Genomic DNA, 215,222 nt, shown 5'->3' with positions numbered 1-215,222 from the left:
TTGTGACAAAGACCACGCCAGTTTGCAAAGGGAAATTATTAAGAATCATTGAAAATTTCAAAAGTCTTCTTCTCACGAACCATTAGGCCAGGAAAGCTGATACTTGTATGGAAGCATCGTCTTGTAGTGAGATTTCAAGTTTATTCAAATAATGATTCCCGGGGGATAGGATGGGGTCACAAGAGAGGGGGGGGGGCAAATTTTTATATAGAAAAATATCTTTAAATCTTTTTCTAAAAAACAATTTGCCTAGAAAAACTGTAACTTTAGTGAAAGCAACTCCAGATAGGGTAGATTCAAATTTGTTCAAGTCACAATTTTTAGGAGTAGTGTTGGGCCACCTTGGTGATTCAGTTGTACAAAGGAAAACATTTCAATTATTCACAAAAACTGAAATGTTATTATATATGCTTTTACTTATATGCAAGCATTTTTATATATTGCTGATTCTTTAAAATTGTTTAAACTTTTGCCCCTGGACGATTATTGGGCCTCACAAGGGGTTAAGAGTTTGATGTAGGTTTATATCCTGTATATAAACAATTTTTAAGGGTCTTTTTGAGAACTGCAATTCTGAATGAGATATGACTATAAAATCATCCTGTTAGAAAAGGAACTTGATTATAAATATAAGATTATCCGGGAGGAAACAATTTTTTTTGTACAGGATCTACATGTATTATACCACATTGTCCAGTTATTTTGTATAATGACTTCATGAAGCTGATTTTATCATGCCTATTGTTGCTCAAGTGAGAGATGTGGCCCATGGGCCTCTTGTTATTTTATTTTTGCCCTATTTCATATTCCCACTCCCAGTATTTATGAAATGTGGTGATAATTAAAAGATTATTTAACCAGTCTTTGTTGTTCAGGATCTTGATGAATCTTGTGAATAATACGATGAAAATGAATAACATCTGTTCAATTATATACATGATCCCTTTCTGACCCATTTCAATTCATTGCTTATCCAATGCAAGCGTGTTCTGCGTACCCGTGTACACCCCGCATTAGATTGGTATTGAACTGAACATTTAAAATTTCTTGCTGCCCATGAATTAGGAAGTTAGATCGTGGAATAGTTATAAGAGCCATTTTAACAAGACCTTGGACTTTCGGTTGGACGTAGGTATATTTCTTGCCTCAAAATAAGTTGAAAATGACGCGGTTTCAAGCGAAATATGCACCGATTGCGTAGTCTTAGCTCAAAAGTCAGACAAATCTTGTTGATTTCAAAGAGCAATGGCTGTGTGGCCAGCAATGAAATAGACAGGCTACGTCACATTACTGTTTGACACAACTACCCAAAGTCCAAGCTCTTGTTAAAATGGTTATAACTTAATATAATGTGATTTTCAACCATTTTTAAGATAAACAGATTGTAGCGCGCGTTATTCAATTTGTAAGCACATACCGTTGCAGTTATGAGACAACATCTTTAAAAAATTCATGATTCAATGCTTAAATATACGTAATGTGCTATGCATTCTTGGAACTATGTTTCGGGATGTTATATATTAAGTTTCATTTCAATGACTTGCTCCGTGAACCCATCTTCAGCTCTACCAGAAAGTGCTCGCTGGAACTGGAGGTTGCAGGGATAAGTTTCATCGCATTACAATTGGAAAAGTTTTAACAAACAAGTTATTGTCCAAGTTGCAAAGGCAGGCTTGTGTAAACTCATATATATCTGGACGTAAAGAAGTAGGTGTATTAGCATCAAATATCCACATATGTACGTGCTGAATTCGGTCTTTTGTGACTATTCTTTATTCATGCTTACAAAAATCTTCATTATCGCATTTTTTTTTTCATTGTTCTATGTATGGGATTAAGAATTACATTAATGATTAGATCAGCGAACTTGCATGAAAAAAAATACTTGGTATATAAGTATGCAGCATTTATTCTAAAACTTCCCACGGTCAGGTATTTTAAATATATTGCACCTGTCTTTTAGCCCGGTGCAAACGGGCGCCTGTTCATTTTGTGAGGGGAAGAAATTAAAAGAAACTTTTAAAAAATACTACTGTATGTACCCAAGTTTAAATACAAGATTATGAGATATATGTACTCGACTGTTATCTAAATGGTTTCTAAGATTTCCCCCGTTTTCTAGGAAAGAAAGAAAATTAGAAATACCTCTACAGGTGCGCATATATACATTTCAGTTACCCACGAAGATTTCGGTGTTATTGTGTTTGACAGGCCTGGACGGATTACTAACGCTGCCTCGATAACCAGATGTTACCTATGTTTATCTACAAGCGCTCGCATATTTAATACTTTTTTATCCCCCAGTAAGAAATATGTTTGCTTATATTTTACAATTTATAACACTTAAGAGAACAAATGTGTTAAAGCGCGAAGCCCACTCAAAATTTATGAGGCATCTCCTCTGTAAGAATGAATTAGGGTCTCCTTGCTTTCTTGTTGATATTTGTGTCGAATGTATGAATTTACACCTGGAGTGTGGCTGAGATTTATTATTGGGCTATTTGTTGTAAAAAGTCACGCAACTCAAAAGCGGAGGGAAAAACTACAGATCGACACTCTATCAAAATAAGTTTACAATTCAAAGCCCCACAGCTGCTAGTAGTAGGTCTTTGTATATCATGCCCGCCAAATTCCATGTTACAAAAACAGAGGCATGCCCCGTAATGTCTTTGGATAAATAAAAAAAATTCAGCTGTTTTAAAATTGTCCAATAATATTGCTAGACAGTGAAGATCGGCGGCAGTTTCAGGTTGCCAAAAATTCAGATTTGATCATAAATATCCCCATTTGAACATGAATTGCCCTGAGATGATAGATAGCGAACAAAAATGCAAAATAGTGACCATATGTTGTGAACTTCTGAATAGCAGGTCTATTGATGTGAATAAATGTAAATAGCCCACTTGACCCAATGAAAGAGTCAAAAGAGTATTTCGTTGTGATTGACACTCCCCCGTTTGTCTGAGGAGATTCCAATCTACTGTTCACTGCTAGCCGAAGGATATATGTATATAAAGCATTCATGATAACTGAATTCAATTAAAAGAACAAACAAAAGAGACTTCGCAAAAGTATATACTCACTATAAATGTAACTATATGTAAATAAATAAATAGAAGTTTTACATATCAACATGACATATCCATAAATATAAAGCCAGAAATTCATTGAAAGTTTTACAAGATGGCTAATACTGCTGTGTGAGAGTTTTTGAGTTTGAATCTGAACTAAAAATGATGGTAGAAGAAGTCGCGAGTGGAATGGAATATTTCGACAGGCGTGCTTCGTTTCTCGTTATACCAAGCGGTCCAGCAGATGCAAATGATGGGAATGACCACAGCTTTCCGGCATATGCTGGTCCTGTGGCACGTGCCAGCACGTGCTGTCGTCAGCGTGTCTTCTCAACGACACGTGAGGCTGCGGTTCCCTATGAATTTAATAATTTTGTTAATTATGTCTGCTATAGTCACTATTTCACTGTAAGATTTGATGATGCCAAACAAATTTTAAACGATTTCAGAAAATGGTTTGCCTTATGTTATGGCATCAATATTCTTAGGAATATACAACGATTAAAACAGCAAGCTATGGACCCAGTAATGTTTCAAAACCACATGCTCATGCAACACAGGTGGTGCAAGAACAATGCTGAGAGAATTTCTGATAGAGCAGGGTGCGACACCGAAAGCTGGGGGTATCGTCGTAAACCCAGGCGTTCAAATAAGGGGACCATATGTCACCCCCAGTGCAGCCGCAGTGTCATCTGCTTCAATTCTCTTGGTTGAATTTTCCCGCGCATTTGGAAATTCTGTGATGTTCTTCGGTTTCATCTGTCGTCTGTATCCAGTAAAATTATTTGAAACGATTAATCAATTCTCAGAAAACCATGTGCTCGTTAAAAAAAAAATTACAATTGTGCGCTAACCATTGTAATTCGTGAGAATTTGGTCATGTGTATCGGAAGATAAAGGGTGTTTATACAAGTGAAAATGCAGTGCGGTATTGGCAAAAACGGCGTTTTAACTTGCAATTATCCTCTAAAGAGAGGGTCTCGCAGACGACATTAACGTCAAAATCAGATTTAAATCGATTATGTCTTTTGAATTAAATCCACGTGTACGGAAATCATTTCAGCTTCCATTACAAATCTGGGATCTGTTACATGTTCGAAAATTTTAACCCAATCAAATTAAGTGAAAACTCAAACAAATTTGAAATATAAGCAGCGAAGTTATCAAAGACATGTACCCATAATTTTATGCCAATGAAATAAAGAGGGAAATCTTTCATCAGCAGATACAATATGTCGCATAAAGTTTTTTTTTAAAAAACCCTAAAAAAGTCAATATCCAAAATGGGTTCAAAATACTTGTGCATCAAGGTGGAAGCTATATACATGTATATACTACTATATCCCACAAACACATTTTAAGGTTTACCTTAAAACAAGTCTACTATGAAATCATTCTTTGGTCTCAATAGTTTTCACGCCACAATTGTAAAATATGTAAAATACAAAATGGGTGCAAAATACTCTGTGTCGAATACTACATGTAATGCATGTAAATAATACTGTCGACTAACCTGTATAAAAAAAAATATCTCTTGTGTTAACAAGCATCAGCAACCAACAACTTAAAGAAGACATTTCTATTTTATTTTTAACACAGAGAAAAAAAAACCGCTGGTGGCACTCACAAAAAATCAATTAATTTCATCTCAATCACAATCTAATATGAACTTGCCATTAGCAATTAGCGGCAAGAGTAACTATTTCAACTAAAAGATAACCAAAAAAAATCCAATAAAATTTTGTTTTGTTTCATAAAAATCTGCAATGTGTGCAGGGTATAAAGACAGACAAAAGATAATGAAGGGAAAATGACATGCATACCTTGATGAACACACGGCGAGATAAACTGTAAACACACAGCAAGGAAATCAACGTCAACGGCGCACGTTCCGCACGTGTCGTTAAAAACCGTGCAAGCAATTTACCTCCTTGATAGATGGAGCGAGTCATGGGGGTACTTAAGTCAGAACAGTAAATGTTTGTATTTCTCATTTTAAGCGTTTTATTAATTAACATCAAGTGTCCCAAGTTCACTTTAGGTCTTTTAATTATGTCTCTCATATTTTTTTTCCTACTGTTATTGTCGCTCTATTCTGTAGAGGATATTTCACGTGGATTATAAACCAATTTTCTGCCACGGTACTCTATTTTTTATCCACACTCAAGTATTATTAAAAAACAGAACATGACATTTATTTCAACAAAACATCTTTATTTGCAGCAATTTCCCAATTTTTTTTCCATCATAGGGTTAATTTTCAAATCCTAAAAAAAGGGGAAGGGGTCAGTCTAACTTACAATAAATATCTCTCTCTCTCTCTCTCTCTCTCTCTCTCTCTCTCATGATATTTTTTTTTCGGGGGGTTGGGGGGTTGGGGGGGTTAACCAATCTGAATGGCAACCGCCTATGAAATGACACTATACTGACTGTTCCAAATTAAACTAAGACTTTATTGGTTTACACAATATTAGCTGCAGGTCCAAATTTTTGGGAGTTGATTTTAATCAACTTTCCTATGCAGTTACTCTGGCAAACCGAAAGTGAAACAGTGTTTTGACCTAAGCACAAATCATCACCGCTGACAAGACTAAATTCTTGAAAAAAAAAATCGATGTAATGTATGCCAAAGCATTGTTTTTCAAGGAAACTTATCTATTAACACTTTGAAAATAGTCAAATTTTATATACTACGAACAATTCAGATATTTTTGTAGTCTCATGTATTCCTACGCCAGAGTTAATATAGTTTCGTTCAACCAGACGCTCAGCTGTCTCCGTAAATCTGCGACAAGCAGAGAGGGGGCTCTTGCTTGTCGGATATTAACGGAGACAGCCGAGTGTCTAGTTAAGCGAGACTAGAGTTCGATATCAATAGTGCATGGATCCATACAATTTTTAGAATTGTTTCGATAACTAATACATACTAGTAGTTGAAATCTATCTTTAAATATTACACAACATGATTCATATGGGGTTTCTCGAAATTCTTGTCGGAAAAGTCTAAAAATTCATATTATAAAAAAGTGCGTAATTCAAATACAAACTGGAAACTAATTGCCAAGCAAGATAAATTGATTTTAAAATAAATGATAATCGATAAAATCAACTCCCGTCAGTCCTTTAGTACTTTGATTTTTACAGACGGGAACTACAGAACTGCAGCTAACAGACTATGATTTAATATTTCATATAAATTCTATATATAAAAAGTAATGCTAAGTAAATCCCCTTACCGACTATGTCTTTTTAGAAAATTGATATCCATGCAATAAACATCTTTTTAAAAAAGGAAACAAAAGAAACCGCTTCAGTTCGAAGTAAAGAACAGTTATATCTCTTTCACCAGAAACGGTATATTTTCTTCATTAAGAATTCAAATGTTTGACATTTTTTTTTAAATAGACAATGCCTTTCCTTTCTTTTTCCCCTCTCCTTTTCCTTTACACAGTTTTGTTTCTAAAAATGATATCTTAAAATACAAATACATTATAAACTGTACATCTCTATACATTTATGGCTTATTCTTATAAGGTGAAAACATTATTTTCCCACTTGACAATTGTAATTAAAATTTCTAATGCTTTTTGTAGCATCCTCAACACAGTGTTACTATATTTTTATGATTTACAGAAATGTTCTTTTCTTTACGTAAACGTTACTATCGGTGCTCTCACACATACGAAGGAGCTACAGCATGTATATTTTTATCATCTTCGTCTTTCGCAGTCGCATCTTCGCACGAGTATACTTCAAACCCTGTATCTTGCTTGTAACTCAAAATTTGACATCAACATTTTGACGAAACATTACAATTACCCATATCAACCATTCTGAACATTAAAATTGGAAAAATAAAATTTAATATTTTGAGCTTAAATCATGTTTAGGTCCCTTTTACTAGTAATCTGTAATCAGTTTACATGTAAATAATAATTTTAAAATGAATATTTTAAAAAAAATCAAAAGTTTTCAATACTGCTGCATATGGATTTAATGAATATCTGGTGAAGCTATATATGCTCCAAAAAAAAAGGAAAATATGCTAAATGGAAGATAACTCTTGCAGCTGTGTCATTCACTTTGAAGAGAGTTGCCCCCCTTTAGAAGTAAAGAATATACCGGTAAATTCTTTGAAATTTTTCCCGTTCTTATAAAATCCCTTGGAACTGGATTTCTAGATAGTCTGCCATATTTTTACACTTAGAAATAAATGATTTGCTAACACTTGACTAAAAACGTTCTTATTCTACCAGACAAAACCGCTTCCTTAACTCCCTAATCATAGTATTAAAATTCATATCCAAATCACAAGCACCAGGCATTATATATTTTTCTCATAGTAAAAATTTACCCTCTACCAAATGATACAATAGGGTGTATTATTAGGTAGAGGGTATATGTTTTTTATTATGAGAAATATATAACGTCAGGTGCCTGGGATCCAAAGTGATAAAGTATAAAGTATCGTTATTTAAAATTTAAAAAAAATCGATAAAATGTGTTTTAGGAGGTGTGAAGAGGTGGGGGTTATTTAAAAAAATGAAATGATACCGATAGTACATATGGACACGTTTCCAACAATTTAGGAATATTTACATTCAGTGTATATTTCCGCTTATTATTGCATTGGAAAACGGCATTCGATATTCTATAACACACGTCAAATTTGATCACGGCGTATGAGCACAAGTATATGTCATCACGCGTTTTAAATACGTTTATTTTTGTGAGATTAAATGAAATGCTCAAACTTAGATACCCAATGTGATATGTACTTTTATAAATAACTGTTAAGGTTCTACTATCCTCAGCCTCAAATTTTTCATCATAAAAATGTTAAAATATCTTCAAACTTTATAAATGAAAGGAAATAACGAGAATTTTTTAAGGTATCCATGCATTTAACAAAGTTATTGTAATTTCGGCCATTATGGATATAATGGAAACATATACAAGTTGAGATCAATTTGGAAAAAAAAAACCCGATTGTACCGATGCAACAGTGTCTCGAAAATGCAGATTTATGTTACGAATAAAAAAATTCCGGATATTTATTCAGAGTTATATGGAACATTGCCGAGGATCGGATACGTTAATCATATTCATTTTTATCTATATAAAAAAAGTTATGGCACTATATTTTTAGCCGCGGAAGCGCACACAATATCACGCGTATTGGCTGTTCCATCTATTATTCATACGCCTGATAGTGAGCGAATAAATTGGCTTCAAAGCGACGATAAAAATATATCTCAAACAAATAAACATCAAAAATATTATAAATATAAGCATTGAGTGCTTATTTTTGGATATCGTCGGTCCTTTAACACACCGAGCGTGCAGGCAAATTGAATTTCGCGCTAAAAGTCTATGTTACAGGACCGACCATATTTAATCCCAGGGGCATCTCATCCGCTCTACTCTCTATGACATGTACGTTATAAAGAATAAAGCGGATAAGATGCCCTGTGATTTAATGCTTGATTAATGTTTTCTCTGAGGAAAACTCATCATAAAAGTGTCATATTGTAAATTTTGTATGTACATCTTTTGTACCCGAATGTATTGGGTCCATTACCCTTATTGACTTATAAAGCAGATTTCATGTCAAATACTTCAATATTCTTTTCTGAAAGTGAAATTATACATGGGAATACATTTCTGATATTCATCAGTATTACATGTAATTCTACTACAGTTATTGCCGAGATCAAAGAGATGCCGCGGACATTATTCTCCAATAAACCACGAACGTCATCAGTAAATTATCAGATCAGAAGTACCTATATGTCTCGCACTGACCATGAAAGCACAACTTCAAACCGTAAAAAGTTTTAAAAACTTTGTCAATTTCACGTGTTTGTTCTAGTCAAAACGATGTGTATTGCCTCAAATTTTTATTTTTAAGAGATCAATGCGGCTGTTCCTAGCACCTCCCTAGCACATTTTCACTGCGTGTTTTTACATGAAATATATAACGTGTAGTGGTAATAATCGTATTAAATTGCCCTTAGAATATTACGAACATGATTCAAAGATATTTTATAAATAAGTAAAGAGTATTAAGGGGGCTGGAGGGGTGGCTGCCATTTTAGACAATATTGATCTCCTTTAAAAGAAGAGCTCCATATAAAAATAATGGAAAATTATAAAATTTCATATTAAAATACATGAAATTTTTCTTTATCAAATAGTAGTTGATAGCTTCAGAAATCACATATAAAATTTTCAAATAAATCTGATGGTTTTATATTATATTATATTTTGACCCCCCAGCCTCCTTAAAAATCCAAAGAAAAATTCTGTCGTCTGCATGTGATTCCTTTGATCGGTACACATGTAAACATTACTAACATAACCATTGGGGTTACACGGAACAGCCGTCAAAATGACCTAGATCGTCTCTCTATAGGAGAAACGATCTGTAGAAATACTGGGCTGTTAGTAGAATAGAAATAAAGAAAGTTCTTGTTATCGTGAATGTTGTAGGATAACCTCCTCGGTTTCGATATGTTGTTTGAAATATAAAATCCACGGCTAACGCCTCGGCTTTTATATTTCAAAACAACATTTCTCAACCTCGGAGGTTATTCTGCAACATTCACGAAAACTCGTACTTTATTTCTCATATATTACACATGGCAATATGGCAAAAATAATTGTGAAGCATTTCTTGCCTTTTTAGATGTTCAAACAAAGCTGTTTTACCACAATTCCATCACCAGTGTATTCTGGAGACAGATATAATTTATATCACGCATAAATTTTGTATGCCGTATTTGTCTGAAATAAAAAAAATAAATTTTCAATATCGTTATCTTCATTTAGTGACAGTTTTATTTTTGTATATCAGACAACATCTACACATTGCTAATTGAGTCCATGCACACGCAATACTGTCCCACATGCTGTTTCAGGCAAAATTGGAATTACGTTAGTGCTAAAATGGCTGTAAAACTGTAACTTTTACTGGAAATCTGGGTTGACAGACAAGAGAGCGATAATCTACTCGCCAGTAATAGAACTGTCGCCTCTCTTATATCATTTACGTCAGAAAGATGCTCTTGATTTCTTCTTTATTGCACAACACAGGGTTTTACTCTATATTTTTTTCGAAAGGCATTGAAATAGCGTTGACAGCAGAAGTCTTATTGTCAATACGGAAAATGGGTTCAATAATCAAATTAACAACTGCATGTAAAATGTTGGCAATGGCAAGAGAACAACCAATTTAACAAATAAGCAAGAGGCCCAGGGTCCACATCGCTCACTGGAATAACAAATCAGCTAGCGACAGCGTTTGGAATGAAGGGCAGACTATCTTGAAATCTAATACAAACACTGGAATCCGAAAGTGCAATAGCATAGGCAAAGGGCTTTATATCTCCCCACCATATTTTCACTCTTTCCTAACCCCTTTGAATCGAATCTGACCCTTCATTTTAACACATTTTAGGAGCCTTTGCCCAATCATGCTGGTTAATAATGGCCAAGTGGTTCTGTAGAAATATTAGCCCAGTGGTTCTGTAGAAAAAGATGAAAATGTGAAAAACTTTCAAAGACAACGACGCCGACAACGACAGACAACAAACAAATGACCAAAAATGCTCACATGAGCCTTTGGCTGGCTCAGGTGAGCTAAAATGCATAGTACATGTATTTGATTTAGAAAATACTTTGCAGTTTCAAGCTAGTCATTGTTACATTTTTTGCTGTAGCCGAGGAAATGAAATACTAGTATGCAAATCAAATTATTTGATGCAAGACATGTCCTTTCATAAGTTATTTTGTTTTTATTTATTTTCTTTTAATCTGAATTGTAATTTCAGTTCTTAAAGAATTCCTCAAATGAAAACAATTTTTAATCTGTTAACTCTAATAATTCAACTCATAGACTGTCTCGCAACAAATATGAAGAATCTTCTTTTTATTAAAAAGAAAATGCATGCATAACTCAGCCAACAATTATCCAGAATTCTCAAGCATATAGCTATATAAGGAATAAGGAATCATTCTTTGAGTATTATGAGGTGATAATTTCGGTCGGGGCGTGATCAAATCCAATAAAGCCTGACCGAAATTATCGCCTCATAATATTCAAAGAATGATTCTTTATTACTTATATTTATATAATTTTGAACCATCGTACGATTAAATATTTAAATATATATAAGCAAACCCCGCTGGCGCCTCAATTTGGCTTTATGAGTTATATAGTACAAAATCGATACGTAGTCTTATCACAGGCAAAGACACTGGAAAATGTAAATATATGATATTTTGATTAATTTTTCAAAGCACAAACAGAATAATTCATCGAAGCATTGTTGGCCTTGGCCATTGTAGCTCAAGACCAATTCTCAAGCCAGATCAATACAACTCTATACGGTAACTTGCACACATGCACAATTACAATATGGAAACCATATGACGCTGATTTGGTTTTCTATATCAGAAATATGTATTAGATCCATATTTGTATTGTAAGCTGAAAACGCTGGAAGTTTGCAGTGTCATCAACTTCATGTTTTCTCTCGGTGACATATACTAGTAAATACAAAGGACATTGTTCATTCTAATTTTTGCCAATAATGCTGAAACTTTTCTCTCGCATTTTCATCTCAAAGAAGTGTACTGTGAAAAGTGTTGATAACGTTTGGGGTGTTTGGGAAGGAAAATACATCAGGCAAAACTTTTATAAATAACACAAATTTATAACGATACATGCTGATTTCGTAATATGAATACACACAGAGATTTTTTCTCTTAGATGTATAGAAACCCATAACATTAGAGTACATGCCGCTTTCGCTAAACTGTAAATATTTTGATGCGAAAATTATCTTATAAATCATCACCGAGTATTGGTTAGTTGTAAAGATTTATCATAATCTAATGATCTCAGAACTTTCATCCTGTCTTTGCATACATCTCTGACCAATGTTAATGAATGGGTGATGAATAAGAGATAAATCCGTACGACTTATCAACTAAGTTTGGGCATATATCATGTGAATGCCTGGTATCTCAATTGATATTTTTTTTATTCGAATTCAAACGCTTGAAAGATTTTTTAATTTGAAACGTATTCAAAGATTTTCTAATTTGAAAAAAAAAGTTGCTTGAATTTGACGACGTGTTTAAAAGTATTTGAAATGATAGAAAATTTTACTGGACCTTGTTTTAATATGGAATATCGGAAAAGGGTAAGAAAATAACAATTTTATTTGTTTCAACCGCTCAAAACCAGATTTATATTATCCAGAGTTATAATTTTTTTTCTACAAGTGGGTATTTGATATAAATATGTAATGTATGTTTAATAATGTTAATTCGCCTCGGGTTTCTGTCAGGTCCACATAGCTCACTATTTTCTAATTTGCAAAAACATCTATCAAGTTTAACACACCACGAAAACAAAGAAAGGGAAAAATGAGGGAACTCATTTCGTTTTCAATGACGTCTCCATTGCTTACGGATTAATTGCTTTCTGTATTCTTTACGGTTCTTGCTTTGGGGTTTTCGATTTTTTTTTGAAGATGGAGAGAAGAAATTACTTTATCATTGAGATAAAAGCTTGCAGATTCTACACGCTGTCATACTTCATTTTCTCTTGAAAAGTAACACCCAAATCTTCGATCGCGACAGATTTGTCTTTGTAAAGAAAAATCCAAAAAAGTACCGGAATGAAACCACTATCAAACATTTTTCATTGTAATTTTTTTTTTAATTTATACATGCCAATAATTTATTGTAGAATGAATCAAGATGGTTTTTATGAACTCATAAAATTGATACTGGCGTTTGCTTGGAAAAACAAACGATATAACTAAAATCTTAACCTAGGTCCAAATAGAAATAACATTTATCCTAAATAAATTAGAAAAATTGGCCCCTCCCCTTCCAAGTAAACCAAACAAACATGAAAATCCTTAAGGATAAAAAAATTAGAAAATGCAAACAAACAAATAGAGGAAAAACACACACGAAGTTAAAAATGTGTTTCTGATCGAATGTTAGTTGACTTTCACAATGAAGTACTTACATTCGGAAATCATTCGCATTACACACGATCCTTATCAGACTTTTTGAGATGAAATAACTTCATTTGCTTCGTGTGCTTCAATAGTTTGTTTTTTGATGGGAGGCGGGGGGCCTGGTATAGTTTCGTCTCTTTCAGTACATCCAATAGAATAATAGAATATGTATATTCACAATACCGTACATCTTTGAAAAGCTTAAGTTTTTGTCGAGCAAACCAGCGTCCGTCTTTTAAATTGTATGTATACATGTATGTCTTAATTGAATTGACCCATAGATAATGAATGAACGTATCGGATGAGGGCGGTAATGTTCGATTGATTAGTTCCGATTTGTTCAGTAATGCACGTCTATAAATAAATAATTCTACAAAACTCAAAACCTTTTAATACGTGCAATCCTCTATTGGAATTCTATTAATAAGCAACTTCTCCAAAAGGTGTTCAGCTCCAAGAGGTCATTGATCAAACAATGGCGGTCTAACGTCGTCAGTTGTACAAAATTCGAATCACCTACGTCAACAGTTTCCGGCGTTCCGCTCTCCGGTGACGGTCGACGAGCTAATGATTGGCAAGCGACGATTGGTTGTTCTTTTGAATCTCTCCAATGCGGCTGATTCAGCTGCTGATCATTCAGATATTATTCCATTATCAGGTAAAGAGGCTCTTCCCCCGTGTGGATCTCTCAATTCTCATCATTGAAGACTGATTGGGAATGAGTAGAGCGCCGGCACCGATGTTTGTTACTGACGGCGGGCGTACACGATCTAGATGGTAGGTACATCATATTGAAATGATTTCATAAATAAGAAAAGTGTATAGATACTCATTATTGATAAATAAAATGTAAACTTAAAATTCAAAACACCAGGAAATTATTAGTTTATTTACATTGTCAAATAATCTCTCTCTCTCTCTCTCTCTCTCTCTCTCTCTCTCTCTCTCTCTCTCTCTCTCTCTGAAGAGTGAAGAAAATCTTAAAACACTATATCATAGGATATTGTTCAAATGTTTTTGGATGCTTGTAAGTACAAGTCTATAGAAAAACCTGCATGGTTTTAAGATATGGTAACGTTTCATTTACTTCCATTTTATTCTTCCTTTTTTCGTTAAAAAGGAAGTTTAACATGCTCTGGCATATTTCCAGTATTCTAGATAAATTCGTCATTTCAATGTTTTTAATTCATTGTCTTAGAATTTGAAATAATGAAATTCAAACAAATTTCAGAAATGTTCCTGGTTCATTTCATTTTGTCCTCCCTCCTTTCATCTTTTTCTTCCGACAAAACCTGAAATCGTTAAAGATTACTGAACATTGTGTGGCAGCATTTGGTCAATAAAGTAATTCTACACAGTTAATCTTAATCCTCACTGCCATAAAGAATGCGTGGACGGTCTCCATTCAGTTAGTTAATGCCACGGTTCCCAGGAAAGTGTTGTCATATTCTAATGCAATTTAAAAATATTTTAGCTATGATTTATTATTTAAATTGATTTATTTTCCGTCACGGTGCAGTTTTTAATGTTTTATTTATTCCCGTGCATGATGAATTTTTTTTTTAATTTCAAAGCATGATCGATGTCTTTGCGCAACACTTTCTCTCTAGCTTTCATTTATCGTTTTTTTTTTCCAAATTTGATCATAGTCGCTGAAAAAGAGGATGCCTACTCTCACACATGGGGAAATTTAGTTTGCATGATCACACCTTCGGTATGCGCGTAGGAAAAACAAAACTTTTCGTGACAATTAGTTTTAACATTGTCTTCATATCTTATTCCAACGAAATATATTTTTTGGTCACTGAAAAAAAATATCGATACTTGTATTTGTCTATTACATGTCAACTATGCTTTAAAAATAAGTTAAAAACATTTCCTATCAATGATCAAAGTTAACTAAAGGTCAAAACGACTACTCGTATTAATTTTACTTTTTATCACAAACATTTATTTCTGCTAATAAACATTAACCTACGACAATTAGTCTGAAAACATTTTTTTTTTAAACTTTGTAAATTTATCATGGGTAATTGGAAACACTGGAGACGTGGATGACGTTCATAGTTGGGTTCTGAGCTGATAAGTAAAACTGAGTCATTCATTCAATATACCGGTATATCTAGCAGAGGGAATCTTGCGCTGTGGGTTAATTAAACAGGCTTTTGTAACAGTAATTGGACAGTCAGGTCACACACACAATCAATTCTAATGCCATGTAATCCAAATTTGGCGCCAGTCTCTGGAAGCAATAACGAATGAGAGATGTAGAAGTAAGATATTGGCCTTGTCGTTGGTCCATAAGGAGCTTCATTATGCATATCTAGAACTCCGTGACATTTACATTGGTATGAACCATTATGATTTTTTCCCTACTTTTGATAATAAAATCGAAGAATTAAGGGCTTCATCATATTTTCCCTCTTAGTAAAACAATTTGATATTTAAACTCGTTCAATTACTGTATAAATTTATAACTGCTTTTCTTCTTTTTTATTTGTTAATCTTTTTTGGTAAATATTAAGCCTTTGTAATCATTTTTTCTAAAAAAAAAAAGAAAAAAAAAAGAGTATTTTCTACCCCTTCTTTTCCATAACACTCATATTTTAATATTTTGGATAAACGTTTCAGTGGAATTGCTGACATTTGAGCGAGAAAAAACCTTTGACGTACATTGGACGATGTATTTTTCCTTTCTTGGTTTATCCCCCCCCCCCCACTACAATAATCGTGAATGCACACAAACAACGCAGATTGATAGCATGACAGCAAAGATGAAAATACAACCCCACATCTGCCTGATTGCTCTGGTCATCAAAATTTCTCTCATATTCATTTCCGAGAAAAGAAACTTAAGACTTTGTATTGGACACTGAGATTAACCCTGGGGTCCGGGTGCTTATTGATATTCAGACGTGGACTTAGGCACATTAAACATTCATTAAGAATTCACATTTATCGTATAATGAGTACATGTATATGATGGATTTAAATTTTCTTATTGCAATTTTTCCATTTTTCATTTCTGGTTGTAATACACTTGATAGTATGATTAAAGCTTTAAAAGGCTCTCAAATGACCAAATAATGATATTTTAGTCACTAACATAACCTTTCGTAACATCTGATGCAAAAGGTATGTTTATGTTTTATAATCTTGCCATAAAAACATCAAAATGCCTAACAATAGAATCTCCCAGACCATAAAAAATTAAACCAATTCAAAATAAATCCAAATTTGAGTGCCATTGACATACCTATAATCTCTAATTTAAAAGCCTTTTTTATAAATATGATTACTTTTTGACATTCTTAAATTTTGTTAATCTCACGTATTTTTGAACTTATATATAATACATATAATGAAAATGAGGAATTTTATGCGAAGATTACGTAAATAGAACAAAATCTGTTTTTAACTTAGATTTAGTTGAAATTCAAGGACACTAAAAGCATAACCTTTTCCACTTTTTTGTACAAAATGACTTTTAAAATTCTAGTTGGTTAGTTTTGATGCAAATTTCAGTCATTGCAGCCAAGCGTGAACTTATTGTTTTCAACCACGAATCGATTTTTAGAATTAATAATTAAACTCAATTAAAATTGTGTGTCAATTGAATTAAATCCCAGAATACCAGCAACTCTTTCTGCCAATAATTCATTAACGATTCTGAGAAAAACAATTTAGTCAATAAATCAAATTCAAATAAGAGCAGCTCGCTGAGGGGATTGTTTCTTCCTCTATATCTGGATGGAAATGTTTGACTGCTAGACTGTGCATAGTATGTGGTATGAATTTCACAATTATCAAAGTTAAAGTGATTTGCACTTCCTTCGATCTGAAGACACAAAGAACAAGGTATGATACTTGGGTATTTAAGCCTAGATATGAATGTCAAGGTTATCTGCTTTGAAATTTATACAATATTTTTAATTAAAGTAGCATTTTTATTAATTTATTTTGAAGAATTATACCTTTGTTTTATATCATGTCACGAATTTTGCGTCTTTAAAACATTTTTCTTTAAAAATTGGCTACTTTTACAAATTTTCCTTCCTGTTTGCGAAAGACTCATCCTTAAGCAATCCATATTATTTTTCTTTCATGGTAATATGCATGCTTAGAATCATGAGAGGTAGAAAGGGGGTAAATGTGACTTACTTGACTTGAGCCTTTCTCACCCCACTGTGGAGCACAGGCCACAGACAATTCTTCTCCACTTCTCTCTGTCCTTTGCTAGTTGGTGGATGATGTTCCAGCTGTGTCCTTTCTTGGCCATTTCTTTTTTAAGGACTCTTCTCCAAGTCAGTCTTGGTCTTCCCTTCATCGAAGGGCTTGGCAAGTGCTAATCGAATGTTGGTCAATTATTTAATGGTATTCAGTTATCCTTCGATTTCTGTCAGTAAGCTTCAGGACCAAACAATAAAGTGTTTTTGGAAATATTTAGGAAACAAAACTAATCATTTACATTTCAGAAATTTAATTTTTCTTTTGTCTAACCACTGCTGGGAGAAACATCTTTCATTTTAAAACCAAGTTTTTTCTAGATTGAGCCCATTGAGTGCCGATTATAGGAAATTCAATGCTTAAAATTCTGGCAAAAAATGTTTCCTATTTTCTTTAAATTTTGCCAACCTCGTTTTTATCTAATCCAAATTGTGAAACCAGGCAGACTTCACATGCCGGTATAAATATGATTGCTAATCAACCAAGATTGGAGATGGCTCCAACATATGGACTAATTTACAATACAAATGTACAATTGCTTTTCTTTTATAATGAAATTTAGAACACACATGTACTGGGCATGTATCGTCCAGCCATTGGTTTTTTAAGATACATTTACTGGTCAAATGGTAAATTTCCATTTACTAGTATAGAAAGCTTATGGATTCAGCCCTTTTTTGGCTTATATTATTGGGGGGGGGGGGGGGGGAGGGGGGCAAAGTCTTTGTTAATGGGCACGACCTACGTTTTCTGCGTGATTTTCATTTTACACTAATTTTACAACTCAAATAATGGATTAAAAAAAAAAAATTTGATTTAGAAGAGCAGAAAGGAGAAAGAAAAATGTTGGAATATAGCTCAGAAGATGTATGGCGTGCATGAAGAAAGAAAGTACGATTCCATGAGCGGATCAAGAAAAATTTTCCAGGAGGGTGGTCCGACGGTTATTTGAGTTTGCCCGGTGGAGGGGGTCTGAGGCACCTTTTTGTCGATTTTATAGCGTAAAAAAGAAATTGAATTTTGCAGGGGAGGTCCTGACAAGCCCCCCCCCCCCTCCCAGATCTGCGCATGGATTCTGGATATCTCGCGCGATGAACACGTTGCAAAAATATTGCATTATTTCATCAGGAAATTGGTTGTTTGAGTAGAGCTAGCTTAAATTTTGAAAATCTTAGGCCTACTCCCGGTGTCATATTACTTAGAAAGTTGTGTAAACGAAGAATAAAATCAATCTATATAGGAAATTGAAAAAAAAGTACGACCCTGTTTTGTTGCCATCGATAGACACAACCATTGTTACTTCCAATATCAATCTTTTTCTTTTTTAAGATATTAAGTTTTTATCAGATAGATGAACGTCATTTTTTTTTTACTGGAATTATATTTTCATATTTATGGAAAGGGATTCTGAGAAAAGTATATTCCTACTTTAACTTATTTGAATCTCTGTCAACTTGTTCAGAAATTTCAGCTTTTCAGTATTCTATAGAACTTGAGTGTTAACGTTGTTCGCAAATCTAGACAAGCAAAAGTTGTCATTAACATAGAAACTTTTTTTCAGATACTAAACATACATACACTTTTTACCTCGTTACTTAATATTGTCCATAAATGCCTACATAATGTCGCTGATTTGCCACCTCATAAAAATGTGAATTCGTTCAAAAGCCCTAGCATGGTTAAACCAAATTTGGTTTAAATGTCGTAAACAGATTACAGTTTCCTCGAATGTAAAAATTGCACTACTTGTTATGCCCAAGTGAATCCGAGCCTCTCCTGTCCGTCAGAAGTCGGAAATACAAATTTGCAGGTTGTTTTTTTTTCGCTGGACCGAAAGGCCTGAGAGGTTGTGACTGAATTGGAACTACATACAGATATATTTCCGACGAATTTCTTTTGTCTGCGTTCGAGGTTATTTTTTGCGAGCGGCAATGGCCAAATGTTTATAAAACATAATATCTATATGCTTGTGATAACACACTAAACATAATGTGCGTTATCTGACCTACGAAGCAACCATATGCAAAAATTAAGCATTCAATGCTCAAATACTGTACAACAAGGTAAATGATGACAACAAAGAATTAAATAAACCAAGATCGAAATTGCAGGAAACTTGCTTTTCTTTTTAGCAGTCAATTGTTCATGGTTCTGGAGGTGTTTTTAATATACAGAAGATGACATTTGCAAAGACGGATTAGAAGAAGCGGCATTCACAAAATTTTATACATGAACAATGTAATATATAAAACTGAATCTTTTTGTCCTACGCCGATTAATTCTAAAAGGTGTAGTTCGTCTCCGCAGACTCAATGAATGGGAAAAAATAGGTAGATATGTCATCTCGATTCTATCTAGATAAAAAGACAGTTGAACAGTTCTCTGAGTAAGGAAACATACCGGATCGATCAGAGGTCTTTGAAGAAGTTTTTCGCGTATTAGGATAAAAGTGGTTATCTTAATTGCCATTTCCGTTTCTTTGTTGCTCTTAAGGTTTCAGTTTTTTCCTTCGTATTTCTCGGTGAAATCTTATTTCATACTGTCGTAATCTAATGATGAATATGCTTATGTGTTAAAGGGTCTTCTTCTAAAGAAATACGGGGGTGCTTCTTACATGCAAGTGACAATCTGACGCTTTGGGAAAAAAGAACATGACATGATTACTTTACGAAGAGTCTGAAGTCGGTAGTAGGTTAATGATAATTTAACTACCATACCACGATTTATAAACTATGCATTATTTAGAAATAAAATCACCAATGACATAAAACTTATTGTCAAAGATGTATTGTAATTTTTTACTCCTGATCGAAATCTGACTTTAGAGTAGATTTCCCCTCTGAATAAATAGCTGTATAAAAGTCCCACCTTTGACCACAGTAGATTTTCTCCTGTTTATGTAATTTGAACAAAATAAGTTGACCTTACATACTAGTACAAGGTTTTATGAATTCCAAATCAAACACTTCCGGGGAAATTTAATATGGTCAAATAGAAAACAAAGCAAATGTTCCTCTGTATAATTGTAAAAAAAACTACAATATTGTGACTCCATTTTCTTCAGTACATAAAAGCCGTTACATGCATTTGACACCAAGCTCTGGAGCTATAAAACTCAGAATAGCTCACTATTGGTGTTTGTTTCACTTTTCTACGATATAATTTCTTTTGTAAAGTGAGATTGAGATCAAACAGGTTTATAGCTCCGGTGCCTTTATTTCTGGATTGCAATAAATAAGCAATTAACAAGGATCTCAGCAAAATTGTAAAATTACAATAAAACAATGCAGTATCGCTAAACACCGCTGCTTTTTCAATGAACACTATACATAATTTTTCCCCCAACACGTATGTACACAAAGTATTGGAAATATACCTAGACTCTGTGATCTAGACGCATTAATCAAATTTTTCATCGTGTTATGTCCCTAGGGAATGTCTGACGGAAGAACTTCTATTTTTGATAGAAATTACTTAATAAAACACAACCCAGAACTCAGACCAATCTCATCACAGCGTAAAGCAGTTAATGATTTTGAGTTGCTGTGCTAAGAAAAGATATTTATTGTTGGTATACATATCTATCGTCGACCAGCTTTGTTTGTCTCATATATATAGTGGCTTTCTCTGAAAAGCTGAGATAAGTTGGTGACATTGTTCCTTTATTGTTGTTTGTTATGTAAAGCCTTCATGTTCTTTCCTTTGAATGGTGTATTGTTTTAATATTAACCATATATGAAATATGAAATATTAAATATTTTTCAACGTCTTTGTGATAACACTACGAATTGATTTTGTAACTTATTGCCCAATACATTTCATCAATAACTATCTTAAAATTAAAACTTACAATGGCTAAAAATAATGTAAATATAAGTAATAAGAAATCATTATTTGAATATTATGAGGTAATCAAATACGCTCGTGTGCCCTTCGGACTCAATTTGATTTTATCACTCCCGACCCTAGTTGATCACCTAACAATACTTTTTCATAGACTACAATAGATTGATTCCTTATTCCTTAAATACAAACCAACGATCAACTACGGGTATATAAATAATAACAGACTAATAACTTATAAAGCATCGAGTTTAACAGAAAGATTAGTCACTGCGGTTAAATATAGTATCATGCAGGAAAGTTTGGCTGTAAAGTTTGGATGTAAACGAGTATTTTTTTTTAGATCCAGTGTTCTGTGATGTCATACTTTATTGTAAAATTGGAATTCTTTAAAATTTGTGCAAGATAGTTTATTTATTTCATGTGAATATAATTACATAGATGTAATTAGAAATACTGTTAAGTTTAAGATATTTTTGCAGCTTAATGTTATCCTAAATTTCCAATTTATTTCATACATTTTATCTATGCTACGGGGAAATAAATCTTTTTCTGACTTTTCTCTCTGTTGTATGTATGTAATTTTTCTAATCCAAACAACTAATTTTAAAATTTATTTGTAGTTTTAGTTTTCTAACACAGTTGACAACAAGTGAAAAGCTGTCTTTTATTTATGTGAACTGTATCCATAATCCATGTCAACCCGTATCCAGTGAAATGGAGTACCCTATATGCAATATTTTGCCAAAAAATGACTAAGTTCAAAAGCTGGTTTTTTTCATAAATCATCGGAAATCAAAATCCTAGCAATATGCACACCTCAAATATAAGTACAATTGATTTGCAAAATAACAACTTCTTATCTTGAAAACTGTAGGAGGAGTTATCCGTGCAATGAGGGTACCCTTTATGCAATATTTTGCCAAAAAATGGCTAAGTTCAAAAGCTGGTATTTTTATCAAATATTATCAGAAATCAAAATCCTAGCAAAAAACACACCTCTGATATATGTACAATTGATCTGCAAAATAACAACTTCCTATCTTGAAAACTGTAGGAGGAGTTATCCGTACAATGAGGGTACCCTTTTGGCAGCCGCCCGCCCGCCATTCTCACCATTTTGATAACCGGATTTTTCCGGAAAACCCGGTTAATAAAATTAAAAAAAAGATAAACAAGTTTCTGCCTACAGAGATTTTACTTTCAACCAAAAAAGTACGGTTTTATGTTGCTAAAATATGCTCTAGTTCATGTTTTTCTGACATCTCAAAAAGTGTGATGACATGAATATTTTTTCTAATGATTGATGAAATCTAAGTCTATTAAGTTGAAATCAGTTTTGTTTTTCAACTTTTATCAGAGAATTTTACGAGTATGGAGTTACCTTAAGTAAAACAAATTAGAAGAATATTTAATAAAATAAAGTTCTAAAAAAGTATCTTAATTAACAGAATACAAATAGGCAGCATGCATATATATATGTGTGTGTCAATTTCTGCAGTCCTTGCCAATAATTGCAGGAGAATAAGAGATACTCAACATGTACTTCTTCTCATGTTTATATAGCGCACGCGTCATCAGTCAGATCTAACTGTTTCAACAGTCTCTCATTTTATTGTAATGGGGGCAGTGAATCTAGAGATATATAATGCATCTGCTGTTTGATGTATACTAATTTAATTATTAAGAAAAAAATAAAGTTAATTTTTGTCACAAGAGACTCGCCATACTATTCATTCGTGTTCGCTCTATCCTTTAAAAAACCTTACAATTAATTTAAAAGAGAAAAAAGATACAGCACTAACTATACATAATATTTTCTTCTCTTTTCAAATACTATACAAATTGACAGCATCTTTTTGTCGCACAGAATCATACTTAACGACTGACCTATTTGCAATTCCTTTTGCTCAAAGCTCGAATTAGAAGCACACGAGGCGGCTAATTGTAATTTGGACAGATAGAGTAGGATGATGTGGATCGATCATCATTCTGGTCATTTCTCGCCGTGATTGATGCATGGATTAGTCCGCTAATTCCTACACTATCGTACTAGAAGCAGATGCTCTATATTTCACCGATGCAATGAATTGTAGGTCCAATTCAGCCACCAAATTGCTCATTATCTGGACTTTTCTTCCCGTAACTCGGGGATACCAGATATTCATACACAAGTCCAGTTGATAATGAGGAATGTATATGAACTTCATAATAAACTATGAAGCCATAACTGTGTCATAAATTATTTCATTTTCCCATTAACTTTGAGCTGTATTTTCCGAACCTGAACATAGACATAATTATATACTTACGAACAAAAAAATTGCTAGGGTATCTGAAACTTTCAACACAAACTAATGCACTCGCTAAGATGCTGAAAAGTAAAATGATAGTTGTTTTGATGTATTGCGTCCCATGCAAGCATGTAATACCAATGCTTCGGAATATTTTCTGTGTTCTTTTATGATCAATGAATGTAAATGTTTAAAAGCCTCATCAGTAACTTTCACCTCTAAGCCTAATATACACATGATGCATTGGCAAAGTATAAGTCTCTGCACAGACTCTCAACCTTAAGAAATGAAGTTTGGAATAATCTTTAATACTCCGTTACTTAACAAGTTAGAACTTTGAAATTTTTCTTTACGTTTTGCCTAAAGAAAATGACACTGAAATTGACACCGTGCATCGCTTACACTTTCAAGATCATGACAGGGTGCATGTACAGAAAGGTATTGTTTAATTTGGGTTCAAATATTCAATAATTTCGTTAAAAAAATTACCCACACACAAACACTTAATCTTAAACGTCTAATTTTAATTATCTTTCAACTGCATGACTGCAACTGGGCAAAAAATAGTTGTTATTAGAATACTGAAAAATCTTTATTTCATCATTTAGCCATCCAGATTATTTATGGAGAAATTTACTGCAATCAGTTTTTAAAGTCCATGACATCAGAGAAATTTGCGTACGTTTTTTCAAATTGATACCAACCGGTATTTTATCATCATTCATCTTTAACTTGTGAAGCTTTCCTCGATCAATAAATAATGACAATTAACGTATCAATATAGTGGAAGTAGTTTTTGCGTGAATCAAATAGAGTACCGATCCTTTCTGATTTCCCCAGACAAACAAGCAAGATGTTTCCTGGTTTCAAACTTGTTACAAGGACAAATGGGTTTGCGTAATGGGTCACACTTTATTACCTGTGGTGCACAAGAGACATTGACAAAGTGATCTAATTGCCATGAACATTTTTCTTTATTAAGTTTAACATGACTGTCGAATGGAAACTGTCAACTTTTATGTACCAAAACTTTTTAGACCTCGCAAAGGTGGGAGATGGTGCTGGTATTTTTCTTAAATATTTATCATGATGTGAAATAAATGTCCATGCGTTCTAGTTAGTTTGTAGATAATTATGAATTATTCAGCATGGTCTCTCGTTAACTGGATCTTAAGTGTAATCCTCTTAGATTGTTCTCTTTCGATGACATAGGTATACGGGTCCAGAACACTCATTGGGGTAACCATTCAAGTTATTTAACATGTCAAGATTAAGTTAAAAAAAATTGTCGACATTGCGAGCAAATTAATCCACAAAAATATTTTATTTTCAGAAATGGAAAACAGTACCATTCTTTCATCGCCATTGGTCAGCTTGGTCGTCAGTAACCTCTCATATTCCTCTCCTACCCCAGCAACCCGAATGGACAGCATGATGGACAACCCTTTAGAATTAGCAAGTGACGAACAATTACGCTTAACCCGACTAGTGGTTCAAAAGTGTTTGGTGCCTATCATCACCTGCGCAGGCGTAACCGGAAATGTCGTCAGCATTGCAGTTTTGACTCACAAAAGCATGAAGACGTCAACCAATTGCTACTTGACTGCTTTAGCTATTTTTGACATTCTTTATCTAGTAACAAGTCTGGCACTGAGTTTGAAACATTATGAAGACATTAACGAGCAGAAAATATACAAGTATTTTTATCTTTATTCTCGTGTGTTGGCCGACATTTGGTCGAACGTATCTGTGTGCTTGACGGTGACGTTTACTTTAGAACGGTACGTAGGAGTCTGTCACCCAATCAAAGGCCGCGCGGTCTGTACTCCCAAAAGAGCCCGGATTATAACGTGTTGTGTCGTTTTATTCGTATTGATCGCAACATCACCAGAATTCTTAGAGCGGGAAGTTTTTGAATCAAAAAACAATAAAACCCTAACAATTACCGAAATTATAACCACAGAAATTGGAGAAAGCAGAGCCTACACGGTGTTTTATCATTGGTTTATAGTTGCAATGTTTACATTTATTCCGCTAGCGGCATTATTGGGCTTCAACATCATTCTTATTCGTTCAGTGTGTAAAGCTAACCGTATACGAAGGCGAATGACGTACGTCGCCGTGAACCGGCCTGGGGAGGCACATTCAGGAGAACATACAAGAATCACGTGTATGTTGATCAGCGTCGCCTTTGTGTTTATCATTTGTCAGCTTCCTACAGCAACAATGATATGCTATATTACTTACTTAGAACTTTCCGGGACGGAATTAACTCATACTGAAAACAATTACCGCAAAATTGCAGGAAACGTTGCAAACATTCTCATATCACTAAACGCTGCAGTGAACTTTATTCTATACTCTGTAATGAGTACGAAATTCAGAAAGGTTTTCCAGCGATTGTTTTGCAAACACTCCAGGTACACCCTAGGAAAGAGCATATCGGAATATTCCTATTCTACGGGGATGTCCACGGTCCGGCGAATTTCATCTTGTCGTGGCGCGGAAAACAGGCGAATCGGCTTGAATTCCCACTCGCCCGAGCACCTAATCAGACGCTTCCGACCCCCTGCAACTCCGCATCGTTCCCAAGAATCCCTTACTTCTAGAGAATCTTTCAAGCGGAATAGCTGCTACACAAAACGCTCGTACACAGATACTGTTTTGTGACGAAAACGAGATCCAAGGTCGAGTGTCAAGAATGAAATTGACGTCTTAAACCATCCGGGGCTTTCAGCGGATTTCCGACGTCAGTCAAACATTTGTTTGCGCAAACACGCTCAATACAGCGTGCTGTTGAAAATTGAAATATTGTCGTTGAAGTGTAAGAATACTGCAATCCGATCATAGCTTTGCAAAAAGGATGATATCGATACAAATCATTCAATGACTGTATTTTTTTATTGTTTGTATCTAATACATGTACGTAAAAAGATAAGTAAAAATAAAAAAGTAAATGTCTTTAATACGCCGAATACAGTATGTTATTCTTAATTAAAATAATTTGTTACACGGTATGAATTGAGTCTTTCTTTCTATGGATTTTTTTTCAAAGAACGTACAATCGAATTTAGCCCCTATAATGCATTATAAATATCGTATACTAGTGTGACCGCGTAGATTTTACGGTGCTAGGGTATTTCTTCTGGTTCTGCATCCGCCGTGTGCAGTACGAACGTAGTGAGGGAATGTTGGCGTAAAAGGAACAAGTTATAAGGTTGAGGCGCGCTGTGGGCCGTAAGTTAAAAACGAAGGTTATATATGCCGTATTCCCAAGGGTCCACCAATATGCAATTCCAGAGAAGTAAAACCAAGTGATGAAGGATTCCGTATTTATTATCAATCGAATTTAAAAGATGAACAATAACAAACAAATAAGCGACACAGACGGAAGTGGCCGGTAATGCGTCAGGCCTCCGAACTGAAGATTGACAAATACGATTCAGTATATATAAGAATCTAAACAATGAGTAAATGTGACAATTTGATGACATCAAATGAATTGAGTGAAAGATTCACAGGTATTAGGTAATTAGATTAACTCAATGAGTCTTTGATGGCCAAGACATGAAAGGCATATAATTACGCAATGTTGTTTCAAGAGATTAGCAGTTCTTGGGAGAAACATCTGTCTGATTTGTAATAACAACTAAATAAAGAGTCTGCCGAGTGTCAATGGCTAATTCACTTTGTAAACATTAAATTCTAAGAATATATGACAAAATAAATGTTGTATTTGAAAAGTAAAGTCCGAAATAAAGATAATTATAGAACAGTCAATTTTGCACTGTGATAATAGTAATCGTGTAGGAGCGGTTTCACAAGTCCAATTTTAAATAAATAGAAAATTTGTAAGGTTAATAACATATTGCGTTAAATTCGAACAATCATCTCTCTCTCTCTCTCTCTCTCTCTCTCTCTCTCTCTCTCTCTCTCTCTCTCTCTCTCTCTCTCTCTCTCTCTCTCTCTCTCTCTCTCTGTGTATTAATCCATATTGCGATAGTTAGAGCATTGTTGTGCCTGACCATTCCATGATGAATGAATTTAAATTTAAGCCTAAGTCCCTTCCTGAGCAAACATCACTCCGATTAACATTTGTCAGTATTGGCCTTGTGTATCAAAGAATTGAGACATTTTGTACTAGAAAAAAATCTATAAAAAGAATACGTCAATCCACTATTTAATTTTTAGTCGTTGTCGTCCCAGCTATAGTAAATTTGAAAATAATACAATCCATGTAATGAACTTGACTGATATTTGTACACAGATTAATATACTTAACGCGAAATAAAAAGATTTTAAACAATATTTTAAAATTCGAAGAAAAATGCCGATTCTTTGCCAAGACAACGAATTCTTTTATGAAAAAATATCGGTAGGCTATCTAAAGCCTGTCGCCTCCACCTAAATAAACGTAAATATCATCGAAGACTTTTACGATCAGCTGTTTTATTGTTGAACACGTATGCTCTCTGATTAATCCCCTAGTGCGATCTGACTTTCTAACTGAGAAACCAATTCAGAGAATCTATTGTTTAAAATGCGTACATTTTGTAAGCCTTTAATCATTGCTAACATAAAGGTTTTCAATTTTTAAATATGCTATTTTTTTTTACATAAATCATATGATTGAAAAAAAAAAACCCCAAACAAATTCTTTATATCTAAAAATCTCCTTTTTACCGAGGTACCAAACAAAGAAATGGCGAAAACGATGAAAGGTTATTCAGTTTTTTCCTGTAACATTTATATTCATTTTTTCTTCGTTCTTCGTTTCTTTCCTTTTATAACAAATCTAATAACAAAACTATATAAGTTTTCTTTCATCATAAAGCATTCGAAACCATGCGTAGGCGTAACACCAACTTACACAGCTAAATTTAAAAAGAAATATGACTCCACCTTCTCATCACTCACGTAGAGTCATTGAACAGATTAATTTGGATTGCACAAGGAAATAAAAGGTGCCATTCTTTATAGAAGCTGAGTTAGAAAAAAACACAGAGAAGAGCTACATGTATGCGTTAAGTTGCAGGTAGATTGTGTTTTCAGAGAAGAAGCTCAGTATACTGTCAATATTGTCTTTTACAAAAAATTGAATTCTTTAAAATCAAAATCAAAATCTGTACATGACAATTAAATTTTGATTTTAAAGAATCTAATTATTGTAAAGGACAATATACCATTGATGCAAAACTATACATACATTGTTTGAAATTGTCATATAATTTATAATTTTTATGTATGTAAGAAAGTAATTAAATAATTGTTAATAAATATAAATATTAATTATAAATTAAATAAATCAATAAATAAATAATTAAATATAAATAATAATTATAGTGACATATTGTGCATTATAAATATTGAAACTTTCACTGTAAATAAAATGAACATTTAAACTAAGCTGCACCCGGTCCATTGGACTTAAAAGTATCTTTTTTCGTAAAAATTGTATAAATTTACACATGGGGAAGATTTTTTCTATGGTTAAAGAATGTATGTAAAAATTTGGCAAATTTTATCTGGTAATATTGTTTTAAATGATCATTATATCATTCTATCAAAACCTATTTTCCTTACATCATCATAAACTTGACAGTCTAATAAGATGTATTTTTCACACAATATACGGGGTTGAATAAAAACAGAGTATTTACATAATCAAAAATGAATTAAAAGATTTATATGAATTAATGAAGACGCTCTGTTGAAAGGTAAAAGCCACTTGTCTGATGAAAGAGACTTGGGTGCGAAAGAAGAGTTTTCTGGGAGTTTGTGGGCAGGTTTGATACAACTGTCCGGAAAAATCGTCCGGATAAACCTTTTATACATACATGTATGTACTTGATTAAAGTGTATGACGTCGCGCACGGTGTTGGTGTTAATTTCGGTAACGTAAAAAAACGTCAAAAACGTCATTTTCACTAGTCATTATCATAACGTAATGATACATTTCATTAACCACAACATACAAATAAATTAAAAAATAAGACCTTTAAATAGATTTTTTTCCACATGTAAGAGATTTTATATTTCAAAACTGTTATATAAATAAATTTTTGAAAGAAATATCAATGTTCAAAAGCATGTGATTCGCTCACAGCTTTCAATTCTTATTCCTAAATTCTTAAATGAACTTCCTCTGAAATTAGTCATATATATTATAAAGAATAGCTCTTGATTCAAAAATGATATACAAAACTCCTTCATTCCTGAGTCTGTTCTACCCTTCTATGTTTCCTTTTTTCTTTATTAATGTTAATTCGTAGTGTAGCAGTCAAAGATCCCGTTGAAATAATCAAAATACATGTTCATCGTCACATTACGTTTAACGTCATTGCGTCATTTTACATGTATTCTTACGACTATATCTTAATCGTAAAAATAAATTAATTCGACCGGTTAAGTTCAGATATTTATCATCAATTATGTCTTTAAGTTATTATTCCTATATTTTATTATTATTATTTTTATACTTTGGTACCTTCTTCACAAAATAATTTGTAGTTATTTATAATTTTCTCTAGAACTGTTTTTATGAAGAAAAACACCCGCACACATACTGCATGCCGTAACGTTTAAGTCCTTGCGTCATTTTACGTACCCGTGACATATAATGTTGACATCATTTTTTTCCTAAAAATCAATTATTTTTTTTCGCAATGCTTGTATATTTGGCATCAAATTGTTTGGGAGAAAAAGCACATTTCTAACTGCGATTCATTTTTGTGAATTTTCTGCGCGACTTTTTAATAGAAGTGTCTAAGTTACTTTCTCTTTCATTGCTTATGTAGTTTAATTTGTTTTTATGAAAGTGTGACATTTCATGTTGACATTCTAAAATGTTTCTATTAAGAAAATTTGCGGACACATTTGCTTCTTTTTAATGGCTATACAACCTATGAAAATGCACATTCTAAAATGATTTCTATTATTATGAAATATAGCCAACATTTTTTTTAATGGGCATGATACTTGTGATCGCCATGCTACGCATAACGTTCGACTGTGAAATGTATCTCTTGTGACACGTGTCTTGAATAAACTCCAGCATATAACGAATTTTTGTTATCATTGAAATTAAATTATTATAAAATATATATTACGAAAATTTTACACAGAAACAATTTCTCTTTATTAAAAAAGTCATATATTTTAAAAAAAGCTTCAATAGATCATTGCAAGTTCCTGAATCACAATTCATATTTTGGCAATTATCTCATCTTGCCCTGGCCATTTTCGAGGATTTTTTACGCATCTACAACTCCATTCTGGGAATTCTTTGATCCGGCGTCCATCCCTGGCATTGATTACGTCAAAAACGTTATGACGTATATCTGTTACATTATCAAAATAATTAGTCCACCAAAAATTTCCCTCCCAAAATGAAAGTTCACCGAGATAATGTAGTTTATTTGAGATATGTACCCAAAAAGTGTTACCTATCTACATGCCATTTCTAGAAAAATTTTCAGGTTTTAACACCGATTTATGAAATATAAAAAAAAATTCCTACATTTTATTACATGTTTTGTTGAAGTCCGTATACATTCGAACAGATCGGTATATAAAATTACATATGTTCAAATTTTTGTTTTTAAAAATACTCAAATACTGTGCGCGCACCCTGAAAGGACGTTTTAACACCAACATCGTGCTCGACGTCTATATAATTTCAGATACCCATAAAGCCTTAACATAACTTATTTTTAATCAAGTTAGTTTAACAACTGTTGCACAATTTTGATTGTATTCAAGGTGCTGCGCATCTGCGCGGGAAAACGACAAGTACAATATCCGGTATTTGTTAGTGATAGTCCAAAATACAATTTTAACGTAGGTGGGGTTATTCAAAGCTATTGTTTTAAATAAACAAACAGATTAATCTTTAAAATTTGTGGGAATGTCAGTTGCAATTTTCATACATACAATGTATTTCATAAGTCCTAGCGTACCGTTACACAGAACTTTTATTCTTCTATTCATGAAGGTTAATAACAATAATTAAGCCTTAATGAATAAATAATTTGGTGCCATTGTCCTGTTTTAGAACAATCGCAGAGTTTTGTGCATTCTTCCTTCGTATAGGAACTGTCAAGGTTAGGATTTCACCCATCAAATGATGACTGAGTCGTTGTGCGAACGAAGGGTATCAAATAGATATATGTACCGGTATCTCATTTAGAATCAGAGAGAAAATATGCTTTTATGCCGTTAGAAGTCATTATCAATTAATAACTCGTGGCAACATCTATACACAAAGTATATTATATCATACCGGTATTATATTAAGTGTACTCTGAGAGATACCTGATTAGTCTACAGTATATATCAACGTTTGTGAAGTACATGTACATATGTACGTTCAAAATGAAGGTCGTGATATAAGTACTTTCTGAATTGCTAATCTCTCGATGGTGACAGAGGATAGCTTTTACCTGTCCAAGGATAGATCAAGCAGACAGTGAGCATATATGTACCATGGACTATTTTTAGGAGTGATTTTCAAAAATGCTAAAATTTGTTTGCATGGTCCTGGCTTTTGAGAATTGTTCGGACATTTCAGAATAAAGACTGCACAATTTGAAGTTGTATTTGGAACGATATTAACAGATTGGTGGTTGGGGAGAGTTTCGCCAAAAAAATTACGTAACCCATTTCCAACGATATCCTTTAATATCTTTTTCATAATGTTAAAAAGTAATCACCAATTCATATGTTCCTGGTAGTAATGCAAAATTTTGTACATGTTATAAGATACAACACAACTTGTAGTTTTCGCGGAAAGCAAACAAGGTTGCCGAAATTTTGAAAGGAAACAGAGATTGCATTGAAGGCCCTGGTTGTTCCGATCTTTTATTAGATCGTGTGTACTACTTGTCATATATAGTTCCTTTGTGTTTTTTGTTTTTTAAAATCAGAGGGTTTGAAAATACGGAGGTTTGAGCTAGGTTTTCTACAAAACAAACAAGATTTCTATTTCACGTTGTGACTGTGTGTGTGTGGGGACCAATAAATTCTCATGACAACAGAGGAAAAGGTTTATGGTTGCAAAAACAAAACCCACACTATATTTATTTCGTTTAGAAATTTGAAATCACGCTTCATAGTGCGACAAAAGTAAAAGGTAAAATGTTCAAAAGAATTCATCAAACCAAGTTTTAAAATGTACGCATAATTTTCATTAAACGAAGATTTGTTTTTGTTTTTTTTTGGATTTTTACGATAGATATAGATTTTTTGAAAGTTCAAAAAGTTGATTGAAGTGGATAGATGTGCATGGACAATTATCTGACTTTCAACTTGTACTGGAGTATGCTCGTTTGCTTGCATGTTTAAGCTCGAATTCACTTCCGCCTTTTCATATTTTATTTCGAGTGATCGTCAATTTTATCGAGCATTAAAATTCCCTTTTCTATCCTTTCAATTAGTGATCCGGCTGATGCACATATATTCGTTACCAAAGGCAATCAATATTGAAACTATAAGCTTAAGGCTAGAAATTTAAAAAAGATGAAAGTATTAATTAAATATAAATGGATTACATGATTCTATCAACTTTTCGCTGCTCGACAGAGAGCGATTGGTTTTCGAATTCTTATTAAAAAGGGAGTTTTTAACAAATGTTTATAATGAGTCATTTCATACGTACTAGGTTTTTTTTTTCTTTTTTCACGCACTAAATTCCGAGAATATTCATAAAAACACAGTAAAAAGGGATACTTGTAATATCAATCAATGAATAACGGATATGTATTAGCAATAAACAAAATTCTTTAAATTAACGGGTATCTCAATTTGTAAATTGAAATGCAAAACAAAATGAGCAACTGCCAGAGGGGGTTGGGTGTCAATGAACATCCGACACCCTCTTCTCACCACCCACTGTCTCTCCTGAACTGATGGATGCCCGTCAGATACGGGGGTGCAGGGCATACCCCCAAGGCCCTCGTGTCATCAGTAGTGGAGTTGTTATTCTCTGGTACCGATGGTATCGAATGGAGACCGGTATGTACCGAACCGTCCGATCTCTGTCCAGTTGTTGCACCTTCATGAACTGAAATCATTGGATCGTTAAGGTCCGTAAATTTCGATGTTAGCGGAAAAGATGGTTTTAATTCAACGTGCTGTGACGTCACACTGCGAGGCTTACCCTTGTTGGTCAATGAAAATATATTTTCAGGATTCGAGGATGTCTCCTTTACATCGTATTTCACATTATTCGCGTGGTTTGCAGTTGGTGGTGCAGACCTTAAAGACAGGCGGGAAGGCAATTGTTTTTCTTGCAGTAAACCTATACGGGTGTTGGACTTGACCAACTCTTTAGATTCCACAGCTTTATTTTGTCGAGTGTTTGACATTTCGCGTATCAATGAAAGACGGGAAGTCTGAATTTGTTTCTCTTGGGTCGACCTAACGGCAGTAGAGGCTGATTTCATAGAGAGCCGAGAAAGCTGACCCTGTGCGGAATCCAAAGCGGGAGGCGCGGACTTAATGGAGAGATGGGATATTTGTTTCTGTTTCACTGGGGCGGATCTAAGGTCTGATGGTGCCGATTTCATTGATATGAAGGAAGTCTGGTTTTGCTTGGATCCAAACACTTTGACTGGGGGATTTGAGGACAGACCTAACGTTTGGTCCTTTGTTGATCCAAAGGCTGGTGGTGCAGAATTTATAGACATACGGGAAAGCTTGAACCGTTTGTCAGGGACGGATCTAAACACTGGTGGTGCGGAGTTCATAGAGAGATGGGACATCTGTCCTGTTGTAGATTTAAACACTGGAAGTGGGGGCTCTAAGGAGAGGCGCGACGTCTGGTTTTGTTTCTCACTGGTCAGCGGTGTAGATTTCAGAGATGTCTGGGAGGTCAGGAGGTTTCTTTGGCTGGTGCTTGTCGCTCTGTTGACCTTGACTGTTGACAAAGGTCGTAACTTCAAGGAGTGGTTGGAAAGGGATCTGTCAACGTCTTCATTTCTCTTTTCTTGTTTATGTCCCTTGCTGACAACGTCAACATATTTCTGTCCATCACTGTCAGTGTCCGACTTAAAATCAAATTCAATTAAAACATGATTATGGTTTTTCTCCTGTCATGTTGTTAATGTATTAGGGTGGTTTGCAGTGTTAATCAAATTCAATAAACGAAACGATTGTAATTTTAAACAAGTTTTCTTTTTATCCTAATTTTTAAGCAAAACAAAATAAAAAGTATTTCAATAAACGCATGCTCAAAAATACAATAACATAACAACTACATGCACTTAACCATCAAAGAAATCAAACGAATACTTACTCTTGCTTTATAACACCGACAAATTCTGCGGTACAGAAAAATAAAATGTAAATTCCGGGGGGGGGGGGGTTAACTCAAAATGAAATTTATTTTCCGGAAAAGGTTTATAATGTACGGTTACTTACATAATGGCCAGGATAGCCAACAAATGTCCAATGAGAATCCCGACCGCTACGAATGCCATTACGGAACTGTTCTTCGCCGAGTCATCTTGTAGTCGAATATTAATATCCGCTGTTAGGGCCTTGGAGGGGATTAACTGTCCAAGAAACAATACTCACATCTGACAAACGTTATTGTCGTTTATAGAATCACAACGGTTTATCGCGTGTTTGTGAAATAGGAAAGAATCATTCATTACAGTTTGAAAACACGGTAGACGAAGCTGATTCATCGTCTGTGGTACCAAAACAAAAGCAGGTAAAAGAACCAAAGGTTCACGCAAGCAATCATTATTTTTTGAAGGATTTGAAAGATGTAGTCACATAACTTCAACAAAATGTTCAAACAAATTAAGTATAATGCGCGTTAGCGGTTGTGAAAAGTTTGCATCCACTGTTGCATCAGTGGTTATATTTTCATTTTAAGAAGATGGGTGGATAAGGCGTGTAAAATGCCTATACACACACGGATAAGAAACTGAAAAATCAAAATATCCATAAATTTGATATTTTAAAAAAATATATTCAAAACAATATATATTTAACATATAATCGATTTTTAACCTTTAAATATGTTCAATACTTGGAATATGTTGACACAAACAGGCGGGTACATATCAAAACCTCTAAATATTGTCAAGAGTGGGTCTGTGCTCCATATTTTTCTCATTGTCTAAATAAGGTCTAATGGAAAACAAGCCAATTTCAATTAACAAAAAGTGGAGAGATGACCCTTTAAACATTAAAAATATCATTTTGTATCCCAACAATTGAACCTTGTGAAAAACAAGACAAAAGCTGTCAATGTGACAGCAAACCGGGTTTTCATTTATGTGAACTGTATCCATAATCCATGTCAACCCGTATCCAGTGAAATGGAGTACCCTATATGCAATATTTTGCCAAAAAATGACTAAGTTCAAAAGCTGGGTTTTATTTCATAATTTATTGGAAATCAAAATCCTAGCAATATGCACACCTCTAATATAAGTACAATTGATTTGCAAAAGAACAACTTCTTATCTTGAAAACTGTAGGAGGAGTTATCCGTACAATGAGGGTATTCTATATGCAATATTTTGCAAAAAAAAGACTAAGTTCAAAAGCTGCTATTTGTTTTCATAAATTATCAGAAATCAAAATCCTTGCAATATGCACACCTCTGATATACGTACAATTGATCTGCAAAAGAACAATTACTGTAGGAGTTATCTTTACAATGAGGGTACCCTATATGCAATATTTTGCCAAAAAATGACTAAGTTCAAAAGCTGGTATTTTTTTCATAAATTATTGAAAATTAAAATCCTCGCAATATGCACACCTCTGATATATGTACAATTGATCTGCAAAAGAACAACTTCCTATCTTGAAAACTGTAGGAGGAGTTATCCGTACAATGAGGGTACCTTTTTGGCAGAAGCCCGCCATTTTCACCATTTTAATAACCGGATTTTACAGTTGGAAAACCCGGTTAAAAATAAGACAATAATAATTCGTGGCCAAAGTCACACATAGTATTTAACAAGAGGCCCAGGGGCCACATCGCTCACCTGAGCAACAATTGCCTTAATTCTGATCAAATTAGCATTACAGTATCAAAATATCGTGAGAACTAAGTACAGTATATCTTACTTAAAAAAATTCAAAATCTGTCAATTTTTATCCACCTCTTTTCTTTTTTGGAAATACCAAGCCCCTATTATTGTTGTACCTGTAAGAAGATTTTTCTCTATTCCTATATACCCCCCCCCCCTCCATTTCGTGGCCCCACTTTTCTCTAGGGAATCATGGTTTCATCAAACTTAAATCTGCATAACTTTTGCTTTCACACTAAGTACTGAGTTTTGGACCGAAAACTTTCCCAGAATATTTTTAAAGATTTTCTCTATATATACCTATGTAAAAATTCAAACCGCCATCACGGCCCCACCTTACCACTAGGGACTGTGATTTTGCAAACTTGAATTTACACTACCCGAGGATGCCTCTACTCAAGTTTAAGCTTTTCTGGCCAAATAGAATTTAAAAAGAAGATTTTTAAAGATTTTCTCTATATATAAAAATTTATCCATTGTGGACCCGCCCTACCCCCAGGGACCATGATTTGAACAAACTTGAATCTACATTATCTGAGGATGGTTACACGCCAATTTGAGCTTTCTTGGGCAAAAAGTTTTTAAGAGAATTTTTTAAAAAGATTTTCTCTACATATTCCTGTATAAAATTTATCCCCCAATTTTGGCCCCACCCTACCCCCGGGGACCATGATTTGAACAAACCTGAATCTACACTATCTGAGGATGCTTCAACTCAAATTTGAGCTTTCCTGGTCTAATAGTTTTTGAGAAGAAGATTTTTAAAGATTTTCTTTATATTACATGTATATTCCTATGTAAAACTTGATCCCCCTATTGTGGCCCCACCCTACCCACAGGGACCATGATTTGAACAAACTTAAATCTACACTATCTGAGGATGCTTCCACTTTAATTTGAGCTTTCCTGGCCTTATTGTTTTTGAGAAGAAGATTTTTAAAGAATTTCTCTATATATTCATATGTAAAACTTGATCCCCTTATTGTGGCCCCACCCTACGCCCGGGGACCATGATTTGAACAAACTTAAATCTACACTACCTGAGGATGCTTCCATTTTAATTTGAGCTTTCCTGGCCTTATAGTTTTTGAGAAGAAGATTTTTAAAGATTTTCTCTATATATTCTTATGTATAACTTGATCCCCCTCTTGTGGCCACTCCCGACTCCCGGGGACCATGATTTGAACGAATTTGAATCTACACTACCTGAGGATGCCTCCACACAAGTTTAAGCTTTTCAGGCCTAATACCGGTAGTTTTTAAGAAGAAGATTTTTGAAAAATAACAACAAATTTTCAATAATTCTCAATTATCTCCCCTTTAAAGAGGACGTGACCCTTCATTTGAACAAACTTGAATCCCCTTTACCTAGTGGTGCTTTGTGCCAAATTTGGTTGAAATCTGCCCAGTGGTTCTTGAGAAGAAGATGAAAATGTGAAAAGTTTACAACAACGACGACGACGACAACGACAGACAACGGACAAATTGTGATCAGAAAGGCCCACTTGAGCCTTTGGCTCAGGTGAGCTAAATATAGCACAATTTGTTGTGTCTAAAATTGCTCCGTGGTTAGAGCACCAGACCAAAAAAAAGATTACCAGACATAAGCTAACTTTAGAAAACTTGGGTTTTTATGTTGTGGGTTCGAAACCACCAAAATAGAAGGCAATATTTTTTTAATATATGTATATTAAAAACTGAATAAAGTTAGAAATTGTGCATTTGCAAACTCGTATTATAATACATTTGATAAGATTTAATTTAAAAAAATAAATTAAAAATTCTATTTCACTACCAAACCGAATGGGCATTTGTGCTATCTTATCCCCCCCCCCCCATTCTTTATTTGAATTTTCTATCTTGTCTGCATATGATATTTAAATTCAAAGTACTTGTATTTTTAACGATAAGTTCTAGGCAATGGAAGCGGCATTTCAACAGTCACAACCGTTAGATCTTCAAAGTGAGCGCGAGTTTTCATTTAGGCTTACGTTCAACGTACGAGTATGTGAAGCCAAAATAAAATATAAAATTCAAAATTCATTTATTAAACTGTCTGTGTTAAAGATTTTGGAATGCTATAAATTTTCAAACACTTCACAATATAATAACAACAAAAATAGCAAAATATGTACGATTAATGTTCTGTAAACAGATATTGTAGCGACATACTAAGCTGTACATAACCTTAATTGGTAAAATGGCGTTCATTTTTTTATTGGAAAGGAAAACGTATTTAACATTGACGTATGTCTGTCTTTCACAACATGAATAGACAGCTTTTGCTTTCAAGCTTGGTAGAAAAGAACATTGTGAGAAAGGCAAATGCAAAATAAAATGTGTATTAAAATTTATGACACGAAAATCTTGAATATTGTAATGTTGTAAGGCTGAGCAGTGTTTTAAAAAGGTAAGAATGTGTTAAAATGATAGAGTTTACCTTAACAGTTAATTCCCCATAAAGAAATATATTCTTTGCACATAAATATCTCTGAATAAAAAGAGAGAACACGTCAATGACGAAATCTCGCTTACATCAACTTCAACTGCTGACGCTGATATATAGAATGTGTGATTATTTTAAAACCGTCCAAAACCGTTTTGTTACCTTGTTGATACTTCGTTACTTTGATGAAGCATGTTACCTTGTTGACATTCTATGTTACATATTAATGTACATGTTGTTATCTAGTTGACATGCATTTTTTTCTTGTTCATGTTGACAATTTTTGTTACCATTGTTAATTTGTTGATAGAAGTTGTTAAATCTTTGTTACCTTATTGAATTTTTTTTGTTATCTTGTTGCCATGCTTTGTTGCCTGGTTGCCATACTTTGTAACCTTGTTGGCATTCTTTGTTACCTTGTTGACATGCTTTGTTACCTAGTTGACTTTCTTTGGTGCCTAATTGACATGTTTTTGTTATCTTGTTGACATGCTTTGTTGCCTGGTTGCCATACTTTGTAACCTTGTTGGCATTCTTTGTTACCTTGTTGACATGCTTTGTTACCTTGTTGACAAGCTTTGTTACCTAGTTGACTTTCTTTGGTGCCTAATTGACATGTTTTTGTTATCTTGTTGACATGCTTTGTTGCCTGGTTGCTATGCTTTGTAACCTTGTTGACATGCTTTGTAACAAGGTTGGCATGTTTGTTACCTGGTTGACATTCTTTGCTACCTGGTTGAGTCACAGGTTGACATTCTTTGTTATGTTGTTGACATGCTCTGTTACCTTTGATGACATGCTTTGTTACCCTGTTGACATTCTTGTTACGTTGTTGATATGCTCTGTTACCTTTGTTGATATGCTCTGTTACCTTTGTTAACATGCTTTGTTACCTGGTTGACAATTTTTGTCATCTTAATGATGACATTCTTTGTTACCTTGTTTGACATGTTTTGTTACCTCGTTGACATGCTTGGACGTGCGGAGTCTCTGGTGGTTATTCGACTTTCCCTCGTGTTGGTCCACTTGACGCTGTAGTTTATCCTGTTTCCTCTGATGTAACGTTTCTTCGCTGTGCACGACCTTCCTCTCCTCTTTGTCTTTCATCTTTTTGTCTTTTTCAATGAGCAGTCAGATATGTTTACACATGTATTATGATATGTTTACTTACTATAGCAATGACTTTTCAAAAGAGCTGAATAAAAAGATGTGGTAAAAACTATTAAAAGATAGAAATGACAGGTTGATTAACAAATCACTTACTTGCACTAGTTTAGAGGTCACTTACATTTTTTTCTAGTGTCGACCTAATGCCAGGTTACATCGGAATGATTAAATAATGTTACATTTTCAAAATGCCGGTTTTTCCAAAAAAGCAACATCGGAAATACAATGGGGAAACTAAATACAGAACCCAATTACAAATTTTCAGAAGCCGGCATGTTTTTCTATAAAGCCAACTCCTACCAATATTCTGTGTGCTTCAGTACTAAAACAGTGTACAAACCCATAAAAACTACCTTCTTGAATTATCAATCTAAATAAAATTCATCTATAACTGGTAATTAAAAGTTTAATCTGTAAATTTTTTATAACATGATTTTAAACCGAATACTCTTCATATTAATGATAAAAAAAAAAGATTCCAAATAAATCGATCCCTTAAGTTAACATTAATTTAGGGAAGGTATAGGCCTACTGCTTTTAAAACACTATAATATAAAATTCATATTTTTAAAGTAAACGTACACATTTTTTTCTTGTTTTGTTCAAAATTAATATAGTTATTATATATTTCTTTTCTTTTAAATTTCATGTACAAAAATGATTAAGAGAATACTTCGACTCGTGAATATGAACAGCTTACAAATAGATATTTTTCTTAGCAATGTGTACGTACCTTGTTTTAATTTTAGAAACAACAAAAGAAATCCAAAATACTTGAATATCTATTTCGTAAAATGTTTATTCCATAGAGTTAACACAACCGTGAAAAAAATAACATCAGAACAGACCACTGGATGCTGAGTTAGGATTTATTTTCCTTGAGCTCTTCTCTTTTTCTGTAGAAATAAAACAAAAGTCCATATGAGTACATGCAACATGCTAGCTGGATGAAACTGTAATATACATATTAGATAATTCTGATCACTACAAAAAAGTAATTATGTGTCGTATTAACATTAGGCTGGACGTATGTTGTAAACTGATACATTTTTGTGAGGTAATGGCTTGTATCGTAAATTATAATATCATTATATTACGAGTCCAGTAAATCTCATATTGTCTTGCACCCCGTCCACCTTGTAGCTGTCCATTGAGATATCGTTGATATTAACGCACTTTACAAAAATGTGCAAAGTTTGGTAGAAATAATGGACTTTAAATACAATAAACCTTGTTTAGCTAGATGGGATAAATTAAACAGATAACCAAAGGGATTTTTAGTTTACTTTAAAAACAGTTTCTCGCTTAAGAAATTTCCTCCTATAAGCTCACACGTAGTTCAACTACTTACAAGACCATCTCTCCAGATTTATATCATCGGCAAACAGGATATGAACTGCATCGCTTAGCAGTCAACTATCCCACTATATTTTAATCTTTTTACTGTACCATTAAAGCTGCCCTCCTCCCCATAAATCATACTTATCAGTGTTTAGAAATTATCATTTTATCAACCAATTAAAACCCAGAATTTTTTATTCATACAAATTCTACAAAGTTCGTAAAGTGTCCCCATAATAAAAAATGTTGATGTACATTCATAACGCACTGGCGTCGGAAGCAAATTGAAAGTGGGGGGGGGGGGGCTAGACTAATCCTCAGAAATCTTAACAAGCAAAAAAAAAAAAAAACCTAATTCCCAAAATCATGAAAATCCTAATCCGTGGGTGGGTGGGGGGGGGGGTACCTATAGTTAGGGGGTGCTATTATGACTATGACTCAAACTGCTCAATATTTCAATCTTTTCAAGGTAAATTTAGGAACATTTATGTTTCCGGCGACAAAAAGTGGGGGGGGGGGGGCTGAACCCTCTCTGATGCTATGTACCTAATGGTTAGGTCTAACTTTGCAAAAAAAGGGGGGGCTAAGCCCCCCCTAGCCCCCCCCCCCCCCCCCCCCCGTTCCGACGCCTATGTAACGAACTTTGAAATTCATGTTTAAAGTCCGTTTACGTACTAAAGTCCTTTTAAAAAAAATCATGAGTGCGTTGATTTAGTCCCAAAATAACTCAAAATGCTTATTTTTTTTCAAATGCATTGCTACAATTACATTAGCCTATAAGTTCTAAAAAAGCACATTTGATATTTGACTGATACACCTGAAAAACATATTATAAGCGAGAGTTCGGGAACGGAAGAAAACTCTTACTACAATAAACACCGCCGCGCCGACCCCGAGAACTGTAATGAGGACGAGAACGACAGCGACGATCACCCCCGTGCTGGACCCCTCATCCGCCACCTCTGGCTTCACATGTACATGGGCGTGCTTGACTGGCTTTTGCGACTTCATCTTCGCTTCAGCCTTCTTGTTTGCGTGCATGGACTCTGTCTATACATGTAGTGTTGGAAAGAAAATCTTTTAGAAGAGGACAGTTTGCATTTTATTCTTTGGCATGCGAAATTATTCACTGCCAATAACATCATGTGAAATATAACTGTTATTTTTTTAGTAGTGCCAGTAGTGGCCTTCCAACAAAGACTTTATTATATCGTCTTTTCACATGGTCATTTCTTGCATTTATTTTGCAAAAGTGAAAACGAAAATGAGAAAACTGTAGCTTGCATTTTTACAATTCAATTTCATTAAGGTCTTCCGTTTCCAACGGAAGACCTTCTACTGATTCTGTTGGAAATTCTTCATTATTATTAGGGTGTTCCGTTTCCAACGGAAGACCCTCTTGTTATTCTACGGTTTCTTTTTCTTTATTAGGGTTTTCCGTTTTCAACGGAAAACCCTTCTGTTATTCTACTGTTTCTTATTATTATTTTTTTTTCCCGCAAATTTTGTGAAGGCCATTTCTCGAACATTTTTTGTCTGATTGCTATGAAACTTTCAGGGTATGTAGATGATATTAAGATCTCTAGACGTTTTTTTCAAATTTTTAAAATTCACTTCCGGTTATGAGTTATTGCCCTTTAATTGGAAATTGGGGGTCTTTTGTCCATAGTTGATCTCGGGAACTACAGATGTTAGGTGCATGAAATTTGGCGAAATTGTCGGTAACATTTTATACTTTTGCTGGCATGAAAATTTTGGTAATTTCTTTGTTAGTTTTTGGGCTATTTGTCGCCAAAGTTTAAGATTTTTTCGGGGCTGAAATTTTGTTACTTTTTGTATTCTAACTTTTAAACTATAAATATTTTGTTAAAACACATAGAACAAAAGTTGTTTAGAATAACAAGAGCTTTCATTTAAAATTAAGAAAAAAGGGCTGGCCCCTGTAATTAGGGGTCAGCAGTCCATAAACGTTTTTTTCTGATAGCTAAAAAATTTATCATTTTATGAAAAAAAAATAACTAGATTACTTTTAATAAATTAAATTTTGTCATTTGGTATGTAATAAAACAAACTTTGTGCTATTTTGTAAATTCATAAAACATATATGCGAGAATCGTACATGAACGAGTTAATTGTCTATACATAGACACACAAGCGAACGGAATCAAGTGAAGTCGTACCCAACCCGACTCGCACCCAAACAAACTCGTACTCAAATGGTCCGGTCGTACCCAAAACTGAGTGGTTCACTCGCACCCAAATATTTGAGTACGACTTCACTAGTGAACTCGTACCCACGGGAAAAAATATATTTATACTAAGAAAATAAAATACAATAGTTTTCATTCATATTCATTCATATTTTGTTATGTTTTTTAGTTATGTTTTATTTAACAAATTTATATATATACAAACATCCCTAGATCTCAGTGTATTTGAATACGGGCAGATCTATATTTATTATAAGAAAAAAAAATGAATGGCTTTTATTCGTATGTTGTTATGTCTTGTATATTATCGATAACATTAATATGCAAATTGTATAACTAATTTGAAAGATTTTGTTATAAAAATCTAGTACAATCTAGTTCTGATGCGGACGGATCAAAGAATGATTATGAGCAGGTTAACTATCATCAATTAAAATTAATTGCTTTATGTGATTCCGTTCAACCGATCAACCAATGAGTTTGTCAGCACAAAATAAACATGCTGCTCATAATTAAGAAGAAATTAAGAAGAAAAACACATTTTCATCACTTTTGGAAGTTTTTATTATTAAACATTATATGTATATGACATAGAACTACAACAAATACACATGTGAGCGTATTACTGAAGTATATAACTGTTCAAGTACATACAAAACTAGCTGTCATATTATATGTTTAAGAGAAATAGTCCAAAATCCTTTTTAAACTGAAATAGACACTAGTTTAATATATTATATATTAATTTAAAAAAACTTTGCAAACCCCCGGAGATGAAATTATTATTTAGGTTAATTATTCAAATTGACATAGAACTACAACAAATACACATGTGAGCGTATTATTGAAGTTTATAACTGTTTAAGTACATACAAAACTAGCTGCATGTCGGTAGCTCCCGATCTGAACAAATGCGGATGGAAATTTTTTTCCGAATTAGAGCTACAGACATGCATCTAATACAAAACAATAAAGTTTAAAGCAAACGCCAAAAAATACCATGGGTACGAGTTCACTAGTGAAGTCGTACTCAAATATTTGGGTGCGAGTGAACCACTCAGTTTTGGGTACGACCGGACCATTTGAGTACGAGTTTGTTTGGGTGCGAGTGGGTTTGGGTACGACTTCACTGTAATTCAAGCGAACAATGCTGCTTCCGGGTGAGCATTTGTTATTGCTCTGATTAAATTTCACGGTTTTATTCTGTTTATCTAAATCATTTATAAATGCAATGAACATACACAACTACTTATTTAAACGTGCTATGTGTCCGCGCAGAACAAATCTCTGCACTGTCGGCGCCCCCTGTCTGTAACCCCAAATATAAACAGCGACGAACGGCATTATGGGAAAGACAGATGCCGAAACGCAGAGGAGAAGTTGTGACTTGTGTATTTTTTCGCCGTACATGTTGTACGTTCACGTGCACTTTCAATCCACAGTGAAGCACATGAACATGTACCGGGAACACTACTTCGTATTTGTATATTAAGGAGGGATATATTCTTCATACTTGTTTGAACCGTTTGAATCGCTTACGAGGAAATTCTGACCGTCACAGTAGGCCTACTGTCGGCAGATGTTTACGTTTACATTGATCAGCTGTTGAGAAGCTGATAAGAGTTACGAGTAATAACAGAAAAAAATGGACATTTAAAAGTGTGATTTATGTGGATGTTACTGAAGAAGGTGAGTCTTTTTACTCATTTTAAAGTTTGAACTTTCTTGTCTTTAGTGGTTAAAATGTCAGCATGTAAACTAGTTAACATTTAGTCTATAGATGTGTACATGTAAGTACGTGCACACTGTCACTGATGTATGTTATTTTGTTAGTTCAGACAATATAAATCCTTTTAACAGAGTTGAATCCCAAATGTTTACCTTTTACTTGTTTTTCTTCCTTTACTTTTTACCAGAATTTTGTTTGAATTACAATTCAATTTATGGACAAAATCTACATGTGGCGAAAGTCATACATACAGTATACAAATATAGTTAGTACATAGATTTTCTTATGTTATGTGCATCATGTATGAAGTTACAAATATTTCTCGGTTGAGGTTCATGGGAGACTGTAAAGGATGTCCGAATTTATCTATTTAAAAAAAAACCAGTTTGTGAATTTTCAACTCAAAATTCAAAGCAGGGTCTAATTAGAAACACATGATATATTCTTGTGCGGAAGACTTTAAATGTAAACATGAATACCCTGTAGACATAACATCAAGTAAATAAATTGTATACTTCAGAGTTAAAACATGGCTTTAATATTTTTATGATGCCGATCATTGTATCATTAGAGAAGTTTAGCAGACCAACGGGTACCCGGTACATGTACATGTACTTGTACATGTAGGTTACAAGTTAGAACTATGCGTACCAGTTCACATAATTTTTCTTGTTTAGCAATTATGATGTGTACTTAAATTGTCCTTGTTAATGTTTTAAATGTAGTTTTTATATTCTCTTTTTTTAATCTGACTACTGGCAGTACTGGCGTGCGAGCAGTTCTCGTCGAGGACCATTTCTTGCTGGTGCATTGTTACATCATATTTTCATATATAATTTTATGTGTTGATAAAATGACGTAACAATGCACTGGTGAGAAATGGTACTCGGCGAGAACTGATCGCACACCAATATTGATTAATTACAGACAAAAACTGAAGGTTGCAAGTGTTACATTTTATTGAACACCATTGTTTAAATAATTCTTTATATATGTGACAGTCAGACTGGTTTGAATACCAGTGCCAGATAGCTCAGTTGGTAGCTAGAGCACCTGACTAGAGATTCAGGGGGCCCAGGTTCGAATCCCAGTCTGTTCCGTCATTATTTCTCCCATCTTGTACATATATATCAGATATACATGTATAACAGATGATTAAGAGTCATCACATGTTTTGCAAGATGCAATAAGTGTTAAAAACGTTAACTTTACACCACAATACATTTAAGTGAATATTTATGTTTCTTGATATTATTTGGTGTGGTTTTCTTGACAGCGTCGCATTCAAGTCAGTGTCAGCTACATTATGCATAAACAATTTACCCGCTCCTAAACCACAAACTTTCTTATAAGTGGATTTCGGTTACCACTGATTGTCTGCTGTTGCAGCAGACTAATAATATATGCACGGACAAAATTAACACAATGAACTTATCAGAGAATGAAAAATTCATTGAGTTACTTTCAACTGTTGGAATTCGGGTATTTTTTTAAAAATTTACATACTTGTGACAAAACATATATGTGGTACATACAGCTGTAGCTTTATGAAGAAAATTTGGGTTAGACCATATATAGCTACCATGCAAGCTAAATGATATTTACAAAAAACTTGCAATTTATGGCGCACGAAATATACGCTAGTTTTATAAAGATTGACATACATGTAATGTACCACATTCTGTGAAATATAATCTATTAAAAATTCTTTATTAAGTTTACTCATACATGTTTTATGCTTATTACACATAGTATATTTTAAAACATGTAATTTATAAGAAAAGAAACAAAACCCTTGCTAAATTTATTTGCAAAAAAAACAAACCAGTAGAATTGATAAAACATGGTATACCAGAAGCTAATACATGTACTTTGACGCTGTTCGGATGGGTAATATTCCTTTGTAATTTACGAATTGAGATAATGACTGTTGCACTACAAGTAATAAACTCTCTCTCTCTCTCTCTCTCTCTCAATCTCTCTCTCAATTTGATAAGTGTCTATACCTAAGAAAAAATTTTAATATTGCCTAAATGTTATGTCATGTATTGGGATATGTCATACTTATTACACTGCATGGTCAGTGTATTTTTTCCAGAAATACTATGCATACGTTAATGTAAACACAGCTATTACTAGTACATGTATGTAAACACAGCTAATTTTTTTTTTATTTCAGCTCAAAACGGACTCTTGTTACCACATGGCACCACATGGCTTTTACCGGTACCCATTGATTATAGTGGGTCAGCTCTTGAGGTTAACCTGTCACCTCTACCCACATGCATATTCCTTGTGTTCTACAGACTATTTACTGGTAATTCAAATTAAATCGGATAATGCAAGAACAATAATGGAACTTTAAGAAAGCATCATGCCATGTTGTGGATTGTGTTTGATAAGAAATTATGAAAAGCAAAATTAAGGCTGTTTAAAGAAATTCATTATTGTTGTGAAAATTTGTTTTTCAATAAAAGTATGCATTTATGTTTCCTTTATTTTTTATTTCATAAAGATATTAAGATGTGTTTACATAATTGAAAAATCAACCCCCCCCCCCCCCCCCCCCCCCCCATCCAATTGTCTGCATTAAGATTACATGTAGGATATGTAAATGTACATTTGACTTTGAAATAACATCTGCTATGATAATTAATTTTGAAATGAACAAGAAACCACCTATTTCTACCTTTCTAAGGTATATATGCATAAAAAAAGTAGAAAAACATGTCAAATTTGAACATTTTTCATGGAAATCAACTTGATCTGTCTCCAGCTACCTGGGTGTGTTTGAATTTAATTTTAATTTAAGGCAGATGTCTAACTTGTAGGTTGTAACTTACTGTTTAAGATGGTTAGAAGGAGACTAGAAATCAGAATAGATTAGATATTCACTAAATATGATTGTTAGCTTACTTTTTTCATGAAAACAAGAAATCACAAGCAGGACAGCTGTCTATTTGTTAATTAAAATGGTACAAATCATACAATAAACAAATAAAGATCAAATTTTAGAATCATTGATGATTGTTTTCAAATATGTGTGAGAAATGACTCAAGGAAATTGCCACAAGTTTCATAAAATTAGGTAAAACATTTCAAACCATTACTTTTTGTGAAAATCAAAAGATGGGGGGGGGGGATACATGTAAGGGCATTTCTAAGTGATGTGAAGCTTTTTATCATGATTATATCATGTAGATGTATGTTGTATTGAATAAGGTTTCTTTTTAAAGGTGGTTGAACAACAATTGACCTCTAAAAGGTCAGGTAAAGATGTTTTACTATGGAGAACCCTATAAATCTGTGTTTATTAAAGGAAATTGGAAATGGTGGGTTCACTTAAATGGCCATATTTTTATTAAACCTCAATGGAATTGGCAATATGTGGTATCCTTTTTCTCAGAATTGCATTAGCTTTCTTATTCTTAGACAAACCGTCTTTTCATAAAATGTTAGTGTACTAAGTTAAAGGTACAAGGAACAGTTTCGGAAAGTACCGTCAATATTTTTGTAAAATTGAGAGTGACTGTACTTGAAGGTTTATCAGTGTTGCGTAGATTCATGAAATGAATTTTAATGATTATCATTACTTAGAGGGATGTCTCTTGTTGGAATTGGTAAGCAATATTAAGGCCCTCTTGTTGGAATTGGTAAGCAATATCAAGGCCCCTAATTTTAAGTACCGTACATGAGAAGCAGTAAATAAATGAATTGTGAAACTTGCGGCTATGACTGTTGTGTTGACTTTACACAGTGAAATTGAAGGTTACAAACACAGGTTATATAACATGAAATGTAGGTGGATGGAATAGTATATACCTATTTACTGGGTATGAGGACAATAGCAAGTTTATTGTCCCCCAAGACAGCAACTATTTCATGAGGCAAAGCCAAGGGAAATAGTTGCTGTGGAGTGGGACAATAAACTTGCTATTGTCCGAATAGTCAGTTAATTTGTATTTTATTATACCAAAGAAAACTTTATTTGTCAGCGATACAGAATTTCTTGATGATAAACAAATTAGAGTTATCAAACTTTGTATATAATGCAGCGATCTGATTAGGTCAGAGGTGTTCCTAGTTTAAAAAGGAGGGAAATCGAATTCTGCTGATGAATGGTTTTGATGACTATTCACCATGGGCATATAGCATGGATAATATTTCAAATTAGATAAAAAAGCATGTTTATGTGGGCACCTTCTAGTTATCAGTTTGTCCGTCTGTCCATCCGCGATTGCTTGACCGGAGCATAGCTTCTCTCCCCTTGGCCCAATCTGGCTCATACCTCATCCACAGGGTTCCTTTGGGTAAAGGATGTGCAGTGACCTTGAACCATGTTCTTAGGTATAAGGTTAAGGTCATAGCAGAATTATATATATAAAATCCTGTCTGAGGCATATCTTCTCTCCCCTTGGTCCAATCTGGCTAATACTCACAGAGTGTCTCTATGGTTAAATGATGTGCAGTGACCTTGAATGAAATTTCTAGGTAAATGGTGAAGATCATATCGGATTATGCAAAAATCCTTTTTTCAGAGCTTATATACTTTCCACTAACCCCTATTTGGCTCAGACTTCACATAAGCAGAGCTTTTGAGTAAAGGGTGTGTAGTGACCTTGAACCTATTTTCAAGGTAAACTGTGAAGGTCATAGCAGAATTATATAAAAAAAAATCCTTGTCCGGAGTATATCTTCTCTCCCTTTGCTCCAATCAGGCTCATACTTCACCCACATGATGCCTTTGATCAAAGGACCTCCAATGATATTTGTAAATCAAATGTCAAGGTCATATCAGATCACACAAAAATCCATATATTTTAAGAGCATACATATACTCTCCTTTAAGCCCCTATTTGGCTAATATTTTACCTAAACAGAGCTTATTGGTTAATGGCGTACAATGACCTTGAACCAAGTCAATGTGAAGGTCATAGCAGATCTCTTTAAAATTAGTTTTAGACTGTAGATTATTTCCAAGATATGCTTAATCTTGGTCAGATTGCACAAAAATGCCTGTATGTTAGGGGGAATGAAATTGATCTAGAAGTTCTATGCCAGCTGGAAAAATTTCAAGTTATAGGTCGTCAAAGCAAAATTCTCTTAAATAACATCAGCGGGGCGCTTTGAAATGTTCACCATTTCAATGTTGTCTGGTTCATTGTAATTTTACATAGAAAATATTCACAGAGGTATAATAAAGAAAAACTACACATCAATAAGTTTCTGACAATTGATGATGCAACAAGCACACAGTACGAAAGGTCAACCCTTTGAAAAGCAATGAAGAGGAAAAGTTGCTCAGAATTATGTTTTAAACAAAATTTTTGGTTGGTGGCCCTGTTAAGGAGTTGAAGGGTTCGGCCCCTAAAACACAGTGTTTCAGATATAACTTGAACGGTCAACAATTCTTGAACACTTGTTGAACAAAATATGTTTATATTTACGAGACCTTTTATTTGATATCAAAAATATGACTGGTCCCTCAAGTTAGGGGCTAGGAAGGCTCAAAAGCTTAACTTTTTCCGGAGCAATATTTTGTCATTAATCATAAATGCTGAAAGAGCTTATCAACCTCAATTTAAAACTGAAATCCATTTCTAATTTGGACGATTGAATGTGGGATATAAGCATTAAAAAATTGATTTTTACAGAAATTTTAATTTTGCATTCTGGATTAAGAAAATAGTTAACTTGTACCTTAAATGTAGTTTATATCAATTTGTTAAGTCGTACTTAAACACATTCGGATTTTTTGTTAAGTCGTTCTTGAAATGGTTAAGGTTTTTTGTTAATTCATACTTTATACCATTCAGGTTTTGTTAAGTCGTACCAAGAATCATTCGATTTTTTTATCCTTTTGTACTTAAGTTATTTTTATTACTAGATTAAGAACTCTGCTTCTTAGAGGTACTTCTAGCGTTACTTTCGACATTAAAGGAAAACCCACTCGTTGCTTTGCAACGAGCTTTGCTCTAGTTATTCTTTTTTTTCTTTTTCTGACTTTTTTGGAGCGCTATTTCTCAAAAACTATCCAACCGATTTGCACAAAATTTTCAGCACTGATAGAGCATGATCGGCGCTACATATCATTAAATTTTCAAATGATGATGTCACTTCCGGTTTCAGATATTGACGATTTTGTAAATTTTTAAGGGTCATTTTGTCCACGCATCTCCTCCAAAATTTTCAGGGATTGTAGATGAATGTCTGTAGATGTACCCCCGTGCTTCCAATCATGAAAATTGCTCAAGGCCTTGAAGCTCGCCTGAGCCTGAAAATTAGCACCAAATTTTTTCACGAATTTTTCACACATTTTCTTTAATATCTTTTGATGTATAAATATTTTGTTAAAAATGTAATGCAAAAGATGTTTATATTTGCAAGACCTTTCATTTGATATCAAGAAAAAGGGGCTGTGCCCTCATATTAGGGGCCAAGAGGGCTCTAAAGTCTTCTTACAATAACTCTTTACTGAAAAATATTTTGTTAATAATTATAGAAGCAAAAATGTTTGTTGTACAGCTGTTTATCTATACAGTACCATACCTAAGTCACATGTTACGTAATTAGGGGTTTTAAGGGGCCAGAAGTTCAAAAATTTTATCATTTATATCAGAAAAAAGAAAAATATTTTAAAAAGCAATGTAGAACAAAAGTTGTTAAAAATAATGTTTTCAACAATATGATAACTAAAATTTTGTTGTCGGTGGCCCCAGTAAGGAGTTAAAGGGTCGGCCCCTAAAACACATTTATACATGTGTCTCGAGAACAGTTAACAATTCGTGAACACTTGTAGAACAAAATATGTTTATATTTGCAAGACCTTTAATTTGATATCAAGAAAAAGGGGCTGTGCCCTCATATTAGGGGCCAAGAGGGCTCTAAAGTTTTTTTTATAATAACTCTTTACTGAAAAATATTTTGTTATTAATTATAGAAGCAAAAATGTTCACTGTACAGCTGTTTATCTATACAGTACCATACCAAAGTAATATGTTACGTAATTAGGGGTTTCAAGGGGCCAGAAGTTCAAAAATTTGATCATTAATATTAGAAAGAGAAGAAATATTTTGAATAGCAATGTAGAACAAAAGTTGTTCAAAATAATGTTCTTAACAATATGATACCTTAAATGTTTTTGTTTATGACCCTATTTAGGAGTTAAAGGGTCGGCCCCTAAAACACATTTGTACAGATATCTCAGGAACAGTAAAGATTTTTTGAACACTTGTTAAACAAAATATGTTTTTATTTTCAAGACCTTTAATTTGATGTCAAGAAAAAGGGGATGGCCCCTCAAATTAGGGGCCAAGAGGGCTGTAATGTCTTAGTACAATAACTCTTTACTAAACAATATTTTGTTAATAATTATAGAAGCACAAATGTTCATTGTACAGCTGTTCATCTATACAGTACCATACCTAAGTCATATATTACGTAATTAGGGGTTTCAAGGGGCCAGAACTCAAAACTCTGATCATTAATATCTGAAAAAGGAGAAATATTTTGAATAGCAATGTAGAACAAAAGTTGTTCAAAATAATGTTCTTAACAATATGATACCAAAACTTTTGTTGTTAGTGGCCCCGGTAAGGGGTTAAAGGGTCGGCCCCTAAAACACATTTGTACAGATATCTCGAGAACGGTTTACAATTCATGTACACTTGTAGAACAAAATATGTTTATATTAGCGAGACCTTTTATTTAATATCAAGAAAAAGGGGCTGGCCCCTCAAATTAGGGGCCACAAGGGCTACTAAGTTTTCTTATGATTACTTTTTTCTGCCCAATAATTTGATATTTATTATAAAGCAACAAAGGAGCTTTTATTAAGCTTAATCAAAAACTTAAATCCATTTTAAAATCAGACGATGCATTGCAGAGACATTGGGTTTTAAAAATTGAGTTTTCCGGGAATTTTGATTCCACGTTTTTTGTTTCAGAAAATAGTGTTATGTTCAAAGTTAAATTAACTCGTACCTAAAAAAATTCGGAAATTGTTAATTCGTACCTGAACAGATTCGGGATTTTTTATTATGTCGTTTAGAAATTGTAAAGGTTTCTGTTAATTCGTTTTTAAATCATTCAGATACTGCTAAGTCGTACCAAGAATTATTCGATTTTTAAAAAAAAAATTTTTTAATTTTCTCTTGAAGTTGGTTTCAGAACTCTGCTTCTTACAGGAACTTCTAGCTTTACTCTCAACACTAACGGAAGACCCACTCGTTGCTTTGCAACGAGCTTTGCTCTAGTTTTCTTCTTCTTTTTCTTCTAGACGTTTCTTTAAACTGTAATATCTCGCTTGTTTGTCATTAGATTTTATTCAAATTTTCAGGGTTTATTGGAAATGACAATATCTCACTGTAGCACAAAATATTGTGAAATCGCTTTATCCGGTTTTGAGTTATTCCCCTTTGAATATTTTTTTAGTGGGTCTCGTGTACCTGCAAAGGCTCCGAGTTGATCCGTAGCAAGTAGTTTTAATTTACAAATCTTTAATGTACACATCTTGAACGTTGTCTTCCTAGTTTTACATGTTTGATTAACCCACGTATGTACTTCTTATAAAATTACATCGAAATTTATATTTCCAAAAAGGTTGATTTTGCTTATATCTTTGCTCAATAACTTTTAAGTTGTAATTTTTTTCTAGACACATATAGAGCAAAGATTGTGCAGAATATGAAGAGCTTTCATTTGATACCATAAAAAAGGGGCTACCCCCTAAGATGAGGGGTCTAGATCCCTTAAAAGTCTTTGCTTCATAACTCTAAAACGGTAAATATTTCGATATGGGCGTCGCTGCAAAAACACCATGGTCGCGGCTGGACTACCCAGCGGTCAGCGGTTATCTAATACACGAGAGTTGCGTCTCTCATATATGAGTTTATTTAGCCGCGAACTCAAGAATTGTTTTAATTTTGATTACACATAAAAGTTTATGGACTAAACGATTGGGTGTCAATTAAGAAATCGTTCAGTTAATTAATAAAAGCAATGTCATTCTCAATCTAAAGCAATATCAGACATAGATCAATTGTGGGTTTTAAGTTTAATATAAAGAACTTCTATTTGATAGAATACGGTCATTATACTGCAAACAATTCAAATCTTCCTGGGTTCTGAGTTGTGCGTGTTTGTGCGTTGTACCTTTACGTAATCTATCCTTCGTCCATGGCCGAGGAGATCAGCCACGGCTGCATTATCTAGCGGTAAGCGGTTATCTAATACACAAGATTCGCACACCGCGACGCACACTTAGATGAATATGAACGTGTTTGAGTTTATATAGCCGTAAATACAAGAACTGTTTTAAATTTATGTTATAAAAGTTTGTCCATCTTCTTTTAATATTTAATTAAACATTTGAGTGTAAATGAAAATTAATGAACGATATTACTCCAAATCGGAAACCTCGTCAGACATAAATTAATGGTTGGTTTGTATATCTATATTTTTAAACCCCCCCCCCCACCCACCCACCCACAAATATTAAATGATGATCATCCCTCGCACATGGCTGAGGAGATCCAGCGCGATTGGACAAGTGATCCGCGGTCGGCTCGTGCTAATTGTTTGAAAATTGAATAAAAAAACTTTTAATTGAAGTTGTGTATTATGAGGTTGTAATGCAACTTAATTTACTTACAAGGTTATCTACAGCCGGTGGAATTCCAATATATCAAAATACAAGATAAATAGTTTCCAGAACTATAATACTATGCATGTGTGTATGAAGGTTGCACCCTCATTTGTATGCATGTAGGTGAGGAGGTAAAGGTGTATAGATGTACATACAATGTATGACTGCACATACGGATTCCGGACCGTGGCTACAGACGATACCCATGATATTCATGTAATTTTCATGTATGATTTTTTGTGATCTGTCAAAGGCATTTGACAGAGTATGGCATAGCGGCCTATTATTCAAGTTACAAACCTATGGAGTATGTGGAGATCTTCTTAAGTGGTTTTCTAGTTACTTAAGTCAAAGGTCCCAAAAAGTTATGTATAAAGATCTTTTGTCAAGCACATCAGAAATTTCAGCAGGTGTACCCCAGGGATCTGTATTAGGACCTCTTTTATTTTTGATATATGTCAATGATGTGGCGGTTAATATGTTATCATTGTGTAGATTATTTGCTGATGACAGTTCGCTTCAATACTCTTCAAACAACATACTTAACATTGAATATATTTTAAATCATGATTTAAAAATTTTGGAATCGTGGTCCAAAAAGTGGCTTCTTAAATTCAATTCATCAAAAACTAAGGTTGTTTTTTTTACTAAGAAGCATAACTCTGTTTTACCTAAATTATTTTTTGAAGGCGATAGACTAGAGTTTGTCTCGACCCATCGCCATTTAGGACTTTTATTATCGCAAAATCTCAGCTGGTCTGAATACATTGATGGTATTGTAAACTCTGCATACAAAAAATTAGGACTCTTAAAAAAACTTAAGTATAAATTGGGTAGAGAGCATCTCTCTAAATTATACATTTCATTCATTAGACCTACCCTTGAATATGCTTCGATTGTGTGGGATGGCTGTTCTGTGCATGATGCAGACAAACTTGAAAAGGTTCAATTGTGTGCTGCACGAATTGTCACTGGGTTGCCAATTTTTGTACCAAGGGAAGCGCTTTACTTAGAAACAGGGTGGGAAATTTTACAAACCAGACGATACATCGCCAAGATGAAAACTATGTTCAAATTTAACATGGGGAGTCTCCCTGATTATTTATGTGATATTATTCCTAATAAGAGGGAAAATATATCGCGATACAACACACGAAACAAGGATCAGTTTAATGTACCTAAGTGCAGGTTAGATTTACTTAAAAAATCATTTGTACCCAATGCTGTCAATCAATGGAATTCACTAAATATAGAAGCCAGAACAGCCACCTCAATCAATTTGTTTTGCAAACATATGCCTAAAGTTACGAAACCCCCTATTTATTTTTCTTTTGGTAAACGCTGTACCAACATTATTCATACAAAGCTGAGACATAACTGTGTATTAAACTATGATCTTTGTAAACGTAATATTATAAATAATCCGTTGTGTTTATGTGGTAAAACAGAAGATGTGTATCATTTCTTTTTTTCTTGTAAAAAATACTCTAGAGCGAGAAACAACATGTTTGATCAATTGTTTATGTTAGATTTAGTCAATATTGATACTGATTTACTTTTATATGGCAACAATAACCTTCCTTTACATATCAACAAAAGCATTTTTGCTTCTGTACAAAAGTTTATAGACGAATCCTTGAGATTTAAATAATATTTCTTTGTGTATATCAATATTATATTCTTTTGTTCTATACTCATATGCATGACAACTATTGTTATATTTAAGGAGAGGAACTTGTAAGTTGTTAGAACTTGTTTCTGATCCTTTTGTTTATTCAATAAAATATGTTCAAAACCAAAACCCATGATAGTATTTTAATACATCAATGCGCAATTTGATCTAGAAACTGACAAGTTTCATAACTTCTTCGAATTTCTCTAAAACGGACTGTCTAATTCCTTCCCAGAATTCCAATTTACGCAAGCGCAATTGAAGTTTTTTTCAATTAAATAAGTCAACCCACTGACATAAAAATAAGGATTTTGCATATTATTGCATCGTCGAGAGAAGTACATGTAATATTTATTTCTGTAAATAAGGTTATTTAATTCACGTTACATAGCGGTGTCTCTATGAAACAGCGCCATCCGGTGTAAAATTTAGATGCTCGCTTTTGCATAAATTCTCCCGCTAATCTTTTTTTTTTTTTTAGCTGATTATATATTATTTTGAATGTCCAAGTCTACTTGTATCATTAAATAATATCAGACGACACACATTTCCCTATAGAAAAGTTCAGAGATGCCATCAATTTTGACTAATTACTAAATTTTGTCAGCACGTAACAATTCTTAACTTGTACATAGTCTTAAAAAATTTAGAAAGATTTAAATAAAGAAGTTATCTTAGAGAAAAGGTTACGTGCTTTGTAGGCGGGTTCGGTTTAAAAAAAAAAAAAACTATTCCTGACATGAATTATGAGTACATACTTTTTATAACAATGCTTGCTACCCTTTGAAAATTTAACTCGCCATTAAACATCTCGTTTTTTAAAGAATTTTTGAAACGAATACACAAACTGTGTTCGACAAATAATTTTCCTAAAACATTTTCTTCCTTTCTTTCTCAAAACACGTTTTATATACAGGCTTTCAATCACAACATGTTTTTATAACAAAAGCAGAACTGAAAGTTTAGTCATTATAATCGTTTGACACCATATCACATATATTGCAACAACGGAAGACATACTCCTGGCTTTGCCACGAGCTCTGCTCTAGTTGATTGATATTTTTGTTTTACCTTATTTGAATTGTCAGACACAGTGCCATTCTTTGGTTTGTGGTGATTTTTCTTATTCTTGTCATGCTTATGGTGATGTTTTTTGTGATGTTTGTGGTCATTCTTACCGGCAGCTTCAAAAAAAAAAGACCAATGTAATATATATAAAATAATGTATTCAAAGAGAGACAACCATTTTTTCGGATAGACGTTTACAAACACCCTACCTCTTTCAAATCTCTCGACAATCTGTAAATAAACCAAAAGATCTCTGTAGGTATTGTTTGTAATAATGATGATCATTTTCATATTTCAAATGCAGTACATCATATTCAATTTATAAAATACAGAATCTACATTCTACAAGGACAAAGTTGTGTTTAAGTAAAACGTCATAAATATTTATAGTGGATGGTTCGGCAATTTGTAAATGTACACAATGTATATAACAAAAAAACTTACCTCGTCCTCAATTTCATCATCCGAGCTATGCTCATTAAGGGACATAGATTCGCTTTCTGATATAGCAATCATTACAACCAGTACCATACATAAGATACCTGTCAACAAATTCAGACGTTTACCATGTGTATACATGATTATGAGAAATGTTTGTTGTAAAATATTTTTTACAGTTCAGACAAAATTTTCTTACATATCACACCGATGACTTTAGTTTTCGATATCGAAATCATTTTTTTTTTTGGCAGTCTGCTAGTTTTCTTACCATCGGAAACTCTAAAATTGCAAGTAAAGGGTCAAAACGATAAATGTACACTTTCAAATTCCGATATAATGCTAACGACGGATTTGGAATTTTTTCACAGGCGCTTGGGTCTATATGATTATATATATATACATAATGATTGTTACCTAACTCAGTGGTTATAGAGAACAAGTAAAAAATGTCGTAAGTTTACAGACGAACGGACAAACGGACGACGGATAATAGGGATCAGAAAAGCTCACTTGATCGAAGCTGAACAAGCTAAACCCGAAACCCCGGTACATAGTCTAGAACACCTTGTTCGCGCTATTTACAACATTTGGCCATTTGCAAGATACTGGGTTTTTTTCATCAATTTACTCTCACAATGTTACACAAATCTAAAGAACCAAACCATCTATATACTGAAGTAGTTACAGGATAATGAACTACTCGACAGGTGAACACTGTACATGCATAATCCTAAAAGTCTTGACGATTTCAGAAAACAGTCATCATGGATGATTTGCGCGATACAGCGTAAGTCATACAATTAAGCCTCTTCTGAAAAGCATTTGACTCTGGATTATATAAAATCTTTGGGCCCAAAGAACATCCATACCTCTAAAAGGTTAGGATACAGTTAATACAATGACATGTGCTGGAGCACCATCCACACTCTTTGGCTGCATGAGTCTGACTGCTCAAAAGAACAAGAGGCCCTCTAAAGATGGTAAGAACTGTACCTGCAACGTTGGTTCCGAATTTAGGTGGCTTGGGTTGTTTCCCCCACATCGCAAGTGTAATATGGTATTTTTTTTTTATAGATGTGAACGCCATCTACGAAATATAATTCATTTCAAATTAAACACGTTTAGATGCAAGGATGGTGGATTTCTACGTGGTATATTTGGAAGAATAATCTTTCCTTGAAGATTTTGACGTTTCGCATTGATTCAAATGAACTGCTTGATAATATTACCTGTAAGCAATCCGCATGCACATAGATTTGTAATCACATGTAATCTAAAAATAACATTTAACAGTACTCAGAGAAACAGGTTGTTGGGGGTAATAGTTTTTGACCCGTTCGTCAGACCTGCTTTTTGTTAGCACAACTCCCCTTCAACTGCCGCATAGAATTTGGTGATACTTTGTGGGTATTTAGGACACTATGTGTAAATGGGCATATTTATATGGTGTTCCGATGGGGCCACTTCGACCTTCGCACTTTCGCCTTTAGGTCGAGGTGCGAGAGTGCGAAGATGCGAAGGCGAGAGTGCGATGTTGCGACGACGAGGGAGCGAAAGTGCGAAGATGCGAAGGCGAAAGTGCGAAGTCGCGAAGGCTAAGAAGCGATACTACCATCGCGCCTTCGCCATCGCAACTTAGCACTCTCGCCTTCGCATCTTCGCGATTTCGCCTTCGCCTCTTTATGATTGTGGAGGTCTCTATCGTTTAAAGACAATTTTAGCTGTATAAAAGGACATCTGAGGCAGACGATGAACTTTTTATAATTTATTTTCAACAGCCTGCGCAGATCCATAACTTTTTCTAGGGGGGTCGATGGATAATTATTTTGTTGGGGGGGGGGGGGGGGTCCGAGACATATTTTGGAGATTTTATTATATACAATCAATGAAATTAAATTTTCCGGGGGATGGGATCCGGACCCTCTCTCCCCCTATATTGCATGTGTGAAGTTATTAATTTTGAATTTTCGGGGGGGGGGGGGGGGGGCGGACCCCCTCTCCCCCTCTTGATCCATACATGAGCAAGGAGTGTTGCATAATGAAATTAGAATGTTACTGTGTTTGATCCATGGTAAACAGACAGCTGATAAGTGACAGGAGTCTGGAAGTGCATATGTAATCATTATGGTGGACATTACATTTTATATGGAGTATATAATGATTAGGCAAACACATTAAAATATCTATAAACATTCATAGTAAGCACAATGGCCTAGTGCATGCGTACCAAAAATACCATGCATTAATCGTAAAACCTTGGCGAGTACGGTGCCTGCATTAAATTCTATGTAATCAACCGAGACTTTCTGAATGCTATCAAAAAAAGGCGAAGGCGAAAGTGCGAAGGCGAAGGAGCGATAGTAGTATCGCTACTTCGCCTTCGCACCTTCGCCATCGCATCTTCGCGCTTCGCCGTCGCATCATCGCACTTTCGCTCCTTCGCCATCGCACTTTCGCCTTCGCAACTTCGCACTCTCGCATCTTCGACCTAAAGGCGAAAGTGCGAAGGTCGAAGTGGCCCCATCGGAACACCATATATTTAATACCAGGAAATTCTGATATTATTTTTCTAGGAATTTTAATTCTTTTGAACCAGACACAATGTGTATAGATGTGGATAGTTTCATCAGGATCTTCAAATTCCACTTCAGTTTTCTCTGGAAATTTTGGTTCTTTTAAACTTGAACGTCTGTGCAGTATTGAATAAAGTTCTGAAACAATTTGGGGTATTTGAGATTGCTCACTTTTTCTTTCATTTACATAATGAATATATAATACAAGTTTTTAAGAGGGATGGATTGTCGTGATTATTTTTTAGACCTTATTGACCTCCTTTAGAAGAAGAGCTCTGTATAAGGATAAAAGTTAAACACTCAAAATTACGGATTTTTTCTTTAGTAAATAATAGTTTACAGCTGAACTAATCATAAAAAAAACAACAACAACACATTTATAAAGGTATATCTGATGATTAATTCGTTGTCCACCAAGCCTCCTTGAAAGGGAGATGTTTTGAACTTTTCTGTCAAATATTACATTCACTAATGAAAAATAGAACAACAATGACATGCAAGATTACAACTGATTTACATATGTACACAGTTGTTTGATAATTTATATTTTTGGGATGTATACAACATTTTAGCGGTCTCAAAATTTAAAAGCGGAATGTCTTCTGCCTGCACATTGCTATAAAAGGTTGATTCAAATCTGTTTATCATGGGGTTGACATGTAATAACAGTAATTTAATCCTGGCATGTTAAGACCAGAACCAGTCTGAAAACTGTTGAGCTAGGTAAAATTGTTGGCCACTGCCAAAGGATCCATCTCGACATCAGGACAAAGGTTTCTTAAAGAATATAGCAAATATTTCAAGAATTCTTCTCCGTGATGTCTGGTTTTATTCGTTTTTTCAAGTTTTGGTTAATAAACTTTTTAAATCATCAATAAATATTTTATTTTGGCAAAGAAAACCACGGCATTGCTCATCAACAAAGATATACAAAATTTGACAACTGTTTGGCAGCCTTTGAAAAAATTGCTAATATAGAAACAAAAAACTTAAATCCGATTAAAATTAGACTTGTAAAAATGCTCCTCCACTATAGCGAATCTTAGGACAGTTTTCATTTACAATCTAATTTTTAACTGATTGCTAAAAACTGTACATGATTGAAATTATCAATCACTTATAACACATCTATCAAGTTTACAGATCTTCTACAACATACTCGGAAGATGACAAACAAAAAGAAAACATAATTCTGGTATATTTGAATTAGTTTTTATTGCCCTTAATTAATATACATAAAGATAACTAATATGTACACCACTAGTAATAATGCATATGAAAAAATATATCATTCAAATCTTATACAAGTAGGTATAATTAGGGCCTCAATACATTAAAACATTAAAAGTTTCTTCAAGTCTCACAGGTTTTAGGAGGGGGAAGCACCAATTATATGTCCAATGCTAGGAAAACCTCCAATTCAAGTCATTTAGTGGGAGTTTAGTTCAAGGACAGTTTAAATACTCCTTTTTGAACTGTTTAAAAATATACCGTATTTTCCCGACGACTCGTCGATGCGGACGACTCGTCGAATTGCTCATTTTTAGCCAAAATTTTAACAAAATCCTACGATACGTCGATTCAGACCATACGTCGATCTTATCACTTCAAAATGGCGTATAAAACTGCAGTAACATTATCAGTGTATGATGCCACGATGTCCCCGATATTGCTACCAATTATTATTAATGATTAACATTCAATCAATTACACTTTATATTTATGCATCATATTTTCAAATACCGGCAACATCTACAAAGTCGCTTGCATTTTAAACAATTCCCAATATCGCGTGTTATGCAAAACCAGACTTACTTTGTCAGAAATATTTTATTCCCATGCATTAAAATAATTATCCACTCTGACTATCGCCAGTGTATTCGCCATTACGTAACCAGCCACCTGTTGACTCGGCGCGTGGTCAATGTTTGTTTAACAATTTCCGGTGTCATAGGCATGCACCTGTCTCGTGTCGGACTTCAAAGGGGGATCTCAAGTGCAGAAAGCTTAGCAATTACTATGATTTGATGAAACTTGTTTACTTTGTATCCAGTAATGCAGTTACATGCTTTTGTTTTACATTATACACTGTTAGAAATAGATCGATCATTTGTACGAATTGATAATGACGATATACGACATACATACGTTTCCTAAAAATTTATCTAACAATAATCAAAGAATTGGACAACAATTAATCAATGAACTATAATTACTCTTATAACGGTACTCTTTATATACACATGGAGTGAAATTTCTGTAAAAATCTCAGCCTTAGGGCAAGATTATTAACACAACCGGTATCAGCCTATTGTATAAACAGTAGTATTGATAATTGCCGATTACGTATTTTAAGATTGAATTTGACCATTAAATATTTCTGATTTATACTTTCCACTAACAACTCTTTACTAATAAAATAATTAAATTTAAAAAACACCCCCGGACCTACTGCAATATTTTCTTCCATTTAAATTTGGTTTCAATTTTACTGCGAAATGTTATCTTCCTACTAGTGATACATAGACGATGTGTTTATACATTGACGATGTGTTTATAAAAACAGAACGGTAAAACTTTTAATTGATTAAAGACAATGTACCATTTTTTAATAACTGTTATTATTATGTATTTTGGTGGTAACAGATGAGTGAAAATGATAATTATCAAAGATGAACAGTGAATTCAACAACGTAATTTTCAATCACACAGCCAACTCAAGATGATTAAAACCAAGATTTTTAATGCTATTTTTAACAATTTTCTGACCTCGAGCCTACGACAAGTCGAACAAGCCGATAAGTCGGGTGCTCTGCTTCAGAGAAAAAAAATACCGACTAATCGTCGGAAAACTGTTTAAAAAAATATATAAATCTAGATATAGGGTGTACAATGAATGTTCTCTAAGGTCTTACTCCACTTTCTTCCAAAACCTGTTGGTTTGATCTAAGTGTTTAGAAATTGCATTCAAGAAATCATAACTAATAGTTTTATACATATAATACTGTCTGAAGATGTTTATGTTTATGTGCATGGTCAATTATCTGACTTTCAACTTGTACTGGAGTATGCTCGTTTGCTTGCATGTTTAAGCTCGAATTCACTTCCGCCTTCTCATATTTTATTACGAGTGATCGTCAATTTTATGGAGCATTAAAATTCCCTTTTCTATCCTTTCAATTAGTGATCCGGCTGATGCACATATATTCGTTACCAAAGGCAATCAATACTGAAACTATAAGCTTAAGGCTAGAAATTTAAAAAAGATGAAACTATTAATATAGATCGATTACAAGATTTTATCAAATTTTCTCTGCTCGACAGAGAGCGATTGCTTTTCGAATTCTTATTAAAAAGGGAGCTTTTAACAAATGTTCATAATGAGTCATTTTATACCTACTTGGTAAAAAAAAAATTTCACGCACTACATTCCGAGAATATTCATAAAAAACGCAGTAAAAAGGGATACTTGTAATATCAATCAATGAATAACGGATATGAATTAGCAATAAACAAAATACTTTAAACTTATGGGTATTTCAATTTGTAATTTGAAATGCAAACCAAAATGAGCAACTACCAGAGGGGGTTGGGTGTCAATGAACATCCGACACCCTCTTCTCACCACCCACTGTCTCTCCTGAACTGATGGATGCCCGTCAGGTACGGGGGTGCAGGGAGTACCCCCAAGGCCCTCGTGTCATCAGCAGTGGAGTTGTTATTCTCTGGTACCGATGGTATCGAATGGATACCGGTATGTACCGAACCGTCCGATCTCTGTCCAGTTGTTGCACCTTCATGAACTGAAACCATTGGATCGTTAAGGTTCGTAAATTTCGACGTTAGCCGAAAAGATGGTTTTAATTCAACGTGCCGTGACGTCACACTGCGAGGCTTACCCTTGTTGTTCAATAAAAATATATTTTCAGGATGCGAGGATGTCTCCTTTACATCGTATATCACATTATTCGCGTGGTTTGCAGCTGGTGGTGCAGACCTTAAAGACAGGCGGGAAGGCAGTTGTTTTTCTTGCAGTAAACCTATACGAGTGTTGGACCTGACCAACTCTTTAGATTCCACAGCTTTATTTTGTTGAGCGTTTGACATTTCGCGTATCAATGAAAGACAGAAAGTTTGAATTTGTTTCTCTTGGGTCGACCTAACGGCAGTAGAAGCTGATTTCATAGAGAGCCGAGAAAGCTGACCCTGTGCGGAATCCAAAGCGGGAGGCGCGGACTTAATGGAGAGATGGGATATTTGTTTCTGTTTCACTGGGGCGGATCTAAGGTCTGATGGTACCGATTTCATTGATATGAAGGAAATCTGGTCTTGCTTGGATCCATCCACTTTGACTGGGGGATTTGAAGACAGACCTAACGTTTGGTTCTTTGTTGATCCAAAGGTTGGTGGTGCGGAATTTATAGACATACGGGAAAGCTTGAACCGTTTGTCAGGGACGGATCTAAACACTGCTGGTGCGGAGTTCATAGAGAGATGGGATATCTGTCCTGTTGTAGATTTAAACACTGGAAGTGGGGGCTCTAAGGAGAGGCGCGACGTCTGGTTTTGTTTCTCACTGGTCAGTGGTGTAGATATCAGAGATTTCTGGGGGGTCAGGAGGTTTCTTTGGCTGGTGCTTGTCGCTCCGTTGACCCTGACTGTTGACAAAGGTCGTCACTTCCGGGAGTGGTTGGAAAGGGATCTGTCAACTCCTTCATTTGTCTTTTCTTGTTTATGCCCCTTTCTGTCAGCGTCTACAGATTTCTGTCCATCTCTATCAATGTCCGACTTAAAATTCAAATTCAATTAAAACATGATTATGGTTTTTCTCCTGTCATGTTGTTAATGTATTAGGGTGGTTTGCAGTGTTAATCAAATTCAATAAACGAAACGATTGTAATTGTTAAACAAGTTTTCTTTTTATCCTAATTTTCAAGCAAAACAAATAAAGTGTATTTCAATAAACGCATGCTCAAATAAAATACAATAACATAACAACTACATGCACTTAACGATCAAAGCAATCAAACGAATACTTACTCTTGCTTTATAACACCGACAAATTCTGCGGTACAGAAAAATAAAATGTAAATTCCGGGGGGGAAAGGGAACTCAAAATGAAATTTATTTTCCGGAAAAGGTTTATAATGTACGGTTACTTACATAATGGCCAGGATAGCCAACAAATGTCCAATGAGAATCCCGACCGCTACGAATGCCATTACGGAACTGTCCTTCGCCGAGTCATCTTGTAGTCGAATATTAATATCCGCTGTTAGGGTCTTGGAGGGGATTAACTGTCAAAGAAACAATACTCACATCTGACAAAAGTTAGTGTCGTTTATAGAATCACAACGGTTTATCGCGGTTTTTTTTTTGTGAAATAGGAAAGAATTATTAATTACATTTTCGAAACACGGTAGACGAAGCTAATTCATCGTCTAAATGACTTGTGGTACCAAAAGCAGGTAAAAGAACCAAAAGTTCACGCAAGCAATCATTATTTTTTGAAAGAGGTAGTCACATAACTTCAACAAAATGTTCAAACTAATTGAGTATAATGCACGTTAGCGGTTGTGAAAAGTTTGCATCCATTGTTGCAGTAGTGAGTTTTATTCAGTGGTTATATTTTCATTTTAAGAAGATGGGTGGATAAGGCGTGTAAAATGCCTAAACACACACGGATAAGATACTGAATCGATTTTTAACCTTTAAATATGTTCAATACTTGGAATTTGTTGACTCAAACAGGCGGGTACGTATCAAAACCTCTAAATATTGTCAAATTTAGAACCTTCAAGAGTGAGTCTGTGCTCCATATTTTTCTCTTTTTCTAAATTAGGTCTAATGGAAAACAAGCCAATTTCAATTAACAAAAAGTGGAGAGATGACCCTTTATACATTAAAAATATCATTTTGTATCCCAACAATTGAACCTTTTGAAAAACAAGTGAAAAGCTGTCAGTGTGACATCCAGTGAAATGGAGTACCCTATATGCAATATTTTGCCAAAAAATGACTAAGTTCAAAAGCTGGTTTTTTTTCATAAATTATCGGAAATCAAAATCCTAGCAATATGCACACCTCTAATACAAGTACAATTGATTTGCAAAAGAACAACTTCTTATCTTGAAAACTGTAGGAGGAGTTATCCGTACAATGAGGGTACCCTACACCCTACCCACAGGGACCATGATTTGAACCAACTTGAATCTACACTACCTGAGGATGCTTCCATTTTAATTTGAGCTTTCCTGGCCTAATAGTTTTTGAGAAGAAGATTTTTAAAGATTTTCTCTATATATTTCTATGTAAAAATCCATTCCCCCATTGTGGCCCCACCATATCACCAGGTACTATGATTTGAACAAATTTGAATCTACACTACCTGAGGATGCTTCCACTTTAATTTGAGCTTTTCTGGCCTAATAGTTTTTGAGAAGAAGATTTTTAAAGATCTTCTCTATATATTCCTATGTAAAAATTGATCCCCCAATTGTGGCCCCACCCTACCCCCGGGAACCATGATTTGAACCAACTTGAATCTACACTATATCTGAGGATGCTCCCATTTTAATTTGAGCTTTTCTGGCCTGATAGTTTTTGAGAAGAAGATTTTTAAAGATTTTCCCTATATATTCCTATGTATAACTTGATCCCCCTCTCGTAGCCCCGACTCCCGGGGACCATGATTTGAACAAATTTGAATCTACACTACCTGAGGATGCCTCCACACAAGTTTAAGCTTTTCAGGCCTAATAGTTTTTAAGAAGAAGATTTTTGAAAAATACCAACAAATTTTCAATAATTCTCAATTATCTACCCTTTAAAGAAAGCGTGACCCTTCATTTGAACAAACTTGAATCTCCTTTACCTAGTGGTGCTTTGTGCCAAATTTGGTTGAAATCTGCCCAGTGGTTCTTGAGAAGAAGATGAAAATGTGAAAAGTTTACAACAACGACGACGACAACGACAGACAACGGACAAATTGTGATCAGAAAAGCTCACTGAGCCTTTGGCTCAGGTGAGCTAAAAAGCACAATTTGTTGTGTCTAAAATTGCTCCGTGGTGAGAGCACCAGACTAAAAAAAAAAGAGTACCAGACATAAGCTAACTTTAGATAACTTGGGTTTTTACGTTGTGGGTTCGAAACCACCAAAATATAAGGCAATATTTTTTTAATATATGTATATTAAAAACTGAATAAAGTTAGAAATTGTGCATTTGCAAACTCGTATTATAATATATTCGAATAGATTTAATTAAAAAAAATAAATTAAAAATTCTATTTCACTACCAAACCGAATGGGCATTTGTGCTATCTCCCCCCCCCCCCAATTCTTTATTTGAATTTTCTATCTTGTCTGCATATGATATTTAAATTCAAAGTTCTTGTATTTTTAACGATAAGGTCTAGGTAATGGAAGATGCATTTCAACAGTCACAACCGTTAGATCTTCAATGTGAGCGCGAGTTTTCATTTAGGCTGATGTTCAACATAAGGGTATGTGACGCCAAAATAAAATATAGAATTCAAAATTCATTTATTAAACTGTCTGTGTTAAAGATTTTGGAATGCTATAAATTTTAAAACACTTCACAAAATAATAACAACAAAAATAGCAAAATATGTACGATTTTTGTTCTGTAAACAGATATTGTAGCGACATACTGAGCTGTACATAACTTTTATTGGTAAAATGGCGTTCATCTTTTTATTGGAAAGGAAAACGTATTTAACATTGACGTATGTATGTCTTTCACAACATGAATAGACAGCTTTAATTAAGGATTGCTTTCAAGCTTGGTACAAAAGAACATTGTGAGAAAGGCAAATGCAAAATGAAATGTGTATTAAAAATTACGACACGAAAATCTTGAATATTGTAATGTTGTAAGGCTGAGCAGTGTTTTAAAAAGGTATGAATGTGTTAAAATGATAGAGTTTACCTTAACAGTTAATTCCCCATAAAGAAATATATTCTTTGCATGTAAATATCTCTGAATAAAAAGAGAGAGCACGTCAATGACGATATCTCGCTTACATCAACTTCAACTGCTGACGCTGATATATAGAATGTGTGATTATTTTAAAACCGTCCAACCTTGTTGATACTTTGTTACTATGATGAAGCATGTTACCTTGTTGACATTCTATGTTACATATTAATTTACATGTTGTTATCTAGTTGACATGCATTTTTTTCTTGTTCATGTTGACAATTTTTGTTACCATTGTTAATTTGTTGATAGAAGTTGTTAAATCTTTGTTACCTTATTGAATTTTATTTGTTATCTTGTTGACATGCTTTGTTGCCCGGTTGCCATACTTTGTAACCTTGTTGGCATTCTTTGTAACCTTGTTGGCATTCTTTGTTACCTTGTTGACATGCTTTGTTACCTAGTTGACTTTCTTTGTTGCAAAATTGACATTTTTTGTTACCTTGTTGACATGCTTTGTTGCCTGGTTGCCATGCTTTGTAACCTTGTTGACATGCTTTGTTACATGTACCTTGTCGGCATGTTTGTTGCTTGAGATTCTTTGCTATCTGGTTGAGTCACAGGCTGACATTCTTTGTAACGTTGTTGACATGTTCTGTTTCCTTGATGACATGTTTTGTTACCTGGTTGACATTCTTTGTTACGTTGTTGATATGCTCTGTTACCTTTGTTGACATGCTTTGTTACCTGGTTGCCAATTTTTGTCATCTTAATGATGACATTCTTTGTTACCTTGTTTGACATGTTTTGTTACCTCGTTGACTAGCTGCAGATCTGTAGCTCTCTGGTTGAAAAAATTCGGATAGACAAACCAGAGAGCTACAGTTCCAAGCGTTGTAAAAACCTCCGATTTACGCCGCCGTTTTTGTGTCGCTCGCTTCGGGAATTATATCCGACTTTAAAAGCATTCAACCGCCTAAAAAATTGGATTTATTAATTAAACATATAGTTTACCCTAACTCTGCTAACTTTGTTTTCCTTTCAATGGTTCACAACGGCCATCCTTCGCCTTGGAATGTCATCGTTTTAAAACACTCGCCTTATGACAACCATGTTTACCTAGTAGCGAGATCTCGGGTGCGTCAACTTACCCAAATGGACCCAAATGAACCCAAGCGGAAATCAATTATAATAAAATCCTCATAATTTAGGGAAATTTGGAAAAAAATAAAAGCCGAAGGTCCATAACAATAATTAAAATTATTTTAAAAAGTTGTTTTATTTTTATATAATATATATATTTATATTATTTGAATATAATTACATACATTATATAATTTTAAAAATCGAGATAAAATGCTCATCTTTATTTTTCAAAAACAATTTTTAAAGATATACTGAAAAAATTTTAATTATTGTTCTGGACCTTCGGCTTTTATTTTTCCAAATTTCCCTAAATTATGAGGATTTTATTATAATTGTTTTCCGCTTGAATCGCCATTTGGGTCTTTATTTTTCTTAATAACGGCTAACAACCCCATGAAATGACTAAAACAAGTGATGATATTAGTAATAAGGACTTTATTATAATTGTTTTCCACTTTAATCGCCATTTGGGTGCATTTGGGTTCATTTGGGTCCATTTGGGTAAGTTGACGCACCCGAGATCTCGCTACTAGGTAAACATGGTTGTCATAAGGCGAGTTTTTTAAAACGATGACATTCCAAGGCGAAGGATGGCCGTTGTGAACCATTGAAAGGAAAACAAAGTTAGCAGAGTTAGGGTAAACTATATGTTTAATTAATAAATCCAATTTTTTAGGCGGTTGAATGCTTTTAAAGTCGGATATAATTCCCGAAGCGAGCGACACAAAAACGGCGGCGTAAATCGGAGGTTTTTACAACGCTTGGAACTGTAGCTCTCTGGTTTGTCTATCCAAATTTTTTCAACCAGAGAGCTACAGATCTGCAGCTACTCGTTGACATGCTTGGACGTGTGGAGTCTCTGGTGGTTATTCGACAGTAGCTTTCCCTCGTGTTGGTCCACTTGACGCTGTAGTTTATCCTGTTTCCTCTGACGTAACGTTTCTTCGCTGTGCACGACCTTCATCTCCTCTTTGTCTTTCATCTTTTTGTCTTTTTCAATGAGCAGTCAGATATGTTTACACATGTATTATGATATGTTTACTTACTATAGCAATGACTTTTTAAAAGGGCTGAATAAAAAGATGTGGTAAAAACTATTAAAAGATAGAAATGACAGGTTGATTAACAAATCACTTACTTGCACTAGTTTAGAGGCCAGTTACATTTTTTTTTCTAGTGTCGACCTAATGCCAGGTTAAATCGGAATGATTTAATAATGTAACATTTTCAAAATGCCGGTTTTTCCACAAAAGCAACATCGGAAATACAATGAGGAAACCAAATACAGAACCCAATTACAAATTTTCAGAAGCCGGCAGGTTTTTCTATAAAGCCAAAAGCCAACTCCTACCAATATTCTGTGTGCTTCAGTACTAAAACAGTGTACAAACCCATAAAAACTACCTTCTTGAATTATCAATTTAAATAAAATTCATCTATAACTGGTAATTAAAAGTTTAATCTGTAAATTTTTTATAACATGATTTTAAACCGAATACTCTTCATAATGATAAAAAAAAAGATTCCAAATAAATCGATCCCTTAAGTTAACATTTAAATTTAGGGAAGGTATACTGCTTTTAAAACACTATAATATAAAATTCATATTTTTTAAGTAAACGTACACATTTTGAAATTTTTTTACACTGGGCAACAAAGTTTCAAGTGCAAAAAGTTCAGTTACATGTAAGTGATTACCGTGAGTTTAGTTGTCGTTCTGGTAATAGATTTAAACTATAGTATCTAATATATTAATTTAAGATTAATCAAAATTGTTTTATTCACCTCAGGTAAACATGAACAACCTAATTTCGAATACAGATGCAAATACTGTTTTATTTTTTTTTCTTGTTTTGTTAAAAATATAGTTATTATATATTTCTTTTCTTTTAAATTTTATGTACAAAAATGATTAAGAGAATACTTCGACTCGTGAATATGAACAGCTTACAAATAGATATTTTTTCTTAGCAATGTGTACGTACCTTGTTTTAATTTTAGAAACAACAAAAGAAATCCAAAAGACTTTAATATCTATTTCGTAAAATGTTTATTCCATAGAGTTAACACAACTGTAAAAAAAAACAAAAAAAAAACATCAGAACAGACCACTGGATGCTGAGTTAGGATTTTCCTTGAGCTCTTTTCTTTTTCTGTAGAAATAAAACAAAAGTCCATATGAGTACATGCAACATGCAAGCTGGATGAAACTTTAATGTACATATTAGATAATTCTGATCACTACAAAAAAAGTAATTATGTGTCGTATTAACATTAGGCTGGACGTATATTGTAAATTGATACATTTTTGTGAGGTAATGGCTTGTATCGTAAATTATAATATCATTATATTACGAGTCCAGTAAATCTCATATTGTCTTGCACCCCGTCTACCTTGTAGCTGTCCATTGAGATATCGTTGATATTAACGCACTTTACAAAAATGTGCAGAGTTTGGTAGAAATAATGGACTTTAAATACAATAAACCTTGTTTAGCTAGATGGGATAAATTAAACAGATAACCAAAGGGATTTTTAGTTTACTTTAAAAACAGTTTCTCGATTAAGAACTTTCCTCCTATAAGCTCACGCGTAGTTCAACAATTTACAAGACCATCTCTCCAGATTTATATCATCGGCAAACAGGATATGAACCGCATCGCTTAGCCGTCAACTATCCCACTATATTTTGATCTTTTTACTGTACCATTAGCTGCCCTCCTCCCCATAAATCATACTTATCAGTGTTTAGAAATTATTTTATCAACCAATTAAAACCCAGAATTTTTTATTCATACATATTTTTCGAAGTTCGTAAAGTGTCCCCATGATAAAAAATGTTGATGTACATTCATAACGAACTTTGAAATTCATGGTTTTTTTCAAATGCATTGCTACAATTACTTTAGCCTATAAGTTCTAAAAAAGCACATTTGATATTTGACTGATGCACATGAAAAAAAAATATTATAAGCGAGAGTTCGGGAAGGGAAGAAAACTCTTACTACAATAAACACCGCCGCGCCGACCCCGAGAACTGTGATGAGGACGAGAACGACAGCGACGATCACCCCCGTCTTGGACCCCTCGTCCGCCACCTCTACGGCCTTCACATGGGCGTGCTTGCCTGGCTTTTGCGACTTCATTCCGGTCACTTTAGCCTTCTCATTTACGTCAGTCTTCTTGTTTGCGTACATGGATTCTGTCTATACACGTAGTGTTGGAAAGAAAATCTTTTAGAAGAGGACAGTTTGCATTTTATTCTTTGGCATCCGAATATATTATTTACTGCCAATAACATCATGTGAAATATAATTGTTATTTTTTTACTATATATTTTCACTCATGAAATTTCACAGGAACAAAAACAATTTTCTTACAGAGATTTATAATGGGAAATGTTTACATCTTTTTTCCATTCGGAATACACTCGGAATACATCGCGCAATTTTTTAACGTTATCATCCGGGCTTATTAATGGCTGTTGCAATGCAAAATCTCCGTAGACTTTCAATTTTGGAATGTGTATTGAAATCTGAGGCGGTAGAGGGGACGTTTGAAAACAGATAATCTGGACATTTTTCATATTAGTGGATGAACGTAGTTTGAGCACAAAGGTATTTACTATTATTGAAATATCAAGCAAAAAGTGGTGGAAGCAAAAACTCTGGACAGAGTATAGTGGCCTCCCAACAAAGACTTCATTATATCGTCTTTTCACATGGCCATTTCTTGCATTCATTTTGCAATAGTGAAAACGTAAATGAGAAAACTGTAGCTTGCATTTTTACAATTCAATTTAATTGATTGATATTTTTGTTTTACCTTATTTGAATTGTCAGACACAGTGCCATTCTTTGGTTTGTGGTGATTTTTCTTATTCTTGTCATGCTTATGGTGATGTTTTTTGTGATGTTCGTGGTCCTTACCGGCAGCTTAAAAAAAGAGAGATATATATATATATATATATATATATATATATATATATATATATATATATATATATATATATATATATATATATATATATATATATATATATATATATATTAATAATGTATTCAAAGAGAGACAACTCATTTTTTCGGATAGACGTTTACAAACACCTTACCTCTTTCAAATCTCTCGACAATCTGTAAATAAACTAAAAGACCTCTGTACAGTACCGATCAGACCCAACCTAACACCAGAGTAAACCCCAACTAAACCCCGGGTTTACTTTTTGGGTTTACTTTGGGTTTACTTTTTGAAAATTTGGGTCCACTCGGGGTTTACTTTGGGTTTACTCGGGGTTTACTTTGGGTTTACTTTGAAATTGCTTTTGAGGTCAACTGTATGCACTGAAGTGTGAAGCAGACTATAGTATTTTATCTTACCATTCTACTGCCTGTAATTCCTACCCTTTATATATTCCGAATACACAGTTAACGTCTGCTTTCAGGGGTATACTTCTGACTGGGTTTACTCTCTGTGTCCACTCTGGGTTTACTTTGGGTTTACTCTGGGTCCACTCTAGTAAACCCGAAGTAAACCCAGAAAGTAAACCCAGGGTTTAGTTGGGGTTTACTTTCTGTTAGGTTGGGTCTGATAGGTACTGTAGGTATTGTTTGTAATAATGATGATCATTTTCATATTTCAAATGCAGTACATCATATTCAATTTATAAAATACAGAATCTACATTCTACAAGGACAAAGTTGTGTTTAAGTAAAACGTCATAAATATTTATAGTGGATGGTTCGGCAATTTGTAAATGTACACAATGTATATAACAAAAAAACTTACCTCGTCCTCAATTTCATCATCCGAGCTATGCTCATTAAGAGACATAGATTCGCTTTCTGATATAGCAATCATTACAACCAGTACCATACATAAGATACCTGTTAACAAATTCAGACGTTTACCATGTGTATACATGATTATGAGAAATGTTTGTTGTAAAATATTTTTTACAGTTCAGACAAAATTTTCTTACATATCACACCGATGACTTTAGTTTTCGATATCGAAATCATTTTTTTTTTTTTGGGGTAGTCTGCTAGTTTTCTTACCATCGGAAACTCTAAAATTGTAAGTAAAGGGTCAAAACGATAAATGTACACTTTCAAATTCCGATATAACGCTAACGACGGATTTGGAATTTTTTCACAGGCGCTTGGGTCTATATGATTATATATATATATATATATATATATATATATATATATATATATATATATATATATATATATATATATATATATATATATATATATATATATATATATATATATATATATATATAATGATTGTTACCTAACTCAGTGGTTATAGAGAACAAGTAAAAAATGTCGTTAGTTTACAGACGAATGGACAGACGGGCGGACAAACGGACGACGGATAATAGGGATCAGAAAAGCTCACTTGATCGAAGCTGAACAAGCTAAACCCGAAACCCCGGTACATAGTCTAGAACACCTTGTTCGGCCATTTGCAAGATACTGGTTTTTTTTCATCAATTTACTCTCACAATGTTACATAAATCTAAAGAACTAAACCATATATATACTGAAGTAGTTACAGGATAATGAACTACACGACAGGTGAACACTGTACATGCATAATCCTGAAAGTCTTGACGATTTCAGAAAACAGTCATCATGGATGATTTGCGCGATACAGCGTAAGTCATACAATTAAGCCTCTTCTGAAAAGCATTTGACTCTGGATTATATAAAATCTTTGGGCCCAAAGAACATCCAGACGTTTAAAAGGTTAGGATACGGTCAATACAATGTCATGTGCTGGAGCACCATCCACACTCTTTGGCTGCATGAGTCTGACTGCTCAAAAGAACAAGAGGCCCTCTAAAGATGGTAAGTACCTGCAACGTTGGTTCCGAATTTAGGTGGCTTGGGTTGTTTATCCCACATCGCAAGTGTAATATGGTTTTTTTTTTATAGATGTGAACGCCATCTACGAAATATAATTCATTTCAAATTAACCACGTTTAGATGCAAGGATGGTGGATTTCTACGTGGTATATTTGGAAGAATAATCTTTCCTTGAAGATTTGGACGTTTTGCATTGATTCAAAAGAACTGCTTGATAACATTACCTGTAAGCAATCCGCATGCACATAGATTTGTAATCACATGTACTCAAAATAACATTTAACAGTACTCAGAGCAACAAGTTGTTGGGGGTAATAGTTTTTGACCCGTTCGTCAGACCTGCTTTTTGTTAGCCCCACTCCCCTTTAACTGCCGCATAGAATTTGGTGATACTTTGTGGGTATTTAGGACACTCTATGTAAATGGGCATAATTAATACCAGGAAATTCTGATATTATTTTCCTAGGAGTTTTAATTCTTTTAAACCAGACACAATGTGTATAGATGTGGATAGTTTCATCAGGATCTTCAAATTCCACTTAAGTTTTCTCTGGAAATTTTGGTTCTTTTAAACTTGAACGTCTGTGCAGTATTGAATAAAGTACAGAAACAATTTGGGGTATTTGAGATTGCTCACTTTTTCTTTCATTTACGTAATGAATATATAATACAAGACGTCTGATTTTCTTCGTTTTTTCAAGTTTTGGTTAATAAACTTTTTAAATCATCAATAAATGTTTTATTTTGGCAAAGAAAACCACGGCATTGCTCATCAACAAAGATATACAAAATTTGACAACTGTTTGGCAGCCTTTGAAAAAATTGCTAATATAGAAACAAAAAACTTAAATCCGATTAAAATTAGACTTGTAAAAATGCTCCTCCACTATAGCGAATCTTAGGACAGTTTTCATTTACAATCTAATTTTTATCTGATTGCTAAAAACTGTATATGATAATTATCAATCACTTATAACACATCTATCAAGTTTACAGATCTTCTACAACATACTCGGAAGATGACAAACAAAGAGAAAACATAATTCTGGTATATTTGAATTAGTTTTTATTGCCCTTAATATACATACAGATAACTTATATGTACACCACTAGTAATAATGCATATGAAAAAATATATAATAAAAGGCATTATCATTCAAATCTTATACAAGTAGGTACAATTAGGGCCTCAATACATTAAAACATTAAAAGTTTCTTCAAGTCTCACATTAGGGGTTTTAGGAGGGGGAAGCACCAATTATATGTCCAATGCTAGGAAAACCTCCAATTCAAGTCATTTAGTGGGAGTTTAGTTCAAGGACAGTTTAAATACTCCTTTTTGAACTGTTTAAAAATATATATAAATCTAGATATAGGGTGTACAATGAATGTTCTCTAAGGTCTTACTCCACTTTCTTTCAAAACCTGTTGGTTTGATCTAAGTGTTTAGAAATTGCATTCAAGAAATCATAACTAATAGTTTTATACATATATTATTGTCTGAAGATGTTTGATCGAAAGGGAAAAAATTTTGATAATATCAAAAGAAAGAATATTCCATTTTCCAATCCTATCCCTCAGTCTCTAATCATTTCAATAATGGACAATGACAGCAGGCTCAACTTTATAATTACAAATGAATAACAAACAAAAATGGGGGAAAAAAATTTAGAGACTAAAAACCAATCACCAAATATTAATTAAAAGACTTGCTTTGACACGGACAACAATTTCCTCCTCCAGATACTAACATCGGAGACACGCAAGAGATAAGTGAAAACATCGAAGCAGTGATAATTTCATGAAATGTTATGATAACAATGTGGTAATAATTTATAATTCTTGAACACAATCCACATTTTTATCACTGCATGGCAAGCAACCAATGAGAGAATCAGTGTTGACAGTATCCTTCACGGATGTACATGTCTGAGGACAATGGCGAATGATGGTATTAACAAAATAGCTCCAACTCAACAGACTTCAAAAATTCCAAAATCAAAATTATGAATTTTAGGAGAAACATATAAGGAATACAAGTTATATCTCTGAAATTAATCTTTAAGTTTTCATTAAAAATTAACAAAAAAATAAGCCTTCAATACTGCTGACATTAGGGGATAAGCTATAACTTCAACACAGTCCATATCACTGATGGGAACGCTGAATAACGCTAAAACTGGATTATTTAAATAACTACAACACGAAACAAGTGGAATATTAACGAAAATATTTCATTTTTTTTTTAAGATAGAAATATCACAAACTCAGCAATGTATAAATTGAATTCAGAGAACTAAATAGACAATGAACGCTACAAATGACACAATTTCAGTCCTATTGGAGTTTACATTACACAGCACTGCTTATGCCCGTTGCCCCTCTGCTTCAATCGAGACTTTGGACGGTAGTGTTCAAGGAACATCAACTGCTTTGCATTTATTGCCCCTCGTCTCTTGCTATAGAAAAAAGAGGGGAGCATTCTTATTTCTACTCTTTCATATACACAGTGTAAATAGTTCATTTATTAAAACTAAGGAACTTTAGCACTGACATTGTCAACAATTAGACATTAAAAGATGAAGACTTTACTGAGGTAAACAATTTAAACGGTTTTTATTTGCTTGTTTGTAAGTTGAAATTATCATAATCTGTCAAATAAAAAATACATTTCTTTACTACAAGTATAACTTAAAATTGCCTGATTTGTTTCTCTTTTTTCCATCCTTATGCTTAATAAGATTAAAAACGTAGACCCAGCTTTATATTTCTGCATATCTAACTTACTCTCTGATTAATTCAACAGCATCTTCATATTTCATTCCACATTCAATCAATGCAAGGGCAACTAAAACTGGAGCCCTACAAAGACAATAAAGGTATGAAGTTCAGTATTAAAAAAAGAATAATAGAAAACAAAACCTAATCATTTACTAATCCTGAATAGTATCCCTAACACAAATAGGGTTTGAATGAAACAAGAGTAAAAATTCATCTTACAAATGCACACTTCCTGAAAATTTGCAAATTTTATAAGCTATTTGTCACACAATAGTTTTAAAAAGTTTACAGGAACATTAAAAATTCTGTTTCATAAAAAAAAGAACCGGCAATTTCAACAAATACAAGAACACAGATAATCTTATTTTTCCTATTTCTGCTTTTTTTTTTTTTTAAAGTTAATCATAATAGATACAACTTTTTCTCGTAAAACCTTTGCAGCATTGAATGAAAACATTTTCTTTTGGACAAGACAGACAAGGATTAGAAAATCCAACTATTAAATGAAATCATCTGCTTACTAACAAAACAGAAGACCTTAATCTGCCTTGTAGAGGCTGCCATTCAGAGTTCTTACCTCCCTAGTCCTGCTACACAGTGGACTGCCACACAGCAGCCGGGCTCCTCTTTGAAGCGGGTCTTGAGCAGGTTAAACCATTCATCCACCACTTCTGCTGGTGGTGGATTACCATCATCAAACTGCCAATCCTAAACAATGGAGCGGGAATTTTATTTAATCCACACCTGACATACATACAAAACTTTTTTTTTTCATTCTGCATATATATCTATGTCCTAAACATATACAGTTTAAAGTGTACCTACATACTATTGGAATTTATCAGTTTATAAAAACATGTTAATTATTCTCATGCTGCGTACTTGTCCTAAACATATGAAATATATAAAGAGTACCTACATACTTTTGACATGATGTTTATCAGTGTATAAAAGCATGTTATTTATTCTCCTGCTGTGTACTTGTCCTAAACATATGAATTATATATAGAGTACCTATATACTAATGAGAAATGACATGATGTTTATCAGTGTATAAAAACATGTTTTATACTCTGTGTACTTGTCCTAAAAATATGAAAATAAAAAACATTCCTACATACTATTGACAGGATATTTATCAGTGTAGATGAAGCGAGCACTGAACTTTCTAGAGATCAATTCCCTGACTGAAACAGGTAAAGCATCGCACAATATTGATCAAAGATCAGACTTATCATAGCTGATGTAATAGTTTTTGTGCAGTCATTGTGTATTTTATACGATAGTTTCCCCTCCTGGTCACTCAATCTTAATCCAGTGAGGTTTTTTAAAAAATGCACTCATGAAGGTTAACTGTCTGAGACTAAATGAAGCAAGGTCTTTCTGATATTAATCCTTTGAACCTATAACTTTAAACATTTCATGCTCGATACACACAATCTATTACTTACATTGTATATGTAAAAATGTAAAAGCAGCACAAACAGCTTGATCGAGTGAACATCAGCAGAATTAGATTTTATTGATCTTACCCAGGTATTACGGTATAAAATAAATACACTGTAAACACATTTTTTGTTTTGAGTTTCATAACCATAGAATAAAAATACTTATCAGGAAATAGCAAAGCTGTGAATGCCAGAAATGGCAGAATCATGACTATGCCATGGATCAGTGGACATGATCATAGCACAGTAGATGAGCTGTGTCTTTTAATAAAACCGACCCCCCTGGCTTTCCCATAAAAAATCCAATAAAATCTCCAATTTATATTTAGGTTACATCTAGCATTCCCATATCATTATAAATTGCTAATTACAAAAGTGTATATATTGCATGTTCTGGTGTTGTTAGATAGCTCCAACAACCAGTGGCTGTGTGTGATGTATCAACTTGTCCTCAACAAGGAAGACATTTTACTTCATTGCATTGTTTACTGCACATTCTGTCCCAGATACACACTTTACATACCAGTACACTTTATCAATGCAACCTTAAAGTAACCCCCGACTGGTTTATACGAAATTCCAATGATTCACAGGACCCAATCTACTTCCTCAATATGTAGTAGACTTGTGCACATCAAATACTTGCATATCCAAATTTACTGACATTTCATAACAATCTATTATTTCTTTAGCCTTTTATAATACCAAGTTTGACAGATCAACTGTACTTGGTAAGAAAAGAAAAGTGGGTCCAAAGGAAGTCAAGTACATGACTATATGACTATATGAACAGCTGTCCATCAAGTTGATTGGTAGTTCATTTGAAAATCAACCATGGCTTCTGATTGATGAACTGATTGGTAAATTATGTTATGAGTATCCTGAGATTTCCAGTACACAAGATATACATAGCATGACTAGACTTTTTCTTAATCCAGCCCTTTTCATTGACTTGCTTCAATATCCTTTTTATGAGCTCTCAATCTGATTATTATGTTCCTACTTCAACATTTTTTTCCCAGTACATGCAGTGCTCAACAACCATCGATAGACTGGCTGTTCAACCTTCTCAATGCATTACAGGCATTCTTCCTTATACCAGTTTTTTCATGTAACTGAGCTCTTAAATACTGTTCCTGTTTTACAACCACAGCTGGGTCTTTCACCCTTTAATCAAACTCACCAGTACTCGTATTCCTTCTTGAACAAGTTTTTCAGTTTTGTAGGTTGGTTCACAAACACGGACTACATCTTTAACTCTTCTCTTTTTCAGTTCCTGCAAAATACAAATTAGAAATGATTAGCTAAATAAAGTGAATGAATATCTATAAAGAAAGTTATTCCAGTTTTTTCAAATGTTTGAAAAATTATACCAAGAGCTTTAAAGATTTCAAACATTACTTTAATTTTACAATACAGATTTCATAAAGCAGTTCTCAATTTCTAATTGAAATATTCATGTTGAAAGTATTTGAAACACATATTTATTTTTATGCATGATGTGATACAAGCTTTGGCTTTCAATGTACATGTGCAACAATAATTATCTAAAGTAAGACTCCAGAAATAGTTGACACAATTAATGTTGGAGTATTATGATGTAATAATAAGTGCACACCTCAATGAACTTCTCCATTGTAGCATCTGTTGGGCGATCCATAATCAAGAATCGCATGTTCTTGAACTCGATTTCAGCGGGTTCTGGGCGTCTGGCTTTCATGGCGGTCATTTACAGTCGAGATTATACTCCAATATGAAAAAATATAGATAAAGCTGTTCCAATGCAGCCTCAAGAGCTATATTATGTTACAAGAAAATAGTGTTGAGGGCACTCCAAAACCACACATATGCTGTGTAAAGGACTAAAATAATCGAGGTTCAGGGAAGTCCCATCCTGTGCATGAATATTTATTTTCTGTAGATGAAAGACAAATGGGTGGAATCCTATGTCCCCACAGTAGCTTGTACAATTACCCCATCAGTGTTCGGCGAAATAAAAGCGGTCCTCAAAATGAACAAAACACGAGGTTGAAGCACCGAGAATTTGGCAGCTACTGAAAATTTTTCCTATCCTACGTTTTATACGTGTTGAGCCTGGCAGTAGTCGCCACTATTTGTGACAAACTCCATATAGGTGTGACCAAAATTACTTCTGAACTGTAAGATAAAACAAAAACAATATTTTCACAACATCATAAAGAAAATTGACAATTTGGATGAATGAAAATTAATTTTTTGTCGATGTGGGCAAGAAATCAGTTTCTCTTTCAGTGAGTGCATAAAATTCAAATCCTGAAAAAACATTAATGTACCTGCAATATTGCATGGTCTGTACTCTGTACAAACTTAAATAATTCTCATGTTAAAATATGCTGGTAGTGGTATTTGTAATAAATCTTAATTTTGCTTGGCTAAAAGCAACTAACAATGTACCGGTATATGAAAGGTAATCTTGCAGGCACATAAAATAGATTACATTCAGACAGGGACATATTTGCTAAGTATATGCTTATAAAGTACATGTATATACATCCTTGATTCACACAATACCTATTAATGGCTACTATAAACTTTGGACTGTACTCCATGTACATGAAATAAAAAAAAGACTAATTACTAAGATGCTAATTTACACTGGGACACTCCCAGACAGTTCACTCCCAGACAGTTCACTCTAGAGATGTATGTCTTCTTGTTCCCACCGCTTTCAAAGTTCATTGCCAATAGCCTCCTATCTGTATACAGGTAAAGACCTATTGTTCAACTCTATCATCTCTTCTTAACCTTGTAGGATCTTTTAACAACATAAAGACAGGCCCCCAAAAAGATCCTTGCTGATTCATAATCTCCATCATTACCCAAAGAGAAGGTGCCACCCTGTAGCTAAATCCCCACTGAAGTTCTGTGTCCCATTGTTCCGTCTCTCTGTCTCTCACGCTGTAAGTTCTGATTTCACATAAATAAAGTAATCTGTCAGACAGTCCCGCAGACACAGTCTGTGTAGGACAGAGACCACCCTGCACTCAGGCAGCTCTCCCCAGACTCTCTCTGTACCGCTGCACCCTTACACCTATCAGTCTTAAAGAACTTGTCATAGTTAAGCTGGTTTATTACCCGGCATAAGATAACACTCAACAAAGGTTTCAGAGGATGACAAAGCAAAAATTACATTAAATGATTAAACATGCATATTATATAGATACACAAATGACAACCTATAAACATGAATGTGCTGAGTAATATGTCCTATACAAAAAAGAAGTCTTAGATCATGGCAAATAATTGGAAAGAAAATAAAGCTTGGAATGTCTTGTGCACATCTACCAAGTAAAGAAATAGGCAGTGAACTTTTAGTTAATAATTAATACATCTCTACCAGTAAATCTCTAGCGATAATGGGGAATCAAACTATGCACTATATACAGGTGCCTATCCTGACCCGCCATCCCCCCCCCCCCCCCCTCCTTCCACTTATGACCCCCTTACCTCAGTGTGCTGCCAGCAGTTCAGGAGAGATGAACATAGTACAAATCCGGTCACAAATTTGCCCCTGACTGTTACAGGTCCACGTGGGTCTCTCATCAACTGTAAAAAACAAAAATATATCCATCAACACACTGCATGTTTTGTAATTATGAGATTAATATTTAATTCCAAGAAAAGAATGCAATCATGTGGTTAGAAGTACTTCATAAACAAGGAAGTCAAAGCAAGCACTGATTCTTATTTTTGAGTTGAGTAGACAAACACTACAAATTCATAACAATCTGTTGACAGCTCAAATCTCCTCTCCCGTTGTCACTCACAACAGTCTAGTGATATGCAAGCTGGGTGTAGCGCAATCATTCCCTCCACAGATTAAACCCACAAACATCACCAAAGCTGCACTTATTGTTTATTTCATCTTATCCCAAACAATATTACCAGCAAAATTCAATAAACCCCACTGATAACTGACTAACCCAATATTCTAGATACTCCCAAGGCTTTGACATCTAATATTTGAATCTGCAGACAAGGAAAGAAACATTTAAAATATCTCAACTATTTCATGCATGGCTAAGAAAATGTTCATTAGCTAACATTCCACTCTTAGAATGTTAAACACCACACTACTCCATACTCAGCATAAATAAACATTAGATGAGGCCGGAGATGGTTGTTCCAAGAACAAAGTGTGACAATGAGGTCTATATTTAGAGGTGACAGGTTCATTCAATTCTATTTTAAGACTTTTTCCACATTTTCATTCCCCTGAATGACAAGGCATGCACAATTATGACAGACCAAAAAGGACACAAAAAAACCCTGATTGTTAAAAATGATAATTACACCAAAAACCTAATTGTTAAAAAAAGATAATTAAACATCATTGTGTAATTTCCTATTCTGCTGTAAAAACAAGCCTAGTTTTGTCTCTCTTCACAAACAATGTGGCCACACAAGGGTCACAGTTAAGAAGATGTTTTTCCATTCATTCCTGTCACTTATCATATGACATCCTCAGGCATTTACCTTACATTTAGGTCAAGTCCTCAATGATCAAACTGTGGTCAACAGATAAACAACAGAACACTGCCCTGGTCCTTTCTTAAGCAGCCATACTATATAACACAAGGTGTCACTCCTCTACCTTGAATCACAATTAGGGTTAATCACTCAAACTTTGTAGAGGTGATCTGTCAGACACTTCTGACATATCTAAACAATCACACCTATCCAATTTACCTATTTCCACTGCAAAAATTGGCCACTGTGTCACTAGTCAATCAAATTGTACCATTAAACAGTACATATGTATCTCCCAGCAGTGCAAATAACAGTCCAGATTCCCACCGACAAAAACTGCTGGGCTAAATTGTTTGGTTTCCTGTTTACTAATCCTACAATCAATAAACACTACAAAAGTTGTTAATATATAAACAAATTTCATATGCTGCAGTTGTAAGCTTGTGGTTTTCCAATCTTCTCACCTGTATCAGGATTTATGCAGCAAAACTTTCTCTCCAGCTTTGAACACACTGAACGATAAACCAACACAATATCTCTCAATGTCTGTGTGCACACAATAAGTATGACGCTCCTACCATGGCAGATGTAAACAATTATATGTGAAGATGGAATGCAGATTTGTTCTTCCAGCTCATAACAACAAATAACATGTTTATAGAGCACTGTCAGCCACAATAATGAATACAACAAGTCAACACTTGTGGCCCAATTCCAACTTGTGTGTGTGTATGTATGTGTGTCTCTTCCAAGAACTCGTGATAAAAATATAGAGATTGTATTGTTCCTAATAAAATTGGGATGTTCTCTTGTGACAGTATTATTTAAGTCAATTCTCAATTACATCGAGCAGGTGATTTTACACAAAATTCACAAAATCACCATCTTATCTGTGTGTACTTATACAATCATCACACACCGTTTTGCTCACATGGTTTGGTTTTCACTCCTGAATAGTCTGTCTGTACAACTTCCTCTTGACTAAATTCCCAGACCACCAGGTGAATTTGTAATTTTGTATCCCGCAAGTAAATAACCACTATTCAGGCTTTTTAATCTATCCACCGGGTCTTTCAAACTCTACATACCGAGAGTTACAATGAACTTGAACAAATCATGAATGAAGCACATGCTTCTTTGATATAGCGAGATTTAATGATCCAGTGTCACTGAGCTGATAAAAATATTCATGTACACTAAGCTATAAATAGCAGTGCAGCAGTGGGGAAAAAATCACCCAGGGTTCCTCTAACAAACAATGACACATGTAAATGATGATAAACAACACTTGACCTTTTATCAGCAACTTTCATGAAGTGTTTAGCAGATCAGAATCTTAACAGGGCAATTAAACTGCAAACAATGTTCACTCTCACACAACTTCCTAAAAGTTCTCTCTTTAAACCTATTTTAGAAAATAGGTGACACCATGTATGTAAAAATGTCAAGGGTAGTTGTTTTTTTTTTTCCTTCATCTCTTTGATGAGAGCAGTCTCACTAGACCTGCTTTCCTGCCATGTAAGCGACAGAACTGGTTAACCATGCCTTTGAGCTTTATAATTACTGCAAGGCAACTTGTCACCGCAACAAATACTTCAGTCTTAATATCATACAGAACGTATAACGGTATGTACAATATTTCATATGTCAAGGTGGTTTGTCTTATTTACCTATAATAGAATATATACTGTTATACTGCTTGAAAAAAAAAAAAAACTTCCCTAACACACCATGATCCAATTGTTACAGCAAATATTGTGTTAGACCTAAAGGACACACCCATCCACTAGATAATACTTGTACCCCAGCCTCTTTATGTACTGTATATCAAATGTATAACCTGTTAGCATTAAGCTATCAAAACTTGAAAGGAGCCCTCTCTCCTTGGTTTATCTACCTGTACATCATAGTAAGAGAGCTGTGACCCTAAATCAACAGGTGCCTGTCGACTTGTACAAGACGGTACAGGGCTGAACTGGTAATCCTCCAATCACATGTTTCTCACCACGTTGGTCACCTTACCAAATGAACCTTGTAAAACACCACAGTACTAGTGAAGTACTTGTATCACTGGTTGTGTTTTCTTAGAGAGCAAGCAACACTTACACATATTTATTGTAGACCCCGGAGAAGGAGAAGGCATGTTCTGTTAATATCTTTAAAATTTTTCTTAATTCAAAGAATTATTCATGTGTTTTTTGAGTTGATAATATCAAGCTGACTTATCATGATCATCACACATTCCTGAAATACAGACCAACTTCTTTCTGTGTTAAACATGTTGATGTTTTTGTGCAGACTTTAACCTGCAACACTGCCTGTCTCACCAATTCAATCAATACACAACCACTCATGAAATTTGTGAAAAACATGAGTAATTGAAATGACACATAGCGCTTGTTCCCAGAGGAGGTCTTTGCTTCAGGATGGAGTTGACGTCAGACTGCCAACTCTTCACGTCATCAAATAAACTAACAATTTAATTCTAATCATCTATACGATAATTTTTCTTTTGATTTTTTTGTATGTTACAATAAGTATTTGTTTTGAACTAAATAAATGCACAATATTTCATGGTAAATCTAAGCAACATACAATTCACGTGTTAGTTTGATACTAACATGATATTATACACTCAATTTGATTCATCTGACACCCATCCTAATGCTAAGTCTTTCTTAAAGCCCAGACTGCAAAGGATGCAAGCATGGTGTTGAAAGATAAAGTTTTTATAGGTCAAGCAGAAATAAGGGTTGGCCAGGAAATGCCAGTGCTGGTAACTAACGGTGGTAAAAACCAGTTAATTCTAATCCAGAAAAATTATTTGTCCAAGTGGAAAATACTGGGAAGGGTTTGAAAATGGAAATTACAAAGTAAATGTTGCAGTACAAATTTTTTGCCAGTACAATTAGATGCAGAATATGGATTACTTACAATTCAATCCCAAAGCTATTCAAGTACTGATTGATCAACAAATGCATGTAAATTATCAACTTTGATGTATTTACAAATTACAATACTTTTTCTGACTGTAACTAGTGCGTATGAGTATTGCGCTTGATGTCATATCATGTGGTACCATGTGATAAGGACAATTAACAAACCAGTATATAGTTCAATTATAGTACAATTGTACATGTATATTCAAGAATGTGCATCTGACTTGGATGTAGACTATGTACTATTGTGAGGGCTTATTGTAAAGGGATGCTCCACTTTCTGGTCTTCCTGCTCTGACATGGAAGGTTTTGAAAGTTTTCAAGTAAAATATACATAGTTGAGCCATGAATGCTTCCTTTTTGCAACAGTTTTACTTCAATTGCAGACCAGTCAACATAAAAGCAACTAAATAACTCAGTTGAAGCAATTAATGGTGATTTCTGATTAGTTACCTCCACAGAAAGCAAATTTAAGTTAGAGAGAAGAGCTGTTCTCATTTCCTCTGTAACAATTGATGCTGTAGGAAAAAGTTTTACAAGTACACATTTCTTCATACCCATTGTGGAGAAATATAAAATTGTCATAACTTTGCAGAAATGTATATTACATAGCTATATCATTTGCAATAAAATTAAGTACATATTTACTACACTGATTTTTTCTTTTAAGTTCATATCACTGTGTCTTTTCAACGAAATTGATGGGACTTGATGTATATATGTACATGCAGATCATCATCTCACCCAAATCGGGGAGTATGGCATCTCTGCATATATTTTTAGTAACTTACATGAGATGTGTTTATTCATGGGCCCTCTGGAGGCATATACATTAAAAACAATAATATAATGATAAATCCGAATTAGTTATGACAGATAATGGCAACAGTGACATTTTACCATTACTGCACTGATTGCCGTCAAATGATCAAACTCTCTTGACCTTATTTGGTAATGACTAAATACACTTTAATAAAATCCATGGGCCAAAAAATGGGTCAGCTCTTTTTCTGCAAAAACACCCCTGTATAGATTATTTACGAATTGTATAATACTCAATATTCATTTCTGCCCTTTACAGAAGGGTACCTGTATCAAATCATGTTATTTCTTTGTGGACTTAATACAGCTAATGTAGTCTAGATCATTATGCATCCCACCCCTATATTCTGAGCAAACATGATAATCCATCAACAAATGCACCAGACAATCTCAACCAACACACGCTTGGCATTGTCTTCATTAAATCAATCTAATGGACTTGCAATGCCAACAAACCTATATTGCCCATTATGCCTGCTACAACTTGCAGTGGTTTAGAATCAAAATTGGCACCAGCAATGGAACCAAACACAAAATATATTTAAAAAAGATGTCATTAACCCCATCATAAGTTTTCAATTTCCTTCATATCTAGATTTTTTAAGGGCAATGTTTTATTCCGTTAATCTTGAACAGGTGTAACTGGAAACGGGTTACGTTTTGAGTCAACTACCTTGCACTGAAATTACATATAATGAACATCAAGTTTACAAGTTCATTTCACTTTTTAATTTATTGAGGGACCTTTAAGGGAACTCTTAACTTTTCACACAACGCATTTTGAGACGATAGCGATATCTTAATTCAATTTTAATTAATGTTTTAAGCATGATTTTAGTTAAAATCCTATCAGAATTTATCAATAAAACCATTCTCACCATCTGTGTTATTTAAAAATGTACAAATCTTGTTTAATTTTCACTTAGGAATGTGAACGCGCTGAACCTTCGCTTGAACAGATTTCTTTCTTTTTTCATTATTTCCGAACATTTCATGACAGCAAAATACATTTTGATTTATACTTACCAGTACGTTGTTACACATTGAATGTCCCAATGATTGTAAACTTTCTTTAACGGCCAGATTCAAGGATTGTGTGGCGATACACCGATAATGACGACTTCTTTCACCTCAATGTGTAACACCAACATGGCGGATTCGACGTGACGTCACAGAAATTTATGGGGTGCCAATAGGGAAAACAGCATGCGGTCTCTTTGCTCAAATGTTTTGTAAACCAATTCCAGGCACGTAGCATCAGGGGGGGCCAGGGGGGGCCTGGCCCCCCCACTTTTTCTTGCAGCAACAAATTTTTTAAAATTTACATATAAAGAAATGAATTATAATGGAGTTGGCCCCCCCACTTTTTTGGAAGGTAGTAAAAAATTGATATGAAAATAAGGAAATGAGTAGTAAAATTGGAGTCCCCCCCCCCCCCCCCCCACGGATTAGGAGTTTCAAAATTTTTGGAAGGGAAAAATTTTTTTTGGAAGCATAGTTGAGCCCCCCCCCCCCCCCCCCACGGATTAGGATTTTGAAGATTTTGGAAACTTTAAATTTCCTTTTTTTTTTTTTTTTTTTTTTTTTTTGCTTGTCAAGATTTTTTGGATGGGTCTGGCCCCCCCACTTTCAAAAACGATGCTACGTGCCTGAATTCTAAAAATTGGGGGTTTTTAATGGAGGGGAAACCTCCACATGGAATTTTTTAACTTTTAGAACTTGCACAAAATGAAAAACTATCCCTACAGCCTAATAATGAACAAAATAAATATTATGCAACAATGTCAGATCTTTTTCCTTTGTTATTTTTTTCCTTTTCTTTATTGTGTGTTGCATTGCATAATGACAGATTATAATTACAAAGTATTGTTAAGGCAAGTAAAGCTTTGAACTACAGACAGATCAAAATAAGAACTCAATCCCACAATAATTGAGTTCTCTATAATAATTGATGAGGTTTTGTTCATATTATGCAATCTAAATAATAATTAAATTTATTTTGAAGTATAGAGTGAAGCACAGCATGTACTTCAAACAAGATAGAGATACCCATGACTTGGAAACATTTTGTTTTCTATGAAATAATCAACATGCAGACATTAACACTTAGTAGATCTACATGTACTGTACTATATAGTCAGTACACATTTATTAATTAAAATATAAAGCATTTAAATGTGCATAATGAATGAGGGTTGAATTTTTTAAACTAACAAGTAAAATACGTTATCAGTAACTCTTTATTAAATATAAGAAACATTCTTAAATAGAGATAAGAAGGACAGTGCGTATACATGTACATTGCCAATATGATGTAAGATTTCATAACTAAATAAGAGAAACTGATTTATACCTGAGCATTTTTTCACATCGTCTATGTCAAATACTATGTACTGCAATTATGCACCTTTTTCTCTGAAATTTTGCAATACAGAGTAAATGGGTATATATATTAAATGAATACAAAAATCTTAAATATTAAAGCCTTGACCACCTTTTTATAGAGCTGAGTGAAAATTAAATATGCTTTTCATGGTTATTTCTATATTATCACACATTTAGCTCTTTTCTTAGTCTAAAGAATATTTGTTTACCGGTAATTACATTTTTCTCTCATTATGTACATGTATATTCATCTATCACATTTGATCTATTGTATGATTAATCTATTTTTATACATATATCAGGTACTCGTATAAAGTTCTTCCTCCTAAACCAAATACCTTTAAAGTACATTTGTAATTTGAACCCTTTTTGTGTTCCTTGGGTTTGTTTTTATGGTATTTTTATAATTAAGAACTTTTTTTATTTAGAAAATTATAATTTTCAACCAAAAACATAATAACAAAAACAGACTAATAAAAGCAGTAGTTTATGAACTATAAACAACAATAAAACATTTAACCTGATATTCATACATATTTTCTTTTAACCCACATTTTATCAAGAAGACAAAAAACCCAAATTTTTCAATTTTGATTGCATGTTTTCTACACAACATTCACATTAATACTACAAATAAATTGAGATAAAATCGAAAAAACTTGTGAAAAAGACTTGGAGATGACAATATTTCGATGTTTGATGTCAGATGGAGTTGAGAAAATGACTAAAAATACTAACAGATACATGTATACTGAGATGGAATAAAAATGGCTTGATGATATCAAACATACAACACACTACAGTAAGAAAGAGACAAAGCATTGATGGTTTGAAATTGATTGCACACAGGTATGTGCTTCAAGACCAAAGTACTGCAATATGGTTCCATATCAAAGAATAAATTTTAACAGAACAACACATACGTACTACATGGAAAAATATTTCTGTTTCAATTATATCACACAGTCATAATTTTTTTTCTTCTTCATACAAAACAATTACCCACAAAAGAAATTCCCACAATTAAATAGTAAAAGTATTACTAAGTTCCATTTTTCATCACAATTCATCATGAGTATTCTTTGATCCTTGAGGTTGTTCAGACGGTTTGATGAAAATACCTTCAGCTGCTTGCCAGTAATTCATCTCGGAGGGGGTGGGGTACCCACTGACCTCTCTCTGACCATGGATCGGTCGACCAAAAGTGTCCCCAGCAACATGCAAGTAACTGTGAGATAGGAAAACAAATTCTTATTAGTATATATACATTTTCTTAGATAAATACAAATCCATTTTTTCTTCCATAAGCCATGTACCAGCTTCCCCACTCCTTAATATGCCTACCATTGCATTGCTTTCTTTGCAATAAAATTTATCTTGAAGTTAGAAATAAAATACCAAGAATGGCCAGTAGAGATAAAAGAGTAAAGTTTAGGCATGAAAAATGTAAACTTACTTTTCAGTAACAACATTTTTTATCCGAATCTTTTCATTTCTACTCCAGTATTTCCCTGAGCAAGTAATAACCCAGTGATCCCCTGAAAAAGAGGGCATATATTATATATAAATTTACAATTGAATTTGTTTCTTCCATGACATTACTTATTGACATACCTGCATCGATCTATCTAAATCTCATATCATGATGTCAAACAGCAAATTTATTGTGTGGATGCATATTGTATACCAGTAATTAAATTGTTATTCATACAGGTGCAAATTTTTGTATGAATAGTTGAATAAAGGTATTTGATTGTTGCTACCTGATTTTTCAAATTGATGACTTTGTGATTGATTTTTTTTTTTGCATTTAAGATGATACTTTTAAAGTTTGCAAAAAATAGTGACCCTCAGAAAAATCCAGTGATACAGGTATATTACTTTCATCTTCCTTTATATACATTGTATATATTTTTTGTATACCTTCGTCTCCCTCTCCTTCTTCTCCAAAGGCGCTGACTTCTAGATTTCTGGACAAAGGTGACTGGAAATGATGACTGTGTAGATTTCTTCGAGTGGAGACATGCAAAAGTCTGACAGTTTGTCCACATTTAATGGGATTTCTACAGAATGGAAGAAAATAGGTATATATTGCATTTGACTTTGTAGCCAAATAAAATCGTAAGTCACAGAGTTAAATAAAAATAACAAATTTTACCCTCTTATACATTCTGTCCCAGTTTTGGCTCTTATTTGCCAGTAGCTGTTATGGTCATCAGTTGAATCTACTGCTGTTACAGACTAGAATACGAAAATAGAAAACCATTCAATTTTGCTAAGTTTTCATGGCAAAAATTAAGATGTACAAATCTTGTATATGCCAATTTTTTTTTTTCAAAAATTTTATGAATACACACAACAAGCTTAAGCTTTTGCTTAAATATGTGCAGCTTAAGAATCTAAGTGCATTTGTTAAGCAATGTTTAACATGTTCTCTATTTAATGTGTTAACAACTTAACATACTTGCTGTCCACTTCCTGATCCATATTTAACATCATGGGAATGTAAACGAACTCCGTGGTAATTATTTTTCAGCTTCAATGTTGATCCACATGAAACATACTCATAATCAAATCCTCCTAATGAAAAAAGAGATGAAAAATGTTTATTTCACACAGCAGAATTAATCATACAGATATTACAAAAGACATCATCTGTTGTTTTCAATGACTTCATTGCAAGGTGAATGCTGCATTGGCGCAATCAGAGGAGCATCAGATTGTTATAACAAAATCTTATATGTTAATCTCTTTGAAAAAGAGAATAGGAAGTTGTAAGTACCACCAGTATATAATATATATTTTCTTTTTTTACTATTCAACCATTGCTGTACCATAATTTCAAGCTGTGAAAATGTTGACTTTTGACTTTTTCTACAGTCAGATTGACAAACTAAACAGCAAGATTTGAAAAAGCACTCAATCACTGTATGAAGTTAAGAAATCCCTCAAAGTTAAATAAACACAAAGTTAGATCAAAGACATAAATAACATTTATCATGTTTCTTATGTCTCTGGTTAGATTAAATTACCGGTACATTCCTTCTCATATGAAAGTATGCTTTATCAACAATATACTAACCCACAATTAGTCACACATTTTTAATCAAATTACATATCATATGACAATAGAATTTTAAATCATAAATTCAATTTGAAAATGATAATCATCTTTATCGGCCTTTTAAGCTAACCAATATTTAGTATACCTCTAAAATTAAACTGTCAACAAAATGTTCTATAAAAAATGTTTATACCCGACGTTCTGTCAAATAAGACAGTTAAAGAAATCAACACGAAAAATCTTTTCATTGCAGTCACAGCCCCAAGACCAAGGTACTCCTCCATGTTTGACGGAAACCACTTTATTTATCTTCAAACCTAGGGAAAAATCAAAAGAAGTTCTGATAAGATAACAACTTTCTGAATCTTCTTGACAAAAGAGTTCTCACCGGCAACGTGATCCATTTTCATTGGTTACTGTAAATCTTCTTTCACTTTCAGTTTGGTTTTGGTAGTGTCATATAACATTATAAACATAGCAAACTTACTGAACTTTGGAAATGGCTCTTGCTTGTCAACAAAATAGTTATTGCAAGGAGGTAAGTTGTCCACTTTACGTGAAAATAATAAATGCATGTATTCTCCATTGAAATTGATAATCGAAGATAATAGAGAAGTGTTTGTGAAAAACCAAAATCCTATACTCTCTCCAAAGATATTTTATGCACATTTTCTGAAATTATGCGATATTTATTAATACTTCAAGTTTCAAACCATGTTCATTCAATAGTGTATAAAACCCCCAAGATTTCTGCTTTGAAATGCCCCCTCTTGCTAGTCAGGTTTTAATACTCGGCTAAAACAGTGAAAAATAAACAGTATACGGGGATTCTGCATTACATTAGAAATGAAAGTACCCAGATAACAACGTTGAAAAATTGTGGGAGTTATTCTGAGTGACTTCAAATGGAGAAAAGATGTCAACATTTCCAATTATAAATCTCCGTAAGGAGTCTGTTTACAAAAACTGATAGTGTGTCAATGAGGATATGTTAGATATTTTCTCTTTCATTGATTTCAGTTGCATTTATATGTTGTTTTTTTTATTAAAAATCATCCAAATGTTCTACATAAAAATATTTGGACAGACTATAATCTCAATTAAATTTGTCCAGACTGAAAATTTTTCTAGATTTCGACTCTGAGACTGGCTGAGAATACCAAAATAAATGCCATGATTATGGTTTAAAAGAACAGCAATTAATTTTGTCTGAAAGAAATACTCATTGAATGTAAATTAATATTCAAATTTAAACTCAATCATACTGCATCTTTCCATTACCATGTGTTTTTTTGACTGGTAATTTTTCATTTTATTCTCTTTTTAAGTTTCAGACGAAAGTGAAAAGCTGTACTCCTGCAGAATTGGCAGTACCTGGAAAAAGTAAGAAGGACAAGTTACGGGGCTATGAAGTGATCCTCGAGGACACCATATTGTTCCCGGAGGGTGGAGGACAGGTCTGTAGAAGATGTAAAGAATAAACCAGAAGGTAGAACGGGGAATAACAAAACCTTTCTATCGCAACAACTTTTGATCAAAACTAATTTCCTCAATAACAATCCTTGCCAATTTTAATACGTGTATATCAAAATAAAACCCTCAAGGCAATGCGCATGCTATTCTAAGGAAAAAATTCATTCCAATTTTAATATATTGAAATGAAACCACAAATCAGTGCATTCTGCTTTTTATCCTGGCTAGCAAAGGGTCTACGATTCGCTCCTCTCCTCTACTTAACTACTCTATGATCCCCTCCTCTCTTCTTCTTCTACTCTATGAACTGCTCTGCTCCTCTTCTACTCTACGATCTGCTCTGCTCCTATTCTACTCTATGTTCTGCTCTGCTCCTTTAGTAGCCTTGGTAGTACCCGTATATACATGTACAAGCGTTACTGGTACTTTAATTTTATTGTGTAATTATTGTATCATAGTTTTTGTTACCAGAATAAAGTATCATCATTTGTATAATTTTTTTTTCTTTCATTTTTTTTAACAGCCAGATGATAGAGGAACGGTAAGAAGATTTTTATTATTTGTAATTTAACAGTATTGTTAACATTACAGACATCCAGGTATATATGTACTTTACGTAAATTAAGCAGTTATGTGTCATTTACTGTAGTGAATCAAACACTTTGGAAAATAGTTGCAAATGATTTTAAGCTACACAATTATATTAATTGAAGCATAAGTGTGTTACAGGTTATAGTTCACTTGGCATTCAGAACCTCTATGCTGTTTTCTCTCTGGCATATGACATTTAAATGAAAATGAAAACAAACTGCAAGTGATGTTAAACATCATATAAAAACCCAAAATGTCTACAAAAAAAACAAAAAAACTGTAAGAGTTCATTAAGGAATGTAATTTCAAAGGTCTTGTTTTTTAATCCAAAAAAAATTGCATGCATTCATGTCAGTAAATGTTAGAGTAAATTGAAAGAATTGCATTTCATTCATCAGCAAATATTATCATATATATAAAAGTCAGGTTTGTCATATCTGAAATATTAGTGTAGCCAATGAGTGGCTTTTCAAAATGGAGTATTCAAAAACCTGTATATTGAATTCAGCATAATAGTTTTTCCATGGTCGGAATTACCGCTAATCAAAAGAATTTGCTCCATTTCACTCTGAAATACAGGAATAGAGAACAAAAAAGAGAAATACCATTGGCTCCAATTACCTACGTGCTTACTCCAAGCCAAATGATATGTCACATTATAGAATATTTACATATAAATTATTGAATACTTTCACTCTATTACTTAAACGTTGTGTGAATTACAGTATTTTTCATCCATTGAAAAGGTGGAAATCAGCTGTAAATGAAATGCTTATTTTCTCGCTATTGTCTGTCATTATTTACTACTAAACCATGATATCAGCATATTACTTTATACAAGTAGTAAGAATGCGTCATTCATAAATTCTGTTTGTCTAGATCAATGATGTAGAAGTTTTACGCATCACAAGGCGTGGTGCCGATTCTGTAAATTTTGTCACCAAGGAGATACAGCCAGGGTCAGAAGTTAATCTCAAAGTAGACTGGAACAGGAGGTTTGACCACATGCAGCAACATACAGGTTTATATAAAAGGCAGATCTTTTAAACTTTCAGAATGAAAGCCTATAAATCTCTTGCACCCCTTGCTATAAATGTACTGCAAGTAAGATAAAAAGAGAATTACACAAAAGATTTTGCCAAGTATTGTGGGGATTTTTAAAGTCTTATTTTATTTAATAATCATAATTATTTAAAAAAAAACTTCTTATTTTTTAGTCCAGTATATTTGATTTGTTTTATAATAGTAAATTATGTAAATTCTAACCTAAATTACTGAAGCAGTGGCTGAATAGGAAAAAATAAAAAATGTGAATGTTTACCCATTACAATTCGTTGTTACAGGACAGCATTTGATCACAGCAATAGCAGAAAAAATGTATGGCTGCCCAACAACTTCATGGTGAGGAACTTTGCATTCATATTACAATCTGTTTATACATACATTTTCCACATTTTATTCTTATTTCTTTAAAATCTATAAAATAGTGTTGTAATAGGATATTTCTACAGATAAAAATTTAAATGCAGTGTTAATTTACAGGCTATCTGATCACTGCAAAAATAGCAATTACGATAGCAGTTAAATCATATGCCGTAAACATGAATTTCATTAACTGGTAACAATAGAACCTTGTTTTGATGAATATTCCTTAGGACTTCAAACAAGTGCTGTATTTTAATTATCAAAATTATTGAGTGTCACAAAAATTAGTCTCTGAAAATTAATTTTTTACTTATAAATTGCGAAATCAACATTTCAAATTTTTAAGGAAAGTTGGTTTACAGTATGTCTATAAGAGAAATCACCATTTAAATAGACAGTAGTAAATTATCCGTCTTACAAACAGTTAACACTTCATCATGATTTGTATTTGGTGTGATCCCTAGGTGTCTGGGTGAAAACATATCCTCCATTGAGCTGGACATTCCATCCCTGACTGACAAGCAGGTAGAAGATCTGGAAAATGAGGTCAACGAGAGAATCCTGGCCAGCATTCCTGTCACACCTCATCTGTACCACGACAAAGACGACCCAGAACTCAAACAGGTCAGCAGCTGTAAAATATTGATGCCTTATAAAAGAAAACACATGTATGGTACATCAGATGGTCATCAATCATTGATTTAATAATTAAACTTTACATAGACTAAAATACCCAGAAAATTCTTTTTTGTTCCAAGGTGTTAATTTTAAATTAAAAGGTCATTGACTTCACATAAGGTTAAATATAGAAATTCTTCTCAAATTACTGTACATGTTCTATATTTGAAGTCATTTTTGTAATGCAAGCTTACACATTTACCAGTAGAATCTGAATGCATATGGTGCTGTTTTAGAATCTAAGTTATCTTTTATTGGCTACAGTTTCGTTGCCGAGGACTACCAGATGACCACGTTGGACCTGTCCGCGTTCTCATTATAGATGGAATAGATTCAACTCTCTGCTGCGGAACTCATGTCTCTAATCTCTCTCACCTACAGGTCAGTGTATTTAATCGTCCTATTGTTGTATCTTCAAATCACAGAAATAGACGATGGGAACAGAAAACCTTGGCTAGGGAAGATGATTGTGTGAAATAATGGGAAATACTTGTGTCAGCATCTTAATGTCATATTTGTATCGGTAAATCAAATCACAGAATTATAGAAAGGGGAATAGTATACTGTAAATTCCTTATATTACGCGAGTACTTAATTCCGTGATCCCGCTGGTGTGTATCAAATCGCGAGAATATAAAATCGCAAACGTTGAACTTTTCTCCTAATTTCTTAATATAGTTTTCAACTCTCAGAAAATAATGGCAAGATTTTTAAATTTGCGAAGGATGCTTCTCGCGATTTTACGCGGATATTAATTCCTCGCGTTTAATTAGGAATTTACACATGTTACAGTAGTTCACGTTATCAGTTTGTGTGGAACAATTGTAGATGATCAAATTGTTGTGGACGGAAAAAGGCAAGAAAAAGGACAGAATCAATCTGATGTTTGTGGCAGGTGGTCGTGTGCTTCGATACTTAGGTCGATGTGTCAAAGTTGAAAGGTCACTCACAACATTGCTTAAGTAAGTATGAATCACAGCCCAATTTTTTTTCTGACTATGAAATAACTTACTTTTAATGAATTATTACAAAATTTTTGTTGATATTGAGAGGGAATTCAGTTTTCGTAACAGATGGTGAAAAGTTGTCTCAACTGGTACTCGAACCCAGAGCCCTGGCTTACCATGCCAGCACTCTAACCACTTAACTACTGAGACCTAATACATTTGTTTGTTTTAAAATCCAGATTGTCATGTTCTTTGGAATGTAAATTTTAGGCATGTTTCAGTATACCATAGGTGTTGAATTTGTACTTGTTTACATAGGGGACCTCTTGATGATCACTATGAACTAGCAGATAAGGCTGTGAAAGGATGCAAGATGAATCAGAAGGTAATTCCCTAACCTTTCAGTGTCTAAATTGTACTAATTAAAGACATTACTGAGCTTGCACATATTTTGAACAAGAGAAAAGAATGGGGTAGATTTTACACATGCTCATTCAACCACCAGTACAATGTTTATCCCTTAGGTACCGGCACATATAATTGTTATAGAACCATGCTATTATTTGTTTTCAGTATGTTACATCACTTTTACGAGATCTTGCTGTATTCGAGGGTCAAAAGTTCAAAGCTGACAGTAATTCTTTCCTCAGTCTTCACAGGTACATTGTAGGTCTGAATCGATCATTATAAGTGTCAAACCAACTGTTTTGTCTGTTTGTATACTGTAGATTTTTAATTAAACATGAGGAATAGGTATTTGTAAAATTGCAAGAAGCATTCATCCTAGATTTTAAAACCTAACAAGTCTGTAATTTTCTGGCAGTTGTGAACATTATGAAATAATATTAGAATTTGGCAATTTTGCAGTCTTGCTATTTGATACAAAGCAGAAGAATTGCCAAATTAAGAACTTGCATAAGATAAGGAATGTACAATATAATAAAAACAGCTGCTTGTATTTCGCAGGAAGGAGGGAGACTTGGAGTTTATGAACATCATTGTCCAGCAAGTGGCCAATCCTGTGAGTGCTTTACTTCCTGACTTGATTTCAGCTTTAAAGGACAGATGAATGAAACAGACCAACTTAATTTTGTACGTAACTTATTTTTCACAGGAGAAGATCTGCTTCTTGACAGTCGGGGATGAGAAAGGTGCGGGCCTGTTCTTACTATCAGGGCCAGAGATTTTCATCAAGGAGGTTGGACCAAAGTAAGACTCAGCTTGAGAGGTTTTTTGTAAATTTGTTTACCTTGTACATGTACCAGTTATATTTTTCAGGTTCAGTGGCTAATTTTATTCTCCTCTAAAAAAAACACTGATTCATCATCAAGACAAGAATTTCAACTTTTTATTACTTTTTTAAGCAGACTTATTCATGTCTTATTGCAATCCCATTTTTGTGGCAACTTTAATTTATGTATTATTTATTGCGTGATTTACAAATGGGAAATTGGTTCAAGGTCATGTCAGTGACTATAATTGTAGCATCCTAGTCTATATATATATATATTCTTAATGTAAATAAAATAGATATTGGATAACTTAATTGTTTTGGCAAGAAAAAATCACAATGAAGAATATCTCTTGCACCTTGTGAAGTTTTCTTGCACACAAATATAAGTTGGTTTACATTTCATGTACATGACTTTGAATTTTTTTTTTTTTGTTAAATGTGATATTGGAAAAAAAAGTAATTCATGTTTTCAAAATTTCAGTATAGGACCTATAGAAAATTTACTGTTAAATTATCACATACAGTATTGATTTCATGTGATTGTACAAAAAATTTAAGGTACAAAATGAAAGAAGGGATGGACAGGCAACGGGATATAGTCAAAATGTTTGTGTCTGTAGTGAGTTCCTGGTAAACAAATAAAGATATTACTGATTGTTCTTTGTCTCAGGGTGGCAGAAATTCTGAATGGAAAGGGTTCCATTAACAGAGGGAATTACCAAGGCAAGGCCAATAAACTGTCACAGAAAGGGAAGGCTGAAAAGTTAATCCAGGAAACGTTGTCCTCAAAAGACAGTCAGGTGAAGAGTCAGGACAACAGTTCACAGGAGAAAGAACCTTAATAAAAGCCCAGACTTTTACACATCAATACACCATTGTTACTTATCTGTATATCATTTACATGTTTGTTGATTTCTATCAAATCTGTTTCAGAAAGAGAAGTTGTTATACAAAATGTTGTGCCTATTTTTTATAAATGTGTGCATTTTAAACTGAATTTTAAGCTGGATTATTGTATAAAACTTTGATAAAACATATTTTATCGTCTTACTCAATTTAAATCTGAAATTATTGGAAATACATTGGATAACAGATGCAAAGTTGTTGGACAAGTTCTTTTGTTTAAATATATACAGTATAAGTTTATTCTTAATTTAGGGAAAGTCGAAAGGAGAATGGTACTGGAGTATAGGAGTATATTCAGTGAACATGTATCAAATAATATATATCATTGAAACTTTTGTTATTTCCAACTGATATAATATCAAAGTTATTATTTATGGGAGTTTTTTTAAAGGAAATATTTCTGAGCTTTGTTCCTCTTATCCCTTCACTCGATATAAAGTGTACTATATAACTAAACAAGATCATGAGCGGATCTAGAAGGGGGAGGGGGGGTCCAGCAGATCCCCCTCGCTTCCTGCTAAATTCCCATTTCTTTAAATTTGCATTGTAAAATCACCAAAAATATGCCTCGGAACCCCCACCGCCCCGGCAAACGCAGAAAATCGTCAGACCCCCCCCCCCCCCCCCCCCCCGAAACATTTTCTGGATCCGCGCATGAAGATCCTTATTTGACAAAATGAGAAAGGGATTTGAAACTGTTTTGTTTTCAAGAAAAGAAAGACAACTCTTGCAAAAGATTAAGTCCATGTATAATGTAGTTCATTGCGAAGAGTGTCTTAGAGTCGATATCTTAGTATCAAATAATATTTTAACACGAAAGATTTATTGTAAACACATTGCTGTAAACCTTCCGATATTATATACGTCACTGAATATATCAATGAAATTGGACTTTTAATATTTTTGGAATTGGTACCAATTTCATTGCTCCCGTTCGTGCATAGAAGAGATTTTCTGTCAGATCAATTTCGTACGTCATATTTTGTACATTCTCCCCACTCAACATTAGTCAAAATTGTGGGAATTGGGAATTTTTGGCCTATATTGAATATTAATATAGTGTGAAACAGTTTATAAGAAACTCCGTTGACTTGGGAAGATGTACTGCATTGGAATTCGGGAAACTTCATAGATATTTCGGAAATAATATGTGTATATGTATGTGCATTTTACCAGAAATTCCTAGCTGCAATAATGTAGCCCTCCCGATTTTTTTGATTTTCTTTTTGGAGTTAACATCAGATATAAAAATCGGAGAGGGCTACATTATTGCAAGGTAAGAAATTCCCAATTCCTTTTTATTATATTTCTGGGAATAATTTCGGAAATTCTGGCCATTGTATTTTGTTATTTTATAAAAACAAAAGTATACATAAGCATATTCATGCAATGATTTTTGCCTCTTTTAATTTCAATTTATGTTGTGTACTTAATGCTTATCCTGCCATTTATTATGTACAAATAGAATTGTCAAATAATGGAGAAGCATGGGGTTGTGAGCTTGCCCACTTTTTCTGTTTGAAATTTATGATATATGTGAAAGGTAATATTGATATTAAAGCGTTTTAGACAAATCGCAACAGGAACAGAGCTGGCGCAAAAAATAAGTAAATTAATAAATAAGGAAAATATGTATCACTCTTTTGTAAAGAAACGAAAATATTTGTATTTGTAATGTATATCTATGGCACGCCAAATTCACAAAAATGAGCTAAACATAGTTTCACAGTCGATAAACTAGGTTTATCGACTGTTAACTATAGTTAACGGATCGTAAACTATAGTTACCGACGTTAATCTATTTTTCACATCTGTAAACTATAGTTAACGCGATAATCTATGTTTCACATCTGTAAACTATAGTTAACACTGAAAACAATCATTTGCGGTTGTTAAACATAGTTTATCTGATAAATAGGGTTTTATGATCAGTAAACTACGGTTTACAAATCTAAAGCACGCCAAATTCACATAAATAAGCAAAACATAGTTTCACAGTGATAAACTAGGTTTATCGGCTGTTAACTATAGTTTACGGACCATAAACTATAGTTACCGACGTTAATCTATATTTCACGTCTGTAAACTATAGTTTACGAATGCAAATCTATGTTTTTCTGTCTGGAAATACACGTTAACAATAGATTTTGCTGGTAGATATAGATTCACATCTGTAAACTATAGTTTACATTCGTAAACTATAGCTTAGAGTTGATAAATATAGTTTCACGATTGTGAAACTATATTTATCAGATAAACTATGCACAACTTGCATTCGTGAACTATAGTTTAGAGTTGTTAATCATAGTTTCACAATGGTGAAACTATATTTATCAGATAAACTATGTTTAACAATCGCAAATGATTGTTTTCAGTGTTAACTACAGTTTACAGATATGAAACATAGATTATCGCGTTAACTATAGTTTACAAACGTGAAATATAGATTAACGTCGTTAACTATAGTTTTCGATCCGTAAACTATAGTTAACAGTCGATAAACCTAGTTTATCGACTGTGAAACTATGTTTAGCTCATTTTTGTGAATTTGTCTGATAAATATAGTTTCACGATTTGTGAAACTATAATTAACAACTCTTAACTATAGTTTACGATTGTAAATTATAATTAACAAATGTGAATATATATTTATCAGCAAAATCTATTGTTAACGTTTTTTACAGATAGATAAACTATGATTATCATTCGTAAACTATAGTTTACATTCGTGAAATATAGTTTCACAGATGTAAACTATAGTTAACCAATCGTTAACTATAGTTTAGGATCCGTAAACTATAGTTAACAGCTGATAAACCTAGTTTATCGACTGTGAAACTATGTTTAGCTCATTTTTGTGAATTTGGCGTGCCATATTTATCTATCATCCACCCCAACCAAAAAAAATTGCTTGAGGTTAAATGTATAAATAAGAAAGATGGACAGTCTTTGGGTGGGGGGGGGGGGTCATATGTGTTGCTGTCTACTACTCGAGAATTTTTTTTAAAGATTAAGGTAAATAAAAATTATTTTGTATCTCAATTATTCAACATTCTATTGAGAGATAAAAAAAAAGAATTTTAGATAATATCGATATAAGATTTATATCTTTTGTTTTAAATAAGAGTTAAAATACCATTGATGCATGCGTAGATTTGGTATACCACACAGGCCAAAACATATATATTGAATTTCAGTGTTTTTCCATATGCATAATCAATACAATGTTATGTCGTATGAAGTATAATTTTTCTACATTTATTTATTTACTTATAAAAATCGATTTTAATGTATTAACTTTTCAGCAGACAATGAATAGAAAATGAATGAATAGCTGAATAAATAAATAAATAAATAAATAATATTTTAAATAAATAAATAAATAAATAATATTTTAAATAAATAAATAAATAATATTTTAAATAAATAAATAATATTTATAACTTAAAGGTCTGTAACATATAGCTCCTGTTTAGTGTATGCAAAGTTATTTGCCTTTGTGTTTCTTAAGGGGGTGGGGGTACTGAATAGTATACAAACGTAAAATAAAGGTGTGATTCATGTGTCATGTATTTCTCACCTGTGCGCATGCCCACTTATATACTCATAAACTTCCGCTTCACTTCCGTTTTACCTGCAATGGCTGGATGGTTTGAAAATAATGTAGAAAAAAAGTTTCACGTTTGAATTGAAGCAGATGTGACAAGAGCTTCAGCGTCAAGAAGAGTAAGAATAATATTTTCAATTATGATAAAAGTTAATAAATGAGTTTTAGGTTCCCTTGTGTGACCAATACCTGAACACAGGTAATGCAATGCGTTTCAATTCCGCGTTTGGTAATCACGCAGCATAAATGTTTATATATTATGTTCACACAGGTATCTCGGTGTTTTTTACTGAATTAAAATGTAAAGTATTTTGTTGTTTCATACTAATAGCTAAATATTTAATTGTCAATGAAGTATTTTTGGTCATTATATTAATAACCACTTTCCTTTCTTTTTTGTTTTTACTACTTTGCAACTTTTACCAGGCTGGGACCAAATAGCCAAACTTAATTCAAAACAATGTTTAGGATACAATATTCTAAATGAGATATTTAATATACAGATGTAAAAATTATTCTATTTTTAATATTGAAAATCTGAAATTTTGATATATCATTACTAAACTTTATAAGAAGATAAATATGGCAATTTTTTAAATCTGTGTGCTGGGAAAGACACAATCAGTTTCTGCAGAGACATAAATAACAGAGATTGGCAACTCCGCCATTAGTGTGTTTTGTTGTTGAAAAATGGACGTTACTTTGAGAACTACATATTAGTAAATTGATCTTAAACCAAAAGTTTATTGTTTTATGAAAAATGTGCATAGAATTTAGAAATCTTTGTGACAAAAAATTGAAAAATAAGACTGATATATAGAAAATATATAGGCCAGCTATAAAACACCAGCAAAATCTAGGATGATGGGTAGCCACGACTGCCTCCTAAAACTCCTCTTTTGATATTGTTCATAAGACATAAACTCATGAAAATATAATATTTTGAATGTTTTGGTAGTAGGATTTAGCTGTTTATATTTTGATATATTTTTTTATTAGAAAGATACCCTGATTTAAACAACAGGGACAGCAAGATTTCAATCAGTTGCCAATCTCATAAATGTTATTTATATCTCTGGTTACTGACTGGAAATTTCTTTGCTTCAGCAATGTTGTATGTTTCTAGGGATCCCCCAATGTATCCACCAATATAAGACATATTTCAACACAAATTTCCTGTCCTGACTCCTCAGTATATCTCTGTGTCTTCTCAAACACACAGCTAAAAAATACCTTACTGGGTACTTTTGCTTTGCAAATTTTAATTTTCCCATAAACATGTTATTAATGTGATCACACTATTACAGTGTCTGTTCTAAAATTTAATCTGACCTTGCACATACTGATTAAAATAACTAAGTATGTCTTTTTCCTGAAGTTGCAAGAAAAAAAGGAGTAGAATGAATAGATATTGCATTAAATATTTACAATTTTGACTTGCTTGCAATTGCAGTTCTTTATAACTCACCAAAAACAATTTTTTTTTTCTATTTCAGACTATCACAGTAAACAACTGTCATCATGTCACAGTATTTGTCACAGCCTCGGGGCTATGCCTCCGAGTCGGAAACGGGGAGCATGTATGAACTGCGACAGTACCCCTCCTACTACTCCTCTCAGGCGTCCATCACCCCCTATGGCAGTCACAAGAGTTTACTGTCCATGTACACCCCCTCCCAGGCCTCAACATTCCTCCCAATTGTTCAAAACGCACCAAACCCTGAAAAGAGACCAGCTGATAATTTTGGAATTGCCATGTTTTCTGTATTCATAAATCCTATTTTTGGAGTCATTGCAATTTTTCTTTCACGTGAGTATTGGTATTCAAAGAAAAAACTCTTTTATAGACAATTTATCTTGCTCATAGAGACTGAATGAGAATTACATAACCATAAAAAAATCTTTTTTTATTATTCCTGTCACATATCATTGATAATGACATTGAGAGAGAGAGAGAGAGAGAGAGAGAGAGAGAGAGAGAGATGGCATGCACAAAGGAATATGTGCGGTATGGTCAAATATCTGCCCCCGATTTCAACCAATTTTTAAGTAGTATCGTATGAAAATGAAATCTTCACAAATCATTGTAAAGAGGATGCCTATAACTTTAATCATGATTTTAGTCATCATTGCTCACTCGCTGTTTATCTATGACGTCACTTAAATGACCTAATTCCCGCAAATTTGCAAACAAATGAAGATATTCTCATTTTTGCTCTATATTTTGCATTCGGAAGAATAGAGCGCAGGTCTGCTCAAGTGCGATTTTAACATATGTTTTTCTTCAGATAGTTATACATATTATGCTAAAAAATGGTACTTGAGCAATCCTGCGCTCGGTGTTTCCCAGTCGAAAAACCATCGGAAAACACCCATATTTTGCTACAAAACATCAATTTATCAAAATAATGCAATATTCATGACGTCATTTCTACATTATGACGTCACTGTGGTGATAACCTTTTACACCTTTATTTCCAATATGATTTAAACTATCTTTCACCTTATTTTAAAGCTCTTTCTAATACTTTGATTTTGGGGGGCAAAAATTGCATAAAACCGCACTTAGTCCTTTATTTGATAATATCAAATTATGCTTTGTTCTTCTGTCTATCACACTCTCATGATGAAGAGAGGAATAAAGCTTATAATTATCAGAGGATTTTTGATGATTTCAAATCATTTAAAGCTGGAAGGTACTCGGGTTTCCCAATTAAATCATATTTGATCACATACAAAGTTCATACCCAATGAAACATTTCTTTAAAAAAAAATACTGTACATCTTATATTCAAGATTCTGAAAAACTGAATATTTCAATTTATCAACCTTACTATGAATGACTCTGTGAATGTACATAAAGCATATATCAGAAGTGAAAATCCAATTAACCCTATCAATAATCCTTGTCTTGCCATTGATATGATCTATCCATGAACTCTTGAGATAATTGAGAATTTTCAGTTACACACATATTTGCTCGACATCAGGATGGCATAAGAATGTATTTTTCAATAATTTCAGAAATGTCCAAGGACTACTTCAACAGGTGTAAATACATCAAGGCGTCCAAGTACGGGGCGTACGCCAAAGGCACAGCGATGGGTGGGATCATATCAATGATTATAGTCCTGCTCCTGATAGCAGCACAACTCATCCACTACCACATGAAGTTCTACTACTAGAGGGCATTGGGCTAATCATTGTACAAGATACATTCCTTAGTTCTTGCATGTGGTTCATATTTATAATTATTCTTAGAACTTGAACACATAGTCCAGACAGTTGAAATATGTGTATTTGGAGGACTGTGAAAATATATATGAAAGTGATATATATGCAACATATATATATATTGTGGTTAAGGTACTTTAGATATGAAAAGTGCTCAGATTTACAAAGAATCAAATTTCTGATTTTAAATATTTTTTTCCTTATAAGTATTACCGGTATGTAATTTATTGATGCTGCTAGAATTTGTTCTTTTTTAAAGTGTCAGGGAAATACTGGTACTCTATTGGTATGCTTTTTTGCAATTTCTAAAACTGGGTTTTCATAAGGGAATTCTGCCATATATTTTAATGTCATTCTGAGATAAATACACTATACTGGTCTGACAAATTTTTAGCATATATATTTTGTATATAACAATGAATTTTAGCTGTCATTTGTAAATGTACCCATTAATCAATATCATGATTTTTATATTGACATATCAAAGCATGTGATTATTTTATCATTGTTGGATATGATTTTCCATTGCATGGATGCCGCAAACCAAATTGTTATGAATGGAATGGAAAAAGAATTATATATTGTATTGACCTCTTAAAAACATTTTTAAAAAGTTTTATTGCTTTCTTCTTTACAAGCTCCTTTAAATGTTCCATTTTTTATGTAATTGGACAAAAAATCAATCAGTATGTTGCAATGTGAATAATATGAAATGCTTCATAAACCTTTCAACTTTTTTATCATTTGCTAAATTAGATTTATGTAATAATCATTTATTAAAATGCTAATTTTTATATACAGGTATATCAATTTTCTCACCCCCTTCACCCTACACAAAATTAAAACAAGCTTCACTGAGAAGGAATTTTCTTTTAAAAGAATGTGATTAAAAATCAAGGGGAATAACTTTTATGATGTTGCTATAGAATGTGCCATTTTTCGACGATATCTTCAAGTGCAACAAATTAATTATTCTTCCAATATTTGTCTGTATATAATATATCAATGTACATTTGTACCTAGAAGTCTTTGTACTCTTTTTGTAACAAACAAATAATAAACATGAACATGCTCCTTTTCTTTATATTTTACAAACTTATAGAGAGAGAGAGTTGACATTATGATCACAGATTCACTGTTTCTTAGCTGTAATAAATATACCAAACTTGTATGGGTCTTCTCCTACAAAGATAATAAATAAATTAATTAATTAACTAAGCGATAGGAGAGATATACCATGTAGCTTGTAATCTACTTGTGAGAGAGAGAGAGAGGAGAGAGAGATGCCATGTAGCTTGTAATATACATGTTCATGTGAGAGAGAGATGCCAAGTAGCTTGTAATCTACATGTGCATGTGGTATGTTGAGTTCATTTTTAGACACTAATTAATTTAATTGTAAAGTAATCGTGCAACTGTAAACTATTATTTACGAACTGTGGTCTGTAAAGTAAACGACGTTAATCTATATTTCATGTTACTATGTAAACCATGATCGTTAACGTAATAATCTATGTTTCAGCGATTCATATTAATTTTATGAGTTTGTAATTTTTAATGGTTCAGCACCTGATATTCATACTATAATAGAGTATAATTATTTTACATTCGGACGAACGAAGTGAAGGAGAATATAACTATATTAATTAACACTGAAAACAACCACTTATTTCCGATTGCAAAACATAGTTTATCCGCAGGATCAATTTGATTTTACGATTTTAAACTACGGTTAACAACTCTTGATTATAATTAGAGTTATCTAATAAATATAGCTTTGCGAATTGTGAAACTGTGATTAACAGTTATAACAGACGCAAAATCTACTGCTTTTTCAGAAAGATTAATTTACACTAGCATTCGTAAACTGTAGTTTACATCCGTTCAATATAGTTTTACAGATGATAACTATAATTAATTAAGTTTATAACGATTCGGCACTTAGGCCGGCCAAAGGAGACCTGGAGAAGAACTGCCCTTAAAGATCTTAAAAGCAGAGGCCTGTCCATGGAGACAGCACCTAGAGTTGCTGCAGACCGAGCCAGGTGGAAAGCCTTGTAGACGCCTCAAGCACCTGATGGCGCAGAGAGGATTGAGTGAGTGAGTGAGTAAAATGTAGTTTACGTGCATACGATAAACCTCAGGGGCGGTTCCAGGATTTGAGGTAAGAGGCCCGGGGCGCCCACTGAGTTTTAGGCAGGCGGTCTGGGGCCGTCGAAACCCCCGGAAGCTCATGAATTATAGAGATTTTGTAGGGTAAAAATGAAGGCTTCAAATTCATACTTTTGTCATTTAAATTTTGTATTTACTGCCACCTGGTAAATTCAAAATTTACATCATGACACTTTTAGGGTATTTTGTATTACAACATGGAAGAGTCGTTAAAACAATAGATAGTGTGACTAATTACTTGAAGGTGGGTAACTGGTCTCGTTTGAACCCACGGAGAGCGTATAAACTAAAATGGGTTTTCTATATACGTTACACATTGAACCCACAAGTTTTCTTCATACTACACCGTTGAAATCAGTCTATTATAGAGAAATCCGAAGAGTTTCCAAAAAGGTTGATAATTAAAAGATAAAGGCTCGCAAGTTGTACATTTTCTTTGCGAGAAGCAGTATGATTAATAGGAGTATGGTGCGCCCCCCTCTTGAATCCGCCACTGAACCAAGTTTAATATTAACTATAAAACTATGTTTAGCTCATTTTTGTAAATTCAACAAGTCATTAAAAGGGATATTCTTGAAACAACACAATTAAAATCTTTAATCAATTTTTTCATATTTATAATACAATGTAGCTGATGGCTGATTTATAATTCAATGTAGCTGATAGCTGAACATAATTGTGAGACAATATTTTGTACTTTGCAATAGTAAAATTGCATGCATGTGATGCGAGAAAAACCATTCAATTACATCTATATGGGCTTTTTTTGCCCTAATTATACCGTAGCTATATCAACCTTATACTTCCTATCCAATGCAATGATTTTATTTTCAATATTTAGCATTACTATAAATATAAATTAAACTCTCTCGCTTTTATTCGTCTGAGCCAGTTAATCACATGGAGAGATTTAAGTTTTTTTGTACAATATTTAAAGAATTGGATGAAAATTTCCCGTTTTGATAATATGAGTATTTTTTTTTCAGAATTACCTAGAAAAAACCAATACATATATTACAAAGAAATGTTTTTTGGTTTTTTTTTATACATCTATTTATGATATTTAATTTAGCCGATGGCTGAAATGATTGTGAAACAATATACATGTATTGTACTTTGCAATAGAAAAGTTGCATTCCACTTAAGGGAGAAAAACATCCAATAACATATATTTGCGAATATTCTGGTCATTATTATACGGTAGCTATACCCTGATACTTCCTATCCAATGCAATGATTTTAATTTTATTTTAGATATTTAGCATCACTATAAATTAAACACTCTTGCTTTTATTCGTCTGAACCAGTTATTCACATGAAGTGATTTTAGGTTGTTCTCTCTTATTTTCTTTTTTTATTTACAATATTTAAAGAAGTGGTTGAAAATTTTCCGTTTTAACAATCTGAATAATTTATCATAGCATTCCTTAGAGTAGAAAACAATACATGTATTATAAACTCATAAATGTTTCTTAAGGGTTGGCTCAGCCTTTAATAGAAAAAAAAACCTCTTAAACAATTTAAAAAAATGTACAAGTTAAAGTGAAAAATATTAGTAAAATATGAATGATGCAATTTTTGGCGTATTTTATTGAATAATGATATGGATGAATTGCAAACCCACCCACATTCAACTTGTTTAGTCACGAGTTTCAGAATCGATTGTGAAATCGGGCTCGGTATCGAGATTCTATGAATAGTGTGTCCGCTAGATGGTGCTGTCGCATTGGGAGAAAGCAAAACACGCCCAAGTGGTCAGTAGATATAGATCGTGATACCTGTGTATTTTCCAAGCAGATTCTTTTGAAAGGTATATATAATATTTTGAAATTAAGTAGCTTATTTATTCTCTTTATTCATTATAAACAACAGTATGACACGAAAAATGATATCGTTTTTGTTTTGACAGCTCTTGAAATAGTTGGATGCTAGGATATATTTAGAAATATTCAAGCAGAGTATTCTCCGTTAACAATTTTCATCAGTGATTTGTAACGTGTTATTCATCAGCAATATTTCCCAATATTAAGTTTTACGGTAACGTTACACCTTGGATCTTGGTCATGGTGATTACGAGATTTGCCAGAACCGGTTGTCACACAGCACCACGAGTTCTGTTCAATTAAGCTAGGGTTACATAGTCTACATAGAATGTATTTGTAAACTTATATCCAGGACATCCGATATATACTCAAATTTACTTTAATTAGTTGGGTTTTTTTTGGTTTACAAAATTGGGTCAAATTTATATAATTGTAAAGTAGATATAAATAAATATATCTACATGTATAATATAGCTATTAATGTCTATAGTACATATATCTCATTTATTTAACATTTAAACAGTGAACTGTGACCATTCTTGTATCAGACACAAACTAACATTCTAGATAAATAAATACTAACCCAACAAATTAAGTCACAAAAAATTGATAAATAATATTTATGGATCTTAAGCTGCAGGTCTGTATCTCCTGATCTGAAACCTTGTTTGTTATCATTGACAAATTCTGTGGAAAAAATTAGTACCATTAAATTCTTCATGCAATTTACTAATAGCGTGCGACCAGTTCTCGCCGAGTACCAATTTCGCCAGTACATTTTGATTGTCATTTTTTGTCTATAATTTTATGTGTTGATAAAATGACGTCACAATGTACTGGCGAGAAATGGTACTCGGCGAGAACTGGTCACCCGCAGTATTGATATTGTCACTTTACTTGCCTCTGCATGATAGTCTTTTAAACATCATCACCAGCCCTGTAAATTGAAGTGATGTAGTTTGTTTACATGTACAAATGGTGACTCTCGATCTCAATGTAAATTTAACAAACTTAATTTTCCGAGGTAGGTAGCGTGTTCCAGAGAAAGTCTAATCAGGCAAGTATAGAGATGATATCAGTAGTAAATTTGCATAAAGAATTTAACATTGCTAATTTTTTCCACGGAATTTGCGTGTAAATAAGGTTGACCCGTCCAAAACTAGTGCAGATTTTTGTGCGCAATAAACACTATTTTTTTCAATGGGTGGCACTGTAGCTCCCAGGTTGTCAACCCAAATTTGTTTAGTCCAGGAACTACAGGCCTGCAGCTATTGGATTTGAGTATTTTCTTCCTTATAGAATTTTTATACCATCATCTTCAAGGTTTATTAAAATAATTTTGCATGATGCTATCAAACTATCAATACACTGGTGAAGATAAGAATAAAATGATGATTTTCTTTTTTAGATATTGAGACAATGTTATTATTTTTTTAATTATTTGAAACTCTTCAAATATAGATATATTAAACAGATACATCTATAATTTTGCATTTAAAATTTGTCCATGATTTTATCTAATAAAAAAAAATCATATTCAGAGATAAAGTTTGTTCATATTAAACTCCATTGATGTTAGTTATTCAGTGATTACATAATGTTAGAGTGTTACACAGAGGAAGCCATCTGCCTAGTTTCACAACTGACAAGGTTCAGGTTTCAGAAAGTGCAAAAAAAACCCACTTGAAATATGTTATAAAAATAAATACCCGGTAAACAGAAATTTAAAAAAACAAGTTACATTGTAAATTACTCATTATCTTAGGTTTTAAGATGTGTTAAGCTCTTGAACTGATACTTAAAACTTCCTGGCCCAGCAAGCCCTTAAGGTCAGCTATTGAAACTTAATAAAACTTTTAATTCTAAGTGGTTTGTAACATTCTTTGTTAATGTTTATACATTACATAACATGTTGACACGTGTATAAATATTTAAGTCACAGCTGTCACATGCTGTTGTATAAATGTGGACAGTGGTTGTAGATGTAACAGTCAGATTTAATACAAATTAACACCTTTCATTTCAAACCCATGGACTAAGAGCTTTGGGCAAGCCATAGCATTACATAGAAAAAAAATCCATTGATTCATCAAAAGTAATAGCATATTACATCTGAAATTTTGCTTCTTGTACTAAAGGCATTACTTGTATACCGGTAAGCATTGTATGAAAGTTTGAATATACAGAATTTATATACAGATGATGTAGAATGCAGAAGTTATCAGTTTCATTCGTGGAATTTCATCAAATTGAAATAATATTACTCAATCACTACATTAGTTGGTTGCTTCAACCAAAGGTGAAAGCGCAGGCGTCTGATGTTTAAAGATATTTCTTTTATTAATGATAAAATTATCCTTTGTACTATTATCTCCCTTTTCTTGTGGTATCCATAATTGATATGAGAGGCAGAAGACAGAATTTTGACAATGTTTTTAATGAAAGGAACAGTTGTATTGTTAATTCGTACAGATTATGCATAAGTTTACACATAAAAGTAGTATGTGGAGAACTCTGAGAAGGAATATTTTTTAATCTTTTAATTATATATGCATGAATTGCAGCCGGTCTAAATAATTCAAAATGTGACGATCAAAACTTATTATTATCATAGTATAGTGGATAATTTTATTAAAGAAAGGTTTTTAACATCAGGAGCCTGTGGGTGAAACTTAAAGGTACAAGATGTTTGGTTACCAGGTACAGGTACATTTTTTTTGCTCCAGACCTGTGTTACATGTATGTGCATACCTGTATATCATAGACATACATTGTATGTATATTGTTTTCGGCCTATCATTAAGGATGAACAGGAAAGTATTCAGATGACATTTCAAGTGTCATTTAAAATCTGCCTCATGAAGTGTTATCTTTTAAACCACTTGGACTGTAACTTTTTACCCCATTACTTTTTCTTCACGTGGTGTGCTTTACATGGATTTTGAGTTAAGAGGATCAGACTAGTTGGTAAATGCCCACAGGTATTTTGTCAGCATAAACTTTGAATGCATTAAATGATTATGTGGAGGCTTTCCTTTTGTTATCATCCTTAAAATCTTGAATGTACAGTCATCAATTAATCCTCTTTTGCTAGAGGTTATCTCTTGTTAAGTTTTGTGAAAATTGATATCTTTTTTAGGGACCACAATGTTGTAAAAAATGGCACATTTCTTTTTTATTTGTAGAAAGTGTAGAATAGTGTCTTGAAAAAACAAACTTTTTTTCTACATTTACACACACAATTATTATAAAGTTTATGTTAATATATTTGTAGAAATCGTTAAAAATGGCTGGCTGCTGTAATTCCATTGCAAGATGTCTGTTGATATTGTTCAACATCCTTTTTTGGGTGAGATAATAGGGAAATAATTTCTGTTGATTATAGTACATTTGTAGAAGTTAATTAGCAAATAATATTAAAAGATTTGGATCCACATGTTGTTTTTTTTTCGATTAAAAAAATATTCAAGTATTGTACTGTATGAAAGAAAGTTTTATTTGCTCCATTTTAGTTTTTAAAAATTTTTTTCAACTGTGTACATATAATATTTTGTTTGCTTGATAGCTTTCTGGTGCTGCACTCCTTGGTTTAGGGATTTGGTTCAAAGTGGACAAGAACATTAACTCCTACCTGGACGTGATTGAGGTTGACACGGAGGACCCGTATTTCGACTATGCAGTCTATGTCCTCATTGCATTTGGAGCCTTTGTGTTCCTCGTAGGATTCTGTGGCTGTTGCGGGGCAGTCCGGGAGAGCAAGTGTCTTCTGGGATTTGTAAGTTCAAATAGTCAAGTATTTCGAAATCTTTATTGCATCATTACATGATGATGAATGGGTACATAGAATTCTAGGACTTTTTATCCATACATGTCAAATGGAAACAGCTTATTATTTTGCTCAACATTTTGCTGTTTATGTAAAGATAATAAAATCGTTACTACCGGTAATGTGTTTGTTAAGGCAGTAGTTTCTGTGTACAAGTGCTCTCTGAATCAATGAAGCCCTTTGTCACTTTATACTTTCTGTTAATACACATGAACTAAGTCAATATATCAAAGTTTGATCTGTAGTTGATGATCAGGACAAGATCAGGTTTTCCTGAGATCACAAATATAGAATTGTACAACCTCAGCCATCAGCAAAAAATGTCCAGCAAAAATATAAATTTGCTTGCAATGCAGACTAAATATAAACACAATTAATTGGGAGAGATTTGATTTAAGTGATCAATAAAGAGAAAAATGGGGATTGTAAGCTTGTGACCTAAAGATATAGTGAGCTAGCAGTCGATTGAATAATTTCCTTATATGATGAACAGAAGACTCTCATCAACAAGAAGAAAGAAAAATTGAATGTAGTTCATTGTATTGACTTTTCAACATAAAACAAGCATTCTGAGAGTATTGCATAAGCAATACACGTCCCCTACCAGTTTGCGGAAATTGTGAAAACAATGCACTGTTATGCAGAATATTGAACATTAAAAAATTGGAATATAAAAAATTAATTTTCTCGAAAATATGTCAACCAGACGCTACAAAAGTGTAAACTTGATCTGAAGTTTGACATTTTGAAGTTGTTTAGCATATTTCATATTATTCCTCAAACGCATAAAGAAAAAAAGTGGAAAACTGAAGTGGGACAGACAGACGGACGGACAGACGGACTGACGGACACAGAGGAAAGCTATAGTCCCCTCCGGTGAAAACCGGTAGGGGACTAATAATGCCTCTTTTCTTTCAAGTTTTACTGTACAACACAATGAACCAATTAAAATTGAGCAATTGCAACTATTGGAAAAATTAAAAAAAGACACCCACAAAAGGACTCTTGACTATTGATTATGGTAAATATATAGGATGTGTCAACAGTGTAGGTTTTATTGAATTACAATACATAGATGGTATTTTTTTGTTAAAGGTATTAGACCTCGAGGTACATATATGTACTTAATACCAGCTGTCAACTATTGGGATCAGATCTGTTCTTTTGTAAATATCATTTCAAAGCCAAGCATAAAAGTCAGAGCAGCCCACAATACTGCCTCACCCTCACAAACTTTTCTCAAGTTAATCCCAGCTTGAACTTCTCTTTTAAGGATTTGAGTTTAGGACTGAGTTAATTTTTTTTAAGGATTTGAGTTTAGGACTGAGTTGATTTTTTTTAAGGATTTGAGTTTAGGACTGAGTTGAGTTTTGTAAGGATTTGAGTTTAGGACTTAGTTGAGTGATCTGAAAATGTTGGGGACAGCAGGACCAGGTTAAATCTCATAGTAACACAATCATGAGAGCTTTTAACCTGAGTAAAAGGCATCTTTCCTCTGTACCTGGATCTTTTGGCATGAATTTACGAATAAAAGTGAAAGTAAATTGCAGTATGTGCAGCTAAAAATATATTTTGTTAAGCTTAAAGTGTAAATTCAGTTTAATTAGAGAGTAAAAACTGAAGTGAATGGGGAAAAAAGACATAATATACCGGTACTTGAGGAAAAAAGGATTAAATATACCTGTAAATTTAATTTAATTATTGTCATGTACTCAGTCTTGATGAGTAATTGGAAAAACTAGTATATTTTACTGAAATAAAATCATGACAGGGGTGTTACTTGGCAACAGAACACAGAGAGACTGAGCAATATTTCTGTTCTTATCAGTATCCATGGCAACCTTTCAATACAGACTCTCTGAAAAGGGTGTGGTTCTAATCCAATGCAAAGTAAGACAACACTAACCCTGGTTAAGAAAAAAAGATTAGTCAATGTGACACTGGTGGTGTAAGCATGTACCGGTATACAGAGAAAACTGCCATTAACTAAACAATGTATGATATTTCTTTTTCCAATTATTTAAAAAGAAATTATTTGAACAACTGCATGTAGATTGAACACACCATTAAAAGATTATTTTTTTTCTTTACCTTGATTGAAAGTTTAAAACTGATATTTGAATAGATTTTCACATAAATATGGCTGCTGATAAACCCTCAGTATTTTCCTGACGTCCAGGAAGAGTTGAATAACTGATACAGAAATTGTCAATGTTTGATATTTCACATATTGATTTATCACGTTTGCCTGATTCAGAAATAATTGCGAATGATTAATTTTTTATAATACCGGTACTCTGTGGTGATATTGTATATCACCAATGGGTTTAGAAACCAATATTAATTGATAAAGACCAGCTACAAACAGGTGTTTGATTTTTTTTCTCCAGTATTTAGACATAAACACTCGGATTTAATTATTGTTATTTCAACCGCTTAGGAAAGATTAGCACTACAGACACGAATGACCTTTCAGATTCGCACTGGTTTTAGATGCTGGAATATATGGCACTCTATAAAAAAATTTCGTAAGAGAAACCGTCAATATATTGGTTTCTATTTATATAAAAAAGCCTATGACGTGACGAAGATCTGAGTAGGGTGTAAATTCCGTAATTTGAGACTTTTCGATATTTTCAATTGTTACATTAGTTTTTCTCCTGTTTAGTCAAATCGTTCTTTTAATCTACTTAACACAAATATCAGTTCATCATGTGTTAGAGATTTATATACAGTACGTGTATATGAAAAAAAGAGTGAAAATCAAACATGATTATATAAAAATTAAGCATAAATCAATAAACCTTAGGGATATAGGCCAGTTTTACAGTAATTTTAATTGGATTTAGTTATTATGAGTTATCAATGCTAACTCATGTGATTATTTTTTTAATGAACATGTACACACATAAATCGCACTTTTTTTTTTTAAATATTTAATCTATAAATTATTCATAATCTCATAGGCACAACAATAATATTTAAATGTGAGTCTCTATTTTATTTTGCATTTTCTCTATCAAATACATAATACATGTATTAATGCAAAAACAGGAAAACTGTACTAAATTCCATTAATATTTTTTCAGTACATCTTTTTCCTGATGATCATCATTGGAGGAGAGATTGCAGCTGCTGTCTTTGGATTTCTGTACAAGGATAAGGTAACCAACATCTACAAAATCAAAGTACTGACAGTACTGAAGGATGGGGAGCATTCATTACAGATGTATGATATCTGGTAGTTTTAACCCGTATTCTCCTTATTTCAGCAAATGAAACTATTTTAATAAAAAAAATTTGTACCTGTAGACAAGACTGTAGGAATTAATAAGTAATTACTATTTTTAAGCGATCTAATTTAAAATAATTTATAGTTATATAGATGGGGAAAACCATTAGGCTAGTTTCATTCTTACTGTACAGTCAAATGTTGTTTAAATAAGTATGGACTTTATTGTTAGGTTTCATCATAAACTGTTGAATACCAATTTTCTAATATATTGTTGTTGACTTGATCGATGAATTTAAATGTTCGTAGAAGGGCAATATCTAATATCATATTGTATTGATAGTGTCATTGGCCAAAATTTACGTACTCTTGAAACAGTGATGTTCACTAAATCCACCCAAAGTGATGTCCACGAAAAATTAATGAAACTTCTGTATTGATTCAATAATAATCAAATCTGGGAAAAGCTCTGCATACAAACCCCAACTTCTAAATTACTGAAAGATATGTGTTTGACTTGATGACAGAAAAATTCAATTTTGGGGGAAAAAATCGAGTTTTTAAACTGTACCTCTGTTCATGAAAATAAAAGTCCCTGCAGTATTTGAACTCGGGACCGGCAGATTGATATATTGAAGCTACACCCATTGCGCCACAAAGATAGACAACACATTTTGGCAATATAAACTGTTTCACAATGCGTTCTATTAGTCATGTTGTGACAGACTGTGACAGTCATAAAAATTAGAAGTCACAGGTTGTCAAGCATCCTCAAAGCTATGAACAACATGTACTGGTATCTGAAACAAATACATTGCAGCATTCAGGGTGAAAATGCACTTAAAGAAAGGAGATTGACAAATAAGGACTGGTATAAATACACCGCTCATGTATCGTAGCGAGAAAACCCAATTAATTATATACATGCTATAAAAATAGCATACTCATGCAGGCTTTCAATTGGCATCTTGGTGGTATTTAATTGATTTCATGCAGCTTTCACATAAATGCTTGTGTTGACATCAGCAGTTATGTTTCATTTATTTGTAAAGCACACCTTATTCAGTCATTCAATAAGCTATTGATTATAGAAGTGCATTGTTCAGAAATGATTGGAAAAAAAAGTAGTGGGAGTAGAGTTTCAGTTGTTCAGAAATTACCTATCATAGGTGTTTATTATTTTTTTTTTACTGTTAATGCCTACCTGTAATGAAACAATCTAAGTCTGCCACAATAAGAGAATACATTCGATATCCCATTCTCATTGTATTTCATATGCATGTGAAAAGAATGAGGGACCTAATTCATTTAAGAGTTATTAAAAAATCAATTGAGAAATACACTAACAGCAAATTAGATTTTTTGTTATACAAGTAGCCCTTTTAATAATATAAAGTTGTTTTTATCTCTTTTCCTATAAAATATAACAGGAAACTCCTGTCTAGTGATGGAAAGTCAAATGTCTACAAACATTTTGCAATTATTATAGAAAATTAACATGTATTGAAATATTATGGTGTTCGTTAAGATTATTTTCAGTTTTAACAATTGATGAAAAATGGCCACACTAACAACTTTTGGGGGGAACATGTCAAAATTAATTCATAAATCTATGCAAATATTGCAAAAATTATGTCATTGATGATTTAGTATTTTTACATAAAAGCACAGGGACTTGCAACTTTTGTATTTTGATGTTACCATATTGTGGTAAATTTACTCTATTAACTGCTGAAGATTGGACAAAAAACCCCTGAATAATACTGAATACTTAGGCCTTATAAAATACATGTATGTCGAAAAGTATATTTTACAACCTGCTATCCTATTACCTGCATCAAATTCAGTATGCTTTGATTAATTAACATTGCATCAAAAGCAGTTTTTTCAATGCAATTTAAGTGATTGTGATGACATATCAAGAAATTATTGATCATTTTGTCCCTATTTCTATAGGACATGGGATGCCATTTTTTTTTTTTTTTTTTACATTTGTGGAATTTAATTCCATCAGATGGATTTGATGATACATGTACAGTGTACATGAAGATGAAAATACAAATTACACATCATAATGGTATTATTTGAACCAGAAATTTATTCTGACGCAAATGCATATACTGCTGATCAATTTATTTCAACTACATATATTTACATTTGCAAATATGCTTCCTTATATGAACCCATAGCATAGCGAGAACGTTTGGGCTTCACAGGATTTAATCACGTGACCAACCAAGTTCATATCTGAGTGAACATTTTAACTTGCTGTTTATTTCTTAAATGTATATATGAATTCAATTCAATTTCTCTATAACAAATATTTTTTATTTTTAGGTGGAAACAAAAGTGAATGATCTTCTAATGGAGACCATGGAAAAATACAAGACAAGCAAGAACGTGAGGAACGCTTGGGACTTTGTGCAGATTGAGGTGTGTATTGGATTGTCAACATAGTGATTGAAGCATTAATTATAAGGATATATTATAATCATTGGCTTCTGTAAAAGTGAATTAAGAAGTACAATGAAATATAAGTAATTGCTAAAAAAGCAGTAATGGTATTATTAATAAGAAATCCTTTCCAGCATGACCTAGGTCTGAAAAATTAATAACTTTAATACCGGTAGCTTAAAAGAAAATCTTTCCAAATCAAAACCAGTACATGTATTTGATATGTCGCAAGCAAATGTATTCCTTTTTTCATGGCTAAATCTATTGTTTCTGTGTCTTATTCTTCTTGTGTCTCATTCATAGGGCAAAATTTGATCTAGGCTAACTTATTTAAACAATAAAATGCTTTCTTTGGTGATTGATGCGGGATATGAAGGGGGTGACACTGCAGAAAAAATACATATGTAAATTTTTTTTGCAATGATCACTACCTTCATAACCCTCATGAATCATCAAAGAAAGCATTTTATTGTATATATTTACATCTTTTTTTAACTAATTAATAAATTGAATTAAAAAATAAGTAAAATTCACTAAATTACTGTTAATAAGTACATCAGTTCATTAGCTAAAAGAAACAGCCAAATTGTCTCATGGGGGAATTTGAGTCTGACATCATCATGATAATTTTGTGCAGTCTGTGATTTTTCTTAGGTCGCTGTAGGTTTCGACCAATCAATAATTGACGCGTGTAGATTTCAGTCCACTGTAGATTTCAACCAATCGATAAATGGGGTGTGATTTCAGTCTGGCTGTTTCTTTAGATCTATGAATTACCGTAACTAAAAGTCTCGGTAAGAAATAGAGGGAATCATACTCAGTAGATGTAAATATTAGTTTACGAAGGCAGATTCTCTGTTTAAGCTTATTAATCCAAATGTTTACATATTTTAAAAGCTGGACTTTCCTCAGTTGCATGCTTTGTTATATATAATTCTTTGTTTTATCTATGTTTGTAGTTGGATTGCTGTGGATCAGATTCTCCTGAAACATGGAAAAACCTGAGCATCAAATACAATGCTCAAGTAAGAAAATACTCTTCTTTTTTTTTGTCAGCTGAGTCACTTATTATTCTCTGTTTATCAGTCAGATGCCCAGGAAGAGATATATTTTAATAACATTTGCCTCAGCTAAAAATGCAATTTTGCATTATTAATATATTTATTGTTAAATTGTTATTCTATTGTTCTATAATTAGATGAAGTTGTGCATTAATGCCCTTGGGTCACTTGATTGGGTGCTTTTTTCAGCAGTCTGTAGTCATTCTTTTGTTTAGTGATGTTTCTGTACTCTGTAGACTGTCCGCTTTCCATCTACTTGTTGTGTTTTGACTGACAAAACAAAAGCTATTGATGATCTGGATTCAGCCATGCCAAAGAATGCCACAGCATGCTTTAATGCAACTGTAGGCTACTATCATTCAAAGGCAAGTACATGTACTTCATTGTCTATGCATATACATACATGTATGTATAATTTTAAAAGTAAATATTCAAAATGAAATCACAATTTGATCATATTCACATACATAAGTATTTGTATGTTTAATATTTGTATATATGTTAGCAACATTGCATTTGGGTTGCAAATTCTTAGAATGGCAATAGGATGATTTCATTAGGGAATTTTTCGTAAGTGATACATTTTGTTAAATGATTTACTGATTTTGCTTGTGCATAAAAAGCTATGTAGTACATTCGTGAACCTTTTCCTTTATAACAGTATATCCATATTCTTTTGTAGGGATGTAAGGATGGATTGAAAGATTTAATCATGGAATACAACTGGATTATATTTGGAGTAGCAATTGGAATTGCATTTCTAGAGGTACCATTTTTCATTCCAGATTGGATGTGACATATGCATGTACTTTTCTCCAGTCTATGACTGAAAACTTGATTTACCACCCCCCCCCCCCCCCCCATTTTTTTCCATATATATAAGAATTGCTTCCGCTAGCAGGTTTTGCTGTTACATATAATGTATATATTCATATTCAATGGTTTATTGACATCACCATGTTGGCATACAGTCAAAATGAAATCAAATGAGACAAAAGAATATTATAACATAAAGGCTATAACATGCAAGACAGTTTTATAAATTCTTCATAGTCCCTGAAACTGTTTTCTCTGAATTAAGCATTTATCTAAGTAGAAACATAGACGTTTTGTATTATTCTACCGTAATCACATGGATTAACAATTTCTTTAATGGGATCAATACTACAGTATAATTTATCTTTGAAAATACTGTAGACGTATTTTTTTCCACGGGGTCATAATTCCGCGGAATCACAATATCAATTTAATCCGCGGGTAAAAATTTACGCGGATTCTTTGAACGAAAAAAAAAACAACATTTGAATAATTATTATTAAATATAGTTCTGAGCAATTTTCGATCATTACCTAGAATTTGTTCAACTTTGGACTTAAATTGCAAGAACTGTTCACAATGAGCAGTAATTATCGGCTGTGCACTGGTCGGTAGTCATTAGTTAGCCGTCAAGATGTTACGACGCTGGCTAAAATCGTCTGAAACACCATTTAATCTTTATTAACTGTCAATTTATGGGTTCACATGTCGTTTAAATTATGAGTTGATAAGTTTTATCAATTAAAAATCAGAGCACAAAGGGATCTAAGAATTGCAGTAAAAACACGGGTCTTAGCGTGGAGTTAATTGGGTCATTGAAAGACAGACCCGCTTGGGGCTATTTGTCGTCTGACACGTGCCGTTATCTCAAGCTTGGAGAAGTTTAAATTTCATGCAATTGAATTTACAGAAAATTCAAATCTTTAGGAGATTAAATTATTTATTATGTGAATTCTCAATACTTTGTTTGACAGTTTGCATAGATAAAAACGATATACATTGGGTACACGTATATGCAAGTGTTCTATAATGTAGTAACTTCCGATTATCCTTATTCATGTAATGCAATTCCAAAACGCACTTTAAGTACACTGGGATAAAATTCCGCGGAAAATTTGTGCCCACGTTCATAGCGTAAATTAATACCACGCGGACAAAAGTACGTCTACAGTATCTCAATATTGAAATCGAAAACTGTCATACATAGGACAGTTAATGGTTTTCATTTTCGACTAATAATTTACAAGCATAGCATAAACGTTTTTCCTTAGGGATAATTGGTTTACAATATCTACCAGATATATAATTTTTTTTCAGCAAAAATTGCATTTGCTCTGAACTTTTCAATCATTTGATTTTGATTCCAGGTCATAGGAATTGTTTTCGCCTTCTGCGTTTGTCGAGAAATCAACAAGGATGACTAGAGCAGGTGCCGGGGACATGCGAAGTTTTCATCCAACCATTGTCATTGTTATGTGTGTTTACCAGGATATTTTCACACCAGCTTTAAAACAGAATCTTGTAATACTTGTTCAGCGTGTATAATGAAAGGGGCATTGTGACAGCTATCAATGCTTGTTATACGACCGCTTTCGAAGCATCTGTTTTTGTTTGTGATTATGGGGAAAATGAAAAAAACCATTCCAAGGTTGGCATTTGCTTTATTCTGCCCTAAAATAATGAGTATTTACATTCACCAATCACTTACTGGTAGTATATTTTGTTGTATATGTGACAATATCATTTACATTTTAACTGAAAAGTACATACATCTTTGCTTATATTATACTTGAGCAAACGAAATGAAGGAAAAAAAATCTTGGAATGGTTTGTGAACTGCTGGGACTGAGTTCTAAGATATTTGTTACTTGTATTACCAGGTTCTTGTATGTTGTACTGATATTTCAGCTTTATTGGCAGATATCATTTCACTGCATTTACATGTATATGCAGCCATTTCATTGGTTATTGCTAGGACAAACATTTAGAAATTCTAATTTAAATAGATTCTTTCAATGCAGTTGCCTGATTAAATTGTAGTGCCTTTAGAAGAAAATCATCATCATTTTGCATTGTCTGCAATTTGTTTTGAAAATCCATGTTTAATCATTGAAGAGATCAATTTTTATTGATTTCTAAATACAGTGTATTTGTAAAAAAAATTTGAAAATTTGACCAAATGTTAAAAAGCACAATTCAATTCGTGAACAAGCTTTTTTTTCTTAAAATTACATGATTTAGATAGGAAGCATCAGCTTGCTTATACTTTCTTTATATTAGGAGTATAGGTGGGAGGTATATTATTTTTGTTTTATCATTCATATATATATGTACCGTTTATATGCAAAATTAATGTTACCATGTAATTTAATTTTTCTGTTCAGCCGCAATTTTGTGGAATTTTTTTTATCATAAGAATTATCTCGAAATTTGGTTGTTATTTAAAATACTTTTTGAAAAGAATAAGAGTTGAGTTTTCAAGTTGGAATCTTTTTCCTTCAATAACTATCATATATAATATTATATATTTTACAAAGTATATACTATATTGTTCAGTGTATTTATATTTGAACTTGAATGTATTTCAAATATTTTCATGGCTTTTTATATCTTCTAGAATATATTTTTTACCTGAGTAATTATAAATAAATTATTGTCTATAGTAAGTATACATATTTTTACCATTGAATGTTTTGTTATTAAGCTTTAATGTTCCATTTACCTTATCACATAGTATTATTTGTTTGGGATTTTTTTCTTGCAAAGCTTTTGATAAAATTTTGAAGATCTTTTCCATCAACTGTTGTACATTTATGAAAATATGTAGATCGATGTTTTCCATCAACTGTTGTATATTTATTAAAGTTTGTAGAATTTTTCAATTAACTGTTGCACATTTATCTTCAGATATTTATCCAATACCTTATCAGAGTCGCACACATTTATTAAGACCTAAGTGATGCATATGTTAACATGTTTCCTCCATGTTGGAATTTTTTGTTATTAACAGATTTTGAATTCTTTACACCGTATTGTGGTTGAATAAGGATAAAACATAGTTCCAAATGTCATTCCATAAAAATAATTTAGTTTTTCAAAAAAAAAAAAAATAGTGTAGCTGTGCTGTGGACCTACCTCTTGGTTAGGGGAACCCCCTGGGATACCCCGACCTAGTTTATACTTAGTCACTTAAACATGTTCATGTTGTACCTATATTTTTGTACACTGATAGTCAAAGCCACATGTATTATGCAAATGGGACAAGTCAGGTATTTAACCCCCATCAGGTGTCATTGAAGAACCGCAAGGGTCGGAGACACAAATTACTTGTACTTATCGGTAGTTTTAACTATGTTAGTACTAAGTTTTTACTGGGTAATTTCATAGTGTACATGTATTACTGTAAAAGTGGTTATTTACACTTGTGGTGAAGTACGTGTTTTCAATACTGTAGATTCCTAATTAAACGCGAGGAATAAAATATCAGCCCAAATCGCAAGAAACACACCTCACAGAATTTAAAATCACGCTTTTGTTTTTCGGACATATATAAACTAAATAAAACTAGGCTAAAAATTCGGTGTTCACTATTTTATATTCTCACGATTTCATGCAAACCAATTGATTCGCGGAATTAAGTACTCAAGTAAAATAAGAAATCTACAGTAGTAAAACAATCTGCGTGGGTATTTGATATGTGGATGCTTGATTTTCTTCACTAAAGTTTAGATTTTTTACCACATATGTGCGGGTATTTACGCGGATTAAAGCGTTCTGTGTAACAAGTGTAAATTTCTCCCACACATACATGTAAATAACCACTTTTACAGTATGATTTTTGGATGGTGGTAAATTTGTATGATATTGAGAATTGTTATTAGACAAGGGATACAAACTGGAAGATATAATACTTGTTACCAAAGAAGTGGACAACAATTTGTGATAAAACAATAGGTCAAGATCTTAGGTTACACACTTTAATCATCAAAGCTTAGATTTCTTGATGTAAAATCCTCCATGACATAGCTTGTATTAAAGCTACCGGGTAGCTGTACTTTCTACCTAGCTGTTTGCTAAGTATTTTAAAACCAGCTTTTAAATGCTACGGTAATTTTGAAAGTCCTGTTAAGAGATACCGTTATTAGTAATCAAAATATATGTATTATGGAATATGTTCTAATGAAAGAAGTACATGTATTATTCAAACAAATAAGATAAACTGGGACTAAAGAGACCTATTGTTGAATTATTGATATTGAACGAATACAATTTCCTTTTGATATTACTTATATATAGCAGTTATATTATAAAATATTTTTATTGCCGTTTCCATCTCTAGAGATATCAATGGTTTACTGTTACATGTAATACGTGTATTGTTTATTTTTTTTTTATACATCTAGTTAAATATTTAGAAAGATAAGGGGTGTAAGTTGTAATTCTTTTTTAGTGCATAATATCATAGAATGTGGTTCATTAATTTTTGACAACAAGACTCTTATTTCATTGTTGTGTATTCTGGTTTTCAAAAATAAAAAGAAGTACTTTTCTTAGATAAATTTTGCTTTGTGTTTTAATTTTTCATAGCTTACAGTACTTTTGATCTTGAAAGATGCAGGAGAACCCTAGTCTTCTTAGCACATTTTATTAGATATCCAGTAATATTCAGTTTATTTTGATAATGGAACAGTATAGTGACTTCGCCTAAATCTTAAACTTCTTTCATGTAATCAAACATAGGTAATCACAGATTACAAAGCTCACCGAGACGAGACATCACCCTTATGAGACTTCACCTTTATGAGACCACCTTTATCATATTAAATGAAAATCATACTTTATGATCTTGGATATTCATGGATTCTGTTTTGACACAATGTCGTATATCATCTGTTAAAAAATTGTATGATAATCATATGTTCATATGTTAATCAATACAATAATATGAAATTAAATATTGCATCCTATCATATTTACAACATATATCATATAATACAATAAAATATCATAATAAACAATGATGAGATATGATATTGTAACGTATGATATGACATTGTATTGTGTTATACGTTATTTTATTTGATCACATAATACAATATCATAATATATAAAACAATATAGTATTATATTACAATATCATATTACATAAAACATCATAATATTGAAACATATGATATTATATTGTAAAATATAGTATGATATTGTATCATTTTTGATACATAATATGATATTGTATCATATTATACAATATAATTTGATATGTATATCATTGTATCATATCAAATGATACAATAGTATGTGATAAAGTAAAATATTATACAATACAATATTATATTATACATTTTGTATCATATGATACAATAATATATTTTACAATATCATACAATACAATTTTATGTGATGTGATAATATATCATATTATAAACCAATATCATATACAATATCGTATGATACGATATTATATAATGTAACAGTATCATATTATACAATTTCATGTGATATAGTTCTATATTACAGAAACTAATATCATATTATACAATATCGTATGATACAATATTATAGAATATGCAATATTGTATCATATGATACAAAATTATATTTTGCAATATCTTATGTAATATTATCATGTGATAAAATATTATTATTATTAAATTAATAATACAATATAGTATAATATCATAATATACAATACTATACATAACGATATCATGATACAATATCATAATATAAATTATCAAAAAAATTGATACAATATCATATCGTATCATATAACTTTTTATAATATTACATATGTTATATTGTATCATATTAAACAATATTGTTTCATACCATACAATACTATATCATAGGAATCATGTTATATCATTTATCAACAAACACATCTATCTATCAAGCAGGTTTAAGTGAGGTAGGAGATTTCTTTAGCATCCTTGATAATGGAGATCAGGCTCTGCATCTGAAGCAACCTCTGCATTTCATTTATTATATAGTTAAATCAACTATGCAAGCTATCATCTATAAAACATATGACCTGTTCCAAAAATACTAAACCTCATCCAGCATCCGAAACCTATGGCTAAGATTCAGCATTCAAGCCTGTCAGGTGCATCAGTATACATAAGACGCATCTCCATGCAAGTTTGGTTAAGTTCAGACCAGTAATAACTAAGATATCATCATCAGAGGGCACTAGCAATTAAAACTTAACCTGCTCCAGCATCCGCAACCTATGGCTCAAATTCAACATCCATGCCTGTCAGGTGCATCTGTATCATAAGACACATCATCCATTCAAGTTTGGTGAAGTTAGGACCTGTAATAACTAAGATATATTTTTTAGCATCCTTGATAATGGAGATCAAGCTCTGCATCTGAAGCTTCCTCTGTGATTCATTCATATTACAGTTTAGTCAACTATGCAAGTTTGAAATAGTATTATTATCTATTAAACATGTGACCTGTTCCAAAAAACTTAACCATATCCAGCATCTGAACCCTATGGCTCAGACTCAGCATTCAAGCCTGTCAGGTGCATCAGTATCATAAGACGCACCATCCATGGAAGTCTGGTGAAGTTAGGACAAGTAGTAACTAAGATATAATCATCAGAGGGCACATGCAACAAAAACTTTAACCAGCTCTAAAAACCTTAACCTCCTTCAGCATCTGTAACCTAAAGCTCAGATTCAGCATTCAAGCCTGTCTGGTGCATCAGTATCATAAGACACACCATCCATGCAAGTTTGGTGAAGTACGGACCAGCAGTAACTTAGATATTGCTATCAAAGGGCACCTGCACAAAAACTTTAACCTGGTCCAACAACCTTAACCTCCTCCAGCATCTGAAATTTAGGACTCAGATTCAGCATCCAAGTCTTTCAAGTCCATAAGTAGGTCCAGATGCATCATCCATGCAAGTTTGGTGAAGATAGAACAAGTAATAGCTTAGATACAGGACCTGCAACAAAAACTTTAACCAGGTCCGGACGCCGACGCCGACGCCGAGGGTATAGCATAAGCTCCCCCTGACTTCGTCTCGGTGAGCTAAAAACGTGAGAACATCAGGTTGAGATATTCAGGATTGATACAAGAATATTCAGAGAAGAACAGGTGGTCATAAAATAAATGACAGGTACTATTTTCAAGGAAGATAGACTGTTACATAATATTAAACAAAAAAAACTCAGATTTTTATTGATATATTAATTTATTTTATAAAAAGTCTACATTTAATGACAACCATGATCACTGGTATTGTATAATAATGAGCAGAGTTCATAGATGAAAACATATCAATAACGTAAAAATGTTTACTACAGCTAGAACAAAAGTCTTAAAGTCTTACGACAAAATGCAACAATGGAGAGAAATGTATGCATGAGATCTTTTGCATGTTATGTAAACTGAAAATGCAAATTCATTCGTAAATAATGGGTAATTAATGTGACATGATGTTGAGAAAACATGGCACTGGTATCTTAATAATTATGCCAAAAGTTCATCAATTTCTCGAAGAAGATCGTCCTCGTCTTGGGATCCAGTCTCTCCTTCGATGTTATCCACATCAAGATCAAACCAACTATCCGACAAAAGTTGTTCCACCTTCTTCTTAGTAGGACTTCTGTAAAATTAAATTACAGGTATAATAAACATCCATATATTATAATGAACTTCGCACATAACCACCTAGCCTAGAGATTGTATAAAACATTTGAGCCTGTACGTTGTACTTGAACTCGAACTCATTGCACCAAAAATTATTCTCATACTAGAGGGTTGTACATGAACATGACTGAAGTTTAGAGAACAAGTATGTACATGCATTTGTATCATGGAGTATGATTTTTAACATGAGGTTTTAATCTCGCACAGCTTAAAAACGTGCACAGTTAGTTTTGCCCAGTTTAAAACAGAAAAATACATGTATTAAGTAGCTCAATTTTTGTTCATCAAAATATTGTACATGTGTACAGATTTTTCATTTTCAAAGTACTTACATATCTTCTTTGTCTGACATTTTATCTTCCACTGTCTCTGGTTTTTGTTGATTTATCCTCTTTGAATCAGGTTCATCAGATTCCAGAGGATTCTTGGAACTCACAAAACTGGAATTCTGGGAGTCTTCGGATAAAACCTTATCCACTGTTTTTAACCTGTCTTGAGCACTATCTTTCTCTGTATCACTTTGCTGATGGTCTTTCTTTTCTTTGGATGCTTTCCTCTTTTTCCTCCACTTAGACTTCTTTTTACTACGATGATGATGCCGAGACTCCTCTGACGTTGCAGTATCATCCAAGGAGCCAGTAATCATTTGAGCTATTTTGAGCACATCTGCAGGTGCCTCATTGCTGTCTTCTGTAAGAAAAGGGAATAAATATTCGTAAATGACAAGCTGAAATCCCTATTCTATTCTTGTAATAACTATACAGGAAATGATGATACATGTATGTGCACTCTAAATCATGATCATTGAACATGTAATTATATAAACCATCCCAAATCTTGTTTTAATCTGAGAAAAAAATTAATATACAAGTAACCTATTAGTGATCAAGATACCTATCACCCAAATTGTTTTACATACCAGATGAATTTAATAGGAAGATAATCTAGAATTACTTAAAATCTTCTTACATAAATGATTCGTTTTTATGGTTGCTGAATTGGGCTTGATAATTTGGTTGGGAGCAAAAGTATCTGCATTACATGTATTTGTATAAGGTTATTAAATTTTACTATACCAAAGTCTTCCTGTGGCAGTTCTAAGGTATCTTTTGATTTTTTTCTGGCTACATCAGCGTTCCTTTTTTCTGCAAGACGTTTCTGTCTTTGGCGTTTGGCAGCCATAATTTCTGAGAACGTCATCACCTTTGGATCATCTTGACTGTGTTCATCAGCATCTATCTGGAGAATGACAAAACCCAACAGTTCACAATGCAGCCAATACATGTATTTAATCATTAGATGTATAACTAAATGCATCTATCTAAAATTATATTCTTGCTGTGATATAGTAAAAAAATTCGTTATAAAAATGTATACATTACTTCATAACAAAATCTTTGAACTTAAATTTCTTAAAATGATTATCTTCGAGCAAATTTATAATCGTATATTCTTAATGAACATGTAAACATTATTTCATAACAAAATCTGTACTGAACTATACAGTTGTATTTCAATAGTATGTTTTATGGCTAATTGAATGGCAGTCAAAACTGGTCAGGAAACATTGTTGCTGTAGTGTTGTGCAGTTTTAAAAATATGCAAAACATATAATGAACCTCACGTTAAAAAGTGTTTATTTATTCTAAGAAACAATATATCCTTAAACTCTAAAAACATACTAGTATATTGAAATTAACAAGCATCTAGAATATCAAATTATCTATCAAATCATTGGATATTGAAGTGTCTCTTCATGTCCATGAAACATGTATGATGGACCAACCTCTGAGTTGTCTACACTTCCCCGTGATTTGACAGCATCTGGGACATCGATACCTAGAAAAAAAACAACTGTGCTGTATCAATTGAATCATATTATTGTTGAAGTTTGAATTGTCTCCTATAAGAGCGACTCAAAATCCAATTAAAAAATAAATTTTCCGAGCTTGAGCTTAAATTTTGGAAATGTTGTCTCATCACTGCAAGTAATTAATGGTGCATATATTGTGAACACCAAAAAATAAAATCTTTGATACATTTAGTACATACCAGCTTTCTTCAGGGCTGGAGGTATATACACCTTTCTTTCTTTAGTCTCTCTTTTTGAGACTTTTGATAATTTTTCAATCTGGGCCAATAATTTGTCCTCCCTTTTGGTTTCTTTGTTTTCTTCCTTTTTATCTGTATAAGAGCAACGAAAGATTCAGATGTTTATTATAACCATTATATCACTCTTTAAAAGATGAAACTAGCACAACTTGATGAATTTGAATATTATTTAGGAGCATTATAACATAATATTATGCATAATACTTACTTTTGCCAATTTTAACAACCTTTCCACCCTTTATATCAATGATACCAATTCCTAAACTGTCAAGAGTTTCTCCTAAAAAATTAAATAACATCAACATTTTATTAGACATCAAAATATTATTCTTAAACAAATTCTTCTTCACATTACCAGCAGATCTGCAAGGTTTTATCATTATAAACATCTCTTTTTTTTAGTACCAGGTAAATGTGCATGTACAATTAAGTTTAAATCCAGTAAACTGTTCTTAGTTTTATTAATTACACAAGGACATTTGTTCATTTTGTTTAACAGCCATAAACTCACCGGCTCCTCTCGACTTTGGAGCGTTCCTATTGCTCCACACACTGTTGTTCCTCATTCTCTGTGTCAACATGTTCTGGAGTTTGGCGCCTCCATCTTCCTCCTTCTTCTGTCTCTTCATTACTTGACTGACACCTTCCTCTGTCGCGGTTGACTTCTCTGGTGATGAGTGAACTGACAGAGATTGATCAGGCGTGACTGGTCGGCTTCCGTCAGTGTCTGACCCGTCTACTGTCACCTTGTAAGAAAACAATCACAGCAATGTTAAAAGTCCATTATCATATTACATTCACTACTCAGATCATAAAAAAACCCCATATATAATATTATTTTACATTGTTAAACATTTCGAAAAAATTCTGTTAATTATTTTGAAAAAATCCACTTTATTCAAAACGCAGTGAATTCCAAAACAAATATATTCAACCAGATGAATTTATACAGTTAGTGTCTACCTATAAAATTAAAAGTAACATAACATGACCTCTCATTAAGACTGAAAAAAAAAAAATTTCACTCATTACAATAACAGAACTTTTTCAGAACTACTGCTAACACTGTAATACCTTTGTTGTCTTCCTCCAACCCCTTTTTCTGACCGGGGGATTCTCTAATCTTTCCTTGGCCTCCTTGCTGTCCTCGTTTGATTCCCTAGATGTAGACAGTGTTATGCCTGTTAAACCAGTATTCTTCAGAGTGACAGTCTGCCTCAGCTTCAATTTCTGACGAGCATCCAATGTAGCAGTCTCATTACTGGCTGTTCCAAGACGGCTTTTAATGCCTGAAAAGGATGTACCAAGAATAGATTTTGCACTTTCATTCCAGGATCATTACCAATTTCTCCTCTAATTTTAATCATTCAAAATCCAAAATGTAATACTTGTTCAAAACATACAAAAATGTTATACATAAGGAAAGAACATTTTGTAAAAAGTATTCTTTCTTACATTCCACATTCCTCACGAAAATGACTTGAAAAATATTCTTGACAGGTGAGCCTTATAATTTCATTATCTCATCTCACATGCCATTACCTGTGACAGTTTTTATGGTGCCTTGGTTAGAACTGCCTATGGGCATGGTCAGCCTCTTTTTGATTGAGGTCTCGCCCGCAGACTTAATAGGCTCCCTGGGAACCTCCGTGACTCTTCCCCCTAATCTTCGCTTTAAACTGGCTTTTATATCTAAAAAATTTAATAGAAAAAAAACCCCAACAATAACATGAAAGGTTTTCATACTTCAAAGGTTTTCAAATGATAATAGTAAGTCTAGAGAAGATTGGCTTTTTTATGACTAAAGGTTTATGTACATGTATGTATAAGTTTTCATAGCCCTTTATAAGTATCATGGCATTCTGGACCTGCCTAACACTCCTTTATGTTAATTTACCTGGTGTGCTATCATCCACTGGATTGCTATCTTCAACAACAATTCTTCTACCTCCCCTTGTTTCTCCTGTATGAAAACAACAAATGAACATTTCCTATGGTTTCATTCTCCCACTATAGTTACCCAAATATAGTTTTGCTACAAATATATACTAATTATTACATGTAAATATGTATCTTCAAAACAAAGAAATTTCTAACATCAAAGCAAAAGAGATGGAAAAAAAAAGTACCTTCATTTTTGGTGACAATTTTACTTTCTGATTTCGATTTGGCCACTATCTTCTTGGTATCCCCTACAAAAAGAAAAAAAAATCTGCAAGCCTGTTTACAAACATGAGTCTAATCAATCATTATCGATATTTCAAAAAAAAATCCAATCATAAAGTATAGGCATCAATTCCAAAGCTTAGGATAAACCTAATATCAACACAAAAAGACAACAGACCTGTGGAAACAAAGGTCCTGGTGTCTTCTTCATGCTCTGGTTCATCTGGAGCAAACAACTCTATTTCCTCTGGTTCCTCCAAATCATCTTCTTCCTCTTCTTCCTCCTCCTCTTCTTCTTTTTCATCTTCTCCGGAGCTCTCTATATATAGAAACATTAACTCAATACATGTACTTATTTCAACAATAATTAATGTAACAGTATACTGTTATTCATGTAACACAATTTGTTAAAAGACAAAAGTCTTTTTAAAGACACCTACCATCTTCTTCATCTGTCTCTTCATTATTTTCCTCATTCTCCTCTTCCTCTTCGCCACTTTGTTGGGATGAATTGTGCCCCTTTTGCTCCCTTTCCCAGTCAGCTACAACATAAAGAATTAGAATTTGTACGTGTTTAAGCTGGCCAACACACATTTAATTTACTAAAATAATAAATTTATATTCTATGTTAATGCATAGTATTGTACTTGTATATGTCTACTACTGTATACAGGTAAATATTCGCCCACGTTTTTTTTTGGCCCCTTTTGCCCTCGTTGTCAGCGTGAAAATTTAATACTGGGCGAATTAAATTATTCAATTCAATTATTTCTCTTTAAACACAACTGTGTCTGGGCGAATTCAATGCGGGGCAAAACTGCTTGAGGGTGTTGAAGGATGAAAATTACATGGTGAGAAAATAACCTTGTATACAGTAATAAAAAATATGATCTGTCATTTACCTATTTTCATGATTTTTCCCCCTTTTAGCTCTATCAGTCCCATGGACCGAAGGGCTTTGTCTCTTTGAATCTGTTCCAGTGATTTCACTTCCAGAGCACCATCTTCACCTGCCATTAAAAATGAAAAATTAAACGAACTGCATCTATGTACGAATACTTAATGTACACATTCTCTGATACATTTACAACAAAAACTAAGACAGGTAATATTTGTATTAGAAAGATAATAAAGTTAATGAATATTTTTTGGAGAGTGCTTTCTAGTATAATATATATGCTGTATTTGTTGACCAACTCTATTAAGCTTATCAATTAAATGTTTAAATCAATTTCAATGAAAATACTACCTGCATCATCTGCATTTGATTTCTCAGAATTTTCCATCTGTTGCTGGACACCCAGTCTGTTTTTGATAGAGGTATCTGGTTTGTTTACCCCTAGTCGGGCCTTCACAGAATTCGGCTGACTTGTATCAGGGGTCCCCATCTTCAGCCTCTCTTTCACCAAAGTCCTGCTCACTGGACTTGGTCCACGAGCATTTAGCCTACTGTGTATGCTAGGTCTGTGTTTTTGTATGGCTGTTTCAGAACGAGGGGCTGTGATCAACTGTTTCACAGCCTTCATAGGAACTGCTTTCCTCTCCATGGCCATTGTTTTCACAGGAGATGTCATTTCAACATCGGAATCTAAAAAGAGAAAGATTTGAAAATGTGGAACAAAATTATGGCTTTTAAAATTGAAAAATAAACATTTCCACAAAATAAAAAAAAAACCTGGCAACATTTCACACCTGAATGCTTTTAATTTTGAACTACTTGAGATTTTGAATTTTAAAAATCAAAATTACCCTCTGCAAGGTTGACTACAACTGGTTGAACCTCCACCACAGGACTTGGGGGAGCATCTACACCAGGTGTTGATACTGAAATAGACAGGTAGGTGTGGCATTGATTAGTATAGGAAGTAGCCACATTAACTACATGTACGCATTTTTTCAGAAAACAAACTGTTCACAAAGTATACTACTTATAATATGGTATATTTCACAAATACACCATTATAGGTCATTTCATAGACTTAAGCATGCACAAAAGGTGAATGACAAACCTACTGCCACAAACTGGATTGAGAGCTTGAACTTAACAACTTATTTACATGTATCTTCAATCTTTACATTTTACATCATTATATTTACCAGCATATTTGTGTGGAAAACTAATCAAAATGACAGAAACTTTAAATATGAAAATCAATGAGAACCTTGTATCACAAAAAAGGACAGGAAAGAGGTTTTTTTCAAACATATAATTATGATTCAGACAAATTAAATGTCTATGGTCAGACAAAACATATTATTTCATCATTTCTTTACAATATACGAAATTATATGTATAAAAATAGTGAAAATCTATTGAAAACAGTTCATTTCACTGAAAACATCTATTAGCTGTACCTTCATCAAATGTCACTGGGCTTTCTGATCTAGCATTCTGGTGTTTGAATGGACAGGCTGTTTTGGTGCATCCAACAGGCTGAGTTTCCCAGTAGCAAGGAATTTCTGCTCTGTTTTTATTCTAGTTAAACATCAACCAATAGATAATTTTATGTTGAACTTTTCAGCAAATTACATTTACAAGTATTCCTGAAGAAGACAGTATGACTGGCAAGGTTAACAGAGATAATGCTATTAATAAATAGAATCATATTAAATGGAGTGTTGACATAACAATCTACGGTACCTGTATTACTCCTTCTGAGTGTCTAAATGGACAGTTAGGTTTCGTGCATGTTTTCTGTCTCCAAAATGTGCAGGTAATGTCTGTAGCTTTGGCAGCTTCACAATGTCTAAATGGACAGGAGTCTCCCTGAAATTTGATAGAAATATCTCTAATCGTTTTCACTAGCTCATCACTCGCCATAGCTTCTTTGAGTTGCTTATTGAAGTATTCAACTCTAATATTTTCTTTTATTTTATATTAACTACTGTAAACCAACGTTTATTTCAATAACTTAATAAGTGATTAGCCACTTACAGTTTGGTGTCTTCTAATTTTCATGACAGAGCCACAGTAGATTAATTTTACAGATTTAAGTACAGATTCTTCATCAGAAATATTTTTGACAATTTTTCAAAATTCTTGTGAAATTTTCTCACTCCTAATAAGTTTGTTAACAGTTCTAACAATAAAAAGTATGAAATGTTTAATTGTTCTATAAATCACCTTTACGCAAGCAGCATTGTAGAAGAAATGACAGTCATTTCCAAAAGCTGACATTTTTCATTGCTTTCTAAATTTCTTTTCCTCCTGTATGCAAGTCAATAAATTGAGATCATGAGAATAAAAAACAAATGAAGATCCCTCAGAAAACATCTGCTGGACTGCCACATGTTAATTTTTCTTCCACAAATCTGCGTCCACCCCTACAAAATGGAGAAAAAAAGATGCATTTAATAAAATTATTATCGGCATACAAATTAAGAATCTCATTTATTTCAATTTTTTGGATATGTTTAGGTAGTAGAAAAATCATTTAGTTGAGAATCAATTTTGGATTGTATTTATATCTTAAAATTTATTTAACAGAAGTTTACCTACCCCATATTAATAACTTTCCAAACTTCTTCCCAAATCACTGCTGCATTTAAGATATAGGACATTGCAAGAAACTCAACCAACACAGTCAGAAACAAAGAACAATACACAAAGATCCAAATAAAGAATTAAACATATGGTAGACCAAATAAAAAGACAAAACTTGGTATGGAAAAGAACAAACTTAAGGCTTTACACAGAGAGACATACAAGCACATATACTTTTTTTAGTGCATGAATGAAAAAGAGAGTCAAAGACTCTGAACGAAATAAAATGACAGAGACACAGAGAACACAGACAGAAGGTACGGTAGTCTAAAGACATTTCCCAGTACCGGTAACTTGATGACATCAACACCAAATCTATAGCTTGCCAGATCTTACATTTCACTCCAAAAGTTAAGCAGATCAGGAAGGAATCCTGAAACATTGTTAAATGCAGTAAACAAAAATAAACTCCAAATAATGATCAAAAGATTTGGGGCATATATACCATCATATTCGTAGGTCCCTTGTAAATCATATGCAATAAAGAAAAGATACATGTAAAGCAAATGTTTACATCTGACTGACCAAAAGTCAGAGAGGAAGAGAATAAAAGCATTCTTGTTCTGTTTCAGGTGCATTTCAATATACATTTACCACAAAGGATCATACAAAAACTAGACACCTTTCAAACAAGATGCCTCCATAGGATCCTCAAGATATTCTGGCCAAACAAGATCAGCAACGAAGAGCTGTACAAGACAACTCAAACATCTGCCATATCTGACCTGATAAAAGAAAGACGTAGAAGTGGATTGGCAATGTTCTGAGAAAGGAAACATCAGAAATACCAAGGATAGCTTAAGATAGACTCCACCTGGAAAAAAAAAGGTCGGCCAAGGAGACACGGCGAACGTCAGTGGAGAAGATGAAAGATCAGGGATGGTCTTGGGGCATGGTACAGCAGATGTCAGCAGACAGGCAGTAATGGAGATCCTCAGTGAAGGGCTTATGTGCTTTAGACACAATGAGGACTAAGTAAGTAAGTAACAAAGTATTGGGTCTGGCAAGTACGACATTTACTAACTGAAAGTAAATTTTATATTTCTGCCCAGTTTGAAAATTCAATGTAACTTAATCATAAAACATGTTCTTAAAAACTTCAATGAACTTGTAAGTAGTGCTCTATTCATTTCATCCTTGCAAAATTCAAGTAACAGCGTTTTCAAGCAAATTACTTCTGGCTCTGCCCAACAATAGGAAATGCAAATTTTCATATATTTTTTCGAAAACAGATAATTTCAGAAATATACGAAGTAAATTTTTCGACAAAACACATGACGTTGAGGAAGTGGGTCCCTTGACGTACGACAAATTGAGAAATAAAAGGTCAGTTGCAGCAGCATACATTTGAACACAATAAAACATCTTGAACTTGATCTTGAGACTTATATCTACCGTTAGACAAAAACTGGTACAAATAAAAACAATACGCAAAGAAAAAAAATATGTTATGAAACAAATAAAAACCTTAGAACTATAATTTATCAAAGGAATTTTCCCCCCATACACTCTGAACTACGTCGTTCTCCGCTGAAATGGAAATGAAACTGGATATGACGTCACGATATGTAAAATCTAGTAAAAGTACAATGGAGAATATTTTTCCGCAATAAGCTCCTTTTTTTATTTTGTATTTTTGTATTATAAGCGATCACGATTCTCTAGTTTTTAAACTTTATTTTTTTAAAATAAATTTTAAATTAAATTGACGTTAAGATAAGTAGAAAAGGTTATATTTGTATATTTTCGGATTAATATAGCTTCAAATTATTGGTTTTGCAATTACATGTTATACATGAAGAAACATGGAAGAAGTGGATCCTAGTTGCAACCCAGTGCAACCGCTATTAGAGGTAATTTACAATAAACTGCGAATATACAATGTTGATTTTATTGGCTAAGAAAAAATATTTTGTGAAGGTTTCCTGTAGTTGTTTATCAATTCTGGAGTAACGTTTTACACTCACTGAAAGAGATGTAAACTTGGAATTTCAAAATCCAATAAAATCTGTGTTTATACAGTTTGCCAAAAGTATATGCATATATTCAGTAGATTAATTCGAAACATGCTTATAGTGTGACGATTTTTACACCATATAGCTATATTTCATAACTTATTTGATATTGTTATTGATGGAGTATCTATAACAGAGAGTGGCTGATCTTCCATCACATCAACACATTTATGTAATGAGAATATAAGTTTTCTCAAGATTGTCATGATAATCAGTTAAAAGTGAAAGCGGTTGAATATTGTGCCATACAGCTCTTGAGATAGACCTTTTGGCTACTATAAGGGTAGACGGGCCTGGGTCTGAATCCCAGTCTGGTCTGTTTTCTCATTCCCATGTTGTTAGGGAAAATTTCTCTCTTTTGATAGGGAGGCTCAGGTGGAACTGCGACCACTGGAGAGAAGCAGAAAGATGCCATGGTGGACCTACAGCCAGGTCAGGAGGATTACAGCAACTATGACATCGTCAGGGCGGTCCAGTTTGGGATCATGGCGCGGGTCTATGAACTGGTGGAGGGTGGGCTTAATGTCAATGAGATGGACAGAGAGAATGTCAGTATACTCCACTGGGCTGCTATTAACAACAGATTAGATATTGTGAAGTAAGTCATTTTTAATGTCATTTTTTTAGAAATTTATTTTTTAACTAAATTATTCAAGTTTTTTGTTTAATAGCTTTCAGAAATTAATTAGAACTTAGTGACTCCAATTTATAACCAATGCACTGTTCATCATACATTTTAGATACCTGGTTGGAAAGGGTGCAATAGTAGATAGATTTGGTGGTGATCTTGATTCCACTCCTTTGCATTGGGCAACAAGGTTTGTATTTAATTTAAAAGGCTGTTACAAGTTTTAATCAAGAACCTTCTCCCTATACCACCCCCCCCCCCCAAAAAAATCTGTTCATGATAGATAATGTTTTTTTTGGTCGCTTATATAAATGTCCTGAAGTACATAAATGTATAATATAAACAAGATTGATGCAATTTTTCAGACAGGGTCATTTAACTATGGTTGTTCTCCTTTTGGGATTTGGGGCAGATCCAACTCTAAGAGATGGACAGGGTGAGTTTTTGATGGTGATATCCATATATTTTATGTCCAGTAATTTTCATGATCATTTAATTGTTCTCTTTCATATTGAAAAAATGAAAATTGCAGAAACTATATTGGGATTGTTTGGAAACTTTTCAAATTGCAAATAATGACTGTTGCAACTTAAAAAATATTACACATTTACCCCATTTTTGCAAATTGTGTTTCAAGATCAAGGGAACAAAAATGGATATATGGTATTACGTTTTTTTTTACAATGGAATACGTGTTGCATGTCAACAACATTTTTTTTTCTTTTTTGCAATAAATAAATTTCATTCATTACTTTTCTTGATTAAAGCTCATAACAATATATAAATACTTTCATGTACCAAATCCGTGCTGATATTTCGCACTATACACTAATTTAACACTTTTATTTTGAAGGATTTAGCTGTATCCATTTAGCCAGCCAGTTTGGACACACTGCTATTGTAGCATATCTGATTGCTAAAGGTGGAGATGTGGATATGGTGGATAGGAATGGAATGACTCCACTTATGTATTCTTCTTATCGTGTGTTTGGGTAAGGCAACTGCATCTACAATCCTATTATAAAACCCATGAAATCTTTGAATCCTCTTACTAGTTGCATGTACACATTTTTGAAATACGTGTAGATGTATATGAATGTGTGTTTCAATATAAATCATAAACTCATGTTTTACAATTAGACCCTCGAAGATACTCAAGTTCTTATTACATAAAGGGGAAAAAAACCTAGAAATGCAGTTTTATTTGGTTTTAATATTCTTTGATTTAATGACTTGTGGGATAAAATGTCACTTGATCTACTTATATACACTCAGACATGGGGATTGTTGCCTCGATGAAATTTCAGATGCTGATACACATTTGTTTGATTTTCAGGTATGACCCAACCCGCCTATTGATCACTATGGGGGCAGGGATCAACAAACAGGACAAGGTCAACGGGAACACCCCCCTCCACCTGGCCTGTCAGACGGGCAACACCTGTGTAGTCAAAATGCTGTTTGATAAAAAGGCCGACCTTGATATACTTAATGCAAAGGTATAAAAAGAAACAAAATATTGTAAAATTAAAACAAATTTATGAATTTGATTTCTGTTGACTAGTATAGTGAAACATGGTGAAAAAGATAAAGTTTTGCTTATCATGAAGTGATTATCAATTTTTGTTCTTTATTCACTTTGAATACAATTTACATGAATATAAAAAGGCAAAAATAGCTGATCTTGTTGCATGAAGACTTTGTTCAATACAACCTTGTTTATTGTTCTGTAAATTTTAAATTGCACCCAAATAAAATTAACTGATGATATCAAAATGAATAAATGGCTTCATTCAATACAATGTTTTGATTATGTAGGGCCAGACAGCCATGGATGCAGCAGCTGAGTACAAACATGCCAACATTGTGAAGCGGATGAAACAGGAGCGGGCAGACAGGGGTCTTGACCATACAAACTTTGTCAGCAAGTTTACCGGAAACAAAGTACGAATCACAGCTTTGGAAATAATCTTTACTGTTAATGAGAATATATATATTAAGTTTGGAGGATGATTTGATAAAATCAAATTGAATAACTTTTAATGATTATTTGAAAGCAGAATTTTTTTTACATCGGTAATTTTACAAGACTCACAATTCACTAAGCTAGGAGAAGAATAAAATCTTAAACTACTTTGTCCCTAGGTATTTACACGTCCCATTTTTTATACTTTATACTCCGGTATATGATTTTGATATACAGGTGTATCAGTACATGTATTATTTATGTTCATTTGGTCATAAGAAATATTTCTAAGTAATGCAAGATGAAGAAATTTTTTTAATCAGTCAGGATTCCAGAAAACAAAATTAACTTGTGTAAAATCAACAGACCTATTCTATCTACATGTCCATGTCTCTCTGTATACAACAGAACACGAGGACAAGAGTGATGTGGTGGTTTCCTTTCTTCGCTGTGTATGCTATTGGCATCATTCCTGAACTCTCTATTCCATGGTACTACAAACTTATCCTAGCTCTTCTCAGTGCAGGAATCTGGAAATTTCTTCAAATGTAAGGACAACTTTATTTGTTCTTGTATATTCATTTGTCTAAAAAGATGACTGCTTATTACCTTAAATTAAAACATACGAGTAATATCAGCTCAAATAAAAAATTTATTTTCAACAGTTACAAAAATGCCTTTGGGTTCTTTTTCAGGTTTTTCTTTGATGAGAGACTTATGAACATTGTGCCTGTGTCCGTGTATTTAAGTTCAAAATTGATGATGTATATCACATGGTTCCTATATCTTCTTCCATGTATCCTTTTCCCACTTATTTATGATCATAGAACACAATTTGATGCTTTGATTTCCAGATTTAATGTCTATTTTATTTCAAAGTTTTATTAATATAATTTATTTATAAGATAACTGCAAACTTTATCATTAAATGTGTAGAAAATAAAATACAGCAGATTCTGAATTTCTGGCATCAGATATGTAGAAATTATCAGTGTTTTGCATTATACTGTATTTCTTTGTAACATTAAAAATGATTTTCCTGAATGGTGGTAGATGTAGAAATGACTTGGACAAAGACAGTTTTGTTTTTGTTGAACACAGTTCTGTTGTGTTACAACTTCTACATGGCGTGGCAGACAGACCCTGGCTTCATTAAGTCCAACAGAGAACAAAAGTTACAGGTCAGTCTGAAAAATTAGAACCAGATACACAACACTTTCTCCCAGGAAAATAAAATTGTCATACATGTCCTGTATGTATGTCAGTTTTTCAATAAATATACATATTGAAATGTAGTAAAATAGATTCATCTAATCCTGTAGAAGAAATAAAAGGATATTTATGTGAAATCATTTGAATCTTAAGTTAAACATTAGTTCTGTTACTGAGGAAAAACAATAAATAATGATCATTAGGTCAATCATTCATGCATCTTTCATTCCTATCCATCATTTGAATTGGTATTGTTTGATTTTCTTTTTCTTTGACTTTCAGACAATCATAGATTTAGCAGAGAAGCAGACCTTGACCTTGAATCAGTTTTGTAGCACTTGTCTGATTCATCGTCCAATCAGATCAAAGCATTGTTCAGCCTGTGATAAATGTGTGGCGAAATTCGACCACCATTGTCCCTGGACGGACAATTGCATTGGTAGGTACACAAATTGAAAAGAAGTGATCATAGACAGTTTTGCAATGTTACAGCGAATTACAGAATACCGGTAGAGTTTTCAATAGCTTGTTGGGTTGCTCAATAGGGTATTCAATTTGGTCAGCAAGGTATCACATTAGGTTTAAATCTAGGTCATGTGATTACTCAGGTATGACAGCGATAAAGTGAGTTAATCTAGTAAACATTTGCACATTTGGGCCTTTTTTGTTTCTCCCTGTTGTCCTACATTACTGCTATAAAAGTCTGAACTAATTAAGCAGTCACAGCACAAAAATACTCTTAGTGCTGTATGTTGCACCAGGAATTGGGGAACCAAAATGTCTAATAATTTTTTGCAGGAAAAAAATATCTCCGTAATTCTTAAAGTTATGCTTTTCTCTTTTGTTTGTTTCTTCAGAAATGTCTTTTGAATTACATTTTTTGAAAAACAAAATTCAAATTACTCCAAGCAGAATTGATGCTCTATAGAATCCAGTGCTGTTCAGGTGAACATTCTTTTTAAAGGTCTATGAATAGAATAGCTAACAATAGGAGAGAGTGTTCTAGAGGTTTTCTTTGTGCCAAATGAATTGGTTGAGTGCAAAATAACAATCTACACTTGGGTAACAACAGGACCTAGATTTAAACCTGATGTGATACCTTGCTGACCAAATTGAATACACTATTGAGCAATCCAACAAGCTATTGAAAACTCTACCGGTATTCTGTAATTCGCTGTAACTGGTAACTTATATTCAGATTTTCTTCTAGTATTTTTTCTTCAGATATATTATGATCAATACATTTAATCAGTATGTCTACTTAAATTTTATTTTGTTTCCAGACAAGAAAAGTTAGTTACATTTACCAGTACATTCAAACTGTTGTTGTATGGCCGATATAATATTCAGTACACAGTCATATAAGTGAGAATCAGCTAACATTTTACTTGATTAAGTTTTTGTTACCTTGGACAGGTGCATACAACCATAAATACTTCATTGGATTCCTTATGTTTCTCCTGTGTATGTTGTCCTGGTGTGTTCATGGAACCTTTGCTTGTAAGTTATCTCCTTTGATCTCATATGTACATGTAGGTCTAGACCAGGTTATTAATATATATGTAATTATGTCTCTAGGGACATTTGTAGTACATGTGTTATATACCGGGTAAATTTTAATAAAATGCTTGATTTTCTGAAGAATTTTTTAATTCAGCTTGCTGTGCCATAATTTCATTCAGTGCACATGGAAAAAATATACTACATTGTATTAAATCATGAATCATGTACCTTGATAGTAAATTAGCAATAGTGATCCTTTGAGAATTTAAAATGTATAAGAATTTATTTTATGATAATAAGATTATTTGAGGATATGTTTACTTTGTTGATAACAAAAGTGCATATTTTTATGATGTATGATACACATTCGATACACAATTATACACATTCCACAATGGGCAAAATATATCTTGACCCACTATTACAGCATTTCATAAGATACCTTAAAGTTTCTCTAAATTCTTCATGAACTACAATTTGCATTGTGATCTTATTAAGTTATATACTGTGGAATCATTAGAATTCGTGGTGGCTCAATTTTCGTGGTATTCAGGGGTAGCCCTCCCCCATTAATTTAAATCCTCAACGAAAACAATTTTAGAAAGAGTTATCTTTGTTGCTGAAACAGTAACCGACGCATCCACGAAATTACATCCCCACGAATCAGCAAAAAAGTCTTAATCCACGAAAATTGGCCTCCACGAATTTAAATGATTCCACAGTATGTTAAATACACTTAATGTTAAATGTTTTTTTTTAACAGACTGGAGGGCCAATTGTCCGTTTGACATATATGAGGATGGCATTACTGGAATCCTGTACAAAGTCCTCAAAACCTCGCCCTGGGTGTTCTGGGTGGGTGCCAATGCCATGGTCCACATCGTGTGGGTCACAGTGCTGCTGTCCTGTCAACTGTATCAGGTAAACTTACGAATTTCAGGTACTGGCTGCAAATGAAGCAGGTTTGACAAATATGATAAGAGACTGTAAATGGATTTTTTACTGTCTGTAAATGAATTCTTTACTGGCTGTAAATGACGCGTGTTCTCTGTAGGGCTTACAGAAGGGCTTCAGTAACTGGGATGCAGAAAATAATGATGCTTCTAATTGGAACCAATTTTTAGAATGATGTTAAAGTTTTCACTTTGGGATGGGTTTCATAAATGCAGAAAAACACAGCTCTAAATACAGTATGAATATGGATTGTTTGGTGTAAAACTGTACACATTATCATGTACACAGGTTGTTTGGCTGGGGATGACCACCAATGAGAGAATGAACCACGGCAGGTACACTTACTTATCAGGAAACTACCCTCAGTCGCATGCCCATGGACACAGTCACGGAGATGATAAGGAGTGCAAGCACAAAGTCAAGAACCCGTTTGAGTGAGTGGATCCTCTGTCATAACTACTATGGTGTAGTTTGTATTTTAGGGCATCAATTGGTGGTTTAAATAAAATTGGCTATTTGAAGGATATGTTAATTCATTGGTAATGGTCTTGTCATTAAAGTAAGCTTTTTGCGTATTTTATTTGGATGAATTATTTGATAGTTTGGATGACTTTACAAGAATTTCCATAAAAAGTTATTAATGGTCAATAATAATTGTTAATATGACAGTACATTCAAGACTTTGATTATTCTGATTATTTTTTTCTTGATATTTTTTCTGGTAACGTACAAGATCCTAAAGGGCTGAAGTTGAAACTGAAATTCTCTGTTTTACAGTCGAGGACCAATAAGAAACCTTATTGACATCTTGGACCTCCAGTTTTGTGGCTTGCTTCGCCCAAATAGAATTGATTGGATGAATCTCTACTCCCTTCCTGGACATAAAACACCTTCTTTAGGAAAAATGAACTTTGGAGTCTCAAGAGAAAACTACCAGTTTGTTTGATGCAATTAGGTTTTAAATATGCTTAGTTTCAATGGATATTATTTTCACCATCATATATCAGTGATTTGTTTGTTTACATCAATATCTATACTTACCTGCATCAACTTTTTGCATTTTCCCCGAGCTGCCTACGATCATGCCTGAACTTTTGAGACCACCCCTGTGGTATCATCTAGTGTTTACCCATAATGCACAAGCATACTTCCGTTTCAGTTTTGTTCGGGCATTCGAGAAGAAAAGCCGCGTGTTTTTCTTCGATTAAAATTTCTTAAGCCTGCGGTCTTAAAATGTCTGATTCATTTAAAATTTGCGTAAAATGTAATAGAGAAATGACCGTTTTGGATGACCACGCAGAGTGCTATAGACACAGAGTTTGCAACGAAGCATTTCCATGCGAAGTTTGCAGTAAGTGGTCAGAGGAAAAACGGACGTTGATCAGAAAGATGATCGAGCGAAAGAAATCTGAAGCGGGGAGAAAGTCAGCTACATTGCCAAATCCAGAAGTTCCCTCTGTGGGGAATAGTGGCAATCGTTCTGATAGTCAAGTTTCCTCTGCGGGAAACGTAGCTGCGTCAGAAATTCTTTCTCCGACAGAAATGAGTCAAAATGGCGGCGACTTGACGCAGGGTTCAGTCCCACCTCAAGTAGGTAATTTTCCGCCTTTCGTGTTGGGGAATTTCGAAGCCCAATGGCAGCAATATCAAGAGAATTGCATGAAAAGGTTGATTGACGCTAGAATTAAAGAGTTGGTCCAGGATTCGAATAAACAACCGACTATTGCTATTACGTCTGATGTTCGTTCAGACAGGGCGTGTAACAGGTTCGATAGATTTCGACCGTCAGATGATCAACGCTCCAGAGAATCGGATGACGATGATCTGGTAAGCCACAGAGGTGAAACTGATCAAGTCTTAAGCAATTCACTTGATGATGTTATTGATGTTCACGAGGATAATCGTTCAGAGTTTGATAACTCTGTCTTGGGTTCAGTACATACGCATGACACAGACTCTAATGGTTCATGCATGGTAGACTGGAAAAATTTTGTTAAAAAAGTGTCTACAGAACTGAACATCAACTCAGTTGATGCCTCTGAAACTCAGAGCCGAGACTTCAAATCATACATGTCAAATCGTTTGATTGGGACAAAATCATCTACCCCACAACAGTCTTTGCCTATGGATGGGTACATTTTAAACACATTAACAGATGTTGATGAAGAATTCCAGCGAAAAGGTGCGATTCGGACTTATAAAGCATCAGATGATGAAAAATACCGAGTCGCTTCTTCCGACTTTGACAAGTACTGCACAACGCCGCGCCTTGATGACAACATTGAGGACAGCAGTTTTACAACAGGGAGAAAAGGAAACAAAAATTCTTATCGTTTCCGCAACCCTATGTTGCATTCACGCAACAATGAGTTATGGAAGATAGATCAAGGATCTCGACTTCTTCTAAGAGAGTTGACATATGCCTCTCTAATTACGTCCTACGTTGATAACGTTGTATCTGATGAGGACAAGACAGAGGCCCTACAAGCACTCATGCAGGTGTTCAAGTCAATGGCTGATGTTACTTCCCGCATGTTAGTGGGTGCAGTTGCAGCCCGCAGAGCCATTCACATTGAGGATTTGGCTTTTAAAAACAAAGCAACTGAAAACAAACTCCTTGTACAGACAACTCTGAATCCTAAGCTCTTTTGTGGGAAGTATTTTGATATTCTTCACGCAAGTGCAGAAAGTATGCGCGATGCTAAAGAAACACAGCACCTGAGGGGTTCAAAGCAGAGAGATGGTTCAGCCCTCAGCTCTGCAAGGAAAAGAAAGAGAGATGATTCAGTGGGCACCTCGGAACCGAAAGAACAGCAGTCATCCTTTGCAAAGAAGGGAAAGTTTGCTGCAGAAAAGAATCAAAAGACTACTATAGGAAGAGGACGAAATTTCAATTCAAGAGGTTCCTTTAGAGGTCAAACTCGTGGCTCTGCACAAGATCGTTTGGGGTTTCGTCCCCCAAAGTAATTTTGACGGATCAATTAGAGACTCGACTCGAGTTGCAGAAATCAGCCAAAGTAGGCTGTCGGATCATTTCGTACCACAGGGAGTGGATGAAAATTACATCCGACGATTGGATTTTAAAAATAGTCCAGGAAGGACTCAAACTTGTGTTCATAAAACATCCTCCAAATACAGGAGTAAGAATAACAAATGTACAAGATGTCGTCCAAAGACAATGTATTTTAGAAGAAATAGAAAGTTTATTAGAAAAGCATGCCATAGAGATTGTTCCCAAGACCCAGGAAGGTCAGGGGTTTTACAGCACCTTTTTTGTTGTTCCAAAACGAGACGGAGGTTACCGTCCGATTCTCAATTTGAAACCGTTAAATATATTTCTCCAAAATCAACATTTCAAGATGGAGTCTCTAAGGTCAGTAATACAGGCTCTGAATGTAGGAGACTGGGTGGCATCAATAGATCTAAAGGATGCATATCTACATGTTCCAATTTATCCAGAAGACAGGAAATACCTCAGGTTTTGCATAGACAATATCCATTATCAATTCAGGTCAATGCCCTTCGGTCTAGCAACAGCCCCAAGAGTGTTTACGAAATTAATGGGGGCAATAGGTGCACATCTAAGAAGTCAACAGATTTCCATTTATATGTACCTGGACGATTGGCTTCTCAAAAATGCAGATCGAATGACATTAGTTCATCAACTAAGGAGAACTTTGTTTCTGCTGATGGACTTGGGCCTGGTAATAAATCAATCCAAGTCAATTCTGCAGCCAACGCAACAGATAACTTATCTTGGAGCACTATTCAACCTCCAACAGGGTATGGTCTACCCCAGTTTGGACCGTTTTCTCAGTCTGTTTGGGGCAATTTCTACCATGGTTATGGAATCTTTTATCCCAGCACGTACATTTCTCAGAATCCTTGGTTTAATGGCAGCCTGTATAGATTTGGTACCTCTTGCCAGACTCAAGATGCGTCCCATTCAGTTCTGCCTTCTGTCCCAGTGGCGTCCACATGTGGACGAACTGGATCATCTGATTCAAATGGACAGTTTCCTCATCCCACATCTTCTCTGGTGGATAGAGAGAGGGAATGTTCTGGCAGGAACGTCTATTCTGAGCTTCAGAGCAGACCTAACCTTGTGGACGGATGCATCAACTTACGGGTGGGGAGCCCACCTAGAGGATCGCAATGTGTCGGGGAAATGGACGGTGATAGAACAGTCATCACATATAAATCTGTTGGAACTCAGTGCAGTGGAGAATGCACTTCATCACTTCAGGGACAATGTCAAACACAGGCAAGTCTTGCTGAGGACAGACAATTCAACAGTAGTGTCTTACATCAATCGCCAAGGGGGGACAAAGTCTGCAGCCCTATGCGTGATGACATGGAGGATTCTGCATTGGTGTCACCTTCTCGGGATACAGCTCAAAGCAGCTCACATTCCAGGGAAAAAGAATGTAATAGCGGATCAGTTGTCCAGAGGGCGACAAATTCCCAAGATGACAGAATGGAGTCTCAACCAAGAAATAGTTCAGCAGATTTTTCGAGTTTTTCCCACTCCAAACATAGATTTATTCGCAACAAGGGAAAACCGGAAACTAGCAGTGTTTTGTTCTCCGTTTCCAGACCCCTTGGCATGGGAATGCGATGCGCTAGCTGTAGATTGGACAGGAATGTTTGCATATGCATTTCCGCCTCCCATATTAATTCAGAAAGTACTCAGGAAAGTGGAACAGGAGTCGTGTGTTCTTCTCCTCATCGCTCCGTTTTCACCAAGACAGTCATGGTTTCCAGACCTACTACATCTATTGGTCGACATTCCAAGGGAACTTCCAATAATAAGAGACATGTTGACTCAAAGAAGAGGGCAGTTCATTCATCCAAGTCCAGAAAGTCTGCATCTGGCGGTTTGGAAAATTTCAAACAACAAAGAACAGAGAATAGATTTTCTGAGAAAGCTAAGTCATTTATCTTCAACTCACGAAGACAGTCAACAAGAAAAATGTATGATGCTAGAATACGAATCTACAAGGAATGGTGTGCCAAGAACCAAAAGGATTCAGTTGAGGCCACTGTAGCTGATTTAGCAGACTTCTTCATCTATTTGCATGAAGAACGTAGTTGTAAGCCAAATACTTTAATGGGTTATAGGTCAGCGATAGCATCTATGCATAAGGGTTGGAGCAATAGTTCTGTCAGTAACAACACTGATCTGTCAAAGTTAATAAAAGGAATATACAATTCTGAACCTAATGTACGACCATTACTTCCAAATTGGGATTTGCCGACTGTTCTTTGGAAGTTGTGTGACTCCCCATTTGAACCGATGAATTCATGCGATATGAAGTACCTTACATGGAAGACAGTGTTCCTTGTGGCTCTGGCAACAGCATCAAGAGTAAGCGAAATTCAAGCTCTTTCAATTGGAGAGTCACATTTACGTCTTGAGCAGAATGGAATACGTTTATTACCAAATATACAGTTTTTAGCCAAAACTCAGAGATTAGGAAAGCCATGGAAACCAATATTCATACCAGAGTTTAATAGCTTTGCAACAGACAGTAGAGACTTGCTTTTGTGTCCTTGTAGAGCACTTAAAATGTACCTAAAAAGGACAGAGTCTTCTCGTGGTGATGAAAAGTGTTTATTCTTGACTTACAAATCGGACTCGCAAAAACCAGCATCCAAGAATTCAATTTCAAGATGGATTGTGTCACTAGTAAAGTTTGTGTATGAACATAACAGTGAGACCTTATCTCATGTGCGTGCACATGATACAAGACGATTGGCAACTTCATGGGCCCTTTTCAATGGTGCAACTCTAGAAGAAATTCTACAGACAGCTCATTGGGCAACAGAAAACACCTTTACTTCATTCTATATGAGAGATGTTCCTCAAGGAGAAGCTCGCTTTGCCAAGTCATCAGTTCTTGATACATCGAGATGGGCAAAAGAAAAAGAACAAAAATAGAATATCTTTTTGGGTGAGTGTATTCTTTATTTTACTATTATATGATAGTGATTGTAATCCCGCCCAATATTTCTGCTACAAATTCTGCAAAAAGTTGATGCAGGTAAGTATAGATATTGATGTAAACTGGAGGTTTTTAAAGGTAAAACCCCTGTTTACGAGATATCTATACTTACCTGCATCACCCACCCCTGTTAATTGGGTCCTAGTTGTGTAGGCCCTCACAAAACTGAAACGGAAGTATGCTTGTGCATTATGGGTAAACACTAGATGATACCACAGGGGTGGTCTCAAAAGTTCAGGCATGATCGTAGGCAGCTCGGGGAAAATGCAAAAAGTTGATGCAGGTAAGTATAGATATCTCGTAAACAGGGGTTTTACCTTTAAAAACCTCCATGTTCATTCATTCCTGGTTTTTATCGATGTTAAAATAGATTTTTTACACCCACTTGTTCATTGTTTTTTAGATTATTTATTAGAGTATTTCATTCTGATTAGTTTACATGCACATAATAAATACCAATTATAAGGAAAAAACCAAACAATAGAAGCCAAAATGTTGTTAGTATGAAAATGTTTGTCAGTTTTTTTTTTAATTCATTGAATCCATATACATGTATATGAACATAGCATGTGAGTATTAGTTAGTATGCATGTGCATTTTAGTTTTAAAGTGAACACTATTTGGTTTTTTTGTTGCATTAATACATGTGTATATATAGCTGAAATTACACCCTTGTATAAATTCAACATTGAAAGAAGCTCAGATTTATAAAAGGGGGGGGGGGGGGGGGTCCACTGTTGATCAAGGTTCACATTGACAATATGATTAAGTAATGTGCAGTTTTGCTTCGTATTTTACCTTTTGATTCAGGAAAATGCATTGCAGCTGCTTAAATATGGATTAATTGCTGTTTTTGTGGAAACTGCTGGTTTTTAAGTGTTTTTTTCTTTAAATTAAAATTGCTAGTAATTTACACCAAAAATTGACAGGTACCTCATATTTAATATAGAAAGCAAAGCATTATGCTGTGTATTTTAAGCACCGCTTTTTCTGCTTTAAATCATGGTTGTGTTTACAAAGAGCAATGCTGATCAAACAGCTAAGTGACTGTGTACACTGTAGCTGTTGTTTGAACTAATACAGTATTCTTCAGAATGCTGCCATATTTTTCTTGCTTCATGAATAGCCTTATACATTTGCCACAGAATAATTTGTCTTTTTGTTTTGTATGTGATTTACAGTGGCTGCTATTACATGTGTTTCATTTAAAAGGTACCTTTTCTGATGTTCAACTGGAAATGTGACATAAAGAAATCCATAAAGATAGACAGATACATGGAGAGAGAGAGAGAGAGAGAGAGAGAGAGATGATCAAAATTCTGTGTCCGTTATGAAGTTTTGCATTTTTTTGCATGGCAATGTCAGTAGAATAGAAAAATCAAAACGCTATCAGAACTTTCCTGTAATATATTCATATAGAAAAGTTACTGGATCTGTAGTACTGCTTACCTGAAGTTCTTATTTTCATTTGTGTTTTTTTATTGTGTGAGACAAGGTAATGTTTCTATGGCTATTCTATGAGATATAGAAAAGTCAGCGGCCATATTTAAGATTTTTCAGGGCACCACCGATACTGCTAGTTGAATTTCCAGTGCAATGAATTATAAAAAATGTATACAAGACTGAAATGCATGCAAAACCAGTGCAAGGAAATATTGTCGCTAACAAAACAAACATTATTTTACTGTTGCCTTCAGCATGAATCCGGACTTGTCAATGTTTTTCCGTTTGCAGAAGATTAAGTTGAAAGTTTATTTTATTAATGTCATTTAAGCAAACAGGCATTGGTAACCATGACACCAGTAATCCGAATGCACTTAAATTTTTGATGAATTTTTTATGGAAGCTCATTTTAATGTGGAATATATCAGAACATTGTTGATTTATTTATCCATGTGATTTTTCGTGGATCAAAATGGTTTTTTTAACACATTTGATCTACCGTAGGCATTGATACTTTGTGCATTATTTAAATGTTCAAAATTTATATTATTAATGCTATCAGACATTGAATTGTACTATAAGCTTATTCAGTTTCAGTAAGAATTTTTTGGCTTGTAATTACTGGTTGTCTTGTTACAGTACAACATGGACCTTTTCACTCAATGCTTCTGTTGGCTAAAAATAACTTGACCATTTGGGCATTTCAGTTTTGTAGAATTTTGAGATAATGTATTTTGATTTCCTCTTTCCCACTTTAGGGGGACTTGATATAAGGTTTAGATAAGTAATTAAGCTTAGGTGATTAACTGATAAACAATTTCACTGACCAATAGCTAGCTAATACAGTAAAACTCGGTTATACTGTAGTCATAGGGACAAGTAGATTTACTTTGCTATATCGGAATTCATTATAACCTTAAAATTGTGCAAGGATTTGTTAAAGATTTTGTCAGGTATTCTATGAAACTTGTTTTATCTAAGAATTCGCTCTAGCCATGTTCTACTAAACGAGTTTTACTGTAGTTCGGTAACTTGCCATTTCTGTTGGTTGGTGCTGTGTTCAATCTCTGTTTCTTTCTGTTGAAGTGATGAAATGGGTCATCAGGTCACAAGAGAGAGTTTTTATACTTTTATATCTTATTTGCTTTTCTGTGATACATTAAGCATTGTAATGTACTCCTATCCTTTATTTAAATGTCAATAAACTGAATGCGTATATAATTCAAAACTTGTTACGTTTTTTGGTCTGGCAGATAGATTAAAAGCCTGCTAGCCAAGGTGACAATTTAGATACACAGAAGAAAAAGCAAATAGCCAATAAAATCTTATGCGGTAAAGATAATAGATATAATGTTTTATATTATATATAACACAGTAGAATGAAATTAAGTGTTTCTATCTGTATTTTAAAACAAAACTTTTCATAGCTTGTAAATTCTCCGATTTTAAACTTTAATTTAACATATGTAATGAATGAATCAATATGGCACTGCATCGTTTTTAGCTCACCGAGACGAAGTCAGGGGGAGCTTATGCTATACCCTCGGCGTCGGCGTCGGCGTCGGTGTCGGCGTTGGCGTCCGGACCTGGTTAAAGTTTTTGTTGCAGGTCCTGTATCTAAGCTATTACTTGTCCTATCTTCACCAAACTTGCATGGATGATGCATCTGGACCTACTTATGGACTTGAAAGACTTGGATGCTAAATCTGAGTCCTAAATTTCAGATGCTGGAGGAGGTTAAGGTTGTTGGACCAGGTTAAAGTTTTTGTTGCAGGTGCCCTTTGATAGCAATATCTAAGTTACTGCAGGTCAGTACTTCACCAAACTTGCATGGATGGTGTGTCTTATGATACTGATGCACCAGACAGGCTTGAGTGCTGAATCTGAGCTATAGGTTTCGGATGCTGGAGGAGGTTAAGGTTTTTGGAGCAGGTTAAAGTTTTTGTTGCAGGTGCACTTTGATAGCAATATCTAAGTTACTGCTGGTCCGTACTTCACCAAACTTGCATTGATGGTGTGTCTTATGATACTGATGCACCAGACAGGCTTGGGTGCTGAATCTGAGCTATAGGTTACAGATGCTGAAGGAGGTTAAGGTTTTTAGAGCTGGTTAAAGTTTTTGTTGCAGGTGCCCTCTGATGATTATATCTTAGTTACTACTTGTCCTAACTTCACCAGACTTCCATGGATGGTGCGTCTTATGATACTGATGCACCAGACAGGCTTGAATGCTGAATCTGAGCCATAGGTTTCGGATGCTGGGGGAGTTTAAGGTTTTTAGAGCTGGTTAAAGTTTTTGAAACAGGTGCCCTCTGATGATCATATCTTAGTTATTACTTGTCCTAACTACACCAGACTTCCATGGATGGTGCGTTTTATTATACTGATGCACCTGACAGGCTTGAATGCTGAGTCTGAGCCATAGGTTTCAGATGCTGGATATGGTTAAGTTTTTTGGAACAGGTCACATGTTTAATAGATAATAGTACTATTTCAAACTTGCATAGTTGATTAAACTGTAATATGAATGAATCACAGAGGAAGCTTCAGATGCAGAGCTTGATCTCCATTATCAAGGATGCTAAAAAATATATCCTAGTTAATACAGGTCCTAACTTCACCAAACTTGAATTGATGGTGTGTCTTATGATACAGATGCACCTGACAGGCATGGATGTTGAATCTTAGCCATATTAGGTTGCGGATGCTGGAGCAGGTTAAGGTTTTAATTGCTAGTGCCCTCTGATGATAATATCTTAGTTATTACTGGTCTGAACTTCACCAAACTTGCATGGAGATGTCTCTTATGTATACTGATGCACCTGACAGGCTTGAATGCTGAATCTGAGCAATAGGTTTCATATGCTGGATGAGGTTTAGGTTTTTTGGAACAGGTCACATGTTTTATAGATGATAGCTTGCATAGTTGATTTAACTATATAGTAAATGAAACGCAGAGGTTGCTTCAGATGCAGAGCCTGATCTCCATTATCAAGAATGCTAAAGAAATCTCCCACCTCACTCAAACCTGCTCGATAGATATATGTGTTTGTTGATAAATGATATAACATGATTCCTATGATATAGTATTGTATGGTATGAAACAAAATTGTTTAATATGATACAATATAATATCATATGTAATATTATAAAAAGTGATATGATACGATATGTTTTTGAATCAATTTTTTTAAATTTTATGTTATGATATTGTAACATGATATCGTTATGTATAGTATTGTATAAAATATTATGATACAATATTGTATAATGTTATATTGTATTATTAATTTATTATTTTATCACATGATACTATTACATAAGATATTGCAAAATATAATATTGTATCCTATGATACAATATTGTATATTTCATAATATTGTATCATACAATATTGTACAATATGATATTAGTTTCTGTAATATAGAACTATATCACATGAAAATGTATAATATGATACTGTAATATTATATAATATCGTATCATACGATATTGTATAATATGATATTGGTTTATAATAATTGCAGCTCCTCCGTATGTGCTTACAGTGGGAAAGAACATTGGAAATGCAAATATTTAAGAAATAAACAACGTTATTTAGTGAACATGGCGTTATGAATAGCAATTGCTCTGTTGGCATATTCCATGATGCGCGCTAGTTGTATTATATATTTTACTTTATCACATAATATTGTATCATTTGATATACAATGTTGTATCAAATTATATTGTATCATATGATACAATATCATATTATGTTTCAAAAATGATACAGTATCATACAATATTATACTATATTATACAATATAATATCATATGTTTCAATGTTATGACGTATTATGATATATGACATGTAATATAATACTATATTGTTTTATATATTATGATATTGTATTATGTGATCAAATACAATAACGTATATCACAATACAATGTCATACCATACGTTACAATATCATATCTCATCATTGTTTATTATGGTATTTTATTGTATTATATGATATATGTTGTAAATATGATAGAATGCAATATTTAATTTCATATTGTATTGATTAACATAATTATGAACATATGATTATCATACAATTTTTTAACAGATGATATACGATATTGTGTCAAAACAGAATCCATGAATATCCAAGATCATAAAGTATGATTTTCATTTAATATGATAAAGGTGGTCTCATAAAGGTGAAGTCTCATAAGGGTGATGTCTCGTCTCGGTGAGCTTTGTAATCTGTGATTACCTATGTTTTGTTTTGTTTTGGGTTTTTTTTTTGGGGGGGGGGGGGGGGTGTTAAACTTTATTCATTATTTCGTCTTTCTTAAACAAATACAGCTATATCTTTATATCATAAAAATGCGAAGATGCATTGAAAGCATGCATTTTCTTTGGTAAGTCAAGTGAAGAAATGGTGGCCTCAGTTTTGTCTGCATACTCTTTGAATTTTTTCTTTATACATATACATTTTAAAATAGTGTACACGCGTTTGAGAGACCATATGATTGCATAGAAAGAATGATCTTACCGTGACCAGCCTGCGCTCAGGCCAATTTTAACGATAGGACATTTTATCTAATGATTGTATCGATAAATTTAATCAAACGACATACAGACTAACTCATTTACAAATCTTTTAATAAAGCTAATCATCGAGATAATTTGATAATATGCTGCATAGGATCTCTGCGTATTTTACTGAGCGTCTGTAACGACGTCAAGATGAAATCGGGATGAACTCCTTCAATCAGGTTACAGCCAGGAAAGAAGTAGCTGGGGAGGTGATGTGTGGTCAGACAGTGAAACAAGTCGTCTAAAAGACACAGGATGTTGGACGCCATCTGACCCTCTGCCCACGAGGATACAGGGTAGTTGTGACATGCGCGGAGGAATATCATCATCAAATAGTAAGAATGGAGGAAGCCTGGATGGTTTAAGTGCCAATAGCGTATGCTTTCAAAAATCCTGTAGCACGTGATTGCCAAAGGCATTTTTGATTGAATTTCTCGGAGAAGACCAAATTCCAGTCTATTATAAGACAGTCTCCATTCAACTCTTTCTTGACCCCTTGGCGAACATTTTCCTACAAGATGCAAATTATCGTTTCTGAAACGTTGCATTGTTTCCTCTGCAAGCCATTTTGGTTGATCTTGAAGCCAAGGAAAAAATCCATTGGGCAGTTTTGTTAGAGGAAGTTCTAGAGCTACAACCAAATCACAGCTGACCACAACATTATCAAAGCCTCCCAGACGTAACGTCACAGCCGGGGGGTTAAACTCAAGCTTAAATTGGTCCTTTAAAAGAGGGATTAGTCCGAATATATGTTCTATCTGTTTATACATATCTTCCACAATGAGCAAAGGATTTAAATACATTTCCCCTTTCCGTTTTGACGAGCCTGGGATGGTACAGAAATGTCCCCACTTTTGTCTGTAATCTGGACTGTTAACATACAACAGAAAGTAACCCTTTGTTGTCCCTTCCTGTACCACCATTACAATGGGACTGCTTGCCGTTGTTCCAACTTGAATCCCTCGAAACACACATAAAATATCCATTTCCAGTTCCATTTCCACCTTTCCACCAGCCCCTCTGGACATGTTGGGGATATTCACACCTTCAGAAGTACTCCCTGACCATACAAACTCGATGTCGGTATATCGTGGGTGTTTCTGCAAAGGTTTCTGCAAGCAGTTTTGAATAGCTGCAAAAACGGACGGGAATATTTTGGCTGAGATTCCGTCCATCGAAGCAAAACCTTCGCTACCGAGAAAGTGATCTTTTAAAGCATCATTTAGCTCCGTTATTGATTGACCAGAGACTCGGTCTACATCACAGGAACTATCGGGCTTTTCCGCCATTGTATATTGCGTTTATAATGCTGGCTGCTATTTTCTGTTTACAAGTAACCGCTTGAGTGGAATCACTTACCCTCATATAGGGCGCGAATATTTAAAGGTCATTTTTAAGCCAGTAATAAGATTAAATTATTCCTATGCTTCATACAATGTACGCGTACTATATTAATAATGTACTAAAGATCAGTTTTTATAAAGTTAAATTCCACCAGAAGAACAATAGTTTACATGGTACTTTAAAAAAATATATATATATAATTTGGCACAATGTAACTTTGCTCACAAGAATGGCTTATTAAACTGATTTTATGAACAGCAATATCAATCATTAAGGCCAGAAATTAGTCCTGACTTTTACCCTATTTCATTTGCAACCAGTAACAAGGCACTGTTTGCTTGTGACAAAAGTAACATATATGACAAATCTGATTATTTTCTCTCCGCTGGGTGGTTTAATTTCATCCAGTAACAATGGTTACAAGTATATTCTATTGGTGACAAAAGGTACCAGAGGTGACGAGCATTTTTCTGTTTAGCAGGGGGTCTTATTTTATTTGGTAACTTGTTACAGCTATATTTTCTTAGTGACATAGCTATGGTAACAGTGATGACAGTCATTTTCATGATTTACAGGGGGTCTTTTTTAAATTGGTTACATTGGTAACATTGGTTACAATTGTTACCTAACCCTAATCCTAACTGTAAACTAACCCTAACCCAAACATAACTCTGTTTTGTAACCAATGTTACAGGCACGTAGTATCGTTTTTGAAAGTGGGGGGGCCAGACCCATCCAAAAAATCTTGACAAGCTAAAAAAAAACAAAAAAAACAAAAACGGGAAATTTAAAGTTTCCAAAAATCTTCAAAATCCTAATCCGTGGGGGAGGGGGGGGGGGGGGGGGGAGACGGGAGACTCAACTATGCTTCCAAAAAAATTCTTCCCTACTAAAAATTTTTTCCTCCAAATCATGAAATTCCTAATCCGTGGGGGGGGGGGGGGGGGGTAACTTCAATTTGACTACTCATTTCCTTATTTTCATATCAATTTTTTACTAACTTCCAAAAAAGTGGGGGGGCCAAATCCATTATAATTCATTTTTTTATATGTAAATTATAAAAAAATTGTTGCTGCGACAAAAAGTGTGGGGGGGGGGGGGGCAGGCCCCCCCTGATGCTACGTGCCTGTGTTACCAGTAACCATGGTAACCTGTCACAAGTATATATATACATCAAAGTTTGAAAATCATTCATAATCAAACATTGTTACTGATATAACCAATGTTACTGGTTACAAATAGAAAGGAGTAAAAGTCAGGACTAATTTCTGGCCATATATATAGAATAGATAATATCAATTCAATGTTCTTTAACAATTCGACCAAAATCCACCCCATGCTAGTGGATTTTGAAACACAAATCCCAAGCTATTTATCTACGGCTGTATAAGTAGAGAGGAAATCTATGGTTCCGGAAGCCGATGATGAATCCGTATCGTCAATATAAGTGATGCGGAAATTATCAACTCCGATTACTTCAATCTCTACTCGCCCCTTCACCTTTTCTGGCCACATTCCTTTAGGCGGAGGGACGCGGATCTTTCCATGCAGGCGACATGTCGGGTCTGTGGTGTACAGAGGGGATTTCTCCGAAGACGAAAACACTTCTATTTCCTTGTAGTCTGTTAAATCACAGGATAGATTTTCATCATCATGATTGAAATGCACTTCGATGGAACGCTTTGTACCAACAGCCAGTGGTTCGTCAAATTCGAAAAACTTGTCAAAACAATCATCTGTGTACAGCTGGTCACCTTTCATAAACGTTTTCGATGGGTTATCAATACTAGGATTGAACCTTCTTTCCAGTTTTATCCCATAAGTATACGGACATATTCGAGTGTCAATTATTCTGCTGTCGAATCCGTATATTACTGCCCCTTTTAAAACGGCCAACCCGGCCTCGAATGGAATTTTGATATTGTGTTCCGGAAAGGTGCTTTTATATATACTCTGAACAACCTCCGACTCGGAAAACCCACCCACCAAAATTATCGTTATTTTTTTGTTACCCTGCTGCTCATTTTGAATGATAGGTTTGATCAAATCTACTGTCTTTTTACAAATGGTTTGAAAACACTCAAGGAAATAAGCATTTTTAATGAAAATCTTTCCTAGTTTTGCCTCAATCTTATCTTGTAATTCAGCGTCCTCTATCGCTTTGTTAAGGCAATCCAGACCTGTGAGTTTACAGATTTCAGAATGTATCTCAAGGAGTGACAGGGGAATGTCTATTTTTACTGTCTCAGTTTCATCGGTAGTAACCTCTCTTTTTGCAGTTTCAATTTTCCGTATTAAATCAAAAAAGTCTTCCATATTGACTTCGCAGAGTTTCTGAATTGTGTATGATCCGAAAAGTTGATCTAGTAGTTTCATGAAGGCTTTATTAATTTTGTTTCCTCCCCACTCACCTCCCGAAGCTTTGTACAAATTATGTAAAATTCCTGTCGATGAAATCTTTTGTACCGTAATATCTACAGTTCCACCTATTTAAAAAATGCTATATTAGTAACAGTAACATACTCTTTACTTTTGTTGTTTTTTTTAGCTCACCTGAGCTAAAAGCTCAAGTGAACTATTCTGATCACATTTTGTCTGCCGTCCGTCTGTCTGTAAACATTTCACATTTTCAACATATTCTCAAGAACCACTGGGCCAATTTCAAAATTGGCACAAAGCATCCTTAGGTAAAGGGAATTCAAAGTTGTGAAAAGAAAGGACCACGCCCTTTTACAAGAGGAGATAATTAGGTATTTTCTTTACAAGAACTATTTGGCTAGGAAAGCTGAAACTTGTGTGAGAGCATCCTCAGGTAGTAATGATTCAAAGTTGTGAAAATCATGACCCGGGGGTAGGATGGGGCCATAATGGGGGTCGATTTTTTACATAGAAATATATAGAGTAAATCTTTAAAAATCTTCTTCTCAGAAGCCTATTAGACAGGAAAGCTGAAACTTATGTATATGCATCCTAAGGTAGTGTAGATTCAAAGTTGTGAAAATCATGAATCTCGAGGGTAGGGCGGGGCCATAATGGGTTGGTCGAATTTTTACATAGGAATATATAGAGGAAATCTTTTAAAATCTCCTTCTCAGATACTATTAGACCAGGGAAGCTGAAACTTGTGTGGAGACACAAGGTAGTGAAAATTAAGTTTATTCAAATAATGATCCATGGGGGTAGGAAGGGATTACAACGGGGGTGGGGGTGGCAATTTTTTTTTACATAGGGATATATCGAGAAAAAACTTTTTCTAGAAAAACAATTGCCCAGAAAAGCTGTAACTTTAGTAAAAGCAACTTCAGAGAGTGTAGATTCAAATTTGTCAAAATAAAAAGGAAGGATGGGGCCGCATTGGATATCCAGTTGTACAAAGGAAAGCATTTAATTATTCACAAAAATGTTATTATATATGCTTTTACTTAAATGCAAGCATTTTAACATACATGTATTGCTGATTCTTTAAAATTGTTTAAACTTTGGTCCCTGGATGATTATTGGACCTCACAAGGGGTTCAGAGTTTGACGTAGGTTTATATCCTGTATATAAACAATTGTTTGGGGTCTTTTTGAGAACTGCAATGCTGAATGTGATATGACTATAATATCATCCTGTTAGAAAAGGGACTTGATTATAATTATAAGAATATCCAGGGGGAAACGGATTTTTTCATACAGGATCTACATGTATGATACCACAGTGTCCAGATATTTTACTCCATGAAGCTGATTTTGTCATGCCTATTGTTGCTCAGGTGAGCGATGTGGCCCATGGGCCTCTTATTTTTTGTATTTCGATGCAATAAATGTTTAAACAACTGTGCCAAATATCAACAACATCAAGAAATTAAAAGAATGAAAACGTAAACACTACAATTTATTATATAACTGTACCTACCTCCTAAATCTACCACAATATAGGATTGTTGTATAGCAAAATGCACTGGATTGTCATTTGCAGCCATCAGATCTCTTGTAAGACGCTTACAAAAGACTGCAGCGGCTTCGGGTTCATAAGCCATCATAAGGCGAGTTTCAGAGATCTCTGCCTACAATTATGAATAGAGTACATTACAGGGGCATGGTCACGATTTTTGTAAAAAAAAAATATAAAAAATCCGATTTTAATCTTTACAATGCTTCAGTGAGGCATTTTTAATAGGCAACCAAAATCTGAGTGTCAGTCGTTGATTTATGAGGAAGTTACAGAGCTTACAATTATTTGCTATGTAAACAAGGCCTTTGATTACATTTTGGTTGTTGTTTTAGACCTAAAATGAATGTGTCAAACACCAGGAACTGTTTATTTACGCTTAAAATAAATAAAAACATAGGCAAATCAGCTTGAAAATATTTTTTTACTGACTCTCATATTTCATTTGATCATTAAAGATGCATTCCTAAAGCACTGTAAATAATAAAAACAGAAAAATAGAATTTGACCAAAATCGTGACAATGCCCCTTTAAATCATATCCAATTGCTAAATATCAGTCAACTTATATCCACATTGTACGTAATGCTCGCTAATTTTTGCACCTCAATGGCCGCTTCTTTCATAAACTGTTTTGCAGCATCACTCCATATTGCAGGCACTGTGAGAATGAAACAAACATCATCTTCTAGTATGTCGTAGTTACGCGATTCAAATTTGTCCAAGAAATGTTTTCGCAGAAATCTGATTGATTCAACAAAGATCTGCTGGGCTTTAAAGGACTTTTCATGAATGTCCCGAATCAAAAGGTCCTTTGATACATCCTAAAAGAACCAAATGATAAATTAATACATATAAAACTATTAAAGGTATATGACATATTTTCAGAGTAAAGTAAATCCGTGAACTCTCTCTCTCTCTCTCTCTCTCTCTCTCTCTCTCTCTCTCTCTCTCTCTCTCTCTCTCTCTCGTTATTACTTACACAGTTATAAAGCTCCATTTTGAAGTCTCGAAAATAAAACCATTTATCATTTTCTTTTTTTTCACAAAGTTTTGTATACTTTTTGTCTGCAGCGTGTCCAAAGGCAACGAACTTTTCATTTTGGTCAAACAGGAGAGTAGTTGGTATCTTGTGGGACGATGTCTCGTATTCCCAAATACCATATATGAAGCACGATTTTGTTGTCAAATTTTTCCTTGGAGCAAAGGCATATCCAGAATATGATGTCCCTATATCTATAGAACAGAACCAGGTACAATTCTCCGACATGTTCTTTGGGTGTTTGGAACTCATTCTTAGCTCCTAGCGGTAGGGTCACACCTGTGACTCAGGGTAGCCTTTGTAACTTTCGGTTTGATAATATAAAAAGAAAGGACAATAGTGTAGGAACGGAAGTACACAGTTTTGTATGGCACGCCAAATTCACAAAAATGAGCTAAACATAGTTTAACAGCTCTGTTGATAAATTAGGTTTATCGACTGTTAACTACAGTTTACAAACCAGTTAACCACAAAATATAGTTAACGATTCGTTAACTATAGTTTTCAATCTGTAAAACTATATTTAACGGTTCTAAACTATAGTTTACGAATGATAATCTAAGTTTATCCGTCTGAAAATAACGGTTACATTAGTTTTTGCTGATAAATATAGATCCCAATATGTTAACTATAATTACAGTCGTTAATTATAGTAACACTTAATCATAGTTTCATGATCATAGAACTCTATTTATCAGATAAAATATTTTTGCAATAGCGAATGTTTGTTTTCAGTGCTAATTATACATGTATATTAACACTTCTTAAACAAAGATTATCGTGTTAAGTATGGTTTTTTTGATGTGAAATATAGATTAACGGGTTTAACTAAAGTTTCACAGATGATAAACTATGTTTATCGACTGTTAAGTATAGTTTACGGACCCTAAACTATAGATAACTGTAAACTATAGTTTATAAAATGTAAAGTATAGTTAAGGATTTGTTAACTATTGTTTATATCTGTAAAACTACATTTAATGGTTGAAAACGAATGACAATCCAAGTTTATCTGTCTGCAAATAACTTTAACAATAGATTTTGATGATGGATATAGATTCACATCTTTAAACTATAATTCACATTCGTTAACTATAGCTAAGAGTTGCCAATCATAGTTTCACAATCGTGAAACTATATCTATCAGACATTCAATGTTTTTGAATTGCAAATGGGTTTTTTTTTCAATGTTAATCATAGTTTTACACTTCTGAATCATAGATGGTCGCGTTAACTATAATTTACAGATGTGAAATATAGATTAACATCGTTAACTATAGTTTTTGTGTCTGTAAACTATAGTTTACATCAAATATGTAATGAATAAACCGATAAGGCACTAGTTCGTTTTTTCAGATTTTTCTTTAAAGGGGGGGGGGGGCGGATATGATTCATTATTTTCGTCTTTTTATCAAAATATTAAAATCTTTGTTTTCAACAATCTGGCAACACTCAGGATCGACCCCGCTCTGGGCGACCTCGTGTGACGTCACGTCAACAGGACAACCACATTAGACTTGCGTATCTGAGAAATCGTTTCCAGACAGCAAGTTTGACTGCCCGTAGCATTCCAGGGCTTCGACCAATTAGTCCAAGAACTGTGCGTAATCGTCTGAGCGAGCAAAACATCAGACAAAGACGTCCAGCGGTGCGCCCAGGACTGCTTCAACGTCATCGTATCGCCAGACTAGCGTGGTGCACACTGCGATTCAGAATACAGGACTGGGCCAAGATTCTGTTCACTGATGAATCCAGATTTCATTTGGATAGCATTGACGGCCGTTGTAGGGTGTATCGTCGCGTTGGGGAGCGTTACCAGGACGCTTGTGTTGTGCAACGTCGACAATTTGGTGGAGGTTGCGTTATGGTGTGGGGTGGAATATCAGCACGTGGAAGGACCCCTCTACAAATTGTCGATGGAAATCTCACCGGCGTACGCTATCGAGATGAAATTATTCAGCGTCATGTGATACCCTTCATACAGAGACATCAAAATCACATCACTCTGCAGCAAGACAACGCAAGGCCACACGTTGCACGTGTAGTCAGGGACTTGTTTGTTCTACCGAATGTCGATTTCTTGCCTTGGCCAGCTGTTTCCCCCGACTTGTCGCCGATCGAGCACGTCTAGGATGAAATGGAAAGACGTTTACGCCGATTACCAAATCAGCTAGTGACATTGGCTGATTTAGGCCAGGCTTTAACCAACATCTGGAACAACACCCCTCAAGCATTTCTGAACACTTTAGTGGCATCAATGAGGCGTCGATGTCAAGCATGCGTGAACGCAAATGGTGGTCACACGCGTTATTAATTTTGTTGATTCAATTTCAAATAACAGTGACTTTCGAGTGTGCTGAAATTGACGTTATTCGACGTTGTCATTAATGTGTTATGAGATGTTGTTACGAATACACGTGTTAACAGTATTACACAAAATAAAATTTGTTCATTGTAATTTTTAAATGTTTTTCATGTATTAAATAATGGACAGTTTCTTTTTCCGCTAGTATATTGTCTATCTGTTTATACATAACTTCCATTATGAGCAGAGGATTTAAATACATTTCCCCTGTTCGTTTTGGCGAGCTTGGGATGGTACAGAAATGTCCCCATCTTTGTCTGTAATCTGGAATGTTAACATACAACAGAAAGTATCCCTTTGTTGTCCCCTCCTGTTCCACCATTACAATGGGACTGCTTGCCGTTGTTCCAACTTGAATCCCTCGAAACACACATAAAATATCCATTTCCACCTTTCCACCAGCCCCTCTGGACATGTTGGGGATATTCACACCTTCAAAAGTACTCCCTGACCATACAAATCCGATGTCGGTTTATCGTGGGTGTTTCTGCAAAGGTTTCTGCAAGCAGTTTTGATTAGCTGCAAAAACTGATGGGAATATTTTGGCTGAGATTTCGTCCATCGAAGCAAAACCTTCGCCACCGAGAATTTGATCTTTTAAAGCATACTTAGTATTTAGCTCCGTTATTGATTGACCAGAGACTCGGTCTGTATCAGAGAAACTCTTTTCCGCCATTGGAAATTGTGTTTATTATGCTGGCTGCTATTTTCTGTTTACAAGTAACCACTTGAGTGGAATAACTTGTAAAACACTTATAATGGGCGCGAATATTTAAAAGTCATTTCGAAGCCAGTTAAAAAGTTGTATTTATTCATACGCTGAGTACAATGTGTTATTTAAACAATAAAATGATTTTTGGTGATTCATTCGGGATATGAAGGTAGAGACATTGCAGAAAAATACATTAGCGGATTATGTAAAAATTTTCTGTAATGATCGCCACCTTCATAACCCGCATGAATAATCAAAGAAAGCATTCTATTGTTTTATATATTAACATCTTTCTTTTAACTAATTAATAAATTGATTATGAAAAGTTAGTAAAATTCACTTAATTACTGTTAAAGTACATAACTAAAAGAAACAGCCAAATCCTCTCCTATGACACTTTAAGTCTGACATCATCATGATTAATTCGTGCAGTCTGCGATTTTTCTTAGGCCGCTGTAGTTTTCGAGCAATCGATAAACAGGGCGTGTTAATTTTAGTCCTGTCAGTTTTTTGTCAGTTTCAGTCGCTGTATATTTCGACCAATCGATGAATGGGGCGTGTAGATTTCAGTCTTGCTGTTTCTATAGAGCTATGAATTAACTTTAAGCTTCCGTAAGAAACAGAGGAAATAATACTTGGTAGATGTAAATATATCAATATATTTACATCTACCAAGTATTATTTCCTCTGTTTCTTGTGGAAACTTATAGTTAATTCATAGTTCTATAGAAACAGCCAGACTGAAATCTACACGCCCTAGGAAAACCTAAGAAAAATCACGGGCTGCACGAAATAATCATGATGATGTTAGAATCAAAGTCTCAGGAGACGATTTGGCTGTTACTTTTAGCGAACGTACATATGTATGTTAACAGTAATTTAGTGAATTTTACTAACTTTTTATAATCAATTTATTGATTAGTTAAAAAAGAAAAATGTTAATAGAAACAATAGAATGCTTTCTTCGATGATTCTCGTGGGTTATGAAGGAAGCGATCATAGTAGTGATACTTAAGAATCAGTTTGTAAAATGTCAAAATCCACAAAAGGAATAGTTTACACTGGTACATAGGAATGGCTTGCAAGAAGGGCATATTTATATATAATTATATAAATATGAAATTATGCACATAATGTCATTATAATATAGTTTAATATTCTAAATTAATAATTTGAAAACAAAAAATCCTTAATCAAGGGCCCTTGATACCCTGGATGTGACTTACTTTAAATGACAGTCGTACGTCACAATATGGCGATTTTTAAGGTGGCTCTATACACCACTTTTTGATGACGCAGTACGCAAAAAAGTAAGTCTGGAAGCATGCAATTCCAGTACTGGCTGATTTAAACTGAGGCGAATTGTATGTGGACCGCTCTTTTGAAAAATTTGTTATAAATAAATACAATTAATTTGATAATTGAAAAATTCATAACTTACAAATAAAAAGTACAAGTAATGTGGTATGTCACATCTTCATGTTGTGTCGTAGAATTTATCGAAATAAACAATAAAATTAAGTATAATTTTTCAAATAGTTTCTTTCCTATCGTCGATATCTTAGAGCGAAGCGCAGAGGATTAGTTGGTTCACTACAAACCTGTAGATCGTGAGTTCAAATCCCGTTGAGGACAATTAAGGTATACGTTTACTCAGAATGAAAAAAAAATTCCACTGATGATAATGAAATACCATCTATTGTATGTTAAAGACCTATCATTGTAGTGCTATTTTCCATTTTCAAAAAAGTAGGTCAATGACCTACTTTTTGAGATAATGGCCACTGAATATTTTTTGAAAATATAAGAAAAGTCCCTAAAAATTTTATACCATGATTGAAATTTTCTAAATTGTGAAAATAATACAAATTGCTTTACTCTTTTAAAAATGAAATACAGTTTATGAATGGCAGTGACACTGAACAGACACAAAGCATTAAGTTTTTATCCACAATTGTTTTGAATATTCCAGTCCGAATTTCCTCTATCAGTTTTCAAATTCCTACCCTTTTTTGATTCAATTTTACAAAAAATTGAATGATGATAATACCAAAACATTTATAGCTTTAAACTGGGCATATTGATCTTACTCTGCTGGTATAAAAGTTATATGAGGTCAATGATCAAAATTTTGAGATATGTTGTCTTTTATCGTTTTTAAGCATTTTTCATTATTTTTGTAGTGTGTGCCATTCAAATATCTAAAAGAAAAAGTGAGTTAAAACCAACAGAAAATATGCAAAATTATGTTCACTAACAAATAAAATCTTAACTTTGAATATTACAGTACTACCAAATATATTTAAGTGAAAAACAAAATCTGAAAATTTTAGTCTGAATTTCCTCTGCTTTGCTAAAAGTCCAACTTTTGTTTGAGCCTAATTCCAGGATATAGTAAAAATATCGAATGGTTTGTCAATAATAATTCATTTCATAAATACTTTTAGTGTTTAGAACAAATTTTACTCATGTCATTGAACTTTTTAACAATCCGGATTTTGAGAACTCAAACCCTGAGTAAACGACGTCCTTAAATGTTGAACTTTCCAAAATTTTCTAAAACGTATTTTTTGGTTGAATACTGGGAAAGAAAATTCTAAACCGGTGAAAGTATTTCAATTATAATATACTTTATCTACATTAATATCGACATATGTTCCTCACCATCATAAGGAGATGGGAGGGTGGCTTTGGGAATCTCTTTCAGGTTGGGATACAGAAATCCTATTTGTTAATTTTCCCCTCTACTTATTTGACTTAGTTTTGCATTAGAGCGAATACATTCACTTATATAGGCCTATAATGGAATATGTATGTATTTATTATTCCAACATGATATTAAGTAAATTTTCTTCAACTCGGAAATGAAAAGTCTCCAAGGTGTTTGGGCCTTGGGACTTAGAAACGATAACTCTTACCTGAGGAACTTTCATACCAAATAAAATTTAAAAATATATTTTTTGTGTTTAATTGCAATGATATTCATTCAATTTTTTATGTCACATTTATTAAAATACATTTTCTTATAACATCAAGCAGCTTTTTCAGATGATTTGTCAACAGAGTAAGAAAATATGTAAAATTATGTTTTGGGGAAATACAAAAAATTGCAATAATAACATTTTTGATTGTTAAGAAGTGTCATATTTTTTGTTAGGTTTCCGAAGGAAATAACCACCATATGACAAAAAAATTTCTCACACTTTGTTAATAGTTAACTTTTTAAAAAATGTTTTACAAAAACACGAAAAACCATTCAAATATTCTTTAAAAATACCTATAGTATCCCTATCATCATTTTGATATTTGATAAGTATATGTTTTGCGGTCTTCTATTGAAAATTGGAATAAACTGTTGGTGTATAGAGCAACCTTAACCCATTGTAAACCTAATTATATCGCCAACATTTCGTGTTTATCTATTTAGCGCAATGGGTAGGTTCTGTCTACGAGCCCAGAGTTACCGATCGAGTTCGAATCCTTTGGGGACTTTTGTTTTGAGGAACGGTGATTAATATTTAAACAGCTATCCCCTTCCCAAATTGAAAATTGTTAGATGTTATTTCCCATATCACTAAGAATATAGAAATTATGAGTTGTATGCAATAACTTTTTCAAAATGTGGGGAGGACCCTTGATTTGAGGAATTTTGAATCGCCTTATCCTGTGCACTGTTTTTATGGGTAGACATGAAGTCGATATGTCCTGGAGAGGAGAAGGTAAAATCTTCATCGTCAATATAAGTAATCCGAAAATTATCAACCCCGGTGACTTCAATCTCTATCCGTCCTTTTACGTGTACTGGCAAACCTCCAACAGGCGCAGGAACGTAAATCATTCCGCATGAATGGCATGCGATGTCTGTGGTGTACAAAGGAGATTTCTCTGGAGACGCAAACACCTCTATTTCCTTGGGCCCACTCAAATCACAAGAAAGATTTTCATCATCATGATTCAAATGTACTTTGATGGAACGCTTTGTACCAACAGCCACTGGTTCGCCGATTTCGAAAAACTTGTCAAAACAATCTTCTGTGTACAGCTGGTCACCTTTCATAAACGTTTTCGATGGGTCATCAACATTAGGATTGAACCTTCTTTCCAGTTTTATCCCATAAGTATACCGACATATTCGAGTGTCAATTATGCTGCTGTCAAATCCGTATATTACTGCCCCCTTTAAAACTGCCAACTCAGCCCCCATTGGAATTAGTACGTTATTCTTCGGAAAACTGTCTTTAAATATACTCTGAACAACTTTCGACTCGGAAAACCCACCAACCAACACAATAGATCTTATTTGTAAATTTTCTGTTTGAATGATAGATGTGACTAAATCTACAGTCTTTCCACATATAACTTGAAAATATTCCAAGAAATATTTATTCTTAATAATGAGTTTTCCCAATTTTGCATTCACCATATCTTGCAAATTCGCTTCCTGTATCGCATTTTTAAGGCATTTAAGTTCTTCCTCTGTATGTAGTAGTGGCGGTGGAGTTTCTATAACAACTGAGCGATCTCCGATCATGGAAATCTTTCTTTTAGCGATCTCTATTTTTTGAGTTAAATTGAAAAAGTCAACCATACTGTCCTCGCAGAATTTCTGAAATGCGGTTTCTCCAAAAAGTTTGACTAAGAGTTGAAAGAAGACTTTGTTAATCTGATTTCCACCCCAGGGACCTCCTGAGGCTTTGTACAAATTGTGTACAATGTCCGTCGATGAAATCTTTTGCACCGTAATGTCCGCAGTTCCACCTTCAAAGATATACTATATTTTTAGTATGCAATCAATTTTTGTGAACCGAAACAAATATAATTCAATCATCACAACCAAGTCTCAAACGTCAACAATTTAATAGTTCACACAATTTAAAACAAGAGGCCAATTGGCCTTAACGGTCACCTGAGTAGCATATAACCCATACACAAACTTGTCGAGTCTCATATCCGTTGTACACAACGTATTTAATTGATTGGGTTTCTTCTGGAGTAGAAAAATTATAAATTTGTAATGACGACCACCTCCCTGCCTGAAATATTTAAAAAAGAACTGTGAAACCTATAATTTTGGCAAAAAAAACTTAAAGCTATACACGCTATAATTTGCGTCAATTTTGAATGACAGTGAAAACGCATGTGTTTGTCTACTTATAAAAGTTATCCTTAATCTGTAAATTACAAGGGTGAATTCCATCTCGTTACAAAGATATAGATTTTTAATTGTTTATTTTCCTGCCAGGAAAATATACCTTTTCATGAATATTGATGAAGGAAGAGCAAACCGACCTCATTGCGCATGTCCGCGGAGAACTAGGTGGTCGTTATTGTTTGCCTAATTAAATATCCAACTTGATTTTTAATATGCTTAACAGTTGTTAATTTGAAATACTTACATGTATAATGAGTAAAATACGCTTGCCATTCACGATACCTTAACACTTATAGGATCTATAAATAGCACATAGGGGAAAACCACAGGTCTACGTCATTTTTTTAAAGGAAGTATTCATATCTACTCACAGGCTAGTATTTTTTCTTTTGTTTGTACTCGTATATCGGACAAATTTATGCTTTACTGAAAATATCCTTTCCTTTGTGAAATTATCACAATTATGAACTGGATGTTGACCCTTCACCAGTTTTGGTATGATAGGCTAAATTTAGCTGTCGATATCACGTGATAGATTGATATTCACGAGGAGGCATTACTTTCCTGGCAGGAAAATAAATATTTTTTATTGTTTAATATTTGATATATTTGTTACGTGATCGAATTGAGCATTATAATTAACAGAATAAAGGTAACTTTTATTAGTAATCAAACACATACATTTTCCCCTTTATTCAAAATTGACGCAAATTATAGCGTGTATAGCTTTAAGGACCGGGTCTACAAAATCATGGATGCAGTTTTCCATTCTGGTGTGTGGGAGTAAAGAGGATAATTTTTTTTATCATTATATACATTAACACCTATACATCCATTTTGGCCCTGCCCTAGAGTCAAAACATATACTCCAAGGGACATGAAAATCATTGAAAAGTTTACTCAGGTGACCTAAAAAATACACACCACAATTTATAAAGGTAATTAATATATCATACCCCCTAAATCTACCACCATATAAGGTTGATCTGGAACGAAATGCATTGGTTCACAATTTGTCGCCCTTCGGTCTCTTGTGAGTTGCATACAAAAAAGTGCTGCGGCTTCCGGTTCATACGCCAACATAAGACGACCCTCACAAATTCCTGCCTACAATTTTGATCATTTTAAATTAAATCATTGTCGGAACCCACGAGTTTTCTATCTTTTACAATGCTATCAAAGCTGAAAGCATGTAAAACAAAAGGCCCATGGGCCACATCGCTCACCTGAACAGCAGTTCCCTGTAACATTCTATTTCGTAGCATATGCTTTTTCTACTTTAAACATTGAACCCCTTTCTGGGGCCCCAGTAATGGTCCGAGGTTTATGGTTGGCTTTAACAACATAACTAGTAACATAGGAATGAAAATGTTTAGCACTGCGGCGGACCGCATGTACGCAGCCTGAAAAACTGAACGTAGAAGAGTTCCACATCAAGAGGAATAACTCTCAGACTGTACAGAAAGATAACTCTTGGTTCCACTACATTAGAGTTTACACCCTTTGAGGATCCTTGCATAGTAATCCCACAAACTGTAGCATTATAGTTCTCGAGAAAAACCTTTTTAAAAACATTTTCAATATATCTTTCTATGTTAAACTTTGAGCCCCTCTTGGGGCCCCAGTATTAGTCCAGTGCCAAAGGTTTATTAATTTGGAATCTACATTATTTAAGGATGCTTTCATAGTAATCTCACAAGCTGAAGCATTATAGTTTTCTAGAAAAAGATTTTTAAACATTTTCCCTCTATATTTCTATGTTAAACTTTGAACACCTCTTGGAGCCCTAGTATTATATCGAGGGTAACAGCTTTTATAATTTAAAATCTACACTATTTGAGGATGATTGCGTAGTTATCTGACAATTTGAAGCATTGTATTCTCGAGAAAAAGATTTTTAAACATTTTCCATATATACTTCTACATTTAACTTTTAACCCATCTTGGGTCCCTAGTATTAGTCCAAGGATCACTATTCTAAAACTTTCGAACCTACATTATCCAAGGTTGTATGCATGATAGTAATCTCACAAATTGAAGCATTGTAGTTCTATAATAAAGTTGACCCCCTCTTGGGGCCCCAGTATTAGTCCGTGGGTCACGATTTTTACCAATTAATAATCTACATAAGCCAGGAATGACTGCATAGTAATTTTACAAACTATAACATTTAGTTCTTGAGAAATTTTTTTTAAAACCTTTCCTTTATATTTTTTAAAATGTTTAAATTATGAACCCCTCTTGGTGCCCCAGTATTTGTCCGGGAATCAAGATTTTTACAAATTAGAATCTACATTATTTAAGGATGTACATGTATGCATAGTACTGCATTATAGTTCTTAAGAAGAAGATTTTAAAACATTATCCTATATATGCCCCTCCTGGGGCCCCACTTTTTGTCACGATTTTTACAATTTAGAATCTTCACTATATATACAACCTTTTGTGTAAATATTGGCATTTTTTGGTGCAGTAGTTCTTGAGAAGAAAATTTTTAAACATTTTTCCTATGTAGTTCTATGTTAAACTTTGAACCCCGCCTGGGACTTCAGTCTTGGTCTGAGGGTCACGATTTCTACAATTTAGAATCTTCACTATAAATATCAAAGGCTGGAATGCCCACAAAGGCCTCGAACTGACATTTTCTTTAATATCGGTATCATTAAATTAAATTTCTGTACCAATAGTCGTACATCAAATAATATCAAAATAAAAATGTTTTGTGAAACTAAATTCGTACATATTGTAGTATTTATTCCCAAGCAAACATACAAATACACATAAAACATGGGTTCATCAACAAGAGTTCACAATAACCCTCGCCATGCACCTGGACACATCCGTCCTCGACCAGGGAGCCCGCGAGATAGAGAACCGTGCACGCGCTGTCTGAGTTAGGTCTTTCGTACAATAAGTCCATAAATACCACAATATGCAACTATATTTTTATATGCAATTTTAACACCACCATGTGATTGTATACTCAGTATATTTCCTTATAAAATACGTAGTGATGCATTTGTAATACAATGAATCATAACTCATTATGGTTACAAAAATCGTCGAAATTTCAAAGTTCAAAAATAAATTATCTTCTTTCTGCTTTAAACAGTCTTTGAACAAATTTCACGGGTTCATCATTTGTATACGAGGGTAACACATAAACAGTTTTCCCCTAATTATAATAAAAACATACTTTTCAAAATTTAGTTCCCGTGTGAAACAAGATTATCTATGGTATGGTTGTTTAGATCTGCCGTATCTATAATGCTCAACCAAACTAGCAGCAATATTGCAACAAAATCACAAGATAAATTTATCGCTTATATTTATGTTGGAGACCGTACCCGATAACAAATAAATTTACATATTAATTTTTATTTTTATCGGGCACGGTATCCAGATAAAATGTAAGCGATAAACTAAAATAATATTTTGTGAATTTTTACACCTTATTGTATTAATCCGTCATTTCTTGATTAAACAACCTTATAAACTTATGCAATGAGTTGTCAATAATCATGGAGATACAGTTGGTTTTTTTGGTGCACAATTTAGTTGAATAAATGGAACAAAAGTCTTGTAAACATTTTTCCTATGTATTTCTATGTTAAACCAGTTTTGGTCCGAGGGTCACGATTTTTACAATTTAGAATTTTCACTATATATATACAAGCTTTTTTGTAAAAATTGGCATTTCTGGTGCAGTGGTTCTTGAGAGGAAGATTTTTAAAGACACGCACCCTATACTCCCTGTTTCGCATTTATCTCCCTTTTAAAAAGGACTGTGCCCTTTATTTTAATAATTTACAATCCCCTTTCCATAAGGATGCTTTGTACTAAATTTGGTTAAAATTTGCCCAGTGATTTTTGAGAAGAAGTCAAAAATGTGAAGATTGACGGACAGACGGACGGTCGGACGGACGACGGACAACGAGTGATCAGAAAAGCTCACTTGAACCTTCGGTGAAATTAAATTTGATTCATTCGAAGTAAATCAGTTGGTAGCCTATTTGATATTAAAAAGTTTTATTACATGTAACAAATCATTTGTAGGTACACTGTATTATGTAATATCTTTTTTACAAAATGATTTTCCATTTACTATACATATTTTACTCTATTAATTAATGGATTAATATAATTAAATAAATTGATAATTAATATTAATCAACATTCTATTACAATAACGTAGATGTGTTATACAGCGCTGCCTTCCTACAAAAACAGCAAATGTGATCCACGTTTACAGCTATTCATGCAAATGAATAAACTTGGGTACATGTGCATGTTTTGTTAGCAGAGGCGGATCCAGCAATTTGGAAAAGGGGGGGGGGGGGGGTTCTAATTGATGAAATTCAATATGTGCATAATTCATTATTTGTCAAGAAACGGATGGACGACCTGAGAGCTACATTCAGTGCCTAAAACACTGCAATTTACGGCGCACAAAAGATTGCGCTAGTTTTCGACTGATTATTACATTACAAGTTTTCAACAACAACAAAATATCAAATGTCCCAGAGAAAGAGGGGGTTCCGACCCCAGGGGAACCCCCCCCCCCTCTGGATCCGCCAATGGACTTAGGTTACCTCAATGGCCGCTTCTTTCATGAACTGTTTTGCAGCATCACTCCATATCGCAGGCACTGTCACTGTGTAACATATATCATCTTCAACTGTGTAGCAATAACGCACCCCCAAGACTTTCAGGAAATGTTCTCTAAGAAATCGGATCGATTCCACAAAGATTTGCTGAGCTTTACACGACTTTCCATGATAGTCCTTAATCGAGAGGTCTCTTGACACCACCTGAGAATAATCAAATGAGGAAGGTAAGGAGGAACTAAATTAAGATATATGAAACAATTTCTGTGCAAACCAATATATTAACAACAAGCACACAATCTCTCTCTCTCTCTCTCTCTCTCTCTCTCTCTCTCTCTCTCTCTCTTACAGTGTTATAGAGCTCCATTTTGAAATCTCTGAAATAAAAACACTTCTCGTGTTCTTTTTCCTGAACAAGGTTTTCATATTCACTGTCAGCCTCATGTCCAAAGGCAATGAAATGCTTAGTTTGGTCTAACAAAACAGAAGTGGGTGTCTTGTGGGATAAGACATCGTTTTCCCACACACCTGAATATATTTCACACGATTTTTCTGTCAAATTTCCCCGTGGAGCAAATGCATATCCAGAATATGATGTCCCAATATCTATAGAACAGAACCAGGTGCAGTTCTCCGAAATGTTGTTCTGTGACTGCGAGGAACTCATTATTAGTTCTTAACGGTTGAGTCACATCTGTATTCAGGGTAGCTTAATTTACTTTCGGTTTGACAATATCTACCTTTTTTACGGTAGCTCGGACAGACAATGGAACAAAATCTATTACTCTACTATGCTTTATAGTAAAAAGCAAAATATTAAATTAAATTTTCAGAAAAAAAAATTAATTGGAAAGTTTTGCCTTATCTGTTTTGTAGTAACTTAAAGCTGCTTGGTCCGATCTTATATCAAATTTTATGCACGCTTTTAAACGATGGCTATGCTTAGTATATGTATAATAATAGACATTGCAGTAGTTTTACCCGTCAATTATGCCAAATTTCAATGAAGAAAAATACGTACAAAATTTGCTAACAAAACAAACGACATTAAAAGGTACCGCGTTATTTCGCCTCATGTTAAATTTCACCCCTGACGACGAGACGGGTATGGCTGTGTTACGAATTTGACATCGCTTTAAATAAAGGTCTAAAGTTTGCTTTCTTTACAATCGATGCATAGCATGCGTGTTGAATAACCCCAATCATTCGGGGGACGAAACCAAGCGGTTTCCTTTTCTAAATATTCCCGTGATGCATTTTGGTTTGTTTTTTGTTTTGAATATTTCACCCCTGCGAATGTGTTCGGAATGTTTTCTTTATCGTTGCTAATTAATTAATAAATCCAGAGATGCTCGAATGAAAGTTCACGAGACTTCACCGATATTTGTTCAGTTCCTGTGAAATTTCGAGCGGAAGTATAAGTGTTCGGATAATATTCTCAAAATACGTAAGTACTGGTCGTTTTTCATATCATATCCTATTTTGATTTATGTTAGAACGGGAAAAGCTTGTATGTCTTATTTTACCATCTAGCGGTTATTTATATAAACGATAATATTCAGAACAGAGTTATCGTTCGTGTTCAAACACGTGTAGAGTGGTTGAAAATATAAACATTGGGTTGCTTAATAAAATCAAAGCCATTTTGATGCTTGTGGTGTGCAATACCATGTTTGAAAAAATTAATAATGTGTGTCTGTTTTGCATTAAAACTTAGTATATCGAGCCATTTTCAAGCAACATTCTGCATAAAATGGTATAGTCTGTTTCACTATTGATGTTATTACTAGGTCAGGCGCGGATCGAAAATTAATCCTCAGGAGGGATCTCTTTTAAGCATGTTAGTTGTTGCAACAGCAGACAAAAACTGATTTTGTATAGTCACATTTATTTCTAGAACACATTTTATTCACCAATTAATGAAGATAAAGTTTAAAATCAATATCTAGATTTTATATTTGACTACTAGAACCTAGATACTGTGAAATATACTTTATACACGAGGTACGATTTTTACTGCGAAACTGAAAGGGTCAAATAAAACCACGTGGTCTAAAATTTGAATGACAATAACATTCGCAGGGGTGTATTTCTAACTTTGAAAGGATACTGATTCTGCTGGTGTAAATAGGAGAAAGCCCATAACTTTCTAAGATAAATGATTTGTATGAAAAAAATGTTGATACTGTAAATACAAAAAAATCGGACCAAGCAGCTTTAAATAGAAATGAATTTTGCGATATATTTAGGCCAATGTGTTCTTTTGAATAAAACCTGTAAATGTTTAAAATTTGAATCAATCCGACCTCACAGTTTTGCCACCATCGCCTCAAACCTTCCATTTCAACCTCCTTTCAGTAAAGTGTAAAATTGAATAGTCATTGTTATTTTTTGCTATGCCAATAAGTTACATTTGAATATATTATGCTTTTGCAGCTATTTATACAGGAGACCTTTCTGTTACCTAAAGACACTGAAATGTAGTCTAATTGGTAACTCAAAGTAAATTCTGACTGAGTAAATATTAGATTAAAAAAGTACATTTTTAAATACAAAAAGTACAACGTATCTATTCATTCTCTTTTCGCAAGTTTTCTTCTACTAGTTCCTGAAGAAGTGGTGCAAAATTTTTGTTCCACTGAACATGTTCTGAATTGCTCTTGGCTGTTTTGCCGACATTAATTGTACTCTTGTTCCAAGACCAAGAAAGAACCGTGTTCTAGCCTTCGCAGTAAGACACCCATTACATGTACTTGTGAAAGTAATATAGAAGTGTGTAATTTTTACTTAATACAATATCGACATTACATGTACTATAGTATATACATATAGAAAGCAAAGCAACAGTTTTGTTGAGTTTAGGTCTGTTCAAGTACCTTAAACTGTGAGGTCAGCAGCATATAACTTGTTGAGTTATTCCACATCAACGAGTAGTAATAGTATTTGATGAAAAACAAATAAAGGATTACATCAAAAGCATCTAACTATCCTGTATATTTATTAAAATGCAAAATAGCAATTCTGAACACATGGAATCCAATAGGATGGATTCAAAGGTAAATTCTGATCAAGCTGTTCTTGCGAAATGATATTCTTGTGATAATGTGCGTTCAAGGGCAAATAACGAAATACTTTTACTGTTCTTCAGCTGTGTAAGAAAGTAAATACTAATATCAATCTGGAATCAAATAAAAGCATGAATTTAATAAAACAACACAAAAAGCATTCTTTTCCAACTTATATCTTCCACTTTTGTGAATACAATATTTTTTATATAATAATTCAGCAATCTATGTAATAATTAATCAAAATGTAATTCGAACACATGTTTGGGTATAAATAATTATTACAGTAGCATAAGCTTCTCTATATTTGCAAACAAAGAAATTTCGCTGTGAATCAAACTAGGATTTATTTTTATGATAAGTATAGTTAAAACATTTTAAAAAATACCAATAACAAAAGAATTTTATACAATTTCGATATTTTTATGTAAGTGATACATGTGTAATTCTCTTGTAAGTCTAAAGTTGCGTGTCCATAATATTCAAAGCCACTGCGTCGACAATATCTGGGTATATATTTCCTTCACCTACAGTCTCCATCAAATCAGACCTAGCCATGACGGCCAGAAAACTAGAAGTACATCGAACCAAGAACACAATAATCCCAACAGACCGGAACTCCTTCACAACAAGCGAAAGGGTGGAAATTCCGTTTGTGTCAACATAGTTAAAAGATGAACAGTCAATGATGACAATTTTGGTTTCGTTGTTTGTTGTGTCATCTGGCGGTGCCTTTTCGCCTGTGGTTGATGATAAAGATTCTACGGGAATGGTTACTTCATTCGAGTCTTTATTTATTTCTCGTGGATCCCAAGTTAATTTGAACAAAGTTTCGCGGAAGGATTCGGCGGTGGCGAAGTAAAGTGACGCTTCCATTTTGAAGACCTTTACATAGGGTGGAAGGACCGTAAACTTTGATTCTTCAGTGTACAGGTCCTCATTTTTCAGTTTTCCAAATAGAACTTTCTTGCCTCTCTGACTTTGAAATACTATAAGAAAAATGCTTAGTCCTACTCCACAGTAAAGAGCATACGCAAAGTCGATGAATACGCCTGATGCCACTGTAGCGACCCAAACAGTAAAGTCATATTTGTTGACCTTCCATAAGCGTGGTAACTGGCGAAACTGAAGAAGCAGGTTTTTGACGGCCATTATCACCATAATGGACAAGACTGGTAAAGGCAAGTACTGAAAGTACTCACCTAAAAAGAGCAATATAAGAAGAATCACCAATGCCGAGAAAATACCGTTAAAGGTTGTTTTGGAGTCCATGGTTTTCAGCAAGATGGTACGTGGTGGAGCCACACAAGAAGGAAAACAACGGAAAAAGGAACTGCCAAGGTTGGCCATTCCGTACGCCACGAGTTCTTGGTCAGCGTTGATGGCGTTTTTTGTCTCACAGACCTTTGCCATGGAAATGGTCAAAACAAAAACTATGATGGCGACCACAATGGAGTCGCCTATGATACCTGTTTTCAGGTCGGGGAGTGTAGGGGGAGGTACCCCGGGTGGAATATTGCCAACCACAGGAATGTTGAAGTTAGAGTTTAACTCACCAAAATAAGAAATAACGGTACCTAGGATCACAAGTATTAAGTCTATTGGTATTGGCATGAATAATTTGGACTTAAACTTCTCATTAATGAAATCTTTCACAAATGCTAAAATGATTATACAAATAATGGACGTAACAATAGAACCAACGTTTGCTGAAGTGATGTTCTTGAAGATTTCAAAATATGTTATTACAAGTTTCCCTGGTCCAGAAACCGAGGGTATCCGAACACCTAGGCTTTTCGGAACCTGGCTGGACATAATATGGATTGCGGCAGTAGTCGTAAACGACCCGACAAACGGAGTAGACATATACGTCGCAATAAATCCAAGCCTTAGTAATCCCAAACTTAGGAGTAGGATTCCTACTATTAGCGAGGACCCAGCTGCAACTGCAGCCTTCATTTCAACGAAGTCCTCTTCACTTATTTGCCCTACACTGGCGTTGGAACTACTGTTACCTTCAAGTAATATGGATGGCGATAACTGACTCTGTATTATATTTGCAGTGAACAATGAAATGACAGCATTAGTTCCAAAGGAAACAAATGGGCAAGTTCCGAAGATCACGTAAAGAACAACAGGAAAGAAGGAGGTATAGAGTCCATACTTTGGCGCCAAAGTTGAAAGTATTCCGAACGCCATTCCTTGAGGGAAATGTAAACACGCAGTCGACAATCCACTGATAGCGTCTTTCAGGAGAAACTCTTTGATTTTGTAATGACGTAATACATGTACAATTGGAAACATGGATAATATATAGGTACAAACGTTCTCGCGGGTCCAACATTCTGTGCATTGTTTGTTTGCGCTTTCTTTATCTTGGTGCTGTTTTTCGGTGAGATCGTCCAAATCGCTTTGAGTCTTTGGTAAACGAAGCAAAGTCACGTGTTCAAATTCATCTTTATCACCAGATAGCCTTTTCTGGCCCTGATTACCGGGGTTCTCAGGTCTAAAAGAACAGTACTCATATTAATTGATTTGTAATAATGATAAACTTTTGTTGAAAATATATCTTAGAAATCGATCAGCCAGTTTGATTAACTTTAAGCAGATTTCAGCAAATACAACTATCAGAAAAGAATTAAAGAACAGTATCTTTCTCCTGTTATTTTCTGTTTGCTTTAGGTCTGGTCACACCCTTTTTAACACCTGTACATGGTTGCGAAATTAAGTTAGAGATTTTCGCTTAGAGTTAAAAAACACTACATATTTACACCATTCTGTATGTGAGCATGACTAAAAATTAAAATGCTTATATAGCCGATTAATATATTTTAAGTACATTCAAACTACCCTGCAACATTGGTGCACGTGTCGTGAAATACACCATAGCATGAAATTAAAGTTTTAAATTGCTTTTAAATTTCAAAATATTCTCAAGAAGAAATAATAAGTGGCCCGTTTGTATTTTATGAATGTGATATTAATAACAAGTAAGAACTTACTTTGACATGACAGCAAGCTATTACTTAGTCCTACTTCTATATCAGAGTGACCTTACTCTGAATAATCAGACCAAATCAAAAGAACAGTTGCAAGTTTGCTGTTATCAGCACAAACATCTGTGCACGCAGGCATTTTACAGGGTTCGCGATTGGTAGTGGCTGCAGTTTGCAGTGGAGTATTATTTCACGACTTAGGGAAAGAAAACCCCGGCCTGCTTGATATGAATACACTGCAGAACATTTAAAATGGCACATGTGCATTTTTTATATCGTCGTGACCCTTCATGACAATGGAAATTATGACTTGATTATCGTTATAACAGGACACCTAAATCACACTTTCAACAACTTAAAAGTCCAAGGTCATATACTACAGAACTGGTAAACATGAACCATTTCAATTTCTGTTTGTACGGCTTATACAGTTGTAAGTCTTGGCTAGCCACGTTTTCGATTTCTGTAATTTCTGAGAACGATCAAGAACGTGGCTAGTGAAGATAATGCATTATATAAATAGTGCCTGTTTGGGAGGGTAACTGTTGAAATTGACACCCCGAGAAAACCATTGTCAACCTCCGCTCCGCGTCGGTTTGCAATGTTGTTGAAATCTTTGTTACATCTCTCAAACAGGCTCTATTTATTTTATCATACTGAATGTCTTATTTTAAAAGAAAATTTTACTGCTTTTATATAGAAATGAAGTGAATTCTACGGCAAACCGTACGCGCATAATTTACGCGCATGTAACAATTTGTTGTGATACCCGTTGCCAAGTGTGTTGCTAACGCTGTGGGTAATAGAACGGATTACCAACTGCGTCTAAACCAATCAGATTTCACTATTTAACATGAAAGTATAATAATAAATGCTGTTTTATCATGGCATTCGGTTTATCACTTAAGGTGGAATAACACACCTGGAAAAAGTCACTCGAATTAACAGGAAATTTTTGGATAATGAAAGATATAATGATAAATAAACTGTACAATTGTCAAATAAGCGAAAAATTTGCAGTTTGGGGATAAAAAATGAATATCTAAAATAATTATTCCCGTAAGTAACAACAAAAGCCCCTGCGGGATTCCAACTCGGGATGTTCGGATCAAATGTCCGACACTTTATCCACTCGGCTATGGAATAAGTTACATATTTCAGTCCATAAAATCCTTTTAATAAAACGAAATGTCGTTTCGATCAGCGGTCGGTCATTATGTGATGATGTGTTATTTCACCTTAACAACAGCTTCATATAACTTGGTATATCTTTTTATTTAACTATCACTTCAGTCTATCACTTTACAATGGCTTCACTTTGCATCCGACTGTCAGTCGATTACTTACCAATTATCATAACTTAAATTTGTTTATCTGTTTATCACATAACAATAGCTTCACATTACCACGGTATCTCTTGGCAATAAATTCACATTCCTTTGGTATATCACTTAACAATAGCTTCACATTGCCTTAAATGGTATATCAATTTTACAATTTATATACAAAATCATGTAGAAACATCATGCAAAACAGTGTCTAAGTATAAGTTACCAGACATGGGTAACAGATTGATATCTTTAAAGGTATAATTATATTGTTATTCTCTGAAGAGGAAGCCAACAGGTCTATGTCCTTAGTGCAAAGATAACAAAATTCTACGCAGGTAAAGGGCTTTATATTGTCAAAATGAAATTCAATACGCAGTTATTAGATAACCGAAGTATGAAGAACAGCTATAATTACAGCGCAAATAATCACGCCACAATATGAACGTGTATATATTGCCAAACAGCGCGATCACTATATATACGACCAGGTGAAAGAGGGCCATGCAGACTCCAGACCGTCGCTTGATTCCAGTGTTGTGTATAGGGCCTAACCACCCCCTCCCAAATCCATCTTCTCTAACCCTCTGCGGCTATATAGCAGTCCCTACCGAAAACATGGCAATACTGTATATTTTCTCCCACAAAATAATGGTTTTATCGTGGAACTAGCCAGATTACAGGTTATCTTGCACGGCAGGCCTACTACTTGTTTAATCATGTAGTTGCCCTCCCCCTTTTTTGCATTCCGGTCATGTTTACGGCGCAAACATAGATGCCCTATCAACGAAAGCAGAAGAGGCAACCAGTAGGGGAGAGCAGGGAACCTTTTACAACATAACAAAGGCAGTGAGTGGCAGGAATAGACCATCTCCCAATCTACCTGTCAAGGACAAAAGAGTAAAGTTGTTGTCGTCAGAGCAAGAGATGGAGGAACGTTAGACAAAGCATTTTAAGGAAAAATTAATTGAACAGGCCACTTCCAACTCATGAACCTGATATCAGTGATCCAGCAGCTGACCTAAACATCATCATTGAACCACCACTAAATTAAAAAAATTGTCTTTACAATACAAACTCTTAAAAGCTCTTGGATATGACAACTTAGATGCAGAATTGTTCTTAACAGATCTTTTTCTAACAGCCACAATTTTACAGTAATTTTCCATGACATCTGAGAAAGAAACATCATATCAAACGAATGGAACCATTGAGTCATAAAAATACCAAAGAAAGGCAAACCAAATGACTCAAAAAAATTGGCTGGGAATAACACTTCTTTCCATTCCAAATAAGATCATGGTCAAAATCATCATCATCATCATCATCATCATCATCATCATCATCAGATTATTCATAATTGTAAATGTAAAACTGCGTAAGAACAAGCAGGGCTCATACCAGGATATTGATAAATTTTTTACATTTAAAGAACCAAAGAACATTGTACAGAATGGCAACGACAATTATATCAATTTTATTAATTTTGAAAAAGCCTTCGACATCGTTCATAGGGAGAGTTTCTGAAAAATTGTGCGGTCGTATGGCATCCCACAACATCTGATATATTAAGAGTTATTATATCATCAAGAGTTTTTATGTCAACTTCAGATGCAGAGTTGGAAACCCCAGCATCGAGTTTGATGTTAAAACAGGAGTACGTCAAGGCTGTGTAATGTCATCAACACTCTTTATCATAGCCTTCGACTGGGTCACGAAGAATACAGCATCTGACATTCCAAGAGGCATCAGATAGGGTAAATTCACAACACTTGAAGACATTGACTTTGCTGATGATATAGCCTTGTTCTCCCACTCCCATCACCACGTTCAAGAAAAAACCAACAGGCTCCTCATATACGCAGGAAGCATTGGACTGATGATAAGCAACAAAATACAGAGGTCATGACACCAAATGTTAACAACCCACAACGGTCAAAGTGGAAAATCACATCCTCTCAGGTACTAACACTTTTACATACTTGAGCAGTAATATAATAACAGATGGTGGAGCAGAGACCGAGATCAAACAGAGACTATCCAAGGCAAGAGCAGCATTTAACAACCTGCAAACTATTTGGAAACCAAGTCAGTACACCATTAGAACAAAACAAAAAATACACAAAAGCTGCATTCTACTTATCTTTTTTGTATGGTTCAGAGTACTGGAGAATGATAGAGAGTGAGCCGAGAAAGCGACATTCTGTACAAAGTCCCTAAGAATAGTTTGGCCCAATACCATCTTAAATCAGGATCCTTGCAACAGGTGCCAGCAGGAGGACATGGCCACAGTCATCATCAGAAGGCTTTGGCCATGAACATAGAAGGGAGTCAGACATCGTTATAAAAAGAGCTCTCTTCTGGACACCAGAGGGAAAACGGAAGAGAGGAAGGCCCAAAGTCACTTGGCGGCGGACAATGGAAGCCAGAATAAAAGAACCAAATAGAAGCTGGAACACACCCCAAAATCTAGCTAGTGACGGACAAAGAACCCTCGTTACTGCCCTGTTAGCCAGAGGCGTCACTGGCAATAATTATGTCGTGGCAATAATTCGCTATATAAGAAATGATATTAATTCATTAAAAACAATACAATAAGCATCTCAGAAACTACTGGACCAATCTTTAAAAACGGTCTGGAATAATATAAACCCAATTTTAATTGTTTTTCATTTTTGTTTATATAATAAAGCTAAATTTCATATTTTGCAAAGAGCAATTCGTTAAATAGTGAGACGTTTGTTAACACGCTTAGATGATATGTACTGTTCTCTTTAATATATTTTATTCTCGCACCCAAACTTCAAAACATGAAGTCTTTTTATCTAGAGTTTGGATACGCCTCTATATACGCACCCCCCCCCCCCCCCCCCCGATACTAGTACACTGATGAACCTAATACGGAATTATTCTTCAATTTAGAGAATAAAAATGTCGCATGGTTATAAATCTGGTGAATTTGATGATGCAATTGCTGTACATTTTATTATGCAAACAGACGTGTATGTCCTTTGATGTGAAGGAATAACGGTATTATCATGTAAAAAAATGATTCTTCTCACTCCTGGCTTCGGTGTTCTGATCTTGTATCATTTTGTGTTTCAGAAAATGTTTTATAAACATGAGCTACTTTTGTAATATTTCTGTCTTTGTTATGGGGTTCTGAGTAACTACACAGTTAAAATGAAAGATACATGTAATTGTGTAAAGAGACTGCATTGTCGGACCGTTTGTTCTATTTAGTGATCAATATTTGTTTCAGGCTCCTAAAATTATAACAAAGTTTAAGTCTTGTGTCAGTGGGGGAGCCACCTTGCAAAAACCTTCTTGTAAACTAGATATTTTTATCAATCCTGAAATAGCTACCCAGTGAAATGTTAATAAATTTTCAATCTGAGTTATGGTCAATCTTCGAACTCTTCAACATTTTATTTCATTTCTGCGATTTATTTCTAAATTTAAACTTAAGTATCTACTAATTCGAAAATTCTTATCCATTCAAGATCTGCGAGATTTGAAAAAGTTCTTTACATTAATAGAGAGTTCATTAAAATGTCTGATTTTTCACCTGCTGTTTATAATCTCATTTTGGGCTTTCTATCAGTCTTCATATTCTCAATGTCCTTGGGTGGGCTGGAGGAAGTGGTTCGAATTTTGGGAATCTTGTAAAAATGTTATGATCACGTTGCTCTCACTTCAACTGCCTTTCAATTCAATATTGCTTTACTTTTAGTAGCCATATGACCCTTCAACTGTAAATTTAAACTTTACTTTATGTTTGCAGGGGTTTTCCTTTTTAATTTGTTCATGCAGACGGTAAAATTCAAAGGTTCTGTACATTGTTTTTAACACGGTAGGACGTATTTTTTTCAACATTTACATTAGAGGATTCTAAAAAAAAAAATGCGAATTTGTCAAACCTTTTTATAACACTATTTACATCCTAAGGCTCCCTTCCCCCCTTAGTTTCTGAATTAAGGACGTCGTTTACTCTCAAAATCCGGATTGCTAAAAAGTTCAATGTAATGAGTAAAATTTGTTCTAAACACTAAAGGTATTTATGAAATGAATTATTATTGACAAACCATTCGATATTTTTACTATATCATGGAATTAGGCTCAAACAAAGTTGGACTTTTAGCAAAACAGAGTCATTGACCTACTTTTTTGAAAGTGGAAAATAGCACTACAATGATAGGTCTTTAACACACAATAGATGGTTTTTCATTATCATCAGTGGAATTTTTTTTCATTCTGAGTAAACGTATACCTTAAGAAACCACATTGTATTCGTATAATCATAATCTACAGACTCATCCGAACCATGATCTAACATGTTACAATTAATAAAATCAAATGCCTCAGTGTATTTAGCGACAACGTCATTCAAAAACTGTGAACGAAACAGTTGTATATTGTTAAACTATGTCTAATTCTAAAATTATAAGGTCAGTCTTCATGGATAATTTAGCGACCGTTTGAAACTTAAAACTATATATTTAAAAGATAAATAATGGCGATCGTACTGACTTCATTTTCCTAACACCAGTAGTGTTGTCTGAATTTTATTTTATCAAATTAAAGTCATAGTCGTGTACTTATTTAAATTTGATGAAATAGAATTCAGTAAATAGCCGTCATACTGTTTTTGCTTTCGTAACTACAAACTGAGTTTTGATAATTTACTTACATTTACACTTTGTACCAATTTCCTAGGAAAGATTTAAAGACGTGTGTAAATCTTAACAATTTGAAAATGTTTTCTTTGTTTGGTTATAATGGCAGTACTAGTGATCATTCCACAGAAACAGGCAATGATCACTACCTTCATACCCACATGAACCAATAAAGAAAGGTTGTTATTTTTCAAATGGGATGAAGCAATGCTTTCAATAGACTACTTTATACATTAACTACTATTTAGAAGCAAAACTTAACGCAAATACATTTGCAAGGGGGAAAATCTTACAGCATTTTTCTTACCTATTTTACGAATTCTTAGAAAAAAAGGGTATGTTAGAGACAATTTAATTGAATGATCTATTAATGTCAGATAATTATTTAAAGTTGTTCCTTTAGACAGCCAATAATTTTCAGAAAAATTCTGAAGGAAATGTCATATTCAGGAAATTGCAGAAAGCCTGTTTGTGAAACTTCCTAATTGTGGCTCAGTTTTCTGTCTTTTTTTTAAAACATAAATTAATTGCTCTAAGATTGAACGCACATGAATGAAATCCGATGAGTCGCAGGTAAACGTGAACGGAAACTTTCCCTGGAATGCTGTCGTTTTGACAGTAGATCAACTATCTGTTGTCACGTTCATCGAACGCGCATCTCATGCATGAAAACAATGTGCTGATGCAGCGCTAACATGTGCTGCACCAAGAAACATATATTTGACCTATCGGTGCTTAACAACCATGCGTTTAAATTTCAATTGGAAAAAATGACGAATTGCATTAAATAAAAATTTGGTTTATTGCCATAGAGATAGAATATATTCAATATCATGCTAAAAATAATCAATCATAAATACAAGAATAATGAGTGAAAATATACATAATAATAATGCCTGACTATTTGAATTAAAAGGTTCCTTATAGATCAGTTTTCGGACGTTTAGCTAGGTATGCTGCTATCTTTGGTTCGGACTGTGTTTTCTTCAAATTAGCTGCCAGTTTAGGGAATTTTTCTAACGCTTTCGGGTCCTTCTCCACAACTCGCGAAACTATATCCATGAAAAAGACGTCGGCTAAACTTAACTGAAAAATAAAAAGAGGAGTGCGCTTCATGACTGGCCAGGTTTTAAGATCAAAAGCTTGATTACAATTTACGAGCAAAGTAAAAATACACTTTTATTGTACCTTGGTTCCAACGAAATAATCTCCACCATTGCCTTCTAAGAAGTTATTCAGAGTTCCAAAGATGCGTGGCATGGTTTCTTCCTTCAGTTTCTTTTCCATTTCAGCCTGAAATTTGTTTATAATATGTACATTTATAAATGTACGTTATGAGCCATAAACTAAAGACCAATAAACTACTTAGAAAATTACAACGCAGATTACACTCCCATCCGTCAAATGCCTTGTTATAATAAGAAATATTTTTGACAGTTCAAAATTAGGGTTTGAATATCAATGATGATTAAACTGTTGTTTAACATCTTCAATTAATCAAAAGACATTTTTATTTTTTTTTCTCATCAAAATGAATGAAAAATTTGAGACATAACATGCATAACAATGTTACATGCATGTCATGCTATTTATCAGTAAGGGTATAATTGAGGGACCTTTTCCGTTTACGTGTCGTGATCTATAATGTACACAATGCTATCTACCTTTCTCGCTTCATCTTTCTCGAACACTGGCTTGATCATTTCATTGATGAGATCATTGACTGTATCTACGATCTGGTCCATCAAAAGCTGGTCTGTGTTAGTCTTTCCAGCCATACCTAAAGGTTTCAACATAAAATTGACTTTGTTCTTTGAAAGATATACAGTACATGTATAAAATTATGTAATTAGTAAATGTAATGTAGCAAAATCAAAAATAATCAGCTGAATTCTAGCGAAGCTGTGAAATAGTATTTCATTGCTAATAATGTATATATTTCCGTATTTTGCAAATAAGGTGATCGCTATAGTCAAACAGTTATCCCCTAAAGGTCTTGGAGTAGTACTATTAGAGTCTAATTCATACTAATACAGCCAAGGTAAGACGTCTTGTCAGACATGTACTAATTCCTGACCGTATAACCCTTTATCCCACCCCTCTAACGACTTTCAGTAGGCAGTTTTAATAACATTTAATCTAGTACTTTAATAAGTACTTATTTCAAAAGGCACACATTTTTAGATAAACTTTAATTTTAAAAAAATTGAGATTAACAAAAATTTTCGCTTAATGCTTACTTTTATTTAGCCCCCCCCCCCCCCCCCCACAAAAAAAAATCTGTGTGTAGATCATTGATTTTTCATTCATTATTTGGGAAAATGTCCCATTCTCTCAGAAAAACAAACAGCATAGGTGATATTGGAGCTTTCGCAATCGACATGATCATCCACACGAATAACGATTGGGTGGTAATTGTTTACACAATCTTCATGGCTTGGTGACCAAGGCGTGCAGACCTCGGCCATTGTCCACTTTTTATCAGGATATTACATACACTAGTAAAGCCAATTTTACAAGTACGTGTATGTGCATTATCCGTCATTTAAATGGCCAAATACGTGAGTGTGCGTGCACCTGAGCGTAATATGTATTTGGAAAAGCACATATTTTGTATAAAATTTGAACATTTTAAGTTAAGGGTCATATATTAGAACGTAAGACTCCTATAACTTACCATATTCCCTAGCTAGATATCGGGCGATTGCCAAACTCTGGCTGTATTTTTTGCCATCAATTTCCAACACGGGCATCTGACCTGTTGGCATGCCTTAAAAAAAAAAATATTATGCTGCAATTGCACGATTCAAAAGGCTTACAGAAATTTATTTCATATTTCTTGTCTTAGATCTACTTTTTCGTGAATTGGCTAATTAAACTTACTAGATTTGAGTTTAGGCCATTCCTCTCCTTGCACCCTATGGTCCTCAAAGTCCACCCCAGCGGCTGTAAGCATCAGTCGCACGATCTCCCCCCTCCCCTTAATATTGAAGTAGTAGACGGTGTATTTTGTCATCTTGTCAATCCGTCGTGTTTTAAACTGACACCAACCCGGGCAACCGTCGTTGTGCTGCACTGCCTCAGACCTGAAACTTTAAATAGTCACCTCTAAAGGGGGTGTCTCAAAAGGTCATAAAAACTCGCAATGTTCTCAAAAATACACTTCGGAAGTCCAAAATTGTAGGTAAATATAATAAAGTCCCAAAATTTCACATCAGCGAAATTCAGCAATAACCTGAAATTTGCGCAATCTTATTTTGTCTTCGAAAATGCATTACAAGGTTGATTATGTTTCTTTGGGGTTAATTTGTGGGACAATTAACGTACCATAAATTCTCGGTGTGTCTCAAAACGTATTTTTATGCCTTCTTGACAAGGTAGTTAATAGCTAATGAGATTAATTTATTTAAGTCAACTTAAGTGACTGATATTCATCCCAATGTTATACTTTTCAAAGTAATGTGTGAATTACTACAAAACTTTTGATAGGTCAACTGCGACTAATGAATTTATGTTAAAAGTCATGAAATGTTGGCTAAAGGAAGGGTTCCGCGTGAGATATTACGAAAGGGCGGGGAATATCTAGAACTTTGCCTCTGCCAAGCGCTAACTCCTCCTTCCTTTTTGTACATCTACATTAAAGTTTTAAAATTCAGAGAATTTAAAACTATCTGTAACAATTTTTTTAATTTTAAAACTTTAATGTAACACATCTGTTAAATTACCGTAACTGGCTAACAAATAACATATAAATGATACATATAAAGATCATTTATTTCTAATTCAGCTTCCAGAACAGACAAGTACATGACATATTACCGTATTTTTCGGGGCATAGGCCGGTATTTATTTTATTTTTTTGCAACAATGCTCGAGCCTCGGCTTATAAATATGATAAATGTACAGTAAGGACTCTGTAAAGGTGTTGGAGCTAGGCGGTGCTCCAGGTAAATCGCCTGTTCCTTTACTTGTTGTAACCCTTAATGTTATGCTTCTAAAATCGCAGTGAAAAGCTTTTAAATCTCCCCCTGACTGGGCTCAAATGTCAAACTTGAATTTTTAACAAAATTATATGAAAAAGATATACTTTTGAACGATATAAAGAAGTGTTTTCCTTAATCCATAACGCAATTTAATTTACAAATGCAGCTACAATTCTTCTCCAAAACATTATAGGTAGCTTCCAGGGAAGACATTAAGTTGGATTTTAACACGCAGCAATACTCGCTTCTCTGCCTGCAATGATCTCCATTCAAAAGAACTTGGGTTTTTTTTCAGCAAATTTTCCCGTAGTACAAAAAATAACACTATAAACTTCACTGATTGTGCCTCCATTCTCTCTATCAAACCGTGTAAAACGCGTACGCTTTACATCTTTCCGATTCCACTTTTGGCTAACATTAATTATAACTATTTTGTTCACTCAAATATATTTCTGATTCGGCAATTGCGTTTTCTCCAAAGAGGTATCATTAGCAAAATCATATTTCGCATAAGAAACAAAAAGTGGCAAAAAGAGACAAGGGGAAATTACCAGGTATTTGTGTATCAGAGATATCGAGAGTCAACTATTCATAACAGGGTCATTTACAGTAAATCAAGATGTAAAATCTTGCTTTTGCGAAATCATAAAAAAAAAATGAACGCCATACAGAAATTCAATTCAATACATTTTATAAAGACGGGTGGATAAGGCCTGTAAAAATCATTCAAAATAATGTATATTTCACAAACATCGATTTGTAACCCTCAAATACCCAAGTTCCAATACTAGTACTTGAAATATGTTGATTTGAACTTGCGTATGCGTATCAAAACCTCCAAATATTGCAACTGTTTAGAACTTCAGTGCCTTTTCTTTTATAAATACAATGGGTCTGTGCTCCATATTTTTGTCATATATAGTCAAAATAAAGTCTAATGGAAAACAAACTGTCCTTTACAAAAAATTAGATTATTGAGAATCAAAATTTGTACATGACAACTACAAATTTTGATTCTCAATAATCTAAATTTTAGTGAAGGACAAAACCTATATACATCAACACGAACGTGGAGAGATGACCCACTACACATTTAAAAGATCATTTTGTATCCCAAGAATGGGCCGATTTAAGAGTCCATAAATTCGTTGACAAAGTCGCATATAACATTTAAACAATGCACGTTATTGTGACTTGAAATGGCGCAGTGGTTAGAGCACTATATAGAAATGGATTCGATGCCACAAAAACGTAAGGCAATATTTTCTTTTCTTATCGTGTGTTTAAATATTCAAAAATGAATATAGTTAGAAACTGTGCTATTGCAAACTTGTATTATAACACTGTCAAATAGATTTATCTGGAAAAATGAATTTGAAGGGTATTTTACGACTATACCAAATGGGCATTTGCGCTATCTTATCCCCCATTTTCTTTTATTTGCAATTACTTTCATTATCAGATCCGATTAAATTCAACAGAAGCTGAAATTCTGAAATAAAATGAATAAATTCAGTTTTTAATTTTTACTATTCTTTCAGTCATTTCGAGCTGTATTTTAAAGTCAACGCTGAGAAAAGAAACATATCAATCTTTTCAATACAAAAACCATCTCTTTTGATTAATTACAAATCCATTTGTATTTTGCAAGTTTCTTTTTAATGATTTTCAATAACAAAACACTCCAAATATCATTGCACTTTTTTAAGGAACAAAAGGTCCTCAAGTCACAATGCTCACCTGAGATACAATACACAACACTAATCAGACAAAATTGGACCACTTCTACAGCCCCCTTAAGACCACAAAAAGTTTTGAAAATGAATATTGTATATTACACAGGCTATAGTCATCCTTTGATAAAATTGCCCAAATAGTGCAATATCTAAGGTAAGGCACCACTGTGCCATGGGATACGGTGTCAATTTTCAAAAATATTCAGAAGTAGGACAAGTCAACAGAACGCAGACAAACAGTCACCAGAAAACTCGTTCAGGTGAGCTAATAACATTCACAGTATTACAACATACTGGACATTCTCACTCCATAAAAACAAAGACATGGAAGAAAAGGTCAAAACCAAAACAAAATCCTTATACCGTAATTTTACAAATCAAGTGTCTTCTTTTATGATATTAACATCGATATAGGTAGAGATTTGTTCCACACACACTCTCTGTTCGATGACTTTCCCTGTGTTCACTGCTCCATTGTTCCATGATCCAGTCTCCATTAACTCCCTCACTGTCACAGGTTGAAAGTTCACCTCTGTTTCTAACTGCACTGGACCTTGTTCTTCTTCAACCTGTCCACTCACAAACTTCTCATCACTGGAATCCTGATGAACTTGACTGAACTCCTCTGATAGAGTAATCTCCTGTTCCTGAGATGGGCATTGAGAAATCTCATTGGCCAAAGTCATGACATTCTGAGGTATGAACACTTGAGGTTGAGGTTCACCAGAGGCTCCATCCTCGGAAATGTCCACCTCTGTCACTTGATCAGTATCTGAGGCCAGAAACTGGGGTGGAAGTTCTGAAACACCCCTCAGGGCGGACTCTGAGGTCTTCCCCTGGAGTGTCATAATACTCTGCGATTTCTGCCCACTGTCTTCCATCAGCTGGAAGTTATTTCCGTCCACAATAATGGGCTGCCCATTGCTGTTTTCCACCAAGTGGGAGAACTGAGGCTGTAACCTATACACATGGATCACAGTCTCTCCCGCCGGGTCCTCAGGTTTGTTGTAGACAAGAATCAAGGGTCCCTGCCCACTATTAACCTCATTAGTGTCCCCGATAGCCTGGGCAATTTCTGATTCGTTCAGTGCACTGTATTGACCAGCCACTGAGTTCCCTCCCTTTGCTCCTTGTCCAGTTTTCTTAGTATTCCTAAAATTACAAGGTTTTTTATTTACTGATTATTTGTTCAAAATTAGATGAGAAACTTTGCTTAGTGTTCTTAGAAACTTTCACTGATTTTACCATAGAATTAAGTAACTTTCACTGATTTTGCACTAGGATTAGGTAATAAATGTGATACCATTTAGGATGTTTTGCAGGTGTTGGTTTTTCTTTCACAAAATCTTCCTCATCATCTTCCATCTCATCATTGCTGTAGTCAAAATATTTTCCTGGAATGGAAATAACAGTACTTGCTAAGTGTATACATACTGACAAGTTCATAAGTACAGCTATATCAAATTATGTGTGCCAATTATGTGCTTCGTTGTGGATTGAAGAATTTTTAAAATACTTTTTGTTAAAAGTATTACACCATAACTCATAACAAACCTAAATTCAATGAATATTGAATAAGAATGCATAACAGACATGTTACGTTTCATATTTCAATACAATCAGGCATACATTTACAACCACGAGAATGTAGTATGTACGGACTTAAGAGTGTCCTAATTAAAAACCTTAATTGGTTCTTGAAGAAAGAAAAAACTGCCTTCCTTTTTATTTTTTAACATTCAATTAAAAAAATCGTTAAAAACATTTTTTGTTCAAATAAAACCAAACTGATGAAATTGATTTTTCTAAAAGCTGTTTTTTTTTGTACTGGGTATGTAAATAAACAGTCAACATATCTAAATGTTATTTAACTACTTTGTCAAGGACATTGTAAAATCTTCTCTTGATTAATTTTTTTTTCAACAGGAGATGGTATCTTAGGATATTTTATATCTAAAAGATATTTCATAATATTGAATAATGTCCACTTACTGGTAAATTGCATGAGCTAAGATATTGAATCAACAGTCATTATTTTTCATTTTAACATTTAATAGGAATAATATGCCATTAAATTCAAAACATCTTCTTTCCATACTTGAATGGAAGAATCCATAAAAAATATTGCTCTGTATCTTGATCCAAATTTTTTTTTAAAAAATATCAATTAATGTCACACACTGCAGCTGAAATTACCGGTATTCTGTTTTACGTCAAAGGGCAGATCACTCTAATTTCACATTATTACATGACCCTGCAGTTTTATAACATTTAATGTATATATATTAGTACCTAACATTATACAGACAAGCCCTGACTATTACCTGACCCTGCAGGTTTATAACATTTAATGTTCAGGTACCAAACATTATACAGACAAGCCCTGACTGTTACCTGACCCTGCAGGTTTATAACATTTAATGTTTAAGTACCAAACATTATACAGACAAGCCCTGACTATTACCTGGCCCCGCAGTTTTGTAATACACATGTATTAATGTTAAGTACTAAACATCATACAGACCTGACCCTGCAGTTTTCCGTTTACTTCTTCTTACAGAGGTGGTGGAGGAGGTGGAAGATTTATCATCCATCGACTCCACATTTTTTCCACGAGATTTCCTTGCCTTCTGCTTTTCTTTCTGTTTGTCCTGTTTCTCTTTCTCTACCAACTCATCTAGTTGTTTGAAAACTTCCATATCAAATGGTTTTCTTTCCCCTGAAAATGAATAATTGGACTGTTAAATTTATATTTCATACCAAAAAGTCAACTTCATAATAGGTAATGTGGACAATGTAACTACGTGTATAATAAACAAAGAACTCACTGAATGCTTTCTCAATCTTTAATCTGTTCTCTCTATCCTCCTTCACAAACTTTTTCTGTGAAAAAATATAAATTATTGGAATAAATACATCAGTGAATACATAGATTTACCGTATTGCATCAGACTAAAACACAACCAGGGTCTGTCTTAAAGATGTTCTTCACTATCTGAGCCAATGATTAATGGTAATGCATACAATATCTTATATACCTCAATGTTAAAAAATGCCATGTAACCTATCTTCAAATGTATGTATAATAGTGTTATCTTTCATATTTTGGTTTAAAGTGGCATTTAATATGTGGGAGTAGATGCACAATATTCATACACAAATTAAAATAGTTATATATCTGGACTAAAGATGTTATTTGTAGTTTCACTGGATCAGTACTAAAAACTGCTTAAAACAAAAAATTCTGTGAATGCTGACTGAATGAAATATGTTACCTTCAAATCTGCTCGCGTCTTGTTTGGAAACACTTTCAACATCAGAGTAAAGTCAGTTCCAATAGAACTCAATGCATAGTAGAACTTTTCTGTCTCTACAACATCAAAATAATTGAGTTCAAGAGAGTACAGCATTTATACACCTCGTAAGTAAATCTGATAGTCTTGAATCTAAATTTTCTGAGAATCATTTAATATCAGAGGGTCCAGTGAGGGGATACTATGGGGATTGTGAATCAGCCTTTCAGCCAGAGGCCTGTTCAGCAGAGCAGGTACTCATTGTGCTCCCCTAAATTCCTAGCAGCCGGACTGTAGCATCCCGATCTGAAAAAAATTCAGATGGACGACCTGGGAGCTACAGTGCCACACATAAAAATTGTATATTTATTGCGCACAAAAAAGTGTGCTAGTTTTGGACTGATTAACCTTATCTAGACACAAATTCTGTGAAAACAATTAGAACCATTCAATTCTTAATGCAACTTACTATTGATATCATCTCTTTACTTGTCTCAGACTCTCTCTTCAACATGCTACCGACTTTGGAAAATCAAGAATGTTAAATTTACATGAAGATGGAGAGTCGCCATTTTTACATGTAAACAAACTGCACCACTTCACTTTACGGGGCTGGTGATGGTGTTTAAAGGCAAGTAAAGAGACGATATCAGACAGGCCTCCTATACACCAGGGTGTCGTTCCTGACCTTGTTTGGACCAGATCTGTCTGACTTGAGGCTTCCTGAAGCTGGCATATGTTGTTGTGTTCTCCGTCTCATCAATAGCCTCTGTGTCCTCCTCCACCACTGGCTTATTAGTGTTTACCACCAAACTGTAACGAACAGTAGGCCAACAAATTACATGTAGTACATGTATAGGAAACCCCCCTCTAAGTATACAACTTTTGCAGCTTGGCTAATTCCATGTTTCTCTATTGTGAGACATACTTATTGCTTTTTATATTGGATGTGAATTTAAAAGCAAGCAAAACCAAAATTTTAACATGGCTGACCTCTCCTCATTAATGATGAGACTGCCATCAGGCCCAATCTTGACCTGGGGGACAGGCATTGCCTCCTCCTCCCCCTCTCCCTCTCCTGGTTCCTCTTCTCCCTCATCAACTCTTGCCTCTTCTTCTGTGGCTTGTAGCAAAGGATTTACAATAAGTTCTTCGTCTTCCTTTTTATTGGCAGTTTTAGTAGATTTCTCAGGCTTATTCTGGATCCTACAACACAATTGATATTTTAAGTTTCTAATTCAACAGGATAGAGATTCATAATGATTTACAGTTTTTTTTGCTTCAACACTCTTGAGTCATTATCAGTGTACTTATCTTTTTTTAATTTTAAAAACAAGTCAATATTAAAGAGTTGGACATCACTCACGACATGAAATTTCTATTAGGATTCCAGAATATGAGATCAGACATTTTCATAGAAGTCTTGTCTAAAGGAGCATCTTTTGGAATGTCCACCTTTGTATGTCTTCTTGTCTGCAATGAATTCATACATTACAAAATACCTTTATTAAATAAACTTTGAAAACATCTCTCTCTTTCTCTCTCTCTCTCTCATATTATAGTACCTGCTTTGGTTTTTCTGTCTTCTCTTCTTTATCTTCTGTTGACTTTGTTATATCAGTTCTTGGTACATTTGGTACATGTTTTACAGGTGAAGGGCTGTGTAATGATAAAAAATATCAGCTTTATTTCACAACAACAAAATTTTCTCTCAAACATTTCTTAAATATTCATCTAAAACTATACCCAGATTGACAGTTATGCCAATTATCTAAAACAATTACAAATAAACCTAAACCAACATTAAGCATCACTTTACCAAGACGGATAGTTTGGCCTAGGTGTGGGAGACTTGAGACTAGGAGTTGGAATAATTGGACGGGGGGACTTCAAGGGGGATGATGGACATTTTGGCTGTGGGTCCTCTGTTGTTCTGAAAGAGAGAAACATTTAATATTTACTTTACAGCAAATCAAACTTATAAGTGACACATTCAACTTAATTCATGAATGAGAATGGCAAAATAGATGTCATTCAATTTCATTGCAGAAAGAAGCAAATATTTGTTTTAATAAATGCATCATAAGATTGAATATTTAGAGAGATAACAAACAGTTTTATATTAACCATCAATATAAAATAAAATCATCATAAACCATTTGGAATTTTCCAGGAATTATCAGTAAACTGCTTTTTCACTTTATTATTAAATAATGGCATGTAATATTAAGTTAACATACCAGGAATATATTCAATATTTAAACTAACCTTCTAGGTTTTCCAGCCAGACTAAGGTTCGGTTTAGCCTTGATCTTTGCTCTAAGAGCCGTATACTGAGGCTTCTGCCCTTTAGGACTTCCAACAGCCTCTTCATCTTCAGTGTTTATCTTGTCTTTACATTTAACTTCATCAAGTGTGGTCTGAACTTCTACAACATTCTTGTCTGGTTTTTTGTTTTCATTTGGTTCTGGGTCTTTTGTCAAATTTTTGGTGATATTGGATAAGGAACGAACAGGACTTTTGATGGTATCTTGACTTATTTCTTTAGCCTTTTCACTGTCTGCTTGTGGAGGTTTGGTTCCAACTCTTGGTCCAAGGTTTGGTCTAATTTGAAGTCTTGAGCGTCTGGTAGCCATTTAGATATTTCTGATAAAAATCAACATTGAAATAGCCATTATCTACTTCAGTGAATGAATGTGAATTGTAAACTTTTCTAAAAAGAATAACCAAAATGTCATGTGGCAAAATGCATTAAATGAAGCGAAAGTTCTTTAACACAACAACAATACCCAAGCTCTGTAGTGCAGCATTATCTCAAGAAATGAGTTATTCTAATATTAAAACTGAAAGTTAATTTTCATCACGTTTCATTTCATCAAGTGAAAAGATACAAAACATTTAATTTTATTATTGTAAATGTGCTGGTCGATGTGGTGAAATCGTTTTCACCTAATTAATCACTTACATGCAGATGCTCAAAATGCCGTATTCACATGGAGTTTATACATATAAACAGTTGTATTGGCGAAATCAGTTATCAAAATTCTAATACTGAAACTTAAATTTCACCACGTTTCTTTTCATCCAGTTAAAAGATACAAAACAGTAAACTTTATTATTATTTTGATCTGCCTCGTTGCACCATCATGTGTTTAGAATTACGGTAATGTCGATCCCGATTATATTCTAAAACGACCCCGAATATATTGTATGATATAAGTTTCATGACCATTAAAATATTATTTTATGGAGTCAGGCCTCCTCCTACTAAACCATTTTAATTGACCATAAGGTAACCAGCTCTCACCATTCCAATAACTGCTATATCTGCATGTGAAGGACATGTAGCATCGTTTTTGAAAGGTGGTGGTGGTGGTGGTGGTGGTGGGGGGGGGGGGGGGGGGGGGTGATGGTTAGTTTTGCAAAAATCTATTGTTGATTGCTGAGTATGCATTTAATCTCATTCATCATAATGTATAATGTATGGTAATTTGATTCTTTTTTTATTACGTAATTTTTACCCTCTCCGCCGTTCATGACAAAATTTTACCCAAGTTCTGCCACGTATCGTTGAAATGAATCAGGTAAACTTGAAATACACTCATTCGTCAGTAAGTATACGGGAAACGGAAATTTTGGAAGGATACTAGTATACCAGTCTTAGGCTTAAAGGAAAAAAATGGAAGCAAAATCGAGACCCATGCAAAGAAACTTAAGACCACCCAAAGCGGACTATCACCTGCATGACAAGGATTAATGCTATGTACAGAGTTGTCAGGTACAGTATTTACCATTTACCGGTAGTAAAGAAAAGTGGTCTTTTCGTGCAAAATTAGGACCTGTAATGAAATAGAATCCCATTTGATATACCTTTTTTGCAATTCCGAATAAACTTCAAGAAGTGAATAGTATTGAACCAAGAATTATTTGGTTAGTTCAAAAGGAAAAATCACGTTTTTTAATGATGAAAATGGCGGGCGGACGGCTGCCAAAAAGTTACCCGTATTTTTCAAGATAGGAAGTTAAAATGTTATTTTGCAGATCAACTGTACATAATTATATCAGAGATGTGCATATATTACAACCTGTTCCTTGATTTGGATTTTTGATAATTTATGTAAAAAAAATCCAGCTATTGAACTGGGTACCCCTATTGTATGGATAACTCCTGAACAGTTTTCAAGTTAAAATATAAATTTGTTTTGCAGATCAATTGCATATATCAGAAATGTGAAAATTACTTGGATTTTGATTTTTGATGATTTATTTGAAAAAATAACAGCTGTTGAACTTAGTTATTTTTTAAACAAAATACTAGTATTAAATATAGAGTATCACATTTCTCTGGATTGGTAGTGTTTATCAATTCAGGGTTGACAAATGGATTATTGATTATTGTGGATTATCTTTTGTTTGCTATCGCATTGACAGATTAGAACCATTTTAACAAGGCCTTGGACTTTCGGTAGGATGTAACTCTATTTCTTGCGTCAAAACAAGATAAAAATGATACTGGTTTCAAGTTAAATATGCACCGATTGCGCGGTCTTAGCTCAGAAGCCAGACAAATAGAGCAATGGCCGAGTGGCCTACAATGAAATAGACAGGCATATGTCTCATTGCTGTTTGACACCAACTACCCAAAGTCCAAGCTCTTGTTAAAATGGTTCTATCTCTTGTTCAAAATGACATTAAAACCTCTTGAAGGAATTCTTACTGACAAGTGAAACAAAGAATATATGGTTACAGATAAAATGCAAAACAAGATATATTCAATCATAGAAATCCCCGTGCACACTATCACCACAGAACTATTACATACATGTACCAAAATAAATTTATTGTTCGTCCTTATGGAATTAAAATACACAGATTTATTTTAAGTGAATAGAACAGTAATGCAAATCAAAAATCATGCGCGAATCTAAAGGGGGTGTCAGCGGGGGTTGGTCCAGACACCCCCGGAAATTCCAAATTAATGAAATTCACATAATAAAATTCCCGAAAATTTCTGGATCCGCGCATGAAAATATCTTACCCCCCAGAAATGGATCATAAAAATTATGACTTGTGTTGTACATCCGATGATGATAAGCTGTAAAGTGTAACGAAGCATAGTGTTAACGGATTTACAAAATAAGAGTAATAAAACACTTACATGTAGTGTTAAAATTGACATAAAACAAAATCATGCAGTGGGTATAAAAAATAAGCACTGAAATAATAGTATTTGAAGACATTGATTAACATGAATTTAATGAATAATGAATCAATCTTTGAGTGTTCTGAGGCTTTTGGAAGGAAGAATCGACCAGAATAGCAGCAATATACAGACTTTGTGAAATTAGATATGAAAATAAATATTGTTTACAATGGCGTTTACACAAATCGCCGCATTTAGAAACTTTTTGTTATTTTCTACAAACACATGACGTTATATTTTTTGAATGGATTCATTATCCCGTATATATGTTTGGGGTGAATCTTTAGTGGGTCGCTTGCCTTAGCTTAGGTTCAACCGAAAACTGGGTCTTACTTCCCAGTAAGCATTGTCGTAAATAAAAGAATTTGACAGTGCTGGGAGTTTTATACAACCACTGAAAATTGTGATTACAGCTAATGTTTCGAAGAATCGTTGGATTTCAATGTGTTTACAGTTCAGCCAAGGACTATGTCGGTTTGTATCCTGTCAGTTGTCTGTCTCGTTGTTGTTTTCATAGGCCGCTACAGGCCTAATTAATGGTTCGTGTGTTAACGGACTGCTTAGCATGCCACGGTCTTACCAATCCCAATGGACGAGCGGTTTAACGGTCGACATCCCGTACGTATATTGAATTCGGTGTGGTCCAGTGAACATACGAAGATCTTCAATAACAGATTGTAAAAGGCTAAGCAGTACAACTCACCATCTACAGGCATATGCCTGATATGGTTAGGAGCTTGAAATATTTAAAGATTTACTACGATTAAGTGTAAACATTCCAATTGAATTTGTAATTATTAGGACTAAAGATATTGTTTCTGGTTGGAACTCTTCAATATATGTTTTGTGACACGACCATCTCAATCGTTGAGAGCAGACTGGGCTTGTAATGGAGGGAAAAAGAAAACAAATTAATGTTTGAAACGTCATATTGTGTTCCTGCTGTGGGTTAGTTGATGTGTATGTTATTTTACATTAAGCTTAGTACATAATTCTTAAACTACAACCGAACACTAACGGTTACCACATAGTTATAGAGCCATGTCTTATTTACAGTCTTTTGTGCACGAATAAGGGGGTATACTGTATACAGTGCACAAAGAACCAAAGCAAAAAAAATTGTTGTGACATCTTGTACAAAATGGAAATTCGTTTATCATTATAATTAATCGTATACAAACAAAGCACTTGACGCATTTTGTGCACATGGAATGACAAAATGAAAATAAAGACAGATGACAAAAGAGAAACAGACAATTTCATACCTCTCTGTTGATTTTCAACATTGACTTCCTATAGTTACATTGTAAGTAGTTTTGATATTAGAACCATTTTAACAAGGCCTTGGACTTTCAGTAGGATGTGAATATCTATTTCTCGCGTCAAAACAAGTTAAAATGACGCTGGTTTCAAGCGAAATATACACCGATTGCATAGCCTTCGCTCAAAAGCCAGACAAATCTTGTTGATTTCAAATAGCCATTACTGAGTGGCCAGCGATGAAATAGACAGGCCTACGTCACACTGCCGATTGACACAACTACCCGAAGTCAAAGCTCTTGTTAAAATGGTTCTAAAACATGTTCATAGGAAAATTTAGTATCTCTTACATAAGGTCAAATATTTCATACTACCTGTGGAATCATTAAAATTTATAGCCTACAAATGTTAAGACCATAAAACCCCTCTTATTGAGAATCCATTGGGTTAATCGGTAGATGATGGCTTAAGATATGATATGTTAAATCCATGGCAAGTGACTGAATAGTCTAGATAAAAGAAGTATTAAGTTAAAAAGAATCGGTGGTCGTGACCATTAATTAACTAAATAAATCGCCCCAAGAAGAAGAACATTGTATAAAGATATAGAAAAAAACATTTATTTTTAAACTTTAAAATATATTTATTTGACTTCTTCTTTACTTCAAGTTTATATCCATTAAACAAATCATTTTTGAAGATATAAGGTAGATATGATGGATAATTTGTTGGCCATCTAGCCTCCTTAATGACAGTAAAAATATATCACTTGTTGTTATTTCGCTAAAGAATAAAATGAAATTACACTGTAATAAAAGTTTGACATGGTAATTAAAGCTTATATAAAGCAACTATTTCCGGACAAATCGTTATATAAAACATTGTCACATTTGTCAATATCAAATCAAAATAAAATGATAAAAGAATGTTAGTCGATGATATAGAAGGGAAAAAAAGGCTAATAAAAGTTTTCAACAGCTTGTTACTGTCCCTGATAAGATGAGTATCGATTTAATATAGAAGTGAATGGAACACTTTTTGCCTCATTATGGAAGATTTGAATGCAAATTATAGTAAGGGTAGATAGAGGATAAAAATAAAAAATGCATAGTAATTGCCCAAACCCGTTTCAAAACAAAAGATGATATGAACTATACATAAATTCCAGTTTCTTTCCATCTATTGTTTTACAGATATAACATATAATATATTATTAGATATCAAGATATCATACAACAACGTCTAGTAAATGTATAAGAAAATATAATAAATTGTTTAAAAAGATCTTTCGTTAATGAAAAAAAAACTGAATGCAATTTTGACAATATCATTTTACTTTCTCTTACAAGAATAGCTCTGATTTGTTATATTGATAGCTAGCAAATGTTGCAAATTTTAATGTCACGAAATCAGTTACCGTATCTAAATAGAGACAACAGGTTTCTCTTCGTATATTAAACATCCATGCGATCTTCTCTTCCCACAAAAAAATATTTGTTCATTCTTATTTTGCATCCCGACCGAAGGTGAGTTAATACGTTGATTTCGCCCAAGTTTTATCTGTAAGTTACATGTATATCTGTGATCCTAAACTTTTAATACAAAATCAAGGTTTTTATATTTGATAACAATAAAGAAATAGTTTTTTTAAATAAAAGTTTAAACCCAAGAAGCTTAAAAAAGCTATTTTATGAGCTGTACATGTATCTTTTTTAAAAAGAATTTTATTTCGCTGCTGTTATTATGATGATTATGCATGTAAACACAACGTTTATGATAATTAAGATTTTGAAAAATCCTAAAGATTTTACCCCAAGAAAGTTTTTTCTACTAAAGAATATGAAGCAACAATATAAGAAGTCAATGATGTTTTAATTTTTGCTTCAATCAGTGCCTCTAAATTGTTTTTACCACAAAGACATGACTAACGGAAATATTAACCATAATCTTTTCTGTCTTTTTAGAAGTATATTACAAAATTCACGCGATGTCACAATATCTTAGGTGTTACGTCGCGGGAATAAAATTGTACAATTCTTAATGAAGGCAATGGAAAATACACTGAATAACCATAAATATAAGCATACATGTTTTTTGTTGTTCTTTTTTTTTTTGGTGTGTTTGTTTGGTTTTTTTTTTTTTTTTGGGGGGGGGGGTGCATGTGTTTGTGTTTTATTTGTTTTTTGTTTTCGTTGTAAGATAATTATTGGGAATCCCCATGATCGACCAGAAGAATACTTTTACACAAATCATTTATTGTGGTCTTCAATACATTTTATATCAATGATTGATTAAAATTATGCAAACATATGGAGAAATATAAGCTGAATGTAAAGCTACCATAATTTACCAGACTCTTAGTTTTTCCTCTCACGATGAGCGCTTTTATGTAAAGTTTGTCGAGGGGATCGAACATTCTACCCACGGGACGGACGCTTTACCACTAGACCACTTTGGAAGTTGACAGGGCGAGAAAGATATGAATGGTGAGGACCAGTGTCAGAGGTTTGTAAGCAACAGACTAAACCTCTACTCTGGTGTTCAGACATTCTGTCTGTTGAGACAGCTGTCACTTTGGAGGCATTCACATTCCAAATTTTAAAATGGATTCTAAATACACTTATTATTCATTTTTGAAAGACTCAATCGTTTAAATCATAAATCATATAGTAAAAGTGTGTACTAACAGCTTCAACTGGTATAATTCGATGCAGTATGTTAAAACACCATTTGGTTTTAATATAAATACAGGTTTCCAGTTTACTGTTGTATTAAGTAAGGCTCTACATAGCTTTGTAGCAACCTCTAATGATACACCGTCCATATGATATAATGTTGCATTAGTGGTCAGGATGTTGACCACTAATGATATAATTTTATCATTAACGAACAACCTAAACGTCCGCTAATGATATAATTTCAGATTTATATCATTAGCGGTCAAAAATCGTAACCTCTAATGATATGGGGAAAAATGTGAAATAAGTACTCCCTTGACCACTAATGATATACATTTGCACACATTTTCAATTGCATTAGTGGATGGATTTGCAACCTTTAATGATATAATATGATATAATATAATATTATATATATATATATAGAGAGAGAGAGAGAGAGAGAGAGAGAGAGAGAGAGAGAGAGAGAGAGAGAGAGAGAGTCGAATTTTAAAATTGTACTTAAGTATATCTGCGCTCTATACTTACAAATGCAAAATATCAAGGAAAAAAAATGACATTTACATTTGCAAACTTAAGTGACGTTATAGATGGACAGGTCATGAACAATGGTGACTAATGTTGAGTCTAATATGTTAGACAACCTCTGTATAATGTTGGATAAAGATTTGATTTTGATACGATACTACATAAGAATTGGTTAAAATTGTGTGGGGGAGGCATATTTGATCATTTATATAGTCCATTTTGTAATATACACCATTCTGACATTGCCCCTGACATTTGGCGTTTTACTTGAGATGAAATAGTCGCATACAGACAAAATCGTACAAGTCATGACTTCGTCTGTTTACTTCAAAATCCAAATGGTCAGCAGTAAACAAAAAGGAGTTGTGCTATATATTTTTAGATGATGAAAAATTTGAAGAAAAGGATTTTTTCATGATTAAAAAAATATTGTAAAACTTCAAAAATTGACACCACAAGTTAGAAATTTATACCCGGGGCCATTTTCAACAGCTTGAAAAATATTTTTTAAACCTCTTATGACATCGACACGTTGAAAATTGACCTTGTTGAAAATTGACTCCGACTTCAGAGTTTTGAACTGTTTTTGAACAGAAGTGTAACTTGCCCTGCACGGTCTAACTGTACATGTATGTACTTAAATGTTTCAGTTTCAAAACTATAACCACTTCATACTGTCAGATATATTTGCCGAATGGAAAAAAATGATAAAGTCGGAAATCTTCCGTTACGAAAGTCACCAATGGACTAATCGAACAATTCATGATTCGGACTTTACAAGATTTATTATACTCCATAATGGAACGGGCTTACCAAGAATCTGGAAATTTGCGTGGTCGGCACAACAAAGTAATATAATCAAAGTTATAACAAAACTCTGGACTATTACCCCTACAAGAAATATAAGCACCTGTCAACTATGCAACACTCAATACACAGACATTTTTAAGCATGTTGCTTGTAGTTGCGCGTACTTCTCCACAAACAGGGACATTTTCTGGAGTGATATAATAAACTTCGATCTGGGCATTTGTGCTGAACTTTGCGCTCTTGACGAGGAGGAACTGTACTCATATCTATTGGGTAAAATCCCAGCCACCCCATTATCGGAACAAAATGAAAAAGAACTCATACTTTTATGTGGAAACTATCTTATTAAGGTATTTGCATTATATAAAAGAACAGTCAGTGATACACAGTAGTCCTGTACATATATATATATTTTTATTACTATCGTTGTAATTTTTTTTTTCTGTAACCACCTCATTGAATTTATTTAGCACGATATATTTCACCTTTCAATTATAATATTCACATTTTCACACTTGTTAAAACATGTATATATATATATATATATATTTGTATCTCTTTATAAATATTTCATAATTGTTGTATAATATGCATGTTTGATTTTGTTCAATAACATACATTCCATGTACTCTCTGAAAAGAGGAATAAAATATTGAATGAATGTTACACCGACATGATGACCATTGTTTAAGTAGTTTTAATTCAACCAACTTTAATTGATATTCTTTGTTGTTCTATTTTATAATTAACAAAGCCACATATTCAACTTAACAAAAGATTAGTGATTCATCTTTACTACAGACCACAATAGCAAATATTTTTATCAATTGGACCTTTTATGTTAATGAAATCCCTCTAAAAGTTGTACAATTATTTTCTAATATCATAAAATTGCTTTTCTTTAAATTTTTCCTCAACTAAAAATATCTAGCACAACTCATTTTTGTTTAATGATGATCAATTTGGATTTTGAAGTTAAACAAACGAAGTCATAAATTGTATGTATTTTGTCTGTATGCGATTATTTCATTTCAAGTAAAACTGCAAAATGTCAGGGGTGATGTCAGAATGGTGTATATTACAATAATGGATTATATATATGATCAAATAACTGCCCCCCCCCTCCTAAATTTAACCAATTCTTATGTAGTATCATATCAAAATCAAATCTTTATCCAACATTATACAGAGGTTGTCTAACATATTAGACTCAACATTAGTCACCATTGTTCATGACCTGTCCATCTATGACGTCCCTTATTAAGTAAATTTTGTTTGCAAATGTAAATGTCGTCATTTTTTCCTTGATATTTTGCATTTGTAAGTATAGAGCGCAGATATACTCAAGTGCGATTTTAAAATTCGACTATATATATTATATTATTATATTATATTATATTATATTATATCATTATATTATATTATATTATATTATATTATATTATATTATATTATATTATATTCAATGCAATGCAATTGAAAATGTGTGCAAATGTATATCATTAGTGGTCAAGGTAGTACTTATTTCACATTTTTTGGCCATATCCTTAGGGGTTACGATTTTTGACCGCTAATGATTTAAATCTGAAATTATATCCTTAGCGGACGGTTAGATTGTTCGTTAATGATAACATTATATCATTAGTGGTCAACATCCTGACCACTAATGCAACATTATATCATTAGTGGACGGTGTATCATTAGAGGTTACTACAGGTCATATCTCAGTAGAGACAGAAATGGACTCTTCCAGAGTCCTGTTAACCCCTTTTATAGGAAGAATATATAGCAAAATAGTATATTAGGAAAGGTTGAAAGGTGAAAGGCGCTTCGGATTGTTAGTTTATCAGCTTGTATCGAGAAGAAGATATGATAGAAGAAAGAAAGCATTGGAAGAGAATGAGAAGAAAGTAAGTATAACACACGTGGTAAGAAACATCCTAGAGGAATTGTAGCTATAGGGAACCCGGGAGGTGTGAGCTTATCCTGAAAAAGGGTAAAACATCTTCGCTAGCCAAGGGTTTTCAATACACTACGCTTCTGATATTTATGAGAAGCGTAGTGTATCGGAAACCCTTGGCTAGCGAAGATGGGGTAAAATAACTGCTCTGCTGTAGAATTGAAAATTTAGAAGAAAAAAGTCAATTGTTGTCAATGTCTACTAAGGAAATACTTTATCTTTTTGCTTAGTTACATTTCTTTAACATCAAATGCAAGAAAATAGCACTTTTCAAATTTTGCACTTTTCCTATGAATATGTATTCAGAATATCGTATTTTATCTATCTATCTATCTATCTATCTATCTATCTATCTATACGCCCATCCTCTGAGGGAGACAGTCTCTCAGTTGAATATCAACGGTTTTTAACATGGACACATACTTTGGCAGATGGTAGTAAAACCCTTTGATTTAAGTGGACCAGATATAATTCTGATATATTGTAAATTTTTAATCTACATATGCAGGTAGGACATTGTGAAATTAATACATCTTATATGTCCTTACTTACTTTACTTAGTCCTCTTCGTTCCTTAAGAACATAAGGTCTTCACCGAGGACCTCCGTTTCTGCCTGTCTGCTAACATCTGCTGTACCATGCCCCAGTCCATCCCCGATCTTTCATCTCTTTCTCAACTGACCTACGCCGTGAGTCCTTTGGTCGCCTGCTATATTTCTTTTTCCAGATGGATAGTTTTTCTGATTTTTCCTGTCTTCAGACATGGCGGATCCACTTCCATCGGGTTTTTTATCTGGTCAGATATGGCATCTGTTTGAGTTGTCCTGTACATCTCTTCGTTGCTGGTCTTGTTTGCTTGGACAAGTGTCTAGTTTTTGAGTGATTTGTCACCTCCCAGTACTTAGAACCATACAGGAGGACTCCATTTTTGTTTGTTTTGAATATCCTGATTTTGGTTTAGGTCCTGATGTTGATGACTTCTAGATGTTCCGTAGGTTTGCGAAATTGTCACGGGCTTTTGTTATGTCTATGGTAGAATCTCTATTGGCTAAGGTATACGAAATCGTTGACTTCTTATATTCTGTTTAAAACTAAATATATCTAAACCTAGTCCTTTAAAAATAGAAATATAAAAAAGTTTTAGAAATATCTAAATTCATTTGTTATTGTCTTTGAAAATGATTTCATATATTAATGTCTTGCTGTATCTGTTCATAAAAAATGTTGAAAACAAGCCCCTTTTTGAATATGTCTTACATTGTTATGTACTAGGATTCAAAGATCATCATATAATTATCTTAAACTTATTCTGCAAAACGTCAGCAATAGCGATCACTAGTGAATGTATTAAGCATTAATAAAATATTTGGCCCCAGAAACCTATCGATCCTTCAGTTGTATCACTATTTAAGAAAATACTATCAGGCAAGATAAATAGAGTTTAACCCGGCATATAATGTGGAATAATGCAGGCTGTTTGAGAGCAATTGCTTGTTACACGAATCACCATAAGAGTTTTTCTGTTTTGTTTTACATTTATTTCATACATGCATTTATAAATACGTTTTCTTTCTGTTGTTCATATATTTACAATACATGTATATTTATATAATAAACAGAAATATGTATGTAAAACATTTGCTTTTTAGAATTCCACACTTTTCCTAGGAATATGGTTTAAATTGAATTATGGATGTATTGGGTTTTTCCTACCTGGAACTTGTTTACATCAAAATTTTTCTACAAGGTGTCTTTTATTTAATTATGCATTATCTTTCGAGGGTTGTCCACATGTCGTATCACATGCTGTATGCATCATATATGCACTCATATAAAAACCATTTCAATTCAAAGCGTTGGTTTGTAAATTATTAATAAATATAACTCAGTTTGTCTCCATTACGTAAATTATTGCATTTTTATTGTTATTCTTTTTATCGAAATATGAGACTGTCGCTTTTAATCAAACCATATCAAATGTTTATGCTTTTGTAATATGAGCAGTTACGTACATGTATTGCACTAGCTATTATTAGCAAACGAGATATCGAAATAGTTAGAACGTTACTTTTTATTCTCTTCATCTGTGATTTTTATTTTGTTTTATCGAATTTATGATGAAATATTATCGTGTAGCATAGACAGTGAAAACTAAAACGTATCTATCAACTGAAGTTGTCGTTCTTGTTCTAGCTTGTTTCGGAGGATTTTTTTTTATTTTGATATATATAATGATAATAATTTTTGTGTCTTGTCTAACATTTGTTTGAACAGTCTTAAATTAGAAATTTACCAATGTGTCTCTATCTGATTGAAATATTCGCCATATTTTTATCAAATTGTTAAAAATGCCACATATTGCCTATGTTGTTTACAGAAGATTGGTTGCAAACCTTTGTCTTTACTTAAACCAAAAAAAAAATGATTTCGAAAAGAATTTTATTCATATACAAACATCTAAAGATGATCGTTTTAGAGGAAAACGATTAATCGTCATTCCATAAAAAAAATCAGTGTGTATGTCATTACAAATTACTAAAGTAATATAAGAGCGGGGTATTATTTTCCATATTAATATTTTACATAACCTATATGCAAATTCAAAATCTGAATGTATGGAAGTATCACGTTTTACTTGATTTTTTCGTGAAATGCACACGTACTATGAGTAAGTAGGCTTTTAAAAAAAATCTAGCTAGAAATGTAAGTTTAGAACTCGAATTGGAATTTGATTTCATCTGCTTCCATTCTGCAGTAATCTCTGATATGTTCCTAGCAAGTCCCTGCACTTATTTCTAGGGTAAAAATGTCGGACGGAACATGTAGAATTTAGTTTTCAAGAAATATAACATTTTTAAGTTTCGCTGATTAACTTACGTTCTCCGAACAATTTCAATTACTGTATTAATTACCAGCTCTTACCAAAAACAAGCTGTTACTTTGAATATGTTAGAAATTTGCCGGTTTACAGTCTTACAGTAACTCACATTTCTAACAAAAAAATCTAAAAGTACATTTTTCCAAATCTGTCTTTTGCAACATCATAAATATATTATAAAACCCTTTAAAACTTCAAGGAAGCTCAGGACAGATGATGAAGCACAGTTTTACGTTTAATAAATATTTGGGCTGCCAAATTAACTTTACAAACAGACCCTCTCAAATGAAACTCGCTGAAGACGTGTAAATGTTCAGGACCATATGCCACCAAGCTACAGCCGTGGATTAATTATTTGAGAGTGCAAGAATTGATGATGCAATTTATCTCCGACAGTAGAAGAGCCTATGGTTTCAAATGCCAATAAATACTGATAAATCACTTTCTTTTACGAACCAAGGTCTAGCTATAAGGAGGCAGTCTAAACTAAACATTTTCAAAAGACTTAAGAGTTTATCAGAAATCTGGTTTCAAATGAAACATTGCCCTTGTCTAAACAGTTTGTTTTCAAACAAAATTTAATCAAGTCAGTTGAGAACATATGAAAAGAAATATAACATATATTTTTAAAACCGAGAAAAAGTTAAGTGAATTGAAGATCATTTATAAATTTCGTTT

At 33.8% G+C, this 215,222-nt stretch overlaps 16 protein-coding genes and 2 long non-coding RNA genes across 29 annotated transcripts; 7 read left to right on the top strand and 11 right to left on the bottom strand.

Annotated features, from left to right (window-relative positions):
- Nucleotides 1-13,589: 13,589 nt before the first annotated feature.
- LOC105324290 (FMRFamide receptor) lies at nucleotides 13,590-26,468 on the top strand. 2 transcript variants are annotated; one of them, XM_011423353.4, is made up of 2 exons: nucleotides 13,590-13,888; nucleotides 24,809-26,467. In XM_011423353.4, exon 2 carries the CDS (start codon nucleotides 24,811-24,813, stop codon nucleotides 26,143-26,145), a length of 1,335 nt encoding a protein of 444 aa, XP_011421655.2. In that variant the 5' UTR covers nucleotides 13,590-13,888; nucleotides 24,809-24,810; the 3' UTR covers nucleotides 26,146-26,467. The 2 variants fall into 2 exon arrangements, with proteins under 2 accessions (XP_011421655.2, XP_034331429.1); XM_034475538.2 differs by lacking the exon at nucleotides 13,590-13,888 and adding an exon at nucleotides 16,835-16,969 and having other exon boundaries at nucleotides 24,809-26,468.
- Nucleotides 26,469-33,190: 6,722 nt separating this feature from the next.
- LOC105324291 (uncharacterized) lies at nucleotides 33,191-71,146 on the bottom strand. Of its 3 annotated transcripts, none has more exons than XM_066084884.1 (5): nucleotides 71,046-71,146; nucleotides 39,934-40,088; nucleotides 34,894-35,027; nucleotides 34,769-34,793; nucleotides 33,191-34,520 (listed from the first exon to the last, which is right to left on the bottom strand). In XM_066084884.1, the coding sequence occupies exons 2-5, from the start codon at nucleotides 40,078-40,080 to the stop codon at nucleotides 33,354-33,356; spliced, it is 1,473 nt and encodes a 490-aa protein (XP_065940956.1). In that variant the 5' UTR covers nucleotides 40,081-40,088; nucleotides 71,046-71,146; the 3' UTR covers nucleotides 33,191-33,353. The 3 variants fall into 3 exon arrangements, with proteins under 3 accessions (XP_065940956.1, XP_065940955.1, XP_065940954.1); XM_066084883.1 differs by lacking the exon at nucleotides 71,046-71,146 and adding an exon at nucleotides 40,262-40,465; XM_066084882.1 differs by lacking the exon at nucleotides 71,046-71,146 and adding an exon at nucleotides 40,237-40,464.
- LOC117690802 (uncharacterized) lies at nucleotides 40,920-59,304 on the bottom strand. 3 transcript variants are annotated; one of them, XM_034475502.1, is made up of 6 exons: nucleotides 59,241-59,304; nucleotides 58,251-58,348; nucleotides 58,016-58,037; nucleotides 57,810-57,922; nucleotides 42,349-42,531; nucleotides 40,920-41,036 (listed from the first exon to the last, which is right to left on the bottom strand). In XM_034475502.1, exons 1-6 carry the CDS (start codon nucleotides 59,287-59,289, stop codon nucleotides 41,010-41,012), a joined length of 492 nt encoding a protein of 163 aa, XP_034331393.1. In that variant the 5' UTR covers nucleotides 59,290-59,304; the 3' UTR covers nucleotides 40,920-41,009. The 3 variants fall into 3 exon arrangements, with proteins under 3 accessions (XP_034331393.1, XP_034331400.1, XP_034331410.1); XM_034475509.2 differs by lacking the exon at nucleotides 59,241-59,304 and adding an exon at nucleotides 58,444-58,552; XM_034475519.1 differs by lacking the exon at nucleotides 42,349-42,531.
- On the top strand, nucleotides 44,835-47,909 carry LOC136275801 (uncharacterized). Its single transcript, XR_010714295.1, has 2 exons — nucleotides 44,835-45,380; nucleotides 47,600-47,909. It is a non-coding gene; the product is annotated as an uncharacterized lncRNA (long non-coding RNA).
- Nucleotides 71,147-71,919: 773 nt separating the features above from the next.
- Nucleotides 71,920-74,984, bottom strand: LOC105321313 (uncharacterized). Its single transcript, XM_034475420.2, has 6 exons — nucleotides 74,886-74,984; nucleotides 74,693-74,790; nucleotides 74,019-74,040; nucleotides 73,733-73,842; nucleotides 72,913-73,113; nucleotides 71,920-72,060 (listed from the first exon to the last, which is right to left on the bottom strand). Exons 1-6 carry the CDS (start codon nucleotides 74,962-74,964, stop codon nucleotides 72,031-72,033), a joined length of 540 nt encoding a protein of 179 aa, XP_034331311.1. The 5' UTR covers nucleotides 74,965-74,984; the 3' UTR covers nucleotides 71,920-72,030.
- LOC117690814 (uncharacterized) lies at nucleotides 73,111-75,988 on the top strand. Its single transcript, XR_004602701.2, has 3 exons — nucleotides 73,111-73,524; nucleotides 75,538-75,765; nucleotides 75,853-75,988. It is a non-coding gene; the product is annotated as an uncharacterized lncRNA (long non-coding RNA).
- An 838-nt stretch (nucleotides 75,989-76,826) lies between these two features.
- LOC105340498 (protein tyrosine phosphatase type IVA 2) lies at nucleotides 76,827-89,469 on the bottom strand. Of its 5 annotated transcripts, none has more exons than XM_034475460.2 (8): nucleotides 89,309-89,444; nucleotides 84,741-84,895; nucleotides 83,499-83,597; nucleotides 81,631-82,169; nucleotides 81,196-81,288; nucleotides 79,142-79,272; nucleotides 78,571-78,645; nucleotides 76,827-78,242 (listed from the first exon to the last, which is right to left on the bottom strand). In XM_034475460.2, exons 4-8 carry the CDS (start codon nucleotides 81,739-81,741, stop codon nucleotides 78,131-78,133), a joined length of 522 nt encoding a protein of 173 aa, XP_034331351.1. In that variant the 5' UTR covers nucleotides 81,742-82,169; nucleotides 83,499-83,597; nucleotides 84,741-84,895; nucleotides 89,309-89,444; the 3' UTR covers nucleotides 76,827-78,130. The 5 variants fall into 5 exon arrangements, with proteins under 5 accessions (XP_034331351.1, XP_011444866.1, XP_011444863.1 ...); XM_011446564.4 differs by lacking the exon at nucleotides 89,309-89,444 and adding an exon at nucleotides 84,986-85,403 and having other exon boundaries at nucleotides 84,741-84,911; XM_011446561.4 differs by lacking the exon at nucleotides 89,309-89,444 and adding an exon at nucleotides 84,986-85,403.
- Nucleotides 89,470-90,073: 604 nt separating this feature from the next.
- LOC105340496 (stromal cell-derived factor 2) lies at nucleotides 90,074-94,083 on the bottom strand. Its single transcript, XM_011446559.4, has 6 exons — nucleotides 93,925-94,083; nucleotides 93,132-93,247; nucleotides 92,826-92,908; nucleotides 92,591-92,730; nucleotides 92,124-92,205; nucleotides 90,074-91,895 (listed from the first exon to the last, which is right to left on the bottom strand). The coding sequence occupies exons 1-6, from the start codon at nucleotides 94,013-94,015 to the stop codon at nucleotides 91,727-91,729; spliced, it is 681 nt and encodes a 226-aa protein (XP_011444861.2). The 5' UTR covers nucleotides 94,016-94,083; the 3' UTR covers nucleotides 90,074-91,726.
- Nucleotides 94,084-94,115: 32 nt separating this feature from the next.
- On the top strand, nucleotides 94,116-101,118 carry LOC105340497 (alanyl-tRNA editing protein Aarsd1). The gene is made up of 13 exons (XM_011446560.4): nucleotides 94,116-94,269; nucleotides 95,060-95,188; nucleotides 95,728-95,745; nucleotides 96,675-96,816; nucleotides 97,139-97,196; nucleotides 97,685-97,844; nucleotides 98,163-98,279; nucleotides 98,727-98,860; nucleotides 99,164-99,230; nucleotides 99,419-99,504; nucleotides 99,812-99,866; nucleotides 99,960-100,054; nucleotides 100,750-101,118. Exons 1-13 carry the CDS (start codon nucleotides 94,231-94,233, stop codon nucleotides 100,919-100,921), a joined length of 1,272 nt encoding a protein of 423 aa, XP_011444862.2. The 5' UTR covers nucleotides 94,116-94,230; the 3' UTR covers nucleotides 100,922-101,118.
- A 3,452-nt stretch (nucleotides 101,119-104,570) lies between these two features.
- On the top strand, nucleotides 104,571-108,283 carry LOC105340495 (uncharacterized). Its single transcript, XM_011446558.4, has 3 exons — nucleotides 104,571-104,711; nucleotides 106,089-106,402; nucleotides 107,617-108,283. The coding sequence occupies exons 2-3, from the start codon at nucleotides 106,114-106,116 to the stop codon at nucleotides 107,775-107,777; spliced, it is 450 nt and encodes a 149-aa protein (XP_011444860.1). The 5' UTR covers nucleotides 104,571-104,711; nucleotides 106,089-106,113; the 3' UTR covers nucleotides 107,778-108,283.
- A 3,387-nt stretch (nucleotides 108,284-111,670) lies between these two features.
- LOC105340494 (CD82 antigen) lies at nucleotides 111,671-125,221 on the top strand. 2 transcript variants are annotated; one of them, XM_011446556.4, is made up of 9 exons: nucleotides 111,671-111,808; nucleotides 115,096-115,170; nucleotides 115,387-115,596; nucleotides 118,737-118,811; nucleotides 121,217-121,312; nucleotides 122,293-122,358; nucleotides 122,631-122,759; nucleotides 123,077-123,160; nucleotides 124,578-125,221. In XM_011446556.4, exons 2-9 carry the CDS (start codon nucleotides 115,108-115,110, stop codon nucleotides 124,632-124,634), a joined length of 780 nt encoding a protein of 259 aa, XP_011444858.2. In that variant the 5' UTR covers nucleotides 111,671-111,808; nucleotides 115,096-115,107; the 3' UTR covers nucleotides 124,635-125,221. The 2 variants fall into 2 exon arrangements, with proteins under 2 accessions (XP_011444858.2, XP_011444859.2); XM_011446557.4 differs by lacking the exon at nucleotides 111,671-111,808 and adding an exon at nucleotides 114,738-114,802.
- Nucleotides 125,222-130,398: 5,177 nt separating this feature from the next.
- Nucleotides 130,399-140,250, bottom strand: LOC105340493 (zinc finger CCCH domain-containing protein 11A). 2 transcript variants are annotated; one of them, XM_011446554.4, is made up of 20 exons: nucleotides 140,165-140,250; nucleotides 138,278-138,361; nucleotides 137,795-137,920; nucleotides 137,509-137,629; nucleotides 136,903-136,977; nucleotides 136,403-136,741; nucleotides 136,056-136,163; nucleotides 135,594-135,695; nucleotides 135,332-135,472; nucleotides 135,117-135,179; nucleotides 134,885-134,950; nucleotides 134,530-134,679; nucleotides 134,062-134,276; nucleotides 133,499-133,733; nucleotides 133,196-133,267; nucleotides 132,928-133,059; nucleotides 132,662-132,714; nucleotides 131,952-132,114; nucleotides 131,208-131,565; nucleotides 130,399-130,831 (listed from the first exon to the last, which is right to left on the bottom strand). In XM_011446554.4, exons 2-20 carry the CDS (start codon nucleotides 138,329-138,331, stop codon nucleotides 130,696-130,698), a joined length of 2,709 nt encoding a protein of 902 aa, XP_011444856.2. In that variant the 5' UTR covers nucleotides 138,332-138,361; nucleotides 140,165-140,250; the 3' UTR covers nucleotides 130,399-130,695. The 2 variants fall into 2 exon arrangements, with proteins under 2 accessions (XP_011444856.2, XP_011444854.2); XM_011446552.4 differs by having other exon boundaries at nucleotides 138,278-138,477; nucleotides 138,653-140,247.
- Nucleotides 140,251-140,403: 153 nt separating this feature from the next.
- Nucleotides 140,404-155,644, top strand: LOC105340492 (palmitoyltransferase ZDHHC17). The gene is made up of 16 exons (XM_034475371.2): nucleotides 140,404-140,550; nucleotides 141,078-141,310; nucleotides 141,453-141,530; nucleotides 141,706-141,776; nucleotides 142,194-142,332; nucleotides 142,677-142,839; nucleotides 143,159-143,284; nucleotides 143,715-143,854; nucleotides 144,002-144,102; nucleotides 144,360-144,487; nucleotides 144,801-144,957; nucleotides 145,935-146,018; nucleotides 146,785-146,942; nucleotides 147,264-147,409; nucleotides 147,753-147,992; nucleotides 153,313-155,644. Exons 1-15 carry the CDS (start codon nucleotides 140,503-140,505, stop codon nucleotides 147,919-147,921), a joined length of 1,941 nt encoding a protein of 646 aa, XP_034331262.1. The 5' UTR covers nucleotides 140,404-140,502; the 3' UTR covers nucleotides 147,922-147,992; nucleotides 153,313-155,644.
- Nucleotides 155,645-161,455: 5,811 nt separating this feature from the next.
- LOC105340491 (heat shock 70 kDa protein 12A-like) lies at nucleotides 161,456-165,738 on the bottom strand. The gene is made up of 4 exons (XM_011446550.4): nucleotides 165,255-165,738; nucleotides 164,878-165,096; nucleotides 164,238-164,388; nucleotides 161,456-162,825 (listed from the first exon to the last, which is right to left on the bottom strand). Exons 1-4 carry the CDS (start codon nucleotides 165,564-165,566, stop codon nucleotides 161,708-161,710), a joined length of 1,800 nt encoding a protein of 599 aa, XP_011444852.1. The 5' UTR covers nucleotides 165,567-165,738; the 3' UTR covers nucleotides 161,456-161,707.
- Nucleotides 165,739-171,488: 5,750 nt separating this feature from the next.
- LOC105340490 (heat shock 70 kDa protein 12A-like) lies at nucleotides 171,489-178,884 on the bottom strand. The gene is made up of 4 exons (XM_011446549.4): nucleotides 178,500-178,884; nucleotides 178,136-178,354; nucleotides 174,500-174,650; nucleotides 171,489-173,149 (listed from the first exon to the last, which is right to left on the bottom strand). Exons 1-4 carry the CDS (start codon nucleotides 178,815-178,817, stop codon nucleotides 171,981-171,983), a joined length of 1,857 nt encoding a protein of 618 aa, XP_011444851.1. The 5' UTR covers nucleotides 178,818-178,884; the 3' UTR covers nucleotides 171,489-171,980.
- A 2,638-nt stretch (nucleotides 178,885-181,522) lies between these two features.
- Nucleotides 181,523-184,555, bottom strand: LOC105340489 (prestin). The gene is made up of 2 exons (XM_011446548.4): nucleotides 184,218-184,555; nucleotides 181,523-183,721 (listed from the first exon to the last, which is right to left on the bottom strand). The coding sequence occupies exons 1-2, from the start codon at nucleotides 184,223-184,225 to the stop codon at nucleotides 181,675-181,677; spliced, it is 2,055 nt and encodes a 684-aa protein (XP_011444850.1). The 5' UTR covers nucleotides 184,226-184,555; the 3' UTR covers nucleotides 181,523-181,674.
- Nucleotides 184,556-190,998: 6,443 nt separating this feature from the next.
- LOC105340488 (glutathione S-transferase) lies at nucleotides 190,999-193,289 on the bottom strand. Its single transcript, XM_011446547.4, has 5 exons — nucleotides 193,099-193,289; nucleotides 192,893-192,985; nucleotides 191,880-191,995; nucleotides 191,404-191,508; nucleotides 190,999-191,301 (listed from the first exon to the last, which is right to left on the bottom strand). Exons 1-5 carry the CDS (start codon nucleotides 193,229-193,231, stop codon nucleotides 191,137-191,139), a joined length of 612 nt encoding a protein of 203 aa, XP_011444849.1. The 5' UTR covers nucleotides 193,232-193,289; the 3' UTR covers nucleotides 190,999-191,136.
- Nucleotides 193,290-195,834: 2,545 nt separating this feature from the next.
- LOC105340487 (transcription factor TFIIIB component B'' homolog) lies at nucleotides 195,835-202,368 on the bottom strand. Its single transcript, XM_011446546.4, has 12 exons — nucleotides 202,193-202,368; nucleotides 201,496-201,873; nucleotides 201,047-201,160; nucleotides 200,793-200,886; nucleotides 200,594-200,700; nucleotides 200,221-200,433; nucleotides 199,916-200,040; nucleotides 199,210-199,304; nucleotides 198,763-198,817; nucleotides 198,459-198,653; nucleotides 197,238-197,328; nucleotides 195,835-197,086 (listed from the first exon to the last, which is right to left on the bottom strand). The coding sequence occupies exons 2-12, from the start codon at nucleotides 201,861-201,863 to the stop codon at nucleotides 196,312-196,314; spliced, it is 2,232 nt and encodes a 743-aa protein (XP_011444848.2). The 5' UTR covers nucleotides 201,864-201,873; nucleotides 202,193-202,368; the 3' UTR covers nucleotides 195,835-196,311.
- Between the last annotated feature and the right edge of the window lie 12,854 nt (nucleotides 202,369-215,222).

The sequence above is a fragment of the Magallana gigas genome, chromosome 5, assembly GCF_963853765.1.
Source record: "Magallana gigas chromosome 5, xbMagGiga1.1, whole genome shotgun sequence".
Lineage (NCBI taxonomy): Eukaryota > Metazoa > Mollusca > Bivalvia > Ostreida > Ostreidae > Magallana > Magallana gigas.
Note: the sequence above shows the minus strand (reverse complement) of the source record. Positions and strands in the feature narration are given on the sequence as shown.

Excerpts from the sequence above, each read along its gene's own strand:
- LOC105340487 (XM_011446546.4), bottom strand. The coding sequence starts at position 201,863 with ATGGCTACCAGACGCTCAAGACTTCAAATTAGACCAAACCTTGGACCA. Across the intron at positions 199,305-199,915 it reads ACAGATCTGGTCCAAACAAG|AGACAGAAAAGTTCTACTAT; the intron begins GTCAGGAACGAC and ends TTGATGTTGTAG. Across the intron at positions 198,654-198,762 it reads AAAGATTGAGAAAGCATTCA|GGGAAAGAAAACCATTTGAT; the intron begins GTGAGTTCTTTG and ends ATTCATTTTCAG.
- LOC105340491 (XM_011446550.4), bottom strand. The coding sequence starts at position 165,566 with ATGAGTTCCAAACACCCAAAGAACATGTCGGAGAATTGTACCTGGTTC. Across the intron at positions 165,097-165,254 it reads AAATGGAGCTTTATAACTGT|GATGTATCAAAGGACCTTTT; the intron begins GTAAGTAATAAC and ends TGGTTCTTTTAG. Across the intron at positions 164,389-164,877 it reads TGAAAGAAGCGGCCATTGAG|GCAGAGATCTCTGAAACTCG; the intron begins GTGCAAAAATTA and ends TCATAATTGTAG.
- LOC105340492 (XM_034475371.2), top strand. The coding sequence starts at position 140,503 with ATGGAAGAAGTGGATCCTAGTTGCAACCCAGTGCAACCGCTATTAGAG. Across the intron at positions 143,285-143,714 it reads GCAAGTTTACCGGAAACAAA|AACACGAGGACAAGAGTGAT; the intron begins GTACGAATCACA and ends TGTATACAACAG. Across the intron at positions 146,943-147,263 it reads TGTCCTGTCAACTGTATCAG|GTTGTTTGGCTGGGGATGAC; the intron begins GTAAACTTACGA and ends TCATGTACACAG.
- LOC105340490 (XM_011446549.4), bottom strand. The coding sequence starts at position 178,817 with ATGAGTTCCTCGCAGTCACAGAACAACATTTCGGAGAACTGCACCTGG. Across the intron at positions 178,355-178,499 it reads AAATGGAGCTCTATAACACT|GTGGTGTCAAGAGACCTCTC; the intron begins GTAAGAGAGAGA and ends GATTATTCTCAG. Across the intron at positions 173,150-174,499 it reads TATGGTGGTAGATTTAGGGG|GTGGAACTGCGGACATTACG; the intron begins GTATGATATATT and ends ATATCTTTGAAG.
- LOC105340497 (XM_011446560.4), top strand. The coding sequence starts at position 94,231 with ATGGCTCTTGCTTGTCAACAAAATAGTTATTGCAAGGAG. Across the intron at positions 99,505-99,811 it reads TCTTTCCTCAGTCTTCACAG|GAAGGAGGGAGACTTGGAGT; the intron begins GTACATTGTAGG and ends TGTATTTCGCAG. Across the intron at positions 99,867-99,959 it reads TCCAGCAAGTGGCCAATCCT|GAGAAGATCTGCTTCTTGAC; the intron begins GTGAGTGCTTTA and ends TATTTTTCACAG.
- LOC105321313 (XM_034475420.2), bottom strand. The coding sequence starts at position 74,964 with ATGGTAAGAAAACTAGCAGACTACCCCAAAAAAAAAAAAATGATTTCG. Across the intron at positions 73,843-74,018 it reads TGTCGAGAGATTTGAAAGAG|CTGCCGGTAAGGACCACGAA; the intron begins GTAAGGTGTTTG and ends TCTTTTTTTAAG. Across the intron at positions 73,114-73,732 it reads TGTCTGACAATTCAAATAAG|ACAGAATCCATGTACGCAAA; the intron begins GTAAAACAAAAA and ends CTACGTGTATAG.
- LOC105340488 (XM_011446547.4), bottom strand. The coding sequence starts at position 193,231 with ATGACAAAATACACCGTCTACTACTTCAATATTAAGGGGAGGGGGGAG. Across the intron at positions 191,996-192,892 it reads ATATCTAGCTAGGGAATATG|GTATGGCTGGAAAGACTAAC; the intron begins GTAAGTTATAGG and ends TGAAACCTTTAG. Across the intron at positions 191,302-191,403 it reads ATTATTTCGTTGGAACCAAG|TTAAGTTTAGCCGACGTCTT; the intron begins GTACAATAAAAG and ends TTTATTTTTCAG.
- LOC105340496 (XM_011446559.4), bottom strand. The coding sequence starts at position 94,015 with ATGGAGGAGTACCTTGGTCTTGGGGCTGTGACTGCAATGAAAAGATTT. Across the intron at positions 93,248-93,924 it reads CTTATTTGACAGAACGTCGG|GAGGATTTGATTATGAGTAT; the intron begins GTATAAACATTT and ends TTTTTTCATTAG. Across the intron at positions 91,896-92,123 it reads AAAAATGTTGTTACTGAAAA|TTACTTGCATGTTGCTGGGG; the intron begins GTAAGTTTACAT and ends CCTATCTCACAG.
- LOC105324290 (XM_034475538.2), top strand. The coding sequence starts at position 24,811 with ATGGAAAACAGTACCATTCTTTCATCGCCATTGGTCAGCTTGGTCGTC.
- LOC105340498 (XM_011446563.3), bottom strand. The coding sequence starts at position 81,741 with ATGACCGCCATGAAAGCCAGACGCCCAGAACCCGCTGAAATCGAGTTC. Across the intron at positions 79,273-81,195 it reads AAGAAGGAATACGAGTACTG|GATTGGCAGTTTGATGATGG; the intron begins GTGAGTTTGATT and ends TCCATTGTTTAG. Across the intron at positions 78,243-78,570 it reads GCTGTTGAATTAATCAGAGA|CAAGAGACGAGGGGCAATAA; the intron begins GTAAGTTAGATA and ends TTTTTTCTATAG.
- LOC105324291 (XM_066084884.1), bottom strand. The coding sequence starts at position 40,080 with ATGAAAGACAAAGAGGAGAGGAAGGTCGTGCACAGCGAAGAAACGTTA. Across the intron at positions 35,028-39,933 it reads CGTCCAAGCATGTCAACGAG|TTAATCCCCTCCAAGGCCCT; the intron begins GTAACAAAACAT and ends TTTCTTGGACAG. Across the intron at positions 34,521-34,768 it reads GTCGGTGTTATAAAGCAAGA|TCGGACACTGACAGTGATGG; the intron begins GTAAGTATTCGT and ends TTTGATTTTAAG.
- LOC117690802 (XM_034475502.1), bottom strand. The coding sequence starts at position 59,289 with ATGTGGGGGAAACAACCCAAGCCACCTAAATTCGGAACCAACGTTGCA. Across the intron at positions 58,349-59,240 it reads ATTCGGAACCAACGTTGCAG|GTATCTTATGTATGGTACTG; the intron begins GTACAGTTCTTA and ends ATTTGTTGACAG. Across the intron at positions 58,038-58,250 it reads ATGATGAAATTGAGGACGAG|ATTGTCGAGAGATTTGAAAG; the intron begins GTAAGTTTTTTT and ends GTTTATTTACAG.
- LOC105340493 (XM_011446554.4), bottom strand. The coding sequence starts at position 138,331 with ATGTCAGCTTTTGGAAATGACTGTCATTTCTTCTACAATGCTGCTTGC. Across the intron at positions 134,277-134,529 it reads CACCATAAAAACTGTCACAG|GCATTAAAAGCCGTCTTGGA; the intron begins GTAATGGCATGT and ends CATCCTTTTCAG. Across the intron at positions 133,734-134,061 it reads GTTGGAGGAAGACAACAAAG|GTGACAGTAGACGGGTCAGA; the intron begins GTATTACAGTGT and ends TTTTCTTACAAG.
- LOC105340495 (XM_011446558.4), top strand. The coding sequence starts at position 106,114 with ATGTCACAGTATTTGTCACAGCCTCGGGGCTATGCCTCCGAGTCGGAA. Across the intron at positions 106,403-107,616 it reads CATTGCAATTTTTCTTTCAC|AAATGTCCAAGGACTACTTC; the intron begins GTGAGTATTGGT and ends CAATAATTTCAG.
- LOC105340494 (XM_011446556.4), top strand. The coding sequence starts at position 115,108 with ATGGCTGGCTGCTGTAATTCCATTGCAAGATGTCTGTTGATATTGTTC. Across the intron at positions 118,812-121,216 it reads GATTTCTGTACAAGGATAAG|GTGGAAACAAAAGTGAATGA; the intron begins GTAACCAACATC and ends TTTTATTTTTAG. Across the intron at positions 122,760-123,076 it reads TAGGCTACTATCATTCAAAG|GGATGTAAGGATGGATTGAA; the intron begins GCAAGTACATGT and ends ATTCTTTTGTAG.